Source organism: Acipenser ruthenus, chromosome 9 (genome assembly GCF_902713425.1).
Source record: "Acipenser ruthenus chromosome 9, fAciRut3.2 maternal haplotype, whole genome shotgun sequence".
NCBI classification, from domain to species: Eukaryota; Metazoa; Chordata; class Actinopteri; order Acipenseriformes; family Acipenseridae; genus Acipenser; species Acipenser ruthenus.
Window position 1 is genome coordinate 8,680,007 of NC_081197.1, and position 226,188 is coordinate 8,906,194.

The window sequence follows — 226,188 nt, forward strand, 5'->3', positions numbered from 1 at the left end:
ATGACGGAAAGTGAGACCACCAGATGGCGCAGTTGTACACAGTTGTCGTATTTTTACAAACATCGGTGAGTTGAAAAAGCCGCAAATGAGAACTGAAATGATTTTACTCCCAACTGAAAGGTTCAAGGTTGCCCGTATAGTACTGTATAGTTACTGTACTTCATACGTTTTGTAGATATCCACTAGATGTCAGACCTGCACAAGATAACAATCCATTGAAATATTGCCTATCTATGACCATGAATATGTGGCTATTATTCTTGTTTTATTACATAACAGGCAAAAAAAAAAAAAAAAAAAAAAAAAAAAACAGCAACGCAATTTGCACATAGCAACAGACCAGGGCTGGGCTGCACCTGCTATGCATAAATTAATTTCTAAATTAGCACATAGTCTCTACTAAGTCCTTAGTTGTTTCTATAGTTTATAACTAAGGGCTCTCTTCAGTTGCACCATACGCACTTAAGAATAGAAGTGAGGATATTTCAGAGGGCTTGGTCAGTGATACAGTATAGTTCAAAACTCCAACTGAAGAAACTCGTACAGACACGACCTTTAAACTACCGAAAATAAACATATCATTTAATGGGAATGTTAGGAAGGTTTAGTTTTAGAGAAATAAAAAGCGGTTTGACGCGCGCGTCACCTAGGGGCATTGAGCAATCAGAGAACAGCTTCAATGCACGCGTTCCAGCAGGGTGAAGCAGTGTCCAAAATGACTGAGAAAACAATAATACTTGTGAAAAAATACCCAGAGCTTTATGACAAAGGGCATCACAATTATAAAGATACAGATTGTAATATATGGGAGGCCATTTCGAAGGAACGCGATAAACCTGGTGTGTATGATTTATTGCCATATATGTTCTGAGAAGACTCGTCATGTTGACGAATATGTACCTGTCTTGATCATAGTTTTGTCAGTAGCATTTTGAACAGTCAAATTTGAACAGCTGCGTGTCTCGTCGCCAATTAAAAAATCGCTTGGCGTCTGTTGTACGGAGGCCTTTATGCTTTAACTAATGGCTCAAACTTCCCATACTGTAAAAATAGTATAGTACCGTGCAAAAACGTACTGCAGATCATGCTAGAATATTATGGAAAAATATAGTTTTCTGAACGGTATTATAGTTTGTGTTTGTTTGTTTTCTTTTTTTTTAATGGGTTAAATTTGGTCTAAGGTATACTAGATTGTGGGACGTCCATTGAACGTGGTCCCATGGGAAGCGTGTGGAACTAGAAAGGTGCGTCTTGGCAGTATAAACAGTTTGGGGATGTTTCACTTGATTGTCTGAATGCAGTACTGGAATGTTCCACCCATGTTTACTGACTATCACAACAACATGGAAATGTAAGACACCGTGGTAAATTTGCATGAAGTGGTCTGGTGGCTGGTGCACAAGATCCAATATTTGCAAAAATTTCTGATCATAGCCCTTTCCTGGGGGAAAAGATGGTAAAGTACAATTGACCACAAAATCGACCTTAACATAAAATGTGTTAAAAAAAAAAAAGTTAGATAGGGAGGGTTAAGTAAAACCACACTTGCGGTTACATTGTAATTGAAAACATACGGGCATTGATTTCCTCTCGTAATTTAAATGCAGGGCTGGTGCCTCACGAGGAAATGGCTACTTTTTAAAACATTAATGTACGAACTCAAGTAAATAATTAACCTTACAAGAAAATACATAACATCCATCCATGGCAGTCAGGTTAATCACTGTTAGTGGGGTTTACCAAACCAGACGCATTCAAGCATTCATAGTCCTAAAAGGTATTGACAATGTCGACCGAGGGGACTTTTTCGACCTTAAAAAAGAAACAAGGACCAGGGGTCACAAATGGAGTTTATATAAAGGGGCATTGAGAACAGAAAATAGGAGGCACTTTTTACACAGAGAATTGTGAGGGTCTGGAACCAACTCCCCAGTAATGTTGTTGAAGCTGACATCCAGGAAGCCTTCAAGAAGCTGCTTGATGAGATTCTGGGATCAATAAGCTACTAACAACCAAAACGAGCAAGATGGGCTGAATGGCCTCCTCTCGTTTGTAAACTTTTTCATATGTTCTTAATATGTTCTCCTGTACGGGGACGATTCAAATGCACAGGAACCAAAGTGCAAACATATTCGGTATCATATAATCCTGTACAACGTAGAGCTTAAATCGACTAAAACGATTACGGCCTCAAATTAATACCCGGGCTTTCTTACTATTATTAAAAACCTTGCCCTCTCTAAGCCTCCGATTGGCCGCCAGTTGTTTTTACAGTCAACGCCACGCCCAGCTAAACAAACTAAGTAGACGTCAGTCTTCTCGTAGCTTGGTCAGCCCCTGCACTGTGCAACACAATCGTTTGTTGGCAGTGTGCAACATATGAAAGGAATGGGGATTGTCTTGAATTGTTGAGTCTTTTTCCTGGCGTCTGTTTTTTTTTTGGCAACTAAGTAAGGAAACAATGAGGTGGAGCGTAAAGGATTAAGTACTCTTAAAAAATAATGACTTCAGAGACCGACAGCTTGGATGTTAGTTTTTTAAACGAAGAAGAAGCTGACAAGATCCTTGGAGTATTAGAAAGAGATGAAGAATTGAAAAGGGCTGAAAAGGAACGAATCAGGTAACTTACTTTGTTTGTCTTGTATTTGAATATAATGGTATTGGTAGAGGTATATTTTGCATCAGCACAACATTTGTAGTGGTGGCACATTGTTTTTGTTAGGACTTTTTTTATATGGTTTTAAAGAGTTTTTATAAATAACTGGTTTGACTACTTCACATAATTCCATAATTGATTTATTATTTAGTTTTATTAAATGGAAGAACTGCTAAGCTTATATATATATATATATATATATATATATATATATATATATATATATATATATATATATATATATATATGTAATTATGACACCGTTTAATGTATTCATGATTTTGAATGCTTGGGAGGTTTTTTGTTAGTTTTGTACTACAGGCACGTAACCGGTACACTTTATATGACAGAACCTTCAAGTTTACATTTGTTTTTAGAAAATTTTAGTGTCAGCGCTTTGTGACCACAGACATGAGATGCATGCAACCCAATACAGTATGTACTAAACTTAAAGCTTGATAGTTTCTCGAGTCCTGGGCATGATGCCAGGAATACTATTTGGTCTGTTTAGCCTATCGATCATCAACTACTAGAGTGGTATGTGTTCAGCAAACATAAGACACAAATGTAATTCTTCAATTTTAACATACGATTAGACATGGGGTAAATGGAAACTCGTGTTAGCGGTAGTATAAAGACATTTTACATATTCGTCGACGTTTTCGAAAATGAAAGCAGATGTGGACTTTGATAATGATGTGCACATTGACCTCGTACAGTCAGTGCATAGTCTTAATTACACTTCGGTTACTTTGGTAGAGATTGACTGGTCACGTTATGCGTAGTCAACCTGCGCTGGGCTCTCTGTCTTTTTTTATTTTTATTTATTTATTTTATTTTTATTTATGTTTTTCTCACTGTTTTCCATTTTGCTCTGGCTTTTAGTCTGTTTTGCAGTGCAAACAACAGTGCACACGTTATTTGATCAGTTACAAGGTAATATAATACATCCATAGGAAACCAACCATTATCTGAGTAAAACTAAACAAACTTGTCTAGCTGACAAACGTTTTGACGCATGGCTTTTTTAAATGTCTATTACAACATAAAAAGCTCTCCCAACTTGGCACTGTTACATTTATATCTTAGCAACAGGCAACACATATACAATGTTTACCAGTTTTTAAAGCGAAATGACTCAAAAAATATGCAGCTTTTTCTTAATTGTATTCAATTTTATCCCTAAAGCAACCCGTATTAAAGTTTACCAGGAGTATTTGCATATTTCCCATGGTTATACTACAGTATGTATTTACCAATGCTTACCATGGTCTGCCATGTTTTACTGGACCTCTTTACAGTGCACTAGCTGGAAATCTGTTAACAATCTGGAAGTGATAGCCTGCATACCATATTTCACACCCCCCATAAAAATGCCACACTCCAAGGCAAAGCACAGTAAATCATGTAGGCTATTCTGTGGGGAGAAAGTCAATTGGTGCCCAAAATTGGAACTACAGTGGATCCAGGTTTAAAAATACATTTCAAGTGGCTAATGAGGATCCCTTTGTAAAAGGTTTTAAAGGAGGTGGTGGGTGAGAAGTTTATTTGATCATTTGGTAAAGGAGATCACCTTTTGTAGATGAGCCTTGTTCTGTTTCTCCTTTACTTTGGTTTTGTAATGTGCCTGACTGCCTCATAAAAGTTCACAAAAGTAAAAGTATAGCAAAGTATAATAAAACACAAAGCACGGTAAAGCAAAGGTAAACACTGGCTGGGTTTACATGCATGTGAAAATCGACTCTACAGTCATGACTGTGTGAGGTTGTCACGCGAATACATCGTTAAACAGCAAAGGAACATCCTTTTGGCAGCGCAACTTTAAGGGAAGGGTCAATCACTTTCTCATGATAAAAATAGCTGTAAAAACCCATGTAAACCGGAGCAGGAATCATGTGTGTGTGTGTGTGTGTGTGTGTGTGCGTGTGTGTTGGAAAGGTAACCAGACAAACAAGTAGCTAATGCGCAACATAATTCAGAATGTGCGCGACAACACATGAATTCATTTCTCTTGTTAAATGTTTTTATCTTCATGGCAACGCATGATGAAGCTCTCCTCACGATATTCAGAGTCGTTCTTAGTAAGCAGACACGGACATTTAAATATCCCCTCCCCTAAATGACTATGAATTGAGTAATCTGCATTGGTACGGACGATTTTTTTTTTTCCTAAATCAGAACTGCATAGCAACGCATTTACTGAAAAGTACGACAAACACGTTGTGAGGAAAACTGTCATGACTTGTGCATGTAAACACCGCCACTGTAAAGTGCAGAAAGGTATGTTTAAGCAAATTTAAAAACATGGTAAACTGTGGTAGATGCACAGCATAGTAAATGCCAAACTGCAGAAATTACCTTGCATGGTACTTTTATAAGAAGTTTTTTCATTGTTATGTACTTAGTTGCATCATGAGGGCCAATTCCATGATGTTTATCCCATGTATAGTGAGAGTCATTTCAAGAGACAGGTGTGTAGGTAATTAGGGACAAAGGTGTTGTCAGTATTACTTTTTTATTTTTGCCAACTGGCTTTAAGAATTATGTTTCATCTGACAATTATATTTAATCACTTTACAAGCATGAACTTATCCCTGGAACAGGCTGAAAATGGTTATTATTTCAAATTAGTTCTGTGGCATGCTGTTACAAGGATACAACAATAATGCTTCACTGCAGGAACAAATATTTACAATCTGCTGCTGTATTTATTCCATAGCTTAACCTGTTTGTACGTATATGATCAATCCCAATTTTTAGACCAGCAGAATTCATTTGGAGTTAAATAAAGCACAAAGAGAAGGAACATACTTTTGCTTAATTCACTGTAGACAGAGGCAGTATGTTACATTTGCACCCCCTCTGAATCACAATGCATTTCCAATATGTTTAGACCCCAGCCAGGATTGAGTTTGAGCAACGCAATATCACAATGTGCAGTAACACTTTTATTTGTATTTTAGAAATCTTCAGCATGCCAAGAAAGACTTGAAATGGCTTAAAGGTGTGACCGGACAATGGTTTGAAGATACCAAAAAAAAAAAGTATAAAAATGAAGCAGACGTCAGTGACTTACTGAAACAGCCACTCAGCTTGAAAGTCAAGAATAATACCAGAGCTGGTGAGTCGGGTTATGCAATGTCTGGAATACATGGCAGCAAATACAAACAAAATGAGTCACCATGGTATAAACAATTGATATCCCAGCTCGCTCAGCGTGTGTAAGCTGTCATCCGCTGCAATAATGGAAGAATTTAAAGTGAGGAATCTTGGGTGTGTGTTATGAAAAAGGAGTTCTCCAGATAGTAAGACAAAGACTGACACATCTTGTTGACCCATTTGTAAATCCTTCAATAGAACTAGCTGTAGACCAGGCATGCAGGGCTATATTTATAAAATAGTGTGCGTTTTATTAGGTTTTTAGTTTTTTTGCAACCGCAAATAACTTGCTGAGCAGGTAACAACAAAATAGCAAGCTTTTAAAAGATATGTTTGCAATTCATTCTCCGAATAAAGATAGAAATGTGGTATATTGAGAGAGAGAATTGAAAAACAGCAAATACCTCTATATCCAAGGACATTTTTATTTATTTATACAGTAATCTGCGTCGCATATCTGACTGCGGTGGGACCGATATGTAGTAAGGGCAGATATGTAAAAAGGAGGATAAATGAATCCTGTTTTAAATGCCATTATACACAGCTGTAACAATTACTATATTCACACAATTATCGTTTAGAGATGCAGCTTTTATTAGGGAGCTCCACTAAATCCCTTGTTTAGAAATATACAGGGTATTAATGCTTGTGACAGAGTAGCCGTCTGCCATGTGGGTGTGTGCATTCGCTGCTGAGCAAGCAGGAGACGGAGGCTGAAGTTGCTACACCCTGCAGGCGAACAGGATTTATTGTCAACACTGAACAGCTCACGTGACACTACCATCAATGGCAGCGCACAGAGCCCATACAACACAGTGTACGAAAACTCTGGTAGAATCTGCAATCTCTAAACTAATCTTCTCTGTTCAATAATAAACTAACGTTGCTGAACAGGTTGATCATGGAGGATAAACAGTTTTGTGACGGGCGGATACATGATGGATTACTGTGTATATATATATATATATATATATATATATATATATATATATATATATATATATATATATATATATATACAGTGCCTTGCGAAAGTATTCGGCCCCCTTGAACTTTGCGACCTTTTGCCACATTTCAGGCTTCAAACATAAAGATATGAAACTGTAATTTTGCACGCCCAATTTTTCAGTTTTTTATTTGTTAAAAAAGTTTGAAATATCCAATAAATTTCATTCCACTTCATGATTGTGTCCCACTTGTTGTTGATTCTTCACAAAAAATTACAGTTTCATATCTTTATGTTTGAAGCCTGAAATGTGGCAAAAGGTCGCAAAGTTCAAGGGGGCCGAATACTTTCGCAAGGCACTGTATATATATGTAAAGCCAATTGCTCATTTGGTCTGTGTGTTTAGAGCAGAGCGTGAAATGACATGTATGTGCTGCCACTGACGCACTGCATGAGGTATGCAATGTATGAGCTGTGCAGTGCTTCTTCACACTTCTGTAAGGGAGTCTGGCTTTTTTGGAGAGTTAGAATTGCTAACACTAATGCCTTATTAGGTCTGTAAAAATAAAATCTCATTTAATTGCAGTGTGCAAATGAGGTTGGTGGTAGTAATATAGCACCTCTGTTCATTCCTTGGGAAAGTGATGTGAGGTCTGAGTATCTGGGGCTGGATGTTCACAAATACTTTTACATTCACTCCCTTAGTGTCGTGATAATTATCAATTCACGATTGTTATTATAAGCCAAAGGAGCAAACTATATTATCTTTGAGTTTGGAAATTTTGAGTGTGACTCAAGCTGTGTTTATCTGACTGTCTGAAAGCACATTTTCACTTCTTTTTCCGTTTCACATGACTCAGTATAAAAGGTGTGCTTGTGATCCCATGGAACTCAGTCAACATTCCACAGCTCCTGGAGGGTAAATATTGATCTGAGGAGGTGAACGATTTGGAGATCCTCAGATTAAAAAAAAAAAAAAAAAAAAAAAAAAACTGGAGGCACTATTTTATGACACCCAACAGCCAAATCTGTTATATAAGGATGGTTACTTGCTGAGTAGTTGTGTTTGTTATACTATATAATGGGTAACGTATGACTTGGAGTCCTGTTTGACAGAATAACACATGGGGGTAAGGGGATATTTTGATGTGGCGAATACTAAGGCTACAATGTGCATTTCCCTTTATTAAATATGGGGCTGGTAATGGAGGGAGTCCGAGCAGTTTCAGGTGGGGGCGATTGGTGAAGCGTCTCGCAACCATGCCGGGTCGCGAAAGGGAAAGATCTCTCCAATTACTTCCTCTTTCTTAGCCAATAGGGAGGACGGAGCCGTCACAGCAGCTAACCAACCTTTAAACTGCTCTCAGTCCTATCCTAGAATTACCAGAACTGGCAACCGAGAACACAAACCCACTTGTACTCGTGTCACCTGCTAACCATGGGATAAGAGCGCAAGTCCCCATGAACACATTTAATATGCACCCATCCCAATATTTGTTTATGCCCGGTGAGATTAAGCTCTCCTGTATTAGGGACTGACTACACCCTGAATCCAAGAGAGCCTGGGTTTGTGTACCATCCACTGTTACAGGAATAACAAAACCCGTCTGCTGGAGTGACTGAGGTAATTGAACACTCTTACCTGGTCGGATGATGTCACATTCAATTGCGGGGCACTCCCGAGTAATGTGACCCACCTCCCGGCATGTCCAACACCTTGGTGGACTGGTTTCTTGCCTCAGAGCTTCAGAATGCGGTCGAAAGACGGGAGCCATAAAAGCTCAGTGGTAGAATGGCCGCGCAAGTCTCCAGTCTGACCCTGCAGCAGCCCGTGGGTATCCCCACCCTGCCCCGCCACCACCGCCACACTTCATCCAAAGACCTGGCTACCCCTTCCCCCCAGTCCCTTCGCCCTACCTGGGCCCAGTAATGAGGGTGTTGCTGGAGTAGCAACCTTCCCAGGCAGCCTAGCAGGCGTTGGTTCTGCTGCCTGGAACTGTACCGCCAGTAGCACTGCCTAATCGAAAGTAGTAGGTGCATGCCATTGCACCCATACAAGCGGTTCCAGGACCAAGCACTCCATGAACCGCTCAACCACAATTACCTCCATCAGCCTAGCTTTGGTGGTTGCATCCGGATTCAGCCAGCCCATAGCGTAATCCTTCAAGCAATGGGCAAAGACCTCCTCCCAAAACTTGCGGTGGTAGCCCTCCAGAGTCACCCCCACGCGGTTGAGAATGGCCACCTTCAGCATGGGGTAATCGACCATCGCCGTGGGATCCAAGGTTCTGGCAGCCACTTGCGCCTCCCCCGTCAACTGTGGCAGGAGATAGCCATCTTACTGAGCCTGAGGCTACCCAGCGGATGTCGCCATAGCCTCGAACACTTCCAAATAGGCTTCGGGCCAATCCTCTTCTATCATCTTTGTTGGCCTCCATAGCCTCGGGTCTGGCCCTGCAGGTCTGGCACCTCCCTGCACGGCCACCGTCAGGGTTTGGCGCAGGAGGTCCATCATTGCCGCAAACTGTACGGCATCCATGTTCTGCACTGCTGTAGGTGTGAAGTGCCAGTGAATCCCACTGGTGACACCATGTGTGGGAGGGTGTGTGAATTCACTGGCCACAAGACAGAACTTTAGTTGAAAACGCCGCTTGGCGTCCTGATTTATTTCCGCCACAAGGTGGCACTGTAGCACTGTTTCCAATACCAGCAGTGGTAAAAGGTTGGCCATTCAATCATGGTGCACACGCAGGTGCTCCAAATAATATTACAAACAAAAGGGCGAAAGTAAAAAGGAAAATAAAACACAATAACAAAACTACAAATATTCCCCCATCATTGGTACCCGCACGGCTTGGGTCTTCAGCCTGCGCTTTGCTATTCCCCTACTATACTCTATGGGGTTGCCCAGGATTTCCCCACTAGCTACACACGTCCCGATTCGGGTACATAATTACAATTACTTTTTCACTGTTTCTTTTCTCCGGTTCGGCTGTCTTGCTCAGCCTTGTTTGCCTGTCCCTTTTTGTTTCTCCAGTCCCTCACGACCAGTTCTGTCACTGTTCTTCTTCCTTAACTGGCGGGGCTGAGGAATAACAAAGCACAGTTTATATAGGTCAGGCACCCCGCAAGGCCCGCCCCCGACCACTCAGAGAGAGGGAGAGAACACACCCTCACCCAACCTCTCGGTCTCATCACCATGATCGACAGGCAGATCCTACAGGGCTCCCAACCCCCCCCCCCACAGGATCATGCATACTTCAGATAGCCAGGACAGATCTTGCCCTGTTACACCATTTTAGGGACATGTAACATAAAAATAAATGTAATTTAAGAGTCAATTAAAAATATGAAAACTAACATAATTACAGAAAGCATAATCTTTTTATATTTAAATTTAATTCATGCACTCATCACAGAGCAGTGGAAATAAGTTACTCAGTTACTGTGCTGGTTAGGGGAGCAGTGTAACAAGGGTATACCTTCCAGAATAGTTGCATTATTGATTTAAAGTGAAGATACGTTTGTAACTTTGGCATTGCAAGAAAAAAACTCTTCTGTTCCAGGTTAAACTCCCTGCCTACAGCATCCTTTGAATTGAACGGTCCATTAGAGACCTGATAGAAACAGACCAGATTGATTTCAAATCACGTTGAACTCTTGTCATGTTAATGTGGTGTAAGATATTGCATTTGTCTAAACTGTTTCTTTCTTTCACATTATCCTGCAGACCTTAAAGTCTCAAAAACAAAAAGCTTCCTGCAGCGCGAGGATGACATGATCACAACCGCTGTCTTGAATGGCAGCTCCTTCCACTCTCGCCTGTATTCCTTTTTCACATTAAAGATCCCGGGGAAACGTGGGGCGAAGCAGCCCCCCAGTAAACAAACGTAAGTTGAATAAATCAATTGCATCACTAAGTTTTATCACTGAAAATTGCTTTTGCCATAAGTTCCGCCGACATTAACAAAAGTTGTTTATTTTTAGTTCCTTTTCATCTTTAAATGTCAAAACTTCTAATTGGATTTGAGCAGAGTGTGCAACCCTTATCGTCTTATTTCAGTTAGTGAGTAATACGCTGGAATGTATAAAGGGGGCTCAGTCTTTCCTTCTAAACAGTAGGTAATAACCCTCAAGGATAATTCATTATTAAACTTATCTTTCACTTGCAGCCATGCAGAACACAGATAACCTGCATACTGCTTCTGTGCACTGCTACCTCCATTTGCTGTTTCTGATAAGGAACATTTCTGAAGGGTTTTCCGAATAAAAGGTTCATTTGCCCTCTACATTGGTGTTTAATTACAGATACAGTAAAGAGGAAAAGGTTGCCATAAGGGATCCAGTTTACAACCAGTCTTTGCTTTCCTGCTGAACCAATACCAGTTCATACCATTTTCAACCAGTCCATGCATTTTACAGGTGTGCCATCACCAAGACGTGTTAGTTTGTTATTTCAGTAAACCCTTTTGTGCTTAGTCATTCTAAAAGAATGCTTACATCATAAGGACACACATTGAAAACAGACATGCAGGTTCACATGGCTATGTCGTACACACCTTCACTTGTGTTGTGTATCACAAAGGTGTGTATGAAAGCTGCTTGGGCACTTCCCTTCACAGTCCAAGTGCAGTCCTGACCTTAACACCCCCTGCCATTCATTGAAAATCGGGGTGGGGAGGAGGGGATAATAACTGGACATACTAAATAAAAAAATTAAAAGAAGTCAACAAACAAAATATTCTTTCATTATTTTGTAATTGTATCTTAAAAATTTGACGACTAAATGTGTAAATATGTCGCAACAAACTTTGTTGATGTAAATTAAGTATTTCATTCCTCAATTAACTGAGATTCCATTTAACTCTTTACTTCTTTTCCAGTAATTACTAAAGATAGGTGTGACAATATAATCGCCACACCTGAAATAATTGTAAGGGGATGGAATCCTTGTGGATGTCATCCACAGTTGCAACGTAATCCTTCATGCATTCAATAAAATACAAATTTTGCTCCAATGTGTAATTCTTAACACGTTTAGTTGTCATTAGGGAATTCAAACCCAAATTAATCTTTGCGTTTTGAGAACTTAACACAAGAACAAACATGTATTGTATTGTGGTACACCTAGGTAATATCTTGATCACCTATTTTGTGAATTCTATTAATGTACTGAGCAACTTCAGTGTTTAAATACTGCTGGATTAACAACCTTGCTGGAGCTATTGGCAGCTTGTTATCTATCTCACAGTCGCCAGTGCCTAAAGGGTCACTTTCATATAAACATGATTAAATTTCATTTCTTGCGAGGTCTTTACAGTATATATTTTGTATAGCTGTAAAGAAAACCTTTTCTGTATTGTGGAGTAGCGTCCCGGCCAAGGCTGGTCTGTGCCCTTGAAACATTAGACGCAGAAACAGAATATATTGAAAACAGCTGTGCCTGTATATTTATTCATAAAATCAAACAAAATAAACAAAACAAATTCCTAACTATAAGCCGTTTACCGGTCACCAAAAACAATTGTTACACACAGTTCACAAGTTACACACAATACAAATTGTATAATAACTTCTGACCACACAGGGTATGCAGTGGCTTCACACAGACTTCTAACACACGTTTGAAACATGCTTTTATACCTGCCTGCTTAACCCCAGGCAGGTGTCCTTTATTCCATTAGCTCCAGGTGTTTCCCCTCCTGGCTCTAATGCAAACCCCAAGGCATTCTGGGGGGTGTAGTCCTATATCAAACCCCTGGACTACATTTTCCTTTATCCTCCCACCACTCTTCAACAGTACAGTATATAGTGTAATTCAGGGGTTCATTTATAATTGCATTTGGTGTGTGTGTGGATAATAACATCTGAGTGAATGAGATCTGGTGTGATCAGGACTAAATTACCATAGTTGGGTAATTGTGTACAATTTGTAATTCATTTGAAAAATGTTTTCTTCAGAACAATTATTTGTAAGAATTGAGTGTGTTAATTGCAACAGGTCTTGTCTACATATTTTGTTTAATTAAATTGCATTTTAGAATTACTGTATTTCAGCAATAGTACACAATTTAGATTTACTGAGGTATGTTAAAATAAAATAAATATTGTAAGAACAACACTGATAATAATTCTTCTTTACAAGTAGAAGGGAACATAAATGAAATATGGAATCATGAATTCTGTCCCCCTCCCCCACTCACTGACACTCTCCCAGACAGGGAGGGAAGGGTCAGTTTAACCCCGGGATCAGCTGAAACCGAAGTTAGTACTGTATATTTTTACATTGCAATTGGTATTAGTTTGGGATTAACTGGAGGTGATCCGCAGATAGTATCGTACTTGTTTTTTTTTTGTTTTTTTTTATTCTGTAAGATAGTTTTAATAATGACTTGATTTAAATAATATCACTATAAGAGCAGATTTTCACATAAACATGTGCTACTTAGAGCATTATTATATATGGTACAAAGTTCATATTTATATGTGAATGAGTGCAGCTCAGCTTGTTACACTGCAGAGTGAATTATTGCTGTTTAAATGGATCAGCCTGCGTCACAAATGAAGAAGTAATTCCTTTCCATTCTGTTTGTGCAAATAGAAAAAGTACACGCTGGAAGTTTACAGAGGATAAACAACCCCTTCTATACTCTATAAAGTTCATTCCCTTTTTTAAAAAACAATATTAATAAACAACTCGGTATGTTCAGTTAAGGGTCCAATGCTTACCTTTTTTTTGTTACATATTCAGGCCTGTGGAGTATTCTTGTTCCCATGCTGATCTGACCCTAAAGCTAATGGCAGTGTAGACCTTTCAGCTCTTGTGATGAGTTTAACTGCAAATTAACCTGTAATGAGAGGAAATGATCAAGTGCTTAATGCCTGCAGTCTTCAAAACTCACTTATAAATTACTTCTTTTTAGTTTTAGTACTATTATATATATATATATATAATTTTTCCCAATAGAGGCTGTTTTCTAAGTCCAAAATTGCATTTTTAAATTAGGGTTAAACCCACGTGTAAATTGTTTGAAATATGTAGTTGATCCCTTCATTTATAATGTGAAGAAATGATAAATCGATGATACTTTTTAAAATGTTATTTAGTGTTAAATACAAGTATATTAAAATGTAAAGCTTCAGGTGATTACTTTGTTAAGAGTATGATAAAAAAAAAATAGGACTCCAGTTCAACCTATTGAGTGTTTGTGTGGAATTAAAGCCTGATAAGACACTTTTTTAAAATGTGCATATATATATATATATATATATATATATATATATATATATATAATATATATTTTATTAAACAAAATAGTAACAAATAATTCCCATTACCAAATTGGGGCACTACTGTAACTAAATTCACTCAGCTTTCCAAGGAGAAACCCTCAAGTCTAATACATTACATCCCCACCCTTTCCTGTTGTGCTCTATTTCAGTAAAACATCTGTCGATAGTTTTGTTTTATACATATTGGTTTAAGAAGGTGGTGCAACTGAAAACTAGCAAAAAGCAAACAAACACAAAAAAAGGTTTTCGGTCCATAAAAAGTAACTTTAGAGGCAGGAGATATGCTATCTGTAATGTTAAATGTAAAGGTGCAATAAATAGTGTGAAGTTGAAAAGCTTAAGGAGCCATCCTGGTCTGGGTGAAGCTGCATTGAACTGCGGAGAAGAACACATTCTGCTGTCGTTTGGCCAGTGAATGTACTTGCTCAGCTACGGGGTGCAGCACAGTTTTGTGGTTTGGACTAAGATCTATATCTTTAACAGTTAATCTGGAAAGCTTGATTGTACAGTATCTGCAAATGTCCTTGTTCTTGTTGTAAAGTAAAACATAATAGTTGGTACTATAAATAAGTGGTTTGTTAAGTAAAACATAAAGTAGGTATTATAAGTAAGTTTCGAATGATAAATGTAATAGAAATAAAATATGATGTATTTAAATATTTCCAATACTACAGTATGTTGGAGCTACTTTTGATCATTATTACATTTCCCAAGCTAACAGCTAATTGTATACTGATATAGTAGAAATATAGTATCTTTTAAATTAGGATAGTTCAAATACAGGGCTGCAGCATATATAACAGCTCTGTTATGTGCAACTATAGGTATATAACTTTAGAGTTTCTTATTGGAACTATAACTAAATAACCTTGATGTATTTGCTTAAGCCATGCCAATGGGATTGCATGGTGTGCGAAACAGCTTCCATTTTTTTTTGTATTTTGTATTTCTTACCTGCTGGAACCTGCCCTGATTTATGTCCTGCTTGTGTCTCGTACAACACTGTTTTTTTACATCGACTTTTACATTGTCCAACTACCTTTTCCCTTTCCAGGGAGGAGAGTATTGCCAATTGTAAACTGAAACCACTTCCCAAGTGTCAAGTAATGAAATGCACAATCCGAAGACTTTTATTGCATTTCCAGAGATTCATAGATTTACTGTGCTTTGGCTGCAGTGTGAAGTCTGAACAGTTTAATGAATGATGTTTTGTTTGTTTTTTTGTAGCAGTTGTAACGTTGAAGTTGTTAGACGGCCTGAAGTACAAGACCAAGCAGAGGTAAGAAATGATCCGGAAGGCTGGCATTGACCAATTTGGATACAGTTGCAGTAAATTTACAATCTCCATTGCAACATTTCTGTGGAATGCACTCGATGAGCTGTGATGGAATTTATACAGTACGGAATCGGTTACAAGTAAAGCACTTTTGCAAAACACCAGATGCTTGGTAATTGTTTTTCTGAAAATATGTTCAGAGGGGACGTGCAAAACACACACATGGTCCACATTAATACATTATGAATTAATGTAGACTACAAATAAACTGCAACTGCAAAAAAGGGCTTCACATTTCAACTGTGTTCCAACATGTTAATGGCATGTGATGCTTTTCTTTTTGAACTGGTTACCAGCCAAAGTCAAATTAAGATTACTTCATGATGATATTAGGTGTATGCTACAATGACTATCCTACCTAGCTTAACCCACAACTGGTCTTTTTATAAACAGGTTTGCTTGGGTGTGTTCTTCTAATACATGTGGGTTCTGTTAGAATTATTTTATAATAATACGTAAATGGGAAAAAAAAGCAATTACTTTTTGGCCAGTACTCAGATCCTCTTTAATGTCATTGTGACAGGGTTTCCAATGTAGCTGGGTTTGGTAGTTCATTCTAGAGTGCATAGTATTGCCTTGGCAACTGATTTTCAAAGTGTAACATTTCAGTGACAGAGGCCCAATTTTCAAAACATTTTTCTCCAGTCCATTACAGAATAACTCAAGGAGAAAAACCCATGTTAAAGTTACAAAATTAGAAACCATCTGAGTATGTTAAATAGACCTTGTATTATACTACTGAGCTGTTTAGTACTGGCTTGATAAAATAAACAGATGTTTTTCTCCTTTGAAAATTATCCCCACATTTCACAATTCAAATGGCCTGTCCTCATATGGATAATACATATTTGTAACATATTTACATATGTTTGCAAGCAGGTGTTGACAAGACACATGCACACAAGATTATCACACAAGATAAAATGAATAAATAAATAAGCCGAATAAATGTCCCTTTCCACTGAGGAGATTGACAGGATATGTTGTTTTTAAGGCCCTGGTTTTAATGTGATATAAGGGAGTGTTCAGTAAGGCAGCAGAGGAAGTCATTTTACACCTATATTTTAAACAGGTTGAAGTAAACACTGAAGTTGTACCAGAGGAAAGCAAACACACCCTTCAAAAAGGAATCCAACAACAACATTTCAACGAAGAGAACAAAGAGTCTATTGACCTATTGCTAGAACAGGAGATTTTCAGTGGTAAGTTTGGGCTTCAGTACAAGGATGGTTCAGAACCACAGCACGTTTTAGGTCCTGTACCTTGTTGCCTGCAGCTACGCAAAGCCAGAAATAGTATATACTAAAATGAGGTTTTACATGGGTGTCCTTCTATCTGTCTATCAGTTCTGTGTCTAACAAACCAGTTAAGGCATTGAGGTCATTGTCACACAGATAAACCAACCACACGTAATATACAAGGATTATGGGAGACCTTTGACCTCCCAGTCAAGGTCACAGAATACCGGGCCACTATTCTGTAGAACTAACGGTTCAATTTGAATACATTTTTGTGCAATTGCAAGTACAAACTTGGTTCCTATAGCGACAGAAATAAATCTGTGTAATGAAAGTAGGTAATTTCTAACAATCCCTTCATTCCACTACTGAGAAACATCGAAAGCTTTTAAGAAATGAGTCAGACAAAACAAGCCTTTAAAAACCTTTCTAGTGAAAACTAGCGATTTCACCCAACACTCCCAAAGAAGTCATTGTTACACTGAAAAATAGGGAGAGGTTTCCAGGCAGGAAAGAAACCACAATAATAGGAGGGAAAAATCAAAGATGTGACAGGAGTATAATGGCTTACAAAAAAGAAAAGCAAAATACTTTAATACAATGATCTGGAGGGTCAAAACACACACACACACACACACACACACACACACATACATATATATATTATAGTTAGTCAGTTTTATTAAAATTAAGTGGGACTAACTTTAATCCTTGATTGATAACTTGTTTGTTACTCGTTCTTTCTTAATTTAGTTTATATTTCTAAATATTGGGAGTGTTTTTATTGTTACGGTTTTTAATATTTCATTTGTAACCTGAAAATATCATTAAAAGACTCTGCGTGTAACATTCAGAACATCTTTAATACCACATTTAACCAATGATAATAAAGTTAGACATGTTATGGATGTAAACATAAATATATCTGCTCTAAAGTAATCAAGTTATTTGCTTTTGAAGTTTTAGATGACCTGGATAACAAACTTGCTGAGGAAGAACTTGTCGATTTGGAAAGCTCTGGACTTTGTTTCCATGACTACTTAGAGGAGCAGCCTGACCCGCTAACACAGAAGGAGGAGACATCAATAACTCATCCCTCAAAGGAGAAACCAAGCCATTCTTCATCAGATGACAGTGGGAATACTCTAGAAAATGGAACAAAGAGTGCCTCAGTCACTGCAATTGCTGCACACAATCAACTGAAGGATTATACAACAAATAGAACACAATCATCCGCAGATACAGAACACCCACCAGAGAGTGAAAAAGACGTTATCAAAGGACAACCACCGTCTGTTTTGAAGAATGATCTCTGGCCTGCCGTTGGTGATGTCCACAATCCAAAACTGAAGAGAAGCAAATCGCTGAGCATTCTTGATTTGCACAGTCCAGCAAATGAAGGGGAAAACAATTCAGAATACTTGTGTTTAGAAAACAGAACAATGGCTGTTCACTCCTCAGGTACAAGCTACCCAATAGTAGGTGGCAAGAGGAGGCAGAAAATAGACCTAAAACGGATGTACAGTTCACAAGATGCGTTGAGAAGACAATATTCCACCACCATTGATGACTATGTTGATTTTTATAAAAAGAACACTGAGTTTAAACCTCTTATGGTCATTACAAAGGAAACCAGTGGGGATGGTGATCTTTACTCATACAGCACTGAACTTCTGCCGCGATACATACCCAAGGACTGTGAAAGAGTCCTGTCTCCTGTTCATCCAAAGGTTTCAGAACCCTTTGGAAGCCGACATGATAAAGTAGGCAGTTGGTTAAGGGATATATCAAACAGTAACACTTTAGACTGTAAAACAGAACAAATGCAGGACCTTGACAGCTCATCGAGGATCATTCCGGGCCAAGAAAGGCCCGTTGTGAAGGATATTTCCCAGTTTCATGCGTCTTACTGTTTTCAAAACATGCCTGACAGACATGATGACACTGGTGAAATTTCCCAGTTGATTGAGCCAAATGAGACAAAGGGACATTACCAAAAAAGAGACCTGCATAACTTGAGTCCTGTGTCATCTGACCAAAGCAGAACATTTTATCCAAGCAGCTTACCTTACACAAGCTCTTTAAACAACCGAATCAGTATATACAACAGCTTGAGGGGAAATTCTCAGGGGCCAGTCTCGCCCAGCACTGAGAGAAAACCCTTGTATTCCCCCACTGGATTACACAAGGGAAGCATTTTGCAAAGCAATGAGAAAAATATGAATTTAGTGTTGAGGAATCGTGAACTTTCAAGGACAAACTCTTTACCTTTCACTGTAAGCTCAAGCCTTACCAATCAGAACTTTGTAAATGCGAATGCTGAGCCTGTACAGCACATGCAAGAATATACAGGTATACCTCACTCTCCTAACATGCAAGGCAGTCATCTGTCACCAGCTAGTAGACAAAACAGTGGAGACTACTCTGCAAGACATGCCATCTACAATTTATCCCATAGGCCAGTTTCACCTCTTAAAAGTATGGCCCACCCAGCTGAAATGCAAAATTGTGCAGTTCCTGATGTTCCAGGCAGCAGATTTAAAAATGCCACCAGTCCAGTTCATTGTAAAAGTCCAGTATCCCCATCCAGAGTCCCTTTTCGTGGAAGTAGTTTGCATACGTATTCACCCACTAAAGATTTCAGCCCGGCTAAACCAAAGTCTCCTTTGAGATTTTTCACTGATGTCAAATCACATTGTGATCTGCGTGGAAATCTTTCCACTCCCTCTACCCCTGGTTTGGAAGACAGCAGGTTGTTTTACAATGTAAATGTTTTCCACACAGCTGCACACACGGAATCAGTATGCGACTCCTATGAAAGCAAAGCTGACAACCACTCTCCAATCGCTAAATATCAAAGTAATGTTCTAGATCTGCCCGATTTCGCACCTAAATCCCTGCCTGCAGTGCCTACCACCATCTATGGGAGCAGACTGAGTACGTCGTCCAGCCACAGTTCTGCTGTTTCACCACACAGCCGTGATTCAGAGCAGCTGTCACCTTACACTACTGAACTGGAAGCAGGGACAATGCATCCCTTTCACCAAGCCGCTAACACTCTTCAGAAAACAAAGTTTGACAATATTTATAAGCTTCATACCCCTCTAATTGATACAAGGTCTGCATCTGAAAGGATGAGCCATAGCATAGCAGTACACCGGAATTTCTACCCAGTTGCCAATAAGCAAACTGTAAAAACAAAAGAAACTGACAATTTTAATTCTGGAATTAAACATTCAGCTGCCATCATGGTAAATGCGACCAGTGACCACCAGTCTAAACTTCCATCACCTGCAATACACAGTAAAAATGCACACAACACTGGAGGTAGTTTTCTCTTAAACAAACAAGGTGACTTTTCAGCTGAGAGCGTGAACACCTTTAAAAATGCACCGGTAATAAATGAAAGAGAGCATGACACTCTTCTCTCACTGGATTCAAGCTACTCCCCTGAAATTACCTGGGACCAAACTCAGAAGAGACAAAACATGAACAAGGGTTATTTACCACATGGTAGGCAACAGGGAGCTCCAGTCTCCCCACATGCAACAGAAAATGAAAAGTCCTCTGAACTTCGACTCTTTAACAAATCTGGCGTTGGCACAGAAAGTAAAGTGGATCAAACCCTAAACCGTACAAAGCTGACATTTAGTGATAAATGGTTTGAGGATGAGATCCTAACAGCAAGAAAAAGGAGCAAGACAATGTTTGATGCCAGTTCGAAAAGCTTGGATCTGAACTATAAAAACACTCTGGCTAACAAGGAGTTCCAGTTTTCATATTCTGACAAAAACAGAAACACGTTGGTAAATAATAATTACACTGTGCAGGAATCAAATCTAGACTGTCCGAATAACTGGAGTCAGCAAAAGAACATTTCTTTTAGTGAATCTGAGGACTTTCAATACAACGCGTATAATATCAATAGCTCAAGAAGCCTGAAAGATATAAGTATGAACTGCAATCGGTTCTATTCAATGGATTATAGACCAACAAACAATCGATCTTATTCTGTAAACAGTTACCATAATGACAGAACTTCAGGGTACAATAGGTTGTCCACTGCTACAAAAGTGACTACTACAATGAAGCAAAATGCACTATCAAAGTCTCATTACAAGCTGCCCCTGTATGATCCAGAAGACGTGGAAAATAAAAAAGAGTTTAAGACACAACAGTCGGGTAACAACAGCACCAGGCATAAAAGTGTTTCCTTTTGTGAATCGGAGGGAATGCAAAACAGCACTAGTGGAAATATTCTGAGCTCAAAAAGCCTGAAAGACTTGAATGTCAACAGAAACCATTTCTTTACCACAGATTATGGATTGAAACATAATCGATCATATTCTGTGAACAGTTTCAGCAGCAAAACATCTCGGTGCAATCGGTTGTCAACTGGGCCAAAACTCTGCAAGTCTCAGTCTGAGCTGCTCAACTACAACCCAGAGGACATAGAGAATGAAAACGAGGCTTCGCACTACAGGATGAGTAAAGCCAATCGTAACAAAAACGTTGGAGGCAAAAAAAGGCTGCCTGAGATTTCAATATACGACGAGGAGCAGCAGGCCATGTACTTGGATCACATCAGGAAATCCCTCACTGTCGGGAGAATATGGAAACCGGGTTGTCTTCAAAATCCTTCTTCACCTAACAATGAGGAGCCCTTGTCTCGAGAGAGAGTCGTGTTGCTTGGCTCTACTTCCACAGGGAGCAGGACAGCGTCACAAGACAGCCTGTCCCCCAGTGGGCAGATGCCATCTAGGAGTTATCTAAACAGCCTTTCTGATTTCGTGGAGTCAGACTCGGATACCACAACAGATGACGAGTATTACTTGAATGTAGATGAAAATGATAAAGAGTCAGAATTGTGAACTAAAATAAGGCGACTGTAAGTGCATATATTCAGAGCTGTATGTAGAAAGCTACGAGCTTTGAGTCGTTCAGGTACTGGTTATATACTTGGCTCAAATCATTTCACTTATTGTTTTCATGCCTCAATCCATAATCATGTCCTTTTGTGAATAGAAAAGGTAGTAAGTTTAGCCTATTTGACTGCTTTGCTATATATTGATCATCAGTAATGTTTTCCATGGGTGTAGTGATCAGTGATGCTCACATTTGTAGATGAATGGAATAGCAGTTGACATTAAACAGTATAAACACTCAATGGGGTCCTGCATCTGTTCTCTTGATATCAAATAGTTTGATCAAATCCACATGACAGTGAGCTGCTAACCTTTGATTTTAATTTTAGTGTTGCTATGCTTATTGAAGTACCAAATAATTATGATAATTGTGTGCAATTATTTCATGCTAACGCTGTTTTAAATTCACAGGTGAAGTTTGTTTAAAAGCTTTTCCACAGAGTAACAATTCCTGGGTTTAAAGAATACACTTCCTGTGTGTGTATTTTGGGGTTCTGCAAAGAAGCTGATGCACAGTGACTCAGTTTTGTCCCTTGTCTGTGCTGTTGTATAGAACGTGTTCTCTCAACATTGCAGCAGTTGTATTTGTTCAGTCCCCAGGAGAATAGTTCTGGGTGAAGCCAAAATGTCATCTCAATGAACAAGCAACATTTCACCATAGAAAGCAATGTAATGAGACAGGAAATGTTAAGTGTAAGACCAGTTTTTTAAAACAAAGAGTTTTTTTTTGTTTTGTTTTTTTATTGTATTTTCTGGTCTGCTTGGATATTCCCTGATTGAAACTGAGCATTGTATGACAGCTGCAAAGTTTGATAAAGCAAGTTGATTGGTTGGAAGGCTCCAAGATGCATAGACTTCTGGCACTTATAATGTCCATTTTAAATATTAGTATTAGTAAATCAAGCATGCAAATAGAATGTAATCATTCTTCTGGTGGAAATGTAATGTTTTTCTACAGCACATCCAATACCTTCATGTCTTATCTCATCACACGGCCTTTAAGAAAAACTGGTTACAAAATGTGCAAAAGCTAATAGATATCGATGTTGAGCTTCATAATGAACATGAAATCCGATGCATGATTGTAAGCACTTTGTTTTAATTAAGAAGTATATTGTGTTTTATTCTTTTTTGGAGAACCAAATACATTAATAACATATTACTGTTTTAAGTAATTTATTGTGTACATATTGAATATACAGTGTTTATTTTGATAAAGAAAGGGTTAAGCTAGACAAAAGCGTGTGGTTTTATTAATTATGAAAAGTTTTAATGTATATAGTACTGTACCTGTACACTGTTTAAATATTTAAATGAAACTGTCATTCCAGTATATCCATTTAGGTTAATGTTTGTGTTCATTTTGTCATTCAGTTGCATTTGTGTTTATAATAAAGGGATTAATAGATGTATACAGTACTACAATTGTGTGATGCATTGATTTAATAGATTTTCAATAAACACTGCAATACATTTTTAATTTTACAACTTTAAAAATACTGAAGTTTAAATAACATTATAATCTTAAACAGACACTGTCTATCCCTAATTACTAGGCAATAGCAAATTTCAACTATATTATTTGTCAATACAACTAGATACTGGTAACAGCAGAAAGCTAAATAAGGAGCTCTTTTAACTGCTACCTCCCACCTACGTCATCTGTTGCTTACTTGCTACATTCCACCAGTACACTCCAGGCCTACTTGTCCTGAAGGAATGACCTATCCCTCCACGAGAGTTTCCATAGCAACACAAACAAACAATGTATGTGTTCCAGACATGTTCCTGCACTTTTACTTTTCTTTCTAAACAGCTGAAGGGCTTTTGCCCGAAACATCCTGAAAATAAAAGATGTTTTAATCTTTTAAAAAATGTTTGTGTACACTTTTTTTACAATCATTTTATTAGGCACTGCTAGGGTCTTCAGTGATTTATTGTAAAGAGGTGTATGTGATATTTTTTAATTTGTGTTTTTACTGTTTTTAATAAAAATTGATAATGGTGTCTGGTAATACTACATTTTGATTTAAAGTCTGTCTAAGGTTCTAGACACCAAGCATCAAACTTATCACTTATATTTGAGCATCAAAAGAAACTTATCACTTATATTTGGATAAAATTCACTAGATTAACAACTGACATCACGAAGATGCTGCAAAATGATCTGTCGATCTTGGACAGGTGTTGTGACTCTTGGTCTCCCAGTTCGTGGCCTGTCATTGACAGAGTCTCGCCAGGTTTGAAATTGCTGGCTGTGAGCACCCAAGACGATGAGCCACAGTAAGCCACCAACATGCCGATTGCACGAAGGTGTTGCTCTCTTGACAGACGTGGCATAATAGTGATAAGTTTATTTTGATGTTCAGTATATATATATATATATATATATATATATATATATATATATATATATATATATATATATATATATTACTCTGCAAAGTGATTATAATTTAGAGTAAAACAAAATCCCACACTATCAGTAAACACCTTCAAAAGTTGCTGCCACCTTGCCCCATGGTGTTAACCCAGCCCTGTGACTATTTTAAAAGAAGATAGATGTGGTTTCTGTCAGGTTTCAACAAAGGTCCATCACATCTCATATTACAACAATTAGGTAAGACGGAACACACCTGCCCATAAATTCTGAGCAGCGACAATGTCAAAATGAGTTAGAATCCAACAGAGTTGTCTGAAGCTCATTCAGCGTCCAGCATACTGGGCAAAAGTTTGATTTACTAATGTACTGAAAAAAGAAACAGATTACTGTAAAACTGCTATAAACCCTGGGCTTTTTAGAGATTGAAATTTTTTAAGATGATGGTCAAACAGTACAGTTGTTGCAGTTCTTAGTATACAGTAATTAGCAGCCATCACTTTTATAGTTCAGTGGGGATTTTCTGTATATGATGATTAAACAACACATAATTAAATATCATTTAATACACTTACAAAAAAGTTTTTGTAACAATTATGTTCTACCTGGGGCCAGTTCATGTAATGTCCAGTATGTTGGTTGTAATGACAGACAGGGCTGCTTTGTGGTGAAGCAGAGTGGACAGAATTATGAACGAGTATTGCAAACAGGCACCAAGAAAGTGTAAAAATGTGGTAAAGACGTTTTGTGGGACAATGCAGCTTCAACAAATTCTAGAGGAAATGCTCTTAGCTGCCCCATAACGCTCCACACAGATGGTTTCAAACACTGGAAACAAGATGAATCGAAACTACACGCAGAATAGAAGTAACAATGCAGGTAAGGATAATAAAGCAGACACAGAAAGAAAACAAACAAAGGAAAGTCGTCAATGAATCACTGCAAAGGAGGCTAATCCCATTTCTTACTTTTGTTCCTACATTCATGTATGTACTTGTACATTTACCAATTCGAAAGGTTTGTTTTGCTTTAGTTCACGGTTTTCATTAGTTTCTGCTGTAAAGCCTCTTAGTCCCTGTTTACTGCCCAACACCCATAAATAGGATTCCTTATTTGTGTTGTAAAAAAAGGTGAGCTAATTGTTACATGCTATATAGACTGTAAAATGTAAACAGTCATCAATATGGCAAGTCATGTCTACAATAAATAATGATTACTTTAATTTTGAAATTTCAATGACAAGCCAAGGATAAGTTGTTTACTTAAAGGAGTGGAGCTCAGGTAGGGTCCTAATGCATGCTACAGAGTAGACTTTACCTGAGTCAAAGTGAAAATAAATTCTAAAAACTACAGAAACATTCAAAGTTACAAAGTAAGAAAACTTTTTTTAGCTGATACAATCAGCTAAAAAATGTAATCATGTGAACTTTAAGTGCTAGAGTATTTGTATTGGTAAACGACGTCTGTAAAAATGACGTGTTGAATTAGACCGCAAAGGCTGTTTGCTATTGCTAGCGGAACCAAATACGCTACAGTTTTGCAACATGGGGAATATTATTGGTATACGCACCAAGTAGATCAACGGTGTCTGATTTTTACTGAATGTAAAAAACACCTTTTGTTACTTTGCTAATACTAATTTCTATAGAAATGTATAATTATAATGTTTAAATAAGGAATATATGCGAGTAATATTAAAGGATGTACTATAACCGATAATCTTTGCACCGATTGGTCCTCCTGTTATCCAATCAAATGTAGCCAAATCTCGGGGAAAAGTTGTACACAACTTCTAGTTTTTGGGGCTTTGCTATGATTCGTATGAACCAAAGTCCGTATTCTACTCATTACCTGCAGATTGTATTTTCAGCAGCTATTTGTTTATGTCTGAGTGATCATAACTTAATTCACAGCGATGTTGCTCTCAATGACGTTAGTCCAGAAAGATCCGTGGTTTGGGGTGCTGGGCTGCAGTCTGGGGTTGTGCTGCCCGTGCGATACTTCTTTATTCAGGCTGTAAACACTGCAGGAGAAAACTTCACCCACTCGCCAGGTAAACGACGTTTATAGTCATTTATCAATATTATCAGACAAACAGATGATTTCAAGTATTTTTTCTAATGTTTTTAGAGCATACAATAGGAAAGATATCCTATCAGATGGTATCCCTGTTATTGTTCATCATTCTTTGTAAGGCCTAGTTGACTTTATTTTTAACATTTGTGTATCTTCTTGCATGATAGTATTTTATATCTTGTATAATACCATACATACATATATGTTTTAATTACTGACAATGTGTTTTTTTTTTCTTTTTGTAACCAGTTTTCTCAATAGTGCCTTATTATTTTGCTTACAATTGTTTAATTTTCAATGCTTTTATTTGTTGCTATTGAGTGTAGCCCATCTATCCCTAGTGCATTGGGAGTCTCACACTTACTGCACATGAAGTTCATTTATACAGACGTGCCTTATAACATGGTGGTGTAGCTTAGCTAGATTATACGAGTAGGGTGCAGGTAAAACTAGTTAATTGGTTACTTTGGCAACAACTTGCCTGATGAACTCTTTTTTAGGTGTTGCTGCACCCTCGCTGATGCCTCATCTCCAAGCCCGAAACCCAGTGGCAATTCATTTAAGGTCTTGGTTTATTTATACACCTGCACACGCTTTCTTCAGCTGGAGCTTTTGAGCCTGGCTTCTGAATATTATTCCCATGGTAGTTTTATCTGCCTTTAACAGGAAACTATATATTCCAGACAGACAGTTAGACTGCCCCAGACAGCTCATTAAAGAAGAGTGTTTACTGTAGAGGAGGCTTGTAACTAGGAGGTCCCCGGTTCAAATCCCACCTCAGCCACTGACTCATTGTGTGACCCTGAGCAAGTCACTTAACCTCCTTGTGCTCCGTCTTTCAGGTGAGATGTAATTGTAAGTGACTCTGCAGCTGATGCATAGTTCACACACTCTAGTCTCTGTAAGTCGCCTTGGATAAAGGCGTCTGCTAAATAAACAAATAATAATAGTTTGAATCAAACCCAGACATCAAAATCCAACCCCCAAAATACAGAAATCAAACATGCGATTTTCTTGTTTCATCTGGTCACGAAAATGCAGTGGCCTTAGTACTAGATTTAAACGGGCTTCGTAACATCTTGATCACACCTGTGCTTATAAAGGCTACGTGTAGCACCAGACAGATCACATCAAATAAAGAATGTGTGTGTGTGTTTGTACAGTGCTTGAGACAGCCCAAGAAACTTTATACAGGACTTGTATTAACAGACTTAAATGTTTAGATGTTGGTCTCTAAGATGTGTTTATTTAGTGTTATGTTTGTTTGTGGTTGCAGGTGACGCAGATCCATTTTGCAATTGTGTTTGTAGATGAAATCTGCTGAATAATGTTACCATATTGAATTGCATACCGCTTTGTAGTTTTCCAAATACTTAACGAAAAACTGACAAAAATGAAAAAATGTGACATTTCGAAATCTAACATGAAATACTGGACTACTATTATGGCTGCCGGTAGACTTTTGCAATATCATTTTGTACTTTCTTTGATCTGAATTATGTTCATATAGTTTGTTTTTTAACTATGTGTCAATCCTAAAATTCTTGGTGATGCAAAACTTTAGCATTTTGCAAAAATAGCTGTACGTGGTATGAAGTATCCCTTTAATACCTACTGTAGAGTATATAACCGTGTAATAACAATCTAATGTAATTAATGTTGGTTTTGCATTTGATCTGATGCCAGTTTTATGAGCAAGCATGTTGACATACAGAATAGATCCAGGCTTTTTCTTATTGAACTCTAGTATTTACAGTAAGTCGGGTAAGTGTGAGTTAATAAGCTTTAGTTTGAGCCACCATTGCAACATCATAAAAATAAGATGACAGTAAAGAAACGAGGAAAGTTCAATTTGAAGCTACTTACTCTTCTGAAATGAGAAGCCTCGGTGTAATTACATTGCAAAACATCTCCAAGCTTGCCAGATCTTTTTTTAATGCAAACACACCTGCTTCCCACTCCCTCCCAACAGGTTATAGCAATAATATTACAGTCACACAGTTTAACTCCTCATAGCAATTTATTGTGTGGTTGGGAATGGCTGTAAACTAACTCCTTCTTTCTCTTTGATCAGGTAAAGGCAGTAAGTCACTTTTAACAAAAGATCTATTGCGTCGCTGAGTTTTGCATGTTTAAATAAAGTAACCAGCATAACCTTCCGGTAGTCCTAATGAAGTTTGACTGGGTATTGCGGTACATGAAAGCCAAAGCCACAGCACTGATAATGCCACATATTAAAGACCATTGTAGCTGCAGGGGTCTCTTAATCAACTAAACTGTGATGTTTTCCTCCCAGGGGTGATTTAATGGAGAACTCCGCCCCTTGTAAGCCTAAATTGCTCAATGCAATATCAAATCTGATCTAATAATATTGGAGTGGGGGTTTTGAGTTTTAGAACTGCACTATTTAGATACTCTGCCCATGCCAGCAATCATAGGTGTGGCCATCCTCCAGTTAGGTAATTGGTGCTAACTGGGGAGTGGCCACGTGTATAAAAGGAGCCAGAAATCCTTTGTTGGTGAGAGTGAGAGTCAGGTCAGGTCAGGTCAGGTCAGGTGGTGAAACTTTATAGTGAAGGTGAATGCCCAGCCTGTGTTCTGTCTTGTTTGAACATTTGTTTTGGCCCTTGTGCCGTGTTTATTTGTTCCTGTGTTTTTTGTGTTTAATAAAGTGCGCAACAGCGCTTCACTGCAGCTACTGTCTCTGAGTCTCTAATTCCCGCTGGTAACATCTTGGGCTGTGACGCTATCCTGTCACATGGGTACAGTATCTCACCATTTGAAATTCATGACTTCATTATTTTAATTGAAGTGATTTTCAGTGAACATTTTCCTTTTTGTACTAGGTACTGTTCTAGAAATTTAAATCTATTTAAAAAAAATCTCACACGATCTTAAGCTTTGTTGAGTGTGCAAGTCTATATTCTAAATTATTTTATTCTGTTAGTTAAATCTGCTCATTTTATTATCTTAAACAACATTAAAAGTCTTCCCCCTTTTCTTGTTTTGTTTTTATTATACTTAAATTCAGGAAAGATTTTTCAAGTAGGATGTCGGCATCTAATGACCTCCTGTACAGTCATCATCATGGCCTGATTGAAGCTGAACCATTGGAGTGAGACTGTGTTACATACAGTGCATGACAGGATTTTAAACCTGGAAGCAGCTCTTTCTTCTACAGTGTAGTCTTTAAAAAATATTTGCATAAAATGTATTATCAAAAGATCTTCCACAAAAAGGGGCCAGTGATACGGTTGCTCGTCCTAACAAGAGAAATGTATTTGTGGTTTGTTTCAGGAAGGGATTCCTTCAGAGTAGAAATTACCTCACGTTCCAAAAAGGAGCACATCAGGATTCACTGGGTCAAGCCTTTGGATCGGAATGATGGGTCATTTCTGATGAGATACCGCCTGTACGAGAGCGCCACAGAAGGGCTGAAGATTGAAGTGTTTCACAGGAATAAACATGTAGCTCAGTCTCCTTATATTTTAAAAGGTATGACTGAAAATGTCCTTTTTATTAATAACGTTTTGTAGGGTGGTTTAAAACATCACTTCAGCAAGAAAGAGTGTGATGGAACAAGGCAATCACATTTTCACAGACCTGATAAGTGTCTTTTCACAGGCTGTTTTAATATGTCCTTACGTTAACTGTGGTATACAAAGGCACCTCAAAGTGGTGATCTAAACCAGGGTAGACAGCCTTTACATTGTTAACTGATCTTCTTCAGCAGGATCCTACAATAGTCATTCATGGGGGTGCACAAAGCAATACCGCAATATCCCAGAAGAAAGGTTGTTGGCATTGAGATATATTTAACAAGATATGGGTGCTGTCAGTGGCTAACCAATGACATGAGCACAAGCTTGGACATGCAACATTTACTGAAGTAAAATAGCAGCTCAGCACTTCATGCAAATTAACATAAAGCAGATAGTTTTTGGGATGTTGTTTTTGACAAAATAGTGTATTTACAGGGCGTAACCCCTTTGTATGCCCAATTTAAAAAACAACATAGACTTGTCAAGGCAAGTGAACAAATACCAAGACAAAGGCTGCTGGCCAAGTTTAGAGTGGTATGCATTACTAAATCTAAAAGCAAACCTTTTTAATCTTTTATAAATTCTCCAAAAGCAATTTTAGTTGAAGGGGTGTAAGATTTCTTCACCACCTCTCTGCCCCAGCCGGCTTGCCAGAGTTAATCTGTGATCTAAATATGCAACTACCCTGCAGCAGTAGGATGTTATGAATGAAACCATTAATCCATTGCCTTTTTTTCCAATTAGTGCTTCTCAGTATGCAATATGGCCTCTTTATTTAAGAAATAAAGATGATTGCTAGTTGCTGGTCTAGCAAGCTGCTAACATCATAAAGCATTCACTCGAACATTTTTTTCTCAATGACCAGGGCCAGTGTACCATGAGTACTGTGACTGCCCAGAATCAGACCCCCTGCTCTGGCAGGAGATTATGTCTTGTCCTGCTGAGGAACTCCAGGCTTCCAGAGACTTCAGCGCCTTCCCCAGTATAAACCTGCAGCGGATGTTAGTAGAGGTCCCAAAGAGGTTTGGCCAAAGAGGGGGTATCGTTCACTACACCATTCTGAATAACAAAATCTACCGGCGATCCTTGGGGAAATACACAGACTTCAAAATGTTCTCAGATGAAATGCTGCTTTCCTTGACAAGAAAGGTGAGTTGAAGATTTATGTAAAGGAGAAGAGAGACGGTGAAGAAAAGCGAGAGTCGGATGGTTAAGACATCGCGTGTAGTAATGTAAATGCTGTCGAAAAATATCCACAGCTAAAAATTAATGAAGAGTCAGTTTCACAAAATGACGGCTGATACCAGCTAAAATGAGGGAAATAAAAGGACAACTGGATCCGACCGAAGTTACAGAAAATGACTGGTATGTGCTGCAAATAAAATACCAAAACAGCAAACTGATTCGTAATGCAAATTAATATAAACTGGAAGATATGACAAGACACCTTGATGTCTTCATTATCTTCCATGACGTCAGGTATTTTGACAGGTGTTTTCTTTGATTTTGGTGGCGCAGTGATACGTGGTTAGCACAGGTGCAGTGATTTGCCATTGTTCCTAAGTAGTTCCTAATCGTGACATTGTGCTGGATATTGCAACGGCTTGGTGCAACACTTACCCGGCTTGCTGAGACCAATCAGCATGCAGCATTCTAACAATCAGTTTTATAACACAAGCTAATATGCTTTCACAGCTGTAATAAATTGAGTCTGCTTTGCAGAGCCTTCAGACAGCGTCATTGCAGGTTGATTTATAAGTTACTGTAGCGTGTACCTTTGGCCCTGTATCACATGCTATAAGATTAGGATTAAGGGCAAAATGAGGTCCTGTCACTCAGTGTGCATGAAAAAACACTCAGGGCCAACAATGCACAGTGGGTCTTGTTGTTTTTTGTTTTTTTTTTAATAAAAATGCATTTATGTTTCGTTTAAGGTTCATATGCCTGACGTTGAATTTTATATCAATGTTGGAGATTGGCCGATGGAGAATCGTCAAGTGAATGACACCCCGGCAGGCCCTGTGCCTATAATTTCCTGGTGTGGCTCCACAGATACCAGGGATATCGTCCTGCCTACATACGATATCACGCACTCCACTCTGGAAACACTGCGCGGGGTTTCCAACGACCTGCTGTCTATTCAGGGAAACACAGGTGTGCTATTTACTGCAGTGTCTCCCAAAAACAGGTGTGCATTTACTGCAGTGTCTCCCAAACACAGGTGTGCTATTTACTGCAGTGTCTCCCAAACACAGGTGTGCTATTTACTGCAGTGTCTCCCAAACACAGGTGTGCTATTTACTGCAGTGTCTCCCAAACACAGGTGTGCTATTTACTGCAGTGTCTCCCAAACACAGGTGTGCTATTTACTGCAGTGTCTCCCAAACACAGGTGTGCTATTTACTGCAGTGTCTCCCAAACACAGGTGTGCTATTTACTGCAGTGTCTCCCAAACACAGGTGTGCATTTACTGCAGTGTCTCCCAAACACAGGTGTGCTATTTACTGCAGTGTCTCCCAAACACAGGTGTGCTATTTACTGCAGTGTCTCCCAAACACAGGTGTGCTATTTACTGCAGTATCTCCCAAACACAGGTGTGCTATTTACTGCAGTGTCTCCCAAACACAGGTGTGCATTTACTGCAGTGTCTCCCAAACACAGGTGTGCTATTTACTGCAGTGTCTCCCAAACAGGGGTCTTTTCAAGGGGTGCTGCACCATAAAGACAAATATCTTCCAATTGACCACGACCCCTGACTTAAGATGTTACTACCATGTCTTCAACTTTAACATACATTTACAATCTTTCACTATCACTCTAACAGTATGCACCATTCTAAACACATTTCTGTTCCAATGAATTATGTACTTAGTCACATGTAACATTTAAGCTGCAAAAGCTTTTAGCGTCTGTGCTCTCTGATTTGTAGAACGCCCTTCCCAGGGACATGTATGGCTTAGGAAAACTGTTTGCTACTTTGAGGGAAACTTTGCCAGTGATTGTTATGACCTGAAGGAGCTTGCCATGAAAGGCTCCCTGAAAAGTAGAAGCAGAAATAAATGAAATAGTAGAAGCAGAAATAAAAGCCCCAGTGATGGTATGTTTATGTTCAGTTTGTGCATCAGCTGCTATTCAGTGAATCCCTCTCCCCTCCTCAGGCCCTGTCTGGAGCAATAAGACAGCGCAAGCCTTCTTCCGAGGGAGGGACAGCCGGGAAGAGCGTCTCAGACTAGTGGAGCTTTCAAAAGAACACCCAGAGCTCCTGGACGCCGGCATTACAAGATACTTCTTCTTTCGAGAAAAGGAAGAGGAGCTGGGCACAGCTCCACTTACTGGGTTTTTTGATTTTTTTAAGGTATCGGTTGCAATACAATCTTGGTTACTAGAATTTTGTTAACATACCTGAGGTTACTATTATACCAGGTTGGTTGAACATGTGGAATTAGAAGACTTCACTGTGCTCCCCTGATATGTTGTGACATCTTCCTTTTCTCCAGTATAAATATCAAGTGAATGTGGATGGCACAGTGGCAGCGTACAGGTTCCCATACCTCATGCTTGGGAACAGTCTGGTGCTCAAGCAAGCCTCCTCCTTCTATGAGCATTTCTACACACACCTGAAACCAGGGAAACACTATGTGCCGGTTAAACAAAACCTCTCTGACCTCATTGAAAAGATTACCTGGGCTAAGGTATGTAGTTCAACAAGATATTGGCATATTCTACGGCTACTCGTGCGATTTTGCTGTCTTGTTTTTGAACTGATCATTCTAGTTTATTTTTAATGAGAGAGGAAGGTGTGTAAGACATGACCAGTAACACCTTTCCAAATTTCATTGGAAATTTAAATGAATTGTTAGCAGTGACAAAACTCATTTTCTTCAGCCATTATTCTTGATTAGGTTATTTAAACTTCAATAAACCTTAAAGGATTTTTTTAAATTATTATAAAAAAAAAAACATTAAAAAAAATGGAAAAGTTAAACGTTTTTTTGCTAAACTCAACAGGGTTGCAGCAATAAAATAATTCACCACATCTACTGCATTTAATACACAAGCATTTATTTAAACAAGAAAGGGGGTCCAAACCTCAGGGTTTATTGTTATTGTTTGTAATCTTAATTCAGACTGGGTGTAGACTTGATCTTATCATGGCTGAATTCAGTTGTTGTCTCTTTATTTTTTTGGTCTTGAAAGCTGAGTACCAGGTCCTGTACACTTAACTGTTTTTTTCAGGGGTAGCTTTTGTCATTTTAAAGAGAAATGCAGTGCTCCTGTATTAACGTAACTAAATCTGTGTGAGAAACCCTTTTCACTGCATCGTGTTTTGAAGGAACTCCTACAGAAAGCCAAATGTCAAGGATGCTGTTGGAACAGAGACAAAAGAAACAACAACATATTTGAAAAGAATTTCTCTTTCAAACAGCCCTCTCCTGTTTCAAACAGCCCTCTGTTACCAAGCGCTGCTGTACTCTCTCTTAATTCCTTTAGAAACTGTAGGTATCAAAATATCAATCGCAGCGCAAACAAGATTCCTCACTGGCTTAAAGGTCATAGAGCTAATAAAATGATTCCAGTAATTCTTACCTAATGTACTTTACGGTCCGTTCTATTGACCAGTACAATGGAAAATCCGAGTCTAAGCCTGCTGCTTTATTATGGTCATGTGACTTTTTGTATTCATATTCCTTTTGCAGGTAGACAGGATTCTAAAGTGTATTTTTTTGTTGTTGTAGTGTTCACCTTCTGCTGTAGTATAATGATGTAGTCATAAACTATAGATAAGAGATCACTTTTTTCTCTTCTAATGCAAAGATATCCCTGTAAGTGATCAACTTGACAATAAATATTAGTTTAGTTAATATTTAATATAGTTAATATTTCATAAATATTAGTTTTAGAAGCTGCATGAATAATTCCCAGTGCCATTGTCTTTTTCTTGCCAATTTGTTGACAGGAAAATGATGCCAAAGTGGAGAAAATTGCCAGAGAAGGACAAGCTATTGCCAGGGAGCTACTGCAGCCCTTCCGACTTTACTGTTACTATTTCACAGTGTTCCAGGTATGTTGCAGACATGTGAAAACTGGAAGTAACTAAGATGCAGGTTTTTTTTCCAGTGCATGGTCCATAATTGTATTTAAGACAGGTGTTTATTCAGTTGATCTAAAAAAGCAGTGTACTACAGTGTAACAGCAGATCTACTCTATATCCCTGCACTGTTTAGATTTTTAAAAGACATCTTTACCAAGGTTATGAAAATCAAACATCTAACAGTTGTTGGGCTCCCGAGTGGTGCATCCAGTAAAGGCACTCCGCGTGGAGTGCAGGATGCGCCCTATAGCCTGGAGATCGCAGGTTAAATCAAGGCTATTGTCATCGGGGGTTCCTAGGGGGCGACGCACAATTGGCCGAGCACCGCCCAGGTAGGGAGGGCTTAGGTCAGCAGGGCAATCCACAGTTCACCGTGCACCTGCGGCCCCTATGGCTGATAGGGCACCTGCAGGTCTGCTGGGGAGCCATTCAGATCTGTGTTGTCCTCCGGCGCTATAGGTCTGGTGGATCCGCAGTGCGAAAAATGACGGATTGGCAAGAACGCGTTTCGGAGGACGCGTGTTTCAGCCTCCGTTCCCCGAGTCGCCGGGGGGTTGCAGCGGTGAACCAGGATAAAAATAATAATTGGGCATTCCAAATTGGGGAGAAAACCAGGGTAAAAACCATTGGCGACGACTAAATTTAAAAACAAAAAACATATTTTTAGGAGTCTCTGTATTCCTGTCTGTCAAATACATTAATTATATATATAATATTCATATTCATCATATAAGTATGTGGGCGACTATATCTTGAATACACATTTAATCTTCCTTACTTCTGATTTTTAGAAATATGCTAAATTGCAAGCAAGCAAGCCTGAAATACGCGAGGGGATGGAATTTGTTCCTCAGCCATCAGACTTTGATTCTTTCTGCAGCTGCCAAAGAAACAAACAGGAGAAAGATGAGTTGTAAATTAACAACCAATGTTTTTGGTTTCATTTTCCCCACGATGTGTGAATAAAAATATCCTAACAACCTGTGATTATGTTGAAAAACGGTATCACTGCGATAGTACAACACAGAATACAGATATGGTAAAGCATTTAATAAATACCACCAGGTGTTCTAAGAGTGATACATGCATTTACAGTTAGGACGTGCCACAGGCATTTCTTTTTGTACAGCACATTAGTTGTTGATGGTTTCGTTGTCTGTGTACTCAACACAGAAGCAGGCCCTATTTAAAATATGGGATCTTCACAACAAAGGAAAGCACCTTTAGTAGGTTCTATCCTGTGGGGAGAAAAAAACTGTTTAGTACTGTATTTGTCTTTTTTTTACCTTTTTAAAATATTGTACACACATTTTCACAATATATATTTTACTTCAACTCCAATTAAAATGTATAAAACAAGTGTAAAATGATAAAAAATAAATACAAATTTAAAAAGAAAGTCTGGTGCTATTGTATTCACTTGTTATGGTATTCTAGACTTCTTTAATGCTGAACTGAGCAGCAGGAATCGTCTGGAACTCATAGGAGGAAGTGTTCTCATAGGAGGAAGTGTTCCTGAAACAGTGCTAGCTGATTGCAGTGTCTATGGAAAAATGAGATGACACGCATCCAAATAAAATGATCTGTTGTGTTTTCAATAGCATAACTGTAAACTGATATTTATGTCAGGGAAGTGGTGATTAAAGCATAAATACAGTATAGTAAGGCTTTCATAAAATGTGTTGATTATGAAGTTGACTGTTTATATAGATTCAAAATGAAAATAATAATAGTTTTTTTCCTGCTTTAAAAACTTTTTTGTTTTGAAACACAAAAGTAAGCTTCAAACCATATATCTGGGAATACTGAGATTTGGGTTTCCAATAGATGCAGACCCTACAGTAATTGAATTTTTTTCAATTACTGTAGGGTAATTGAAAAAAACCGACTCATAAAGTAATTTATAATTATTATACTACTTAGAATTCAGTCATTTGAATGACCTCGCCAAAAAGCTTTTATCATGGCACAGTTTTTTGTACTTAGACTAACCATCAAAATAATCTGCATTGGATGCAAATGTACCACACCTAATGTCATCATTTGTAATCTGGACAGTTATGCAAGAACATGAATATCCGCAAGAAAAACTCTTCTAATTTGCATTTTACCTACTGCCAAATGCTCCTCTTTAAACAACCTTATATGTAACTTATCTGTAGCAACACGTTACATACATAGCACTCTATACTCCCATGTGCAAAAGCTAACCCAGGGCTATGAACACAGCCAAACAGATTGAAGAAAAAAAAACAAAACTCTGGTTTTATTATTTATTATATTATGAGTTTCCACTGGGTCTCCATTTGCTTTCCTTAAACAAACTTATCATACTATTATAAATTGCATAAAATCATGCTTAGAAATACTAAAAGAAATTTAAGACACCTTGAAGGCATTTAAAAAGACTTCTACAATTTTTTTTGTAGAATTTCAGCTGAATTCTGAGGGGTACTGCCTGCTAAGCAGCACAGAGAGGAAAGCTTGTTTAGAAGGAGGATGTGCATCAACCATCATTCAAATACTTATGCCAATCTAATCTTTGAAGGTGATGTGTCCCATAATCATATTCAATATGTGGGGCCAGATTTACTAAAGTCTCCACTTAAAGGTGTTTTCGATCATATTTAGTGAAAGAAATGTAACCGTTGCATAATGAGTGCTGAAATAAACAATGACAGTTGTATTACTTTTTTTGGTAAGACAAGTTGCAGTTTGACCTTGATAAATATGGCCCTTGGTCTGTTACTGCCCCACAGTGACCCCCTTATATTAGTTTGTAAAACTTAGTTTCCTGGTTTGTTAAACTCTAATATTACGAAGAGTTCGTTGAGAGTGTTTGTTTTCATTCCCCAGAGGCAGTTTATGTAACATATGGAAACCCTCCTCCCATGGCGCTGGACATTTTGCTACTTACCTGGAACTAAGAACGTATTTACTTCTCTGGCCCGGTTCTGCAGAACAAACATAGAAAATAAAAAAGGGGGGTGGGGTCACTTTATTTGCAAAAACTTCTGATTACATATTACAAAAAATGGTATACAAATGCTTCAGGTATCGACCTGCTTAAATATGAACTCTTTAGACCTACACCCTAAAAATATCTCTGTCCCTTTTTAAACTTTAATAATGTAAACCAATCAATATGTGCGTTGTTTGTGCTACACTTCACATTCCAGAATTTACTCTGTAGTACTACTGAGCTTGAGTCTCTTCCTTTGTTTCAGTTCCAACAGTGTTTACCTCACATCCGCCCTGTTTTCGTTACTATAGCAACTGAACGCTCTCTCCCAGCCTGAGCTTTGCATTTTGCAGTGAACAGAAACAATATATAAGGTAAATAAAGTTTTTTTTTTTTTTAATTGGTCTGTAGTACATATTATATGAAATTATAATCGATTCAATTTGGCCGTCAGTTATTAAAGCATTTACGTTGTTACGACAACAACACAGCACGTAGTGCTCGCACTTCTATTACATTATTTAAGAGTTGTCGAGCTCTGGAAATGAAAGGTAGGAGTGCTTGGCAAATGCCCTAGAATCATCCGATGCCTTCAGGACACTTTCTAGCGGATATCCTTTAGGCTGCATAGCGGCAGCGTTGGAGTGCAGTGGTTCTCAGTCCTGGTCCTCAGGCACCCCTGTGTCTGCTGGGTTTTATTCCAACTTAAACACATAATTGCACCTCATGTCAGCCTGTTGTGTTAACCCGTTTCCATTTTAAATGTGGGTGTGATGTTAAATGAATGTTTTGTTTAGCCTTCTCTCTGGGGTCTACAGTCTAATCAAGTTATTTAAGTTGGATGACCGAATAACCAGCTGTGGCAGAATACGTTCTGTCACAAGCATTAATATCCTGTATTCTAAACAAGGGATTTAGGGGAGCTCCCTAATAAAAGCTGAATCTCAAAACAACAATTGTGTGAATATAGTAATTGTTACAGCTGTGTATAATGGTATTTAAAACAGGATTCATTCATCTGACTATTTACATATCCACCCTTACTCTGGTCCCACCGCAGTCAGATAAGTGACGGCTTACTACCCTGTAATTTTTCTTTTCATTGTTAACATCCTGACAACTTTTTACACTAAAACTTGAAAGTCTGTTTCAAAGCTCTTATCAAAATGTCTGCTCTAGTGCACTGATAGCGTAAGGATTATTGACCACATTGTCAAACAGGTAACACAGCAATAACGATCCATGATGTGGTACGAAACTGAGAAGCTAGAGCATTTGTTATGTTTTTTTTTTTTTTTTTTTTTTTAATTGTAGAGGACAGATCTCAAACCCCAGTGCACTACAGTGGATATTTTGAAAAAATAATTGAAATAGACTTTAAAGTTATAAGTGTACAAAGTTGTCAGGATGTTAACAATGAAAAGTAACATGACAGGTACGTTATTTAAACAGTTATAGCAACACGTGGGGACATTTAATGCTATATATTTTGGAACCCCGCTACTTACTCTTTAATGCATATTATCATAGTTGTGATTAAATTTTCATAAAGGAAGTATGCAATGGTAAAATTCAAAAAGATTGTGAAGTGCAGAACCTTGTTTTATTATACTTGAGTACATTTTCTTAATGCTCAGTGCAGATGCATAGAATTCTGAAGGAAAACCATTAAAAACTGATCACAAAACAGGAAATCTGAAGCAAATGTTGGGAAACTAGTTTAGGAAAATGTCAATAATTCAACAGTTCTGTACTGTTTGTATCAAACACGAGAAATGGCGAGAAATTGTTCTCCTTTTGCATTGTTACATCAGTGGCTTTCCATCCAATAATGTTCACATTAAATGTATATATACACATCGCTTTATACATACACACACAGAATGTGTGAATCTGAGTAATTAAATTAGTTTTGCTGTTTTCTTTCAACTTGGAAACTGTTCTTCTTGATTGGTTCATAGATGGTACACCAGGTGCTGAAAGAGATAAGTGGCTTGCTAGGATGAAATCTTCATTCTTGGCCAAAATATTAAGCCATTGTGCTGATAAAATCAAAGGATTACAGAGCACCCTTTGAAATGTCTGTCTCTCAACCACTTCTCTTGTTATCATGAACTGGATCTTTTCTCATTTCTTACTTTCAACTGCAGTGACGGGTCGGAATGGTCCACGCAAGCATCTAAAAAACAACTTTTTTTGTATTGTTAAAATTCTCATTACAGCACCTTAACCTTTGATGTGCGCCACTTGTGTGATGCCCTGGCACAAAGGAGCTCTAAAAAGTTATTTTTCGGTTGTTGTTATTTTTATAATGTGTTTGTTTAAAAGGTGTTCACATAAATATGTAAAGCGTTTTATATGTTTTTCATATGACACAGCTCTTACAACCTGCTCCTATCTCAAACCATTTGAGAAACCAAGTGCTTTAACCCTCATGACTCAGAAGCTATGTGAGGCACTGACTACATATTTGCAGTGTTATGAAAACTGCTCGCTAATTGTACAAGTGACCTTGAAATTATCATCTGACCCAATATGGCTGCCATATTGAAATAATGTGCCTTTTCAGGTATCTGCACAAAATATAACTCCTCCCCCCAGTAAAATTAATGAAACAGGAAACTAGCTACAGCCCAGCCGTTCACATATCTCAGACTTGCTCCAGCATGTAATTATGTACCGGTGCTGTTAAGGGTTAGGGTTTAGCAGCTGCAGTTATTTCATCTTATTATACATTTTGCCTTGGGCAAGCCATGTCCTTTAATTAAGAACAAGCAGAGACCTTTGATTTTTAAAATCTGCAAATATTATACTATTCATAACTTTTATACATCATTGTTATCTATGTCTAAATCTATTATTTATATACGGCTGATTCTACAGAGTAGAAGGCAAGCATATTATTTTTTTAATTGGTAAAAGGAAATTGCTATTTTGGCTGGCCAACAAGCACTCAGTACACATAGCCTATGTGGCACATGCAAACTGGTCATGTAAACTATGCTTTGAGACTTGGAAATCAGGCTGCAGGTACCCTTTGAGGTACGGGTAGAGTCAACAGATTTCTCATAATCTTGTCGGAGGAGCTTTTCTACTTGGATTTCTTAGTCATGTAAACTTGGGATTGTGATTAGCAGTCAGAGCTCAAAAGCAACATGTAATGTCTGATGCAATGGTGTGCTGGAGCAGGCTCTGTGGAACCAGTAAATAACCAGATATGTAAATATCTGTATTAGAAAAGTTTAGAAGATGTTCTAGGGCAGTTATAGAAAATAAAAATGGAATTTAGTTTTATTATAATAAAATAAATTCTTCACAACAAATAAACAAACAGTACTAAATCTATCAGTAACATTAAAAAGTAGGTAACCATGACCTACAGTACATTGTATGCAGGTGTAAAAATCAGATGGACAAATCCCCTCAATAACTTGTAATAAAGAAGGTCCAAAGCAAGTTTCATCACAATTGAATGAAAACGTCTCTAGATATATGTAAACATACAACGTTGTCTTACGGATGGACAGACAGACAGAGAGAGACAGGGAGCCTAAAAATAATCACAGATTCTGATATTCTTCATAACCTATTCCCTTTTACATTTTCTTCATAAGAAGATAAGCGCTTCTTTATGTAAAAAAAATACATGGCATACTGTATGTTCTACAGATGGTGTGTGACTCTAGCAGAATATCATCTTTTTTCAGGTGTGGCATTTCTGCCAAACAACATCCTGGGCTCAAGCTCATCAAAGCCTTGCTTTACATGATGTTAGGACCCCATCACCTACAGAAATGACTGAAAAGGGATCGTCTGAAGAACACAAATTAAGGTAATGTGTATGTGCCATGCTCTTTATTGCATAACTTTGTAGAATATCCAGTGTTTTTTTTTATTTATTTATTCTCTTGCTTTCACTAGATCAGAAGTACAGATGCTAAAACATTTGGTGTGGAATTGGTTATTAGAAATCCTCATCTGAACAGCTGACCTTGACTTAGCAAAGTTATTATGATGTTACACCTTGCTCAAACCATAACCTAAACATTACCATCAATCAGTGTGTTTCCATCCAATAATGTTCTGCCAGAAGCTAATAAACAATATTATATAGAATGTGACAAGTGGAATTAACTCAGTGTGGACAATGTCCACTTTTGGTATAAAGGGGGACCACAAAGGCTGTCGCTGACAGTATAGCTAATTTCTATCACAAATTAAGCTATATGACCTGTGATTTCCCCTGTCCTTTATAACTGTTCAATCACATTTTTAGAGATATAGACTCCCATGTCTGTTTAACTGGGTGTTACACTTTTGTGCAAATGCTTTTTTGTAATTTTAAACAGTTAAAGATGGTTACTAAAGAATTACTTTTATTTGTTAAAAACACTTAACGTTCCTGTGGCCACACCTTAGTAACACCCAGCTGAAGGCCCGGAATATTACCTTTCACTTGTGCTATGTTTTCACAACACACCCTTTAAGATAAAACGCCGCCTGCATGTGACACTGCTGTCTAATGTTTCCCATCGCAGATATTGTATGTTTCAATCTAATGCATGATTGTCCAAATAAAATCATACAGAATATGGTACACTGTATTTGCTTTTATTTCCTCACGCGACATATTTTAGGGTTCTGTTACGAGTTTAAATTAACCCTAGGTTTGTGTGGATATCTGTACTGTTACATGTATGTGGTAAACGCCTGTACAGATGCTGAATTTCCTGGTGGGAGAACTCCCAAAGCACACATTCTAGACATCCAAAGGAAGCACACTCTCTTTCTATATCTCACACATGTAGCTATCAGATCCAAGGTGGGATTTGAATTATTATTATTATTAATAATAATAATAATAATAATAATAATAATAATAATAATAATAATAATAATAATAATGATGTGGCTGACAATTAACTTTCACATGACCTAGTCACAATTCATTGTTAATCCTGTCTCAAACATTGTTTTCCCACATCTCAGCTTGTTTTGCATAATAATTGCATTCTGGGCAGGGGCTCTGTGACATTTCATAAACTATTCAATTTTTTAATTTTCTATGAATCTATGGCATTCTATATACAAACAATTTAAAGATGACGAGCCTTGTGTGCTTGACACATCCCTGGTTCACATTTGTTGAGCTCTGCTTTGTAAATGGGATGCAGTAGATACCGTTGTCAACACAGATCGAAAGTATTCAAACTGCATTCTCCTGTTGAATTACTGAGAGTTTTACAGACATTTAATGAGTACCTACAATAGCTGCCAAATATTTCTACCCTGTGGCAAGGGAGTATGTTCTGTAAAGTAGTCACATTTCAAGGCGTGTTACATTCAAACTTCAAGGTAAAGTACTTCTTGAGCATTAAAGTGATTTCCTGAGTTGTCCCACTGCAGTTCTGAAATAATCATTAATACCAAATTATTGTTTCAGGCCAAAAAAAAAACATTTCTATACATTTCTGTGCAGTACCTGCAATTCAAGCACAGTTGTGCTCTTGAGAAGCCAGTTATCTCTAGATCATTATCTCTGGGTGACCTTTACTTAGATCTTTTTTTGACTGGAATGTAAGCATTAAAGTTAAAGCTGATAATTGGTGATAGTTAAAGATGTCTAAAGAAAGTGCATTAAAACAGAATATACACTATTGCTCTTAGGAGGACTCAGTTAGTCATTAAAATGTGCCTAATTAGTATGAATTTGGATACAGTTCTTGCATTACTGATTGTTTCTAGTGATACCACTCAAAGCTTATATGCACTAATTGAACTTATTAATTAGCAGTTACTGATTTAAATATGCTGTGGTTTTACTTATGGTGCATTGTACAGGTAAAGGTACAATGGTACTGTAGTGTCTGTTTAAGATAAAGTATGTTTATTGTGACAGACCCCTGTCTCTCTGGTATTTTAGCAATCTGTTTTCATAGTACAGTTTGTAGCCACTTTATTAGGTAACTTTGCAGCACATGAGACTCAGAGAAGTTAGATGTTAACTAAGTTTTAACAGAGTATAAAAAGGGGAATGACATTGTATGCCAGACTTGGTATTACAGAGTTTTATTCATTTTAACAATTTCCTTTTTTTTTTGTAGTCCTGTGGATGTACAGCTTCCAGTTTTGAAAAGCAGCTCTGAAGAAGATGGGACCCAGGCTGACTATCTAGATGAGCAATATATAAAGACAGACTCAGTAAATGATGACTATGGAGATGTTAAGCAAGTTCAAGCTGCCAAAGTGATACAGAGGACATGGAGAAGGCATATTGTAAGTGTAAATATTTTCTCCAGTCCAAAGCATGTTTCCATTTGCTATCATATCATTTTATATCCACTACAGAGGATATGAAAATGAATTTGACTTCCTAATATAGCATTACCAGGGGACACACCCCTGTCTGCTGGGACATCATAATGACAAGGTGGGACCCTGCAGGGGAATTATAATGTCAGGTGTGCCTAGGTGAGACTTACACAAACTGTTCTTCACCTATACATGCAGGACTTTAATATAGCCATTTAATTGCAACCCAGCACATATTAAATCTTCAAGCTGAAACATTTATTATAAGGCATATAGAAATCGATCAGCTATGCAGCCAAAATTAAAGTTTTTAAAGTCTGCAAAACTATTTGCGCTAAATCCAAAACTCTGAATTAAATAAACTATAAACTAAAAATGAATTAATTTAAATAATATAAGCCATTTATTGGCTTTGCGTTGCCATGGCAGCTACTTGTAAGCTGGATTGATACGTAATGGTTCGCACAATTGAATGTGTAATTGCATTCTGCTTTTTTTCCACTGTGAACCGATCTCTTGGGGATGTTTTCTTGACATTATTTAATTTGTTTTTCCACTTGTGTGGAATGGATCTTGGCACCTCTGAGCATTCTGTCTGGAGTTCTTAAGAAGCTGGTCCCAGGGGTCCCCGAGTGGCTCATCCAGTTAAAACACTGCCGCTGGGAGTGCAGGATGAGTCACACAGCTTGGACGGCGCCTGTTTGCATCCGGGCTGTGCAGAGAGGCTGAACTTTGCTGGGGACTGTGAAGGGAGCGTCACATTGGCTCTGACACTCCCGGGGTGGGGGGTGGGAAACCGGCAGGGATTCTTTCTCCTCATCGCACAACAGCGAACCCTACTGGCCAGACACAGGGCACATTCAGAGTGGATAAAAAGCAGGGCTGATCTCTGTTCTCCGGGATCGGTAGCCCACACAGCTCTGCTCTGGATTGCTCGGCGTAAAAGCGAATCTGTCTTTAGGCTTGTGAGATCGGAGGACGCTCGCACACCCTCAGAACGTCTGTGCTGTGTAGGGACCCGTTGTGTTGAGGAGAAAAAACATAATTATTATTATTTATTTCTTAGCAGACGCCCTTATCCAGGGCGACTTACAATTGTTACAAGATATCACATCATTTTTACATACAATTACCCATTTATACAGTTGGGTTTTTACTGGAGCAATTTAGGTAAAGTATCTTGCTCAAGGGTACAGCAGCAGTGTCCCCTACCAGGGATTGAACCCACAACCCTCTGGTCAAGAGTCCAGAGCCCTAACCACTACTCCACACTGATGCCCAATTGGACATTCCAAATTGGGGAAAAATAAATAAAAATAATAATTGGTCACTGAAATAAAAAAATAAATAAAAAAGAAGCTGGTCCCAGACCCAATCCATATTAAGTGAGTCCCTGTCAGAAGCAGCAATAATAAGTCAGTTTGTTTAGTTTTTTCTTCCTCTCCCTGGTTACAAATAGCGCTGCACAATTAGGGCGTGTGCAGTGTGAGAAGGCCACAAGGTACATTTGGGTTAAACCATTTACGTAAGGGGGGGGGGGGGGGGGGTTTGTTCTGCTCTGTCCAAACTACAGCAAGCGTACATTATAAGATTACACGCACACAGCATACAAACTAGCTGCTATGAACTGCTTAAATGGTACCAGATCAGATTTTAAACAGATGCTCTTAAAACTTCTCAAACTTTCTTTCAAGCACTTAAAATGAGACTCTACTGCAACACACTGTAGGTGTGGTGACAGAAAGGCAATAAGCTGGTAAACTTTCACTGACTGAACTGACCACCTGCAGTCTCAAAACACTGGGGTTCAGTTTAAACTTACATCAGGGGTTAGACACCTTTTTTGATTAACAGTGGACACTGGCAAACCTGTGTGAATTGTTTTCTGTAGACTTCATTTTTATATTGTGGAACATGTACAGTAATTTGCCTTGTAGTCATTCATATAGCTTACCACACCTGTCTTATTGATTTGTTGTTTCTAGTGTCTCCATGTAACCATCTTGTTCCACAAGGTTGAGCAGTAATTGCTGATTTTTATTTAAACTTACCACATCATAACCTCTACAATAATTGATGGTTATGACTATATCATAGTGTGATAGGGTGATTTTGCTGCTGATTATGAAACACTACTTTGAATAGTTCAGAATTGAGGCCTGCAAGTTGGTTGACCTTAATGTCACTAATAAGAACTGTAAAAGTTAAAAGAATAAGGATTCTTTAAGTAACTTTTCTAGGTCCTAAACAAATTATAATGTAAGTGTAGAACATGCAACTTTTTAAAATTTCAATGTTTCTGTATTTTTCCATTATGTGTGCGTGTGTGTGTGTGTCTATATATATATATATATATATATATATATATATATATATATATATATATATATATATATATATATATATATATAATCATCATCATCATCATCATCATCATCATCTTTAGCCTTTTTCGATCCACTGCTGGATGAAGGCCTCCCCAAGATTCTTCTACAAAAGCTTGTCTGCTGCATCCCTCATCCACATTGCTCCGGCGTGTTTCCTAATTTCATCTTGCCATCTTCCTGGAGGTCTTCTTCTTGGTTGCTTTATATCTCTTGGGATCCAGTCTAGTATTTCCTTGGTCCAGCGATGATCTGTTCTTCTTGCTACATATCCGGCCCACTGTCATTTTTTTTTTTCCGCTCTTATAATAACATCACATACTTTTGTTTGCACTCTTATCCATTCCTTCCTTTTCTTGTCACTTCTTATTATTCCCATCTTTCCATACTCATAGCTGTGTAATTTTTGAGTCATTTTTGTATTGAGGGTCCAAGTTTTGCATCCGTAAGTTAGCACTGGCAGCACACATTGGTTGAAGACTTTCCTCTTGAGGCATAAGGGTAGTTTCCCTTTCAAAACCATGCTTAATCTTCCAAAGGCATATATGTGTGTGTGTGTGTGTGTGTGTAATGGAAAGTAAACACACTACATATATATAGCCTTTAATATGTTGAATTATGCATTTTATCTCTAATCAGCCTAAGTTAAATAATTGCATTTTCATATTTACAGGACACCCATGTGTTTCAATACTTCAAGGACTTGATTAACTTCAGACAGAAAGGGGATCCTCGCTTGCTTCTTAAATATGTCAATCCTAGAGAAGTAAGGAAAATGTAAATATGCACAGTTACTTTTCAAGTCTATATACAGTACAGTGAACCCTCATTGACAGGTGTAGTCTATTATTTTCTGTACAGTTATATAGTTTTTTTAAACATGAAAAGGGAAAGCAGTGATTAATCAAGTATTATTTTCTCCAAAAATATATTATTTAACAACGCTTACAAATTTCTTCAAAGTGACGTCAAAGTGACAGTCTGTGTTATTTTAAAACCACACCCAACCTGTCAGTGTTTTGATGTAACTGGCAAAAAAATACTTTCACTTATTAGTATTGATTTGCTTGGACATGATTTGTATTTCCAAAACAATAACTGCTTCATGAAGTTCTCCTCCTGGTTTGTTTTCTCTTTCAGGCTGAATTATTAGATTCTGCAGCAGGAATCCATATAAGATTTAGGCTGTGTGGAGTAAGTATATTGTCCAGTATTGTTTTTACCTCTTTGATAAGATATGACTGTATTGTTTTTAAAGGACATGTAGCACCTTGTTTTGATGTAGGCGTCCCAGTTATCTTACTATCAGCATTTCCTACACCCAGCCCTAAATTTGCATACCAAGCCCTGGATTAAAGAATCAGCCCCTATTGCCTTTCTCTGCACAGCTATAAAGATCTACTTTACTATAAAAACTACTTTACTTTAGATACATTAAAAGTATGCATAACTGTGGCAGGGCGGAAGCCCTGCACATGGGAAATATGTAGTTTTATTGTATTTTTTGGTTAATGTTGTAAATAAATTGATTTTATTGTTTAACTGCTGTGGTGCTCCGCCGGGGACGATCACCTGTCTGCGTGGAGCAGCAGCTGAAAGCAATCAGCTGTTCCAGCAGGCAGGTGGGTGTGTCTCAGCGGAGCGTCAGTATAAAAACATCACCTTTGATTTATAGTTTGTTGTATTGTGTTTTATTTTGAGTGTTTGTACAGTCATGTATCGTCCTCTGTGCGCTACCATTGCTGGTAGCGTCACATGACATTATTGTTTACTTTTTGTTTGTGTTTGTTGATTAAATCCTGTGCGCCTGTGACGGCGTATCAACGTCAATCTCTCTACCTCAGTCTCTTCTGTGTTCTCCTCAGCCGCCTGAGGCAAGTATACCAGGACCACAATAACACATCTAACTCCCTGTGTTTGTACCTTTTACTCATTTTCATTTATAGATCAAATTTCCTCCAAGTATCTATTACAAGATATTCACCCACCGGCCCATTGTGGATATGTGCGCAAACAGCCCCAAAGACTACACTAATGTTGCTTTAAAACAGCCTGTGCCCAAACAAATCCATAATCGATGGAAAGCTGCAGAAGATGATCAAGCTGGCTGGTATAAACGAATAGAAAACAATGGCTGGAGGCTGCTCTCTGACAAGGTAGTAGTAGTAATGGTGACCCTCTACCTCCTGCTCACCCAGGCTAATGGAAACAAATTGTTTAATCTGCAAAATGAAGCGTTTCATTACATGGCTTTCACAGTAGTAATTACAGTTACAAATCCTTAAAGTAAAAAAAAATAAAAATGCACAAAAAATGCTCCCTTATGTTTGCTTTAAAGTAATGTTCCACTCTTGATTTTGTTTTACATGTTTCATTTTTCATTTGCTAGATTAGCTCAGTGATGGGCACAACTGAATCTGACACAAAAACAATCGAATTTCATTACTCTAAAATCCAGAGGCGCCAGCAGGTAGAAAGAAAGCGTAAACAGAAAAAAATTGAATGGATGAAAAAGATGTAAGTTTGGATGTACAGTACTTTCATGCACTTTAAATTGTTAACTAAATCTATTTGTCCTGTTTTTTTTCTTTAAGGTAAAGATGATTTTTAATAAATGAATATGAACACTTGATCCTGTCAAGTATAAGAATCTCTTTCTTTCCACATATTTATTTGACAAGGCAGGCCGACAACCATAAAATACACCACCAGCCATGTAATGATTAGGTTCCCTGCAGCCTTTTCTAAATTATCAGCTAGCAGATCCCCAGAAGATGTGTCTGTTTTTTGCCAGCCAGCAGATGTTTACTGTATGATTGTTCAAACAGGCATTATATATGTTTTATGAGTTTACTAACATGTGCCTGTGTTCTTATGAGAATCATTTGATTACAGACTTGCTTTCTATCACACTAAGCCTGTTTGTGTGACATCACCTCTCTGTATTTAGGTATCACGAAGGTCTCCTACAGGCACGTACTGACGACCCAGACACAGCTGTTCTGGTGAAGAGAGCAACAGAAGGAATGATTGCTGCAGTGGACCAGAACGGGGCACACTCAGTGCTGGAGTGGGAAGTGGATGAATTGCTGGAGTGGACTAATTCACTCAACTTTGAAAAGTACGCTTTTCATGTGTATTTCATTTTAGAAAGATAGATACAGAAAAGAAAGCCATGACAGTATTATGAAGTTATCAAGAGTAAATACAATATATTACGGATAAAAAATAAATAAATGCATAATAATAATAATAATAATAATAATAATAATAATAATAATAATAATAATAATATTGGAGAAAACGGCAACAATTGTTTGAGAAATGTTCTTTTACTTCTTTTAGGTACATGAATAAATGGAAGGAAATGGGACTCAGTAACTCGTCAGACTCATATAAAGGTAACAATATTCTAATGTACAACTTTTGCTACCAAATAAATGCTTGAGCTCTGGAGTACTGTGTATTTAATACCACCTTTTTAATTTTTTTTAATCCATACCTACAGAGAAGATTACAATGTAACAATGCTGCCACCTGCTGTTTGTTCATAGCACAAAAGCTACATTTGCAATTACAGAGCCTTGGCCTGTGTACTGTAAAGATGTGTTGCCGTGCAGCCAGTGTACAGCCATTCATTATCACTCCCTCCAGTGTCAGTATCTTAACAAAGTGATTTATTTATATGTTTCAGGTTCAAGATTTATTTTCTCTGCATACGACCAATATGAGTTCACAAAACTCTCAGAGGTGGACAGCTAGGCAACAGAGAGGCAGTACTGCTATGAACCTTCATACACACCCAAGCAGTGCAAACTTTACAACTCAGCCTTTACATAATAAATTGAGCAATGCAGAATACTATTTCTCAACAAAATCTTTTATAGATTTCATTTTCTTTGAATTGCCATTGTTTTATTTGTATTTTAGTTTCATGTTATTGCACCATGTGTTCCATTATTATGCACACTGCTTAAAAAACATTACTGACAATAAAGCCAAAACAACTGGACAATCCCTACAGCGCAGTACATCAAAGGCTAATTAAGGTATCACAAACAACCGAGAAAAGACCATGTGTTTGTTTGTGTGTCATTTGTTTGTTGTGTGTGTCATGAAAATGTTTTTGAAAGTCAAGTATAGTTCAAGGCAATTTCAAACTCCTGGAGGGTCTGGGACTGCAGATTGATAAGATAATTGGTTCTTTTTTTATTTTTTAAGAGAACATATGTTCTATGAATAAGAGTAAGTAGCGGTGTTCCGAAAAACATAGCGTTATCCGTCCGCACATGCTGCTACAACTGTTTAATTAACAAACCTGTAATGTTTCTTTTCATTGTTAACATCCTGACAACTTTTTACACTTCTAACTTTGAAGTGTGTTTCAAAGCTCTTTTCAAAATGTCTGCTCTAGAGCACTGATAGCGTAAGGGTTATTGCCCACATTGTTAACACAGCAATAAGATCCATGATGTAGTACGGAACAGAAAAGCCAGAGCACTTATTATGTTTTTTTTGTTGTTGTTGGTGGGTTTTTTTTTTCTATCGCTCTTCCTGCAGTGATTCAAACCCCACTGCACTAGAGCAGACATTTTGAAAAGAGCTTTGAAACAGACTTTAAAGTTTTAGTGAAAAAAAGTTGTCAGGATGTTAACAATAAAAAGGAAAAAAATGACAGGTACATTATTTAAACGTTTGTAGCAACACGCGGGAACGTGTAACGCTATATTTTTTGGGACCCCGCTACTTACTCTTTTAAGGAGAATTAGCTGATGTGCAGTCATTCCCCTTACTTATTGTAACACATATTTTTGCATAAGAAAACAAGTGTGTCGTCTTAGATACGAATACAGATCCTATTAATCCAGTAATACTGACCGAGGGACAATGGAAAAAAAAAAGATAAACACAATTATGCATATGCATAGACAAGGATACTAGATGTATACATGTGATGTCACATTGTATGTGGACCTCTCGTTTTTAAGCAATCTTTCTAGACTGGTCCATGCTTTTTTCCAGTCAGTCTTGATGAGTTGAGATCAGTTGTTAACACTCTGCAAAGTTCAGTTGGGTATAGTGGAGCAGCGCCGCCTAGTGGTGAAGTGTTCTATGTCTTAAATTTGTTTTACAATACTGGATTAACCCACTAGAGGTCGTCCCACCATGCAAGTATTTCTAGTTAACTGGAAACCGTATACAGTAACAATAAAAGTGCCTCCTTAGCACCTTGTTGGGTTATATAAAATCTAATTTATTAATGTTTGTCAAATGTGTATATGTAAGATGTACAGTACTGCTGCACAGAAATTAAAAAAACACATTCTTAATCAATAAATGTTTTCAAGAGAAAAAATAAAAGCAATGTCTACCCATCACATTTGACTTTTTTTCAGAGATAAATAAATCGCCATCTTATATTATGTGCACATATTTCTATACAATAAATATATAATGTATGTTTATAAACAATATTTTAAAATATATATTTAAAAAAAAAAAAAAAGGGGGCATCCGGATTTGAACCGGGGACCTCTTGATCTGCAGTCAAATGCTCTACCACTGAGCTATACCCCCACTGACTTATTTTACTGTTTTCATAAAAATAGCTATTTAAGAAAACTCTATTGTATTGTAACCACACGTTTGCAAGTGTGAACTTTATTGAAACACGGTTCCGAATAAATCACAGCATACTGAATTGCGGTAGAATGACGTTTTGTAACTACAATTCTTCCGTTTATTTCGGTTCTTCAGCGCTTTACTTAATCGGAAGTACCGTCACTCTTTACGTAACAGGCACGGACCGGAAGTAGTCGTTGTGATTGAGGTACAGAGAGTGAAGTCGCACATTGACAAAAATGGTGAGTGGAAGCGTACTTATAGTGAAATTACAAAAAAAAACAACTGAATAAGTATTTTGGAACGGACGTTTTGTCAAAGCAGAATAAAATGCAAACAATTTGGGGGTTTTATCAGCGAAGTTATAGTAGTTCTAGTCCCTGCATCGTTGCGTCCATGATGACAAGACTAAACCGGACTTGTCTGTTCCAGAGATCTATGTTCATATTGTTATTTGAACTTTGAGAGATGTTATCTTAGCTAACCCATTGTTTGATAATTTTACATTTGACATTATTGTTAATTTGATTTAGTAATATTGTATGAACGAAAAGAAAATGAAAGTGAAACCCTTTGTGTAAGATACACATTTTTCTACTCGTCAGTGGTTTAGATAATGATGTAAATTAACGATTTCAAAGAAAAAACATACAGCACTTGCCATGGGGATAGTCTAATGTGTCTTAATGTACTTAAGTTCAATCCAAACACCTAGACACTGTGCAAATGGGAAACCTAGCACTCCCCAATACTATCCTAAACAAACTAGGGTTTTCATTGATATACAAATATAATAATCACGTTAAACCTTACAAAAAAAACCCCCGCTTAATGTGAAGTTCACTTAATATGAAAAGATGAATATAAATGCCAACACATTTTACTAGCAAGCTTAACCCTTCCCAGTACTTTTTCCCAAAATGTGGTTCTCGTTAACATAAGATAGTAATCACATTAAGCATTGCCATGTAGGATTTGTAAAGCTAACCATAGTAGTCCAAATGCATGGCACAGTTAAGGATATCCTAGGAATATTGCTCTGTGCCTCATATTTAACCCCCCAAATGGTGAGGTGTTGTAGTATAGTACACTGACTTGATATGATTTGTGATTTACAGAATACCAGAGGATTTAGATCACAGCTGAAGGACAGCATCCCAGTGGCAGAGCTGTCTCCACAAGCTGGAGCGTATGGGGTGCAGGACACACTTCGCAAAGGGTTTGTCTTTAACAGTTTCTCATGAATTATGAAATGTAACGCTGTCAATAATAGTATATGGTTTTATATATATTATAATGTGTTTACAATGCTCTGGAACCTCTACACTGATTACTCTGTTACAGATTCACCAGTGTGAAGAATGAACTTCTGCCAAGTCATCCTTTGGAGCTTTCTGAAAAGAACGTGAGTGTGACAAGTCCATTCAACACTTTCCTGTTTTTTTATTTATTTTTTTTGTATGTATTTTGCTACTAAATACTGTTATCTCTTGATAGCCACCATACTTTAGACATATTTTGTAATCAATATTTTTTGTGATAATAAGCAAATTCTGTTTTGTGCTCCTTTTCTTTTTAGTTTCAGATCAGTCAAGATCAAATGAACTTCAGCACTCTCAGAAACATTCAGGGAATACATGCACCTTTGAAACTGCAAATGGAGTTCAGGGCAACAAAACAGGTATTCTAGCGCGCTAAACCTTTTAAAAATGAATTCGGTTATATTGCAGCAAATGAACCAGTGGTGTCCTCCACATCATTGATGTGTGTGGTCCAGTGGTTAAAGAAAAGGGCTTGTAACCAGGAGGTCCCCGGTTCAAATCCCACCTCGGCCACTGACTCATTGTGTGACTCTAAGCAAGTCACTTAACCTCTTTGTGCTCTGTCTTTCGGGTGAGACGTAATTGTAAGTGACTGCAGCTGATGCATAGTTCACACACCCTAGTCTCTGTAAGTCGCCTTGGATAAAGGCGTCTGCAAAAGAAAAAAGAATTTACCTTTTTTTAAATGTAAATCCTGTAAAATCCAGGATTGACAATTTAACCTTTGTCAAAAATATGCATGTCAAATGTTGGTTTAAGTGTTGGGTTACCATATGTACAGTGCCTACTTGTTTTTCATATTAGTATTTCATATATTTGTTCTAGGCAGTGTTATACAATACATTTTATAGACGTTTTAAATATTCAAAAAAACATTACATCAAACACTCTGCCCTACTTGGCTGTAATGTTAAAGGTTAAAGCTCATAGTATATGGAGATTCAAGGTTGTGTAAGCCCCTACATTTTTTTTGTCTGCTGAAAATTGTGAAGGACATGATTTTGTCATCATATACATTTATTATAAAAAGCCATATGTTTATTTTCAGATCCAGCGCCTGCCATTCCTCCAAAGCTCAAATATTGCACTTGATACACTCAGAGGAAATGATGAATCCATTGGTTTTGAAGATATATTGAATGGTAAGCTTGCAAGGGGATTTGACAATGTCACTGTTCTGGTTCAAAAACCAAAATTATTAAACAGATTGTCATGCAAATACAATAGCTTTTACCAGGTAAAAGTGGATGGGAAACTGTGCCAATGTTTACATTTTAACCTGATGACGGGACCTATGTGGCCTTAAAAGCTAAAATAAGCTTGATAAGATTAAAAGGATTTTGTCAAAGGTTTAAGTTGGTTCTTTTTTATATATATAAATTAGGGGTGGGCACCAATATCGACATTTTGATGTGATATTGATAATAATTTCCGTATCGCGATAAAAAAATTCAGGTACGCTTGCAGTGGCATACTTTTAATTGCTAATACTGTTAAAAATACCAACAAAGTATAATCAAGTTTATTTTATACAAATGAAGAACCTGTGTACCTGCTCTACTCACGTTTCTTCACCTGTTTCCTCTCACCGGCCAATCCCTTGCAGGAAACAATATCCTGTTTTCAAAAAGTGCGTGCCTCAACTAATTAGGAAACAGGAGCGTCATTTTTAAAGGGGTACACACCTAAAAACAAACTTAAAACAAACAAACAAACATGATACACAGGAAAATCGGCTTAAATAATTTGATATATATTTTTTTCTTCTATTCAGAACGTGCGCACAAGGTACCAAACGCTATTTGCATGCTGCATTAAGCACTATTGGGATTATTTTGAGATGTGCCTATGCATCAGTGGTTCATTGCATTTTTTCCATGTGATTACTTAAACTATTAGTAATGTATTTTTAAAATGTGAACTTTAGGTATTATAAATTAGATGTACTTTTAAAACTATTATTCGATTTTTTTATTTTATTTTTTTTGCCAAATCGACGATTAATATCGACGTTTATTTTAGAAATAATTTACTTTTTTTCAATTTTTATTTTCCATTTCAGGCAGAGTGGGTGAAATCGACCTTTATGCTTTAAAAAATGGCTTTTTATGCCATTGAAAAACGTCTCATTTTGCGAAACCCCTTTATCATATTAAACATGCAACAAAACCATGGTTACCAACATTCTAATTGAATAACATTTGACAAAAATGTTCTCAAATTTAAAAAAGTGTGGAGCGGAAGAATAGTTGTCAATTATTTATTTTATTGTGATGAAAATATTCAAATATTGTTAACAGTTCATACTTTCACTAAAATGTTTTAAAATAATTGCTGTATTGAGAAATTATCTTGCTAGAACAGAAAATAATACTGCTAAAATATTCTCTAAAATAAACATTGCAGAATCAGATGAATTAACAATATTGATCAAATTGTCCTAATTTTACAAAATATTTTTTTTATATCCATAAACGTTGTACTGGAGAATTTTGATTTAAATTAAATGTCACACTGGACATAAAGCCAGCATTCATGTTGTTGGTTCTATTATTTATTATAAAGTCTGAAATCAATACGTTCCCTCCTTTATGTTACATAATTCACAATTGAACTCTAGTAAAAAAGAATGCACGTATTGCAGAATATGCATCTTAGTACAAATACACACTATTATTGGTATCTGTTTGTTCTAAAAAAAATTACAATGATATTTAAATTTGAAAACAGGCCTACAGTAGTGCATACAGAAAAACTCAAGTAACTTGCCTTGATTCCTTCAGTACAGAGCATTGCTAACTCAGGTGATCCATCAGATACTGTATTTTGAGCACATTTGCATTCTGATACTCTCACTAGTCCTATCCTTTAGTCTTGTCTTATCTTTTGCTGAGAACTACTGCTGCAATAAAAACAAGAAATGAAACATCCCAACGTTTAGCAAAGAGCCGTGGCAGCGGATTAGGGCCCATCATACTGTAGACTGTCACTGTTTGAGAGTCTCTACGTGGAAAGAGGTCCTGATGAAATCCACGTTAGATTTGTACTCCTGGCACCAAAGAGACGTGTTATCAATGCGCTGCATCTTGTAAATAAAATATATGTATATATTTTTTGAATTTGTTACTTGTTTAAATCATAATCAACACAAAAGCACTGATTAAAATAAAATATATCCTGACATATATTTACATATCGTTGAGATCCCCCCCCCCCCCCCCCATTGCTTTCAATGGCTTTGGTATTATAAAAGACCTCTTTGACATCACAGACATTCCTCTAATTCTATCATAAAACGTTCACCTTAACAGCTTCAAATATCACATTGTTAACCGATTGTTTAATTTTTAATATTAGTTATGTGTTAAGCCCATATAGATACATACTAGTTGATGTATAACACATTTCACAAAAACCTTTGCCTAAATCCTTTGACTACACCAAGGATGGATTAAATCTAAAATTATAGTGTGGTTCTAATATATAACTAATTAATGATTAAAAAAATAAATAAAATAAGCCAACTAGATATTCCATTCTTCTATCTAGCACAGCACTGCTTTATATTCATGTTTTCCTATCCCAATGCTGGTTGATGTGCACTTTCTGTAATTGAAATATAAATAAAGTAGGTTTAAACTAACACCGATCAGCATTTTCAAAAACACAACTTTTTTACTTGACAAAACTAGTAAAATGTCAATTAATTCTGATCTGTTTTTTATTTGCAGATCCGGCACAAAGTGAAGTTATGGGAGAGCCACATGTCATGGTTGAATACAAACTGGGTTTGTTGTAAAATAATAAGATAACTTATTTTTGCTCCTTCAAGAATGGCACTGTCTTTTTACATACGCCAAGGCATTCTCTGTATTTGATGTCAAGAAACACAATACACTTCATATAAAAATGGTTCTGTTCTTGTTTTCATGTATTTACAATATGAAGATTAGTTATTCTTTAGAATGAATTCAATTTTTTTTAATGGTTTGTTGAAAAAATAAAAACTGCATTTCTTCCAAGTTTTACAATCAAATTACAGTTTTGCTGACATTATGAATTTTTTCGTCAATGTGCAAATTCTTAACTTCTAAGCAAGGTCTGTAATCAGGTGTTATCACAATTGGATCTGGGGCTGTCATGTCACAATTAAAAAGAGATGCATAAAAAAATAATTTCTGCTGGGGTTAAATATTTAAATAGGGTTCTTTCTGCTCGTGTTTCTAAATTCAGCACTATTCAATGTTTTAAAGACAGAAACTTTGTTTACAGTATGCTGGTGTCTCAAAAAAAAGTCGATAAAGGCAAAGTAAAAATAAAGTTACACCATAAGAATGTTTGATTTAAGTACAGGATAGGAACAGCATGAAACTACACATTTGTAAAGATCAGAAAATAGATGAAGACAAAGTAAAAACAATTCTTAAATTCTATATGTAGTATAGAAAAACAAATATTATGTACACATTGCCGTCAACAGTGCGAAATCCGTCTTGACAAGACCTGTTTTACAGCATGCAAAAGGCAAGCCGCTACATGTTAACAGCATTTAGTCCAACTTCTCCTCCTGGAAGTAATCTGCATCATTTAGGCAATCTTCAAACTGATCATACTGCTGCAAGAACAGAGACAAAAAACAGAAAGATTGTTGGAAAATGATGAACATTAATTCACAAAGAACTGTAACCTAAGAATTCAAGTTTGTACATTCTGTAATTATTTCAAATCAGTAATCAACCCATAATGATTTCAAATAAGTCTACGAAGAGAATGCTTTCAGTGTTAGGGGGAGTTGTAATACCAGACGTTAGACTCCAAATATGTCTTGATACTTGTGAGCCAACCTTAATACATGAGAATACCCTTGGTAAACCATTTTACATTTATTTTTGGGAATATTAAAAAAAGTTTGATTCCAGTTCTACTTTTAAATAAGTATATTAGAAAAACCCATAGTTTCAAACTTGACATGCTTAAGTTCACTATTTAACTGAGTTATTAGATGTAAAAAGAAACCACTCATACATATTATGTAGTTTTTTATTTTTATTTTTTAGTAACCAATTATTATTTTTATTTATTTTTCCCCAATTTGGAATGTCCAATTATGTTTTTTCTCCTCACCGCAGTGAGTCCCCACACAGCACAGACATTCTGAGGGTGTGCGTGTGAGCGTCCTCCGATCTCACAAGCCTAAAGACAGATGTGCTTTTACACCGAGCAATCCAGAGCAGAGGTGGGCAGGCTACCAATCCCCGAGAACAGAGATCAGCCCTGCTTTTTATTCACTCTGAATATGCTCGGTTTGGCCAGTAGGGTTCACTGTTGCACGATGAAGAGGAGTCCCTGATGGTTACCCATCCCCCCCATGCGGGGAGTATCGGAGCCAATGTGACGCCCTCTTCAGAGGCCCCAGCAAAGTTCGGTCTCTTTGCACAGCCTGGACTGGAACTGGCGCCGTCCAAGCTGTGTGACTCATCCTGCGCTCCCAGCGGCAGCGCTTTAACTGGATGAGCCAAATCGGGGACCCCTATGTTATGTAGTTTTCTTTAAGAATCCTCTATTTGTAATTCATGACATACCTTTTTAATCCAGCCTTGACCGTCCAATAGAGAGTACACCTTCAAAACCACATCCTTCACAGGTTCGTCCTCATGTTCTTCTTCTTGCTCCAGCACAGAGCAGCACAGCTTGAACAGGTGGTATTTGAAATGCCTCAGCCGATGATAGACCTGAGTCCGCTCAACGCAAACACTGCCAACGTTCAAACCCTTTAAAAATCAAAAAGGCCCAGAGCTATAAAAAGTTTACATGTACTCTAGTGCCCCGATTCCACTGCCTTTCCCCAGGTACAGCTGAGCTGGAGGGTCTTTCCACTGACGCTCAGCTATACCATAGCTACACCTCAGGTAGTACAGTTTTGTATCTGATACCCAATGGGGATCAAGCTGCAGTACAGACGTTTGTCAAAAGACCGAAAATAAAAACAGCAACAGATGTTTCTTCAACTTTGTCCCGCTTTGCTTGTTTGCATACATTCAGTCAATCCCACAATCCACTATGACCTTTGCTGTTGCACTACTACTTCCTCAGTCAGCTATACCTGACAACGTGACACTGGAATGCAGACAGGCATCTTTAACTATAGTGTCTTACTTGTTTGTCGTGTGGCATGAAGCTGTCGTCCTCCAGAGTTTTGGTGTCATACTGCTGTCCCGACAGGATGACCATGTACTTGCTGTGCCTGTGCATCTCACAGGCCTGACATGGTCCACGTCGTACTCCAATTGAAACGACCTTCATGCTTGGGTAGCACTCCACACGCTCCTGTGAAACAAATTTCACAAAACTGCATTGCAAAAGTAGGACTGAACTCAAAGACAGCAGTTAACTCTAAACCTTACCAATAATAATTTTAATGGCATTTACAGATTCAATAATTATCTTAATCTTAACCCATTTACAAACAATTTACTTTCTGACTACTTTATTACAACCAGGCTTTTTATGAACAACCATGAAATATCAGAAGATCTGAGGTGTACATGTATACTGGCTTGGGGAAAAAAAATGAAGATGTATTGTCAAACCCTACAGTATCTGACAGAAACAGTAATCAACCTGCGAAGGTTGGGACATATATTTAATTGATTCTTACAAAATAATTTGGGTCATAATGGCACCTCCATCTGTGTGCATCCTTTGGAATTACATACTGTTCAGTTCACCGGTGGAATCCATTTATGTTGCTGTTAACTGAGATCAAGCAGGGTCAACACTTGAAAGAGGCTGGGCAGTATAAGAATATATAAAATATGAGCTGTAATATATGAGTGTCCCATAATGTTTAGTTTAACAGGTGAGCCAGGGTTACGACATTCTTCTAATGTTAGATGTATATTAAAGCACCAGACAGAGTACAATATTCTAAGTTAAATAAAAAATATAACCTTGTATCGTTCCTTCCATCGACTCCTTTGTTTTAAATTCTCGAGACGGGGTAGAACAAAGCGTTCATCATAGAAATGAAGTGAAGTCCTCATTTCCTGTGCATACTTTTTTCTTCGGGTGCCATCTGATTTTAAAGGCAAAAGGTAAGTGATTTTGAGGTTGATTTCAGTATATCTCTAAAACAATTTTGATTTTCACTTGAGATCATACATTCAAAAATTTTTGTTGACTTTATGTTTATAGATAACTATGTGATTCCCCTTAATTTCAATTAGAAATTGGATCGGAGATTTCCTATAACCTGATCAGAGATCCCTAATCTCTGGTAAAGGACCTCAAATGTTATCGTGCAAACTATGTTTAATCTCTTCCATTTACATCCGCCAGAAAATATGTAAATACAGTATGCATTTTACCTTTGTTCTGCTTGATGAAAGAAAATCTCTGTTCTTATATTATAAATCACTCAAACTTTCTTTCCCTTGGTAATTAATTTTATGACCGAACAGTGCACTCAATTCCGTTTACATGTTATACATTTAAGTGGCAGATAAAAACAAACATCACAAAAGTTGTTCGCCTTTGTGCAGGAGGTGTCTCAACTGATATTTTAGTAGTAAGTTATTGTTTAGAAATACCCACAGCGTTACATCGTCCACCCCTGGTAATTTAAAGATTGATACAGCACACGACCCGGAGATAAACAATATAAATACAGAGGAACTGAGTTGTAATATTGTGAAGGCATCAGAATTAACAATTTCAACAGGGATAACCCATGGAATTCTGAGCAAACAGCATTACTCTTAGAATATTGAGGAAAAAGTTTACGTTCGTTAGCTGCTAAAAATCGTGCTGCATAAAATCAAGAGAAAAAACAAACAGAAACTTAAAATGTCAAAAATAAAATGAACGCAGCATTTAACGGCACAAGATGGGCCTTACCAGACATTAAGCCCTCTTCTGTGGGTTCTACTGCTTAAATAAGAGCTTTATGATTGAGCCCTAATCGTGGGTTACACAACTACAGATTCCTAGTCCTGTGACTGGGACCAGTTAACATTTACTCCAATCAAATGCCACACATCCACATGTTAAATGGTGAACTTACCATAGAGAGACTTTAAAAAGGTGTTGTCGAGTGCATTGATGAGGAGAGCTTTGACGACAGTCTGGAAATGGGAGTAATGACTACATGATGAAACTGAAAAGGAAAAGATATATATATATATATATATATATATATATATATATATATATATATATAAATAAATTAATTATACATTTTGCCAGCTACATAAAACATTTATTTCATATATCGTCCCACTCAAAACACTTCTTATGTGCCCACCTATCAGTCTGTGATCATTTTGGACACCTCTCAGTTTCTCTACATTGCAAAACTGTTCACAAACAGTTCCTGATGTAACACAATCGGTTATAACCAAACAGCTAAAATCATTAACTTACAAAGTGGAATGTGGTTTATCACAAATGATTTTTCTGCTGGTGCCTCGTCTTGTATTCCAAACTCAGCACCGTCATTCTCCTCTTCATCATCATCATCATCATCATCAATAAAATCTTTCATGCTGCCATTCTCCTCATCACTGTTGCTTTCTGACAGTGTGGCTGGGTAACCTTGAAATGATTCATCGTCAGAGTCCTAAAAACAAATTGATAACAACAAAAACTAGAGGTGTGTCTGCTGGCAAAAACAAAAGAATCCCCATGGCACAGTGCAGATACTGTAACACCAAGCTCTCTAGGAACTAAATACTTTCCTTTTTGTTTTCATTTCTTTTTTCAGTTACATGTAAATCCTCCAATAAAACCTGTTGCTAAAACAGACCTGCAACAAAACCAATACAAAGCAGGTTTTGAGAAAAGAAAGGTTTCCAGGGGAGCAGTCCAAACAGCAACCTTTCTGATTGATGACTGGCATATTGCTTGTCACTGTAGGACTACTTTAAACCACCAATAGTGAATTTGTTGCTGACATTGACTTTCTGTCCAATACTGATTGCTCCAAAACAGAATCTTTCAAATTGCATTGAGTAGTGAGCCTTCATATAAAGATGTGCGGATTAAAATATGGAGATAAGAACATAAGAAAGTTTACAAACGAGAGGAGGCCATTCAGCCCATCTTGCTCGTTTGGTTGTTAGTAGCTTATTGATCCCAGAATCTCATCAAGCAGCTTCTTGAAGGATCCCAGGGTGTCAGCTTCAACAACATTACTGTCAGCTTCAATAACACTACGATGATCTGATGATCTGATTAAGTAATATTTTATACCAAATCCCTTTCAGTGAGGTTTGGGTGCACAGTGGAAAGCACCCAAACCTCGACAATTTTTTTTCCTAAAATGCAGTACTGTCAGCATGCAGTGAATAAAATTGCTAAATAATCATATTAAGTTTTTTCCACCTTGCATATATGATTTTGTAATCAGAAATGTCCATGTTTTTTGTGTGTGTGTTATAATCAAATAATGGATGAGGCTAAGGCAGTGCACCTAGGACATTTTGTTGTATAATGGATGTATAGTTATCACTAGACAGATTTAGTCAGTTTAGTATAATGGTAATCAGCGCAGATCTTTTCAGTATGATATGCTTAACCATCTTGAATGCCACACATCACCTCCAATGTTACATTACTGTAGCTTCCTCTTCTGGCCCTTATCTTCTGCGAAAGCTGTTTCAGCTTAATTTGTCTCTCTTTTACCCTGTTACTGTCCTCTTTCTCCTTCTTTTCATTAAAAATGGCAGAAGATTTATCCCACTCTGTATTTTCGTCAGATGCCTCAGAATCTTCTCTAAAGGAAGTATAACGCTTTTTAGCTTTGCACTTCCTGACTGGGGCTCCCCCAGTGCCACTGTTCGATTCACTGTCACTCTCAAGAAACACGTTTGAGGAGGTCCTTTTGCGCCGGTTCTTGGGTGCTACACATTCCTTGTCACAGTCGTCTCCAACAGGGTTTTCCTGAACTGGGTTCCCCTCTTCTGCCCTGCTGCTGGAAGAGCTAGCAGCATCATTCTCGCCAAACTGGGACTCGGTATCTGAAGCTTTGCTGCTGAAACCCAAATCTGAATCATCATCACTGTCTTGCAAGTGAGACAGAAAGCCAATCCTGGTTCTCCGACGGTCAATACGGGATTTCGCTGTCTTCTCCTCTGATCGTGTCCTTCTTCTCGTTTTATAGGCGATGCTACTGTCCATCACGCACAACCTGACAAGGTAAAACACACAGTTTGCTAATTATATTCCAGACACCAGCCTTTGCAGCTATAGCCTTCTCCATTGTATTCATGCTCAAGGTTTCTATCTGGGAGGGTAGCTTTTTTTTTTTTTTTAACAAAATGAGGTTCTGGATGGATCTAATAAAAATATCTGATTTCATTTTTCTGTAATGGGATCTTACACATGAATGACACTCTCTTGCCAAGGCATCATTTTTAAGAGACTTTGGTGGCTGGTTTCACAGACCCCAATCAGAACTAATCTTGGACTATCTATTGTTACCCATTTTTGTGTTGTTATGATGATAGTTTATCACTGAGTAAACTAGATCATCACACATTTGCGACCTGATTCGAAACCAAGAACTTCATAGGTTAAAGACACTATAGCATTGAACGGTAGCCCGCCTTTCTTGTACTAGTCGTCGCTACTTCCTCTACCTAATTAGAGCAACGGTAAAACTGTGGTTATAAAGAAATCATAAAATACTAATAAACACAATTGCAATATATGTATAGTTTTTCATAAATCGTACGGACAAATAATAATAATAATAATAATAATAATAATAATAATAATATATAAGAAAAACGGAATGTTTACTGTAAAGGTTTGATTGCATCATTGCAGTTCGCAGCTGGAGTAGTGTATTGTTGTTATATTATTAGTCGTAGTAGTATTTTCCTGTTCAGTGCGGGGTTGTAATTATGAAATGTAACTTTCATACTAACCGTCGCCCAGTAGCTGGGTCATGATTTAATTGTCCTGCGACAGACACTGGCGTCCGGGCCAGCAGTTATAAAAGTATTATCATAAACAAAAAATGCTAACTACAGTAGTTGGTTTATATGTCTCATTCGACAGCTTGGGCTAATAGTTGCTTTAAAATGCACATATTATTACATGTTATAGTTTTACAAAATACTGTACAATTTCGCCAACGCCTGAAAATTGTTTGTTTACCTTCCTGGTGCGCATTCCACAGATATCACACACAAACACTAGAGTGGCAGCAAGCCACCATTGAGTGCTGACGTCATGCAACTGCAATGTAACCTGGAAGGAAACCGTCACCGCTGTTTAAACTAATACCGGCCGGCTCTTTTTGCAAGCAGGAAATAAAGAGAAAAACTTTCTTAAGTGTGTTAGACTCGGGATGCGTGTACAGGAATACGCCTCCACGATACTCCAGAATTAATACCCAGATGTAATTTGTTCAGATTTACACACAAGACAAACATGACATTTGTTGCAATAAATTAACATATTCACATGTTTCCTTTGATCACTCAATACCATGGTCCTAAATAAGATTATCTAGTTGTTGGGTATCACTGCTAAACTGGTAGCCTATTCAGGTATGTTCGGTGTTTTTACATTGTAGTTGGTTGGTAGTAAGCGCTGGAGTTGATCCCAAGGAGGTAGCAGCTGTAGCCAGTCAGGTACAGAACTAATTATAAACCTTTCCTGGTTTTTTAGAATATTTTTTCAGGACCGCATCTCATTGAACCAGTCCATTTTGAGAAAAAAAAAAAAAACATTTGTGAAATGTTATTCCATTCTGTGCAAACCTACTACAAGCTTTGCTTGGTTTGGGGGTATTTTTTGGCCACGTTTAGGTCTCCAAACTTCTCTTAAACGTGTAATGTTTATCCAAATAAAGAAGTTTAATATAATAATCATCACTACATGACAGTGAAACGCGTTTTACTATCTTACTGTATGTAGAATTTCCGCACACTCGGTTTCGCATTCCCTGGTCCAGCTCAATCAATAATTCTGTATAGCTGTGTTAATTTCTTTCTTTCTTTTTTTCGCACAGGTAATACAGCTCAAACAGTTTTATATTCAAAATCCCGTGGCAACTTGATGTTATGCCGTTCTCTGTAATCACCGTTTTACCATGGTTAAATTATTTCCACTATCTTGTGGAATGAAACTACTACCCCAGTGGCTGTTTGAATGAAATAGTCATGTTCTACAGGTTTTCAATATAGGTTCAGCTTTCTACATGTAGCATGCGTGCTGAATAAAAGGCGTACTGCAGGACACAGAAAAATGAGTCTGTTTTTAAATTATATACTGTAATCTACAACATACTGAAACGTATTACCCTGCTCTATCACAGATCTCTCATTGTGTGTGTGTATATATATATAGATAGATAGATAGATAGCTAGCTAGCTAGATAGATAGATAGATAGATAGATAGATAGATAGATAGATAGTTTTATTTTATTTAGCCCATGTGGTACCTGTACTTCAAAACTGACACTTCTACAATGCACCCAGGATCAAAAAACTCTTTATTAAATGATCAAACAAGCAATACACAAAACCCAACTTTCCTTTGTTAAAAAAAAATAAAATAAAAATGAGCTGCGAGTATGCGTCGTAAATGAAAATCACCTGAAAGTCATTTGTTTTATAAAGTAAACGCTAGATGGCAATGTTGTACCATGAAAGCAGCATTTATGCAAACAAACATAACACAACTTTTACACAAAAGTACTCAACAGTATCTATTCATTCTGGAAGCATAGAAAACATGAATCCAAAAATAAAACGTGCCACACTTCTGTAGAAGTGACTGTATTAGGTTTGAACCTCCTGCTGTATTTGTTATATTGCTCACTGGCTGTGTATAGAAGGGTCCACATTATATTCTAGAGTCACTGCCATTCCGTGTCATTGAATTGCTTTAGGGCATCTGAAAATACACACCAGAAGATGAAATACTGTATCATAACAGATGTTGAATCTTTACCTTACAGAAGTGGCTGTCAAAGCGCAATGATTTTCATAAAAATAAAAAATAAACCCTTTAAGGAAAGTTACCCATCATTGACTGAGCACATCAGTGGATATTACAAAGCACGCAACATCAGCACTTTAATGAACAGCCTGCTTTCCCTGTATGAGTGGAACAATCATATCATTATACAGTTCTGACGTTTAATAGTGGAACTAACTAGAACTGTCTTCAGAATACCTAAGGGGGTACGTGCTCTGATGCTTTTTCAGTTACTTACAGACTTAAATATAGTAAAAATCAGTTTTCTGTCTGTAGGATTACACCAGTCCAAACCTGAAGAGCTGCAGAGAGGGGTGGCTTAGGCAGGTTCTCAATGAGCCCACTAGATATGCTAGAGAAAATTAACAAAACTTTTATTACTCCAAAGCGTCATTAATACAACTTTTTCTGATATATATATATATCAGAAAAATAATATATATTTATATTGTTTTATATACAAAACTAGAAACAAACAACACAGGAATCACAAAGAGTGTTTTCTTAAGTGGTTTATTTCTCAAAAAAGGTGCTAATCACACTTTGGAGTAAAAAAAAGTTTTTGTGAATTCTTCAACAAAAACCCATCTGCTTTTATGGTGATGCTTATGACCAAGTCTTAGCAATAAGACAACTATGCCATGTATAGGTAAGGCAGCCCGCATTAACATGCTCATTTCCTTTAAAAAAAAAAAAACTCCAGACATGTAATGTAAAATCTAAAATGATTTGGCAATATACAGATAGAACCCTGTACCAAACAAAAAGCCTCATCAAAATTTCAATGTGAAATCCTAAATATTCTTTTGTGCCAACTGCAACATTTCAACAGGTCTTGTTTATGGATCCAGCAACTTAATTACTGTTCTATTTTCCTTAGTGTTCATTTGAAAAAAATAGGGAGGACTCAATCTAGTGACCGTGAGATACAATCTTTCAAATGAAGTTCAACAAGGTGCCATTTAACTAGACATGAAGTGACTCCATGGGTTAGTGGGCTCGCAACAGGAAGAGATCGGGAGGAAGCAGGCAGCGCTGCCTATTATACTCCTTTACGTATTTCAATTTATACAGTCCGCAAAGCAACGAGATTCAAGTCTGAATAGCAAAGGCTGTGAGTATGGGTTTTGAACTGCGGAAATGAGGCTTCAGGTCATGTCACACTAAGCACATTGCGTCAAAGAATGTAATGCTGGACACTGACACTTTGACTGACAGAGGAATGGTTACTGCTCTCGGAAACCTAGTAGGCGAATGTCGATCCTGGCCCTTTTTTTCCATGTAAAATTAGGATGGTAGCTGAAGTCCAATGACGTCCCAGAATAGGAAAGATGATACACAGCACTGTTAATGTTGTCAATGTGACCACTATAATTCCATCATTTATTATTATGCAGTAATAGCTCATGTGTTCATTATAGACACAACACAGAAAAACAAAGGCCTTCTTCCTGACGGTCTTTCAATCCTCGTCTTCAGTGACCCCATCTTGAGAGACGCAGCAAGAACAACAGAAATAGTTCTATTTATCCCAGTCTGAAGTATATTTAAGACGTTAGTGGATTTTGGGCTTCCTGTATACTGTATTTGTTCATGAGTCCCTGGTAATAAAACAATGTAAAAAAGGGGGCCATCGATATACTTTGAATCCCGTATTTAACAGAACCAGCTCCACAAAAAAAGATCAGTCATTTTTTTTCAAAAAGTAGGTCAATCCAATCTTGTCAGTTGAAGGAGTGATAATCAGGGCTTTGTTAGCACAGCAACATTATCACCGTTCCCCATGCTGTGCTGAAGATCTTTTGGTCCTTTGTTTGTTTTCATGGTCTGACTCAATATATTGTTTTGTATTTATCTAGTAAAAGAACTCAAGGGATGTTTAGTGCAAGAAAAGGGAGATCAATGTTAATGTTAGCTTGTGCTGGTAAGAAACAAGGAATGGATATTAAAGAATTGGTTGTCTTTCTGAAAAATGTCCATTTCACATCCAAATTCAGTGCACATATTAAGTAAAAATGAATTTTGTTGTTCAGTGTTTGGGAATGAGAGGCAAAGAATTACTGTCATTTGAGGCAACCAGTGGCATGTGTTCCTATAATCATTATAATTATCATTATTATTAAATAATTTTTCCAGGACAATGGTCTGGGTTTCTCTGGGGGAGCACACGTCACTTTTGTACACCATCTTCTCATCTCCACTGGATTTCATTCAGTGCTCAGGCTGTGTGCTTATAGCTGGAAGCCTTCCATGGGGGCCTCACACTGCTGGAAGATGTACTGCTGCTGGTCAAGGTCCACTTGCGGGGCGATGCTCGTATCCTCATCCTCCGGGCTGAAGTAATGCTCGATCAAGTCGAAGGCCTTCTGGTAGATCTCCAGGTTCTCGTGGCCCTGCAGGAACTCGATCTTATCCAGACCTGAAACACAAGAGGGGAACAGATCAACCTTTCTGGCTTGTTTTCTTTAAATCCAATCTACTGATGTATCAAATGTAACTCTGGGGAAAGAAACAGTTTTTTAATAGACTGTGTGTAGGGAAAGTGAATGTGTGTATCTGATGTTTTACCCTCGATTTACACAGTCACTGCAGGAACACATAAAAGATATATAGAGGGTGAAATCGCCTGATTATATTTGTAAGGTTATACTGATGATGGCCATACTGAGCAGTTTCATTGCTGTGAGCTGAATGTGCTTCAACAGCAGCTTAAGCAGCGGACAACTGTATGCACAATCTAGCTATGGGTGCAAGATAAATAAATCATTGCTGAATTGCACTGCAAATCCATTGCCCGCGGCTGTGTTTGCCTCACCGTATGCCTCCTCTATGAGGGCGCAGTAAGGGTTAACACCACTGCCACTCCTTTTGGCCTCTTGCTCCCCAAGCCGCAGGATGTTCTCCAGGCCATTGAGAGCCACCTGCACGATCTTCGAGTCCATGACAGTGAGCAGGTCGCACTGGGGTTTTATACAGCCCAGCTCAACCAGGTACCTGGAGAAACAACACCCAGCCTCACCAGCACACCTCAGAAAACACTTTACCAGTCCACATGCAGGAGTGGTGAAAATAACACACACAGTGATTAATGGACTATATCCTATTAAAGTAATAATAAGAAACAGAAACATCCTAGGGCTATGATGTGTATAGTGGTAGTCTTGTTATATGTTATACTTACATTTGGAGTATAAATTCACTCATTTTAAAGGATTAGCACTAAGAGTGAAGCCATGCTATCGTGCTTCCTGTCCATACCTTATCTGTTCTGCTGAGCCTCCAGATGTTGCGTTTGTAATAGCCCACGCTGCTTCCTTCCTTGTTCTGAATTCTGCTACTTGTAGAATGTTTATCAAAGCTGGGAATATGTTGGCATCTATTACAGTCTAAAAAAAATAGTAAGGTAAATGGGGGAAAATATTAAATACATGTGAGATTATTGCTGAGAAACTGTAATCCCTGATGTGTATAAAATATGTCAATTAGACCACTCTGGAGTGCACCACCATTACTGATTGCTGTTTATCTCCTGCGTTAGTGAACTGCCCCTTCATATTATATATCCTGTTTTGTTATTGTATACACATGTCCTGGGTCCTTCCTCATTTTTAAAGTACTGCTGTATTGCAAATCATGTATAAAATAAAGCTGTATTAGCATCTTAGCCTAACTGTGCATTTGCACTCGTTGTGAGTCAGCTCATGGGCCAACATATGAAACCACAGGAATACATTCAAGAACAAGCAAACGCTCCTCTTTGCACAATGTTATCTCCTGCTTTACAGATTACATACCAGTCACTGACAGGTTCAGTAGATGCCCATGCGTTTCCTACCTGTATCTGTGCCCTGTTACCGGCAGTGATGTTTGATATTGTCCAGCAGGCTTCCTTCTTAATGGACTCTTTCGGGCTACTAAGTAAGTGCAATAAACTCTGCAGAGCTGAGCAATTTAGAACTACCTACAAAAAACAAGATGCAAAATCTATAGGCAGTAATTATACACTTTTGGTCACAACCTTTGGCTTTTCTCTTGTGTGTCAGATTAAGGCTGTACCCACCACTGCTTAAAATACAGGGCTTGAGTCTAAAACAGGTAGTTATTTTTAGGTATCCACTGGAATAGCAGGACAAAGGCATCAATAACAAAATATGGAATGAGAAACAATCTGTACAATGATCAAAGTGTAAACAATTCAAATACATCTTCTCTTAATCTGAAATTAAAACTTAAAAGTAGAGATAGGATTCTTAAAATGTAAACACCCAACAATTCATTGAGAGTATGACAGTTTGTACCTGCGTCTGCACGTCATCTCCTGTCACAATGTTACCCACTGCTCGGAGAGATGGGGAAACCACTTTGTAGTCACTGTGCCTGCAGTAACACACAGCACACAAATGCACAATGCAGGTAAGAGACATATATACAGCTATGGTCAAAGTGAACACAGTTATTAGCTTCAATAGATTGTCACTTGTAGAGGTTCATCTCCAAACCCATCATTAACCCAAACAAGGCCAGAACTCACACAAAAAGCAGGTAGCAATAAAAATAAAGAATCTGTGATATGTCATGTCAACAAAAATGTTCACACAACTGAATGAGCAGTTTTGAAGCTTTATTACTATATATTTAAAAGCTTATATTAGACACAAAAACATCCCCAAACTAACCCTTAATTGAATTCACTTACATTAAAAGTTCTACTAATCTCCTGCAAAGCCCAGCGTCAATGACAGCCTGGATCTTGTCATTGGGTCCGTCTGAGAGGTATGACACAGCCCAGCAGGCATCCGCAAGGACGTCTACATCATTGATCAACAGCAGCCAGGACAGCACACTGAGACTGGGGGACACCTGGGGGATTACACAAGCAGAGACAGGTTAATAAGCGCTGTCGATAACACAATAGAATGAATTACAAAATGGACACTAGCAAAGGGAGCGGATTCAATGCCAGACTGGCACAGCTCTGTATAATGTCACTTCCACTGCAGTGCACACCTCTACTCCAATGCATCCCCAATGTAAAAACACAATCACTCATTGAAATGCGATGGCTCTCGTTACCTTGGCAAAGTCAGGGGGAGGATTCTTCCCTCTGCACAGATTGGAAAGGGCCCACACTGCATTCCTCATCATCGTTAGCCGGTTCTGCTTAGATAGCAACCTGAAACAACGGAGACAAAACACTGGGTGCACTTTCTTAACTTTCTTTCATGGTTTACCTTTGGATGCATGGTTTATGTGATTCTTTTGTGATTGCACAGTGCTAGGTGTACTTACTGGAGCAGGGGGGGCAGAATGTTGCAGTCCAGCACATAGTCCCGGCACATAGTGCTGTCTCCAGCTATGTTTCCAAGCGCCCACACTGCCTGTAGCACACAAACAGGAAGTTAAAAAGCAATACAGCAAAGACAGGGTCAAGAAACAGTAATGTTATGTAGCCCTTATCTAACCAATATGAGGACATCTATGGGTTTCCCAAAGATAACACAACCATGGTTTACTATTTCATTGTTTTTAACAGAAAATACAACTTGTATTGTTATAAAACTAAAAACAAGTTAATTTATTAACTCAACTTTACATCCACTCTTGTTTGTTGCACGTTTTGTAACAATTTAAATACTTTTACATTTAGATTTTAGCAGCCCAGAACACAGAAACAGATCAACAGCTCTCAAGATGTAGCCAAAAGTTTAAGTGTGACATAGTACAGGTGTGTCCTTCCCCATTAAATATCTTGCGTTGCAGTATATATTGCACATGGGTGCAAGTACTAAAAGCAGCAATTCACAGTGAGCGGTCAAATGTAATGGGTCATTACAGTGGTTAAAAAGAAGTGCTTTGTACCTGCTCTTGCACATCCTCAAACTCTGAGCTGAGTAACTCTATGAAGACTGGCACAGCCCCCGCTTGGATCACAACCCTGGTTTGGTGGGAGGTTCCTGACGCAATGTTTGTCAGCACCCATGCTGCTTCAAACTGAAAACAAATATTAACTTTACAACAACTGCATTTTACACATTTAAAGCTCAGAGCTGCCTAAACTACAAGACACTGAAGAGGTTTAGCAAAGTACAATACTGTACTTTAAGCTACTGGTATGTGTTCTTCATGTGGTTTTCATATACAGAAGACAGAAGACATGAGCATACAGAAAAGTGTTCCCACAGCTAATCTGAACACTGGAACAAATCTGCCACACATTAAGACCACAAGCCTTTTAGATAATGTATTAGTAGACTACTATGGAACAGCAGCAGCTCCAGCTCACATGGAACACTTGGAATCAACATAAAATGCAGAACCTTTTTTAGGCTCATAAGCAATTAAAAAAAAAGAAAAAACAGCTGCTACCTGAAGGGTACAGTTTTCTCTCCGTTTGAGAAACTCCACGAACCTCTCAACCACACCTGGGGTTGCAATTACCTCATTAATAGGTGGGTAAGGCTCTGTTTAAAAAAATTAAAAACAGAGAGACAATACATATTTTATGTATGTTATATATATATTTCCATGTGTTTGTTAGATTTCTTATTGTAAGTGATCTCTAAAAAGCAAAACCCAAATGACTATGAATGGTGGAGGTAACTGAATCCTTGTGTCTGAGTAAAGCTACAGGATGACATATCATTTGAATTAATCACATTCTGGTCAGACGTTTAAACACATACTAATGTGCTTTTTTTTTTTTTTTTTTTACCAGACATCTAGATTTACTGATTTTCTGCACTGTTTCTACTAAAATGCCATTACATCAGTGAGGAAACCCTAGAATGTGATTGCAATGCTTACGTGATGGGAGACCAGGTGCGTCCTCACCTTTTGAAAGCAGTTTTCTAAATTTCTGGGTGCCGGCTAACTGCTGCTCTGGAGTTTCAGAAAAGATCATCTGTGTCATGTCTGCTGTTATGACACCTGTCTGCAATCCGGGACAAACAGAGATGCATGGTTTTATTTAATAGACTTTTTTTCAGCAACGAATCAAGGTTTGCTTGAGAATGCTGGATAAAAATACACTCCTAAGCGAAAAAATAACCTTTTACTATATTTAACACTTTACAAATACAGTGCATGTACATTCACAGTGCAGTGAAGATGTGACAGTAATATACATTTGGGCTTACTCACTGAGATCATGTCCATGTTATTGACCTGGGACTCGAGGAAGCCGCTGTCTGACATCCCCTCCACCTCTGCCCCAGATTCTTCTGCTGTTGCTACATTACGTCTTTTAAATAACTGCAATAGAGAGGCTGCGCTTACAGCAAATGCAATAAAACAGCTGGAAAGAGGCACAACAGTACACTGCACAAAGAGCACTCCCAGGTAGTGCTCCAGCTCTATCATCTCTTATTTCAACTTGTTCAAAGATTTAGGACAAGAACAGATAGGTCTGTGCTGGTCATGAAGAGCCACAAGACAGGAATTTGAATTACCATTAGAACATGCCATTACATGGCAGCATAGGCCACTACTAAACCGATTTAAAAACTAAATGATAAGCCATAAAAAATCCCTCATTGAGACTAGCTACCTGGTAAGATAAGGCCTCTGGTTATTGAATAAAAACATGAATGGCTCTACAAAGGGAATGCTGTTTGCAACTCAGCACAGGTTCAAAGAAAATTAAATAACGTGTATTTGATACACCCATGTTTTATTTTATTTCATCAAGTCTAACTAGAAGTTATTTAAGGGGTGATGGATTGTACCTGCTCCTCTCTCTTCTGTTTCCGCAGCTGCAGCCCTTCCTCCTCCCTCCTCCTCCTCATCTCATCCGTGTTCAGAGATTTATTCTTGTAGCGTTTCAGCCTCAGATTCTCCTTTCCTGAGCTCGTCATGGTGTCTGCACACAGATAACAGCTACCACAAGAAGAACAAAGAATAGTGTGGTTATAAGAATCAGTATACCAAGTTATATCACAGTCCGATACAGATTAAAAAAAGGAACATGCAAATATAAACTATAGTATGTTGAAGAAATATTATGAAACGTAATGATTGATAAAGCGCTGCGAATCATGAGCCAGCAGGATAAATAGGTTACATCATTATTATACTATCAAGAACTAATGGATGGCCATTAAACACAACTGGATGAGTCTTCCCTCTAACTCTTGCCCCTCCACTTTATTCCCTTTGTACAGGATAAGGAAAATGCAGCAGGCTTGGTAGACTAGCCCTGCCTCTCAGAGGAACTCACTTCCAGCAGTAGGGAAAAAACAGGATTTTAAAAGCAGGGGTTCAATTTGGAGTGCCATGGTGCAGCAGTGACACCCGTACTAAGAATCAATTAATGTTATATTCAATAATCAATCAATATTATTATTATTATTTGATCCTGTTCAAATTGCTTGGTTTCACTAATACTTTGATGTGTAATCTTACTACTCTTGCAGCAGGATGAATATTGATGGTTATTTCTGGTGTAACCAAAACGTGCTTGTATTAAAATGTGTATATTAACTAAATGAACACTGTTGAATTAAACAGTCAAGTATATTCTGAAAATCTCAATTTTGGCCCTCGTTATAAAACCCAAAATAGAAAACATAAATCTAATAAATACAGCCTTGCAGTTTAAAATATCGCTATGTAACTTGATGGTATCTTAATAATTAGGAAACTCGTTGTAATTGTTTCCTGGATATAATTATGTTATACTCAAATTGTAAATTGAAATATACACATACATGCATACGCAAAATACTAAAGTATATGGATTAGAATAATTCATGTTTCATTTCATACTAAAAAGTTGTTGCGAGTTACAAGGCAACGGAGGGCAAACGACACCACGCCCAGTGTACGATACAGTGCAGACAATGCTACCCAAGCTAATTCGTTTGTAGTCTTTTTTTTTCATTTTGAATGAGGTTCCCACATTTACTAATTACCAATAAATTAATAACTAGAAGCATCAACTTTATATATTCATACAGAGGTACAAAAACGATCAAGTTAAATCAGTAATACAGCTTGACTTAAAACAAACAAGTATTTAGCCCTGACCACAATGAAGCAGAGAAGTAATGTACAGCATAGTGTGTGGTGCGCGACTACCAGACAGAAGAACGCGCCTTGTTACAGAAACTTTACTTAAGCTAATAAATAATGCATTTACAACTGGCAATCTAAATTATCAGGGGGTTCGTGACGCGAGTCTCACCCGGACAGGAGATCACGCCTCGGGATAAAATCGAAAGCAGGTATGCGTTATGAGTTTTGTTTTTCTGGGTTGGCACTCGTTGAATCCATACCCAATACATACATTATTAGTCAGTTTTATTAAATAAGGAGATCACGACAATAACGGGTGTGTGAGTCTCAAACGGTTTGTGTAGTCAGTGGATATATTATCAGAATACCCATATATTCTATTAAACACACTGCAATATTAAAACATGTATTGCTGTTTTAAAAAAACTGCTTTTCACTTCCCTTCAATTACGCAGTACAAATAATTCACCTAGGAAATGCCCAGAAAACAGAACTCGGCTGTTCTTAACATGACCATTCAACACCACGTCAAAACACAACATCAATATACTAGTCACATTATCAGTATTTACGTATATACCTCGCGTACATGTATTGGTTTGGATATCACATATATATCTTTTCCATCTATCAGTACATCGTCTTTCAGTCGATTACCTGTTTGTTGTGCTTTTTGTATAATTGCTATGTATTTATATCCAGGCCGCTGTCAGCTACCGGTGTGATACTGCGCCTGCTCCAGATTTTTTGTGCCTCAAACAGCGCATGAATGGAACACTCCCCACGCCTGCGCACCTCTACGCTTAGGCACTGTTAATGTGTTTCTATGGGGAACGAAAGAAATAGGTTCAGTGTACTGTATCATGTCATTTCTTCCTAAATTATTTAAAGCAGTACAGCCTATGAGGATTTTAATTAAGGAATCCGTTTTTCAATACATTTCTATTGATCCAATATATATATCACAAAAAAGTGAACCGTTAGCCAATTATTTTCTGAGACTTAATTTCTTTCCAATAAATATGCAAACCAACAATTACAAAAAAAGTGGTTTCTTGCACAGTGCAAGGGACAGACATTTGGTGGCTCAAGTACTTCAAACCAAATATACATTCAAGTAGAAAAGATATTAATGTATTTTAGAATACATTAATCCCATTTGTATCATTTCATAGTTAGAAAATATTATTTAAAAAGGTACATGTACAGTATTTATTATATGTTTTAAAAGAAAAAACAAACAAACACACATTTCATCACTGTCTTATGCAATTACCTGAATCCACATCTTAATTACCTCCAGGCAGACTGGTATTATTGTCTCATTTCCAGTGCAACCAGCATAGGAGAGGTAGACTGGTATTATTGTCTCATTTCCAGTGCAACCAGCACAGGAGAATTGCATTGATAAAACCTCCTTGCTTAAAACAGAACCCCATTCACTTTTAAGGACTTTAAATAATTGTTGGCATGTCTTCAATCATTTATATCAATATAGCCTTCATTAGCAGAGGTATCTTAACTGTAAAAAAATACTTAATTCACTGAAATAGACAAACTCACTAAATATGTTAGCAGTGGTGCTGAAAACATATATATCACTATGATCAACAATGCAAGTACACTGCTCCGGACAGTTACAGGATTCTCTGTATGTATATTAAGTGTTGTAAATTCCAGAAAGGGATGTTAAGCATGCTTTCAATACAGTATTTGGGAATTTATATCAGTTAATATACACATCTCTGAATATCCCTTAAAAGTTTTATTATATTAGCCCCCCCACCCACCAAAAAAAAAAAACTGTAATGTAGCAGACAAGTTAAAGGAAGTAATACATAATTAATCATTCTTCTTAAACTTTACAACAGCAGTTAGATTTGCTGCATTAAAATTAAAACAGTCAATTTATTTTAAGGTCTCTTTATTTTAAAGTATAATAGTATTTACATGAAAAAGGATTGAACAAGCAAACCCTATGTTCTGGTCATTCCGATATTGTAAAAAGTCAATCTGTGATTGCGCTTCTGGAGTTGAACAGTAATTGTCTTTTTAAAAAATGGTCCTGCAAATGTAAATATGAACACTTCCAACAAATCTCATGAACTGTACTTGAAAGACTAAGAACCATAGTTAGCTTCATCAAACGCCTTCCGGGCCCTTTTCAGTTCTTCATTCATTGTTAGCAGATCTTTAACTCTGGCAAACTTTCGGGGATCTTTCCTGATCAGAAAAACAATGTCTTCAACTTGAACACGGCCCTGGCGTCCAATTGACATAGCTTTGTGTGTCTGTTGGGGGAAAAGAAAAAAAAAAGAAAACTGAATTACTCATACAATCTACTGCATTTCATTTATGTTTCAATATATGTATGGCTTATACATTCGACACGTTTAACTAATGTGAAAAACAGACAGAGCAACACTGCCCCCAAAATCCATCCTTGTACTGCCTTCAGCAGGTACTTAATTTACTATTAACGGATTGTTTTCATATTACAGCAAAAAAGGTTTCTAAAATGGCGACAGAAACACATACAAAAAAAACCACATACCTTCAGTCTGTGTATTGAAGATGGGCAATATGACAAATGCTTTGAATAATTTAAGATGCCTCAAAACGACTTTGAAGAATCCTACCTTTCTATTCAACTGTCATTTTAATAACGACAGTCAGCAACACTGTTCACACTCCTCATCCACACCTACCATTTCTGTAATGAATTCTATAACAAGGTCCTCCAAAATATCCACGGATTCCGTGTAAGGATTCTGATCATCTCCAAACCCGTACATCATGCATCGCACTGTGAAAAAACGAGAATGCAAACACCCAATTAGAAGGATTTATTTTATGTTATTCCACACACCTCGACACACAGTAGTGGTTAAATCTAAACATGTTTTATGAATGACAACGCAGCTCAGCATCAGATACATCCATATTGTACAGAATTACATCATTCTCTCGAAGGCGGAAAATAATTTCAACACAGGCCGATTCCTTGTGTTCTTTTTTCGTTTCCAGAGAAGTTGTTTTACTCCTCACACGAAGCACTCACGTTCTTTTGAGAACAGTCGTTTTCTTTTTCCTTGGCCTCCTTCTGCTCCGCTACCTGCCTCCTCGATATCTTCTTCAAACTGGAATTAAAGGAAATAAGTAAAAAAAATTCACTAGATAATGAAGCGGGCATTTTAAACTTGATCTAGAAAAAAAAACACACATAAGATTATACTCAACGATCTGTATCACGTTTTGTCATAAAGGAGTTTGAAACTACTGTGACATTTATATAGATATGCATATCCACCATTGAACTGAAGCACTGAACAAGGTTTTGCTCTTCTGCTAAATATGCATTTTGGTGACTTGAATGTATATCCTATTAAATGGGGTCACACAAATTGCTGTGTTTCTGGTAGATGTTTATCCTAATTCCACTCTTCATACATTCTTAAAAGCATAACATTAAGGGTGTTAACCAAAGCTGCAAAAATATATCTGTTTCTTACGCCTTGACTTGCACTGTTGAAACCCATTCATCCTGGCTTGATACGCAAACGACTGTACATATAGTTCCCTATCACCAAGCACTTTGTGTTAAAAGTATCAGACTCCAGGTATATTTATTCCAACGGTTAGCACAGTCATTCATTATATATATAATCTGAACTTTCTTTTTCAGATCTTCCAGCTTAATAATTGTGCTTTTCTTCGTAATAATGAAGTCTGTAAACAATAACATAAGCGTTGCTTTAAAAGGGAATACGGTTTCCGTATCCTCCACTCGCATACCAGTAAAACAAAAAGACTTAACCACATTTCTAAAGAGTATTTTGTCTTAATGTTCTTAATAATGAACTTACGCCTGGATCGTCATCCTCGTCGGCTATCCTGCTAGATATCGGGGCCGCAATTGTATCGGTTGGTGTGCAGCGATACGCTGCAAAAAAAAATCTAATAAAAAGTGTTTAAAATCCGTTTCTATTTTGAGAAAAGGTAATGCAACTATGTTATGTACAGCTTTAAATCACTGGTTTGTAATATATCTTTATTTAACAGCCTAAATACAAACAAAAAGTATCAAACAGCAGAGTACTGAACCTACTCCTGTTCTTCCAGTACCAAGTATTTTCCTTGCGATTCCTGCGCATGTGCGAGAGAACGGCGTCTCGCGTGATAAAATAGCGGAAGTTTGGATAACAAACCAATTAAGCTCATTATTTGCACCAAAGATAAATATACATTTTTTGCAAAAGGTAAAAGTTCAGTGACGTGTTGAAATGTTTGCTGCAATGGGCTGCGTGCTGTACAGAGTGCATGGGACATTGTTTCCTCCTATTACACAATAACAATATTTAGGGGAGACCGGGGCTAGTTGAGAGAGACACTGGGTAAATTGATTTCCTGTCACATGACTTGTAGTAGGCTAGTCATGTGGTTAACCACCCATCTGTGTGTGGAAGCTGTTTAGGTACTGTTTGTCATTTCAAGTTATCAAACTTGTATGTTTTTCACATTTGAGTAATTTTTGAGGAGTGAGATACAGCACCTACCAAGTGAACTACAGTGGGATTGTCCCAGTTAAAATAAATCGTACTGCATTCATGTTTCTAGAAACGGAAGATGCATGCCAGCATCCTCTGTCAGACGTTGTAGTGATCCTGCCTGATCCCAGAAATGTTGATGGCACAGCTCACTGCTCCAAAAGATACAGTTTTCCTTGTGTTTTGGAGGCTTATAAACGGAACTAATTTGAGACGTATTCACTAAAAAACCTCTGGGATTGTCTCAGTTAAACAGTTCCAAGTAGAGTGGTTATAAGTCAGTAGTTAGAATCTCAAAATAATAGCAGTTTTGTTTCAAGCAGGCTAATGTGATTGACTCCGAGAAGTTTCCCACACAAATGCATTTGCTCTACATTAATATCCTCCTCAGCAATCCTTTTCTGTGGGATAATTATGTATCAATCCTAAATTTCTAGGTGATGCAAAACTTTGTCCGCAGGTGTAGAACAAACAAGTATGATTACGTAAAGGTAATATTTAGTAAGTTCATTTTCCCCTTTCAACTGGTATAGTATTGCAATAGGCTTAAAGCGTCATCATGAACTACAAGAAGAAATGTATTTTTTTAACATAATGCTTTACACCAATTCTATTTATTTTCTAGTAGGTTTGTATTTTGTCCTAGATTAGAAAATGGGTGCGTTCTGATCTAATCAGCAGAACCTTTAACATGTGACTGATGAGACTGCTGCAGTCACGTGACAGCTCACTGCCACAAATACTGAAGTTACAGTGTAAGAAGCATTGTGCGACTGTTTCTGCTTTCTGCAACAAGTCTACGTTTCAGTGATCAAGATGCCGATGATGTGTGGAGGAACCAGTGAATCTAAACCAGCCACCGATGAAGTGCAGCAGATATGTAACGAGGTAAGCAAATGTACAGCACGATCTAGTGAAGAACTCTATATTTTTTTCATTCGACATTATTTGGAAAGTCACGAGGGTGTTTTTGAGGGAGGTTCAACAAAATGGTCTGGTGCAGAACACTTTTCACATGTTTATGATGGTCCGAGACGGGGTTTGTTCCAGAATCCCTTAAAGCTTTGTTATTTGTTATACATTCTACCATAACGTATTAGAGAGAGAGAGAGAGAGAGAGAGAGAGAGAGAGAGAGAGAAAGAGAAACTGTTGGCAGATGTATCAGAATAGTGTTGCTCGAGTGTGTATGTTTAGCTGTGCCTGTATTTTAATAAGATTTTCAGATTCTCTCTGAATTTAGGACGCTCTCTGTCTGTTTGTCAGTATAAATGTTTTACAGTAGTGCAGTCACCCATAACAACTACAAAAAAAAAAAAAAACCTCAATGGTAGAATATTTTGTAAAACTTGGCAAAATTATTTGACAAACTTCCAGTCGAAAAGTATTTCTAATTTATTCAATTCTTTCCGGTTCACGGGTGATTGAATCATAAGGATCACATGACCGTGTTTAGGTTTTATTAATCACAAGAGAGGCGTGTATGAGTCATTATCACAGCGTTGTTGATGACACAAAAAACGGTTGCTTCTGTAGTTTTCATTTTCCATTATTTAAAGCTTCAACTTGTGCAATGCAAATGTATTACTGGATTTAATAATTGGGTGTGGCAGCTTTGAGGTTTTAGAATAGTTTGTCAGATCTTAAATGCTCGGTTTTAAATGTAGGGCTTTTTATCCGGAGTAGATATAGGAAGAATATTCATAAAGTATTATTATTATTATTATTATTATTATTATTATTTATTTCTTAGCAGACGCCCTTATCCAGGGCGACATACAGTCGTAAACAAAAATAAATTTCAAAAAGCACAAAATTAGCATGGAAGTAAATGCACCAGGCTTTGTGAATACAGTGCAAAAGGCATATTTTGGACTATGATTAAACACATTTTATATATGTTTTTGTTGGTACCTACGTCCATGTGTATATTGTGTGTTTTGCATATTGAGAGCTGCTTATCCAATTGTGCTGAAATTTAATTTGGTGCTTTAAAGGTTTCTTTGTAGTTTTTCAACCTCTGTGTGTCATGGTGGGCACATTGTGGTTCACTTGTCCAGTAGGTACTGCATTTGTATTTTTCCATGACGTTACAGCCGTTCCTTTTTGTGTGTGTGTGTGTGTGTTCAGGTAAAGCCTAAGGCAGAAGAACATGCTGCCAAGTCTTTTGATGTATTCACTGCCAAGGAGTTCAAGACTCAGGTAGTGGCAGGTACAAACTACTTCATAAAGGTAAAACGAAACCTGTTATTCTCACCTATTACCTTAAAGGGGCCATTTTCAGATTCTTACCCTTTGCCAGCACAATAACTTTATCAAGTCCCTTTTCATTCACTTCCTGAGTAGAAATACCTGAAGCCTCGTCTGGGGCTGCTTGTGCTGAAAGTGGTAATTGCTCTGTGGACTAGCAACTTTCCTGTCAGTTTGCTTTAGGTTTTCCAGACTATATAGAACACCTTAAAGTCAATGCAAAAAGTCATTTTTCTAATTCAGCATTTGAGAGTAGATAATTACTACTTTTCCATTGATTAAAAACCTCACCAGAATGTTCCCTTTTGCTTCAACCACTTTGTGCTTGCTGATAATCTCCAAGCTGTTTTTGCTCGCTCCTACCCACCAGTCTCGAATCCCATGTTCATTTGTGGGGTTCACTTTGTTCTATTTGCGTTCCAGGTCCATGTTGGAGCAGATGAGTATTTGCACCTCCGTGTTCACCGGCCTCTTCCTCATGAAAACAAACCACTGAGCTTACACAGTGTGCAGACCTCCAAGACTCAGCATGACGAGATTGCATATTTCTAACTCTAAATCAGGACCAGAGAATGCCTAAGCCGAAGAGATATTGCGGTTGTATACATTGTACCAGTGTAGGGTGTGAGATGGTTAAAGCTTGTCTTCTGAATAAAATCTGTTTTCTGATACATTTGTGTGTGTTTCTTTCCAAGACGGTTTAAATATCGGACATAATCGCATTTATTCTTACTGATTTCCATGGAGATGTAGCAATCCAAAAATAATATACCAATGGATGAAATACAACCATGTACTAATAATTCATGCTATCATTAATTTCTGCAGATCGCACTTTTGTGTCCCTTCACATTTCATTGGCAATCCATTTATATTTCAAAACCACATATCTGGGTCCTGCTTTGATGAGTAAATTCATGGAGCCAGAAATTTATCAACTAATTTAAATAAGATGGCATAAACCAACCTGCAGCCAACATTGTTTTTGAATTTTGATTGTAGGGAAACGTAATAAAAATACCTGGTGATAAAATACCATGTTTAATTTAGCAGATGAGCACCTTTCTGGCTGTATTAACAGTAATGCTTTTTGTTGGGAGTTTTTGATTAAGCTGCAAATCCTTGAACCCTGCCACAAACCTGTTCTGACATGTGTGAAACCAAACTTCTATTTGCGTAAATTCCATCGTTAACGGCTGGTTTCAAGATTCTTGTTAATCAGGCACCACTGAGTTTAAGACTAGCCCTCTACATGTTTAGATATTTTATTTAACATCATGTAATCAAAGAAACTAAAAAATGATATCTCAAAAGTCTACCGGAAGCCATAATAGTAGTACATGTTGGATATTGAAACGTCATTTTTTTCCATAGAATAAGTTGTGTAGGACCTACTTTACCCCTGTGAAGTAACTACAAAACAAAGGATGCCAAATAGCAGTTCAGGTTAAACGTTGTTTTGTTTATTCCCGAAATAAATAGTACATAAAGTTGACAACGCATTTTATTTCTTTTTCTTCATTCCTTGCCATTGCCGTTTCTTCACAGTGAACAGTGGCCATCGACATGTTTTCATAAAATAATAACATGAGGTTTACTTTTTTTTTGTAGCTGAACGAGAAAATTAAAACTGAAGTTTAACTTTAAACACTTCAAATAAAACAAACGTGGAAATGGCGTCGTAAAGTGAAGGGGAAAGAAACTCGCAGTTTTGGTTCTTGTTTATTACATTCCACGTAACAGAAAGTCTATATAAAAATCACTACACAACTTTTTCAGGAAGTTGCATACTGTTTAAGCGAGGCATTTCACAATGATGTGCTTGCCTTTTTTTCTGTCCGATGAGACTGTTCCAGATAGCTTTCCAGTGAGGTCACTTTTTGCTGTCTAAAACTTTTAACTAGAGGCTCAAGAGCTACTATGTTGATTTTGTTTATATATATATAAAGCTCGCATATAACATGGAACGCTTTTTCATTTGCCATTTTTGGCAAACTGTTGCGCAAATTCTGGCGAGAAGGTAATTAAGTGAAAGATATTTTTGCCATTTCTAGCAAATACATCATCTGATTTTTGTATCCAAATACATGTCAAAAAATATTCAGATATTTGTCCGAGCACTAATAAACATACAACATTTCTACCGTGAGAATGCAGGAAAATAACATACAAGTTTTTGTTGTTGTTTTATTACATTTATTTGAAGAATTTCAAAAAATAACATAATACGAGTTCATTTAGGCAAGTTATTTTTTTTTTGTACCTTTTTTTTATTTAAGCATTACATTTAAAAGCAGCACTGGAACAGCACTCTAATTTAACCGAGTAAATTCAAAATATATATATATTAAAGTGCATATAATAAATACCCATCCTCATTGTTAGATCTTGATCATACAATCAAGAGCAATCCATTCACATGTCACCATACATACATGGTACATAGAATATACTGCTCACTGCATCCACATTTCTGTCCATCTCTGTAGTAGATCCCCAGCACTGATGGTAATCATTTCAAGGACTGAATGTTTTTATATGTTGAAGTAATGTTCTGCATTTACTGCAAAACAGGTCTGACACGTAAGCTGTGGTACAAGCTTTGCTACAGTATCTGGAAAAGGCAAAAACAGAGTATTGGTGTTTTCTGAGACAAACAAGTGTACAATGTTATGCAAATGCAAGTATTGTTTGGGTGTATTATTACAGCATAAGTTAACCTGGGCAAAACAGAGGAAAAGCACTGACGACACAAACAAGACAATACATCAGCTTTAACAGTGGTGCCTGCTGGATTTATCTGCATCCCTGCTGGACTTTCTGCAATACTACACATGGTGGATAGATGCAAGAATCTCCATTATAACACTATGCTTTCATGTTTACATGGACTCAGGAGATCTTAGCATGGAGAACTGTAGGAACTGTACACCAGAGACTAAATCGCAGAGATTGAGAGGAAGTTGGAAATGTCCTGCATTTATGCTTGCTTACTCTTCTGCACAGGAAACAGGCAGGGAATGGCCGCAGATACTGGCATCTGCCTGCTGCTCTGGTCTCAATGCCAGCTGGTTATCCTCTTAGTAGTAATATGGTGTCTAGTGTACAGCACCCTAAGCCAAAATGAATCAAATACGATGATTTGGCCACCCTTCTTGTTTATAGATATAGAATTGTATTTCTGAAAAAAAAAGTAAAACAAAAAAAAAAGAAATTAACTAACGTGTTTTTTTGTTTTTTTTTTACTGGGCTTTATCAATGGCAGCAGCCTCTCTCTCTTTTCGAGACTCTTCTCTATAGCGTGCTTTCTTCTCCATGTTCTGGGCTGTCAGATTTTCATGCCGACCAGCTGCCTGCAATGACAAGATGCAGATTATTTTTTTATTAGACAAACCAATCTTCTCTCCTGCAAGTCACAAACGTCATACTTCTTTTGGTCCTGTTACCAGCTGATCAGCGAGTAGTCTGTGCACTTATTTTACTTGTATTCCTGTTCAACTCAACCTTGTAGTATGTAAACTGACTGAAAGTCATGTGTGGACTGGACACTGTAGAAGATATTATTATTTTCTAGTAGATCACTTACCCATACTGGCATTTTCCAACAGGCAAGTACTCAACTTACTTAAAAGATGAAATTACAGTCATGGATTATGATGAACACTGAGGTACATCTAGCAATTGATGTCATGATATAGGGAACTCACTTCTTTTCCCAGAACGACCATTCCAATGCAGGCTACAATTGACAGGATGATCATTCCGTAGCAGGCCTTCACTCTAACCTTATTCCTAGCTGCATCAATCATTTCAAATCTAAAAAACAGATGATAAAAAAAAATTATATTGAGCTTTACACAAACTGCAACAGCCAAATGTTATGCAAGATATTTCTGCCGACCTTGAGATTCCATTTGTTCAATGAACTTGCTACTATAAAATACTACTCCCAAGATGAATGAATTAAGACAATAGCAAATTGCACTGCATTTAAAGTAAGATGTACTGCACTGAAATCATGAATGCAATAATAACCTGCATTTATTCCAGCCTTTGAAAGTTGTGCATTGTTACACCGCTGTAATAAACGTTACTTACGAAACCTGCTCTGGTATATCTTCTTTTCTCTTGAAGCGGCCTGTCCAAATGAGGAGCTTCTTATCAAAATCTGAAGGTCTGTATCCAGGAACCTTAAAGCTAGAACGAGCTTCAGGAAACAAAACACAGGAGATATCTATTATCTGTCTGTTCTCATGCAGCAAGTGGAAAACAGCAAGTGCAGAAACATACTGCAAACATGAAAAAGTCCCCTTTGGGCATGCTTCTCACAAAGCCTCTAAATTCACCAATCTTATTAAGCTGGTGTGCCAGGAAGTTTAGACTTGACCACATTTCCACACACTGCACACGTCTGAACCATACTCAGAAAAGATGCACATGCAAACAATTAACATTTAAAGAAAGCTATCCGAGTGTTGTCATCCTCCATAGCTGTGGAACACTGTTCTTTGTGAAAACAACAAGTTGACAGAAAAAAAGGAATTTCTCACCAATCAGACATTTGGATAATAAGCCATACACAATAGATCTTAATACCACCAACCTACAATATATTACACTGCATTTCAATTGTCTTTTGGTGTCGTAGTTAGCCTGCTGAAAGTGGATTAAACCACAGGCTCTTTTTTGATATCTGTGTGGGAGATGTGTGCAATTCAAAAAACAAATAAAAAATCAATAATGATTCACTTTAACATACAGGTTTCCATTTCAAAGGTCTTGATTTTTAGCATGCTGACCAAGCTACACTCTGACCATTAAAAGCGATGTCCATGCAGAACCACTATGGGAAACCCTACAACTGCTCTTGTGCAGAGGGGTGGAGTTTATACTGATGTCAATCAGTCGGTATGCAAAAGCCCTGAATCTATCCTCAAAATACTACAAAATATTTAAAAAAATAGAAACTACCTAAAATGTGTTTATTTGTTTAAGCCAAGCATAAAAGAGGAATGTGTTGTTTTTTGCTTAAGTCCTTGTCTGTTTTTATCCCATATAAGCGCTCACTCTTCTTGGGAGTTTTACACCAATTCTTAATTCCAGCGATCCTCAACTGGATTTCTCAACAGGCTGCTTCAGGAATTACATAACAAGCAGTGGCCCAGAAGGATACAATATCATGTTAGATTGGTATTGCATACAAATCTGTTACTGCAGATCTCTTAATTGTGGTTCATTAATAGACCCACTCTATTGCAGAATGATGCCATTTTACCCAAATAACATATAAAGTTATGGGGTTGCAATTTAACATGGATTTATGGAATCCCAGTTATGATGCTGATCATACACAAGCATAACAATAAGGACAATGACCACTTTCTCTTTTTTTTTTTTTTAAGTTTCTCTCATTGCATAATAACATTCATCCTCCTTTTTGTTTTGCTGTTGACAATTTGTTTTCTCAATCTCATTATCCTGTGCTGCCAGTTCAACTCTTGTATTTCCCCTGACCCCACATAGTTTTATATGGGCATCAGGTGGGGTCCTATTAATTGTTAGGCAAGATGCAACGTGTTGAAACACTTACTTTATACCTTTTCAAAGTAAAAAATAAAAGTCCGGAAAACCAGAACAACATCAGCACAACATCCTGTTAGGCTAATGAGATTTTGAAAACCTGTTCATGAACACATGCATGCTGTATGTACTTGCTGCAACCCCTCCAGTCCCTTGCACTGCCTGTGGCTGGGATCCTGTTTCAGCGCTTGCAGGCTTGCTGCAGAACCTCCTCTGGGCACTCTGTGCCACTGCACTGTCAGTCTTAATTCCTGCGGGGCGTCTTAGAAATTGTCCTGTAAAACAAACACACCTATTTGAGTGTTAACCCTATATAGGCCTATTCAAGTGTTGCTTTTTAATACCAGGTACGCTCTGCTCCGATGGTATTAAAAAAATTAAAATAAAACTAGCCGTTTTTTCCTTCACTGTGTTGTCGATTGCAGATGAAAAGATGTAATGTACATTCAGAAAGGAATACTATTTAATCTTCCTTATTGTAATTGCATAGCTTGACCCAAGAAAAAAATTCCCCAGCTATGATCAGCAAAGAAAAAAGCAGACAAAGTGTTCAGAGAAGTTATCTAATTCAATTCGAAGACGCTTTCTCATTATTATTGATTGGTATTGAAAAAATGCATACATTGAAAATAAAGTAAAAGTTAGGAAATATCATATTGCAATTAACAGGTTTTTAACAGGTTCCTAGGTCGTATACAGTGTAGTCCCCTAACCTGGCATATGATTCGTAGCAAATTTTATACGGGGCTTGTTTGTATCTGAATATCTCATAGGGAGATCAAAGCAACCCAGAAACACACGAGTCTCAACGGGGCTGACTGACCACCCTGTAGTGAATGAACTATCCTTAAGAGTGCAGAAAATATAAACCGTGTTCACAGCACTGTATTATTGGGGCATAACCATTTTATTTGTTTATCCAAGGCGACTTACCGAAACTAGGGTGTGTGAACTACGCATCAGCTGCTGAGTCACTTACAACGACATCTCACCCTAAACTTTGGAGCACAAGGAGGTTAAGTGACTTGCTCAGGGTCACACAATGAGTCAGTGGGATTTGAACCGGGGACCTCCTCGTTACAAGCCCTTTTCTTTAACCACCGGATTATATTAGTTGGGCTCTTTTTTTCAGTTTTTATTTTTGGTCACGTGATGTCACTTTAACGTTATATTGAGCCGACTGTTTTTTAACTAAACTCTTGGGAAAGCGTTAATTGTGAAATCACTTGTTTTTTCTCCTGTTTCAATTATAATGTAAAAAAAAAAAAACAGGCAGCTCCTTATCTTTATCCTTTCTAAACAGGGTAGTAAGGTAAAGTTCAAAACTATGATTAAATCATAATAGATACTAAAACAAAAGTCAATTATATTAATTAATGTAACGGTATGTTATATTAAAAGGTGTTATTAAAACGATGTGATTTATGTCAAACTTAAGTGAAATATTTTTTCACGTAAAATGTAGATTTTAATAGAGATTCTGACAACAATTAACACAGTTTGAAACAGTTTGCTATATTTTACATTTTACATATGGTAACCAATTTAAAACAAAACCGCGAGACACAACGATTAAAGTTAATATAGAAAAAAACCCTCATGCCAGGAAATCGCGCATGCGCAGTAAACGCAATATCTATTTTTTTTTTCCCCGGAACAGCGGATTTAAAATGACTCATTGCAAAAAAATGTTATAACCTTGTTGCAAATAATAGTTACCACTTAATTACGTTTTAATGAAATCCATTTAACTTCACTCTCTGTGTTCGGTTTGTATTAAAAACAAGGAGCTGCCATTATTATACATTCACTATCATGAAACAGAATAAGTCAATCAAGTTACGGGCGACAAAACTGAAACTTGTTTCACAATCAAACACTTTTCCAATTGAACAGTGTCTGCTCAAGAATAGGGACATAGTGATAAAAAAAACTAACTAATTATTAGTAAACAGTTAACACTTGTACTCTTATTAAATTAAACTTGGAAACGAGAAATAAAAGTGCGTAGATTATTACTACACGACGAGTAGTGTACTGTACTTACCAGCAAAACTCCGGAAAAGACTAAGACTGCGAACTCCGTTAATCTGATTAAAAAACATGTTGGCAGCTATATTTTAAAATACTCTTAAACGGTCCAATAATCACGGATCCTTGTTGTGAATGATTCTGGTTTCAAAATCGGAGACGGGTGTGAACCGTGACCCTGCGATAAGGGAAATGGAAAGCAGTGACTAAGAAGTGCCTGAGTGAGAGTCCCCATAAAAAATACCTCATGGGTGTCACAGGTAGATATAGTACCAGATTTTACCAGGCATAGAGCGCCCTATTAAGTGTGTAATTAGTGGAGCTCAAAGAGGAAAGAGATTCAGTCCTGCCAAGAAAGACAGAACCTACTAGCTGCTTTAACCTTCAGAGACTTTAAAAAAAAAAATTGAGAGCATTATTATTATTATTATTATTATTATTATTATTATTATTATTATTATTATTATTATTATTATTATTATTATTATTAATGTTTGTGTTATGGGATTCTAAAACGTTTACCTAGGCTTTTCCTTTGCTAGCCCTACACTACTGTACTGAGTTGTAAGGACCCTGGTTCATTTAATATGGCGGCGCCCAGTACGAGTTTTAACTGTGAGGACTTCTCGGAGTTTCAGGTAAAAAATACACAATTATTAGTGAAAACCACGGCGCTGAAAACAGCGCACAGTCTTCTTATAATTACATGTTGCTAACGTGATGCGCAATATTCTGAATAATTCATTTGATTACATTATGTTACTGAACTTGTAATTCCATTGACCCTTTCTGCAAAGTTAAACTACCTGTTTAGTTAACGGGTCTGCGTGATCACACGTGTAGCTACGTGTTGTTTTGTAACTATTACGTGAAATTGAATGTTAAAATGTATCTCGCATTACATAATTACGCTTGCATAACAACAAATCCATGCAGCATTTTTATTTTTGAGTTGAAACTTTTGATACGTAACTTTTAAATTTGAATTGCAAAATTGAATAAACCATACCTACAGTACATGTAGCGTTCACCTGTCACAAGTTTCCCTGGATCGATGTCTTCCAGGGACACCACAACTTGATCCTGGTTTTTAATCTTATCCCGTTTTTAATGTTATGCTTCCATAGCCTGTAGATTATAATACAGCAACACCGCAATGCCATCATTGTGCTCAAGTTATAGAAATCAAATAAGAAAGAGCAATAGACGCAAAATATGAATTGGTTGTCAATAGTAATATTATCACTGCAACATATTGACTGCCTATAGGATTTCTAGAGTTTAAACTTTAAACCGCCATTCAGTTGAGATGTCTCGATTTTTTGTACCTCAGGGGTGGCAATCTTACCAAGTGCTACAGTAGTTTGTATGTGTTCACACGACAGCAGACTGCAAAATCTACTCCAGTAATCCAGAGCAAGCAGACTTTGACACGCCAGAAAATAATACTGTGATATATCACATCTTGCAGTACATGACATGACACTATGCCCTTTGATCATTTGCAGTTTGCCACCCCCTTAAAAAAACAATGCAGCTGTTTTAGAACATAAATTATGAATGAAAATATGTTCTAGGTTGCGTACTTGCCTCAAAATATGTGACATCTGGTCAAGGAAATTAGTCGTGCACTTTCGTATATTGGTTTCTAAGTTCTGCCTGAATAGACTGTTTTAACTTTATCTTATGATTTTTGATTCAGGAAACACTCAGGCTGATGCGAACCATAGATGACCGAATAATCCATAAATTAAACACCACACTTCCCACCGTTTCATTTGAAGGGAAGGTTGATGCTACTGAAACATGTAAACAACTTCATGACTCTGTAAGTATGTGAACTGCATGATTCTCAAATCGCTAAACAATTAATATTTTGGATAATCACTGTAGTTCAAAACTTACTTCAATTGCATTTGTCAAAGCAACTAAGTACTTGTCACAAATTGATGTTAAACCAAGCAATGCAGCATGTGCTATATTGCCTTTACTGTCCCTTTAGTAAATACCTCTTCATTCAGAATATTAAGTTAGTGCTTTATAAACTGCTAGAAATGTATGCTAATTTAAAATGCATATTGAAGCAAACGTTTTTGGGGCTTTTCGTACCTGTATCTACAGTATTTACTAGGTCTATGTTCCAATGTTTTCTAATTCTCCCCTGCTTCGCCCCCAAATGTTGTAAGTGTACTTTGTTTTAGATTTGAATAAACACATGCAACTAGTGATCAAGAGTCTTAAAGGGAAAGTCAGATCTGCATTTTCTGCAGGTGTCATATGTTGTTGCCTGGTGGAGCTAGCACGCACATATATTCTGTCAAAAGGGAAGATATTAGTGCAAGTAACACTTAAAAATATCATGTTTACTGTCCTTAAAACGGAGTGATCATCCATAATGATCACTCAGTTATCATCCATAATGCAAGGTATACTTGCACTGAACTGCTCCATACTTTGCTGTATTCTACTTGTTGGAAAACATGGATCGAGAATTGATTAGCAGTTTGCTACGCATGTGGACTGGCAGAGCTATACTGGTGTTCTTTTCTGAAAAGAAACTAATATTGCAGATAGCAGACTGTTTGGTTCAAATTGCATGTACTGCTAACAATTGATAAGAGACCTTGTTTCTACAAGCTTCTTCTCCAACATTGACTGCAAGCTAACAAGATAACAGTGCTATGGACCAGGAGGGGCCAGGCTCTAAGACTTTTAGGAATACAAAGCATAAAGGGGCTAAAAGGCTCCCAGGGACTGCCGTTGGACCCAAAGGTTCACAGGGAGAGTAAGAGATAATACTACTGGACTCAAAGGGTCTAAGGCAAAACGGAGAGAAGATGACAAAAACCAGATGTATGGACCTTTTTGGGGCACCAGGGGCTTGAGGAATGCACTGAGTTCAGAGGTCGTCACACTGGACTACACACACACACACACACACACACACACACAAAATGAAATATATGTTAACAGGATAATGAGTTGTACCTTTTCTATTGGTTAAGTGGAGGAGGAGAGAGACACCTATGCAGAAGGGTATTTAATGTCATGCAACAATTGTAAGAACGAGTATTCTGTGTCCTGTACCTGGGACCAGACTCCCTGCATATTTCAATAAACCTAACAACTGACTGAAGAAAAGGACTCTGTGCAGTTTCTTGAATCTACTTACTCACCATCCTCTTTTTTAAGTTACATCACTACTACTGCTCTTAATTATAACCATTTCCTGTATCTTGTACTTGATTTTACTCTTATAGGTATCCTTATTCATGCTCTTATTTGAAATCATTCTTAATCCATTTATCATACTTACTACGTGCTCTTAATGGAATTTACTCTGACAAAGCAAATATTTTTACTATAAGTTTACTGCTCTTAGTTGAATTTGCTCTTAAATGTAATTATTTACTGCATTCTTTATTTTGCTCTTATTTGAATTTGAATTTATTTTCTACTGATTTTACTGTACTTTAAAACGGGTCTTATCTGTAATGTGATATTCTATAATGTGATGTTTTGTAATGTGGTACTTTGAATTGTGATATTTTGTAGCAACTGTAAGTCGCCCTGGATAAGGGTGTCTGCTCATAAATAAATAATATTGTAGTAAAACCAGATTTAATAAGGAATATTTTCCATACTTTGTTAGATTCCAGTTTCACTGTATAAATGACAGTAAAATGACTAATGATTTTTTTCTTTGTAGTTAATGGAGGCTCACAGCAGTCGAGATAAAGCCATTAAAACTTGTATAGCCCAGACGTCTTGTGTAGTAAGCCAACTGCGAGGGGAAAGGGAGAAGGACGCTGACAATTTAACACTAATAAAGCAACTCAGGAAAGAGCAAACCAAGGTAATCTGTGATTTAACCACCGAAACCACAACATGTTTGACCACGTTCTTGCTCTTAAGTTATATAATAGTGCACGTCGTGAAATGCAAATGTTCAAATTTTGTTTTTATCTTATCAGGTAAAGCTTCTGCAGTCAGAACTGAATGTTGAAGAGGTGGTCAATGATAGAAGTATAAAGGTAAGAGAACACAGAAATGCCACAAAACTAAAATTAAACGACTTATAAACGAGCCTTTAAAGAAAGCATATTTTTATTATTTTGATTTTAGATAAATACCATATGCATGTTTAGTAAATCTGACCTGAAATGTGAAATAGTTTTAAAATGAGTTTTTGTATTTTTTTTTTATATAGGTGTTTAAAGAGCGCTGCCGGGTTCACTATAAACCCCCAAAGAGCCAGTGACCGAAGGGTTAAAGAGGCTGTAGCCGATTGTACCAGCAAATGAAATAACGTGGAATCAAGTTATTGCGCAGTGGACCATGGTCATCTAATAGACAGTATTCATCTCCTCAAGATAAATTATTTTACCACCAGAAGTCAAATTCAGATTTTATAACAATGAAATAAGTTTTGAACAGCAACTTTGTTATTCCATTCTGTGTCCATGTGAAAGTATTGGCAGATGGTTTTCAATGAGGAAATGTACCTTTGGGCATCTTCTCAAGCCCTCTTTTTAATAAAATAGATCAACAAAATCAGGCACATCCTGTTTGCTGCTGAGAAGTGAATGCAATTAATGATATGTCTGTAGAGACAGTGTTGTCCATATGGGTTATATGGTGGTTTCCTGGCTTGTTTCTTCAGGGAAGTTGCAAAAATACATTGACCGTGTTCCCTATGAATCATCAGTCATTTTTTAAGTCTTGGATGCAGAAGCATCCATCAACCAAATGAATGAAGCATTCCTTGTGCCACTGCAGAATGAGCTGCTTATCTCTGGGACTATGTGTTTCACAAACTGTAAATAACAAAAGTGTAATGTACTGTACTCCCTAGAGGAATGCATTGGGAGCTCTTGCCATTGACTTTTTAACCCGTAACTCCTAACCACTAAAAAAAGTGGGCATTTGAAAAGGGCTCTGGGTCCACAGGACCCGTGGACAGTAGTTACGGGTTAAAATGGAAATCTGGCATCTGATTGGCTTTGCTCATTTTAACTGTATTTCCAACGTGTCTGAATGGGGGATATGGAATAAACACAGTTGAGTGGTGGCTGTTTTTCATTTTTCGCTTTACATTTTTATAAAATCCTGCAAACTGAAATTAAAACTGATTTCCTTAATATTGTAGTAAACGTTGACCTCTTTTGAAGGAATGCTAATGATCTTCCTTTGAGATGTATATCCTTCCATGATAGGTCAAAACGTGTAGTGCATCCCTATCTCTCTATAACTGCTCACCCAATTGTTAACACTTTATATGCACATTCTTCACAGAAGTAATTGAGGATTTCCAATGCTTTATTTGTTTGTTTGGCCGCTGGTTCCAAGTGCGATCGAATGTTACCAGCCGATTTTCAGTCCACCTGGTTGGCTGACGTTTGAATTGGTTTAAAAACAGACATTTATCATTTGTATTCTTTCGGAAACAATGGAACCTGTTCAATGCGGCTGTGTGACGAAGAGCGAATGAATCCGAATCAACAATCTCCCTCTCAACCGGTGAGGGCACTGTACAACAGGAACTGCGGGCCTCGTCCTGAATGGTTGAGCAGTTCATTCCGAGGGCAGTCGGAAGCCGGCCATTCAAGAAGATACGGTATCTGGAGCCATCGCCCTAGTACGGTGAGCGAAGTTTTGAATTGGAGGAGACGTGATTGAACTTGCTATTGGAGGGGGCGGGGCTTAGGGTACTTTAGGGGGACGAGACGGCGTAATCGGTTCCTTTGTTGTGGTTAATGGGAGGAAACAAGGACGGGAAAAGTGAATGAAACAGTGTTCCACTGATAAAAACGGTTGTGTTTGTCCTCGCCAGACGGATGATACGCGAGCTGCAGCCAGAAGCCAGCCCGGACCTGAACGCACAAAAACACCGCACCTGCACCAGAGCACACAGTCCGGAGACGTGTTGACTGTGTTACGTGTTTTGTGTTTGAATTATTATTTCGGGACTGCAACCCCTTGTTTTTGGCGCTGCCAATACCCTTTGCTGGGTAGAGCCAGCCTTATTATTTAAAAACCCTCGTCAGTGATATTAAGGAACCTGACCTGTGAACTTTGTGGTTGTCCTTTGTCTGGAGCACCTTGAATCACCTGTACACCGGAGCACTACAAACCACTTTGCCACAGGCTGCATTTAAGTTTGTTTCTGAAGGATTGATTAAATAAAACTTGGTATTCGTGCCATTTTTTCCAGATGGTTGTGAAAGAAACGTAGGATGACCTGCGGAGTGAGATGATAACACCTTACCACCACATCCTCCAGTATCCCAAACAAAGTGACCCTGGGTTTAAACATGCGGAGTGTTCTCCGTCTCACCCTTCTCCTCTGAAGTTTTTCCTGCCTGTCCTCAACAAGTGTCACCACAGCAGCCATCCTGAGGCCAATGACAGGTCTCTGAAGGTGTGTGGTTTTATACAGCTCTTAGTTACTCGCTTCTACAATGGTTTGCACCTTGTAAGAAGAGGTGTAAAGTTTTTGGAGGGTCAGCAATTGTTTGCAAGGCAAAATCCTTACATCTTACATCAATGAAGGCAAAGTGCTCATTTGATAGTGGATGCAGAACAGCAGGTGAAAAATGTTCTTTACATACACCACATTTTTACTGGCCGCTAAAGTCCCACTTTAGTTTGCATGAAAACTACAGTAATGCATTTCTAATAATCAAAACTCACATTCAGACATAATTGTTGTTTTTGTTTTCTATGTAATAAGGATTAAACAGCACACAAGACAAATACTTTATTTTTTATTTAGTTAAGGAATTTACAGACAGTGCTTTGAAGGGTTTTTTTCAGCTTTAACACACAAACAAAACAATCCGCTTGCTCTCTGAGAAGTCACAAACATGTAATCGATAATTAATAAAACTTCATTGAGGCCTGATTTGTTCAGCTTTTGCCTCAGTATCTAAGGCTGCTGCTTTTCTGAAACCTCGTAAGCGAGTTAAAGACCTTATTTTACAGCTTTGTAAATCTCACCCATTATGTCAATCCACTACTAGGGACATACATAGACAGTATTTGAAGGACCTATTTTCTTCCCAATTTGGAGAGTCCAATCATTTTTCCCCCTCATCCCAGCAATTCCCCACACAGCTCAGGAGAATTGAAGGTTCAGTGGGGTTCCACCAATCCCATGACCATGCCAGCTTCCTCTTTTACACCCAGGAACTCGAAAGCAGATGTTAGCGACCTCTGGAGGGCAAAGGCCAGCCCTGCAGGTGTCTGCTCTGAGCTCACTGGGCGCCTGGCCAGCAGGGTTCGCTGTAGAGCGATGAGGAGAAAGCGTCCCTGCCGGTTTTGCCTCTCTAACCCACGGGAGAGCCAGAGCCAATGTGACGTTCCCTTCGGAAATCTCCATTAAAGACTGCTACCTTGCACAGCCAGGACGTGAACCTGCACTGTATGACTCACCCTGCATCCCACACAACTGCACTGTTACCAGGTGAGCCACTCAGGGGACATAGAGTATTGCAATATTGGTCATCTTTGTAACCACTCAGAAAAGCCAGCATGAGAAGCTTTTATTTTATGAATTACTACGACATTTCTGTGTAAGACTAAATGTGTTCAACAGTGATGTGTATGGAATAGATTATAGAATATAAAAAACAAAACAAAATCTCCTTACACTGCACTTTTACTACAGCACTACCACCAAGACTAACTATATCTATATTTGACACTCATATTTTTGACAATGGTTTAAACAAAATTCTCTAAACTATTAACATCCTAGTCCTCTATCTTTAACATGGTGTTGACTATACAGTGCTTTATCAAGCTTCACCATGTTTTCACTATACTTTGCTCTGCATGTGTCGTAGTATACTGCAGTAAACTTGTATAAGGGCTGGTATCATTCTGCAATCTCAAAAAACAACTTTTTTTTTTTCAGGCCTGCTAATAATGTTAGAGCATTGCTTTTCTCATTAGATTCCAACATCCATTGAAATGTGAGAGACTGATGTATTCTAGAATAGAATTTTGTTAAGTGTATATATATATATATATATATATATATATATATATATATATATATAAAATCTAGATTTGAAGACTCCCTATAAAGCTTTGAAAGGTGTATTTACAGCATGTTTTCTGGTTTTGGAGTGCTTATGATATGTTTTTACATAGAAAATGAAACTGGTTTTCACCCCTGTAGTTCAGATACACATTGTGGACTAACATATTTTATCAGTCTCTTTCCTTGGATTTGTATATTTGTAAACTACTGCACTACCAACTTTTAGGCTCAAAATGCCAATGCTAATTTACCAGGAGGTCCTACTGAGAATACACTATCAATATATATATATATACCATTTCTTATTAACTGTTGATGTATGCATTACATTTAATTAGTGGTTTTAATCTTGACATTTATTGACTGATTAATCATCCGATCTACAATCTATTAATCGATTAATCACACTTGTTTGCTCATGACATGAAACTGTATTAAAAGACAATTACAAGTAATCCCTTTTAGTGACCTGACATTCTTTTAGCTGTACTGCCTGCCTGTGTTTCCTTCAGCTAAATGCCATGTCTAAAAGAAAAAGATTAAACATACAAAAAGAATGTATATATTAACAAAAAGAGTGTATATATATATATATATATATTACTGTAAATTACCAGTTGCACAACAACCTTCAATACTCTATTTAACAGATCCATTTTTCTACACACTGTAAGCTTTCATGTTTCAGGCTAACAAAGGTAACTTACTGAGTGCTATTTTATTTAGGTTAGCTGAAGAATTGATTGCATGCTATATACAGTAACTGTTCATGTTCTGCTACCGTTTGAAAGAAATATGATGGATAAAAAGAAAACCCAGCTTACTTGCAACTAAGACGATACGATAAACTTGTAGCACTGCTGTGAAAGGAAAGCACGGATGATAAAATGCTGCAAGTTGCAGTCTTTCTCTCTTCATTCTGACACACCTTCCAGTTGCCCTTTTGCCCTGGTCTTTAGAAGTACCCTTCGCCATTTTTCAAGATGTATTTTTTCCCCACACTGTTTTTTGATACCGCACTCAGGTGGACCAGATTAATCATCCCATTTTTTTCTAATCCATCAAAGCCCTACATTTTAATTATTTTAATAACGCATCAAAATCATATCTTGTCTTGATGGAATAGAGAATTTAGCTGCACTAATCTATTCATGTTTGAAGAACAATCAATGCCAATATTCAGTCTGTTGTAATAAGTACATTTTCAGTACTTTTTCAAATCTAAACCCCATACAATTATAATTAAAAAATATTCTTTATATACAAGTATATACGGAAACTCAAATTGCTTAAAAAATATGATTTTTTTTGTAAAATGGATCAAACAAATAAACACAAATGAATCGCCCTTGATACTGCTTTGAAATACCATACGTGATGTGATTGACCTTCTTGGTCAATCACATCACAAAATCTTCACTTACTCACAAAGTGTGTTATTTTACTCGTGAAATGAATAAAAAAATATTATTGAATGCTTATTATCCAGTCAGATTGTTGGATTATATCCACATATCTTTTTACATGCAGCCCCTCCAGAATTTTAGTGTCATAAAACAGTGGAATTTTAGTGGAATCAAAAGCTGGCTCCAATATGCATTAAAAGCACTGCACACATACACGTATCATATATTCTGTTTCCTCCACAGATAGAAGATAACCCTGGTCTGAAACTCGGATTATTACACTCAGCTGCAGGGTATTAAACATGTATGACACTGCCTTTGTCTGTTCAGTCAAAACCTTTTGAGAACATCCAAAGCAATACAGTTGTTCTAAGGCAGAACTTTGTGTATAATAATATTCAGAAACAGAAGCTTATTTACACAGTTCAGGACTACGGGGAGATGTCTTTCCCATCTTCTTCCGCTATATTAAGAAAAGTTGGTATCAAAATGTACAGAGTTCACCGATGGGAAGGAAGCTGTTTCTTCAGAATTCGGGGTTTCTTCTTTTTTGGCTTCCCCGACCGACTCCTGAGACGGGTTGTTGCTGGCTGTCCTGAAGCTGGCGTCGCTCCCTGCCTCGCTGTTCTGAAGAGGAAGCAAGGCCTTGTGTCTCATCAGACTGTCGTCACTGTTTTTGGCTTCCAGAGAGTTCTTCCTCCTCATGTTCTTGCAGGGCACAGAGTTCTTCCTGGACTCCTCGAAGCTGAGGGAGAGGGTGACAGTCCCGCTGCTGAAGCTGACCTTCTGCTTGCAGCCTTTCTGCCGCGCTGTGGGGGAGGAAGGCTCTTCGGCATTGCTCTTGCAGCTCATGGAGGATGAGGGTGTGGAGACGGAGGAGCCGATGCTATTGGACCTCTTCCGCGACACCGTATTCCTCCGCAGAGTGGCCCTGGCTGCCACTTTGAAGGCGTGAGCGGCTGTGCTGCACCGCACCTCCTCGATCGTGTTCCTCGAAGGCTTGAACAGGATGATGTAGATCTTGTTGAAGAAGATGCAGGCCAGCAGCCCGAAGCTGGAGGCAAGGATGGCGATAATCTCCACGGCCGACACAAACTTGCCGTAGGTGCTGACGTAGGCAGGGATGAAGGAGATCCAGACGATGAAGAAGATGAGCATGCTGAAAGTGATGAACTTGGCCTCGTTGAAGTTCTCGGGGAGTTTGCGGGACTTGAAGGCGAAGAAAAAACAGACAGCTGCCAGGAGGCAGGTGTAGCCTATCAGGAAGCCAAGAGCCATCAGGGAGCCCTCGTTACAGGTGATAAAAATGATCTCATCCTCCAGCTCACTGTTCCAGTAGCTCGATGGGGGTGCATTGTAAAGCCAAATCACGCAGGTCATGATCTGCACAAACGTGCAAAGAAAAACCAGGAGGAACTGGAGATTCAGACCCCACCATTTCCGGTGAAGGCTGGTGGGTATTTTCGCCTCGAAGACCAGCAAGACTCGGTTGGTCTTCACCAGGATGCAGGAGATGCAGAACACAAAGCTGACCCCGAAGGCCGGTTGGCGAAGCCTGCAGGTCCAGTCTTTGGGCTCGCCGATGAAGATCAGGGAGCTGGAGAAGCAGCAGATGAGTGAGAACAGGAGGAGGTAGGAGAGCTCCCTGTTGGTGGCCTTCACAATGGGAGTGTTACGGAATTTCACAAAAACTCCCAATACAAAGGAGGTCAGAAAAATCCCCAGTGCGGCAAACAGGGTCAACGCTATTCCAAAGGGTTCGGTCCAGGAAAGATACTCGATCTGCTTGAGAATGCAGGATGTGTGGTTTTCATTGGACCAGGAGTCAGGAGGGCACTTAAAGCACTCGCTTGCATCTTTTAAAGAAAAAAAAAAAATACAGGGTAGTGAAACAAGCTTTCTGCTGGCCATGCGTGTGATTAAAATACTGTAGGGATGAGAAATCTCATTGGTTTTATTTACTTTTGAGCTGCAGTTTGTACACCTTCTTAACCAGTCAAAAGGTCAGACAGTGCACATTCTTTTTTCCTCATGTACTGGTCTGAGTGATGCCTGCAGTGTTATTAATAGACAGGTAGAACAGGCTGATAATTAGAGGTGATTACAGAATTGCTAGCTTTTCGACCTCTCTTTAACTAAGTCCATACACTCATTGACCACTTTAGCCTTTCTATCACAAAGTCTTTCTACTTACTCTGGGAGCAGCAGTGTTTTTTTTTATGAAATGATTGATTTCGAGAACGTAAAGATATTAGTGTCTCACCTGTTTCATCACTGTACTCCCCTTCAGGACACTCCACACACTCAAAGCAGCAGGTAGGCTCCCCCTCGATGATCCCTTTTCTGGTGCCTGGCTCACAGTCCATACTGCAGTTTGAAAACGGCACCTACATTAAGAAGATAGAGATTCCGTAGCCCTGTAAAATGTGGCCTTTAGGTTGGCAATTAAGCAGTGTAACAATGGTTTAGTTTTGATTTGGTCTCCACACACAAGCATGATGTAACTATGTTTATGGTTTAATTAAAGCTAAGTGTTAAAGCGTTAATCATTATTTTCCATACAGTATAATATTCATACTGTGTATTAAAAAAAAACAACACTGTTACATAATTGAGAGAGCAACGTTGGCTTCATATGAAGTAGCTATACTAGTATCAATGTGAATGATATAGTAGAGGCACGATAGATTGCTGTGTATACATATATGGCGCCCTCTAGTGTCTGAAGTGCAGTTGCACTGGGAGTTGTTTGCTGCTGCTGTGAATTATGCTGCTACAGAATCCTAAGAAAAAAGCCACACCACAGCGCACTCACTTCTCTGACAAATCCGTTCCATAGTACTTTTCTTTCATCAACAAAGAGTCTCTCCCCTTTTTTAGCATTCATGTTGTAGAGGCCAACCTCTTCGAACACAACTGAGCCGTCTTCTAGCGAGCGGTGCCAGTTGATAATGGTGTAGTTCCCGAGCAGGTCCCCACTCTCGTCGAAGTCCACCTGCTCTCCCATGCTATTTGTGAAGTTTAAGTGCCTCAGTTGTTTTAGGACCTAGAAATACACTTTAGAATGTCAAGTGGCACAAGACAAAAATAAATTGCTACATTCTTTCACAAACTCACACGGCTGCTCAATGGATTGAGACATAATTTAACATCATGCAATCAAAACTACAAAATGATATCGCAAAAGTCTACCAGTAGCCACGACAGCTGTACAGTATTTCATGTTAGGTTTCGAAATGTCACATTTTTTAATTTGTGCCTGTTTTTTTTCCATTAAGTATATGGAAACTACAAAGCGGTAAGTAATTAAGTAGCTAACGTAACATTATTCAGCAGCTTTCATTCCACTTTATAGGGAGATGCAAAACCTTTGGCCGTACTTATAGTGAAAATGAGGCAGCTAATACAAGCCATTAGCTTACTTATTGTATAACTGAGCAGCATGAGTGAATAGTGGGGAAGACAATCGTCACTCCTGCCTTACCTGCCACGCTTCAACTTTCTTAATGTCTGCGCATGAGCCATTAGTAAAGAGGCCTTTCCCAGGGGTGCAGGTGAGGATGTCCTGCAAGGCATGGGCAATGGAGTACACAGCCACATACACGTTGTAGGAGATCCGCAGGTGAGTGAAGTCCAAGTAGGGGGTCTCCACACTGGTGATGTTTTCCTCTCCTGTGCAAAGGGGCCTGACGTTCACACTTTTGTTTCCACTCTGAGATGGTTCCATATGACGTCTGGTCAAAGGCCCTGTGGTTTTGGAGTCAGAACTGCCGCCCAGAGAGCAATCGAAGGTTTCTTCCCAAAACTCCCTGACGAACCCATTGTGTGAAGATTTTGTGGGCTGCACTTGTTGCAAAAACTGCTGGAAGCCGGGTATTTGTCCAGCCCTGAGGGCGAACCCGATGGTGCCGCCGACCACGTGGAAAAACTCTGGCAGGGCGATGAGAGAAGAGCTGGCCCACGCCTCACTCGCCAGCCAGATCCGGTCAGTGATGTTCCGCCGGACAATCTCCTTGATCAGAGGCTCCAGATCTGGGCCGCTCGAGAACACAGCGATGACCTTCGCTGAGGAGTTCTGGATGCGGTCAGCGACCCCCTGGATGTGCTCCTCGTCAGAATACTGCGTGATGAGCTCGCCAAAGTCAATGCAGATATCTCGATCGCTAACCTCTTGTTCAAACTTCTCAATTCCCGGTCGGCCGTAGTCATCGTCTGCAGCAATCGTTATCACCCAGTTCCAGTGGAAGTAGTCTATGATGTCAGCCATGGCCGTTGCCTGGTGCTCATCAGTAGGAATGGTCCGCAGAAAAGACTTATACTGGTTCTTGTTGCTCAGAAGTCTACTGGAGGACGCATAGCTAACCTTTATAGGGGGCAAAACAGAAACTGTTATAACATTTAGGTTAAAATAACTGCCTCAGATCTGGCAATGTTTTGATTCTTGTCTCTTCAACTAAATTGAAATACGTTTAAATATATTCCTAAATAATTGCATTTGCATTTTTTTTTGTATCTCATACCTTCCCTTGTACACCATGGTTACTCCTAAACCTACAAAGGATCCATCCCCAATCCAATAAAAAGTAAGTGAAAACTTGTGTTAGGTCTGTTTAAATAGCACATGGGCATTCATTATTACTCAATAAAATGTATCAGCTTTTGGGTTTATACTGCTATGTTTTGAGATCCATATATGATACCATTTTCATATATATATTACATAATGTTGATATAGTTACCAATGCCAGTAGTGTTACCAGTAATATTGGATTCGAAGGCCCTTTTTCAAAACTGTGCCAGTGGCGAGTGGCAGATTAAATGAACCTTGTCACTGTATGACATCTACTCAAACTCATGTCCGTACAGTCTATAAAGTTTGTAATTGAAAAATAACAGCTTATGTTCTAACTTAACCACGTTTCAGACATTGCCATAGTAACAGGCAGTCCAGGCCTGAACAAATGTCATCCACAGCACAAGAACAGAAAAAGGGGAACACGGGGGATCCACGACTATATTATTTTATCGTTCTCATAAAATTTAAATAAAATGCTGGAAAATTTGAGAAACTTCTCCACAGACATCAGCGTACTTACCTGCGGGATGTAGAACAGTCCCAGCAGGTTGGCTACTGCGGTTGAAATTCCAGACCCTGTGGCTCCCACCACAGCTATGGTGGAGGGGATGTGCTCTGAGCAGTTACAGAACTCATCCAGGTTCAGGGAGTCGATTTTGTTTTGAGCCACGAAGCTCAAGGTGGCCTCCAGGGCTTTGGACACAGTGTTGCAGGTGTCGAATATCCTGTAGCCCAGGGTGATGTTTGGGAGAAGGGTGCTGCTGTTGTTTATTTCTTCAATAGCAAATATCATAGCTTGCAACCAGCGGAATCCTCGAAAGTTATACCTGTCGAACACACACATAATGCATTAACGGAGCAGTTTTAGGTTGAGCTCTAACTTCTTTTAAGCAAAGCAAAAGCTAGAGTTCAAAGTGTATTGCTTTGCTGGTACAGACACTGCTCATTGTGTTGGGTTCGTATCTGTTTACATTAACAGTTTGCTACACAAAAGAGAACGTTTCAGTGTATTACCAGGTTTCTTTTTGGTACTATGCTGTATCCTGTAATTGTTTAAAGTTATTGATGAGCTGTACAAATCACCCATACAGGACTGTAATTCAAATATTGCGTTGTCTGTTTAGTAGAGATTTCAATCCTTGATCAGTTGCAGTATAGTTTGTTTGTAGCATGCATTATTTGAAGTTGTTTTGGATTTTAAACTGTTAGTGCTCTGAATTTAAAGTCTGTTTACATGTACTGTACATTTGTGACTATGCTGTAAGGATGAAATGTATTTCTGCTTAATTGTTATTATTGTTTTGCACCTAACTGTGGTTAAGCTCAGTTTTGAGGGAAACAGTTTTTGAAGGGTGACATTTGGTCGTGGTTTGACTAATAAATAGGCTTTGCATTGCTCATACATGTCAGTTTTTGTCTAGTCATAATACTCCACATTTCTGTCTTAAGACACCAAACCAAACTCAACAACTGAAACTGTTTGAGCTGTAAACTGAGTTGTAAACTATTCTTCCGATGTAAGGATTTTGCTATGTGTATACACTGAAACACACAGTGAACCTCCCTTCTCAGTACAACATTCATTACATATATTTGATCTTCAACTGGTACTTTATTCTAAAATGTGCATACTTTACTTGGAATGTAACCATATTCAATGTGCATAGAAATGTATTGCTAGTTCATCCCCCAACTTAACTCAAGAATAAAACATTAGTATAAAAAACATGCTTCCCAATTACTACAGTATATGTCTTGTTAAATACAAATTCAAGTTTCTCAATCAGAAATCTCCTTTCACTTACTTTGTAGATACAATATTAAATACTGTATGAACATTACACATGCATCTGGTGCTTACACAGCTGAGGAGTCGCAACGTAAACAGTAAAGCTTTTATATTTGGATTGTATTATAGCTTCTTCCAATTACCGGTATATGGGGGGTTTGAAAATCAGATGGATGTTTGCTTTCATTAGTCAACACAGAATGCATTTGTCTTTGGCTAACCTCCTGATGCCTGGACCTTTAAGGCAGTGGTATTACTGTGGTCAGTGTAGATATAGTATGAGTCATTGATGTTGGTGTTAATTTAGCTAGAAATTGTAGTGTATTTATATAAAAACTTTGTTTATTCATATTTATAGGATGAGCTTTCACAGCTGTCACGGACGCTAAAGTTTTGGAGTGCAGTTTTGGGTGCGGTAAGGGGACATGCTTGTTTATTCATGTTACAAACCATTGTGGGACAGGATTTTCAACCACGGCCTGAAATCAACATGCTCCCAAAGGATAAAGAAAAACAATTATTCATATGGGTCAGTACCAGGCCACTTTTCCCAAAATGTCTGGTTATGTTTTCACATACCAAAAACTATGTTCTGGAAAGTGGATTTGGTAAAAGTGAATCTCTGCATAAAATATTTTATAATAGCAAATACAGGTTAAGCCTTCTTTGTGATAGTGTTCTAGTAAAGCTCCATAACTAGATATCTAGTTTAAAAATCTGGCTTTGAATGCTGATTTGGTCCATTTCTTACCCATAAAAGTACTTCTCCAGCTTCACTGCATTCTATCTTGCTCCTAACTCTCTTCATGAGACACCTGAGTGTGGTCAATTATATGCAGACCAACACTAGACTTCATTTCCATAGGACCATTAAGAGATTTTTACACCTAATCACCTGAAGGTGGCGCCAACACCAAAACCCTAACAAATAGAACATACCAGTCGGCCAAAGACGCTGATCAAGACTTCTAGACCAAATGTTTTTCAGAGTTTCCTAGTTGCTTTTAGTATCACTGTTTTTGGTTTAATTAGTGATAAATTGTATGAGCTGTTTGTGTTATTGTTGAAAGCTTGTATTTAAAGAGTATTCTGAGCAGAAAGGGCAGCTTTGTACCTATTTCACTGGTTCCTGAGAAGGAGTGAATCACATGCTAGTGCTGTGTAGGTACAAAAGCACACCCATGAACTTTAGGCACGGGATTGGTTAATTAATACAGTTTGGCTGTATCCATTTTGAGGAAAGTCACTTAATGAAGGTTACATCTAAGGAAACCATTATGGAACGATTGTGTCTTTGCAAAGTATTTGTTGTCTCATAGCTGTGAATTGAGCTTTTAATAAAACTTTCCCAGCTTACAAAGTGGGAAAGTGGCCATGCTTGTGTGTTTTGATTTTGAATTTGTATCACAGCTGATCCACTGGGATCACTAGGAGCTACTTGAGCTGTAATCTGAGTTTTTTTTTAATTTATTTATCGTTACAATTAGTTTCTTGCTAGTTTTATACTTATTGTGTTTTATTCCTCTCCTTTCCACATTACAGGGGCCTGCCCTGTGTCAGCTGTATGCAGTTTAGTTGGAAAATAGTCCTTACAAAGGAGTGTTTCCCCCTGTTGTTCTCTTTGTGGGGAGTAGGGATATTGCTTACATCTTCAGGTAATAAATCTGAGACCAGTATGTGGGGTTGAGAAAGTAGGGCTTAAAGAACTTGTTATTTAGTTCATTTTTGTTGAAATTCTTGCCTATTTTTAATATACTTCACTGTCTGTGTCTTAATGATTATGCTTAAAAGCTTGTCATTTTCCATAAATAAGAAATATATCTGCCTATTCGGCTCCAAGTTGGTTGAGTATGGTGAGCTTTTTGTTGTTGTTGTTAAAATTATGTAATACCTTGCTCCCTTCAATACTTCTTGTATGTATAAACTTGTTTAATAAAAAATGTAATTACAAAAAAAAGACACAAATAGATGAGCATAAAAGACTGAGACAACCCTCATCTCAGGCTGCCAAGTGTCTCAACTACCTGAGACGTATTGTAGGGGTGTTGCTGTGCTTATAAAATAGCCAATAAAATATAAAATAATATAGTAGGTATTCAGAATGGCATTTTCTTGGTGAAACTGAAATTTAAATAAAGACTTAATGTTTTTTCCCTTTAAAAAAAGATGTAATACCAACATCCCTTCTTTTATGATACATGAATTTGTCAGAATAACGAGCATGATTGGGAAAGCCCTGGTGATGACCATGTGAATCATGGAGTATGGTCATTCGCTATGAGCATGATTGGGAAAGCCCTGGTGATGACCATGTGAATCATGGAGTATGGTCATTCGCTATGAGCATGATTGGGAAAGCCCTGCTGACGACCATGTGAATCATGCAGTATGGTCATTCGCTATGAGCATGATTGGGAAAGCCCTGGTGATGACCATGTGAATCATGCAGTATGGTCATTCGCTATGCTTATAGAAAAATGGTTACCTCACACACTCTGTAGATTCTGGCCTTGATGCTAAATCCTGATCTTTTGCCGTCACTCCAAAATGAATAGGAAAAAGTCCTCCTAGTATGATGTCTCCTTTCTTCTGTGCTCTCTGGTTTGGACCGTATTCGGAGATGACGCAAGTTAATCCCAACAGGACCAGATTGTACACATGAAACCTCATTGTATTTCAGTCCAGGAGCTTCTAGAATCTCAGGAAACAGAACATGTACAGCTCAGGGAACCTTTGTCAAGTTCTGCTGACTTTCTTGACCATACTGTTTGTGAAGACGACCAAAGAAAACAAAGCTTGAGGCTCGCTGCCATTTACCGTCCTGAAACGAAACGCCTTTTGATTTTTCTCTCCTGAATCACGTTGGATATTTGTCACGTGGAGACCATCTCTTTTCTGTTTCCCTGAACATGTAAAAACAAACAAAAATTTACAAAAAATATACATTTATTAAAGCACCAGAGACATATAATGTAACATGAACAACCTGAAACTGTAACCTGTCTAATATTGATGCTATATCAGGTCAGCCCAGGGCACGGTAGAAAGAGGTCATTGGTAAGAAACTCAATTGTCTCAGCGCAGGTTAGGGAATATCACCATAATACATGTGCATACAATATTGTATAATAGCAATAAAGCTTTACTGGGAGTCGTATATTTTCTTAGATAATTAAACATGCAAGTGGACAATGTTTTATCATATATATATATACACAATAGCTGAAGTACCCAGTGTTGCCCTGGGAAATGCAATATTTCAATATTTCATGCACGACAAATTGGGGAACGGTAGCCTTATGGTTTCCTATAAGTTACCGATCTTGGATGTCACACAATGCGCTTGGACCCCTTTCCATTTTTTAAACTTTTGTTCTTTTTATTTATTTTTTGGTTTTGTGGGTTTCTTTAATTTGAGATACATGGCTACTGTAGTGATGCAGCAATGGGGTTACTAAATAAAGTACCTTGGAGGTTGAAATTTTGGATCCAAACATAGCGTCAAAACTCAATGCGTTTTACTGCAAGTTTCAAGTCTTGGTTTAATCATACTAATGCTTATATTTCAACAAAACAATCTATTTTCAAGGGCAGCTGGGTTTAACTATCTTGCTCTCTGATTACAAACTGTAAAATGCACTTCGGGTTTGGTTCTTCATAAAAACACATACCAAGGTCAAATCAGAGACTACACCTTCAAAGACTGCAAGACCTGTGACAAAGCTACATACAGTTATTGTCCACTAAGATCCCTACAAGGTCCCGTCCCACTGTAGTGACCATGTGATGTCTGTAATGAGGTCCTTTCACACTGAAGGTGACAAGAGGGTGGTCACACTTGAGCGACCCCACACATCTCACCTTCCTGCCAATTCCACAGCAAACCTGCGCAATCACCATGGAGATGGTGTGACTTGTGCAGGCGCCATGCCTCATTTAGCTGCAGTAATGGGCTAATTGCACTGGAAAAATGCAGCGGCAGGACCGTGATAAAATGAACAGAGCACTGCTCTTTTAGCAGTAGGAAAAAGATTGAGCACAGATTGTATAGAGGAACACATTTTACAGACACCTACAAACATATTGTATACACATTGGTGCACAAGGATATTTAATACATAACTAATGATTTGTATCCTTTGGTGCTAATTTAATTTATAATTTGTAAGAGTAAGAGTGCGCTATTTTTACAGCAGTCTCCATAGCAGTGTGACAGCATGTTTTTTGTTCCATTAGATGTAAGGTGAGAACATTTACTGCAACTGAGCAATGCGATTGCTTAGAATGGATGCAAAAGGGTTTCTAATAAGAGACAAAGCAATATTTACTGTTTTTAAATTCTTCAGTGGACTCCTGGTATGCACGCAACTAGTGTTTGATAGCTGTGTGATGGGGCCCAAATAAACACATTCATTGTTGAACAAGACCAGTGACACAGAAACCCCAAATTCATCGGAGGTGGAGTCGGCAGTTATTAACGAGGTTCCAATGGCACCAGAGTTTCTCGTGGCTTAGCACGTGGTATGGAGTGGGCAGAGATGCAGTCACATTGCTATAATGTATAACAGCAATAATACCCACCGCAAGGCCCTTTCAGCTCAAGCTCATTACTGGCAAAAACACGTCATCACTATTAGTTTTCCTTCTAAGCAGTATTCATTTACAAACAAGGCATCAGGTGTGTTGATCGTTTCTGTCTATTTTGTGATGGGAAGCCAAAAACAAGCCAGACTGAAGATACTCTTACTAACTAAACCAGCTGTTAGTCTGTGGTAGCATTTTGTGTTTTCTTAAAGTCGAGTTTAACATGAAGGAGATCATGCAAACCAGTGCTGCCATTTTAAATACTCTGAATTACAAACACTAAATAATAAAACATTCTTGTTATCCTCTGTTGGGCTGACCTGAAGATAGCAATGCCTGTTTTTGCCATCAAAGGGTAGAACAGTAGGGCTCAGAGGCAAAATTGACCACCCCATTTTAATTACTTATAGTTTAACATTTTTGGGGGTTTATAACATCAAAAATCAGTGCACATCATTTTATTACTAACAATTATCTGAGTGACCACTTGAAGCTGGTGAAGTTAACGTGCCGCTATCCGACAGTACCCGTAATGCAGTAAAACAAATTCATTGAAATAAATGTATCTGCCAAAGGAAAATTGATTTTTTGGTATAATTCACAATTTATTTCTGCCAAATTTTGGGTGAAAATCTGTAAAAAATAAAATTAAAATAAATTTAAAAAAAGACTTGTAAACTTTTCTGTAATAACTGTATAAACTGGATCATATAAGCATGTAATAAGAATACAAAATGTGACGACAATGGACTTGGGATTTTACTTTATACTTGATGGACAGTTACAAAATAAGAGCTTTAATCAGTAATTAAACCACAGCTAATGCTTGTCACAGATGTACAGCTATGGCATAACGTTTTGCATCACCCTGTATAATTAACACATTTTGATTCAGAAAGTCACATGAATCCTGCTGAATAATGTTCTTATGAACTTATTGAATTACATACCGCTTTGTAGTTTTCCATATACTTAATGAAAAAACTGACAAAAATTCTAGCATGAAAATACTGTACTACTATTATGGTTTCCGGTAGACTTTTGTGATATAATTTTGTATTTTTTTTTTATATTACATGATGTTAAATAAAAGATCTACGTTATGTTCATATAGATATATTTTTTTATTATGGTTCAATCCTAAAATTCTAGGTGATGCAAAACTTTTGGCCACAGCTGTAGTATTTTTCTTGAATAATATTATTATTAATCAAGCGACATATGAAATACATTTTAGTCTAAACTAAAATACTATTATCATATAATTATGAATTGAGATGATTTTGGTGTAAATTGTTTTCACCTACAGTCAATTTTGTATTCTCTTAAAAAAATGCAAATGTAAGGCAATGCTTCTGTGTATATATATAGTGTATAAGATGAATAATGAAACTAAGTTTCTTGTTCATTGCTTAATGTCATGTTATAATATAAATTTATGCATTTTTAAAATAACCAACTAAATACACTTTTTAGTCCAGTACAAAAAACATAGTCATGTTACAAATACAAAACAAGAAGTAGAAGCTCTTATGATTTTCTGGTGAGATTTGATTAAAACAAACATTTTTCTGGTACAGAGATTTTTGCACGGACCACACATACAGTACCCAGCTTTTATCAAACCAGGAAAAACCTGAACGAGTCAACCTCTTCTTTAATCTCTGTTTAGAGCTTTAAGAAGTATGTTAAAATCCTAAACGCAAATGAGAAAGCCTTTCAAGGTTAAGGAAAGTTTTCAGTTATTATCATAATAAGATCTTACCTTTTAGAAGATGTCCCAGTACATGTGCTTAGATTCTACACATTAATCAAGAAAAGTATTTTGATGTTTTCAGCATCCTAGTAGCTGGAGTATATCAGCAACATTTAATCCATTCCTGCAAAGGGCACTGGAAACATTTCATTTTCAGTAGTGTCAGCTAACGCTTGTCTCTTTCACAGTTTTTCTGTGTAATTTCGCCCACTTTGAGCATTAATTCATTGCACGGTGCCTTTCAGAAAAGGGCATTGCTTTCTAACCTTAGTTACATATTAATCCTGCCTCTTTCTACTGGTTTAGAAGATTACTTTTTTCCCTTTAACCTAGGAGAAGAAGCCTGTGTTTAGCATTGCCCAGCTTTGTAATAACTGGTCACATTGACCGTTAGCTGCAAAAACACAGCAGTCCAAGAAAATGCTGTGTATAAGGGGGTGTCTTCTTGAGCAATGAGCAGCACTAAGGACTCACACAATCCTCTGGATGATGACAGACAGTAACCTCCCACCTCAGTCAACATAATCTGGGTTTTGAATATTTTCATCCAGCTGTGGTCAGTACTGACAGAAAAAATAATTTCTGTACAATGACTTTGGATGGCCTGTGTGAAACGTGTTGCCTCAGCCTAGTCAGTAACTCAAGTGGCACTAATAGAAGCCTCTTTGTGAGGGCAAGCATTTCAGAGTTGAGGCACTTTTTGGTGACAGATTTATTTTCAAGTCGCTGTGTCCCACAGTCATGTCTTACACTGAAATCTCACTCCTTGCTGTCTGTGTTTACTGCTTTCTTCTTCACATGCCACACAAATCATGTGACAACGTTACCTTTCAACTCTGCTTGTCACACCTACTGCACTGTAATATGTAAAGTATCATTTGAATGAAAATGCTCTTTTTTTTAATTGGAAAATTACTTTTCACTCACATTATAGCAATGTATCGATGGAATAAAATATCTATTCAAATGAGAAACACATTTAAAAAGGCATGTGCATGGCTTTGGAACAGTAACTTTTTGCTTCTTGTGTATTTTTTCAACATGAGAAGGAAGGTTCCGTAGTGGTGATGTCATTTTAAAAGGTTTTTCTTTGCTATTTCAATTCCAAATCAGCAGGCTTGTCTCACCTTATGGTAGAGCCAAACAAACTTCACCCATCTTCAGTGTTTTACATTCGTATCAATAGGAAGAAATCCAAGATGCAAGAGGGTAGAGATACCATTAGTGCAAACTGTAGTAATAATAATAATAATAATAATAATAATAATAATAATAATAATAATAATAATAATAATACATAAATACAAAACAAAAACATTACAACAGGAATGCAACACTTCTTTTGTATTATTAAAGATATTTGATACATTTTACATTTTGATTTCATGCAGTGCACATAGCATCAACGTCAGCAATGGCCTCTTGGTATAACTCAGAACTGTACACTTCTGCCAAGTTTACTTCACACACCATTGCCAACAGCATCTCCTTCTGATATCGCTTGATCTCCAACTTGTACCAGGATAGACATCAAAAAATAACAAATCTCCAGTAACATAAATAATCCTGATGATGGGTGCTGTTACACCTAGCTCTCACAGGTAGGGGTCGCCACATACAATCTGAATCAACACACTGATGAAGGCACTAGTACTTCGTTTGTTTTGTTTTTTTTTATTTTTTTTTATTAGTTTTACCTTTAAACCTTTAAAAATACATGATTACGAGGAGCTTCATCTTTAACGTGACAGAATCCTGCAGATTAAACATCATGTTTTGAGAAAGTACCGAGTACTGTAAAAAAAGACATTTAACACTGTCAGCCTGAAAATCCTGATTGTGAGTTTAGGCTCTGATGTGCATGACGGAATTCAACCTAGAACAGGATCCTTAAAGGACCTCCATTTATGCAAAATATTTCCAGGAATGACCGAATTCATCGCTCTTGGAAAATGCCAGAAAGTGTGGTGTGTAACTCAGGGGGCAACAGCAACCAACCATACTGTAATACACATACAAGTCTGAAAACAGTGTTTCACATGGGAAAGTGCTGTACTCTCGTACTGAATGATAAAGCATATAGTGCATTTGTGTTTATTTTTTAATTTGCATGTTTTTAAGATACATGTGGAACTATATTTACCATTAAATGGTAAAACATTCAATTCCTTTCAAGTACAACACCATTTTTTATATATATTTTTTTAATTTATTCAATGTAGGGTATATTTAATATGTATTCAATCAATATTCATTGAAATACACAGACTTTAAAATGACTTTAGCATCATTATATAGGGTATGAAAAAAACATAGATGAATAAATGTAGAACTATACATGCAGTGGGATACATTCGATAAATAAATAAAAACAAATAATAGGCCCCATTCATTAATTCTTGAGTTACTTACACTCTGACCTGCACTAAATTAGGCCAAGTGCTACAAAACGAATAGAGTCAGTATCTTTCTTCTCCTTGGGCTACTGTTTAAATCATCTTCGAGTGTGTTTTGGAATGCTTTATACCTTTTTTGTTTTTAGCTTTCTATAGCGCAGAAAGATGTAGTCAAGGACAACTCGTTAATCGTTATTTCAAAAAAACTATAAGAAAAAAAACTTACAATCAAAACCCAGGCCCAGTCTGCGTGCTGTACTGCATCGTTTTGATACACCGTTTATCGGATACACAGCCACATTTTTACACACCTGATTAGCTAATTAGTCACCAGCAACATGTTATTTTGGTTCAGGTGGAAATTACAAGCTGTGCCTGTGTGGAGCCGGGGGCGTCCGGTGACCCTGTGCCCTCGCTGTTAAAGGCAACAAACTAGTGAAAACAGCCTGTTACTGGTTTGAACATTATTCTAGCACATTGCAACTACAAACTACATTACACATGCCTGGAGGGGATGGCAAATGCGCTGATTGCCTGCTGCATGCTCCAAGCTCACTTCATTCGCATGTGTATCATTAAAAGGGGAGGTATGGCTGCTCTTGATGTACACAATCTATAGGGTTAAATCTAAGTCCTTCCTATTCCTTGGCAACCTTGCCGTAGCTATTTATTAATCACACTGTGTTATCCTGGAAAGGGTACTAAGAACCACCTTGTTATCCTATTGTACATTTTAAACATTTACACCATTCCAAAAGACAACACTACAGAGGTTTCAAATCTGTGGTCCAGATACAATATACAAAAGTTTACCACAGTAAGCAAGTGTAAGCATAGTGAAAGTGTGGTAAGGTATAGGTAAGCACTGTAAAGAATAGTGAGGTGTGTAAACTATATTAATAAGCAAGGCAAACCAGTGTAAACTATAGTAAATGCATAGTATACGAATGGGAAAAGCATGATAAAACTGTAAAAATGCGGTGCCCTGCAGTATCAACCTGCACAGTTTATATCACCCTGCAGCAGATTTGTAAGCCTGCTAACACAGAAGTGTTTGTTCTTGTATGATAGCCACTATCGAACTTGAAACTATGAAGGAACACATAACCCTACAGACCAGTGGTACTCAATTAGATTCACTGGAGGGCCAGATAAGGTACAGGGCGCTCGTGATGTGCGTATACAAAGCAGATATATTATCACTGAAATGAAAACGACATGCTATTAATCTATAATGAAAGCACGTCAATCAGTGGCGGGGTCCTCAACGAGTCACGTGGCGATTTCGTTTCGCGATAAACAGAGTAAAACAACACTATATTTGTGTGTTTATTTATTGGTATTTAATGTTGATACTTTTCTTACTTTTGCCAAATGAATAACACGGCGTATAGACCAACAGAAGTAAAATACAATCCTTTTGGAGGAAACAGTATGGTAGACTAAACAAAACCTGGGTAGTCTGAACTTACCTAAATAAGAATCACTCTGTCATAATGACATGCTCGTTCGGATTTGAGTAGGATGATAGGTGAATTGTAAAAAGGGACCTTCAATAAAACTTCAGCAGAGTTATGAAATATTCTTTTCTTAAAGATTGTTTTGGTGGATTTAATAATGTTTGATATTAATGAAACTGTTGTTTGTGTAGACTGCAGGAAGTGTGGCTTATCAACAAGGATACCAGTACCGCTTTATCTGAATTGGTCAAGGCATGGCATTTATAACACCTTCATAAAGGCTACTGTACATCCAAAGGCTAAAATCTATTTAAAAACATACATTCATACATATTCATAATATGTTGTCATAACATTTAATCCAAACCAAATGTAATGTAATTAACAATTCAGCTTTTCAAGTGTAGGTGACTCCTACTCATTAACAATTGTACTGTAGTATTGAGATCTATTAAATAATATTAGTTTGTAGCATTATAACAATTTGTTTTATAATTTCTTTCACGATTTATGAAGGTGGATACTGTGGGAAACTACAATAAATGCAATATAGTGTCCAAATAAAGCCTAGACACACAAGACTAGGTCTCTTATCAGACAATCTTCGTCCCAATAAACCCTCTTACTAGCCTATAGTAAACTGCAGCTTTGTTTTGCATGGTACCGTACTGTTGTATTTTTATATGGGCTGTCATATTTAACATTTTAAAAAAGAATCACGTTTAAGAATAAGCAAAAACAAGTTTTAGATATCAAGTAATGAAACACATACATTAACTGAATAAATAATAATAATAAAAGAAACACAAACGTAATTAACCAGATAAATGCATAATCTTTCTTACTTTGGAAGCTTCACTCCACTCCAGTAAATCGATGGATAGTCTTTTTCAAACTTCTTATTAAAATCCTTTTAAAACATTTAACGATGTGTTGCTTCCTCTGACGCCCTGATCTGATAACTGATATGTACCGTACTATTCAGCAGTTGCATCAACTCGAATACCGATGATGCACAGCAGCACCAACCCCGTCTCTCTTCCACATCTGTTGTCTCCCATGACTAGTCCTCTAGCCAATGGGATTATAGGTAATGTAGTTTTATTTGTATATGCCAAACACTTACAAGTTCATTTACAAACACTTTACATGCCATGGCAGTCTATTCCTTATGACTGTGGGAAACAGCTCGCGAACACTGCATGTGTTACGGATTTTATGGATCCATAGACTCAAACTAAAGCCTGTACTTTTAATTGCGTAATAAAATTAATGTTTTTGCCAATAAAAACAAACAAACAAACAAAAAAAAAAAACGCGACGAAACCTCCATTGATAGAAACTTAATTGTTATTAAAAGAGACCAAACGCAAGATGTCCTGTACATTTTAATCCTTTAAATTCAAGTTTTCTAAACGGGGCATTGTATAAAATGTACAATGTGTGTAGTTTAACATTTGTATTATAGCAGTTACCGTCACCCGCTTTGATGTGTAATCCCTTGGTACTATTCGGTAGTGGACATTTGTACGCAAATCAAATGGAACGTTGATCTCGTGTTATGTTAATGTTTTAGGATTTGTAGAGGTAATTAAGAGTATGATGATACTTGAAAGTAAAATAATAATAATAATAATAATAATAATAATAATAATAATATGTTTTAAATGACACACATATCTACTATATTAAAAACCTATCAAGCGTCTCACATGATAAACACGTCCTTTTCAAGTAGCATTTAACTGTATTTTTAATATGTTTTCACAGTGTCTTCCACATGTTACCCCCCCTTGTCCCCCCGCCACACAAAAACAAAATGTAAATAACCTACTGCACCTCCGATGGAAAAAATACACATGCAATTTTCTGTTAGCTAAGCAACATTATTTATGACTTTCCGCTATTTACATTTTATTAGGCGAAGCGCAAACAGATTCATGCTTGTATTTACTTAATCATTTCATATGGGACAAAATGACAAATGTATTGCAATCAACTGTCATAGCAACATCTAAATCTGTGATCCTAATCACCCCTTAGTCATTAGACATTAAAGATATCAGATGAAAATACGCCAAATAGTGCATATCTTGGATACAGAGAAATTGCGTCTTTTCATTATAGCAACTAGTTAGATACAAACCTATATTACTTGAATCCAACTCGTTCTGTAAGAGCCGTATAAACCACTCTAGACTTTGTTTGTAAGGGTTTACTGGCTTTAAAGTCACCCATCAAATAAAACAAACAAACAAACAAACAAACAAACACAAACTATTCGAATACTCTTGAAACATCTTTGCTGCTTCCTTTTACTTCACTCCGTTGGTGAGACTGGCACCCAATAGCGCATAGGGAATGTAAATGTGAAAAAAATGCACCTATTGTGAATTTCATATACAAACTTAAAAATGAATATAAACGGTTTTTATAACGCTGGTTATCTTCATTTTTTTCACCTTGGTTGGACAGTCAAGATGACCAGTTCCCCTCTCCTGTACAAGCTGCCCCTCTTCTCTGTTCAGCTGCTTTTTGGAGTCCGGTCTGCAGCTAGGAAGTCCATATTGGCTGTCTTTACCAAGCCGTTCAGTCACAGCAAAACGATGGAATGTCTTTGGCCTATTGGAGACCTTATCAGCGAGGCTGAAGGGATCACCTTGCAATGCAGTCCAGGGTGTTCATCTGGGATAGCATAGCAGTGATTCCTAATAGAATGGAGCTCTACAGAACACAGGTTTGTTTTTGTATGCTGAATATACTATATTCAAAAGAACAGCAACAGGACAACTCAAAAATCAATATAGAGGCAGAGCTATATTAAGTGTGTGGTTCTGTAGTGTGCTTTTTAAAGAAGCCTTTAGCTTTAGAATACATGCATGAATAAAGAAATACGTAAAAACTGATGTCATATATCAGCCTTTATTAAAATGCAAAATGTTGTTCCATTACTAAAGGCATGCGTTTTCAAACCTGTCCAACTTCAGATTGATAATATACCATTAACACAACAATACAGTTATACAAAAAACAGATAAATAAGAATGCAATCAGAAAACCTTATACTTATAAGGACAGAAATACACTTTTACAAACAGAATCTAAAATGTTTTACATTACAGCCCAACTAAACAAAAACTTGAAAAGCAGACAAGGTAAAAGCAATACTGTGCCAGTCATTAAAAAGAAAAAAAAAAATCATATCACCTTGCATTTTCTCTTTGGCTCGGCACGTAGCAGATCTAAAAGGTCAACTGGTCAGTTATTCTTGTTTAAACCATGCAATGAAATGGCAGATGAATGTAATGGAGCCAATAGGGACTGCAAAATGTTCCATCAGTTGGGCACACACCTGTCAGAGCACTTAGCCCCTTTTTATGCTGTTTTTTTCTGGGTGAGTTCTTTTGCAGGCTTTCTCAGTTTTAGTGACATTCTCAATTTAAATGCCAGAGAAAGCATTGCAAAAAAAAAAAAAAAAAAAAAAAGGCAATGTAAACATTTTCACAAATAATTTCACTGTCAAACTTAACAGAATCACACACCATACGTACAAATCAAGGACATGTCATAAATAACAGATACAATACATCAGTTGTTATCTTTTTGAAACGGGAAGATAACTCCCCTTAAGGTAAATAAAAGGAGTGTTTTCCTGGAAAAATGCAGTCCAGTTGGAGCTGGAAGTTCTTGGTCGCATATTGAGGGCATTGCTGGCTTTTTACAATAGGAGGTCTTTCTGGCTGCTCTTGCTCGTCTTGGTGAATTCAGTCTGACCCTCAGACTTTAAAACAGCTGAAGCTTTGGATATACAGCACTTATCCAGCAAATCAGTCTTTGCTTCAGTTACCAGGTCACACTTTTGAGAGACATTTTCATATCAGGATTCACAAAACATATATAATTTTGGAAACAAATAATGTAGCAAGTCGTGCAAATAATTGTTTTGCAGTAATACCCTGAAACAAAGACACGCCACAAAATCATCAAGGCAATGGTTACTGTAGTTACTTGAGCGCACAGATCAATTGTTTGGCAAGAGTAACACCTTTGGCTGTCCTGTCAATCTGTTGTCATGCAGTGACTTGGCAGTTCCCAGCAGCAGCAGTAGTCTTGACTAAAAATTAGTTTTCAGTTTAATATTTCACACAGGTCACTTATGCTTAAACTTCACATACATGTAATTCACAAAATTATAATCAAGAGAAATATATATTATCTTTTTTTGTTGCTAAACGAAGACAACTAATGGAGGGTATTTTGCTTCATAGGATCCAAATGTCAGTTTCTTTGGATGGCAGATGCACTGGTCTATTTTATATTACAGAGGTGTTACCCAAACACAGGCGTCTTGCAGCATTTATTCAATTCAGATTCACAGCTGAAACCCTTCGGTACAGGGTTACCACAAAATCACTCTTCTACTTCCTCCCTTGTTAGGGACTACATGGAAATGCCAGTAGGTCAGTAGATAAAGGCTTGGGTTGTTTGAGATGCAGTTTTAATACACTCAATACTGTATATGCATATTATAGACAGTGAAACTGTTGAAGCTAATTGAAGTCAGAAAGCAAATGACAAAAAAACCCAAACCTCCTTGTTTTAGAATTTGTGGCACCACTGTTCTGTAGATGGCACGCTATAAAACTGAAAATGTTAATAACAGTATCCTTCCTTCTCACCTATTTCCTTCTTGTTTCATTCAAGTGAAATCAATGTGTCGTGGGGTGAATATGAGGAGAAGACCAATGCTGGCTGATCTTGAATACTTCCCTTTGCCACTAAGGCACAGATTATATGATTTTTTTTATTATTTTTTTTTTGCTCCACTTGATTCCATGCTTCAATTGCTCAGGTGCTTCCACTGCCCTGTGTGAATATCCTTGACTGGTACCTCCAGTTCCCACGTGTCCGTAGTCTAGAATACGGGAATTTTGTCTCTTCTGACATAATCCAGGTCATCATCTAAAGTTAGGAGAACCTACAATAACGAATAAAATATTACAAAAAGCCAAATTTAACCTGTATCAAGACAAGAGTGTGCAGAAGTGTCCAGATAATATGATTTAGTTACAGAGTGAAAATGTTCACGTTTTTAGTTTGTTACTTTGTTTTGTTACCTTATCAAAACGGTATGAATGTTATTTACATATATATATATAAGCGAGCGTAACATTAGTCATGCAGATCAAACATGGATTTTATGTTACATGAGTAAGTAGTATTCACAAAGTTACGCTGGTATATTGTATGTGTGGAGCATGGGAAGTGCACGCCACTGTTAAACTGGACGTTTCCCAAATTGAAATTAAAACAGATGGCTTGTCCACTTTGATAAAGTTCCCAAAGCATCCTGGCCTGGATCCCGTCCCACCCAGCATGGGGAAGAAGATGCCCCCACACTCTTAAAGGGACACCCCGTATAAACAGCTTCAAAGCAACAAACAGCAAAAGCAAACCTAGTAAACAAACTCCATTACTCTTCAATGCCCCCTCTTTAAAGATGTTTCCCCACTTACCAAGAAGGAGAAGAACATCGCTGCAGCGGAGAGGAAGTGCCAGATGTCATGATCGTCGAAGAAGTTGAGCAGGATGCACTCACGGTTCTGTTCCCGTGATTCGGCAGGTGTTTCCTGTTGAGGTCAACAAGATGTCAAACTGACAGCACAAAATGTCCAGCAGCTCCGCAAGGACGGAGGGATGGGAGGACGGGACTGGACATCGGGTAACAGTGTCAGTTATTGAAATTTAACTCTGTATGAACTGATACAGGCTTTCATGTTGCCTTTATAATGAATATCCAAAGCGAACTAGCCATGTCGGTTTGTCACTGAGATATTTCAGACCCCTACCTCTCCTGTTTTCACAGGACATCTGGACCTCCTGATAAATCTCCCTCTCAGATATCATGTGGTGAATGCATCCAATCTGAATAGGGCAGCTCAGTGGGGACGTGTGTTAAAATGAACCGAGTTGGATACTATGACGTCTACAGTAGTTCTGAATGGTTCTGTTGCTCTGAGGTTTTTATTATCATCTAACTGGCTGCCATCTTGCTTGCGTGCATCATTTTCCATTTATCTTTTGGCTCCTGGTCTTGAGAAATCACGTGATATTATGACCTTTAAATTCAACTCTACTGACCACCTGCTCCTCTGCTTCACAATGGGGATTAAGTTGAGTAATTAAAAGATGCGTCTGATGCCTCAGCAATGTTTTCAGCACAGAAGCCTTCTGAGCTTGGGTTTGTGTATGCTAAAGGGTAAGCTTTGTTAAAGTAAGTACCATTCTTTACAACATGAAGTATTGTGTCTTTGGCTGGAATCCGTACAGTTTTGATGAGGTGTAAATGGATGTGTGTCCATCCTGACAGATCGCTAGATGAGGGTCCCCACAGCGTCCTGCGTGTTTGTGAACCTGACAGCAAGGATACATTGCATTGTAAAGTATTTCTCGCTTTGTTTCTCCTCACCTCCCAGCTGGTGAGGTTCTGGAAGAAGAAGTAGAGTGCTGCCCCCCACATCACGGCTGTGGCGATGATACAGAACAGGGGGATGGGCCGCAAACGCTCTGAGTTCCGGAGCTGTCAATGAAGAGAGGGCAGAGTGTGAGGCTGGAGCAGGAAGTCCAACACAGGCCCCTACTTACTGACAAAACAACATCATTAAGTTACCCCCGGCAGAGGCAGGATATTAAGCTTGTGTTACTGTGTCAAACTCTCATATTCTCATTTGACACCTGCACAACTTTCGCATGCCAAAATGCAAACCAAGGTAAAGAAATTCTACAAACCACCAAAAAGTACTCATTTAAACATAATAATAATAATAATAATAATAATAATAATAATACGCTTTTGGATTTTACCAGATTTTTAAGTCTTTACTCCAAATTGTAGCTTCAAATTGTCTCCTACTGTAGTATCTTCTAATTATTTTGGTATCATTGTACATTTCACCAAAAACAAACAAGGAAATGTGGACCTCGGGTACACAGGATGTGTAATAAAACATGTCATCGAGAAGCTGTTTCCTGAGTGGTCCATTACCTTCATGATGATGTAGAATGCCAGGTAGAGCAGAAGATTACAAATGAAGATGCCGAGGAGATAGGAGGGAAAGTCTTTAGGCTTTAATATCAGCCCAAAGATAGCACTGCAAGAAAACGATGCCTGTGAGGTCAGTGGGTGGAATGCAGATTAAACAGGCCCATTTCACAAAGCTTTATGACTGATTTAAAGACTGTTTAAAGTATGCATTCATGAATAAAATAAACTTCTGATGTTAAAAAAACAGAAACATTTAGCTGTTAGTTTTTTTTTTGGGGGGGGGGGCGGGCTGTGGGATAGCGGTAATATTCTTTATAGTTTGCATTTTATTACTCTAAAATAAAACTATATTTTATTCATAAGCCATACTTTCTATGAATAATACATGTTAGTTGATGCTTTGTGAATAGGGCCTAACTATTGAAAAACATTAAAGATTAATCCTCACAGCAGCAAAGATATGAAGTATAGGTCAAAATCATTTATTGCTTAAGCACGGACAAAACGTTTTGGAAAATGTGAAGCGCATGCCAAAAAAATTAACTAGAGTAACATTTATTTTAATAAACACACCACTGCAGCCAGTGAGTTATAGTATTGCTGATATCTTATACTTCTGTTACTTACAAGGACCAGTTGACTAGATTCCCAAGGATCAGGAGAATCATCCTGTCCTAAACAAATTAAAGAGACATAAAACATACTGGCTGTTCAACCCCCTTTAACACACTGTGGGTTTTCAATATTATTATTTTATCAAACGTCATGTCTAAATTTGTCATCATACTGTAAAACAAGAAATTAAAATGAAAAGTGGACTAAAATATGCTGGATATATCCCAATCTTCCAGTTGCCCCCTCCCCAATGTTTAAAGTAATTCCAGACGTGTTCATTACAGTAGTATTGATGGTCATCGTGCCATGGCTCCCATCACAAGCTGACCTAAATGAAATTAGTGATCCTGGGGGACTACGAGTAGCGGATCCAGTAATTCAAATTGCATTCTAATAAAACAATCATCAATTCATGATCAATTCGACATGTATTCACCATGACCTGCCCCCTATTGCATTTTTTGTTCTCCAATATTCCTCTATTAATGAGTAGGTAGCTGGGTTCCGAACAGCGTTATACATCCCCACGTGTTGCTACAATTGTTTAAGTAATGTACCTGTCATTGTTCTTTTCATTGTTAACATCCTGACAACTTTTTTACACTTATAACTTTAATGTCTGTTTCAAAGCTCTTTTCAAAATGTCCGCTATAGTGCACTGAGGTCTGTCCTCTATATCACTGCAGGAACAAAACAACAAAAAAAAAAAACATAACAAGTGTTCTGGCTTTTCTGTTCCGTACCACATCATGGATCTTGACAATGTAGGCAATAATCCTTACACTCAGTGCTCTAAAGCAGACATTTTGAAAAGAGCTTTGAAACCGACTTTAAAGTTTTAAGTGTAGAAAGTTGTAAGGATGTTAACAATGAAAAAAAAATTAGAGGTATGTTATTTAAACATTTGTAGTAACACATGGGGACATATTTGATATTTATCGGCTAGATTTTTCGGAAACCCACTAACTTACTCTTTAAGGCGCTGTATACTGTAAAGTAAAACTCTGTATTACAGGGTTTCTGTCATACCCTTTAGGTTAATGGGTTTCATGTTATATATAATGTGCACAGTATACTTTTATACTATTATATTTAGAGGCTACACAATGAACAATCATGGAGTTCTGTAGTTATTCCACTAATGAGGATGGTTGAATAACACAGCCATCCTTATATGGCTGGATTTGTGTAGTTTTGATCTCAATGTTTTGTACTATTATTGTAGAATCGCTTACCATGTACATTGGTCTGTTGCACTGCTGAATACAGTCGGTGTATAGAACTGTCACGATGCGTTTGAAAAAGCCAATGTCTGTATTAGAAATGAAAAAGAAATACATTATTTTAGACGAACAGTAAGATTCAGCTTGTCAATGGCTGTTACACGACTTTCAACTGAAATCATCTTTCAGTGGCAATATAAACCTACGAACAGTCAAAAACATTTTGTTTGTTCCACCAATCATTATCACCTTTTCAACCTTGAAAGCAGTTTCTCCCAGAGAAATGTGAGCTGTATATAATGTTGTGTCAGGGCTGAGGCCCTGTACATGAAATAGAAATGTTTGTGTTTTGTTCATGGTTTGGGTGGGATGCTGTGTTTGTTTTGAATTAGAGTCAGACACTCCGTCTGGGACTTGCTACCTACTGTGTTTGGTTGCAGGGAAAAGCAGCTGGGGATTGGCCAATAAGACAAAAACCGCCGACCAACGTGTGTGGAAGCGGGGTCGGGGTTTTTATTATTTGTTGGAACAGGGATTACTTTAGGGATTTTAAATCCCACTAGTACAGTGAGGTGTGTCAGCAGGACCTCCTTCAATAGAGGCGTAGCCTCTGTGTCTCTCCCCGTCTGTCAGGGGGTAACCCACAAAACCCTATCACATATGCCAACACCGAGTACTTTATTTGTAGCTGCCTGCCCAACTAACACCTCAGCCGATCTATAATGTTACAGCTTGAGGTGCACACAAAGCCAAATCCAAAGCCGTACCGAATAGGAGACATTCAGGATTCAACCTGAAGCCTGAATATCAAGGGCTTATTTGGTTGAATTCTTGGCAAGAAGTTAGAAGAAGGAGAGAAACTGACTTAATATGAACCAAATTCCAATCATTTTCTTAAATGTTTATTGGTATTAGAAATGAGAAAATGAAACTTTGTAGTCAAGTATGCAGCAATCCACAATAGCTATTGTTATTCTTTAACTTTCCGTTACAAATTCCAGGATCTGTGTTATGGGTAAAGCTGTTAGATGTTGATTGCATGATGCCAGAGATGACTCGTTTCTAACTGGCTTAATTTAATTTAGGCTGTTATTGCTGTCTTTGCTGCTCCTTTACAGCCCAGCCCTCCCATGAATATGGGACCTGTTCCGAGAAAACCAAGCCGCAGTACAGTACTGTAGGGGAAAGCGATTCAACTTGTCCTGCTTTCGATTGCTTTACAAATCAACTGAACTATTGGGGGACACAATATAGTGTAGGGTGTCTGTGGGAACGAGATTAGGGGGACATTTTGAGTTAGTAAATCAGTAAGGTATCCCCACACCCACACACACCCACACACACCCACACACACCCACACCCACACCCACACACACACACACACACACACACACAAAACCATATGTTTTAAAATGTATTGCAGTCCATGGAAGGTCCATCAAACGGATGATATATATATTTATATATACATAGTTTAATAACGATAAGCTGATTTGGACTTCAGGTCTTCGGTATGTTCTCACTGTAGACAGCAGTAAATACCCGTAAGCTACTGTATTTATTACTCTGTAATATTTAACCATACCTGCATTTGAAACATCTTGAGCGGGGAAGGAAGAGGGACATCATTGAAAAAAGAAGAGAATTGAGAAACAAGGTTCAGAATTGGTCTTTCAATACAGGTGATGATATTTACTGACAGGCAACTCAGAAAGAACTGTTGAATCATTACCATTCTGCTTTTTGTTCTATGATAAACCTCACAGGTGTTTGTGATTTCTTTTACTCAGTTCATATTACTAAATTCTACCACAGGATGCCCCATGAATCAGACTGTCAAAATAGGCTTTGCTATTGGCTGTCTCTGTTTCTTTCAAGGGTGAAATGTTTTTAACCAGAGGAACAATTCAGATCATTTTGATGCGTGGTGCTGATACTGTAGTCAATAGGGTGTGACCACCCCATTTCACATGTCTGCTTTATGGGACACCCTTTGTAAGTGGCGTCTACACTGGAGTTGATGGTAATGTGTGTATCTGTATGTTTGTCTGTGCGCTCGTGCTCTTGTTCATGTTATCAGCACTGCTGCTGCTCCAGCAGTGTCCCCTCCAGTCTCGAGTACAGTCTATAGTAGAATTGGAATTCTTTCATGGGATCTTATTGACACGTACCTATCTTGAACCTGCCCATGTAGTATATCTGTGTGCTGAGTGTCAGGGATGCGATGACGTGAATCAGGGAGAAAAGAATCCAGAACCAGGTAGCATTCTTTCCAAAGATCTGCAAAGCAGACGGGTAGACAGGGAAGATTATCAAGGGTTTTTTTTTTTTTTGTGAACAGCACAAAGTGTTAAGCCACGGAACCAGAACACTTAGCTGACATATTATTGGCTGTAGTTACATGCTCAACTTTAACATATTTAACGTACTGAAAATTAGGCAGGAGCCTTCAAATACAGTTTGTAAACAGTATTGGCAAATTACTTGCTATATTTTGGCAAGTAATTGTTATTACAATTGTGGGCTTGTCCTATCTTGCTGGCAGCTTTGTGTGCTAACAGGCTGTCACAGTTAAAGAGAGGATCTTCTTACCACGCCCAGGACCGTGAGCAGTATAACAACGGCAAAGGTGGCATAGGCAAAGTAGGCGCTGGCGTTGATGTCAGGGTGGCGGGTCTGGTAGAGCTTCAGCATGCACAGCCCCGCGATGATATACATGAAGGAGGTATCTGCACGCAGACATCAATATTAACATCATTATTCATACAGACAGCTCCGCAGGGCCCTGTCATCATATACACTAAAAAGGCTTCTGTAAAGAGAAAGCTGGAGAGATACTCCCATGCCCCAATAACTATTGCAAGGTACTGTTTGTGATATTGGAGCTACTATCCAACATCATCCTTTGTGTTTCGTGTGTCTCTTATACGAGATGGGAGCAGTAAAGTGAAGCTGTGCAGTTTTGGCAGCTCATGTTGTGTGAAATCTCAGGCACCCTACACACAATGCAATAACTAACTAGACATCAGTACTCAAAGATGCTATTGCTGTTGTTAAACATAAAAACAACTGGTAGGTGTTTGTGGCCTCTCCTTACCGAATTGGAAGTTGGAGTAGTTTGGGCAGACATGGTAGCATGCACTCAGCACCCCCTCCATCACTAGCGCGATAGCCATGGTGTAGAAGAGGCCAAAGTGTTTAGGGATGCCATAGTCCTGTATGCAAACAGCAAAATGCGGGTTGTTTTCAGTGACAATGCGGAGAAATAGATTACAGGAAGGGCTGCATTTGACACCAGGTATCCTCCATATGTGGGCCTGCAATATCATCAAAACAACATGGGCCGAGGGTGACGGGGCACAGGGACATCATAAAAGAGGCCATCTCTCTCCAAATGCTCAGGTGTGCCTTACTGTAAAAGCCAAGTTATCTTTGTTGCGTAGCTAGTGTCTTCAGAGCTTTCCACTCACCATAGCATAGATATCTTTGGCCTCCAGGGCGCGCTTGTGCAGGATGTTCCTTCGGAGCACGATGAGCAGGAACAAGAAACCCAGCAAGATGTAACCAACATTACTCAGGATGTTGTTGAAGGCACTGAAACAAAACACACACACAAAAAACAATTATAAATGCATTAACTCAGTTTATTTCTTTTTTCAATTGCTCTCCTTTACACAACTTTACAGCCTCTGGATCGACGGTAACAGTTCCAAATCATTTTAAAAGAAGATTTTAACAGCTGCTAGTACCACCATTTTGTACTCCATCTTATGAAAATGAAAATGGAGGTCTTCAAAACAACAAGTCACTGGTGAGAATGCTGTGATGTTAATGATAAGCTAGTACACCTTTAACAGCATCTACACGCTTCAGGGAATACAGCGCTGACCTTAACACTCCGAGCGGATGGGCGCACAGAAAGTTATAGTAGCAGATGTCCTGATTTCCTGTAACATTCACCACCTGAAGTAAAAAAAATAAAATACAAAAAAGACTCAGCAACAGTATGCTATTTTACAAACTATTGAATATGTTTGTTTTTATTTATTGTGAAATTAAACATTTCACAGCACAAGTCAAACTGCATTTCACATACTTACAGTTTGATATGTTATGACCAGCTGAATTACAGGAAGTGCATAGAACACGGAAATGGTGGTTATATTCCTGTGGTAAAACACAACAAAAGAAAAACACAATTTTTTCCCTGCTACACAAAGTCTAGCTTCGTAAGATGATGACACTTTTGGTAAGAACCAGTAAAACTTTGGGGTTAATATTAAACACGGTATAAATTTAACATACATTTTAAAAAAAAACTTACCAAAAGTAGATTTTGTACTTTTTGCTGACAATTTTGCTGTCTTTACGAGCCAAGTCTGACACATAAACGTAGGCCTGAAACAAAAACACAATTTTTAAAAATAAATATGTCACTGTGACTTCCACCAATTAATTGTCTATGTCATCGAGGTTTTTTGTAGGATTCATTTGCTATTAAGTGTCAAGTAGTGGTTATTAATGCAGGTAAAGGTGTTAAAATGGGCCTCTGCGGTAATACTGAATAGAGATTGGGGGGCAGGTAATAGTTTATGGTTCTTCCTTTATCATCCTCATACCTTGGCAGTAACAACGTTCTTGTCACAGGCCATGTCCTGGAGCGTATCTAAATCGCTGTCCTCCTCCGCAGAGCTGTCGGAGTAGGAGCGGCAGCGCGCTGTGTCCATTGGGGAGGCAGAGTGGCTGCCAGGAGCTGCTGGGCTCGATTCATCTGGGGAGGAACCAGGAGACATAAGATTCTGCCTTCCCAGGTCCCGGCAAGCATGGTAACACATACAAAATGACGTTCCGTAAAAATGTACTCAAAGAATTGGAAACAGAATGCATAATGTACATTTTGAGTTCAAATTAGGTGATTACAAAAAAGAGAAATAAATAAATGCAGTGTCCAGAGTGTTTTTCTGAATTCTATTAATCTTTGCTGTCCTTTGAGGTCTTTAGCTTGTGGTTTTAGGTTAAGGTTAGGTCATTCCCTGTGCTTGGGTACTAATATTACTACTCTGGTTGCAGTAGGTTTCTTATATACAGAATTGCACTGGATAAGTGAGTTTTCAGAATAAAATCAGTTGCCTTTTGAATTTAAAGGCTTATTTTCCACTAGAGGGCGATATTTGCATATGTTCTATCATAGCAGTCCGTGTTTCTGCACTTAACAGAGCTTCGTAATGATTCATTTTTCGGATTGCACATACTGCATACCTGATTGGACCACCTTAAATATCTCTATTTATGTCTGTAATGATAATGCCCTTTTGCATGTGAGTAATAGGGGGTGACAGCCTTTAGGGAGTACACTGTCAGCAAGTGTTTTAACCGAGCATCTCTGCTGACCGGAGGCTATTGCTTAGTGCAAGGTCAATAACCCGGTATGACTGAGGCTCACCAATCGCCCCATAGCTCCCCCCCTCCGAGGCACTGCTGGCGAGGGGATGAGACGCTGCCACCATTCCAGTGCCTGGGGGAAGAAGAACAGCCCTTTATCATCACACCGTCCTTCCTGGAATTCAGAAAGCCCTAAGGAGTATGAATGGCACGTGTATGAAACAAAATCCAATTTAAGTTCTAACCCCCCGCTGTGTTCAGAATAGAAAGATTAAGAAGTGAACCAGGCGCAGGCTGATGCTGCTGTGTTGCTGTTATCTAACAGTATAGTTTATAAACATTGGGCAGTCAAGACATCAAGCTCCCGAAAACACCCACAGACTGTGGCGTCTGATCCAAATGAACGGTGGACAGTAGGTGCTGTCCGGCTACCTGGATTAACTACTGTTTTGTCCTCCTTTGTTTAGCTCAGCAGGTTTTTAAAATGCAGCTCAGACCAACGCACAGCAGAGCTTGTATAACAAACACCCTTCAACAGGACATTTTAAAAATTGGATTACCATCGTCAGGGCTGTAGAGTCCATCCAACTCCTGCCTTTGGAGCCTAACAAAAGAAACAGGGTGAGCACTGGGATAATACAACATGTCACAACTTAGAATGCTCTTGGCTTGGTATACTGGGTTCCCAAAATGTCAACTAAAGAACAAAAACTGCATCCCCCATTTTTTTGTGCTCAGTCATTTTTTCTTTATCCATGCTCTTGAGATGAAGGTCGTGGGGGTACCTGACATAGTGAACGAAGGCGACGATCACAGCTCCCAAGAAGAAGAACAGGAAGATGACGAAGGAGAACAGCATGGCATGAACATACACCCGCTCTGGCAGAAAAACACATTGACATGCATTCATGAACCAGCATGACAATCTCAATAGAAATCAAGGGAGATCAAATCTGTGCTTCCATAATCATCCTTTATAAAACTAACATCAATAAAGCAATACAGAAAGCACACTTTGGAGTAAAAAGCTTTGACGTTACATCATTCAAGGATTATATATTCTCTAGTGCAGGGGTGTCAAACTCCAGGCCTCGAGGGCTGCAGGGTCTTCTGGTTTCCATTCCAACTCTCAATTGACATCATTTATCTAATTATTTGTTCAATTGGGCATATGTAATATTTTTCAAGGTCTTTTACAATTGATGCACTTTATTCAAGGTACACTACCTATGAAACATTGAGGCCTGGAGTGATGTGTTACATTTGCCAATTAATCAAATAATCAGACCAATTAAGTAATTGAGAGCTCGGGTGGAATGAAAGCCAGAAGACCTCCAGGAACTGAGTTTGACTCCCCTGCTCTTGTGTAATGTATTTTCTCCTCAATTTACATCAAACCTGGAATCAAACACTCACCATTTATGGAAGGCACTATGGTAACGTGAAGGTCTTTTAAACGATCCTGATTCCATGTCTGATTTCCTTTACCTGGTAGAAAAAAGAAGGTCACACTGTGTTGGTCTAAGTCCCTCATTTACTTAAAGAGTAAGTGTCTTCAAATTAGATTTTATTATACACTCAATGTCACAGATTATGGTCTTCTAGACTAGTTTTACCCAGCATTGCGTTATTTAGGATACAAGCTAAATCTGATCATATTAACGTTACTTACACATCCTTAATGGAGATTTTAAGTTAAAATGAAGCTCTTTTGTAAATTTGGGAAAAATATCTTGAGATAAAAAGGATGAAAACAAGACAAATAGCTCTGCAAATCAGGCCCAGTGTGTTCAACTTTTAGAAAAAGATTAAACTATTTCTCTAAGAATTCAGAAAGTCACCTTTTGTTGAAGGAAACGAGCCCCCACAAGTGTAGTCCTCGGGCTTAATGACAAAAACCACGTAGAACTTTCCCCCAGGGAAATCCTTCCTCTGTAAACCACAAGAGAGACAGTCAGACGAGCCTGTGAATTACACAGAGCAACTGGCAGGACCTAAGAGTTTAGACACCCCAGGGATTAGGTATCTCAAGACACACAGCACTGGTAACATGGATAGAGCTGTATCAAATTCAGCGCTGTTGACAATGATAGTATCCTTTGTACTGTGTTAGGAACTGAAATGAATTTCCAAAAGTGTAATTACTGAGGCTGTACAGTATGTATCCCACAGGTTCTCAATACCATATGACAGGAAGTCATCTTCCAAATCAGAGCTGACATAAAGAGAAGGATCTATCCAAAATGTTGGTGTTCCCGGGGCATATGTGATTGCAACTGAATTTCAGCCCTTGGTCTTTCTTACACTGTACAGAAATGGCTCGTTCTGCTTCAGGTGTAGCAGCCCTTACCTGCACAGTGATTGCAGCTTTCAGTGTCATGGACTGGTACACCCCAATAAATTCCACGTTGTGGTCCTGATCATAAACTGGGCACTAGAAGAGAAAGACCAGGATATCATGTTTTCTTCTTGCATTGAACTGTATTCTATTCTGAAAGGTCAAATCTGTACAAAAAATTCATCACCAAATTATGCGATTAGCCAAATGTTTAGGAGCACCATGCACCCTACTAACACCCTTGTTTCTGATGCAAAGTTCCTCCTGTACGAAGAAGTCTTTAGAGCACGGCTATCTAGAAGTGGCTCCACTGTTCTTTACAGAGACCAATGCTGGATTAAAGGATGCACCAACTGTAATGGGCAAAAAGCAATGCTCAGATCCCCCCTCCACTCTCCTGAAGCCGTCACAACAACAGCTCCTGTCGGGACTCACCCAAATATCTTGCACAGACACCACGGTGCAGGGGGACGCCCGGTTAGACACCACCTTGATCACAACAGAGTCGGCTTTGTCTGGAAACTCGTATAAAAAGTACTGTGGACGACACAGATGTAAATCTATAAGAATCTATACATCAACTTCATACGTCATTAGCCACTTCTAATAAGTAAATAAGTGTTTTCGTGTATGCGTCATTCTATTTTGAAACGTTACAGTTAACGCAATTAACACAGAAGGGAAGGGAAAATCAAGCTCAGATACATACAAAATACAAACAAAAAGTACACACCCGAGGCTGGGATGGAGTAGCACTGAAGTTAAACATCACTCCCGTCCTGCAAATAGAGAATAATTAATGTTATACTGATCCTTCATACATTTATGCTTTAGGCCGCAGCATATACAGTCACCGCTGCATCTTTTATTGATCAGATTTCTTGCAAATACCTTCTAGAGCAGCTGTTAAGTGCCAAGGTGGCTATTATGCTAATTCTATTTGAACGAGTCTCTCAGTTCACAGTTCCCTTGTTAGGAATGACCTTTCCTATAGCAGAAACAGAGATCAATCCAATTTGTGGTTTTACGGTAAAGGGATTTGATTAACAGTTTGGCCTTCTAAACTCACTGAAGTAAATCTGACATTTCAAGTAATAAACTGCAGTATGTATTCTCATCAGTGAGTGGATGAATCATCGTTAGCACATGCATGCTACACTGTACCTGGAACTGGTGCGTCTGTGAGACAAACTGAACTATCACTGGATGAATTGTGTCTGGAATTATTTGACCGGTCATGCACTGCATTGCTCACTCTCTTTCAATCAGCAGGTACAGACTGGGCTACAATTCAGAGCCTACAATTGCATCCGATTCTTTACATCTGTTTTCATTCTGTTTAATTCCCTGGGCAGGGTGATGTACTATAAACAAGTCCAGTCTGTCCAAACTAAAAATAGTGGATTGATTTATGTTTTTTGTTCTTTTGTTGTTTTGCAACAAGAACAGCTCCTTGCAATTAATGATAGAGCTTCTGTACAAAAAAAGTATATAAGTCTTGCATATAGTAACTTAAATGGTATAGTCCCTAGAAAGAACAGCATGGAGACTGAACGACTCCCTAACCCCCAAAGTGAAAGGGTGATCCCTCCAGGGCAGGGCTGTTCAGGCACATTGGGGAAGATCACTGCCATTTAGCTACTCAGATGACTACTCTTAGTCTGCAGGAATCTCAATTCAGCACCTATAAATGTAAAGTCAATATGTTGGAAAACCAGATGTTATTCCTATGACCATGCAGCCAAATACCCATAAAACCTCTTACTCCAGAGTGAAGTGGTTGACTCTGGTGACTAGCAGCTCATAACGCACATCGAATGGAGCCATGGAGGCCACGTCAATAAACATGGACTGTTCTGAGGACCTCTCCTCCTGCATTGGCTCCAAAGGGCAGAGTGTGCGGCCCACTTCCTGGTAGGTATACTTTCTCTGGTAACTATGGAAACAAACACATAGGCAATGTAAACAAAGGCCATGGCTTAAACATCCTGACATATAGTACACATAGTAGAGTATAGGTTGTTATGGTACACAGTAAGCAGAGGGGTTAATGTGTGCCAGATCACACCAGATCCCAGATCCGGACCCTTTTTGTCTGACAGGCAAGAATTACATACAGCTTTCAAATGACTAACCGTATGAAAAAATATATATATATTTTTTTCTTGTTGCAAAAAAAAAAAATAATGCTTTCCTGTTCCAAGAATTAAATAACAAGATTGTACTGTAACAATATATTTTAGGATACGATGTCTAAGGAAGAAAATTACTATTTGTTTACACACCAAATGGCAAAACGGCAAAAAACTACCACTCCTGTTCCTCAGATTAGAAAAAAAATCGGAATAAAAAGATATTACAGCATTATTAAGCAAGAAAGGTGGTGTGTAATATTCCATATAATTGTTACAAGAGCCTCATGAGACAACATGCACACACAAGAGGCAACTGCGAATAAAACATTTTTCTTTCTCTTAGTAACTTCTATTTGAATTTGTCTCGGAGGCTGGCCTTGATTGTGCTGCCAGCATGTACATATCACTTAAGTGAATACACTGCCAAGGAAAAATGGCGTTTGTACTTAGATTGCTGATGCATTAGCCAATGCCATTAAAGCATGCAGTTAATTTACAATGTGGAAACCGTAGCTTGTAAAATAGTTTTGTTTGTTCATTTAGTTCATTGTTCATTCATGGTTATTTGCCAACAACTATTGTCACACACACACACAATGTCATATATTCTTTATACAATATTCTAAGAGCTGCAACTTTCTGTTCTAAATGTTTTCAGGTTGCTTTTATTTTGTATGCTTTAAAATCTATTTACTTTTACTAACTGTGTACAGGCATGCCCATCTCATATATAAGTGAATCAGAGGCAGCAAATCAATCTAAAAAAAAATGACTGATATTATTTGCTTGCTCTGTTGTGCTATTTAGTCAAACTTCAACATCCAGACCTCATCAGTGCCTCTGATGAGAGGGCTTCTGTTTTTACTGTCCTTCTTCATGGAACAATGAACAGCGAAGTCTACATAAACATATTGTTAAAATTATAGGTCTTAACAGTGTTTAAAAGCCCCCACAAAGAGTGGTGTCATTCAAAAAGATATTGGTGAACGTTGTTAAAACGTTTTAAATCTCAAGAGATGCAACAAATTGGGTTAAACAGAAGCAAAACTGCAGCGCCTCATATGGTGGTGGGGGGGAGCAGCTATAAGTCAATTTGCACTGTGATCAAATATAGAATTTTAGCCAGTGATATTTTTTAGTGTGGCACAGCAGGAGAGGTCTGCACTGCTTTCTTACACAACCCCTTCAGATGTCAAGGGCTTCAGATCTGGCAGTGCAAGAACAAAAGAAGGTGAGGAGCTCTACTCACAGGCCACGCAGCACCAGGGGCACCTGCCATGAAAGCACTCCATTCTGCTGCCGAATCACAAAGATCACTGGGTAGTGCTGGTCATCCGAGTTGGCGCTGACGTACACCCGCACAGCATCCACCTGGACAAAGGGAGAGGGTTTTTTTTTTCTGCACACTTCACACTGAAGTAAATGTGCCCTGGCCTATCAACAACTGAAAAACCTGGGCTGGTTTGCCATGATGGGGCATTCATTGCCCATTAACCAATGAAGAATGAAAAATATAAAAAAGAGAAATTACAAAAAAGGAAAGCAGCTAAAATTACAGTATGAAGTGCAACATGGGTAATAAATATCCTTGAATATCTGTCCATCAACAGTATAGGTTTTTAAAATAAATGACAGTGAAGGAATATTTCACAATGTTAATTTACTTGGGTGCCAGAAAAATGTCCTAAAGGAGAATTTGTCCTGAGTTCTGGGTTAAGTGATGATTGGCTCTCTCTGTTGCCCTGAGTTGTCAGTTATTTTGATATTAAGCTGTAATAAACTAGTAAAGGCACGAGGACAGATACGACATTGGTGCCAACAGTTGCTAAAATAAATCAAATGAATAAGGGACTTAGTAAAATCGTGTTAGGGTTACAGTATGGGCATTGTCATAAGTTCATGGGAAGATCCTCTATAGCTTCTTATATCTGATTTCAATAATGCTAGACATGAAAGAACTCACTACAAACTTCACCTTAGTGTATAACCCCAAATCTGCTTTGTTCTGGGCTTGTGCACACCCAACTCCTTACTTTGAATACTCCACAACAGCAAACCATATTCCAATTACCAAATCACACCATTTATTAAGTTAAATCAGAAACAAATGACTAGTGTAAGAATTGCACAGTATTTTAATACATTCCTCTAAAATTATTTATATACAAACAAACGAAAAATACCAAGACCCAGGAGTAATTATTTAAACCGATATAAATCCGTACCTACATTTTCCATGCAGAAAACATTATACATGAATTTAAGGATTGTGTTAAAATTAATGCAATATGGCATATTTACAAAGCAGAATCCATTGATCACAACCTATTGGGAGTAATATCTTGTGGAAACCATTACAGCTATTCTTCCTTAATACAGTACTGAAATAGTGAAAAAATAATCACGGAAACAAGACAAATGTCCAACCTTTAATTCTAATAATAATAATCATCATCATCATCATCATCTGGCACTCCAAGACCCTCATCTTGTCCTTTAATTAGGCTGCTATGCCCCAGTTAGCATTTCATCTTATTTTACAGGGTGCTCTATTACAGCTTGCTGTTCAGGAACCCCCCTTCCTCTCAGTCTGCTGGCAGTAGTCTGATTTGCTCGTCCCTAAGCATCACTGCTGTGCTAGCAATGTTATTAACAATCCGCACATCATCATCATTTTTCTGTCTTGCCCGAGGTTTCAAGATCCAATCTCTGGCACCTGGGGCCGTAATACTTCTTCCCATAAGGGCCTCCACAGTTAAACATGTTACTGATTTTCATAAGCCATGACTCATCTCTCACATTCAAGGAATAATTTATGGGTCTAATTTCTGCCGGGTTTCTGGCCAGCATCCCCTGGGAACAAAGCAAGTAAAGCCTAGGCTTTAATCAGCAACTGCATGTTTTTTTTTTTCTTTTAGAGGCTTGCATTAAAATACTTTTTTCACCAACCAGCTAAAGTATTATACAGTAACAGCCTAATCTTTGAAGCTTTGTAATCTACACTCTTCCTGAACAAGTTTTGAAAATAATGAAGTTTGTTGAATGCGCTCCCCTGATTGTGTGACTCACCCTGCACACCACACGGCTGTGCTTTTACCAGGGGAGTCACACGGGGACCCCTTGATCTGCCACTTTTTTGATCAGCTGAATAATCCCCTATGCCTCCAGAAGTTAGCTTGTACAATGTTGTTGTGACTATTTAATTGGTGTATGCGTTACACCTTTTAGTTCTTGTACTTAAGTCGAGTTTATATGATTTTTCTATCGATTGCTCTCAGCCTGGAGCAAGCTTTAACAAGCTGATTACTGTACTTGGGTGTAAGCAGGACATTTGAAATATAATTTTGTCTGCAAGAAATACTTTAACAATGAGCATAAGCCAAGTGGATGTCTTTTATTTTTTATGTAGTTTTTTTTGCTACACAGGGTAACAACAGAACCTTTTCAGTTACTGGCCACTGGCCACTGGTCAAAGGTGTATATTTCCTTTTTTATTGTCACTGAAGTTGGCAAAGAGGACGTGTTTGCTGCTCAGAGGGAGCAATCTTTATTAATCTCCTAATTTTTTTAATACAAACTGAGGAACAAACACTGTTTAGAGAATTTGAGGGGAGGTTATCACAGTTATGAAAATCAAACCTCTAACCTTGTGTAAAGGGCTGTGGCTGGGCGAGAACCAGCGACCTCAAGCACAGCAAGCAAGCGTCTTGCAGTGCAACAGAGCCAGGCTTGTCCGCATGCATGGTTTAAGAGCTTTTAACCTCATCTCATCTCACTGACAGGGGACAGGACAGAATCTGTAACGGCAGTGTATCACATAACACTGCCCCATTATACTCTTCTCCCCTTTAACCTCGGCGATGAAATTCGGATCACTGCACCAATGTAACGGGGGAGGCAGGGGGGCGAACTGGCGACTTTGTGCACCGCAAGCAAGCATCTTAACCACAATGCAAAAGAGTAATACTCGTCAGTGGTTTAAGTGATTTTAAGCTCATCTCATCTCACCGACAGGGGACAGAATCTGTAATGGAAGTATATAACACAACACTGTCCATAACACATGTATGCTAGTCTCTTTAGCATATTTTTGTCTGTAAAATGTGTTAAACTCCAAAAGTTGTCCTATTTTAAACAACAGCAGTATTTAGATAAACTGAATTTGTAAAGGCTTTGGAAACGTGGCCCTTTGATTCCAGTTTGACATTAAAGATATTAAACAAACTAACAGCAGCGTCATGAATATCAAACCACATTCGAATTCATCAAAACAACACACGGCATTAGAGCCCATTGAGTTTTTGCTATTATACGCTCGCAGCTCATCTTACAAGATACTTGAGATTAATCTCATACACAACTCATTTATTTCCCTTAGTTTTTTCCCCCTTCAACCTTGCAGCCTACTTTCATTAGTTTCCATGGCAAAACAAAAGTCCTCTTGACGTTCTGTACCCATCATTCAGTTTTTCCATCTTAAACCACTAACTAATCCACGTGTCCATAGCAACGGTTCAAGATGTACTTGTGCCATAGCAACCGATCAAGGCAATCTGATTTAATAGAGGGGGGCCTGCTGCCCCCTGGCTCTTTAAAACCATCTGGTATCATTGGCTGTTCACGGCAATCACATTTCTAAAAATAATTAATTTCTACGCATTAGGAGAATACAAAATGAAGGTATTTATTTTTTCAGGAGAGGATACTCTCCTTGAAAAAAAGTTTTTCACAGAGCTGACACCCAACTAGGTATGATACCACCTGTCCTAATGTAATTTTCCCTGAAACGTCCCCATTTTGTGGTAGGTGTCTCAGGACTAGCACATCCTGGGTTTTAATGTTAAATTACAGGTTCAATGGTGTTGTGGAATGGCCTCCCACCACCATTGCAGCTGCATTCACTATGTAGCCACAATAAATTGCCAGTCTGTTGAGAAAACATTTTGCTGCACAATTATCAATGTGTTGTCAGTTGTAATACTATACACTTATTGGAATGCATAAAGAGTTTATAAACAGGAACCTTACTGTAAGTCACCTGATATCTGACCCAAACAGTTTTTGGTCAGATAAGGAAAGATCAGGGATAGGTATTTGTGATACTGTAGGCTCACACACACACGGGTTAAAAGACTTTCCTTGAAAATATCAGCATATATAGCATGTGGCTCATTCATTTGTAGTTAGCTTTAGTCTTTACTCTGGTGTTATTTACTCCACATAGTAGACTGCGGTCCTGGAAGATGGCAGACAGTCAAAAATCCAATAACATTGTTAGTTTCACAAACATTTACAACAAAATCAATAAAAAGGACATAAGAACCGAAGGTCATGAAAAGTCATTAATAAAGCCTACTTGCAGTACCCTCGAGTTCAGTAGCTCATAAGAAAACTACACTGTTTTTTTTCCCTCTTGACAAACAGATCTGTTTTTAACAAGAGCATTAAACAGTCGTTTCAGGAAAAATCAATGGAGATGCATTTGTAACAAAAGATCACTGCCTTCTTTAAGCAGGTGATTACTGTAAGTGGCAGGATTCAAACCCTCAGAGGGTGGAAGGTGAACACCTTAAAGAGTAACTTGAAGTTGGATTTAGTTATTATTAACTGCCCTCTTGCTTCTCATCTGACTAATCTAGACTTGGGTATATCCGACCACATGGCCATTTTATTTGATTTGGAACTTCCAGTCTCTCACTTTATCCCTTCATGCACAGTAAAATTTCGTTACTGGCGTTCAGTTGAGCATGCTAGGTTTTCTGATTCTGTTCTTTCTTCTTCACTCTCTGTTTTTTCCGTCTCTGACACATTGGAGGAAAAGGTAACCACTGGACCACACAGCCATACCTGAATATTCACAGCCGCAGTGTGTAAAGGTTGTATTAAAGTGTGCCGTTTCATTAAAAACAAGTTATAACCTATTGACGGTCAGCAATCGCTCGTCATAAAAACTTCATTAGGATTTCTATAAAATCTAATAGATCGTGACAGATTCATTCTAATTAAGTCAGGCAAATAAGTCTGAGATATGACACCAACAGCTTTGAGCTATGCAATTATAAACTAAGCCTTGATACAATTACAGACAATTATTTCTTTAATTGGGCTTCCATGCTAATATAGTACTATGCATTTCCCATGCTTTATCATGATTCTTTACCATGTGCACCTGTGCTTGGTACTGTAAAATGCACAACAAATGTTTTAGATTCTTCTGTTTAAAATACAAATCAGATAATCAATTAAAACTATGATATGATTCCCAGACCTGGTGCATACTATGACCAGTGACAATCAGGGCTTTGTGAGTTGGTCAATATTGCCAGTTCTTAGGTCATGCTTCTTTTTTTGCATATTCTGTATGAAGGACCCAGGGGACCCAGCAGTACATTAGGGGCCAGGCAGTGGAGTGGTGGATTGGACAATGGCCGCACAGCAGATATAACAGTATGGACATTAACATTTATTTAGAAGAGGTACTGGATTGAGCTAATGGGTGATGATGTACATCTATCTTGCAACAATATTGTAACACACACACTGAACACAGGCACAGTATTAGACAGGGAAACATTGCTGGAAATCCTTTTCTTTGTGGTTGTCAGGAATGCTGTCCCAGTAGAACACATTGGAGAATGGGGTTCAATTCATGTATTACGGTAGACTGGGCTTGAGATCGAGTCAAAGGATGCCAGCCTTGGGTTATCATTAAGCTAGGCTCAGGGTGGCGGTGGTTGTATGATGTTGTCCTTATAATAAAGCCATAAAGGAAAGCTGTACATAGCTGAGGGATGTGTTCATAATGCATTGATGTGCTAAAAGCATATGCATGTACTAGCACATTACTAAAGGTTTATGAATACGAAGTAAAGCTCCTTGCTAGCTATTCAGAAATGTCTAATGATGATGCCATTGGGAAACCATTGGGTACAGACATTAGTATTACCACAACAAACAATGCAGCCATATCCCTGAGACCCACGCTGTGCTGGTCACCTGACAGGACCAGGTTTCAGGAGAAAGGCTATAGATTACAGTCAAAGCTGCAGGTGGTATTTCAAAAAGTAAGGGCAGGCAACTGATGAAAAAGTAATTTGTGGCAAAAGAAACGATTTTAAAAATGGTATAAATATAACAAAGACAGCAGTGCAGGTAGGCCTACAGTAATATTTCTTATAAGTTGTAGTACAGTATATCTTTGTATCGAGTCCCCTCTTTAGCTTACTCCTTGGCAGTTTGGAGGTCCACAGGGCTTTTATTACAGGGTTATAGCCTGCTAAGGGTTATGAGAAAAACATAATGGACCCTGTCCTCTACTCCCTGCGTTAAAATAAAACAAAACAAACAACACACAAACATACACACTTAAACAATATACTCACCCCAACACACACACACAAAAGACGCCCAAAAAAAATAGAGAGAGAGACAGAGAGAGAGAGAGAGAGAGAGAGAGAGAGACAGAGAGAGAGAGAGAGAGAGAGAGAGAGAGAGAGAGATTTTTGTTTAATAATTTAAGGTGGGGAAAAAATTCTAAAATTGAAATCTAAAAAAAAAAAAACAACATCAAATAAATTCATTAAATATATATTACCAATGCTCCACAATACGCGTTGTTATTATAGCTATCTTTTAACGAACGCTCATTTCATTACAACGACTAGAATTTGAGAGTGAATCATGATTGAAATCGTTCTTTTTCTTACCTTCTCTGGCTTCGTGGTGTAATTAAAGGAATATATTTCTTCCACTCCCCGGTTCACATAGCCACTGTAGACTCGGTTGAATTCGGCTCCTTTGGATGTTGTAGGTTTGTTTTCAGTGTTATGAATCCCCGAACATTCACATTTCCGATGCAAAACTGACAGCACGAGCATCGCTTTCCAAACGAAACCCACAGGAGAAAATCCAGCTATTCTAGTCCGTTTTTCAGACGTGACAGTAGCTCTTAAAATCATTCTTTTTACGATCCTTTTCACCAAGTAAACTACCCAGTGACAATACAGATTCACTAGTAATGTACAGTATGCTGTCTAACTGAATAACGCAGCTGATGCCTGACCGGTGTATTTACTTGGCTTTTTTTGTTGTCTGTGATTAGCGATCAACACAGGCGCTGGTAATTTGGTTTCTTCTCCAGTGCAAACCGTCTTATATGTTTTCTTGCCCGATGTAATCTAATAAAATATTGATGGTTTAAAGACAGGAGGCAGACAGTAAGAAATATTCTTTTTCTTGTTGATTGGATTTCAGAGCCGATGATTCACAGATGCGAAAACAGATCATTCTTTTTTTTTTTTTTTTTTTTATCAAAACAAGGAGGTACTATTCTTTGGCAATTCATAAAATCATCCCTCGTATTTGGCTTTGCTTTGCAGTAGCAGTTTGAAGACAACACTAGAAAAACAGAACTAACAGCAATTATATATATATATATATATATATATATATATATATATATATATATATATATATATATATATATATATATATATATAACGCTTCTTTAAAAAACAAGATTTTTTTGCTTTTTTCTTTTCTTTTTTTTTGTTGCTTAAATAATAAAAGAATTATGCCAATAAAATCTATGTCCTCGTGTAGCTGAACTGTAAGATTTTCATTGAAAAGATTGTCTGTTCATGATTCTATACATCTTGGGACATTGTTCTAATTTATTCTGTTTTGACACGCCCATTTTTGTACATAACCAATCGTGATTCCTTTAGCATATACATTGTAAACAGCATTTGCGCTTTCTGGGCATGTTTTCATGGAAAATATATCTTGACATTATACAAACATACAACACAAGAACTTGTTGTTATACATTGCGTGTTAGAGGACGTGCAACGTGCCTGTGTGTGCATCACACATAAAGAATTGCATTGCTGCAAACAGAAGCTGGAGCGTGCTTATTTTGGCAGTGACAAGCAAAATTCTAAATCAATTTGGTAAATGTAAACCAACCAATACATCAACAAGGCCTGCTTTATGATAACACAAACATGTTTACTCTCGCCAATATCAACACAACACGTTCCACTGGGAGTGAACCTGGGAATCATTGGTGAATTTATACAACCGGCCAGTGGAAGTATTTTCGAATTCAAAACACTTGAAACTACATTTCCCACAATCCTTAACTACTTTAAGCGTCGGTTGTCCTGGTAACATGCGGAAATGAACCCGGTTTAACCTACTGGCGGGTGCAGGAGATACTGAAGCGGCAGAGTTGAAGCAAACGGCAACAACAGCATACACACGTAACTAGAAGTTGAGTTGCTTTCTGTACAGAACTGCATTTTATGCATGGCTCAGTTCAACATTGACGCAATAATTTAAAAAGGATAAACGAACAGGTAAGACATTTCATTTTTCGAGTTAAACGCAAGAATGTGTGTTAATGCAACGCTGTTGTACGGTGTTTATATTATTGGGTCTTCATTCAGAATGTGGACCGTATGTAGTGGAAGTGTCCGTATGTCCTGTGTTAGTTACACCCAAACGATGAGCACGTTAACTGCCTTGAGTTTTCACGAAACTGAACGTTCTCGACTTGTATCAAAATTACACAGCAACAGTAAAAAGGTAAAACTGCGTATTTGACAAGAAAAAAATCGATCTATTTTACTGCAGAATAGGGAGGACATTAGTGTACCGTGTTGTGGTCTTACTATATCTACCCTTACTGATTTTACAGGCTCAGGGCATTTCATTTATTTGCTCCCCAGTCTTCAGCTTTTTACAGATGTCCTTCCTCAAAGTGAACCGTTCCTACCACCCTCATGGGTTAGGGAAGAGGGCTGTCAAGGTGAAGAGGAAGCCAGCATCCAAGCAGGAATGGGTTGTGAGTATGTGTGTGTGTGTGACCATTGTCCTGCCAAATTTGTTGATGAAGTCATGCCTGTGTTCTGGATAAATCCAGTTATCAAAAGTAATTTCCCCCTCTCTGTGAATGAAGTGTAAAAACACTTGAAGTGTAAAAACAATACCTGTAAGTATAATTTACAGCATGCATGTTTTGTTTATTTTGCTTTTGTAATAAAAAGTTATTTGTTGTACAGAATGTGTTCTTTTTATTTATTTTTTACAGAGTACTGTTAATGACCTGAGTGTACACCGTGCAACTCCAGAGGAACTGGTAGGTAGATCTGAAACACCACTCTACACTGCTACAGAAGTACACCTATACACCTGACATTTCTCTTTCTAACCAGCATCTCTGTTGTACTCTACTGGCTATAAATGAGGACATTGAACACCTCTTACAGCTATATCAGCGTTGACACACTTGTACAACAAATGTATATTATAGGTTCCTTGAGGTATAAGTGACCAATTTTCTTCCAAAGCCCTGAACAATAAGAGTAGGATGAGGGTGCCTTTCCTGGATAAGTTCATCTGATAGGGCCTTGATTGAAAAACCCAGCCATGGTTATGGGCAGGGCTGTTGTTGCTTAGACCAAGATCAGCAAGTTAAATGAGTGAAAGTGTGCCCTTGTCACAAGCTGCCGTTGATCTCATAATGCCCTTTTCTTTCTGTAGAGCCAGCGTCATGAGAGGCACAAGTCAAAAAACAAAGCGGTTGCACAGTGGGAGCTGAGAGAGAAGGTGCTGCAGAGGAGACTGAGGAAGCAAGGCCAGGACAGTCCAGATCCCCTGGAGAGAATGAAACTGGCCATCATGAGAGAGGTACAGTGGGGGGTGTAATGCTTAGTAATGATATGCAGCATTGTTCTGATTCCAGTTGTTGCAAGTATGCATCCCATAGTCGATTACCTGGAAATGGTTGCAAGCTTACCATTGCCTTGCAATTTCCATACATCAGGACTTTGTGTTTTGTAGTTCAATCTCGCTCCAATAGTGTAGCAGCAATCAGACCATGTCACCTACAGCAAAGCTACCAAGATACAGCAGTTTATCAATAGTGTTTTTTTTTTTTAATATTTGCATAAGAACCAGTAGTATGTTTTGTGTACCACCAGGTCTTGTCTGAGCAGTACCACATGCAGGATGTGTTGGAGAGGTCAGACCGGGCGATGGCTGTGGTGAAGGATATATTTGGAGATGCACCACGCAGACAGACAGGTATGCACATCCACTTTTTTTTAGAAGATCTTCACCAGCTACACTATGTGTATTCAAATGCAAACCTGAAGTGCAACTTGGCATGGGAGTGAAATATCAGATTTGTCTTTACTAACATATTCTTGTTGTCGTTTTAGATTCAGATTATATTTCAGTCATCACATCCTGGAGACTATAAAACTCAGAGGTTTAAAGCTGTCTGTGGCTTCATTACAGTCTGAAAATTGTCTCTTAGTACAGCTAGCACACCAGAGTGTAATATTAACCTGTCGTCTTGCAACTCTTTGCCTCTAGTAGCTCTATATCTCTATATATTGGCAAGTCATTTCACACAGGGGTTAATAGTTATATCATGGTGTACTTGGAGATTAGACATCATTTTGAGATCTCTATTGAAGCCACAGAGGTGCTTTAAACATGTTGTCTTGTTGTTATCAAATTACTGTGATGCATGTTATATTGTAGCTTGCATATTGTTATACGTATCATTGGTGTTTTGTTAAACCCATAATCGTCACTTAAATTGACTCCCCAACCCCCTGACCTTGTATTTATAAAATTAGTTACAGATGATAAAGCTTGTCCAGTTATAGCTTACCTTCAAAGTTTTCTTCTTGCAGTATCTCAATAAAGCCAAGCCCCTTTATCTTTCTTGTCTGTCCCTAGGTTTCCCCAACGTGACCATGGCTCCGGACTGTGATCCTGACTCCTCTGTGCTGCCAGTGGTACAGAAACAACACCTGCCCACCCAGCTCTCCATCCTCAGCGAGTCGGTCATGGATTCTCAGGTATCTGCATTTGCATAGCTAGAGTCTTGATTGACTGATCAATGTAAACAAATACCAACATTCAAATGTTATTTTAAAAAGAACTGAACCCAGATAAAAATGTAAATGCAAATACAAAACTTACCTCACTGTTTTGCGGGGTTTGTACCTGCTTTAAACTTGCTGTAATGTGCCCCTCAGAGCCAAATGTTATAAATGGTTTGGAATTTTATACTTTGTTCTGTTGGCCCTGTACTGTGTGTTCTTCTGAGCACTTTGTGAGCAAGAAGACACTACTTTTCATCTTTATGTAATAACTTATCATCTTCAACATTTCCTTTTTAGAAAGAGTAGTACATACAATTTTAAAGTTTTAAGATCATTTCAAAATGTTTGTCAAGGGATTGAGTTCCGTGCACATGATGAAAGTAATCTCAAAACATTCAGAAATAGTGCAAGTTGGATGGACTAAATCATTTATAATGATGAAACTACAATCTGTTCTTCTGCGCACCTCTGATTTTGCCTCTTGATGTGCGATTCAGGCTCTGAATGAAGTCGAAGACGAAAGCCTGTATCTCAGAGACTCCGAGCGCAGTGAGGATGAAGTGGATGCATCTGACTCGGTTACCTTCAACTCCAACATGGACATGAGCAGGTAGGACAGACAGATTGAATGCAGCCCTACTCCAGGCAATGTTTCCACATTCTTAGCAGCATACTCTTTGGATAGTGTATAACAGACATTTAGAGAGATTTGTTACAGTTTAGATAGTTCTGATTCCCTGCCCATCTCTGTCCCCAGGTACAGTCGCTATTTACAGGAGAAAGCTCCTCGGTGTGAGAGACCCACAAACGAGAACCCCCCTGAGACACCTTGCACCCCTCACACGCCAGCTACATCCTTGGGGAACCAGGAGGGTAGGTTAAGTGACTAAACCCTAGGTGGAGCTGCTTTTAAATACTATACCATACTTCTCATAGAGACTGGTGCAACTCCCAGGGATCCCAAGAACCACAAGAGAACTTTTTTTTTTTTACTGAGGACAATGGGGGAGTTTTTTTTATGAATAAGTAATAATAAACCATACATAAGACTATGAATGTAACTGTTTTTATTTGTGTGGTCCAGCTGCGCTGAACGCCACCACTGCAGTTAAGAGAGTCCGCTCCAGGCGTCACAATGAAGAGGGGAGCTGCACGCCACTGAATGGCTCCTCGTCTACACGGCCATCCAAAATGATTGGACAGGTTCTGAACCCTGACCCCAAAAATCAGAAAAGAGGTTGGTACTATGATAGGGGGCTGCAGCTAATTCTATTGACCAGGGTTGTTCTGAGCTCGTGAAAGTAGAACTGATTGTCCAAAGGTAAGATATGGTTGTGGCTTTATTAAACATGCCTAATATCCATAGGTGCAGAAATAGTAGTAAATGATGATCATGGGATAATAAACCGATAAATCGTTAATTTAACCTGGTCAGTCAATTGAAGACACATTCTCATTTGCAATGGCAACCTGAAACACACAAAATATTGTCATAAATGCTAATAATATACTGAGTTTATTTGTACCTTTGGGAATCCTATAAAGTTAGGTGTATCTCTGATTACAAAGCAGTCTTTTACAAACACATATCCAGGTAAATGTGTTTCTCTGTGTGTGTGTTTACAGGTAAAAAAAGTAAACATTCGTCGTCCAGTTCAAGGTCTCGTGCTGAGCTTCCAGAGTTGGACAGCACAGCATTGGGCTCTCTGAGCGGGAACCAGTCGAGTCTGGAGCTGCTGCACCACATGATGGGCGAGGTGGAGCTGGATCTGCAGGACTTCGAGCAGCAGACAGGCAGAGAGGTCAACGAGTGCACAACACTGCCAAGAGCTCAGGGGTTAACGGGGTTCTCAGTCTCGCTGGTGTCAACTCTCAGCAGACTTGTGCGCCTTCTCAAGGAGGTAACGAGATATTGTGCATAACCACAGATAAGATGTTACAATAATAAATACTTTTGACCATTTATTTGAAAATCTTTAGATATTTTACGAATTATAACGGTTTCTAGTTTAGGGGTTTCTACTCGGTTTCTACTCTGAGTCGCATGACTTTCTTGTTTTTACTTCATAATATGATTTCCATCATTTTAATGTGTTCTGGATACTTATGGGAAAGATAGGGCAAGGGCATCTGTTACTTTCTGCAAAACATGCTGTTTGCAAAAAATGTCAGTTTTTAGTGGAACCAGTTGGTTGTATAGTGTCAGAAAGGGTTTTGAAAGGGGCAGGAGTCTCACTAACCAACCATCTTGATGACTGTTTGTTTTTCGTGGACAGAGTGGGATCCAGCTGAATCGTGAATCGGAGGCGAGGCAGAGACTGGCAGAGGAGTCGCAGGAGCAGCGCACGCTTATTGACGTGCTGACAGCAGAGGTGCTTACAATAAGAGAAGAGAACGCAGCTATGCAGGTATGTCTTGAAGTGTGACTTTTTAAAAATCTAAATTCCTTTCAGTGCACGCTTTGATATCCAGTAGCATCAGGTGGTATAACAAATATGTAAAAGTAGTTGTATTTCATTTCTACAGATATTTTAGTTCAATAAAAAATGTAATTGGGTGTTTTTTTGGCAATCTACATAAAAAAAAATGTACAGGGCATGATTGACTGCCTATAGTATCTGCCACTGGTAATTGCAGGTAAGCTAATTGAATATCATTACATTGCACACATGGTACTTATCTGTTTTTTCTGATATTAAATATACACGTCATGAGAAGCATGAACTTGAAACATGGTTCTATTTGCTTCATAAAATGAAAAACAAAATCCCCCAAATCTGAACCCATATCAATATCTTGGCCATCTCCCAGCAGTTTTATGAGTGCAGTAACACTTTCCAGGCTGTGAGGCCCTTCTCAGGTGTGACATATTATGAGCATCTCTTTTCTGGTCAGGCCAAGCTGCAGCAGTACATGATTGTCGCAGATGAACAGCTGATCTCATTGAAGCAGGAGCTAAATGAGTTGACGGGGCGAACAGACAACGAAAGATTCAGTGCTAGACCAGTGAACAGCAGCGTTCCAGCTAATGCAGCAATAAGTCAAGGTATATGCAACAACTGAGAAACGTTTGGCCTTTTAAATCGGGCACGCTTTCATTTTTAATTTAAAAGCAGAACTTACAAACGAGGTCGCAGCATGTTAATACGGGACTAATCTTTATTAAAGCTATAATGAAAAATAAAGTATTTTATGCTGGACACACTTTATTACACTTTATTAGACTTCTGATTTAGTTGTTTCACAAAAAAAAAAACCTCTCGGTTGTGATTGAGATACACGAATGGCTTGCCAGGTATCAATTACATTTAATGGAGAGTAGAAAAGTCTGGATAAAACACCGAGAATCAGAAGCCCTAACTATGTTTTTGTAAGTTGTATGAACTTACTTATTTAGTAGCGAGCCAGGTTTAATATGCTTACCACCTTTTCAAATGAAAAATTAGTTAAAAAGGTGCTGATGTTTATAGAAATTAAATAAATAACTCAATTTTAATTCAAGGGCTTGTAAATAAAAATGATTGATCATTTGCCTTCCACAGGACATATGGTAGCTTTAATTAAAAAGACTAAACAGCCTTTTCTTTTTCCAGAGCATAGACCAGCATCACGTGGAATGCCTTATTGCGGAGTGGACAGGCTGGACCCTGCTCCGAGTGACTATCCAGAGAGGGATATTGACAGCCCTCTGAAGGCAGGAGCAGGCAAACCTCTACCCGAGCGCCTCTTCCAGCCAGCAGTGTTACTGTCGCCACCGCGACAGAGGGACAGCCAAACACAGCTACCAACAAAAGCAGGTGGGAGATCTTCTTTACCTGCACAAATGTTTACAGTGCATTGGTTACTGTCAGTTATTATGCTGAATGTGTTTAGGACAATCAAGTTACCATAGCATTTTTACGTATCCTGAAACTCCACCTCTTATACCTGCACTGGATCAGAATAAGTATTGCCCTGATTTGTGCTAAATACTATCACCCTGATTATATTGTTTTTATAAGTTGTCTATTTTCATAGAGAGAACACTTGTATCAAATAATTAAATCTACATCTGAATATGACGGATGTTCTGGAATTTTCTTCAGTTGTAAGAAACGTCTTTCAAGAAAATCAAAGGTTGAACATCAGCAAACCCAACAACAGCGCATTGTACCCAGAGACCCTGGTGCCAGCTATGAACCCACTGGTGGGGGAGCTACATCCAAATAACTGGCCCCCAGCAGAGGAGCAGAGAGGCCTGGGTGAGACTCGTCTTCAAATGCAGCAGTGGAAGGGTGGGAATCCAGAGGATGAGTTGGAGGAGTGCAGCATGGCGTCCTCGTTCACCAGCCTACCCCAGGCAAACCCCCTCCAAAAGGTTGGCCTCCACAGACCAGACTCTCTGGCGAGTCCTCCTTCCAAAACACAGGGAAGCCAGCACAGTGTCACAGTGTTTCAGGCTGCCAAGCAGAAACCAGGAAGTGTATCCGCTGATGAGGAGAAGAAACAGGAGATGCTGATGAGCCACATTGCAGAGCTGACCCGGCAGAACTCCATTATTAAAGCCCAGCTGGGTCAGTTCAGGGCTCAGCCAGAGGGGGCCGGGAAGTCTTCGCAGCAAGCAACTGAAACCCACAAGACCGGAGCGGTCACAGAACCTGGGACTGATGCAATAAGCAGAAAGGTACTTTCAAATGGTAGATAAAGTGCTGTATTTCCCAGTGCAGAAAAGCAAGATTAAGATTTTTGTTGTAAAATTGGCCTGAAAATTACCTACAGTATGTAAACAAGTAACTACAGAATTAGAAGACTTGTTTGTTTTTACTACCTGTTGTAACAAACAAAATGACAACGGCGCTTCGTCAAAGGTCAATCCCTAGGCTGAAATGGATGTGCAATAAAAATGTTGGCTGGCTGTTTAAATTATTTATTTTATGTTTTAATGTTTCTTTTAAAAGGAAAAATCCAGTCTGCACAATGAAAAGAGAACAAACAGAAAACAGTATTTTGGGAGGTTGACTTGATTTGATGTAATATTTTCAATTCTTTTTCTCTAGAGCCCTCTACCTTCTTCATCCCCGGGCAGTGTGGAGCAGCGTATAGCGGAGCTTAACAGACAGAGTGTCGAGGCACGCAGTAAACTCCTGGAACTGATTGAGCAGCAAAAGCAAGCTGCTGGTGCGGCCTCACCGTCTGTCTCTCCCATTCCCCCAGCACAGGGCAGATGGAGCACCGGTAAAAGATTAAAAAACACTTACATTTGATCAGCTCTACTAATATTTCAAAACATAAACTAATATTTAGTTTCATACTTTTCATCATTTCAGTGGACATAGTCTTTTTTGGGTTCTATTTTATTCAGTGATTTACCCCACTTTGAAAACGTTTAAAAGGGCCGCTATTTATTTATCACAGTAAGCATTCTCAGAAGTATGGTAGCATATATATATATATATATAATATATATATATATATATAATATATATTTTATTTTTTTTAGGAAATGGAGGAAGGACCATTGAGGTGTCCATCCCACTGCCTGATATGGACTCCTCTGCTTGGACAACCCCTTCTTCCTCTGTCAGTAGAACCAGCGGGAGAAGGTAAGTTATTCTCCAGTTCTAATCAATCTCTTTTTTTTTTATATCAGATCTCTTTACTTACTTATTCTGGAGTCTTTTGGTGAATATGTTGCATTTCAACCAAATGGTATTTTCATGCAGCTTAAGCACATTGTATACACTTCACAGGGTTCTGGAATACAAACAATAATTCCAGATGTTTTATTCAGGTTCCTACATTCTGATCAAAGGGATAAAGTGTTCCATGATACACGATACATGATCGTTGTTTCATTATGGCTGAATTGTTCTTTTTTTCTGCTTTTCTAGGTCTGCAGGGGAGGCTGCTAGGAGCTGTTCCCCATTAAGTGATGGGAGAGCAACGCCTGTCAGCACAAGGGCAAAAGTATGTGGAACAAATATTTTAACTCAAGTAAAAGTAGGCATTTGTTTTATAAAATACAATGCAGCTTGTGTTTGGGATGTATCAGTAATGAACACCACTTACACACTGTTGCTTTTAAAAAGACACTGATGAGATGCAACTGTCCATTTCAAAGAATAACTCATTTACAATTCTATTGCGTTCATTGCAGGTGGATACATTAAAAGAAGAAGGGTGGTTTGCTTTGTCCACTCATGTTAAATGAACAGCAAATAAAGTGACACGGTCCCTGAAAAAGAAAGAAATTGGATGGACTTTCTGCCTTCAGTTATTAAACGGAATAGTCCAATTAAATGGTCTATTCATCTAGGCAGAGAAGACTAGCTTCAAGAAGGGTGCAGGCTCGGAATTTAAAAGAGACTTAATGAAGTCATCAAGCTTGTTGAGGATTTCCTTGAAAGTATTTTTATATTATATTATTTTTTATATGCTTCCTTTTGTAAGTTATGTATTCATAGGTAAGGGTTTTTGTTTTATAGTTTTAAGTGTTGAGATGTTTTACGCAGTTTAAAGGGACATTGAAAGAAAACCAAATTGATAGTTATTTTACTGTTTTTACTTGTATTAAAGGCCATTATTTTAAGTTGTTGGTTTTGTTTTTAACCCATGTTATACTGAATGTTTTCATTAGGGATTATTTAGTAACCCATTCCTTCACTAACCACTCTGCACTCAATTTCCAGCTGTCTCTGGTCTGTGTGCTGTGCTTAGTAGTGACCAGGGTTAACCTTGTTGACCCTTTTTATTTATTTATGTTTTTTAAGGATTGTATAGTATACAAATATACAAAAATATACCAACATAAAATACAAAGAAATCACAAACAAAAAAAAATAGTCACACTGTACACACCTTCGTAACGTTTAGATTTATTACTGTTTCTAACAGTTTGCACCAGCACTGCATTTATGAACACCCCTTTTAATGTTTCCAGTTCATCATCATTATTGTTGTCGTTTTTACTTTAAAATATATAAATATGAGATGTGCCTTTTTAAAATATGAATAACAAAATAAAGAAATATTGAGAATACAAAATAGCTTTAAACATGCTGAATACACAGTTTTAGTACAGCAATATTAATAAAAATATCAAGCCGGATCGTATTTTAAAATAACCAAGCACCGCAAAGTTTAGATTGGAGGATAACTCCAGCAGGACACACACATTTCATATACAGTACACTTAGACTCATAGCATTTCATAAAGTGCAAGAAATTACTATTTGGGCAGCATTGCATGAGACAATGATACTCTTTGGCCGGTACTCTGGTACATTATACTATCCAGTAACAGATTATGCTTTTGAAAATCTAATACATACGGAGGTACAGGACAGAATGAGGTTGACCCGAACTGTGTAACAAGACAATGCGGGTCAATGCAACTTCATCATTGACAAAGAAGTGACCTTAAACATTTCACAGTAGTTTTGCTCTCCACAGAGAAGTAACACTGTTGCACTGTGTTGTTCATGAACCCCTGGATATGATAGATAAACTCATTGTACATAAATGTACAACCCTGACATATAAAATACTTAAGAAAAACTAAACAAAAAGTTTATATATATTTTTTAACGTTGTCCCATATGTGGACAGTGGAGTCAAGTTAGACTTTTTTACAGTATCACAGCAACACTTTTTGGATCTGGACGTGCTTCCAGAGGTCAATAGAAACTTGGGCTTTTATAACGGAATAATGTTCTCTGTTTTCATCCAGTAACAGAACATGGCTTTATAAAACTTCTGAGTTCTTTTCTGCTGTAGCTGTGATTTTGTTGTTCTTGAACGTGAACTTGACCTCGCACTCTGTGCTGAAGGATTTGACCAAAAAACAGCAGCTGCCTTCCTGCAGCAGCGTGGAGTGGCTCTGACTCACTGCCTCCAGTCTGGTTTTTAAACCCTCCTGACAATCCTCCCGAAGCCACATTTTCCCCTTTTCTACAGTCAACACCTTTCCTCCCAAGCTCTCCACCTCTTGCATTGCAGTTTCTGGCAGGCCGAATACCTGGAAACAGAGCGGCTCATTGCACATAAAATATTTGCCATCTCTGTAGCCCCTGCAATGCAGACAAACCAGAAACAGAGCTGGTCCTGAAGTCAAGAAACAAAATACTTCTTCCACCCCATTATCTATGGTGACTGGATCGCGGACGCTGCATATTCCTTGAAGGGAAGCCAAGCACTGCTGCATGCGGACATACTCAATGTTGAACTGGAAAGCGTGCCTATCGCTGGTCTTCAGGTACTTGGCAAGGATTGAGACCGTATTCCAGTGTAGTGTGATTAAGGCTGGGATATCCAAGGCGATGGGATCAAACTCAACCAGCGAAAGAAGCCTGAGCTTAATACCAGCATCAAAGGAATCGTACGTAAATTCTGGTTTGGAAAGGGTTAACTGAATCTCCCGGATTATATCCGATATCTCGGCTTGCATGAGGTCTTTACTGTTCCCCTCTGTGGAAACCTTAGCAAGCAGATTGGCCACTTTGAGGCAAATGTCTTTATACTGCCTTGTAACCGCAGTTCTGCTTACCGAGCCAGTGGCATCCTTGCTCACGGAGTGAGCCCCTTTTCGAGTGAGAACCCTGTAAATAATCCTGGGTGGCAGTCCTTTAAACTTTGTGACCCTGTGGAGTCGCCGTGGCTTGCAGCGGTAGATCTCCCCTTGCAGGTTTCCGTCAAACTCCACAGAGTCCAGGAGAGGGAAGAGGTCTCTCAGGAGCTGGGCCAGAATGCGGAGGCTCTGCTGGTAGCTCTCTGCTGTCTCCTCACCCCAGCAGTCCTCCAGCTCCTGTATCACAGCCCGGTCCACCAGGACGTTCTCCTTCAGCAGCCGCACCGTGGCCAGCGGGCCAGTCCAGGACGCCCCCGAGGGGTCCTCCTCCACCTCCGCAAAGCAGTCCCGCATGACAAAGTGGAAGAGGTGCCGGCACTTCTGTAAGACATCTTCGAAACTGCTGTTTATGTCTGCCGTCACCTCCTGAAGCAGCGCCAGTAGGAGTCTCCCCCGTTCTGACAGCATCAGCCCTGCACAAGAGGTGGAACAGTCAACTTACTCTACATGTGCCACACACTGACATTCCGTCCACAACTGTATGTGGCCACCTGCTTAGCCTTTAGCACATAGCTACTATTACATGAGCCTCTCTTTTTCACATTATAGAAGTAACTGCCATGCCCATCTTACCTTAAGAGTTAGGATATCCTAACTACAGATTTAGGAAATTTGGTATTAAAAAGGGCATGTTGATTTTTTTATTTTGTGAAACTGTACAACATAAGACAGACTGATTTGGCATTAGAGAGACATGCAGGCTGTGACAGATATTCAGATAAATTGTAACATTGAAGAGATGGGCTTTGTATCAGAAAACTGGTGACGGAATCGGAAATTGCGTCTGGTGGGCAAGAGCATTAATTTGTTACATATTTATGGGGAATGATTCTTAATACAAGGGCGGTAAAACGCGACTGACGTGTATCTGGATAATGGCTATCCGAGTGCTGACTGTATTAAATGTTTGCTGGCACTGTGCGAGTAAATTGATATCGCAGTTATAACAAATGTGTAAACCAGCTGTAAGTAAAACTTTCCCTGTGTGGCCTCTGCAACTGAAATATGTATTTACTGGCAACTCTTCACAACAAACCCAAGAAGGTTAGAAGCAGTGTTAAAATGTTATTGGCTATCTTTAAATATGCCTACATCAACTGCATGTCACAGTATATATGAACTTGGTACATTTACTTTGGAAACAAGATATTTGTTTATTTTTGGTTAAAAGGCGTACTCTTGGTGTTGCAGGCGCCTATCTTGTGCAGGAGTCGGTTCTGGTCCTGGGTTTTCTCCATGAAGCAGTGCACGATGGCTGCAAGCTGAGTCAGGTCCCCTGCGCTCTCCAGCTCAAACAGGCTCTCCCTGACCACACCTCGAGGCAGGCCCAGCGCCAGGCCCAGCTCACACAGGTTCAGGGTCATTCCAGAGCCCAGTTCCAGACCCAGCAGCCGGGTAACTTCCCTGATCAGCTCTGCCAGGGCCACAAGACATAAACAAGGGATAGGAGAGCACACACAATAGAAATACAAAAAACTGCTTTTTTGAATGGATCTACCAGAAGCTTGTTTTTAAACTACCGCATTGAGGCAGCATCTCAAGTTAGCCATGTGGAAAGCTGAACGTCCGCAGATATCCACTATCTTTGACTAACTGTGCTGGTCTAAGCAAGGAAAATAAGTGCATTATCGTACCTTCTGTAAGGATTTAATTGCTCTTATTTGTGGCTTTAAGTAGCACTGCATTCTTAAACATATTGTGCTGGTATACTGAAAACCCTTACTTGTTCTGCTTTGAATGCAGGGATGGAAACTGCAACGTTGTTTAGACCAACAGTAGCGCTGAGAAGCAGTTGTCTAGCCCCCTTACTAAAGCTTGGAATGACTCACTGCATGATGCATCTGTAAACTGAATCTTTCTTTCAAACAAGCCATTCAAGAACATGTCAATAAAGAGGAAACCAACCTTTCTCTTCTGGACGAAGCTCAATCTCTCCCCCATATTCCATTTTCAGGGTCAAATCCTGGAGCTCTGTTGTGAAACATGAAAGAACTGGTGAAAAGGTGTACCGAACTGGTCAATTCCTTTAAAATTCAAACATCAGCCCATCATACTGAGGTTTAAAATCGTGTTTCATTTCAGGGCAACACACCTTGTGGTCCAGGTTCTGGCAGGTCAGTGCCAGTATCTTCCAAATCAACACACAACCTTATATCAAAGACATACTGACACATGTATACAGTATGTATATCTCTGTGGTGTGGTAGAGAGGCTTCGTGGCTGAGAATTTTAAAACTGGACAATCTGACTGCAAACAAGATGTCATAAAAACAAGTGGATTTTTTCAATATAATACATACGTGCAGAAAGTGGGTGTGTTTCCTCCACTGCTGTTGAGCAGCTGGATAAGGATGCCACACTCGCTGTTGTTAAAGGTGGCAGTGATTCAAATGGTCTGCTTACTACTACAAAAACAAAATACACAGTATAAACACCCATGTGGTACAGTATATTGCACCAAGCACCCTTAAAACTCATTTGGTGCAAAGTTGCTTTCTACTGTATACAATAATAAGTACTGTTCATTTTGTTTTTACATCTAGCCATATCAATGATAGAGTAAGTACTTCCAGGTCAAGTTCTTAGATTATTATGGGATTTTAAAAGGCAAGCTTTAAAAGGAGGGGTTTGTTTAACACCAGGATGAGCAGAGTACATCAATGCTGGTACCCCAGCGACAGCTTGTTATATTGCAATATCTGTGACTGTGAATGAGGCAGACACCGGAGCAGCATTTCAAACCTCTGTCTCAGCAGATACAGAGACCCCTTTTACAGCTCCGTGGATACAAACTTCACTATTAACCATCTCTTACCAGGTACAGGATGTCCAACTGAAAAGTCCAGACTGCCTGTAGGTGCTTGGAAACCTGCTTCTGCAAACACAAACCAGCAATACAAGAAGGATGGCATTTGTGTTTATTTTCTCAATATACAGGAAGAAGCCTTTCTGAGTCACAGAATAGTTTATTCACTATATTGTATCACTACCTAGAACCAGACTGCCATATTTAAACATAGTGTAATGCGTGAAGCAATACATCCATTTCTCTTAAAACCTCTTTGGTCTAGATATGTGGTTGTTTGGTAAACCCTCACAACCCCCCAGAAGGTTATTTATTTGCATTTACCTGATTGGACAGGATTAAATGTGCAATCCCAGTTTTTTAAAGATGAGGATGATGAACACTCTATGGAAATAATAATAATAATACATTTAAAAAAAAAAAAAAAAAAAGATAAATGATTTTTGACAGCAAGTATGCTCACAAATAATAAACGCACTAATAAATACAACTAAAAAAAAATAATACAAACTTTGTCACGTGCAACAAAAGGAGGCACGAGTGAAGAGATCTGTTCTCCTACCGTCAATATCCTTGGCCAGCATGCTGTCCTCACTGTGGAAGGCCTGGTAGAAGCTCAGGCAGGTCTTCTCCCCCTTGGCCAGGCAGAGGCTGAGGAGGGTCTTGTTCTGGAGGAAGGGGGTGGTGCTGGCCTGCACCTGTTCCAGCTCGAACTGGGAGAGGGTCCCACCAGAGAAGAGCCTCATGGAGATCGGGGTGACGAGGTGTCCGAGACGAAGGCACAGCTCGCTCATCTGCTTGCGGAGCTTCTGTTCTGTGGAGGAACAGCAGTGATCAGGGCTGTAACCTTTAGATGTGTATCGATGAATCGTGATACTTTACATGCATCCTCTGTGGGAGATAATATTAAGAAAACCCACAAACTATGAAGTAGAAGTATGGCATGTTTTTAAAACATTGTATGTGAAAGCACAGTTTAGTTACACAATCAATACTTTTTTTATAATTTAGAAGTCACCAATTGATTTTTTACCCTGTTTTTCTCCCAATTTGAAATAGCCAATTATTTAAGGCTCAGCTCACTGCTACCACCCCCACGCTGACTCGGGAGTGGCGAAGACGAACACACGCTGTCCTCCGAAGCGTGTGCCATCAGCCGACCGCTTCTTTTCACTCTGCAGGCCCACCATGCAGCCACCTCAGAGGTACAGAGTTGGAGGACAACGCAGCTCTAGGCAGCTTACAGGCAAGGCCGCAGGCACCCAGCCAGTCCACAGGAGACGCTGGTGCACGGTGAGCCAAGGACACCTGGCTGACCTAAGCCCTCCCCACCCGGGCGACGCTTGGCCAATTGTGCACCGCCCCTTGAGAACTCTTATCCACGGTTGGCAGTGGATTAGCCTGGACTCGAACCGGTGACATCCAGGCTATAGGGCGCATCCTGCACTCCACGTGGAGCACCTTTACCGGATGCGCCACTTGGGAGCCCCCACACAATCAATACTTTTTATATGAGATTTAAATACAAACATACCTGTTGGTCCACGCTTGATTCCTATAGAAAAAGAAAATAAATAATAATATAAGGATATATTATGAACCTAAGAAATAATGCATATTTTATTCCCAAAATATATTATTAATGTATACAACTACACTCGAACATAGAGTGGATGGGAATGGGAAATGGTACTGTTTATGCAAGTACACTCCTAGAATATTTAGCTTGAACGACCCTAGTGAGTACATGGGTCATTTACACTGCAACCTAAAACACAAATGTACCTGCATCTGTTGTCAGCCAGTCCTTCAGTCGAGGGTAGTGTTCCTTGCACTTCTTCAAACACTCAATGAAGTGAAGTGCTTTCTCTTCGTCCATCTGGTGCTGCACCACTTCCAGCAGCTTCCTGGCTTTGTTCTGGGGCGTCTTCTCAGCCTGCACGTCAAAGTAGTTCTCCTGCGTGAGGAGGTGTGCGGCGATCATGTGATCCAGCAGCGGTGCGATGTTGTACAGAGCCTCCACCAGCAGGTCCTGCCAGTTCTGGATGTGTTTCTTCAGGGGCTCCACACCCTCATCTACCAGCACATTGAAGATGAGACAAATAAATAGGGCGCTCCAAAACATTATTTATATATATATATATTTTAGCTCAAAGAGCCAGCTGCCCAACGTTTCGATATGTTGTACATATCTTTCTCAAGGGAGCCTGTGTTTGAATCAAAACATTGGAGGTATTTATAGGTTTTTGATAGGAGCATAACAAGTAGTAGAGTAGGATGACTTCATATATGACACATCTTTAATTATTTCCATCTATTCTCAACTACTTCCCTGCACATAAGGCGTGGCTATATGATTTATTGGAAATTACTCACTTTAAAAAACTGCCCAGAAAATAATTGGCGTTAACCGAGACAAATACTACGGCATACAAATTGCAACACATGGCATACACCTTTATTATGTGTCCACGGGAAAACTGGCATATTTGTTTAACTGTTTTTCTGTGTTGTAATGCTTTATATCAAGGTTTTGGTGAACTTCTGATGAAGACATCTCCACCTTTTGTCACCATTTTTGTTCAGTCCTAGTGGGGATAATAATATATATATATATATAAAATAAATAAATAAATAAATAAATAAATAAATAAATAAAACAAACAGTAATAGAGTTACCTTTAGTTTTGTTCATTTCTGGTGGGGATGCCATCATGCTAAGACTTCTGAATCAAGCTTTTACAGCTGAAAAACAGGCAACAAAAGTTTGAAACAGATATTACCGGTGGCAAGCAAGTTCATAAGTATAATTTCGATTATGCAATAGAAATGAAAATGGACTAAATGAATGCCCTCTCTTGAATGCACAAGTAACATTTCCACTAAAGTAAAGAAACTGATCAAATCATCCCAGCTAGGGTGGAAATGAAACAGATGTTAAACATTGTATTGCCCATCAGTTTAGAGAAAGGGAGATGGGTAGTTATATTAAAAACTCTAAAAGTAAACATCAGAGGTTAGGATTAGGAATTTATCAAGTGGCCGGGAAAGGTTTTTACTGATTAACATCCTCATGACTGAAGAAAGATTTAAATAAACATTGTATTAGCTTTCAGTTTAGAGAAAGGGAACAGATTTCTACAACTTTACCTCGTTTGGCAGAAAAAAAAAAACACGCAGCTGACATTTGAAAGGGGTTCAGCTCCGGTGGTGAATGAGAACTATTTATATAAAAAAAATGACAACAACAACAAGAAAACTATATTTAATCACACAGGGTAGTGTTTAAATATAGTTCAAATACGCGTCCAGTCGGTTTATAACTGCATTGGCGATACTGGCGTGTTTAGTTTATATGTATATAAAAAGAAAAGTCTAATCTACTACTGAGCATGATCCACGAAACATACGAACAATATATCGACTAAAATGCGTCTATTTGTTGGAATTAGTTTGGATATTGTACAGCTATTCTAAATATAAAATGATGGCAATAAAACGAATACTCACATGCTTGTAGTTAGTATCCAGAGTACTTTTTTTTATATAAGCAAGTGCGTGGCATTATTCCAAATAATTCCTGTTCCATGTTTTCCTCCTCCCCACGACGAGCTGTCAGGAGTGGCACTGTATGGACGGAAGTGCTGTATTTGTTTTCAATGTAAAGTACCTCCAGGTCGCCACACTTCCTGTTTTATTGCTGGACAACTAAAACAATACCACCATGACAATAAAATTGGGTTTGCTTGTTTTGTTTTTTTAAAATACAGTTTTTGTTCATAAAACAGTCTGTACAAGCAGTGGTAATTCACAACTGTAACTGTGACGACGAATTATAAATACGTTTAGAATTTTTTTTTTTTTTAAATAGGAAGTTGGTGCATGAATGTTTCCAGCTACTTCCTTCCTTGCTTTTCCTTTCAGATCCTAGTTTGCAGTCGCAAAAGTGCTCTGGAAGCTAAAGTTAAATGTTCAGTCCTATTTTAATTTATTTGCTACGGATTTCTTAATTATACAGATCGAGCGTCGTCACACCTTCAGAACTACAACTACCATAATCCACAGCGCGTCCCCATGATTTATCCGGCTGAGAAAACTGAGTAACTGTTACCTAGCAACGGTAGTAAACGAATATGGACTCCTTAGAACCGCAGGGGAAAGAAAGTGCTGAAGAAAAAGGTAAAAAAATAATAATTAGGATTGTATAATTTGGTAGCATATAATGTTAATATCCTTTATAAAGTGTTCCAATGCGGTGCTTTATAAAGCCTTAATAACTGAATTTCTCCAGTTTTACCGGTGCTAGGACGACATACATTACATTTTAGAACTATTTGTCATTTTTAGTTTCCTTTCTCAGATTATTATGCTAATATATAAAAAAGAGATTGGCCTACACATTATGCTGTGGTTTAATTTTTGCAAAAAAAGGGACAAAATATAGTTTACAAATTATTATTATTATTATTATTATTATTATTATTATTATTATTATTATTATTTATTTCTTAACAGACTTACAGTTGTTGCAAAATATCACATTACAAAGTATCACATTACAGAGAAGAGCAGTTATAAAATACAATACATTCGGTAGGAAATACATAAATAAATAAATAAATAAATAAATAAATAAATAAAACAAATCCCTGGTTTACATTTTTATTTTGTCTTTTAACAAGTACATTTACAATGAAACAACCATTTTTATATAGCGGTGTTTTTGTTTTATGAGGTGTTAGCGTGAATAAGTGCAGAAACTTATGTTCTTGTTTTTTACTTAAAAAAAAAAAAAAAACTATATGGGTGGCAGTGACATAATTAAAACGTAATCCTAGTTAAAATGTGAATCTGTACAGCCATTCCAAAGAATTGTAAGATTTAGTAGGGCCTAGATGTTACAATATAAACAGATCTAGAAAAGGCATTTGTTCTAAAATATCTAAAATATCAAAATGCATGAACTCCCCTGAGAGTAAGGATAATTCTAACAGAATATGGCTCAATCTCTGTGCCCTGATGTGTGCTACACATAATTATTACTGTAAATAAACTACAGTTCATAGTAAATCCAGTAGTGCTACCGCATTTCTGAAATTCCTGATCTGAGACACCATATTTTCATGTAAAAAAATGTGAATCCATCCAATCCGTTTTTACATTTAGTCGATCAGATTTCAAATTAATATTGCACATACCTGTCGTTTCTCTTTTCATTGTTAACATCCTATTAATATCAAAAGAGTTGCAGTGAAATTGCTAATATTGCAATGCTGCAGGAATGCTTTATCATTCAACTGTTTAGAACACTTTGCAATATTAGGGTTTTCATCTAAAATGTTGTTTAATTTACCTTTTCATGATTTGTGCAATAATCCTGAATGATTGTAAGATTTATTTTTCTTATACAGTATAACTTAAAGCCTTTCAATTTTTGCTATACTACAAAGCTGGAGGAGCCAAAAACAAAACAAACAAACAAGAAAAAAACAATCACAATATAAGGTCAAGAACCAGGAACCATGACAAAACAACATAAGGTTACTATTTCCAAATTGTGTTTCAATAAATATTAATTACAGTATCTTGTGATTTTTATAAGACATCAAAACTGATGGTGAAGCATCAACCGGAGACAGTGAAAGGACAACAGATCAACATGACGTCAGTGCCCAGGGTCCAGACAGACCAGAGTCTGAAAGCACACAGCAGCAGCAGGAGGCTGGTATGTCTCATTTTTATCCTCCACTGGATTTATTAGAAGATTCTATTCCACTTACTGTTGATGTACTGTAGGTCATAATATTGACACCTGTCAGGTCTTGGGGAGATGAACTGTATGCTATTTACATGCCCTGTTTTGGATAGCTACCTAAATCTAAAAGCAATGTTATATTAGAATATGAAATTAAATAGCTGTCTAAGTTACTGTATGAGTAGTTTATAGTGTTGTAGTTTTAAGATGGACATTTGAAGTAATGGAATGTTTTTCCAATGGCATAAAGCCTTATACATTCAGATATGTAGAAGTATACAATTATTTGGATCTTACTTTCTCAGCTATGTGTCAAAAATGGCTTGTCCTGATGAGGTATGAATATGTAACATAATGTATTCTCAACAAAGCGATTGCAGAAGGTCCACACCAGGCCGAGGAGGAGAAACCAGGAAAAGAAGCAGGAGAAGACAACAAAGAGGAAGATAAAAAGGACAAAGAGGCGCAGGACAAAATCCTAGAAGACTTTTACTATGAATATGAAGACATCTGCTCCAAGCCTTTTGTATCCCCTGATTCAGAAATACCTTCAAACCTGCTTCATCTAACGTATCCTTCTATTAGAAGCATAACAGTTTAATCTCTAGTGGTGGGTGTGAAAATGAGTCTGAATTGTCATACTCTGTTACTATGATAGAAATAGCCGTTCTAGTTTATGACAATGTTCAGTTTTCTTTAACAGTCTTAATTCTAGTCATTCTTTTGGCTATGACTGTACTAAGAGAGCCAACCTACAACTCCTGGATGACTGCTCTCTGATGTTTGCTGCAGGAAACCTGGTGGTTATTCTGGATATAAAGACTAAGTCACAGAAATACCTGAGGAGCAGCAGCAGTGGCAGAGGAATCGGCACTCTAATGGTAAAGTATAATCTTATTACATGGTTTCTGTGTTTTATATTGTAAAAAAAAAAAAAGAGATGTGGACACGCTCATATCTTCTGTATCACTTCCATTTGCATGTTCTGTAAAACTGCTGAGATTTGACTAAACCAGGCCTTCTAGCAATAATAAAATCCTTGTCACTTGACTGTTCGATCTTTTATTTAATTTTTGTCTTACATCTTTCTAGGTACACCCCAGTAAAAAGTACTTTGTAGTTGCAGAAAATGGTGTGAAACCAAACATTATCATCTATGAATATCCTTCCCTGCGCCCCTACAGAATACTGAGAGGTGGGTTAATCTAAAAAGCAGCAAAATTATTTTCCATTCCAGATGAGACATAATTATTTTAAAATGAAAAAATGTATTTACCATTTTCTTTTTATTGTTCAACAGTAAGGTTTTATATTTGTTTTCATATTCTGTACCTAGGTGGAACAGAGGAAGCGTACAGTTTTGTGGATTTTAATAGCTCTGGAACTCTGTTGGCCAGTGTGGGGAGCAGCCCGGACTTCATGCTGACAGTGTGGGACTGGAAACAGGAGCAGGTCGTGCTGAGGTCCAAAGCCTTCTCCCAGGATGTCTTTCGAGTCACCTTCTCCTCTGACAACGAAGGGCAGCTCACTACATCTGGGGCTGGTCACATCAAGTATGTGAAGTAGCAAACGTGTTCAAAACTGTGTTTAAGATTTTGTAAATTCTGGGTCCCTATACTGTAGTTTAAATGAATATCTTGAGGTGAAGGTAATTTATTTGAAATGTGATTACTATTCCCATGTTAGCTATTAGTATTTGATTATTACATTGTCCTCTGTATAGATTTTGGAAGATGGCAAGAACCTTTACTGGCCTTAAACTCCAGGGTATGCTTGGACGGTTTGGTAAAACAGCACTGACGGACATCGAAGGATATGTAGAACTGCCAGATGGGAAGGTTTGTACATTGCCATGCTTGGTCTTTTCAGTCCTTTCCAGGTTCATGCTTTGGAAACCAATTCACTAAAGTATGTAACATGATTGCCCTGCCTCGACCTTACTATCTAAAATTCCTTTTCATTTTGAAGAAACTAAACATGTTGCAAAATAAAGAAGAAAGTTCATGACACTTTATAGACTTCAAATTGGGGACACTTGAAAGGTCTCAAAAAGGTAAATAATACAAAATTAAAAGATAAAAACATAATATTTCATCTTTATACTGTACATATGGCCCATTTATTCTAACTAACCGTTATTAGAACTTTTAGATGTTTTAAATGTTTTGAAAGGGTACAAATATACTTTCTCATTTTGTGGCCATTAAATCAAACGGCCCAACAGTATTTAAATAAATAGATGAAATAATGCTTTGCAAGATAGTAGGGAGTACCATGTTATAGTTATTTAAAGGAACCACAGTTAAAAGAGTAAGATTAACAGTGCAGTTTTACCTGTGCTAGGTTGTGTCAGGCTCAGAGTGGGGGAACATGCTGCTCTGGGATGGAGGGCTGATCAAGGTGGAGATCTGCAGGAAGGGGGGTAAATCCTGCCACAGTGGCCCCATCCACCAGTTTGTGCTGGACGAAGGAGAGCTCATCACCATCGGAGCTGATGGGGGCATCAGGGTAAGTGAGGAATTTACTTTTGAAGCTTTTGTCTACACTTTTTACTTGCTAAAATTTATGTCACTTTTTAAAGGAGAACAACGTAATCCAAAACAATAAACACAAAAGTAAACAAAAGCATTTTTCTCATTAATTCTTGTTTTACATTCATCAGGTGTGGGACTTTGAGGGCATCGACGCTGCTGATTCAGTGGATGACAGTGGACTCTTTGAGATTGAACCCATGAATGAAATGGTGGTTGATAAGAATGTTAACCTCTACTCCATGGTTAAATCGTGTGACCCAGACTCAGTCATATGGTTTGCTCAAGTAGGTTACTCTTATGAGTGTGTTCATCTTTTTATTGATCTAGTGATGAAAAGAACAGCAGCAGATCTAAACACTGTTCCCCTTTAAAAATTTGATTTATCTATGGAAAACTAAATTATGTCAATTGATACTGGGCGGTATACCTAGATCATCAATTACCCCATTCTAACAAACACTTCTGTGTAGATATGTTAGCTGACAATATATGTTCATGAAGTACTTCATCTGTTGTTCTCTTCTAGGATGCTAATGGAGGAATTTGGAAACTTGATCTTTCCTTTTCAAATATTGTAAGTTATTTTATTTTTATTTTTTAGAAGCAATAAATACTGAGGAGCAATTCTTGAGAAGACAATATACAAGTGAGATGGACTGCATGTAACCAAAAATATTTTTCAATTGTCACTTTTAGGATAATTCCCAATACAAAATCCCAGCAAATATCTTGCTATGCAATTTATTACAGAAACGCATTGAAAGCAAGAGACTTAGCAATTCTTTACATATTGAAGCATTATCAAACACTTATTTTAAAACAGTTTAGATAAAAACACAGAAACTACTAGAAATACATTTGCAGGAAGCTACAACAATAATGAGATTGTTATAAAAAGATTTATGCTTACATTTTAATTTTGCTTTTATGTCATAGCATGTTGTTTTTGACATGAATGTCATGTGACACTTTTGGTTTCAATTTTTTTTTTTTTTACAGACTCAAGATCCAGAATGTCTATTTTCATTTCACTCTGGAAAGATCCAGGGAATGGACGTCTCTCTGACCACGCATCTGATGGCTACCACTGCTCTGGACCGTAAGAGAAAGATGCATTCTGACACCTGATTCACACTTAACAACCTTTTATTATCATGCATACTGACACCTATGTTAACTGCCTCATATCATTTTCTAGTAATGTAATTTAAACCTATAATATTACTATTTTGGTATGCATAGAACATACCCCTGCCCCCTCCTTCCTGCACAGTCATTTTAAGGTAAATTCCCTCACTGTCTTTTACCAGCTTATAAAGAACATATAGTGAAAGTACAATAAGCTTTTGTACTTTTAGGTTCAGTGAAAATCTTTGACTTCATTGCTAAAAAGGACTTGACAGATATCCGATTCAAACAAGGAGGAACAACACTTACTTGGGCGCCACGTGTGGTGAGTTTAAGATAGTGTGCTCAACCATGATAAGACAAGTTTTTTCATTAGCCAACCACAATACATTTGGAGACTAGCATTTCAATAAAAAAAGAGTGCAATTTGTATTTTACACCAGCACCAGCAGGCAATAACTTCATGACTTCAGTTTCTGTTTCCAGACTCTGGTACATTGTAGCACATATGCATGCTTTATGAATTGAGCCTTTGAAATTGAGTAAGTTCCAGCTCATTCTTATGAATAAATATAGTTAATGTTTTTCTTGTAATGATATGTTTATGATATGCATTGTCTTCTATGCATGTTTTTTTTATTAAGGTAAACCCAAAGGGAGGTCTGATTGCTGTTGGGTTTGATGATGGAGTTGTACGTATTTTAGAGATTTACAGTCCTAAAGGCCTGACTCTAGTGGCTGGCCGCACCAACATTGGAGATGCCGAAATCCGTCTAAAACAAGCCTTCAAACCTCACACTGCTCCTGTCACTGCCATTGCTTATGAAAGGAATGGGGAGATGATGGCTACTGGGGTAAGTCACTGTTACTGCACCCGTCAATTACCTGGTAGTCACATTTTGAGACCCGTAGTCTTTATTGTCTTTATTATTATTATCATTATTATTATTTCTTGGGGGGGAGGGGGGAATGTCAATTATACTTCTATGCAACAGGCAAAACTATTTTTAAGCCCTCAATGTGATTAAACACACAGATTTACATTGCTGCATGGTAAATGAAAATAAATGCTGATAAACATGTCTATGTCATGTAATGATGTAAGCGACATGTATTTCTGTTGGGTTCCGATGTAGTTTTACAATGAAACAGTGCACCGATCTTTGTTGACATCGACAGGGATTTCGGGTCAGAGTTTAATTGACATGAAAACCTAAATGCAATTCTTACAAACATTCATGGTTATATGTTCTTGGTTTTCACAATATTTTATTTCATAAAAGGTAGATATGTGTATCACCAATCATCCTTCTATCATTGGCGAGTGACAATGCAGTGGGATATTTATTTATTGATTTGTTCTGTGTACTGTTGCTGTGCATACACATTTAAACAACTAATTTATTTTGACTATTAGGCAGCATTTTTAGCCAAATAGATTGTTGCTCCTTAATTTAGATTAAAATACCCACTTTGTCCATGCCTATGACTATAATGCAACTACATTTAAACTGTTACATAGATAGAATCAGTGTTCTACAAAGTACAATATCTACCATGACTTGTTAGTATTACTAAAATGTAAATTATTTATTTCCTTTAACTATTTAACTGACTGTCACACTCTTCATCGCGATTTTGCACCACCAAACTTTCTTTTTATTTTACCTGCTATAGAAGTTTCAGAATGCATTTCACTGTAACCTTACACTTATTACAAGATTATGAGGACCCTCATGTATGTGCCTGCATGTTCTTTTTTCAGAGCTCGGACAATACTGTATTCTTCTTCACTGTCGGAGACAATTATGAACCCATAGGGTTTATCAGGGTACCTGGACCGGTGCAGGCACTGGAGTGGTCTCCATCCTCTTACGTACGTCCTTTTCTAATATTTACTTTTTATTTAAATTAGAATTTAAATTGTTCTTCTTTTCATTACATCTTGGGCTGGGTACCCCAATTGAAATGTACCCATCTTGTTAACACTGTCCTGCTTTTATTCAGTTTGAAAGCTAAGGAGAGGTAACATTTCAGTTCCAAAGTCAGAGAGCGTGGCAGTGGTGACGGGTAAACTGTGGCAGTGCATGAATGATTTTGTGTATGTGTTCAGTAGGTGGCAGCTTTTGTAATGTAGGAACTAAGTTTATGTATTTATTTATTTGCTAGAAGTTATTTATACAAGTTGGTTTTACTAACTGAGCCCTGTGCTCTACTGGGTTTAGGAGAAGAACACCTTATTGATCCTCTGTTTAAATGGACATGTTGTGGAGGTCCAGGCCCCTGATCCTGAGAAGCAGATCACAGACGTCACATTTGAGATCCGAAACATCTACAGTCGGCACTTCCACTTCCGCAGCATCAAATCTAAGATCAAGGTAACTATCAGCAATCAACACATCCACTAAATGTCTGCCATTCAGTTATGTGTTTATGGGCTTTTGCTGTCACACAATGTTATAAATTAGCTTGAACCACCCAGGGCATGTTCTCATAAGCTTGTCATTTTTATTTTGTTTATGTTTAGGCTTGTTTGTTAGCAGAACCTACATTACCAACATAGAGAATGTTATTCAACTAAATGGTATAGTTTTATATTTAAAAACATGTATATGCTTCTCTGTTCTGCAGAGAAATGCAGAGATTGAGGGGCGGCAGAAGGTGAAGGCGCAGATGCTGAAGGAAAAGGAGGCCAAGCTGAAGAGGAAGAGGGACCTGGGCCTGGAGATCACAGAGGAGGAACTGCAAGAGGAGCCTGAGCTTGAGGAAGAAGAGCTGCCAGCTCTCTACATCCCCGAGAAGCCCAGCCCCATTTACTGTGGCTTTTACTCCAGTCCAGGGGAATTCTGGCTCTCTTTGGTACAGCACCAATCCATTTCATAACTGCTAGACTTGTATACGTTTACATAATAACAAAGTTATCCCAGATCTTCACGTTATTTAAAGATGAAGTTATAAATAACGTGGCTTTTTTGTACTGCTAATTTTCTCATACAGTAGTTACCAATACTGAATATGTCCCAAAATTGTGATTGATGCCTCTTGTAGTTAGCAGTACTGCTATTTAGTACTTCCTGAGTACTGTTATTACTGTACATCTTTATGAAGCTTCTCCTTTAAACCTAGCCCACATTTTCACAACACTACTGCTGTTGACTATTTCACTCTATTCTTTCTCCATGTAGGGGGACTATGATTCCGGGTTCTTGTATCACTGTAGGTTCTCTGAGCAGCAAGGCCCTGAAATGGACCCTTCTAAGAGACAGGACCAACCTTTCGGTTTCATACCAATTCAGGATTCTGAAAATGATGCCATCAGAAACATGCGCTTCAGGTGGGTGTATTGTATTCATTCACAATATTTCACTTTTTTAAAGCGACTTTCAAAACATTTAAGGCTTACCTCTGTGATTTTGTATTCAAGCATGCTTTTTAGAATAGTTAGCTATGAAGCAAAACACCCTTTTATCTCCAGCAAGGTTATTAATAATATGAAAAAGTAGATAGTACAGTGTTCTATATCCACTGTATTGACATGGGCAAGTTTCATCACATTTAAATAAATGGTTTTGTTGATTTATATGTGGAAAAATATAAGCATGACATACAGACAGACAATCAGACAGACAGCCTCCAAACAGCCCAAGACAAAAATACATAACTTTTTTCTCACAATAGGACAATTATAAAACTCTGAAATGTTATATATTTAAGTGTGCGCTAGCGCCTGCACTATATTCTTCAGCAAGGATATGCCTCCCCAGGGCCATAGAAAAAAAATGTCACTGTCTAATTCCCCATGTGACTGTGTCTTTTTTGCAGCTTCAATGGGCAGCTGCTGTTGTGTGGGATGCAGAGTGGTAAAGTGAGGGTCTACACCGTGCAAACAAACGACCCAAATCTAAGCTCCATGCAGGGTTTCTGGGTCCTGAGTGTCCACGATAACCAGTATGGACACATCCAGAACATCCGCAGCAGCTACGATGACCAGTTTGTTTTGACCACTGGAGAGGACGGCAACATCTTTGTTTTCAGCCTCCTTCCGCAGGAGGACATTAATAAAGCCATAGAGAACAGAAGGGCAAAGGTTCCTTCTCCTAGGGTGAGCACACAGGGGCACTATAACTAGGACAGAAAAATAAATATAACAATGAGTCAAACAGTAATAAATACATTAACAAAATATTTTAAATAGTTTGGATTCTTAAATGTTATCTTACAAAGCATTTTTGATGCAAAAGATATTAAAAAAAAATGTTTGCACCGGTCTACATATTTTGTAGCTTTTCTGCAGTTATTTATAATATAAACTCATATATCAGAACTCTGGCTATTGTTACTTATAATGTTTTTGATTATTGTCTTTCACAGATTAATCTTGAGAAGGAGAAGGCTGCAGATGATATTGTGGATCCCAATGCATACAGGTATGTAGAGTCTTTGCTCAAAAGAGCCAACTTCCAGAGCCAAAATATATAATTTTTTTTTTTTTTTTAATAAATAAAAAAGAAGACCTTAGAAAGTTTGCCCTATTTCTTTTCTGTTTAGCATTGAGACCGCCAAGCAGAAAACTGAAATGGACAAGATGCTGAAAGAGGCAGAGGAGAAGAAAGCCAGTAAACGAAAGAAGCTTATCGAGCTGCAGAATGATTTTAAACAGCTGCTGCTGAAGAACAAAAAGCTTCCTGAACATGTGCGACTTGACAGAGCTGTAGGTTTTGTCTTTTTTAGATTACAGTTACATATTAGACTTCTGAAAAAGCAGCAAAATCTGAATTATACAAGTGTGTCTGGCATAGTTTTTTAAAGAAAATCAATCCAGAACAATTTAGTGATTCCTCAGATCCAATTGATGTCGGTGGAATATCACAACTGATCAGGTAGCAGTTCATTTAAAATAGAATCGGTGCATAAATGTGTAGCTGTGTCATGTGTTTTTGTGTACATGGATCCGTGGATGTGTCTTTATTTGTGTGATACACATTCAGCTTCATTCTCATCCTGTGATATATAGGAGTTTGAGTTGGACCCCCGGATTCGAGAGGAGACAGAAAGGCTGACAGCTCAGAGAATCCGCCTAGTCCGCAAAGAGCTAGCGTGGGAGCAAGAGAAGTGCAGAATTGGGCTAGCGAAACTACAGGCAAGGTAAAACATGCAGAATCACAATCTAATGTACACCGGGGTGTCATTTTCAATAACATTTTAAACAGTATTTTTCTAGTTGGCTCATCTAATGAAGACAGACAATAATAGATAATAGAATAGTCTATGCGCAATAACTGCCACTTTTTTCGTACATCATTGCTTCATTCTGCATTGCTAGCAGCACAATTGACATGGTACAATATAGACAGCCAGAGTTTTGTGAAATTTATTAATAGGTAGGCTTTGACTTGCTACACTTTTCATTGTATGGATATGCATATTTTTCAATGGGCCGAACAACAATGCATTTTAAATACTTAATACATTTGGTCTAAAAATTATTTTAGAACTTGTTTAAAATCTGGCAGAACTAGCCTTGCTTAAGTTAGAGGAAGGGTAAAGGCAATTATCATGCTTACCATGACTGACGGACAGAAGACAGACAAGATCAGTACATAGAATCCCCATTTTTTTAATGAGCACCCTAAAAATAAAAAATAATTATTGGTAATTAAGGAAAAAAGTACTACAGGTATTTCTTTCAATATATAAAACATGAATGTGCGCTTTGTGCAGGTTCTGGGACTCTTTGGAGTCTGACACAGTTGTGGTGAGCGCTTTTGAAAGTGAACACAAAGTATCTACTTACCGGCTCCTGGCTCTGTCGAAGAAATACCACACGCTGAAGCAAAGGATTGGGAAGAAAGGCCCGGAAGGGAATGATCGCAGGAAGAGCAAAGCAGGAGAGTCCTGGAAAGACGGCAGCAAAGATGCAGTAGGCAAGTATATATTGTAATTAAGGATGTTATGGGTGATAATTGTCAGTAATCTATGCATCTGAACATTTTGTTATTATTACAAAGAAAAAGAGGCTTAAATGACATTTTAACAGTTTATTTTGCTTATTTATTATAATACAGTAAATTGTATTTCTGTTATACTATATTTCTTTAGACAAATAACGGTCTTTCATTATAATTAGTCTTTTCTAAAGAAAACATGTGGTCCACCCTGCTAAGCTATTCATGATTCCGACATTGAGTGTTTTTGCAATTTCAAAAGCATTACCATTCTGTAAAAATATTTCTTAAAGCAATGTCTTTAACTACACATTTATATATTTACCAATCAATGGTGTCCCCCTTAACAAAACCCCCAGTGCCTGTAGAGAAAACAATTTACCTGTGTTGAAAATCCACAATGAAAACAAATCTAATAGCCTTTCAACTGAAAATGCTATAACAAAATCTTGTTATGAATACAAGATATATCCCTAGCCATGTGCTTCTCTTTCAGATGATGTGGACCAGGGAGATGGACTGAAGAAGGAGGGCTTGCTTCAGAAACCAGGTGCGCAAACCAAACTTGGAAGTCGACAGGCTGAAAAACTAAAAATAAACTTTGAGAAAGCAGAGAAAGCTAAGGCCAAGGTGGAGAAGAGGAAGCGAGAGTGGGAGCAGCTGTGAGTAGTTTTATTACACAAAGGGTGTCCTAGAATCTCATTTACCTAATATATATAATCAAGTAAACAAGATTTTTATTGAAAGTTTTTACTAAAATAACATGGCCAAAATCATTTTTAAGATTGCACTTAAAAATGATTAGTGATGATGTCACCTAATCTGTGTAAACACAACAATCAATTTGCAGATATGCCAGGAAGCCAGATGAGAACTACGAGGACCCGATGGATGTGATGGCTATTAAAGAGGCTCGTGAACACATGGGGGATTTCAAACTAAAGACAGCAAAGGACTTCACTGTACCTGAGCATCAGCGTATCAACACTGAGAAAAAGAGAATGCAGCTTGTTATCTTAGAAAAACAGGTTTGGGAAACAAACTATTTAATATACAGCTTACTCTCTAACCCACATCCAGTAATAATATTTCTTCTTCTTCTTCTTCTTCTTCTTAGTATTATTAATGCTTCTAATTGGATCATTGAGTTGTCATAATGGAAACCTACTTGTAGACTTATGAAGTCATTTACAGTTGGGGATGGAGTAACAATAATCTCTTAGATATCTCTATTCAATTTGTTTCTATTTAGACACATGAGCTAAAATCTGAGATGAACAGAAAAATCCTTGACCTTCGAAATTTTAAAATTGAATCAATCGAGAAGATCCGTAGCCATGTGAACGAGCTAAAGGCAGTGCATGCCAAGATAAACCCTTCTAAACGTCTGCCTGTTCCACAAGTGCCCAGAATTCATCCAGAGGAAACACCAGAGAAGAAGAGGCAATACACCACAGAGACACTGCTCATGTATAAGCAAGAACTTTCCACCAAAGCAAAACAGGCCAATAAAGGAGAGCAGGGGTTTGGAGGATTCAGCAGGGGATTGGAAGAACCAGGGGAAGAGCGGGACATGATATCCCCCAGTAAATACTCTGAAAGGGCAGACACAGCCTGTTCCGATACCAGCCAAGCTTGCCAGCAAGAGACGCCACTTTCAGAACTAGAGTTGGAAGTGATACAGGCAGAGGAGATTAAAAACCTCTACCTTCAAGATAGTCTGCTGAAAAAGGTAAGAAATGACAGTAAACAAATTCATGTAAACTCATGTTACTGTATATCCATGCCCTGAAAATGTTGTGAAATAAGACAAAATGCTATTGCTGTTAGTGTCTAATGGGAATTCATTATTACATTAGGATAATAAACACATTTAGAATTACAGTACAGTTTAATGTCACCAATGTATGCCAGGTTCAGTTCGGCAAAACCAGTGTTAGTCTTTGTGAACAAAATGTCATCCTTAGTAGTCCTGCTCCAAGAAGCTTTGTACTTTGATTACTGGAGGTAAATATTATTTCCTTCAGAACCATGCAATATTAAGCAGAATTCAGAGACACACTTCAGTGAAACTGTCCTACAAAGGTCTGATAAGCCCCAATACTTGTTGGAGCATAGTATTTGTGTTCTAGGACCCTGAAGAAGTAAATCCATTCCACAGAGTTTAGAGGTAGGGTGCTGTGGTGGTGTTAGTGGTTCTTTATGTTTTGTTCCTTCTCTTCTCATGTCAGATTAAGGATCTCATCAAGAACTTTGATGCAGAGCTGCGGCTGTTGCGCCACCACAAGCTGAAGGCAGATATCAATGTTAAAATGGCAGACCTGCGACATGTCACGCTCTTTGAGGAGCTGCTGCTGCTGAAGGAGTTTGAGAAGAGAGAGAACTCTCTGTTGGAGAAGGTCAACAGCCGCATCGAGGAGCAGCTGGAGATTCAGGTCAGACACTCAAAATGAGACGGGGTTGACTTGCAAAACAATCACATTACAGAAAGACATTCATACCTAGGCCCTGTATCCTATGGTTTATAGGACTGAAGAGCATTATTTTCTTTTTTAGGAAGATAGTACTTATATATACTTTTAAATTACTGGCTTAACCATAAACTCACATTTAATTTGTGCTGTTTGTTGTTTTGTTTTTTTTAACGGTTCAGGACAAGGCAGAGGAATGTCTGCAGCAGTTGGAGGCTAAGAAGCGAGACATTGCCAAACTGCAGGAACGAGAGAAAACCTTGCACAGTACTTTCCATGTCTCCCTTGGAGAAAACAACAAGTTTGCAGACTTTCTCACTAAAGTCTTCAAGAAGAAAATCAAGCGAGTGAAGAAGAAGGAGAAAAAGGGAGATGAAGGTGTGTCCCCTTCTCTCTCTGCCATATACCGTAATTGTCAGATAGTGGCACACAACCTTTTTACAAATGTTAGGAGTATATGAGTGTGGGTTGTAGTTATGTATATATTATCATTTCTGGTGTTTTAGCCAAAGTAATATACAAGAGGTGTGCATTATACTATAGGAGCACAATATACAATCTACACGGTCTTACATACATGCAGAAAATTGTGCTTAAATATGGATCTTATGAAGATTTAGTTATTATACACAGCAGCCAAAGAGTTATTAATCTCAGCCCAATTAAGTGTCTCTGCTGTCTAAAGCAATTACCTGAATCAGAAGATTCATCACAGGAAAGAAGGACCCACAGTATTTTAGAGGACAGTATGTTGTTGTATATATTGTAATTTTTTGCACAGTTTTATAGTGTAGTAATAATAGTATGCCTAGCCAAATCCAGATTACTTTTTTGGGCCCAGTTATGTATATTTGTCTCTTTTCCCACAGAGGAAGAGGAGGAAAGTGGTGAAGAATCAGATGAAGAGTCAGCATGGGACAGCAATGAAGATGATTCAGGATCAGAAAGTGGTGCACTCGATGACAGTGTCTGTCCACCGCGTAAGTAAGCTCAGTGCTGCGCTCCTACACCAACTCTGAAGTGCAGCCAACCTGCCACAGCTCTATTTTAATTTCAGTAATACTGGTACAATTCCCAAATAAACAAACACAATTTAGTAATATGAAGAGTAATATACAGTATGATTGAAAGTGTATAGTTATAATTGCATTTTAATGTTCCACATAGAGATTTTAACCTAGACTGTATACAAAAACATTTCCTATACTTGTAGACTGTGATCCAGCCCTCTTTGAAAACACCATCCAACTTCGAGAGAAACGTCTTGACATTGAAGAGGTTTTGGTTGAGGAGAAGAAAATAGCAGATAACCTTAGGAAGGAGAATGATTCACTGGCCAAAAAAGTATGCAAAATAACACCGAAACATTCTAGAGGTATCAAACTGATTTAAAAGAGCTGATTTCATTATTCCACATCCCTGATGTTAATATTTTGCCAGGTGAAAATTGTTCAATCAAGTCTGAAAACAGCAGAGGGCGATCTTGAGTTATTTCAAAGAGAGAAACAACAGAAACTGAATGAGCTGAATGTCGTTGTGCCACTGAGACTGCATCAGGTATGCTGTTAAAAATTCTGGTAAAGATTTGCCAGTTTTGAAACTCCTACATGACAGCAGTCTTACCCATTGGAACTCTGGTATGATTACCACTGGCTGGGTGTTACTTACAGCTTTAAGTTTGTTTGTTGGTTGGCGTTACAGATCGAGTTTGTGTCCAACGGTACAGTCCCTGGCGATCTGTCCTCAGCACTGGTCTTCACAAATCAGGCGCTGGTATCCCTGCAGCAGAGGATCCAGGAGCTGCAGCTTGAGAAGTCAGAGCAGAGGCACCTCTACAAACTGGCCAGGCAGCAACATGTCCAGCTCATCCGAGACAGGAGGGACATGGAAGCTAAGATCCAGAGTCAGCACTTCTCACTATATTTTAACATGCATCAGGCCCTAATCACAATGCAGTTTAAGTGATATACATTTTATTGACATTTATTAACTGTCATCCAGTCATGTATGTCCTGTGTAATTCTCTATTGTTGTTTCTGCATATATCATTATTTGCCATGCTTGCAAACTATTCCAGCAAAATAAAAAAAGAAAAAAATCAGTACAAAAAATACATATTAGGAAAATGTATATAACATGTTCCTTAACTCAAAGTTGTGTTTTTTATAAATAAAATAATGTCTGATATTTATGAAACTGTTCTTGACAGGGCAAATGGAACCCTTTATTGGAATGCAATAAGTACAATAGAGAGATGTTAATATGGAAATTATGTGATCCATCATGTGCACAAAGTAGATTGTACTTGTATGGTGATGTTCCCTGTATTATCAAACATCTTTAGCAGTTGACTTATGATCATCACAAAATGTCAGGTGCTCATTTAGTTTTATTCCCCTTTTGATTGTAGTTAAAAAGGCATTGAGCAGTCTCTATTGTGGAGAACAATATATTCTTTTTTTGTTTTGTGCCTATGACACTGTAGTGCTGGAGGGGAAGTGCAAGCAGCTGATGCTGGCGAAGTTTGGCAAAGTGGTGGACTTGGAGGCCCTAAAAACTATCACAATGAACAAGAACTTGGAGGAGTTGAAATTGAAGGCCAGAATCAACGAAGAAGAGTTCTCCAGAGACTTAAAACTGTGGGAGGTAAATGCTTTTAATGATAATAGATAACTTTCATTTTGGTAAATGGAAATTTCTAGTTTAGGTTAAACGCTTTTAAGTCAGTGACTGAACATCCGATGACTCTATTTAAGTGATAGTGCCCATCGGTGAAGGCTCTACCTTGTGGAAGTTGAGTTGAAGGTGAAGGCGCTAACGAAAGTCAAGGTCAACTAACACATGGTGGAGCCTTCATCGAGAGGGCACTATCACTATTAGAAAACACAATTCTCATGATTTTCACTTTAAAACCAACATTTACCTTGAACTTGTAATGATTAGTCAGGTACCCTTCCGCTGAGAAACGTTTTAGGAAAATAGTCCCAAAAATGTTCATATTTAGAGAAAAATAATTAGAGAAAAAAAAACCTTTATTAAACAAATAACTTACTTGTCAGAGCTACTTATAGTTGATCTGAACAGTGCCAGATATCTGAATGGAGCAATATTACTGAACTGTCCATGTGTCTGTTTGTTGTTATTGAAAGATGCTGTGTCTGAGCTCTAGTCGACCCGACAGGCTGTGATTGGCTGACTCGGCAGTTGGTCTGGACATAATAAGATCCTGACACAAAACAATGAGATGATTGAGTACTAAAATAAACAAATCTGAAAATGTTTTTTTTTTTTTATTTGTTCTCATAAAAATCCAGGATAAGATATGGGAGGTTAAGGATCGCCTGAAAGAGGTCACTCGCTTGCACACCCAGAAACTAGTGCAGATGAACAAGCTGCTGAATCAGAAGAAGGAGCTTGAAACCAGCCTGGACACACGTCAAAAGAAAATGGTATGCTTTCATAACTTGCGCTTTTTGCAAGAATTACATGGAAAATTAGAAACTAAATAAATGAATTATTTGCAGAAAATGAAAATAAAAGCAAAACAAGAGCGAAGAGCCATAAAACGTTAGAAGAGATTAAAAATAATCACAGCTACCTTTGTTATATAAAATGATAACTGGGAAGTTAACTCACTGAGACTAAGGACCATATTCACAAGCATTTACCCCTAGTGAATATGACCGTCATTTTTGAGTGGGGACAAGTTAACAGTACAATAACAAATTACATAAGCTTCAATTAAAACATACTAGTACTGAGAGTCGTATATTTAATATGTAAAAAAGTAAATAGCACAGCATTAATTGGTACTCTCCTAAATAACCATATAAATAAATAAATAAATAAATAAATAAATAAATAAATAAATAAAAAAAACGGCCAGTATTTTAACCTGAAATTGCTGCTGATTTTCAGGCCGCGGAGTTCCAGGGGAAGCGGCAGGAGGAGGTAAAGGACAGGCAGCGGCTGATCCAGCTGGTGGAGCTGCAGGCCCAAGAGATACAAGCTCTGAGAGAGGAGATCAGCCTCCTGTCCAGGAAGGGGGGGCACATCCTCCCACCTGCCCAGCCGCCCATCCCAACAAGCAGCCAGGGCGTCGTCTAGCACCCATTGCTAGGAACCCCCTTACTACACTATAAAATAAGTGATATACAGATACTAATTTTATTTTCTTAAACAGATAGCAAGCTATTGTTTTTCACATATTTGTGGCAACTTCAATGATATAATTTAGGGAACATTTAAAAACACTTGCAAAATATAAATAGCACTGAATAACACTGCAAATAAAGTTAAATGCAAAAAATATTTGTTTTGCTTTGTTTATTTTGTTGATGTGAAATGTATTTTATCAGGAAGCACCCAGCTTTTAGTCTAAACAAGTTATTTAGGATTTTAGGTTGTTCCACAGATGGTGCTGTTTGCTTGGTATTGGTTTCCGTCAGAAATTTAGTTTTTCGCCAACTTTCACTGTTTTCATGGGGCAACACAATTGGTTTTTAAACTTCACTGAAACTTAAATAAAAAAGGCCCACTTTGTATTATAGTATCTTTATTTTTGTACATAACCTAATATACTGTAACTGTTTTGTTTTTTTTTAGCATAACCAGCAGTTTATTAATATTGAAGCTATTTGTTAAACTTTTTGCTTCAAAATGTGGAGTTCTTACTGTATTCACTGGAATGTAACTTCGCAAATGATGCAAATGGCAGGACTTGTTTTACATAAGCAAACTAGGATAAACTTAAATGTGTTCTGATATGTTTTTAGTTATAATAAGGAAGGTTTTGTAGGTGGTAAGAATTTAAAATGTAGTTCGTTTTTTTCTTTTACTTTTAGCCTTCCCAAAAGGATATTTAAGATATTAACCGAATAAATTAAATCATTGTAGTATAAAAGTTGGTGTGTGTGGGGGGGGGGGGGGGGCATTCTCATCACAATGACCAGTAGAAATATCAAAGGGAGTAAATATTACACATAATAACTATGTGCACTTGTAAAGAGGTTTGGAATAGCTGAGGTAAATGCAGGGCGCAGGGTCGCCACGGAGACCATTAATTATACGGCCTAGCCCTTTGTTCAGACCTAGGCACAGCTGATGAGGGCTTGAATGGGGATTTAACCTGATCCAGTGATTCTGAAAGGATCCTAAGCTCACTCAACGGCCAAAGCAGTGGGGCCTGAATAGGACTGGCAAAAAAAAAGAAGAAGAAAATGGGAACGAGGAACAGGGCTCTTGCTCTCTCCATTCTGCCGACGTTTCCCATGTGGTCCCCTTTATCTTCCCTATTCAGGAGTCAATAGAGCCTGCCTTTTTCTTCCCTTCTGCCACTACCCCCTCCCTTCTCCTCTGCAAAAAAATTTTGTCTGACAAAAATAGGCATTAAAAGGACTTGGAGGCCAGTCACTCACTGGAGTGTTTGCTTAACTCTCATTTAAATATACTTCTACTTAACCTTAATGAGGGTTACGCGACGCTGGGAGGGGACAACTCTGTTTAAATGCACCCCCACCCCCTTTTTGTATGTGTTTGCTTGTCTACTACTCATGATAAGGTCATCGAAGATCTCATTTTGATAGGGATGAATGAAAACACTTCAGTGAGAGCCTGTTTTCGGATATCATGTCTTTGCTTTCCATAGGTTACACAAATGTTGAGTTTTCATTCTTGAGAGGCATATCTTTGAATAGCTTGTTTTGATTTAGACTGAGTAATAATAATATGTTAACAAAACAATGAAGTACTAATTATGCTTTTAACAGTGCATACTCAGTGCTTAAAGACCTCATATTAGAATACCTGAAATACAGAATGTTGATAAAGGTGGTACAGACATCATTTGAAATGTTTTTATTTGTATCTTTCAAAACTATTAGCAAGGTAATTCAATTTCAAGTAGTGTACATGCAAAGGCTTCTGTGTTATGGGGTGATATATTGTTCACTATTTTGTAATTACTTCATCTAACAGGTTCATGTTTCCTTTGTATCAGGTATTTGTTGATATATTACTAAGCACCAACACAATCTATTGCAAAGCACTGTATTGCTAGACATATAGACATGGACTGATCTAAAGTTACATATACTGTATCTATGGCAGGTATCTACTACTGAAGTTCAGCTCCTCAGCTCAAGTGAAAGCACCCTAAAACAGACTTAAATACTTTTAAAAGACCGTATTTGAGTAATTTCTATAAGAACCAATGAGAATGATTGATTGAAAACATCATAAAAAGGGAAGGGTGGGGGGGATAAAACAACATCAAAAATAAACCAGCTACTTGATTTTATCATTTGATATGCATTTATGGGCTTCAGCAATGTCCTCTGCATGCTACATTGGCTAGATACTGTAAGCAACAGCATGTGTGGATATAGTGTGATTTATAAATATGATATAATTACTTTCTAAGAACTTGTCAAGCATCATTCTAAATGACAGTTCTCTATAATAAAATGGCACATCCAAAGCATATGGTACAGTTTCGACATTTTGCATGCAAGTGTAACTGGAGGAATTTAGGCCACAGACAGATTCACATAGGCTATAGCCTTAATCTTAGTCACCTCTTGCAAACTTTGATTAGCTAACATTTCTCTGTGTACCTTTCATCTCCTTATCACCAGGGAGTGATTGATCATCTAGGATTGTTTCTTTTTTTTAAAAATCCCTTTTAATCCATCTCCAACACCAGCAGCCTTGAGTTTCAAAATTCTGCCCAAGAAAGTAATTTTGCATTGAAACCCCAGAGGGATTGGCACAGATAACAAGGCATCTTTGCAACTGAAACATGTCTGTACTCCTACCTAGCACTTACAATCCTCTGCGTGTGGAATGAAAGATTTTTTTATTTGTTTTATATTTTATAAACAAAGATTAATCACTCCTCTTGCCCCTGAAAATCCCAGGAATGAAATCTCTGCACTGCCAGTCAAGTCTCACTACCCAGGGGCGGGGTAATAAAATTACAATTTAAACAAAACACAAGGCCAGTTGATATGGAGCTGACAAGTAAACATCGATCTAATTTTTTTCTGCTGTCAAAAATATTTTCACAGTTGCTGCATAACACAACAGCTCATCAGTTCATAGAAAAATGTTGTTTCTACCAAGCTTTTTTTAATTTTAATAATGATGCACCACTGTTTGATATAAAGCCCATTTCTAGCACCTGAACGAGCATCTTATACTGACTCACTCATTATAATATGAAGGGGAAGTAGCTTCAAATGTTATTTGTCATTTCATCTTTCCCTTACCTTTTTACTCTTTCTGAGTGATTCTGATTTCTATTGCTACAGAATGGTATTGTAATCATTGTTATAGTGCTCGTCGATGAATGTCTCTACCGCGTGGCAATTGACCGCGACTGGAGTTATGCGTCCCGTGCCAAAGGCGAGAGTCAAGGTCAACTACCACATGGTAAAGCCTTCATCGAGAGGGCGGTATCACTATTAGAAAATACAATTCTTATTATTTTCTTTGAAATAACAATGGTAGTTGCGCGGATTGTTTAACATTTGATGGTGTGACGCAGCAGCGGACATCTACCGTATGATCGAAGCCCGCTAGAGCTGGAAGCTGATTGGTTGATGGTACAAAATCGTTTGCTAATATTTATTTATTTAAAAAAAAAAAAAAAAAGGGTCCTGATATTTACAATGTGTGGCAATACAGGTATGACAATGCTAATCAATGAGTGTTTTTTTTCTTTCTTAATATTCCACAAATCATTTGACCACCTTTTATTTTGTCTGAATGATTCAGTAAATGTCAACAACAACTTGGGCCAAGAAGGCTTTATTCTGCCTTTATACAATTGATGACCTGGGGGACGGAATAGTCATTTTGCAATCTGATAGTGACTTTAGGTTTAGGATAAGATGGGGTACAAGTGTGGCTTAAGGTTAGGATTAGGGTGATGTTTTTACGTTCAGCTTCTCGTGGAGGTGTGGATGATCCTCGAGCATTTGGCATCGGACAAATCAACGAGTGCACCACAGGTGGATATTTAGGTTATTTTAAAACGTGGCTGGGAAAGCCCTCTCTATGGTTTCTTTAAAACCTCTTTCACACGTCTAGTGTTTATTTAGCAGGGAAAAAAAGAAAAGCCTTGAAGACATTGGCACTAAACCCCAGATGGGTGCAAGTCGCTACAAGGCAAATCAGCGCACCTTGTATCTAAGTGTAGCATGAGGCTGCTCTTTTTATATTGTCTTTCATTTATTATCCAAGTTCTGCAGGTTTCATACCAGAGTTTAATCCTCTGTTACCAAATTTAAAATAAAATACTAGCTGTGTCATTTAAATTACTTTCACAAAACATTGACTATTGAGTTCTAGCCTTTTTGACTTATGGTAAAATGTATTTAAGCACTGAAAAAAAAAGAAAAAACCTGACCCAAATTGCAACAGCATATGAGCGCTAAAGGGTTTCTTACAGTGCTATAATACGCTTTCATATGTTACTACATTCCTGTTCTATAACAAAATCAGACTGTGTTTGACCCTGCAGAGTTTTCCTCCAGTCTTTTTGTTTCTCTTTTAAAGTTCATGATAGTTCACATTTAATGAACATTTTTGAGGGAAGTAATTAAAGGGCCAGTGGAAGGAAGACAGGCAAAGCAGAAAAGAACGAGAACAATGTTTTCTCTCATCGAGGGCCCCCTTGGGAAAAGCCCTCAGAAGCATTTGATTAGTTTGTCTCCCTGAACTGAAGTGCCTGCGATTCAAATCTGGAACTTGGGAAGCAGAGGGGGGGAGTCCTTGAAAACGTGCACTTCATGTGCTCAAATACTGTAGAGTGACCCCAGTTACAAACATCACTGGTGCTGGCAGCCCCCCCCACCCCCCAGACTGATTTATGGACCCTATTGCTAGGATTGCAAATACAGTGAAATGAGGTCCACGAAAAAACAAAGCTTGATACATTTTAAGGTATATTTATTTATTAAATAGACCCCACAGTAAGTTTTTCAATCAACACTCTTAAATCTGTGAATGGTTACTAGGCAGAATTTTGCAAGTCCGTAATAGTTTATAACTAAATAAAGCAAACGCTGCTAAGTACTTTATTTGATCTATGTATCAATTACATGTAAAAGACCCCCCCCCCCCCCCACCCCCCCCCAAGTCTTTGACTATGAATACAACAGCAGATTAAGTGATTATATCCACACCCACAGGTGTCATTCACAGCTGGATTGCTGCCCCTCAATTCCCAACACTAAGGTAGCGGATTTAACCTCTTCCAGGTTAATCCAGCCAGGTAATCTTGCCTATGTGAAGCGGTTATTAGTGCAAAGGCCCCCCCCCCCCCCCCCCGATGGAATGGTTAGTTTTGGAGAGTGCGCCCATCTGCAGTGTAAACACTCGGCTCTTCTTCCAGCACAGAGGGGATTTCCTGCTCTTCGTGTGTTTGGAGTAGAATTAGATCAGATGTCATCAGGTTTTCCCCACTTTGGAGAGAATCTGCCATTTGAACCAAGCAGTTTATAATCCAAGTTTAAAGCCAGGTTGCAACTAATTACCACTTTTTAATGGTTTATCCAATAGCTGGTTCCATAAAAAAACGCAACACTACGTAAAGCACAGGCAAGGATGATAAGGAACATTGGTAAGGCATGGTAAAAAAAAGAATTAACAATGCATAGAGAATAGAATATAAAATGTAAAACTGACTCCCTTTAATCCTAATTAAACCAGAATTTTCTAATCTATCAAATCTAATTTGTGAGGTATGAGTCATGATTTTGACATTTGATGTTGTTTAAAACAGGCTACATGCGTAATGCGTTTGCTGTAGGTCCAAAAGTGGAATACTACACTTTGAAGTTAAGGAACATTTTTTGACAGTACAATAATATACAAAAAACTATTTTCCAAGTGATTCTATTGTAACAAACATGCACTATTAGGGATGAAAAGCAAAAAATGAGGGGGGTTGAAAAGTTTTTTTTCAGTACCATTTCCATATTTTATTTTCAGGCCTCAGTCAGAGTTCTCAGTTCCCACAATACTCCTTCCCACCGTGGTGCATGCTGGGTAGTAAATGCCTTGTATCCCCGCGCTCCTGAAGGCCCCCTATTACCACTGATTAGTTACGGAACAGCGCAGGGATTTATTTGTGACAGCTCAGCCAAAGGCACAAAAAATGGTCTCTTTCTGGGGGTGGTAAGAGGGGCCTTTTCAAATGGAGTAGTGCTGTTCTTCTAAAGAAATACCTTTCTCAGCATGCAACTTAAAACTCCACCCACCATCCTTCCACACACACCATAGAAGAAAAAGACAAGCGCTTTTTAAATAAGTTTAGGCACAGCATAAAGTCCACCTTAAGCATCTTAGCCATCTGAAGCCTTCGGCTTTCAGTTTTCACAATGCCCTGTTTAGATTATTTGGGTCAGTCAGTGTTGTGTTGATAATAAAACTAGCATGTTTTTGAATTCTGAAATATGATGCACAATTTGCCTCTTTCGAATGCAGGCCACCTGGTAAGTAAAAGAAAGCACAGAACGAAATGCCACAAAACTGCGTTCTGTACCATTTGGCCCTGATGTGCACGCCTATTAATTTATAGATGCAGGGTTCAATAATAAATACAAATACAGACATACAGAAAATGGAAATGCCTTAACCAATAAACAGTTTGAACACATGATAGGTTAGTCTCCATTTTCAGTCTAAAATAAAAGAAGATTTAAAATATTCAGATTTGGTGTAGTCTTTCAAAGGTTCATATTTTCATTGTTATATCCAAGATTCCTAGTAGTAATACTTCAGCTTTCTTAATGCTTGCAGTTTTTAGTGGTAAACAGCCAATCTTACCTATATGTAAAATGGCTTTTTTATCTTAGTGGGTTTTAATGTAACTTTAAAATTGCTGCTTTTGTATTATTATGTGTATACTGTTATTTAAATCTGTTATTTAAATGCTCTGATTGTGGCAGTTGTATGTGTGACATGCTATACAAATGTATTGTGGTTTGTTCTTTTTTTCTGCTATGTACTGTACAGTGCTTTGCGATACTTTTGTATAAAAAGCGCTATATAAATGCAATAAATATATTATCATGCTGTGTTGTGTTGATTTCCTGAATTCACGTTTAAAATTTGTAAATTGCATATTTGTGTTTTATAAACATAAGCAAAAAAATATCACTTTCTCAGACACAAGAAATTTCACTGTATTGATTAATAAATGATGAGGTTTCTCCATCTATAGATTTCTGCATATCATGCATTCAAGAACTTGTTAATACGGAATAAAGTATTTCAGTTTAGTCTGTGTCAACCTGATAGGCAATTCTTGTGCAGCCTGTTTTTTGTTTTTTTGTTTTTTTTTTAAGAATACCACTGATGCTGTATTCTATATGCAAATATATAAATATTTGAGTTACCACTATTTTACAATTTTATCTGGCCAGGCAGCCACCAGTTTTGACAAAACTAGATAATCCATACCTGAACTTTTGATGAACAGCAGTATAATCTTCAGGTAGTAGATGTTTTCTGAATGTGTTTAACTGCGTACTGTGTTAATCACATACCACCGCTCACATTTAGTGGCTTTGATTACCTTGAAAACGTAAAGGAATCTAAAACAACACCTGCCACAAAAGAGCCTAAAGACAAACAGGCTTTCTGGGATATATATGTTCGACTGAGTAAAGTGTTCTTTTATCCAGATTACAAGTTTTGAAAAACCGACCCCTGGAATTCCACAAATAAAACAAGACTATAAAAATACTAAGGATCTTGTGGTCAAAACAAGTATTGGAATGACCAGCAGAACTTTAACAGAGTTAACCAGTCCTTTTCCAGTTCATTTTAGAGTTTGATATTTATATTACTGTATATTAAAAAGCCACAGCACAGTACTCACTATAGTTTTACTTCAAGGTCAGCTTTGGTTTACTGTGCATGATCAGCATGCTGCACAGCCAAGGTTTGTGTTATAATATTCTATTCAAGCATGGATGGTTTACTTAGCATAGATCAGTGGAATGCAATTGGGAAGAGAATCATGTCAAAATAAATCTAGCCAGTGTAGTTAATGAGAAAATCTGTCTCAAAACATTGCAACGTGCCAGCTAATGTCTCCATTATAACCACTACAGCTCGAAATGCTGCAATTTAAAAAGTACAGTAGCTATTTTTCAAAAAAAAAAAAAAAGAAAATGGATGGTTTTCAGTTTTAAATATCTTACTTGTTTGGGGGGGGGGGGACAATTATAACCAATGCTATTCTCAAACGTTTTTTTTTAATAATAATCAATCAGGAGGGGGGAAAAACAAAACTTCCTGTGGTTGTTGTCACAGACTATAAAAGCTTTAATAACCCAGCTTTTGCGAAAGCGCTATGAAAACGTCCTGGCATCCTTGCACAATGGGGGAATGAATTGCAAATTGAAATAATGCTGTCTGCTGCATGCCTATTGAAATGTGCTGGCACTTATAGCTGGAGTAGACAACCTACTTAATGTACTTGATTTCATGTTCTCAAAGAGCCTTTGAAATCAGTAAATAATGGCTTGCTCAGCTAAGTCCATCACAGTGTATTTTTAAAATGAACCCTGAAGAGGGAACGTGTCAGGAAGAGCTATGAGAATATTGCTCGGTGTATGAACATTTTTTTTCTTCTTCTCTTAAAGCACATATAATCAATTAATGGCTGTTTCAATTCATAAATCAATTTTATATGGTCATCAGTCAGTCTTGAATGGAAATACCTCACCCAGTAGGTTATTCTGAATGAATTGCCTCCTGCCAGCACATCACAATTGAAGTAAAGTTTTCTCACAAAAAAAAAGAAATCTCTCCGCATGGGGGAATGCATGCTTTCTAAACCGGCTCGCCTGAACTCCATGCAATTTAATATAAAAAAAAAAAGAAAAAAGGGCAGGGATTAAAATGAAAAAGTTTACCGTAGTCCTGGCTGGATAAACACTTTGGAGTTTCGGTCTGTTTTTGTACAAACTAAGGGTTCTCTGAGCATGGATTTACTCAGCAACATTTTTTCAACTCCCTAACTAACCTTGTTCTCAGTAAGTATGGCTTCCATTCAGTCATGGGCTAAGCTGATCTGCTGAGCAGACGGCAGTCCTTTGCTTCCCTCCTAGTGAATTACAGAAGCCCATACATTTTGTACTAATACAATCAGCAAAACCGCAGTGCTCATGTTGTGCAGAATTTAAGTGAGGTTGCTAGAAATGATCAAAATAAGAGCTTTCATTTAAAAATGGTTGATCTATAGCCAAAAGTTTAGCATCAACCTAAAGAATGAACTAATGAAACCTGCTGAAAAATGTTACATTAACATATTGAATTACTTACCACTTTGTAGTTTTCCATGTAGTACTTAATGAAAAACTGACAAAAATTGAAAAATGTGACATTTTCAAATATCGCATTAAATACTGACCTACTGTTATGGCTACCGGTAGACTTTTGCGATATAATTTTGTAGTTTCTTTGATTACATGATGTTAAATAAAAGATCTAATATATAAATATATATGTTCATATATATGGCTGCCTGTTGTGAGGTACATTAGCCATGGTAAATGCTGTTTTTATTGTATTTTTGTAACATACAGCGCTGTAGATCCACTGATGTGAAAGCTCTAGTACTCAGGCATACCCTGCCATTGTTAACAGGGTTTGAGGAATTGAAGACCTAGAGCGTGATCCTTTAGTGAAAGTCATGACATTCCCTAACACCTCAACTCTACCCTAATATGAATGTATCCAGGCCTGTATCAGGGTGAGGGGAGTCACCTCACTCGGGTTTAGTTTGGTTAGCCTGGTTAAATAGGGTTGCACAGATGTTTCACACATGTAAACAATTCTAATGTAACCCCCAATATGGAGAAAAGCCGCCCAAACATAAAACGTACTACTGAATACAAAATCAAAGTGGTAAAATTTAAAACTTGTAATTTACAAAATAGTTAAATCTGCAGTCATTTTAAAGGCATTGAACTGCAATATATTTCTCAGTAGTCTACTCTGCTGAACTGAAGGCAAGTTCCTATGCTGGTGGTACAGTTCTTTTTAATAATGTTTCAAATCTGTGCTAGTTTGGCATTCACCAAATGACAAACGATTGGCTAAATGGGCATGTAAACAAACCCGAAACCGGAAAACAATTTGAATGTTAACCATACCGAATTGGTATGCCAAACTATAATTGCCAGGAAGAGAAAATATAACTTATATAATGTTCTTCTTTGTTCAGTTAAAACAGAGGCTAGTCAAACTGCAGTGCATTTATTGCATGTCTATATTGCCAACATATCCGAGATTAAAACACGTGGGGGAGTATTCATAAAGTATTAACATGCCAATGCATAGAACCCCGTGACAGCGCAGCGTCACGGCCCAAGCTGTAACTGGCAGGAAGAGAGACTCAGAAGGAAGAAGCTGTAGGTTAAGCGATATTGTGCACGCATATTCACACGGTATAGTACAGGCAAAACACATTAACAAATCAAAAGGCACAAGGGCCAGAGTAAAAGGTCTACAAAAACTCACGGACATAACAACGAACAAACAGCACAGCAACACATACCTTCACCTTCACCTTCACCTTCATTAAACTGGGGCTGGAGCCTCATTAACCATTAATCATTCAATTCTGGCCCCAGCCACATTCCCACATGCTTTTTGTCAGGGAGAAATTTAACCCCCTCCCTGCCAACCCACACACACCCTTTATACCGGCAGGGCTTCTGCCACAAACCCCAATTTCAATTACTGGCACACTAATGCTTTATGCATGTGGCCCTGGACTTTCTAAACAGTGTTCTGTCAAAAGTTGGCTGTAATTTAACAGGGAAACATTTTTCACCAGGACTGCTGCCCCCCAGGTCAGACTGGGTGAATGGAGGTATACGTTTCAAACAATTATGTTAATAACTAAATAATCAGCCCATGTGAGTGCAATTAAATATTTATTGGAAAAAAAAGGTTGGCTAGGAATCCGCATGGAGATTGTGGATCTGGCCTCTGGAGGAGGATATCGTTCCAGTCAGGGTCAAGGCAGTAACCACACAGTGCTTTGTCTGGCAGTTTTTGCATGCTTGGCACAATCCACTTGACAAAGTACCTGTTGAAGTGGTATGTGCACAATTCTGGGGTTGTTTGGAATCAACACACACCTAAAGACATTGATTTTTCACTTGGGTTCAAGTCTTTGCGATACTTTTTAAATAAGGTCTACCAAAACTATTTCTGTGAATAAGTACTATGAGGCGTTTATTTGGTGCTTGCCTAACAGTCTTGGATTGTGGTGTCCAAGACTGTTGGATAAGAACCAGTATTGGATTGTGGATTTGTTTATTTGTTGAGTAATGGGACAGAAGTACTCCTGGAAGAATTCTGGATGGTAGATCTTCCACAGCAAGGATCGCAAAGTGTCCGATGAGATTCTGACAACAGGATCTACATAAGTTACAATTCAAGCGTGAAACACAGCTCAAGTAAAATGATTTGGCTTTCCATGTATGGATTGATGAAACCTTTTAATCTTTTCCAACATCTGCACTTAATATACAATCAGCATTGTGAATCATCCAGCTCAGCATTCTGCAGGATTATTCGCTGCATGGGATTGCAGCATATTTCATCCAGATGTTCTTAATTGACATCATTATTAAACGCAGGAATGATCTTCATCATATCTCATTCTTACAAGCAGATCATAGATAACATGCTAAAATCCCTAAAGAATTACAAGCATATGCCCCGTCATAATATGTCATCTTAACTGACATCAAAGAACAGCAACCAGTCCAAACAGAATAGACCCAAACTGTAAATCTCATCTTATTTTTTTTATCACTTGACCCAGACAATCAGTTCATTTTTAAATTGCCTTGGCATTAAGACATGCATAGCTGTCTGTCTTCATGTTCCCCACATTTACTGTAATACCAATGTTAATGAATAACAGTATTTCGCTTCAAATCAGACTAGCCACTCAAAGAGATGAAAACATGATCGCTTGTAAAAGTCTTTTTGAAAAGTATAATTGTTGTTAGTATTCTTTTTTTTAATTCAAGGGTAAGATTATGAATTAGTCATTAGCAGATGTTGTGGCTTGACAGTGGCTTTAGTTTAATCAAGTCTGTCTATGAACCGTGAGGTTAGCGCTTTGTGTTCAGCCCTCCACCCAATTCAATGGGTTGAGATGCCAAGCCATTACCCAGAGTACAAGTGTGAAAACTAGACTGGGTACTATATCTTTTAGCATGAATGACCTTTAATATCTAAATAAACTTATGAATGAGCTTGCAAGCCACCTTTTGTTATCACCCATGTAAACAATCTGCAGGGATTTTCAACAGGTTAAATATTTTATATAAAATAAAATTAAGCCAAAATGTTTGTTATGTTATGTTATGTTGACTTGGTTTCTTAGTTTTACCTCAGAATTTTTGTGTTTTAATATTTGAAGTCAAAGATAATTTATTTTTAACCTTTTTTTTCCCCCTTACTGAAGTAGTCTTTCTGGCTGCCAGTCGCTTCTGTACTATAGAATACGCCCCCCTGCAACTGTACTTTAGTTGTATTGTTTAAAGAAAATGCCACAATCGAGGTTGCGATGTTTGATAGCGAGCACCTTGTGAAAAGTTGCTTCACCCTCTCCATCAACTCACTAACAGACAAAGCTATAGAAGATGTACATATTTTTTAATAGACAGAAGATTGAGGATTGAGTTCCAAAATTCTAAAGAAAACCAAAGAAAGGAAAGCTACTCCTTGATGTCTGAAGAAAGGTGTCTGAAACTAGTTATGAAGACAATAAACGGCATGGCTACAAAACTGAATCTATAAACTGTAACCTTTATACTTCAGGTAGGACCATTAGTACAATAATAAATAACTGGCATCAGTGAGATTGCTGTCTGAGTAGTAGCTACTATTAAATACATTCCTTATGACATTTATGATAATGTCTACCAGAGCTCACTATGCACACCTGAGCCAGTAAGACAGGCCTGATGTGTCACACATGAGAAGCCATCTTACGAAGCCTTTGATTTAGCTCTGTAGAGGCAAGGAAAAGTAATTTCATCAATATGAGCCACACTGAAATTCTCTGAAATTTATAGCCCGCTCCAAAGGTTTTTATGATTCTCAAGCCGCTGCCTCAAGCCGTGATAAAACACCATCTGGAAATCAGACATGCCTTCAACAATACTCTAAACAGATTCCGTTAAATAAAACCACACACTAATTAATTGCACTCTTTATTTTTTTAAATGGTACATTTTGGTAATTTAGTAAGTAACAGCTCCTCTTTGCTCAACTATTACAGGTGAAAATTAACAAAGGATATGGACAAGTCAGTTGAAAGTCCCACAAAAGCTACTCCCTATTAACATGCCAGTCTAGTGTGCTGGATTATGTTTAGCTGTAACGGCGCTAATGAGATTCACAGGTTTCTCTGATTTCCAGCTAGGGTTTTGCAGTGAACAGCATGGATCCTGCTAATGGTGATGCCTGCTGACTTCCCCTTTCAGGCCTCAGAGTTCACCTCCACGATGCCTCTTGGTCTTGTCAACTCCTGTCTGGTTCAGACTCGAAGACACCAGGTTTACAAGTGTAAAACAGAGAACCAGAGTCGTCCTTATAGTATATATTAGGGACGGATTTTCTTAGTAGTGAAAGGAATCCAAAACTGATTTGTAATACAGACCGGGATCCCATTAGTTATGCTTTTGCTTTTAAGATACAAAAGTACATTTAACAAGATGAAAGATGTAAATGGAGTTTAGCACATTCTTATTTTCAAATAATATGTGCTGGATTTTTAGGAAAGTCTATGTACGTTGTTGTTTCTTGAAAACAGTTTTTGAGGTTCTGAAGTGTTAGGTGGCTAATGTGTTTTGTATTCATTTTGTCGCATTATCTTTCCACTGGGGTAAAAGGCAGTGTTCTGCAGGGTTGCCTTGTGTACGGCTCTATATGATAAACACAGTCATACAATTGATGTCTTAAAATATTTTAACTTAGGGGCAGGATGCGCCCTATATCCTGGAGGTCGCCAGTTCGAGTCCAGGCTATTCCACTGCCAACTGTGGATGGGAGTTCCCACAGGGCGATGCTGGGTTGGCTGCATGGCGGGCCTGCAGAGTGAAAAGAAGCGGTCAGCTGACGGCACACGTTTTGGAGGACAGCGTGTGTTCGTCTTCGCTACTCCCGAATCAGCGCAGGAGTGGTAGCAGTGAGATAAGCCTAAAAAATACAATTGGATATTTCAAATTGGGAGAAAAACGGTGCAAGTAGCTTGTGCGGGGGATAGATACAATGTACTTATATTACATTTTAACATATTTTAAGATTATAGAATTTTTTTATATATATATAATAAAACTGGTTTGGGGGAGAAACCGATGTCGGTCAAAGAGTTTCTCTTTTCTTAAGAGTTTTTCATCCTATTAGTTTTATCGTATTTGTAGCTTAAAATCAGTTGAAGGATTCATATGTTAAATTTAATTCATTTGTCCAAATAATGGGTCATTGTTTATATTATCCCCTCTGAACCAGGCCTGTGGTTTTTAAATATGACCTAACAAAACAAAAGTTTAGACTTTTGCATGGGTGGCCACACCCCTGAGACTCCTCAGTTTAATTTAGTTTCTCACACTTCGGCTGGCATGCCAGGGTAAACTTCTTAAATGTATCCCCACTTGCTCACCTTGAAGAGGAGTACAAGGAGCCATTTTCACCAACGCAAAATTACTTTTTTCAAAGCGGCTGTTTATTTTTAAATTTCAACAACTTTTTTTGGATTCATCATATCATATTGCTGCTGTCACATAGCAAATTTAATTTAAAAAAGGATATTATAGAAATCAATATTCATGAATTCCAAAGCACGCGATTTTAAAACCTTTTTATTTTAGTACAAAAAATATTGTCTTTAATATATTTACTGTACATACTGTAAATGCATGCATTCAAATATAAGACAGGGTATTGAGGCCAGTCCAGGGACCAATAAAATGTTACTTTTTGCCAGTTATTAGTTTGGTATGTTTACACTTTATTGAACAGTTTAACCTTATTTAATATAATTTGTTCCTGTTTTTTTTTTTTTTCAGGCTAACGGTCGTATTGTATTGCTTTAGTCAGTGTTCTAATAGGTTGTGCTTGTTTCTAAATCAGATGAGTTATATCATGATGTATCCCAGTTTTAAGATGGTTTTATGGTAAAGCATGACGAAGCACAGCATATGAATAGTAAAAGCATAGGAAACTGTGTCCCATGTATTCACTCCTGCGATTTGCATTCTCTGTAAAGCACTTTTAAAAAGCCCTTTAAAAGTGCTGTTTAGAAATGAAAATCTTTGCATTTGTGGTTTTGTAATATATAGTTTGTTATACTCGGGAATGAATCCTGGCGCTAGCTGTTCCTAGAAGCACTTCTCTTACAGACTTAAGGGATCTATTTTAATTATCTAAACTGTGGCAGATCTAAATACAGCCACATTTTAATTCTACATTAATCCATGTGTGTTTCCCCAAAGGGCTGGTTTATATAACATCACAATGCAAGTTAAATGGAAAGAGGTCTATGATAGAGTAGGATTACTGTAGGGATGGCAGTATTAAGAGCTGATGTTGTTTAGATCATTAAAGTAGAATGAAATCCCCTAAATAGTTCCATTGTGACTACTAGGATTGGGGCACCTAATGCATGTTTGACAACAGTTTGACAACATGTGTTCAATGGTTTTCATTCTTAAAAAGTAAAAGAAAAATGTTTGGTTTGCAAGCTACTAACTAGTCAAAGATAAAGCACACTTTTGTGTTGGAACCTTATTGTCTATTTTAAAAAGCTGTTGAGGTTTTTGCAGAGAGGAGCTGCTAGTGTTTTAGCGTGTATTGTGATGTCAAACCAGTTGACTCAACCAGTTCTTTGTGGTCAACACTGTGCATTGTTCTTTCATTTTGTGTTTGCTTTAGACGGTTCCAATTCTAGAATCAGCAAAAGCCACAAAAATCTCATGGTTGTTTTTCCTTCTTCTTCTTCGCAAGCTAACCACCGAAAGATTTTTAATGGAGTCTGGAAAATGAGAAAAATAACTTCATGAAAGATTGTGTTTCATTTTAAACTCATGAGGCTCTTAACTGGGAACATGTGCTTTTATTGGCAAAGCTAAACCTGGCCCACAAAAAATAAGGATCAAATTACCCTGCTATGAAATAAGGCAAAATAGAGGGGGAAAAAAATTGGCTTGGAAAAAAAAACTGCGGTAGGTAAATAAGGGGTCGAACAAAGCCAGCCGCTGGAGCGTTTTTTCTTCCCTCTTCTTGTTTTTTTTAAAGAGCTTGGCTCTGGTTATTAATGAGTCCTCTCGTTTTTCTAATTAGTACAGCAGGGATTCTTTTGTTTGTTTAAGACTCTGTGACCCCCGCTATTCCTTAGTTAGTTAAAATGTCCACATTGTTGTTGTGGATAAAAAGGGGAGCAATGCTTTGTAAAGGGATTATTTTCAATAAGACAGTAGAGCTGGCAGGCTACTTTGTTGGCAGACAGGCATTGTGAGGATGTATGTTCCAATTCCAGTACCACCTATACCAGGTCTGGGCAGCCTTGCTGGTTGAGGTTTCAGGTCCACCCGGAGGCTATAAGACCTCTGTTTTGTCAGCTGGATTCTGTGCGGTAGTGTTCCATTGTCAGTGGATGGGACGCCTAGTATTTTGTGGCGTAGCGCACCTGTTGGTTTCCTTTCCTTCACCGCCGAGCGGGTTGCAACATTACATGAACGAGGGCAGTTTGGGTTACATTGTGTGTTTTGAGAGGGCAGCATAGATCATTTAACTTTAATTAGACTTGCAGAACCTAGAGCAACATGAGGCATGGATTCAGTACAGTAAAATTGGCATTAACAGTCTCATGAATTATACAGTCACCTCCTCTCATCAATCAGTAAACCCCAGAGAGATTTGCTGTTTTCTTTCTTCATTACAAGTTAGGGCACCTTGAAATAGCCACTTGTCTTAAGTAGCTACAAATGTTCTGGTTAATACAGGGTTCACTGTATTGCGTGGATGTGGATGGAGATGGGGAGGTAGAAGGGGTAGGAGGGGGTGAGTTTATTGCTGGTGTGTGGGTGTTCTGAGGAGGGCCACTTCTAGTGCTTTCCTACTTCAGTGCAACCTTTTAACAAAAGAGCCACCTGAATGAGGACTGATAATTCACGAAGATTTCCATCCCTTTATGAACCCCGCAGGGGCCTCAGTTACCACATTAATGAGCGTTCAACAGCGACCCCACTATGTGCAGGATCAAATTCTTACAACAGTCCGCTTTTTGTTCGGCAAAAAGTAGTATTCTGTTTCTGTATTTTTTTCGTCTTGCTATCAGAACCGTAAGTGGGTACTTTATCATGGAGTTCCTACATTTAGCCTGCAGGGAAACAAACATAACCCGTTTGAAAGAACTGATGAAAGAAAACAAAACTTTTTCAAAGAGAACAAAGCATGGCGATATAGAACAGTCCAGCCCCTCATCCTCTCCAGCATGCGAATAATAAGCATTTTCAATGATTGTAGTTAGCAGCACAGATTGGTCCAGCTGAGATACCTTTCATGTGGGCTTATCTGCTGCATTTGCCCTAAATACCAGTGATCACATCTGCAGAACATGCACTGCGTCTTCCACTGCAGCTTCCATACTTATTGCAGACTGAGCCAGATTTCATTTGCTGTGAACACATCCCTAAAGAACCAGGGTTAGCAGGACCAACTGACATACAACTTAAACAGATAGAAAATACAAAAAAAAAAATAATAATAATATATATAACAGCGCAAATGCCAGAGCTACAAAACGTTACAGAGAAACAGTATCCACCCCTCTCAGACTTTGAGACATCTGTGACATCATTATTAATTAATTTTTTTACTCTCATTCTGCTGAAAAACAGCGTCTTTCACTCACAGAAAAATATTCCACACCCTGTTGAGTCTTATATAGATAGTCAGATAGATAGATAGATAGATAGATAGATAGATAGATAGATATCTGAGTACCTGTGTGGCTGGGTATCTCTTATACAAGGGAAAAGCTACTTTACAGACCGGAGGTTCAACATGAACCTCTACTGACACACTATACATTATATTCATAAGCTCTGCTGCATCTTTGTCTTTATACACTTGTGACTCCTATCTGGAGTTCTAGTCTACAATAAGTGCATTCTTAATTCTACTCCGTGTTACTGCTGGAGTTCAGGTGGTCCAGACTTGCTTGTTTGTTTGTTTTTTCTAGATCACAGTTTAAGGTGTCTACTTTCATTGCTGCATTGGGGTGATTGAATCACATACGTAAAGAAATCATAATTGTATTGTATTATATAACAATATCCAAGACGACTGCTGAAGAAGTCCATTCGATGAACATTCAATTTATGGACTTATAAAATGTAACATCTCAGGACACCTCACTTAGAGACCCATTAGCGAAAGGCACCAGACTGTTGAAAGCTGAGGCGATAAAGCAATATATTATAGCACATGCATGCATGTTGAAACTAGGTGTCCGTTATTAATCAAACCCTTCCTTTACGTCTTACTCCCACAGTGATTGCCATCTAAAACAGAACCTTCTTTTAGACTTCACGCCCGTTCTTTGAGTTCTCCCCTGTTGTGTGGGTGTCAGTGGCGACTAATACACAGACTTATATCTGGCACATCTTTAAAAAAAAGTCAGTGCAGTCACTTCCTCCCGCGCCTCCAACACAAATCAAGTTAAGTGTGTGGGATTTACTCCTTCCCTCCATTCTTCATGAATGAGGTTCTGTCTTGTTAGGTAGTTCAAGTTCCAAAGCCAACATCCCCGTGGAAAACACTCAGAAAAACTGTAAACTGATAACCGCAATCCTGACCAAGCAGGACATGGAGGCCTTTATAAAGTAAAAGAGCCTCCAACCATTTCAGCCGGGTCACTTCTGCTTTGTTATACCTTCATGTAAGAGATTGTTCTGGCTTAACTGAAAACAGGTAACCTGTAACCAGCTCCACTCCAGCCACTGGTATTGTAAACCTCTCAGTATTCCTGTTTTTTCTTCGTTTTTAATATAAAAGGCTAGTTTTGATTTACATCAAAATGGTTGTTCCTACATAGCAAAGGCATTAACTAAGAATTCTCCAAAACCCACAATGGTGCCGTAATTCTTATTTAATTCCGGTCATTGTTTCAGCAGATTTTCAGAAGGAGTGAATAATCTTTTCTTTGGCAGTTACTGCAGAGATGTTTAAATATCGTTCCACATACTGTAGGATCTCTGTGTGAGTTATTTTGGGTGTGTGCATTTGTGTTATGGAATTGTGGTACAGGATTATGACTGAACTGATCTAAAAGGCTATTAGGAGGCCAGCAAGTTGTCTCTATAATAATAATAATAATAATAATAATAATAATAATAATAATAATAATTATAATAATAATAATAATGAGAAAGTAATTTATCACAAATGTACCTTATTTGGGGCCTACCAAATCCTGTTTAAATGAATTGAATATAACTGCTGCCCCTTGTTTTAACAATGTCTTCAGAATCAGCTAACCCAGCAGCACAATACAATATTTTAAAACAATCTCTTTTTTTTTTTTTTTAAAGACACAACACAAACAGAGAGCCACAGGATTTGTTTTTTATTTTGTTTTGTTTTACTATAACTATAATGTAAAAAAATAGTTATAAGTAACTGCTGCTGTTTGAATGCTGTCTGAATCTTCCATTGAAACCAAAAGAGGAAAGATGTAGTAGGTATAGTGGTTAAAAAATGTTTACAAATAAACAGATGAAAAAAGAAAAGGTTTACCCAATATCTCAAGAGAGACTAACATTCATTTATGGCCGTCTGTTCCTTATAGTAGGTAGGAGTTTCTTTCTTTCTTTCTTTCTTTCTTTCTTTCTTGTATTTTAAAAGCGGGAGGGTAAAGAAAACGTTTTAAAATGTCTTTTGAAAGGAACTCCAGAAGTTGCCGGTGCAAAGCCCCAGGGTCTTTGATGTTAATTGTCTCAGAAAAGCTGAAGACCGTTTTGGGTGATTGAGCTGACGGCTCTCCTTGGTATTGTTGAGACATGAATTGGGCCTCTCGAGTGCCCAGTGGAGTGCAGTTTCCTCGGCCCATAACGGATTAATCAAACCATGGAGGGTGGAGGGGGAGGGGGGTGGTCTCTGCTCTCAGCCGTCCAGATAATAATGACACAGTTTATTTAAGGGGGTCAGGAAGGAAAATAGAGAGTGCGTCTGTTAGCATAGATCAGGGAAGATTGTGAGTGTAACACCAGACCAGGCAGGAGTACATTTTTTTTTAATGAACCCGAAAAACAACTCCCTCTCCGAACACCCCCCCCCCCCCCCAATTAACACACACATTCATACACTCGCTCACACACACACACACACTGAACACCAATCCACACTTGCACATAATTATACACTCACACAGACTTAGTCACTCACAGACTTGCACGCACACACACACGCACGCACGCACACACACATTAATTTTATTAAAAATAAAAAAAAATCACTGTCGACCAAAAATATGGAAACTTGTCCAGGAATACCTCAAATGAATATCCTTGGGGCACAGACAGCAGGGCAAGTTGCAAAAATCTTTTCCAGTAAATCACTTTGTGGTCAGTTGATCTAAACCGCAGCAGATCAAAATACATACAGCCACTGTTTAAATATTAAAATAGTACACATTCTTGTATTATTTTAATGCTATGCACAACAGTGGTATTTATATGAGTAAAAGTATCAAAAGCTGTAACCAAATGATATTTTAGTGTATTCCTTTCACTTCATTTTTTTAAAAAAATTTTTAGGTAAGGTAAGGTGTTTTTAAAGGTTACTGTAATTCTAACCCCTCTGTAACTGTGAGTTAGTACATGTAAAATCTCTGTACAAACATCACAGTTTCACAGGGAACAGAAATACCATCTTCAGTCCCCTAGTGGTTATTTTTCAAATGACCTCAGCTTTCAGAAAAAAAGTGAATTTTTGCTGGAATGCTTAATGGCAAATGAAATCAAAAGGACAGCAGAGTGGTAGAGGACTATGGAAGGTCATCCGGGTCAAAAGCGCGTTATTTAGTACAAGTTTCAGATATTTAGTAAGTGTTGTAATTATAATTATTACACATACTAATTTGGCCAATCAGATCACTGAACATGAAATGAGAACAAATGAATTTAAAGAAAATAGTATGTGTAATAAATTATCCAATTAAAAGTCGCCTTACAGCTGCCATTCCCGCCCAATTCGTGGCGGTGTTCGGACTTGGCATTGGGTAAAGTCTAGTGAAAGATGGATAGACCCGGAACCTCCGAGAAGAGCATCAACCAACGGTTTCAGCGCCTCAGAAATCGCTTTAATTCAGTGGTAAACCCACTGTAACTAATATGTAATTTTAAACAAGTATTGAAATATCTGAGATTGAATCTAATATTAGCCATGGTAACTCAATATTTTAGTGTAAAACTGAAATAAATATAATTAGAAAATAAAAAATAAATTGTGTACATTGTTAATACAAACTGTCACGGTCAACATTGTCTGTCTCAAGACAAATCTATATTTGCGCAGTAGAAGAAAATCTCTCGCCACCATGATTTGCAATTTTCCTTATTTTTTATTTTTTAAAATGTATTCCGTGTCTGAAATTAAAAAGATATTATCCCGACAGTGATTGGCTACTCTAGTAATTACGCTACATGACTGTAAAATGACCAGCCACTACATGGGCACTACTGTAAAATGACCAGCCCCTATATAATTGATTTACATTTATTTAGAACACGTAGTATTTTATGTATTATGTCGATGATATAAAGCAGGGGTGTCAAACTCCAGTCCTCAAGGGCTGCACGGTCTTCTGGTTTTCATTCCAACTTAAGCTCTCAATTAACATAATTAATCTAATTATTTGTTGAATTTGACATATTTAATATTTGTCAAGGTATTTTACAGTTAATGGTTTTAAAAATGCACTTGATTCAAGGTACACTACCTATGAAACATTTTGAGGCCTGAAGAGAAGTGTTAAATGTGTCCAGTTAATCAAATAATTAGACCAATTAAGTAATTGAGAGCTTGGGTGGAACGAAAGCCAGAAGACACTGCGGCACTCCAGGAGCTGAGTTTGACACCTCTGATATAAAGCATCTTTTGAACTCTCTTGTGAGTTGAGCAGATTCAGAGTCTGTGCCTGCGTCCTGGAGTCAGATCCTCAGGAGCGATGAGAGGCTGCGGTAGCGATTTCTCTGTTTGTTTTCTCAGAAGCTCTTTCAAGAGAACTGGGCAGACTGTGAGGTTTCTGAGGGCAGCATTGAATTTGAGAAAAAAAACAATTTCCACATTCTCTACAGTGAAGTTTATACATAAAGAAGATTAAAGGGCAGTTAAATGCTCATTGCTTATACAGGGAAACTAAATCTATATGTAATGCAGGGGGTGTGGTCAGTTTTTTACAAACAGTATATCAAGTAGGCACTTCATGACACGTGAAGCAACTGAACTAATTGATGCTGATAGTAAAGTAGTATAAGGTCTAAGGACGGTGTAGGGTTGTATGAAGGAACTGACCGAGGCTATTTGTTGTGGTTTGTTTAAACACTATGAGTGTGGAAGCTAAAATTTGTGGTGGCATACATCACACAACTGGTTCACTGATTGTTTGAAACAATTTGGTTATACAATTTGATTTATTGGAGTCTGAAGTTATTGGTCCGTTTGCATAACATTTGAAAGCACACATTTTATAATTTATATTGTAAAAAAAAAAAAAAAAAAGCAGCATTGTTTGGAATTGGTAAAGCTTTCCATGTGTGCACAGGGATGAGAATTCCTGGAATGATGCAGGTTGGGCATCGTGTGACTTGACTCCATAAGATTTCTTCCTTGGGGCATTATATTGTGTGCGGAGGGATTTAATTAAAAAAAAAGTGTTTGTGTAGAACAGTTTGGTAGTAAGAAATAAGCCTGTTTTGAGATGCTGTGCAGAATAATGTTGTTTATTGAAGCTGCACAGATAAATAATTATCCTTTGGGATTTTGGTTAATGCCACATCCTAAAATATTCCCATATCCAGGGTACAAGGAGCCAGGAAAATACATGTGAGCAGCTATTGAGAGAAAATCAGGCATCCTCACAGTGTAACCACGCAAAAACACGCTCTGTGGCCTGTTCTGTTTTTCACTAAATCAGCATCTTTCATTAAGGTCCGAGCCCGAAAAGAAAATACAAATATATCGAGGCAGCTGTTTTTTATGACAATAACTTTCACTCATTCATTCATTCTTTTGATACTCCCCCTAGAAATCAGGACTATAAAGTAACTGCTGTTTAGGATTCTGACCCCTGCAGTTGAGAGAGAGTTATAAGCTCTATAACTGCTCATGCAAACAAGCCTGACATTCGTACAGCTTTTGGAACGCTGGTTGATAGAGTGTGTGGTTGCCATGTTTGTGTCCACAGCCTTCTGTTAGAATAAAATCTAAAAAAAGATATCTCAAAACAAAAGGAATAACATATACACAGGTGTGCACTGGCAGGGCTTTCACCCTGCCCCACTACCCCACAATAATAATAATACAAAATACATTTCAATAATAACAATAATAATACAAAAATACAAATAAACATAGGGGCGGGGCGTACCCCGTCACAGCATTCTATTTAATAATATGTCATATATTTATTATTTATTTCTTAGCAGACGCCCTTATCCAGGGCAACTTACAATTGTTACAAGATATCACGTTATACATAATTTCACATTACACAGATATCACATTATTTTTTTTATTTATTTATTTTTTTTTTACATACAATTACCCATTTATACAGTTGGGTTTTTACTGGAGCAATCTAGGTAAAGTACCTTGCTCAAGGGTACAGCAGCAGTGTCCCCTACCTGGGATTGAACCTACGACCCTCCGGTCAAGAGTCCAGAGCCATATATATAAATGATGGACATTGACAAACTGTTTTTGGTTTCTTTTTAATCACTCGATCATTCATCCTTGACCATGACATGCTTGAGTGACTATGACTGAAGCATATGCACTTAATCACCTAATTAGTGAGAAAGTTGATTGGACACTGGATATGGAGTGATTTCAGCTGTTGAATTGCAAGCCTGAGTAAAAGCAATAAAGAAAATCACAAAAAAAAACAATATGCCACGTCTGTCAAGAGAGCAGCGCCTTTGTGCAATCGGCATGTTGGAGGCTGGACTAGGGCAGCGTACTGTGGCTTGTTGTCTTGGGTGCTCACAGCCAGCAATTTCAAACCTGGCGAGACGGTATAACCAAACACACTGTCAATGACAGGCCACGAACTGGGAGACCAAGAGTCACAACACCTGCCCAAGACTGACAGATCATTTTGCAGCATCTTTATGATTCAATTGTTAATCGGCACAATAAAAAGTCATTGCACCTGCTCTAAAACAAAGTTTGTTGCTTAAATATAAGTGATACGTTTCTTTTGATGCTCAGTATTAATTTGACATTGTAATAAGTAGCAGTAAATGCAATTTTTTTTAAAAAAATAACATGAATGCGCTGGATCCAATAAGGCTCAGTGTTCCACAAAGTATTTTCAAAGCAATTGAGGGTTAGTGTGCATGTGAATAACAAAATGATCTCTGTTCTCTTTTGTCATCACGGCACACTTTTGAAACAGAAAAAAAGTGAAAAACAAATATTTGAGATGGTTTAGTTAGTTAGATAAATACTTTTATAAACCCCTAAATCCAAAGTAAACACTTGCATTTGGTCAGCATGAATGGCACTGTCTGAGTTGAGAAGTAGGTTTCACTTCATTAATCCTCATCTTTTGAAGGTCTGGATTACATTGTGGTTTAAAGACTGTCCTTTCAAGTCTGCATAGTGGATACCAGGATTAAAAATTCAGAGAAATGAGTTTGATGAACTCACACTGTGCAGTTATTCAAATGGCAAACCTAACACACAGTTGGGCACACTTTGGTACTTTGCAGACCTATGCAATAAGCATGGGTGCTCAGTAGAGACGTGATTTTGAATCCAACACAAACATTAAAACAATTTACAGCATCATGGTAAGAAAGTAGCAAAATGCAGCCAATTAAAAATAAAGGACTGCCCTGTCAGATAAGCGGGACTAGGCAGTAGACTTTAGAAACGGCTTAGATAATAACCAAGCTGTTTCGAGCACTGTTAAAGGGTATAAACTACTAGATAACAGTGCTGTCTGTTAGAATCACAGTCTCTGCTAACAGAATGCTGTTTAATTCTGTATATGTAACAGGGGAAGCTGTGTCTTCCTTTTAATCCTGAAAGATGCAGCCTGTATCGTTTATTTTGTGTTGGCCAACAATAAAAGTGCAGATACTGTACACACAACTGCATCTGTTTCCTTGCTATGCTGGTCCTTCACGAGCGTGTGGTGTAATTACTCCTTCAGTCCGCCAACAGTGGTTTGGTTGCAGTCCACACTGACACAGTTTAGGTTCTTATTGAGAGTCTTTATTAGAGCTTGTTTTTATCAGGATGACACTGACACGGAATCTGCTTCCTGCGGAACATGTTGCTTTTGCAGATGAAGTCATATTTTGTTTTTTGGTACAGAGGAAATAGGATGCAAACCAGATGTGACTGAACGAGGCAAATGAACATTTTGAATTAATCAGAGCTTTTTTGGCGAATAATAAATTGCATTCAAAGAATCTGCGATGAGGTTTAGAAGCTGGGACCACTGCCTACCTCAAAGCATTTCTGGTTAAAATAATTAAAAATATATATATATATTTCACTTGATTTTTTTTTGCATTGAGAGTTAAAATGACAAGTAGACAGCTTCATCCTTGAAGTACTAAATTGCCACCTGTCAGTTCATCGCTGTTTTATAGTTTTTTCAAAGTTTTGTTTTTTTTGGGGGGTTCTGCTATTCACAGAAACCCATTTTAAGTATTTCATCACATGTCAGTGTTTTTTTTCTCACAGCCACAATTATAATACTGACTAAGTTTGACTCCAAATCATCATTAACACAATATTTTCCACAAAGTTAACTGATCTGAAATGAACTATTCAAATTTAATTAAAGAGCATATAAGTAGTTACTTATTAGTTTTGGTGTTTTTGCCTTTGAGTAAAGAATTGTGCCAATAAAAATTTGGTTAAGCTAATTATACCAGTGCCATGATTGCTGTTGTGGGGCTATAATTTGGATTTCATCCTTACTGGGTACATTTCTAGTTTGAGCTAATATAATACATTATCCATTTATCAGGGACTCGAGTTTGTTATCCTGGATTTAGGGTATCTTACTTCAGTATTTCTTGAATTCTTAAACAATAGTTAACTTGTAATGGTTGTAGTCTGGTACTCAAAGAAATGGAGTTTAATGGTTTTAAAAATATTCAGCACAAATAGACATAACTACTGACAAAATATTTAACTTTAAACATAAAACCACTTCAGAAGTTTTATGTTTAAAATGTAACATTTGGCTTGTGATTAATGTTAAACACCTATGTTAAAAAACGTTCCGAAAAAAATAAATAATAGTATAGTCTTACAAGATTATATTACAATATCCACTAACCTACATGTGTGTTCTCAGGAACAAGGCCATTCCGGAGTTTCATTTTTGCATAAATGAGCATTTCATTTGTGACATTCCCATTCATTCACAGCAGGGATCTGCAGGCCAAATATCAAAAATGGTGATATAAATTATATGCTTTTGTGTTAAAAAAATAAATGTATCTATAAACAAAGGTAAAAATACAAGGTCACATTGCAAATTCAGCTAAGTTAAAAACTGCATTAGTATTCCTGCAGCTTCTTTCAGCTGTTTATCAAACAGCATGTTGTCTACTCTAGCAGAAATTAGCTTGCTTAATGGGACTAAAGCAAGGTTCTGTGGCGGTGGTATTTATTTTTTACTGCTGGTTTTAAGTGGCTTAAGTCTAAAAGACAACAATGCTTCCAGTTCCTGTGTTTTTGCTTGTTTGTCTTTTCTCTCACAGTGAATGAAGTTGTGTGTATCGAGCAGAAGATGAATTTTTGCCTTGGCCACTGTTAGTACAATCTCAGCTAGTTAATAAAAACGGATTTCACAGCATAGCAAAATGATTTTGATTTTTAAAAAAATAAATAAACACCGCTTTCAGGGAAAACAAAAATACAAGTAGTTATTGAAATTCCACAGCAAACCCAAAACTGCTAAAAATAACTGAGCTTATTGAAAGCACATGTGGGGAGAAGATGGAGAGGGTTTTAAAGAAAAAAAGGGAAAACGTATATGTTTTCTTAGAGTCGTGATAATGAGTGCCACGTGAAGACCGCTGTCCTCTTGTTTATTTTTCCACAAGACTCCCTACATACGCACCTATACAGACGCTAATACACTCATGCATGCAAAAATAGTCTGGGTGAAGACACTATGACGTGATTTGATATTCAACAACTTCAACACTTGTTTTTAAAGTGAAATATAATGTCAGCTGAGTTTTCTTTTTACAGAAGCTTGACCTTAATTGGGTTGTGAATGCCGTATTACCCTTTCAGACACACATGGGCACACACACACATGTCTAGTCTATACTTACTGAAGATATAATACAATTGTCACATTGTGCGATATCTAAATTACACTATTCTCTTACCAAAAACTAAACCCAAGAAAGAAAATTACTTCCATATCATTTCTTTTTGCATTAAACTATTTATAACTTTTTTTTTTTCATAATACAAAACACATTAAAACAAACCGTACATGCACACCAATACACAGAAACACATACAAAAGGCACACACTCCCTCATTTATGTTAAACAGGTTTGCTGGAGTTTTTTTGTTTCTGTGCCGTATGTGTCTGTAAACCATTCTATCAGTAATCAAGAGCTCACAACCTCCAGGTGGTAGAAGGCCGGGAGACGGGGCCTGTTGAAGGGGCTGAGGTGTCTTATATTTCACCATTTAGACGGCTGTAAATAAAATGGCTGGGGGGGGGGGGGGGCTCCAATCTTTCTTTTTTCACCAAAGTATTTCAACTCTTCTTTAATAAATCAGAGTGCGGGAGGGAAATGAGCTTGTTAAAATGTAGAGGTTAGAGGCAGAACTCAACGGGGTCAAGGTGGGCCTTTCACCCCTCTTAAAATATGCTGCACACGAAAGGTGCTTCTGATTACTGCGCATACCTGAGGTATTTTAAAGATTATTTAAGGGGCCCCCCAATACATTTTTAGCAGATGTGGACCTTGCCCTTTCCCCTTGTCGATTTAATAATTCCAGTGGCGCCTTTTTAAACAAGGAGCACATGGAACCCTGTCAGGAGAGGCTAATTTCAAATGGATTCAAATCAAATTGCACTGTTAAACCTGGTGACCTGGCTATATTCTTACAAAGTAGCAAACAAGGACCTTGTTTAAAGTTGTAGTGTCATGATACATAAAAGAATACTGCACACAGATTAAATACCAAACGATTCAAAAATAAATCTGCACTATACTGTAGTGAAACTTACATAGCAATATAGCACATCATACTTTTAAAATTGTATTGCCATTATTTTTTTATTTTTTTTATTTACAGTGCCCAATTATTTTACCCCTGTTTTTCTCCTCAACTTAGTTCCCTTACTGCAACTGAAGGTCAATGGATATTACCACTACTATTGTCAAGCGTTTAAACATAAAATACCTAATGGTCTTTTTCCCCCCTATTTTAGGGTCCTTTTTAGGTGTCTGGTATCTGAAGGCTTGTTTGATCAAGGGTATAAGGACAATTTGGGAAGGACGAGACTGTAGGCCACAATACACAGTGCTTTTTAATACGTATCTAAAGAGTAGACAGGGCCTCAATTTCATGTCTCATCTGTACGACTTATTGGCCTGTTAACATATGTACTCAGGATAGTGGTCAAATTACATCCAAGTTTAAAGTAATCACTGCAGGGCAGACCAACCGCTTTCCGGCTACATTAATCCATGGACGCTGAAGATAACCCTTATCAGTCCCACGTTTTTCTGTTGTTGGAAAAATGGGTTCCACTGGCCGTTTATGGAGATTGAATCCACATACTGATTAACTGCACTGGACCAAAAATGCATACAATTATGAGATCATTACTTTTTAGCTTCATGTTCTCTAAAGCTGTGTTTGTTTTAAAACAGAATGTTGGATTGTTGCGTTATCAGTCGTGGGTTTCTGTTACACAAGGTTTTGAGGGTGACATCCAAAGAACCACAGCTTGAGTAATTTGATAGTGGGAAGCCCATTAGTTTTTCCATGAGAGCTTACACAATCGTGTTTGTGCATTTTTCATGTCCTTGCATGGGCATATCACCAGAATCCATTGTCAAAAAGTTATACAGCAAGTCACTTTTTCAAAATAACAAAAAATGCCCTTATTGTGTTTTTGCACAAAGGACTGAGTGTCATCTCGCTCTCAAAATGTCATCACAGAATTCTAAATGTTTTCCACTGACCAACATTCCATTTCACACCACTTTTACTTGATAAGATGGAAAATTCGAAATGTGGTGGTAAGTCGTATAACTGGAATAGAAAAAATAACAAAAACAAGTAGCTCAGCAGTGTCATTTATTTTTTTTCAAACATGATTGAAAAATTATATTTTAAAGTCTTGCTATCATATGAGCTGTGGGCTGCGGTAAGAGTGAGATACCACATATATTATAAAAGTCTTTTTTGAAGTGAACTAGAAAAAACAACCTTTGGGACACTTGTCATAATAGGTTTAAGGCAACAGATAATCCTTCTCCTCCTGCAAAATACAGCTTGAGGGACATGATAAAGGGCATGCTTAATATGACATTCTGGAATTAAAAAGCTGTCTATCCAGCTCAGGAAAGGCAAATAAAAAAGAAAACACGCTATTTTTTCAAAAAGAAAACTGTTTTCATAAGGAACAAATAACAGGAACTCAAATGCCTCTAGGCTATCGCATTGAAGCACTGTTGCTTGACCATAACAAATGTTTAATTTCACACATCTGCACCAACATACACATTACTATTTAGAAATGTTTCAGGAGAGCAAGTCCAAAGCAAACTTGCGAAAGACTCCAGATTATTTTTTTTAAAGACCTACCTGTTGTTGCAGACATGCTGAATGGTTATAGTGAATGATGAACAGGGGGAAATATTGACATGGACATGAGTATGGAAGAGTCACAAGACAGAAAAGGAAGAAGCCGTTTCTGGTTTGTTTTCTAGGGAAAAACTGCAGGCATTTTGTTAAAAAAGAAAAAAGGCATTCACAGAAATAAAGGCTAAAATATGATAAGTTATAGTCGTATAAGAGATTGGTCTGTCTGCTTATCTTGTGTTAACAGGCAATTTTACAATCAAGTTGTATTGAACTGAAAAAAAATGTCAATTAGAGGTACGATAGATATAAAAGGGGACTGTAAACATCAGGTTTCATTATTTTCTTGGTGGAAAAACATTTGTTCTACTGCACAGGTTTAGTGCATTTTCATGAAGTCTCTTTATTTCTTTTTTTATACAGTGCCCACAGTGGGGGCAGAGAGGAGAGATGTCAAATTTAGGAGTCTGTTAGGAGACCCAGATCCATTTTGGGCATTCAGAACAAAACGTTCAATCCCATGTGTGATGTTTGGTAAGACCTGCACACTGATGAAATAATAATGCTTCTAGAAACATTCAGCAGGCAAGAATGGCCTTGTGTGTGTGATGTACGGTTCCAGGGATAACCTTTATCATACATCTTAGCTGTTTGAAACACAACAGAGTGCAAGCTTCTATCTCCCACGCTTCCTTCATTTGTTCAGGTTGGCAGAGGCAGTGAGGTTAAAGTGAGGTCACCTTGTCATGAGCAAGAAATGATAGCGTGACTCCTACTTGTTAATGACTCCCTTGCCTTAGTTTGTTTATTACACCCAGTACATCAAGTAGACTGCTGAAGATCATCTCGTGCCTTCTGCTCACATACATATTTTTCTAAATTGACCCTAACAAAGTTTAACCAAAGGTGGACGTCAGTGCTACTGACCTGCAGTAAGTCTGAATGGGAGTTTTCACAGCCATGTCATTTTCCTTTATTTATGGTAGTTATTGCTTTATTTAAAAAAAAAAAAAAAACTATAGTTAACCAACCTAGGTAATATTAATTATAAATAGGGCTTCTGTTTTTGGGGTTTTATTAATTGTATTTTTTGGTGCTTATTTTTAGCTATTTTCCAGTTTTATGTAAATCGGGTTTTTTCGGGGCTTTCGTTTTTGATATACTGTATGAAATTTGTGTTTTCGGTTACTTTCCAAAATGCTTTTTTTCTGTCAAAATATGTATAGTAACTCGACAGTACTTGCACACTTAAGTTGTACCTTCTTTCCTTTACTGCCTTCCACAACGAAATCCCTATGGTCACGGGCACATTCTTCTGGGGTTTTTGTGTGTAGGCATTTTTGTACATTTCGCCACAACTCTGTTTTAAATCCTCCGTATTTTAACTGTAATACAGATTGAAATCCCGCTAACAAACCTCCATCCTGATTGTAATCTCGTTTTAAATCTCGCAAGCCGTGTCTCCAATAGAAATGTAGGAATGTGCTGTCATTCTGTAGTTGGGGTGGGTTTAAAGTACGAATCACTGATAGATGCAAGTCAGGAAGGCGGGACATTGCCCAGCAGCACTGAGAAATGTGTTTATTATTATTTTTATAGTAGGTTTTATTTTTAAATGTGAAAAGGGTAAATTCATCGTGAATAGATTAACCATTTCCACAGTTTTTCCTGTGTTTTCCAGTGTTTATTGGCTATCCACCGATTTCATTTTTTTTGTTAAAACCGAAAATCAGAAGCCCTAATTATAAATTTACTGTACGTTGTACAGGCTTTTGTAACATCACCAGACAATCTGTTCCAGCTCTAAGATCCTCTATTACAGAATTTTCTTTTAACTCTCTCTCTCTCTCTCTCTCTCTCTCTCTCTCTCTCTCTCTCTGTATATATATATATATATATATATATATATATATATATATATATATATATATATATATATATTATTTTAAGCATTTTAAAAGTGATCACCACTTTCAATGAGAAAAGAGCTGTAAGACACTCTCCTGTGAGACATGTAAAGTCAAAATGTAGCTTTTGGTTTCAAGGGACATAAATCCAGTTTTGACATAGTTTACCTCCATGTGTCAGAACAGCATCTTGAGTAACAACTCTAATTAATCTATGGTATAGTATATCTAATTTTATAAATTGTATTGTTAGCATAACTATAGCGCACAGCACAATACTTAATCACTGGAGCAGCATTTGTTGTACTAATGTTGATTTTCTTTCAGCCCATTCCTGGATCTGGGTTGTGTCCGAGACGGCCTCCTTGCCCCCTCTCAGGTCCCTCTTGTTAATGACGGTCACAAGGGAGATGGCCAGCAGCCCGATCGGTTTTGTTTTTAATTGTGTCCGTCTGGCTCGGGGTGAACACAGGAAACAGGGAGAGGGTGTTTTTCCCTTGTGCTGTACTCTCCTGCAGCCCTTTGCAATTGGCAGTCTTCCAAGTAAAGCAAGAATGAGAGAAACTATTAGGGAGGGCAATGAGGTGGCGGGCCTCATTCCAGCACCGGTAATGCCTATTCCATCCATCCCCTCCACCTTTGCCGCTCTTCTGAAGTCTGGTTTGGAGATAAGTGCAGATTGATGTTCTCTGAACAGTCCAGATGCAAGGCCAAGCAGCTGCTCCTTGTTAGTCTTTGAAGAGAGCACTGCTTTACTCATTTAGTTCAATGTTTTCAAGGTTTTGATACTCTTCAGGGGTGGGTTGTTTTGGAGAGGTACGGTGACTGCATATTAACTGAATTACCTGCTTGTCCTAGATCTGTAACAGTAATGGATAGCTGAAATCTGAAGACCTTGTCCCAGAGGACCCTCCATTCTGGTCAGTAGAGCGGCCTTTTTTTTCTGTCTCTGAGAGGCTAAGGGCCAATGCTTCTGCCCTGTCTGGGTTGCCATTGTAGGTCATATTGCCTTCATCAACAATGCAGGCACTAAGCAATCTAAGTAATTAGATAAATCTACAAAATCAGAGACCCTCTAGCTAGTCTCCTGACCAAAAGGTTTCCTTGATCAAGGTCATCAGGAACTAAATGAAAACAGTACCTAGCAGGAGAAGCCTTAACACCTTCACTTCAAAGGAAGTGTGAGCGTTGATACGGGCTAGCCATATGTACAGTATATTAGATAAATTGCAATCACAATTTGTCTTCGAAACGGCTACCAAGCTGTTTAGTAGTACCACTGTTCCACGTCTTCAGAGGATATCACAAAAGAGTTACGTACTGTAATGAGTACTAATTGTTAAATCCCCTAATAATTAGGGGCAGCAGTGTGGAGTAGTGGTTAGGGCTCTGGACTCTTGACCGGAGGGTCGTGGGTTCAATCCCCAGTGGGGGACACTGCTGTTGTACCCTTGAGCAAGGTACTTTACCTAGATTGCTCCAGTAAAAACCCAACTGTATAAATGGGTAATTGTATGTAAAAATAATGTGATATCTGTATAATGTGAAATAATGTATAATGTGATACCTTGTAACAATTGTAAGTCGCCCTGGATAAGGGCGTCTGCTAAGAAATAAATAATAATAATAATAATAATAATAATTAGACTATACATTTAGATAGACCCCTCTAAAACTTCACAAGGGGACCAGGTAGCGCTGCAAGCTAATCTATTATCCTTTCTTGCCTTTCACCAGTTTGAATCCCCCCCCCCCCATCACAAAGCCACCCTGTGTTTGCTTGATGACAGAATGGCAGGGGGGGTCCTGGTCAGGTTTATGGTACACTTGCAGAGTTATTATTATTATTATTATTATTTATTTCTTAGCAGACGCCCTTATCCAGGGCGACTTACAAGATATCACATTATTTTTACATACAATTACCCATTTATACAGTTGGGTTTTTACTGGAGCAATTTAGGTAAAGTACCTTGCTCAAGGGTACAGCAGCAGTGTCCCATACCAGGGATTGAACCCACAACCCTCCGGTCAAGAGTCCAGAGCCCTAACCACTACGCCACACTGCATAGTGGAGGGGAAGCTCTTGTGGTTCCTGCCCTCTGTTTCACAGTAGCCAATACAGTACCATTGCCCCCTACATTCACAAGCATTCAAAATTCACACTGGCAACAAGAATATAATTTTTTTTCCCCAAGGATTTAAGCAGTAAGCAAAAATGGGGGATAAACATACCCTCAGATCCCAGCTGATACATGTATTTAGTTCCAAGTGTGGCTACTGGAGTCAGTTTAGTCTATAGTGGTTAGTGTAATGGACTAGTCAATAGAACATGGGTTTCAATCCCATCTTAACCACTTACTCATTGTGTGAAGCTGGGCTTGGTTGCGTTCCTGAGCTTCTTCCTTGTGTTGTAAAACTGGCAGGAAACATGGCCCTGCAGTAACCACAATGTTTCATCATAGATAGACTACAGTACGTGCTGGCTAAATATTTGAAAGATCTACGAAAAACCCTCAGCCGAGATGAACATGTTGTAGTTTTCGGACTTTCCATAGTCCTTATTTTAATCTTAAATATTTGTGTTTAAGATATCAGCTCACGGGGAAAAAAAAAATATTCGTTGTCATTAAAAGCAAGGTCATCATTGGAAGTCAACTAAGAATGTACTAAACTAGCAACAGTGCAGTTAAATGATTGATTGCATGTCTCAGACCACAGAGATTCATGTGTGATTTGTTTGGCATGATATGTGCACGATGCTGAATCCAGAAACCTACTGAAGAAACCTACCTACTTATTTACAATTTTTTTTCTAAAAATTTTAGAGCAACCAATTATTTTACCCCCCATTTTCTCCCAAATTGCCCTCATCGTAGCAATTCTTCACACAGCTCAGGAGAACTGATGGTTCAGTGGATGTCCGATCACACGACCAAGCCAGCTACCTCTTTTACTCCCAGGAACTTGAGAGCGCAATGCCAGCGAGCTACCGGCCTCTGGAGGACAAAGGCCAGCCTGCAGGTGTCCACTTGAGCTCACTAGGTACCTGGACGATAGGGTCCGCTGTAGCGTGATGAGGAGAAACAGTCCCTGACCATTTATTTTCTAGGTATACTAATAGATTTAATAGCATTACAATATTTACAATTGAATATCCTAGGTTTTATGGTACCAAATGCCCTGCCCTGCTTTACAAAAAAAAGCAGTTTTTATAAATACAGTAAAGGGTTAAATATGACTGTTCACGTGAATAACTTCATCAAAAATACCCATAATATTCCTGTAAAGCCACAGCAGTCACCCAGGCCCCCCAGAACAGGGCATTTGGGAGACCTTCAAGCAGCAAGCAAATTAGAACTTTGCCACGGCTTTGCCAGTTATTAATTAAACCCAAGCTCAGGCTGCCTTTTGAAGTTCTCAACACATTGCTATGTGTGTGGTGTCCCTGCCGTGATCCCATTTCATTAGATTAATTGCAGCAAGTGGAAAATCTCCATCTTTTTGCCAGTAACTGAAAATCAAGTCAAAAAGATGTTCGGCACTCCAGCTAGTTCTAAGCGGTTGGTCTCCCTTTGCTTAAATGCTGTCACAGCCTTTGTTGTTTTTTTAAATTAAAGAAGCAGGAATGTAATCAGGGGCTTCACTGATGGTGTGGAATTTTGTAAGCTGAGAAAATGTGTATGGTCTGACATTCAATTGATCTCATAGACAAGGGGGTCTTGGTAGATAGCAGCAGTCAAATTCTTACAAAAAACCATCTCAAAAACAATGAACACAGAACATATAATACGGCACTAATACAGTCCAGGAGCCTTATTTTGAAGCAAATGCAAAAGTGATTATTTTATAAGGCTATAGAGCTAAAAGCTATTACAATAATTAAACTGCTGTCCCAAGTGTGTTTTTTTCTTATTATTAATTATATAATACGTTAATTGGTAAGCCCTGCTGTAAATCCCTGATTTCACTGAATCCAATTGTGTTTGATCAAGTTTTAATTTAAAAGGAATATCCATATACTGGCTGTATCATGAGAAAGACTGCAACCTCTGTTTACTGTCTGAGCTGTGCCGTGGGGTACTTTTACTTGTAGGACTGTTTTTTGTTTGAAATTGTATAGCTAATTGAGAAACAAATTACGCCGGTATTGGTGCTAGAATTTCTATTCAGTGCTTAAGGAGGGTAATTTTGTTTTTACCATAGCTTCAGTCATTGGCGCATTTCAATTTAATGATAAGGTACTTTCAAGAACATTTCATAAACTGCGGAAATATAGCTTGTATCTCTTCACAGCCTCTTCCTACCACACAACCTGCAGTACAGAATCGAAATATTTTGTAAACATCAGTGTTTTTTTAAACGTACATTTCTTTGCATTTAAAAAACATATATATTTTAAAGTGCCGTTGCAAATTTTAGATTGCCCGACTGGGGCCATTAACACTGACAGGCTGATGTTTCAAACCCTGGTTCCAGCACTGCTTGACAAAAATTGCAGTGCAAAAATAGGACAGCAAGGGTCTGGGACACTGTCAGCTGATGTTAACTCCTTGAGGGATTACAAAAGTAAGTCTTAACTGCTTCTTGAACTGAATATCCAAACATGTTGGGATACAATGCCACAGAACCAGTGCAGGTAAAAAAAAAAAAAGTGTCATTAAAAAAAAAAAAAAAACATCCAACAATTTAAATTTGACAGCCCGCAGTTAAAAAAAATCTGTGTGTTTTCTTTCTGAAGAAGAAAGGATAAAGCATGTTAAAAATGTTAACGGTGCACTGGTATTTTATAATGCAAGCTCGTGTTTTTACTAGTTGTTATCAGAATCTGGTTAAGTTGTTGTTAGTTTTATTGCAGAGGTATGCTGTAAGTTGCCCCTTTGGCTAAATGTGTTTTTCTATCTCACCTATTTGTGTAGGCGGAAGGGTTCCTGTACCAAATTGCTGACACATTTTCCAGTTTTGCATGTATAACATATAATTTATGGTTTGTGTGCTGTTTGCATGCCAATTTCTTGCACTCTTATTTGGCTTTGCACATATTTGGGCACTTTGAAAAGTGGTTGGATAATTCCTGTCGAAAGGAATAATTACTCTGCTTTGTTGTATATTTTGAATCATGCGAATCCTGTACTTTGGCTTTCAAATTAAATCCCCTCCCTGTGAAAGTGTTTCATGAAATGGGTTAATGAAACAATATGGGGTTGAAAAGCAGTGCATAAAAGTTTACAAGAGCAGGTAGCATAAATAAGCAAATAACAACTACCAACATAATTAAATACAAAAAGTAACTTGCCTAAATCATCCAGGGGATTTGTTGCTGCTGCATCCTGAAAGCTGTTTACGATGCTCACTTGCTGTTCATCAGGAATCCCACTATTAACTTCCTTGCCGCTAGTCTCAGATACGAATTTACGACTAGTAGCAGACACTCTTATTTATCAATTTTCTAATACCCATCATTGTAGCTTTTTTAGTTTATATACTGATATATTTAAAATATGTATACTTTTTTCATTGGCCCACCCTTATTTACTGAACGTACACCAGTTATCTACATGGAAAGGGACCATAAAAGGGGGTTTCTCAGGAGCAGACATTCTGGGCATTGCAAATGGGAAATACATGGATAAATTATTATTATTATTTATTTCTTAGCAGACACCCTTATCCAGGGCGACTTACAATTGTTACAAGATATTACATTATTTCACATTATACAGATATCACATTATTTTTACATACAATTACCCATTTAAACAGTTGGGTTTTTACTGGAGCAATCTAGGTAAAGTACCTTGCTCAAGGGTACAACAGCAGTGTCCCTCACCGGGGATTGAACTCATGACCCTCTGGTCAGGAGTCCAGAGCCCTAACCACTACTCCACACTGCTGCCCCAAATATTGAAGCAGACACACTTCATAGCAGAAATACAAAACACACTAAAAAGCATTATTGAAGATTTATTGAGGATGGGAGAAGAACAAACTGGGGGGGGGGGGGGGGGGGCAGAAGGTTGAAACTGGCCGAGCAATGCCCCCCATAGTGCATCCTGTCCTGTTGCTATTGCCTGCTCTTTTGCTCGCTCTTCTGTAGATGCCTTCAGGCTGGTCTGGCGTAGTCTAACACTTTCTTGACATCAGCCCCTACAGTCTGAACAGAGTGCTCCACCCTGCATTGTGGTCTAAAACTTGAAAACACTAGTCTTTCTTGTAGGAAAATAAATAGTTGAAGACAGACTTCACCTTGGGCTTGGCACACTGCTCACTTCTTATTCTTAACGACCACAGGCTTGCCCAAACCAAATGCTTTCCTCTCTAGCCTGGCTTCAGTCCCTGGACTCAAATCCAACTCGGCAGCCCAAGGAATAACGTACAGTCTTTGCTGACATGAAGAGACCAGAATCTTGCTTGCAGTAATTTTACGGCTTTGTATTCTTTTTTTTATTATTTGAAGGATTGAACTTGCTTCAGAATGTAGTCCTTTAAAATAAATTATTTTGAGAAATCTCTAGTGGGGTGGAGTTTAAAATAATTTTTCGAAGGATTTGGGTGTAGCTTCCTGTCATCTTTTTCCTTCCTAGACCCATATCAACCCAAGAATGATTGACTCTGCTCTTTAAGTAATAGCTATATTAATGTTCAATAAATGATAGTTTACAATATGCAGTTAGTATTTATAAACCAATCTGCATAAATGAAACCATTTCTACAGTTATTCCTAAAACATTTTAAAGTAACTGTAACAAGACATTATAACCCATCAACTGTATTTCCAAATCTTCAGAGGGTTCTGGGGATTCTCAGCTTTCTTGTTGCATTGAAAGGCAGTACAATGCCATTTATAAAACAAAACACACCCTGCACTGCATTACAATAAAATGGGTATTATAACAGAATAAATAAGTGTCAATATATAAATACATACATTGTTGTAATATTTGAATGCCATTTCAATGACTCTAGCAAGTACTGTACCCATAAAACAATAAGATAGTTCTGGACAAAAGACGGTTGCTGATAAAGCTGACCACATCTGATTTCAAAATAATTAACCAATAAAAAGTGAGGGCTGTCCCTGTTTGTGTTATCCCTCTAGGAAGAAAGGTTGGATTGCAAGAAGCAATCCACCCTGTGTTGGGGACTGAGATATCAACTGAACAGACTTGTCATTATGCCCAGTGAGGTCATTTACCCCAGCATGCATGTGAGACAGCAGAATACTCTCTACCCTCATGCCACTGCACCTCTTTCAATAACATCAAGGTTAGGTTTAAGATTGCAGAATCCCCATGTTTATGAAAGGTGCAGACTTGCTAAAGATTGTTGTCAAAGTGGATGTTTTGTTTTTCTATGGATGAATAGCTGTATTAATGTTTATCTCATCCGTGTGGAGCTTTTAAACCCCATTAGTTTTTTTTCTATCCTTGGGCTCAGCGGTAGCAACTAGAGGAGCAGATAGCATGATACATTTATTTTGGCAAGTTGCCTCAGCGAGGGCACCAAGTCATCATCTGTTTTTGTTTTTTACATAACTTAACAATGAATTTAGGTTAAACTTTCTGACTAATGCCATTGTCAGTGTAATGATGTTTGTCTGCTTGACCTAGTTAAATAAATAAAAACCCTAGAATCCAAAGAGCAAAAACAGCTGTTTGTGAAACATGATGATAAAAACATTTTTCTTTTTCTTTAAGACAAAAGTTTGAAAGTGAAAACCCTCCTAAGTGAAAACGTTTCTTTTAAGGCTGGCAAGCTGTGATAAAGATGTAACAGAAGATGTTTAATGGGACAGCGCTGAGGCCCAAACCTTCAGTCCCCTCCTGGAGGGATTCTCAAATGGTCCCCCCTCAAAGTATTCCTGACTCTGCTGAAGGAAGCTTCCCTCCATGGGAGAAAGCTGATGCTGTGCTTTTCCACAGACCTGGTCCTTATCATCCATCAAGACATTGCCTGCATTCATTTCTTTTTTTTTTTTTTTTTTTACATTATTCCTAAGAGCCCCAGCCAAGTTTCGGGGATATTAATGTGCTGTTGTGCTGATTGAGTCTGCAATCCACACGGCTCCAGGCCCAATTAAAAAGCCAGCCCTCATCTGGAAGGAATTACCCCCTCAGCCCAAATCAAATTCTCAGATTGCAATCTGAGCTCACTTTACGAAACGGAGAAAAAAAAAAAATGTCAGGAAATGAAATGTCTCCAGGGCAGGAGAGACTTGCAGTATCTTGCCTACCTCCTTGAGGTATGTTTCTGACAAGCTCTGTCAGAATTTGAGGTTTTGCAGGCAAGGGTCTGGGTATATATTCGTTCTCATTATGCAGGTAGAAAAAATACAAGGGGTATTCAAATAATTCCAATCCATCTACCACTCCTCTGCAGCTTCTTGGAGAGTCTCACTGAAGGCAAAACAGACATTCTTCAAGGTAATCTTAATAAAGTCACAACTTGTCAGGCTTGGTGAATATGAGGGATGAGAGCTTTCTGAAGAACATGTCCGTTGCTGTCTACAAGCAGTGAGAATACTTCATAAGCAATGGACCGGGTGCATCCCTGTGCCTGGAGCGGTGATGCACCAGCATTCTTAACACAATATAGATGTCGCGACTGAGGACCAAACTTTTATTTTCAAGTTCAGACTAACAGACTTTCTGCTATACTGAAGGAGCCCAATTCCATTTGCGGTGCAGACGGGATTTTATACAACTTACAGCATGTGCAAAAATAATACAGTAATCTATAGTACTGGCAAAAAAATAAACTGCCATTCCCTTAACTTAATTAATTACAATAATACATTTTACAAAAATGTATTAGGTATCTGACTCTGAAAGTTAGTCTACCCCGAGAGGGGGCTCAGGATCAGCTCAGACACCACAGAGCCACAGTGTCTCTACTGTAAATGTGAACCCAGCCCTCACATAGAGCCACCTTGTATGCTAACATTAAATTTTGCCAAGTCGTTGATTTTATACTTGTTCTTTTAAATACTTACCAACATGTCCTTGGTTAAAATTAAATATAAAAAAAAAAAATCCACAAAGCCTGCTGCATCAGTATCTCTGTTTATTGAATTAATGTATCATTTGTATGTAGCAGGACTTAGTATGTTGACAAGATTTTAATGAATATAAGTATCATATGCAAACAAAGACACTTCATATGCAAACAAATATGCTATATATTAGTACTATAGGACTAGCCACTGATTTATTTGCAAAAACTGTGACTAACTTTAGCAATTAAACAGACACTGTGTATGTTTTACTAGTGCACTGATGCATTACCATAATGGATGCATTTAACCACATAGCAACCAGTAACTTATAGAAAATGTGCTACTGCATGCTCTCTCTGCATACTAATCAAAAGGAAAACAATTGTGTCATATATATTTTGTTAGTGGCCAAATAAGGGCAAGGGATATTTGACTTATTTTGTAACACAGATAATCATATTACCATTACGTCCCATGTATGACGTCACAGGGCATTCTGGACAAAAGCCTGCTTAAATGGACAGCAGTGTGGAGTAGCAGGGCTCTGGACTCTTGACCGGAGGGTCGTGGGTTCAATCCCAGGTGGGGGACACTGCTGCTGTACCCTTGAGCAAGGTACTTTACCTAGATTGCTCTAGTAAAAACCCAACTGTATAAATGGGTAATTGTATGTAAAAATAATGTGATATCTTGTAACAATTGTAAGTCGCCCTGGATAAGGGCGTCTGCTAAGAAATAAATAATAATAAAGGGACCAGGTACATTTAAACGAAAGCTGCAACTGATACAAATCTTTACAGCCAGAAGGCCCTACATTGACTTTGGTCTAACTTGTACGTGTAAACATAGTAGTAGCAATTAACTTTGCTGGGAGAGACAAGGAACATGTTACAGGCCAAAGAAATGCAATGGATTGGCATGTGTGCATCATTTTTTCTTCTTCTTATCTTTCCTAAACTTTTCCATAATGGTGTAATATGGTCTACTTTTATATATTTTTAAAACTGTGTTATTGCTTTATCTTTTATTAAAATTAAAATAAAAAATCTAACAGATTTAAGACTGGTACCCAGCATTTTTAAAACTTGTTGACACAGTTTAAGTGCTATTTGTTACATGCTATTGATTTTGTGTTAATGGAGAGACATAGGTAACCTTTACATAAAAAACAGCTAAAATGACTCGTTGCCATGTATGGCTTCTGTGCTCATTTGCATGTAGTTTTGCCTCATTTGGTTCTTTTGGTCCCTCTTTTGGAAGTGCATTAGGAAGTGTCACAGCTGTTAAGGTCAGAACCTGATACATAGTAGGGGAATGGTTGCCATGGTATCCATTTAAATCAGGGTAAGTCTCCTCTTTTCATAGAAGACCTAAAGGCTCACAGTTTGGTGCATGAGCTGGAAGCAGTATCACTCACACACATTTATTTATTAACCTGAAATCTCAGTAACTGGGGATGACAACTTTTTGTAAAGACAAAACATGCTTGAGTGGGAGCTAAGGTTTCAGCTGAACAACATAAACAGATCTTTCTTCTGTCAAAATTTGAATTGTAAAAAAATAAACAACAAACAAAACAAAACAAAAAAAAATATATAGCCTGTTTTTTTTGTTTTTTTTTAACCAGGCAAAATGTGTTCCTTCAGTCATTATGGAACTGCATGGTAACCAAAACAACCGGTTGTTGTTACTGGAGGCATGACATTCCAAAGCTGCTGTTTCTCTAAATTCCCTGGTCTATACAGGTGTGCTGGTACACAAAGCCTCTGTGAGTTCAGATTTGGATACGGGTTAGTACATTTTTCTCCGCAGTCCTACTTAATCACATGCTCCAGCAGTACCCATCAAGCCTGGCTTTTATTGCTCCAGCATGGTTTAATGGGCCTTTCATGGGCTTGAGACAATGGGCTTTGTTCAGGCCTAATTCGGCCTGCATTCACACTCAGGATGGGGGCCATGGGGGATGGGGAGCAGGAATACACTTATCCCCTTTCAATTTCCTAATGTGGGGCTGTTTGGGAAAAAAAGAAAGAAATAAAAGTAAAACTACATAGTTAGTCAAAATGGTCAAATGGCTGTTGTGCTGTAATGTGCAATATTGTATCTTGCTTGATCTACCTTCCTTCAAACTTTTATAAAACCGAATACATTCAAATTTGGTATATCAACTTAATCTTCTTATGTGTTTACTATATGAAATTGTTTATCTGACAAAATCTATGTTGGACTAACTGTATATAATACTGTATAATAAACATCCTTTGACTAGGAATATTTAGCTACCAGCTTTGTTCAGTTGAGGTTTCTTTTGTAGTTAGCTTTCCTATAAAATGTCTTTGAACTTCAAGGTAACTGTCATTTTTAGGAATTGAGGAGTACTGGTATGAAAGCCAGTGGGACTTAAAACACACTGGATACAGTGCTGTATTCATCCTGTTGAAACGCATTGAAATGATTGGTATTTGTTTTTGTGGGTTTTTTTTTAATATTACCATATTACCGCTTTTTAAATCAGAAGTAAAAAAAATAACATATTTCTTTTACTGTTGTTGTTTTATGTCTATTATGTCCTTGTAAACAAAATGTTGCATCTCAAGTTTTGAACCTGGTGAAATATATTTTTTAAATGAACATTTTAAAAAAATATTAAAAACATTTAACCAGCTTCATATTAACAATGGATAGCAGATGGATTTTTGTATTGGGTATATTTGGGTGACAGGGTATTTCACAACATATTGTTGGATGAATGAACCTCCACTGGGTTAGCACTCAGATAAACACAGTGTAGTCAGTAGTTTTGCTCAATGAAGAGCCTCCCTCCCTGGAGCAAAAACAACCAATGGTGCCAAATTGTACATGTGAGTAAGGATGGGACTGTTTCTTTTTGTGTTGTTTCACAGCATTACATATATAGGATGTTTCAGATATGTATTCCAGCAGTCTTTTGGAGCCGTTGCTGTGTTTTGTTTATTTGATAGAACTGGGACAGTTTTCAAACTGGACGCTGTGTTTAAGGTTACAGATATTAAACACCAGGGCACATTACATAATGTCTAGTACTGTAGTAAAATAAATAACTGTACTTTCAAAATATTTTTGAGGAGCTTAACATTTCTGATAATTATGTATCCAGTATACATCCTGTGCCAAACAAAAAAACAGCGAAAGGCCAAATGTTGTCCCAATGAACTTCATCTCTTTGTGTGTCACGCATGGAAAAATACTACAGTTCTGCCAAAGACCTTCATGACCACATTCTTCGTTCCTTGTACATCTCAGTCATCAGCTGATTACATTAATAACAAGGGGATGGACATCTTAATCATCAGCTAACAAATGTAACTTGACATTTAAATCATCTCCATCTTTATTTTAAGATAAAGCTAACCCAGAGCTGAAAACAACACTTGACAAGGCATCAAACAATTACCAAATTCACTTTTTAAAATATTTCTCCCACTATACAGTGCTCCCACTTTATAATGCAGTAGTGAGGAGGTAAGAGAATGTCCAATTTGTGCTCCGCCTTATAAGGAGAATACAAGTGCATGACATTATGGGGAAAATGGGAGACATTTAAAATGAACGTTATTGTTCAATGTTTCTTATTTACAATGTATTATAAAAAATACAGTATAAGGAGCTGTGTAATATACAAGCTAGTAAGACCAGTAGCCGCTCTGGTCTCTAATGGGGTACATATCAGCTCATATTGTACACTACCCTATACTATATTCTATATATAACTTTGAAAAGCCATGGATTCGTGGATTAAGTATTTACTTGCACTAGAGGAAGAAATAAAACAATCTTTCATATTATAGTTTCCCTTTTAGTTAAACCCTTACAAATAGCTCTTTGTGGACCTGGTGTCACAGAAGAGAGCCTCAGAAATAGGAATTACATGTCAATGGCCAGGAAACATACCACCTGATTGTGTCCCAAGGTATGTGCAAATACAAGTTTTGCCCTTCTGCAACTGTGGCAACTGTGAGTTAGTAAATAAAAAATCCCTGTGCAAGAATCACAGTTTCAGAGGGGATAGAAATTACAGCTGCACATACTCGGTGGCCATTTTTCAAACTATCTCGCTTTAGAAAATCAGTTTTCATAATATAAGGTTTTGCTGGAATAGTTAGTAAGCCTGGTCAATAATGATCTAATCAGAAGCCACAATAGAAAATGAAATAGAACACACACATTAGAATATGATAAAGTGAAGGTTGGTGAAAATGTATACAATATAAAGTTTTATATCGCTTTAAGGCATGTAGTGGAAATCATCATAAGACATCATTTCCAGGCTGCACACACCTGACCTCCACCCTACATTTATATCACTTCACTTTGCACATGTGTGATCAATATATCCTGAATACCTTGCCCCTCAGATTAAGGTATTGGTGCTGGTATAATAACTGTTTCAAGGTTTTAAGGTTTTATATAGCAACTTTCAATGCTGCAAAGCGCTTTACAAGGATACAAACATTAATAAATATTACAAAAAGTAACAATAAGCAGTAAAAATGAACAACAAAATAAAAACAAAACAGCACAACAGTAAAACAAGCAAGACATGGTAAGAAAACATTTTAATATATATAAAATAGATTATAAAAAATGTGTTTTTAATCTAGGTTTAAAGGCAGCAATAGTGGGAGTTTTCCTTACAGGGCTAGGCAGGTCATTCCATACTTTAAGGGCTTTATTGCTGAATGCTCTACCGCCTGTGTTTTGAGAATAGTAAGTAACCCGGCACCTGTAATTGGAGTGAGTGTCTCGGAACATATGGGGTTAAAAGATCATTTAAGTAAGATGGGGCAAGGCCATTTAAAGCCTTATTGGTTAAAAGCAGCACCTTAAAATCTATTCTAAACCGGACAGGAAGCCAGTGCAAATATGCTAGCATAGGGGTAATGTGTTCTTGCCTCTTAGTCCCTATTAAAACTCAGCAGCAGCATTTTGTACAAGTTGCAGACGAGAAATAACATGACTACGAGTGCCAGAGAATAGGGCATTACAGTTATCAGTCCTTGAAGATACAAAAGCATGCATCAGTTTCTCAGCATCTGGTTGGGAAAAAATACTTTTCAATTTGGCAATATTTCTTAGATGAAAAAAAGAGATGTCTAGTGTGTGGTTCAAAAGAAAAATCTGGGTTGAAGATCACACCTACGTTTTTCATTTCCACTCTAAATTCAGGAACAAAGCCGTCAAGGATGAAATCAGACAAATGTATATTATTTTATTGTTTCTGAGATCCCAGAATCATCATCTCTGTTCTAAGTAGGGTACATCTCTGGTGCCCACTTGAAGACCCCAGAGATGTACCCTACTTAGCTCAATCCAGACGGTTCTCATGCTGATGCGCTGGGGAGACCTCACTGTGATTGATCCCCAGAGCCAGCATCGCAGCCATTGTGTGTGCTGATGCGCTGGGGAGGCAAAATAAACTGATCCCTGGAGCCAGCATTACACTTCAGCCATCAACACCAGGCAGAAGGATATCTACATCATCAGATGGAAGGAAATGCAAATGGATGGAGATGCAGATGGATCATGTTAGTTTACTGTAAAGTTA

General features: G+C 38.0%; 15 protein-coding genes and 1 non-coding gene across 25 annotated transcripts; 8 read left to right on the forward strand and 8 right to left on the reverse strand.

Moving 5' to 3' along the window:
- Positions 1 to 2,266: 2,266 nt before the first annotated feature.
- Positions 2,267 to 22,972, forward strand: LOC117405616 (uncharacterized). Its single transcript, XM_059031065.1, has 6 exons — positions 2,267 to 2,620; positions 5,620 to 5,777; positions 10,492 to 10,651; positions 15,282 to 15,333; positions 16,463 to 16,592; positions 17,589 to 22,972. The coding sequence occupies exons 1-6, from the start codon at positions 2,502 to 2,504 to the stop codon at positions 21,497 to 21,499; spliced, it is 4,530 nt and encodes a 1,509-aa protein (XP_058887048.1). The 5' UTR covers positions 2,267 to 2,501; the 3' UTR covers positions 21,500 to 22,972.
- Positions 22,973 to 25,614: 2,642 nt separating this feature from the next.
- poglut3 (protein O-glucosyltransferase 3) lies at positions 25,615 to 36,005 on the forward strand. The gene is made up of 8 exons (XM_034008815.3): positions 25,615 to 25,986; positions 29,307 to 29,504; positions 30,417 to 30,700; positions 31,486 to 31,705; positions 32,710 to 32,906; positions 33,049 to 33,243; positions 34,509 to 34,613; positions 35,435 to 36,005. The coding sequence occupies exons 1-8, from the start codon at positions 25,746 to 25,748 to the stop codon at positions 35,558 to 35,560; spliced, it is 1,566 nt and encodes a 521-aa protein (XP_033864706.3). The 5' UTR covers positions 25,615 to 25,745; the 3' UTR covers positions 35,561 to 36,005.
- Positions 36,006 to 41,317: 5,312 nt separating this feature from the next.
- Positions 41,318 to 51,693, forward strand: LOC117405617 (protein MFI). The gene is made up of 9 exons (XM_034923571.2): positions 41,318 to 41,437; positions 43,710 to 43,881; positions 46,975 to 47,067; positions 47,442 to 47,495; positions 48,248 to 48,457; positions 48,691 to 48,818; positions 49,252 to 49,422; positions 49,647 to 49,702; positions 49,996 to 51,693. Exons 1-9 carry the CDS (start codon positions 41,400 to 41,402, stop codon positions 50,061 to 50,063), a joined length of 990 nt encoding a protein of 329 aa, XP_034779462.2. The 5' UTR covers positions 41,318 to 41,399; the 3' UTR covers positions 50,064 to 51,693.
- Positions 51,694 to 51,806: 113 nt separating this feature from the next.
- Positions 51,807 to 51,878, reverse strand: trnac-gca (transfer RNA cysteine (anticodon GCA)). The gene has a single exon. It is a non-coding gene; the product is annotated as a tRNA-Cys (tRNA).
- Positions 51,879 to 52,072: 194 nt separating this feature from the next.
- Positions 52,073 to 57,281, forward strand: LOC117973004 (proteasome maturation protein-like). Its single transcript, XM_034923791.2, has 6 exons — positions 52,073 to 52,165; positions 53,042 to 53,142; positions 53,268 to 53,328; positions 53,503 to 53,604; positions 54,294 to 54,387; positions 56,977 to 57,281. Exons 1-6 carry the CDS (start codon positions 52,163 to 52,165, stop codon positions 57,042 to 57,044), a joined length of 429 nt encoding a protein of 142 aa, XP_034779682.2. The 5' UTR covers positions 52,073 to 52,162; the 3' UTR covers positions 57,045 to 57,281.
- LOC117405909 (coiled-coil domain-containing protein 82) lies at positions 57,212 to 64,528 on the reverse strand. 3 transcript variants are annotated; one of them, XM_034009417.3, is made up of 8 exons: positions 64,406 to 64,528; positions 62,843 to 63,431; positions 61,667 to 61,862; positions 61,308 to 61,400; positions 60,196 to 60,320; positions 59,402 to 59,572; positions 58,828 to 59,016; positions 57,212 to 57,860 (listed from the first exon to the last, which is right to left on the reverse strand). In XM_034009417.3, exons 2-8 carry the CDS (start codon positions 63,419 to 63,421, stop codon positions 57,795 to 57,797), a joined length of 1,419 nt encoding a protein of 472 aa, XP_033865308.3. In that variant the 5' UTR covers positions 63,422 to 63,431; positions 64,406 to 64,528; the 3' UTR covers positions 57,212 to 57,794. The 3 variants fall into 3 exon arrangements, with proteins under 3 accessions (XP_033865308.3, XP_033865310.3, XP_033865309.3); XM_034009419.3 differs by lacking the exon at positions 64,406 to 64,528 and adding an exon at positions 64,174 to 64,395; XM_034009418.3 differs by lacking the exon at positions 64,406 to 64,528 and adding an exon at positions 64,046 to 64,148.
- Positions 64,529 to 65,731: 1,203 nt separating this feature from the next.
- LOC117406094 (importin subunit alpha-5) lies at positions 65,732 to 76,071 on the reverse strand. 4 transcript variants are annotated; one of them, XM_034009867.3, is made up of 14 exons: positions 75,906 to 76,071; positions 73,961 to 74,111; positions 73,377 to 73,487; positions 73,041 to 73,167; positions 72,603 to 72,697; positions 72,096 to 72,227; positions 71,526 to 71,614; positions 71,310 to 71,409; positions 70,933 to 71,096; positions 70,535 to 70,613; positions 70,072 to 70,197; positions 69,495 to 69,622; positions 69,052 to 69,230; positions 65,732 to 68,655 (listed from the first exon to the last, which is right to left on the reverse strand). In XM_034009867.3, the coding sequence occupies exons 2-14, from the start codon at positions 74,087 to 74,089 to the stop codon at positions 68,468 to 68,470; spliced, it is 1,647 nt and encodes a 548-aa protein (XP_033865758.2). In that variant the 5' UTR covers positions 74,090 to 74,111; positions 75,906 to 76,071; the 3' UTR covers positions 65,732 to 68,467. The 4 variants fall into 4 exon arrangements, with proteins under 4 accessions (XP_033865758.2, XP_033865759.2, XP_058887049.1 ...); XM_034009868.3 differs by having other exon boundaries at positions 75,838 to 75,915; XM_059031066.1 differs by having other exon boundaries at positions 75,829 to 75,914.
- A 1,084-nt stretch (positions 76,072 to 77,155) lies between these two features.
- On the reverse strand, positions 77,156 to 79,219 carry LOC117406288 (transcription initiation factor TFIID subunit 13; the record flags this gene model as incomplete). Its single annotated transcript, XM_034923288.2, has 4 exons — positions 77,156 to 77,539; positions 77,957 to 78,054; positions 78,310 to 78,388; positions 79,115 to 79,219. Coding segments are annotated over 4 exons (453 nt in total), but the record flags the coding sequence as incomplete, so codon positions are not given.
- Positions 79,220 to 80,519: 1,300 nt separating this feature from the next.
- LOC117405261 (cystatin-B-like) lies at positions 80,520 to 82,714 on the forward strand. The gene is made up of 3 exons (XM_034008186.3): positions 80,520 to 80,683; positions 81,924 to 82,025; positions 82,467 to 82,714. The coding sequence occupies exons 1-3, from the start codon at positions 80,612 to 80,614 to the stop codon at positions 82,593 to 82,595; spliced, it is 303 nt and encodes a 100-aa protein (XP_033864077.1). The 5' UTR covers positions 80,520 to 80,611; the 3' UTR covers positions 82,596 to 82,714.
- A 1,415-nt stretch (positions 82,715 to 84,129) lies between these two features.
- Positions 84,130 to 89,868, reverse strand: LOC117972921 (protein FAM162B-like). Its single transcript, XM_034923375.2, has 5 exons — positions 89,671 to 89,868; positions 87,755 to 87,898; positions 86,142 to 86,250; positions 85,751 to 85,859; positions 84,130 to 85,396 (listed from the first exon to the last, which is right to left on the reverse strand). The coding sequence occupies exons 1-5, from the start codon at positions 89,726 to 89,728 to the stop codon at positions 85,286 to 85,288; spliced, it is 531 nt and encodes a 176-aa protein (XP_034779266.1). The 5' UTR covers positions 89,729 to 89,868; the 3' UTR covers positions 84,130 to 85,285.
- A 315-nt stretch (positions 89,869 to 90,183) lies between these two features.
- LOC117972954 (protein MIX23-like) lies at positions 90,184 to 94,817 on the forward strand. The gene is made up of 5 exons (XM_059031068.1): positions 90,184 to 90,292; positions 91,357 to 91,482; positions 93,364 to 93,510; positions 93,629 to 93,688; positions 93,865 to 94,817. Exons 1-5 carry the CDS (start codon positions 90,242 to 90,244, stop codon positions 93,913 to 93,915), a joined length of 435 nt encoding a protein of 144 aa, XP_058887051.1. The 5' UTR covers positions 90,184 to 90,241; the 3' UTR covers positions 93,916 to 94,817.
- Positions 94,818 to 97,744: 2,927 nt separating this feature from the next.
- On the reverse strand, positions 97,745 to 108,361 carry LOC117972889 (extracellular calcium-sensing receptor-like). The gene is made up of 6 exons (XM_059031069.1): positions 107,958 to 108,361; positions 104,204 to 104,510; positions 102,592 to 103,470; positions 101,923 to 102,153; positions 101,371 to 101,494; positions 97,745 to 100,963 (listed from the first exon to the last, which is right to left on the reverse strand). The coding sequence occupies exons 1-6, from the start codon at positions 108,140 to 108,142 to the stop codon at positions 99,576 to 99,578; spliced, it is 3,114 nt and encodes a 1,037-aa protein (XP_058887052.1). The 5' UTR covers positions 108,143 to 108,361; the 3' UTR covers positions 97,745 to 99,575.
- A 10,215-nt stretch (positions 108,362 to 118,576) lies between these two features.
- Positions 118,577 to 142,807, reverse strand: LOC117405276 (SID1 transmembrane family member 1-like). 2 transcript variants are annotated; one of them, XM_034008212.3, is made up of 26 exons: positions 142,113 to 142,807; positions 135,656 to 135,777; positions 134,037 to 134,207; positions 133,005 to 133,050; positions 132,707 to 132,808; positions 132,284 to 132,367; positions 131,775 to 131,865; positions 131,350 to 131,421; positions 130,719 to 130,812; positions 130,494 to 130,537; positions 129,995 to 130,066; positions 129,171 to 129,322; positions 128,876 to 128,949; positions 128,652 to 128,718; positions 128,441 to 128,514; positions 128,022 to 128,145; positions 127,649 to 127,766; positions 127,144 to 127,280; positions 126,723 to 126,831; positions 126,137 to 126,151; positions 124,564 to 124,640; positions 123,341 to 123,387; positions 122,714 to 122,819; positions 122,138 to 122,248; positions 121,185 to 121,298; positions 118,577 to 120,646 (listed from the first exon to the last, which is right to left on the reverse strand). In XM_034008212.3, exons 1-26 carry the CDS (start codon positions 142,362 to 142,364, stop codon positions 120,584 to 120,586), a joined length of 2,538 nt encoding a protein of 845 aa, XP_033864103.3. In that variant the 5' UTR covers positions 142,365 to 142,807; the 3' UTR covers positions 118,577 to 120,583. The 2 variants fall into 2 exon arrangements, with proteins under 2 accessions (XP_033864103.3, XP_058887053.1); XM_059031070.1 differs by lacking the exon at positions 126,137 to 126,151.
- Positions 142,808 to 143,572: 765 nt separating this feature from the next.
- Positions 143,573 to 152,877, forward strand: LOC117405537 (spindle and centriole-associated protein 1). 2 transcript variants are annotated; one of them, XM_034008653.3, is made up of 18 exons: positions 143,573 to 143,765; positions 144,107 to 144,253; positions 144,500 to 144,547; positions 144,952 to 145,098; positions 145,392 to 145,494; positions 146,161 to 146,282; positions 146,807 to 146,919; positions 147,067 to 147,182; positions 147,394 to 147,546; positions 147,936 to 148,210; positions 148,586 to 148,717; positions 149,205 to 149,355; positions 149,903 to 150,106; positions 150,395 to 150,972; positions 151,346 to 151,523; positions 151,789 to 151,891; positions 152,180 to 152,255; positions 152,446 to 152,877. In XM_034008653.3, exons 2-18 carry the CDS (start codon positions 144,155 to 144,157, stop codon positions 152,497 to 152,499), a joined length of 2,652 nt encoding a protein of 883 aa, XP_033864544.3. In that variant the 5' UTR covers positions 143,573 to 143,765; positions 144,107 to 144,154; the 3' UTR covers positions 152,500 to 152,877. The 2 variants fall into 2 exon arrangements, with proteins under 2 accessions (XP_033864544.3, XP_033864546.3); XM_034008655.3 differs by having other exon boundaries at positions 144,138 to 144,253.
- A 218-nt stretch (positions 152,878 to 153,095) lies between these two features.
- Positions 153,096 to 161,403, reverse strand: LOC117405954 (uncharacterized). 3 transcript variants are annotated; one of them, XM_059031071.1, is made up of 12 exons: positions 161,231 to 161,403; positions 160,871 to 160,941; positions 160,400 to 160,465; positions 159,506 to 159,796; positions 159,255 to 159,275; positions 158,283 to 158,534; positions 158,045 to 158,104; positions 157,730 to 157,789; positions 157,215 to 157,319; positions 156,820 to 156,885; positions 156,092 to 156,328; positions 153,096 to 155,327 (listed from the first exon to the last, which is right to left on the reverse strand). In XM_059031071.1, exons 3-12 carry the CDS (start codon positions 160,434 to 160,436, stop codon positions 154,033 to 154,035), a joined length of 2,424 nt encoding a protein of 807 aa, XP_058887054.1. In that variant the 5' UTR covers positions 160,437 to 160,465; positions 160,871 to 160,941; positions 161,231 to 161,403; the 3' UTR covers positions 153,096 to 154,032. The 3 variants fall into 3 exon arrangements, with proteins under 3 accessions (XP_058887054.1, XP_033865412.3, XP_033865413.3); XM_034009521.3 differs by lacking the exon at positions 160,871 to 160,941; XM_034009522.3 differs by lacking the exons at positions 158,045 to 158,104; positions 160,871 to 160,941.
- Positions 161,404 to 161,429: 26 nt separating this feature from the next.
- Positions 161,430 to 179,870, forward strand: LOC117405953 (cilia- and flagella-associated protein 44). The gene is made up of 34 exons (XM_034009520.3): positions 161,430 to 161,899; positions 163,323 to 163,445; positions 163,847 to 164,045; positions 164,191 to 164,356; positions 164,568 to 164,670; positions 164,812 to 165,028; positions 165,199 to 165,313; positions 165,819 to 165,983; positions 166,138 to 166,293; positions 166,536 to 166,583; positions 167,009 to 167,108; positions 167,368 to 167,462; positions 167,782 to 167,991; positions 168,903 to 169,013; positions 169,363 to 169,515; positions 169,769 to 169,996; positions 170,323 to 170,471; positions 170,960 to 171,239; positions 171,509 to 171,564; positions 171,686 to 171,848; positions 172,152 to 172,282; positions 172,859 to 173,061; positions 173,579 to 173,744; positions 173,933 to 174,110; positions 174,335 to 174,814; positions 175,314 to 175,517; positions 175,736 to 175,931; positions 176,423 to 176,533; positions 176,767 to 176,897; positions 176,994 to 177,110; positions 177,255 to 177,456; positions 178,039 to 178,199; positions 178,868 to 179,002; positions 179,472 to 179,870. Exons 1-34 carry the CDS (start codon positions 161,854 to 161,856, stop codon positions 179,658 to 179,660), a joined length of 5,487 nt encoding a protein of 1,828 aa, XP_033865411.3. The 5' UTR covers positions 161,430 to 161,853; the 3' UTR covers positions 179,661 to 179,870.
- The last annotated feature ends 46,318 nt before the right edge of the window (positions 179,871 to 226,188 follow it).

Bases quoted from the DNA above. Each gene is read 5' to 3' on its own strand.
- LOC117405616 (XM_059031065.1), top strand. From the start codon at position 2,502: ATGACTTCAGAGACCGACAGCTTGGATGTTAGTTTTTTAAACGAAGAA. The intron at 10,652-15,281 runs GTAAGTTGAATA...GTTTTTTTGTAG, and splicing joins CAGCCCCCCAGTAAACAAAC to CAGTTGTAACGTTGAAGTTG. The intron at 15,334-16,462 runs GTAAGAAATGAT...TATTTTAAACAG, and splicing joins AAGTACAAGACCAAGCAGAG to GTTGAAGTAAACACTGAAGT.
- poglut3 (XM_034008815.3), top strand. From the start codon at position 25,746: ATGATTCGTATGAACCAAAGTCCGTATTCTACTCATTACCTGCAGATT. The intron at 31,706-32,709 runs GTGTGCTATTTA...TCCCCTCCTCAG, and splicing joins GTCTATTCAGGGAAACACAG to GCCCTGTCTGGAGCAATAAG. The intron at 34,614-35,434 runs GTATGTTGCAGA...TCTGATTTTTAG, and splicing joins ACTATTTCACAGTGTTCCAG to AAATATGCTAAATTGCAAGC.
- LOC117405617 (XM_034923571.2), top strand. From the start codon at position 41,400: ATGACTGAAAAGGGATCGTCTGAAGAACACAAATTAAG. The intron at 43,882-46,974 runs GTAAGTGTAAAT...TCATATTTACAG, and splicing joins GGACATGGAGAAGGCATATT to GACACCCATGTGTTTCAATA. The intron at 47,496-48,247 runs GTAAGTATATTG...TTTCATTTATAG, and splicing joins TAAGATTTAGGCTGTGTGGA to ATCAAATTTCCTCCAAGTAT.
- LOC117973004 (XM_034923791.2), top strand. The intron at 53,329-53,502 runs GTGAGTGTGACA...TTTTCTTTTTAG, and splicing joins TGGAGCTTTCTGAAAAGAAC to TTTCAGATCAGTCAAGATCA. The intron at 54,388-56,976 runs GTAAGCTTGCAA...TTTTATTTGCAG, and splicing joins TTTTGAAGATATATTGAATG to ATCCGGCACAAAGTGAAGTT.
- LOC117405909 (XM_034009417.3), bottom strand. From the start codon at position 63,421: ATGGACAGTAGCATCGCCTATAAAACGAGAAGAAGGACACGATCAGAG. The intron at 61,401-61,666 runs GTAAGTTAATGA...TTTCCTTTTCAG, and splicing joins GATAAACCACATTCCACTTT to TTTCATCATGTAGTCATTAC. The intron at 59,017-59,401 runs GTAAGACACTAT...TGATTTTTAAAG, and splicing joins TCATGCCACACGACAAACAA to GGTTTGAACGTTGGCAGTGT.
- LOC117406094 (XM_059031066.1), bottom strand. The intron at 72,228-72,602 runs GTAGCAGCTGTT...ATTTGTTTTCAG, and splicing joins GAGAAAACTGTACCCTTCAG to TTTGAAGCAGCATGGGTGCT. The intron at 69,231-69,494 runs GTATGGACAGGA...TTGTTTCTCCAG, and splicing joins GGCTCAGCAGAACAGATAAG to GTACCTGGTTGAGCTGGGCT.
- LOC117405261 (XM_034008186.3), top strand. From the start codon at position 80,612: ATGCCGATGATGTGTGGAGGAACCAGTGAATCTAAACCAGCCACCGAT. The intron at 80,684-81,923 runs GTAAGCAAATGT...GTGTGTGTTCAG, and splicing joins TGCAGCAGATATGTAACGAG to GTAAAGCCTAAGGCAGAAGA. The intron at 82,026-82,466 runs GTAAAACGAAAC...TTTGCGTTCCAG, and splicing joins GTACAAACTACTTCATAAAG to GTCCATGTTGGAGCAGATGA.
- LOC117972921 (XM_034923375.2), bottom strand. From the start codon at position 89,728: ATGTTTTTTAATCAGATTAACGGAGTTCGCAGTCTTAGTCTTTTCCGG. The intron at 87,899-89,670 runs GTAAGTACAGTA...TTTGTTTTACAG, and splicing joins TCTTTTCCGGAGTTTTGCTG to GACAATTTCTAAGACGCCCC. The intron at 85,397-85,750 runs GTGAGTTCCCTA...TTGTCATTGCAG, and splicing joins TGGTCGTTCTGGGAAAAGAA to GCAGCTGGTCGGCATGAAAA.
- LOC117972954 (XM_059031068.1), top strand. From the start codon at position 90,242: ATGGCGGCGCCCAGTACGAGTTTTAACTGTGAGGACTTCTCGGAGTTT. The intron at 91,483-93,363 runs GTAAGTATGTGA...TTTTCTTTGTAG, and splicing joins GTAAACAACTTCATGACTCT to TTAATGGAGGCTCACAGCAG. The intron at 93,689-93,864 runs GTAAGAGAACAC...TTTTTTATATAG, and splicing joins TCAATGATAGAAGTATAAAG to GTGTTTAAAGAGCGCTGCCG.
- LOC117972889 (XM_059031069.1), bottom strand. From the start codon at position 108,142: ATGAGGTTTCATGTGTACAATCTGGTCCTGTTGGGATTAACTTGCGTC. The intron at 102,154-102,591 runs GTAAGGCAGGAG...GTGTATTTCTAG, and splicing joins AGAAAGTTGAAGCGTGGCAG to GTCCTAAAACAACTGAGGCA. The intron at 101,495-101,922 runs GTGAGTGCGCTG...TTCTTAATGTAG, and splicing joins GGAACGGATTTGTCAGAGAA to GTGCCGTTTTCAAACTGCAG.
- LOC117405276 (XM_034008212.3), bottom strand. From the start codon at position 142,364: ATGATTTTAAGAGCTACTGTCACGTCTGAAAAACGGACTAGAATAGCT. The intron at 135,778-142,112 runs GTAAGAAAAAGA...CCCTTTGTCCAG, and splicing joins ACACCACGAAGCCAGAGAAG to GTGGATGCTGTGCGGGTGTA. The intron at 123,388-124,563 runs GTAAGCGATTCT...TAATTTGTTTAG, and splicing joins GCAACAGACCAATGTACATG to GACAGGATGATTCTCCTGAT.
- LOC117405537 (XM_034008653.3), top strand. From the start codon at position 144,155: ATGTCCTTCCTCAAAGTGAACCGTTCCTACCACCCTCATGGGTTAGGG. The intron at 150,973-151,345 runs GTACTTTCAAAT...CTTTTTCTCTAG, and splicing joins CTGATGCAATAAGCAGAAAG to AGCCCTCTACCTTCTTCATC. The intron at 151,524-151,788 runs GTAAAAGATTAA...TATTTTTTTTAG, and splicing joins ACAGGGCAGATGGAGCACCG to GAAATGGAGGAAGGACCATT.
- LOC117405954 (XM_034009521.3), bottom strand. From the start codon at position 160,436: ATGATGGCATCCCCACCAGAAATGAACAAAACTAAAG. The intron at 158,105-158,282 runs GTAGGAGAACAG...TTATTTCCATAG, and splicing joins GCTGGCCAAGGATATTGACG to AGTGTTCATCATCCTCATCT. The intron at 157,320-157,729 runs GTAAGAGATGGT...TTGTTTTTGTAG, and splicing joins AGTTGGACATCCTGTACCTG to TAGTAAGCAGACCATTTGAA.
- LOC117405953 (XM_034009520.3), top strand. From the start codon at position 161,854: ATGGACTCCTTAGAACCGCAGGGGAAAGAAAGTGCTGAAGAAAAAG. The intron at 169,516-169,768 runs GTAACTATCAGC...TCTGTTCTGCAG, and splicing joins GCATCAAATCTAAGATCAAG to AGAAATGCAGAGATTGAGGG. The intron at 178,200-178,867 runs GTAAATGCTTTT...ATAAAAATCCAG, and splicing joins GAGACTTAAAACTGTGGGAG to GATAAGATATGGGAGGTTAA.